This window comes from Mustela erminea, chromosome 5 (assembly GCF_009829155.1).
Source record: "Mustela erminea isolate mMusErm1 chromosome 5, mMusErm1.Pri, whole genome shotgun sequence".
In the NCBI taxonomy this organism is placed as follows: domain Eukaryota; kingdom Metazoa; phylum Chordata; class Mammalia; order Carnivora; family Mustelidae; genus Mustela; species Mustela erminea.
Window position 1 is genome coordinate 94,367,527 of NC_045618.1, and position 243,793 is coordinate 94,611,319.

The 243,793-nt window shown below is 37.4% G+C and overlaps 4 protein-coding genes and 1 pseudogene across 8 annotated transcripts; 3 read left to right on the plus strand and 2 right to left on the minus strand.

Moving 5' to 3' along the window:
• Positions 1–1,969: 1,969 nt before the first annotated feature.
• On the plus strand, positions 1,970–2,435 carry LOC116591327 (40S ribosomal protein S17). Its single transcript, XM_032344123.1, has one exon. The coding sequence runs from the start codon at positions 1,979–1,981 to the stop codon at positions 2,384–2,386; it is 408 nt and encodes a 135-aa protein (XP_032200014.1). The 5' UTR covers positions 1,970–1,978; the 3' UTR covers positions 2,387–2,435.
• A 97,444-nt stretch (positions 2,436–99,879) lies between these two features.
• On the plus strand, positions 99,880–110,666 carry C5H14orf28 (chromosome 5 C14orf28 homolog). The gene is made up of 5 exons (XM_032344122.1): positions 99,880–99,983; positions 102,982–103,506; positions 105,245–105,334; positions 106,750–106,884; positions 108,712–110,666. Exons 2-5 carry the CDS (start codon positions 102,983–102,985, stop codon positions 108,893–108,895), a joined length of 933 nt encoding a protein of 310 aa, XP_032200013.1. The 5' UTR covers positions 99,880–99,983; position 102,982; the 3' UTR covers positions 108,896–110,666.
• A 14,517-nt stretch (positions 110,667–125,183) lies between these two features.
• On the minus strand, positions 125,184–125,298 carry LOC116592290 (annotated as a pseudogene).
• A 286-nt stretch (positions 125,299–125,584) lies between these two features.
• KLHL28 (kelch like family member 28) lies at positions 125,585–162,922 on the minus strand. Of its 3 annotated transcripts, none has more exons than XM_032344120.1 (5): positions 162,793–162,922; positions 139,504–140,402; positions 130,717–131,160; positions 128,540–128,748; positions 125,585–127,488 (listed from the first exon to the last, which is right to left on the minus strand). In XM_032344120.1, the coding sequence occupies exons 2-5, from the start codon at positions 140,400–140,402 to the stop codon at positions 127,325–127,327; spliced, it is 1,716 nt and encodes a 571-aa protein (XP_032200011.1). In that variant the 5' UTR covers positions 162,793–162,922; the 3' UTR covers positions 125,585–127,324. The 3 variants fall into 3 exon arrangements, with proteins under 3 accessions (XP_032200011.1, XP_032200012.1, XP_032200010.1); XM_032344121.1 differs by lacking the exon at positions 162,793–162,922 and adding an exon at positions 162,715–162,792; XM_032344119.1 differs by lacking the exon at positions 162,793–162,922 and adding an exon at positions 160,972–161,637.
• Positions 162,923–163,018: 96 nt separating this feature from the next.
• Positions 163,019–243,366, plus strand: TOGARAM1 (TOG array regulator of axonemal microtubules 1). Of its 3 annotated transcripts, XM_032344109.1 has the most exons (21): positions 163,019–165,406; positions 176,104–176,260; positions 180,662–180,796; positions 186,874–187,179; positions 188,740–189,002; positions 190,928–191,160; positions 194,001–194,101; positions 198,651–198,803; positions 203,118–203,216; positions 204,438–204,613; positions 205,329–205,482; positions 216,232–216,385; positions 220,845–220,950; positions 221,580–221,815; positions 222,406–222,564; positions 226,282–226,408; positions 227,797–227,915; positions 235,083–235,272; positions 236,681–236,900; positions 240,072–240,158; positions 241,261–243,354. In XM_032344109.1, exons 1-21 carry the CDS (start codon positions 163,364–163,366, stop codon positions 241,512–241,514), a joined length of 5,472 nt encoding a protein of 1,823 aa, XP_032200000.1. In that variant the 5' UTR covers positions 163,019–163,363; the 3' UTR covers positions 241,515–243,354. The 3 variants fall into 3 exon arrangements, with proteins under 3 accessions (XP_032200000.1, XP_032200001.1, XP_032200002.1); XM_032344110.1 differs by lacking the exon at positions 203,118–203,216 and having other exon boundaries at positions 241,261–243,366; XM_032344111.1 differs by lacking the exons at positions 226,282–226,408; positions 227,797–227,915; positions 235,083–235,272; ... (1 more) ...; positions 240,072–240,158; positions 241,261–243,354 and adding an exon at positions 222,756–222,876.
• Positions 243,367–243,793: the final 427 nt, after the last annotated feature.

The following is a 243,793-nucleotide window of genomic DNA, read 5'->3' on the forward strand; positions in this document are numbered from 1 at the left end:
GTGATGATACTCAAATATTTCTTATACTTTTTAAATCTCAGGTTTTCAAAAATGTGCTGCACATATTAAGTACTAGTTTCAGCCTTTAGAAGATTTTTATCCTGTAATACAAGTAATTTTCTGAAAGAGTATTGCTTGTGTGGAGAAAATTAAGCGCCTGTCTCAATTTAGGAGTATGTCTGAAAGAGTATCACTTAAAAGGGTTACATTCTTAGGGGTCAGAAATAGTAAATTGAGGTTTGTAATGTGTATCAAAATGGAAATTTTATTTTGATAGATTTTATACCATTCCAATTGCCCCTCTGAAATGTAGATATAAGAATACCAAAATGTACTGCATTAAAATTTCAAACTCACTGCTTTAAAATGAATGTATCTGGACTGCCTATCTGCTTGGGGTGAGTCATTTATCCTCTTATTCTCTCACAGAGAATTTGATTGCATTCAAACTACCCAGCTGGAGAATTCAGCTACCTTTGGAAAAGCTGACATCAAAGGATCTGTGAAGAGTTCTCCTACCCTCTGCAGAAGCTTGAATGTGGACTGAGGTGGCCATCATCACCTCTTCACAGCTAAGGAAGCCAGAAGAGGCATCCTGCCATCTTCTTCGGTACTGCTAGTGTTTGTGAATTTACCACTGTAGAAGATGACAGAAACAATTTTAGCACAGTCATGCTTATTTTCTAAAACTTTTGTGTTACTTTGACTCATCTCTCCCTCAATACTGATTATCGATTAATACACATCCAATATATTCTAGGCCTTTAATTATTATTAAAATCATTTAGCTTAATGCCCTCAAGTTGCAAGATTCTAAATACATGAGTAATGATGATTGTTTTGTAGAGCTTTGTCTTAAAAACAATCATATCCTACTATTGTATAGTATTTGTAAAGGTAGCTTCTATTCTGAATACTCCAAACTATTTATTCATTTGCTCCTCCAGCCAACCCTAGGAAGTACCTTTTTCATCTCATAGACAAGGGAACCAAGCAACATGGAGCAAGTAACCTGCCCAGTATCACAAAACTGGTAAACAGTAGTGCCTGAATATGGACCTGGTAGTGTGGGCTCCAGACACTGGAGTTTTAGCCATGATGTCATGCTGTTTAGCCTGTTTTCAGTACTATGTGTTGTTCAAGTGAATTATGGCTACAAAAATGTGAATCTGTTACTCTACAGATACATAATAATTCATGAAGTAAGGCTCTGCTGGTGAGAAGTAGCCATGGTAGTTACCTGATGATAGGAAATGTAAGCACATATCCATGGAAATACATCTAACACTACCAACTTGTAAACTGTAGTAAAACAAGTCAAGTGTGCAGAAATTCCCAATGAGTTTAGAAGAAAAACTCCTAAACCAAGGTTATTTTTAAATGGTTCAAATGAGTATGGGATTTGAGGTGTTACTGAAAAGAGAGTAATTGGATTTGAGAAAGAGGAGGCAGCGAAGAGAAGGCCAGCTGAGCAAAGAGCATGAAAGAGCAAAGTATAGGATTGTTAATGGAACAGCAAATATACCAACTGCTAGAGAAGTGGATTCACCAACACCCATTGATGCTCTAAGGATTTGTTCATTGGTGTATGTAATGTTCTTTGAACATCTTGGGGATAAAAATAAGTCTTTAAATTAAGCCTATTTCTATTACTTTTGCTTATGGATTTTTCCTTCACTCAATGCTAATATTCAAAAGTCAGAGAAGCTGGGATGCCTGGGTAGCTCAGTTGGTTAAGCGTCTGCCTTCGGCTCAGGTCGTGATCCCAGGGTCCCCAGATGAATTCCACTGCTCAGTGGGGAGCCTGCTTCTCCCTCTCCCTCTGTCCTTCCCTCCCCCCCAACTTGTGCACCCTCTCTCTCTCTCTCTGACTTGCTCACTTTCTCTCAGATAAACTAAAAAAAAAAAAAATTTTTTTTTAAAGTCAGAGAAACTGCTGGCTTTCTTCAAAACTGGAACCCTGACTATACCCGCCAACATGGGCCGCGTCCGCACCAAAACCGTGAAGAAGGCGGCCCGGGTCATCATCGAGAAGTACTACACGCGCCTGGGCAACGACTTCCACACCAACAAGCGCGTGTGCGAGGAGATCGCCATCATCCCCAGCAAGAAGCTCCGCAACAAGATCGCAGGCTACGTCACGCACCTGATGAAGCGCATTCAGAGGGGCCCGGTGAGGGGCATCTCCATCAAGCTGCAGGAGGAGGAGCGAGAACGGAGGGACAACTACGTGCCCGAGGTCTCGGCCCTGGATCAGGAGATCATTGAAGTGGATCCTGACACTAAGGAAATGTTGAAACTCTTGGACTTTGGCAGCCTGTCCAACCTGCAGGTCACTCAGCCTACAGTCGGGATGAATTTCAAAACACCACGTGGAGCCGTTTGAATCTTTCTGCTGTGCTGTAATATCATCAATAAACCTTGGACAACAACAACAACAACAACAACAACAACAAAAAAAAAAAAAAACTGGAACCCTTAGGCTTCTAGATCATTCAATTACAGAATCAAAGAATTAGAATCAAAATTGTGATCTAATCCAACCCTAATATTTCCTTGAGAGTTAAACTTTCTAACTTACTTTCCTTCTCTGTAGTATGAAAAAAATACTACTCTTATTTAGTACGCTGAGAGAATTAAAATGAGATAATACTCATCATTCACTGAGCATTGGTATTAGAGGTTGGCCACCGTAGCCTCTCAATAAACATGTTTCTTCCACTTCCCTATCTCCTTTACACACACACTTGCATGCACACATGCACACACGCACACACACACACACAACTTTAAAGGGGATTCTTAGGATATAGTACATGCTTCTTGACTTAGAAATAAGAAAAAAACTAGTAATGTGAAATTATATATCCCAAAGCAATCTAAATATAGGAGACTAATTCTGTCTCTTTACTTGATTTTAACTTTTAGCTTGCTGGTGCAGAGATTTGCATTGTCTTTCCAAATAACTGTGAGCACATTTGAACCTACCACTAGAGAAGGCACCCCTGCTCTAAAGATGAGTTCACTAGGAAGCATCCTGCCTGCTCTATTTTAGCTGGAGCTGACCACAAACTTCCCAACTCACTGGATATTGACTCTAGGGAAGGAAAATCATAAAATGAACTGCAGATTACATCCCTACTATAGGTTATCCTATGTTTCTTTCTAGAAAGCTGAAAATATGTCTCATAAAAATTATTTTACTTAGGGGCACCTGGATGGTTCAGTCAGTTAAACATCCCACTCTTGGTTTTGGCTCAAGTCACAATCTCAGGGTCATGAGATCAAGCCCCTTGTCTGCTCTGCATTGGGTGTGGAGTCTGCTAGAGATTCTCTCTTCCTCTCCTACCCCTTCTACCCCTCCTCCCCCACTGCACATGTGCATGCTTTGAAAGAAAGAAAGAAAGATAGACAATCTTTTTTCCAAAAATATTTTACTTAATTCTAAAGTAAAAAGATTTCTGAGGACCATTTTATTACATTTATGTTGTTGATTAAGCAAAAAGAGAACCAATTAAATCATTAACCAAGTACATTCAACTCAAGTTTCCTTTCTTGCTGATTTCTTGATTCCTGGTCAAGTCTTTCCTCTTTACCAAGTCCTTCTCCTCCATGCTCATTCTCTATTTTGTGCCCCAATCTAGTCTTGCTTCTTTCCCATCCATGCAAATGCCAGTTCTTTCCTGGCTCACCTCATCGCTAGGCTAACAAATCCTACCTACCCAGATTTGTTAGCAATTATTATCATATTCAGATCAGCCTGCAACATGATCAACCCTCTGTCTGCCAAGCTATGTTTCCTTATTTAAGTCATTGTTTCCCAGGCTACTTCCTTGAGGACAACTGAAAACTTCTTTGCAGTTCTTCATCCACTTTAATAACAATAGCCACAATTTTTTAAAAATGGCTAGCTAGCATTTATGGATCCTCTTTAGTATAGCATTTCTCTAAATTTTTTGTATACGTCATTGCATTTAAATTTTATAGCAACTTTGTGACATGAGTACTATTATGCCAACTCGACAGATTAGGTAACTGAGTAATACAGCTGTTAAATAACCTATCAGGTCTCACAGCTAAGAAATGGCAGAGCCAGGACTACCTGACTTCCAAGCCCTGTGTGTAGTACACAGTTGAGCACACCACTTCCACCTGTCCCTAATTAGAGTCTAGGTGGGCACAAAAGTGACTCAAAGCACATGCTGAAGGAACCCTGTGCCTCCAAAGTATTTTCTCTACTTTTACATTTTCTACAAAATAAGTTCTGTAGACCTTAACATTCCTATTTTTCTTGAATTTCAGCTTTTCTCAAAGCTTCCTCTTCCCTTACCAGCCCATCAATTACTCGGCTGAGACATCAGGGACCCCCCTGCCCGGCACATTCCTATCCACCAGATAGCATTCTCACTCCGCATGGACATTAGCTCATATCTATATACTCACAATGACTCCTATTTCCTGCTCAGGAGCTATAATATCCATACATATATGAGAAGAGGGAATTTGCCACAAAATTTCACTAGGTTGCCAGTCTGTAGCATTTGAATGCACAATTTGTATGGAAGCAAAAACTTGTTAGCAATCTGAGTTCATTTAGTTTTATTAGTTGTTGATTTAAATTAAAAAGTTAGGGATAATTACATTTTGATAATCCCTAAGCCACTTCTGACAGACTAAGCCTAGTACACATTTGAAAATGACACTTGTATAATAACTGCTTGTAAGGCAAAACTGAGGATTAAAGCTATAAGCTTGGATTTTAATATTCAAATACATAAAATGAACCAAAATAATAATGCAGATATCCTTTGTTACACAGAAATTTTTCATGTAGAAATTTGGAGATTACAGAATTAAAACACAAGGAAAGGCTTCAATACCCAAAGAGTCAAAAGAAAAATAACAGTGAAATAGACTTGAGTTTTGCTTTGTTTTGCTCTGTATTCATCCATAAGAAAAACATGCCTATTCCTTATTACGTTATATGCCTTTTAAAAATTAGTTTGGTTGAAAAATGGAATATCAACAGCTACCAGTGTAAAGAGGGTAAGTATGTGAACCAGTATACCTTAAATTTCAATTATCTGGAAAATAATACAAATAACGGTTGCTTTCTTTTTCCACAAGTGTGGTGTCATAGCTCATTGTCAATGGGACACTTGCTTCAGTCATAGTCCCAGTAACAGTAGCATGTACCCACACCCTCTTATGAACATCTGTATGTCAGTAGGATCAGAAAAGTCTGTAACTGTAAGGAAAAGGTTCCTTGGTACAAAGTTCACCTGATCAAACAATGATTTTGGCTCTGACACAGTCTTTCTATGACCAACTAAGCCTGCTGCGTTAAGCTAAAGATAGTATAATAGCTCTTTATACTCACCAGCTTTACTCTGGCACAATATCATACAAGACACCTGATCAAAAAACCCCAAATAAAACCTTCCCATTTTGCTTTTGCTCATATACAATCCAAACCACCTCATGCCCACTGTCTCCTTCTAATTACTCCTTCTATACATTCCACTTCAGACAAGTGTGCCCAGACCTCCTTATCCATCCATCTCACATCACTGGTCCAGCTTGGGCAGAGCTTAGAAGATCCACTCATCCCCATCTCTTCCAAGCCCATTAGAAGATCTCTTTTAATCGAGACAGTTCTTCAAAACCCACCATTCCTCTTGCTGTTGAACTTAGAAATTGAATCACATGCATTTGTCCTATACCTAAATCATGACCCCACCAAAATGACAGGGATTTTTTTAAAAAGGTATAAGAAACAAGGGCAAGGAGAGATATGAGTGAGGCAATATTGAAAACAGGGAACTGAAAGGAGTTTTACCCTCCGCACACAGGTTAATTCTCTGGAATAAACCTGAGGGAACTCAGACTCTGGATATCAGAGGCAGAGAAGGTGCGTGAGGCAAGTGCTAGAAACAAAAAGTTTCCTAAATGCTGGGCCTACCTAACCTTTTATTTCAAACTGCTCCTTGAATGCTTACAGGGAAGCATATGACCCCTGATTAGAAATTAAATTTTTCTCTAACAAAAAACTGAACAGGCCCAGAAAAAGGACCTACATTTGCTGACATTTGGGAGATATACCCCCTCTCCAACCCAAGTTAAAATCCAGCTCACTTCCCATAAGTAGGTAAACCCTGGCCTCACATACAGAAAGCTTCCAATCAGCCTTTCAATGCCCTGCTTGTGAATATAACTGGACATATGAGAATGATCAGAAGGTTAAGAAAAGTCTCCAACATGCAAAGAAGAAAACCAACAAGCAGAAAACAGTAGCCTGGAAGAAATATAAAAATAAAGGATGCAAAATGGATAAAACTATATAAATAATATCTTAAATGATGTAAGAAACAATAGCACCTTTTTCTTTGTCTTTTTTTTTTTAAGATTTTATTTATTTGACAGAGGGGACAGAGCAAGAGAGGGGACACAAGTAGGGGCAGTGGGAGAGGGAGAAGTAGGCTTCCCGCTGGACAGAGAGCCTGATGCAGGGCTCGATCCCAGGACCCTAGGATCGTGACCTGAGCCAAAGGCAGACACTTAACTACTGAGCCACCCAAATAGCACCTTTTCCTTAAGATTTATTTATTCATTTTAGAGAGAGAAAGAGAGGGAGTGCTCACATGCACGAGTACAGGGAGGGGCACTTGAGAGGTAGAGAGAGAGAGAATTCTCAAGCAGACTCCCCACTGAGCATGGAGCCTGAGGCAGGGCTCAATCCCAGGACCTTGAGATCATGACCTGAGCTAAAATCGAGTCCATTACTTAATGGACTGAACCACCCAGGATCCCCAGGATATCACTTTTAAAATGGTATTTTTTTAACATCTTTTTAAAAAGGATGAAATTAGAGAAAATTAAGAGCCCTCAGAAATTAAAATATGATGGCATAAATTTGAATTTTTTAAATAGCTTGGAAAATAATGTTAACTCTCTTAGAGAGTAGAACAAAAAGATAAAGAGTTGAAAAATAAGCAGAAAAAGATAAGAGATTTAGAGGATTCTTTCAGAACATTTACTATCTAAGAGTAACTCCACAAAGACAGAAAAGAGAATACAGAGGAAATAATCAAATAAATCACCTAAGACAAATTCCCAGAACTGAAGGATATATCCCAGATTAAAAAGAGAGATTAGGTGCCAAATGGTATGAAAAACACACACTTAACCACCCACCCACCAAGACTTATCACTGTGAAATTCAGAACACTCATAGAAAAGATCACAAAAGAATCCAGTGAGAAATACATACCTACATGTATGTGTGCATGTATGTATATAGCACTGGAAACAGAATAGGAAGCCCCAACGGCAATGTTGGAGTACAGAATATAAGGAATCGATGTGTTCAATATTCTGAGGAAGATACAGTTTTAATTCACAATGCTGTATTAAACAAAACTATTAATCAAATATGAAGATGAAATAAATATTTTTCAGACATGCAAAAAGCATAAAAAATTATTTTTCACACATCCTTTCTTAAGCAGCTACTGAAGATTTATTTTTAGAAAACAAGGAAGGAAGACATGAGACTCAGAAATATAGTGCATCATCAGGATGGCAGCAACAAAGTTATTTTCAATCCATAATTCAGAAATTCTAATTTAAAAAGAGGAAAAAAACCCCAAAATATAAAATTACTTACTCTAAAAACAGTCTTTTGACAAAGTTGGAGAAATAAAATCAATTTACCAACTTCTACTACCATATTTCCTTAACTAAAATAACCTCTTTCCTTGCTTTAGCCCTTCAATGGACTGTTTAGGCAACAGTCCATTGAATTGTAGAGGGTTCAAAAGGCCTTTTAAACTATGAAAAATATTGCTATCTGAACCAGAAAATATTGATAGTTTATCATTTTCTCAAGTTAGTCGAATATTTTTCTTCCACATATTTTCTGGCCTCCAAAATTGATATGTGAGATTAGAGATTATAATTTTTCCTTCATTGTAACTCCTAAAGTCCTCAGCATACAGTAAGTGCTCAATAAACAACTGTGTAATATACACGACTTTGAGTGTATCATAATTAAAATGTAATTATTCACATGAGTTGCTACCTCAGGCGTGAAGATGCTTCATGGTGCTATGGAGGAAGCTAGCAAAGAACTGCTTAAAGAAGACCCACCAGGAGTAAACTAATAAAGTGGGACACACCAGCATTTTAAAGAACATGGTAGGAGAGAGCAGACCTTCCCTAAATATCAAATGATAGAGGTATGCTACTTAAAGACTATACTTTGAGCAAATACTAGGCAAACACTATGAGATTTCTGTGATTCTGATTATGGTCCTAAAACAAAAAATTGACGATCAAGAATGGATGGTATGTAAGTGACTCTTAATCTCACAAAACAAACTGAGGGTTGCTGCGGGGAGGGAAGTCAGGAGAGGAGGGTGGGGTTATGGACATTGGGGAAGGGTATGTGCTATGGTGAGTGCTGTGAAGTGTGTAAACCTGGCGATTCACAAACCAGTACCCCTGGGGATAATAATACATTATATGTTTATAAAAGAATAAAAAATTCAATTTAAAAAGATATGTTTAGTTCTGTAAAAAAAAAAAAAAAAAAAGAATGGATGGTATGAGAAATGTAGGAGTATATCCCTGGGATGAACAAAGGGAAGAAAGGGAAGAAAGAAGGGAGGAAAATGTTTGGGAGACAGAAAAGATGAAGAGAGCTAAAAAGGGAAGAAAGGAAAAAGAAATCCAAAAGCAACATAATACACAGAACTATCCTTAGTGTTAAGTAAAGATTATCCTGAGTACCTGCACAGAAATCAGTGTCAGAATTCACTATTTTTTTCATTTATTTAACTAACATGTATTGTGACTCTATTGTGACTCTAGGTGCCATGCCAGGAATTAAGGATTTAACAATGAACCCTATACCATGAAAACTCTATTCATGGAGTTTAAAAAATAGATGTATACATTCCTAATAAAATATATCATTTTCTCACATTATTGTTTTTATAATTCACAATATATCCGTTTGTGTTCTCATTACAATCTAGAATTAAAAAAACAAACAAACAAACAAACAAAGAAAAAAGCCTGGGTGGCTCAGGGATGTCTGGTTGGCTCAGTTAAGTGTCTGCCTTCAGTCTAGGTCATGGTTCCAGGGTCCTGGGATCGAGTCCCACATCAGGCTCCTCGCTCAGTGGGGGCCTGCTTCTCCCTCTGTCTGCTGTCCCTTCTGCTTGTGCTCTTTCTCTCTCTCTCTCTGACAAATAAATAAAATCTTCAAAAAAAAATTTTTTTTAATAGAATAAAAAGAAAATTCTAGGCCCTAACTAGATTGGTTTTACTAGACCATAATCTGGGTTTAAAGGTGGGGATGAGAGAATGCCAGTGTTATAAAGCCAAATGAGCAGCACTCCATGGGAGCATGTTTTCCTGAGATTTCTTTTTCTTTGGGTATACTACATATTACAGTTCCTGATTCATTTTTATTGCTGCTGTTGATGCTAAAAGCGACATCTAGAAACTAGGGATTAAAAATTTTCAACTCCACATGAGCTCAAGGTTATAGCCTCAGACCTTATACAAGTAACTAATCAATTTTGCCAAGGTTCTCACTAATAGAATCTGCAAGATCAAGACTGGTGTGTCAAGGGTCTCTTTGTACTAAGATATATTTTAAAAGCTACAGTCTTTTGGAATTCTGTTTTCCTCTGTAGCCCACTAAGCCACCGGGATATACTGAAGCAGGATTTCAATAAAGCCTAAGCTCTTATTTTACATGCAGAATTGAAACCAAACAGAGAAGACCTGAAATTCAGTTGTAAGCAAGTGTTCGGGCAAGTTATTTTATTCATCTCTCCTACAACACAGACTGGAAACTATAGCTCTAAAATTGATCCCACTGGGACCTGAAGCAAAACATTGTCCAGGATGAATGCAGTGTGCTAATTGCTCTCCTCTATCCATTTGTTGTTCCCCATCCTTCCCCCGGTTTTCTCCTTCTCTCCTTACCGCTGCCCCTTGGTGATCTCTCATAAGAGGGGAAATTTGTTTCCTTTTTCCCTTACAGAATCAAAAGGAGATACTCATAAGAAAGGTATTGTCTGAAATAAGAACTAAGAGGACAAAGGGCACGTTCAAGAAAAGAATTCCTTAAAAGCTATTTCACATTTGAATATGTTTTCACTCACCAACCTATCCAACTGAATTCTTTAGAGACCAGAAAAAGAAACACCCCAATTCTTTTATAGAAGACTAATAAGGTCATTCACCCCTTTGCCTCTTCTCACTTGCTTAAGCCACCCTAATAAGCAGCGAATTCCCCTTTCCTCTTTTTATTTTCATTGTGTGTGTCAAAGCCTCAGATGCACATTTTATTATTCTGGAGTCCTTGTTGGACAAAGATATTTGAGATGTGAGGGGCATGTTAAGAAACCATTTACAGTTTATATAACAGAGCTTTAAAAAGCCCAGGGTCAACACAGCAGTGTCTTTTTTACCTAAAGCCAAATTTTTAAGCCAAGGGAAAAAGAAAAATAGTGTTCTGAGTTTTATTTACCACATACTGACAATTCAAAGAAAAACAAAAATAGCAGAGTCTAAATGCACTATTACTGACTCTTCAATGCAGAAAAAAAATGATTTTTGAATGTTCCAAATGAAAAATGTTGAAATTACAATACTTCAGAATTGTTGCTTGACAATGTTTCTGTGTCCTGGCTTATATTTAGAAACATCTCTAGAGCCAGAATTTCCCTTTTCTAAAATAGTATAGACTTCTTTATCCTGAAAACTTGGGTTTCTAAACATTTTGATCATAATGGTGATGATGATTACAAGAATTTACTCTCAAAACTTTTATTTTGAATCACCTGGGTGGCTCAGTGGGTTAAAGCCGCTGCCTTTGAAGGAGCAGGAGGCTGGCTGAGGACAAAGCAAAGGCTGGCGCCTTGCACCCTCCCCCCCCCCCGTTCATCCGCTCCCCTCCATATGTGTAGCATTCCTCAGGCACCCCTGACTGCCATAAAATGATAAATAGTTAACTTGCTGAGATCGCAATCCTGCAAGACAGGAGTCTCCCTTGGTTTGCAAATTTCCCGCTCAGGTCATGATCCCAGAGTTCTGGGATCTTCCCAGCTTGGCTGAGCTCCGTACTTGATGGAAGCCTGCTTCTCCCTCTGCTCACCACCCCCCCACTTGTGCGGATGCCTGTGTACTCTCTCTCGCACACACATACACATAAATAAATCTTTTTTTAAAAAAACTTCTATTTTTATGAAAAGACATTAGAATGAGAAAATAGTATTGGTTATCAGTAACTTGAATTCTTTTTTTTTTTTAAGATTATTTATTTATTTATTTGTTTGTTTGTTTGTTTGAAAGACAGATCACAAGTAGGCAGAGAGGCAGGCAGAGAGAGAGAGAGAGGAGGAAGCAGGCTCCCCGTTCAGCAGAGATCCCGACGCAGGACTCGATTCCAGAACCTCGGGATCATGCCCTGAGCCGAAGGCAGAGGCTTTAACCCACTGAGCCACCCAGGCGCCCCAGTAACTTGAATTCTAAGACTGTAGTTTGCCTACACAATTTTACTCTTCTCAGCTAAGAGACCGAAACAGCAGTCTAAGGACTTAAAGAAATTCTCTTAATTTCCACTAATCCTTGCCTTAAAGGAATCTGGTTACTAGTTGGTAAACTTTTGGCAAATTGCCAACTTAGGAGGTACCCAAATATAATAGTTTCTGTTAAGTCTCTTAAGAGTCACATTCAGAAAAAGATGCCTAAATAAGGAGTGTGCCAGTGTATGGGATTTAGGTGAGCAAGAGTGCAAAAACGGGTTAGATTCCTTGAAAGGGAATTGACACTGCATTTACAGATGATAGAGATGGTTCTGTCAGTCAGTCATCTCCTACCAATCTATCGAACCCATTCAGATCAATCTTCCTTCTCCTACCTATCATCTCTTCTCTCCTGTCCAGATACTTTCTGACCTCTGCTAAATCCTTTTCAAAGGAAATTGAGGTCAGGACATATGAAATATATATATATATATATTTAATATAATATATAATAATATATATATATATTTAATATATATATATATACATATGAAATATATATATATTATTAAATATATATATATTATTATATATTATATTAAATATATATATATATTTCATATGTCCTATAATATATATAATATATATAATATATAATATATATAATATATAATATATTATATATAATATTATTTATATATATTTAATATATATTTATATATTTATATATTATAAATATAATATATTTTACATATTTATAATATATATTATATTTATAATATATATTATAATTATATATTATATTTATATATAGTATAAATATTTATATATAGTATAAATATAATATATAATTATAATATATATAAATATATAGATAGATAAAAAATAGCACATATGAAAGATTACCACCTCTCTAGTTCACGTCTTTACTTCTACCTTCTCATACATTTTCAAGAAAATTCCCCCTTCTCTCTCCTCAAGTACAAAATAGTTATTTTGTTGAATTAACCCAAAAGAAACTTTTGGGGAGGGTTTGTGATCACAGTGGCCATTGGGCTTGGAAATGCAGTCACCCTGTGTTGCAATCCTCCGTCAAGTCCAGTGAGGGGTACAAATCCAGGCTCCAATCCCTCCAATCAAGGGATCTGACAACAGTCACCAGCCCTGAAGAGCCAGGGGATAAACTGCACTCTTGAGTCAGACTCTGGGCTTGAACCCTCACTCTGCTAACTGCTTGTTATTTCAACATGAGCAAGTACGCATCTGGAAAATGGGTTGCTGATGATAATTTTAGTACCAATATTCCTAGCATTATCATGAGGTTTAAGTAAGTGAACACTCATGAAGTACCAAAATACTTAGAATAGTGCCTGGCTCATAGGCTATCTAAATTAACTTGTCAAAGTAAAATTTAGGCTTGTTAAAATAGTTTTAAAATTTACAAAACCAGTGCTCAAACTCCTGAGCTATGGAGCCTAAATTAGTCTTAAAATTTAGATTGTAATCTATGTATTACTTACATTTGTGATTAAAATATAATCAGTCATTTTTGCTACTTTACTTTTTTGAGTTTTACATTCTTGAACTCAGAAGCCATTGGGCTCCATTCTTCTACTTTACACAACACAAAATAAAACTAAAAATTGTATTTTTTAGATAAGCATCTTTGTGGGTTTTTTTCCCTAAACACTATAGTACCTAACAAAAGAACTTAAAGTTGAATGGATTATTGCAAAAAGCAACTCGTTTTTGGTAACATACACTTCTTTTCCAAATGACATAGGGAAATCTGTATAGTCTATGTTGTTTCCCTACAGCGCTTTCATTTACAGGCTGTTTCTAAGCACGAACACAGCTAAGTAGGAAAAAGAAAAAACTACTTCAGTTACGAAACCTTATAACCCAGTACTAAAAGATGCAACCAAAGATGCCATTTTCCATCAAATAGCCATCTTGAATGCATTTCACTGTGATAGTTCCACGTTGGGACAGTATTTGAATAGAAGAAAATGGAAGCCAAGGCCAGTTTGAGCAGTGCTATAACATGCTACAGCCAGGACTTAGTGTGATTTGATTTAACCAGGTTTGTTGCATCATGAACTTCAGATTTTTCTCTGCAGTAAAACTCTTTGAATCGTGATTTTCAGCCAACATTTGCATCATCTGTTGTAATTTCCAGCCCACATTTGCATCACCAAAACATGCCTATGACCAAAGTCTCATACATATTCAGAAAGAAGTCTGTCCAGTAACTTTGTTCAGTAAGGAAGCACAGAACAAGCACTCAAGGGGTGGGGGTGGGGGGGTGGAAAGGTGGGTTATTTATGTTAGGGTACGGAGTTGATCACCCCTCAATTAGACAGAGAACACTCTCGATAATGCAAGTCACACAGCGAGGTTTATTTCCAGCTAGTTGGGGTCCCAGTATCCGCCCAGCGCAGCGGGTTTCAACAAGGACACCAAGCACTCAAAGCCATGGGCTTATATAGCATTTTCAAGGCACTTCTTCATAGCTACATACATATCTTGCACCCCACTTTGACAGTTTAACTTTGTTTAACCTTTTGCCACCCAGGTGTCACCCTGGAGCCATCCTGGTGGGTTAAGTGAGATTTAGGTTTAGAAGAAATTTAACTTTATTTACATTTACTTCTGCCTCAGCCTCCTTCAGTTTTATGGTGCGACCTTAGGCCTTGAGGAACTGAGCCATTTGTCTCCGGAAATTGGGCCATTGAAGAGATAGCCCTTTTTGTTGTAAATCACCAGGACCTTTGCAAACCAAGGGAGATTCCTGTCTTGCAGGATTGTGATCTCTGCAAGTTACCTATTTGTTTTTCTTTAACATTTCGTCCCTGTGGCACCACCACCTAACCACCCTGGTGGTATATGATTAAGTTGTTTTTCCAGGTTTAGGCTGGTTAGGGACGCTCAGTAAAATGGCTTCCCGGCCTTCAGGATGGCCATTCTTATGCTAACTCACTCTTACAGTGCAAGGTGCCAGCTTTTGCTTTGCCAAGATGGCTGTACTTATGTCAGAGCTAGACTCAAGGTGGGTACAGCCTTGTTTTTCTTGGCCTTCACATCTGGAACTGGTTTCTGGGACTTGTTTTTAAGTCCCCTGGGGGAGGGGAGCAGGGACAGTAAAATAGGTCCTTACAATTTATAGATAGGGGAAAAAAAAAAAAAACCTTTCTGGGAACAAGGTATTTAAAGTTTTCAACTCAATACAAGTTTAGAGTTAAAGTTTTCAACTCAATACAAGTTTAGAGCTAGAGTTCCAAACATCAGGACAATAACTAATCAACTTAGCCACAACTGTCACCAATAGGCTTTGCAAGTTGAGACCAGAAGGTCAAAGGTCTGCTACAAGAAGATTTACCATTTATTAAGTCATAGTTCTGTCTATCCTCTGCTCAGTTTCAAGCTGTGATCAATGAAGGGATGTCCTTCCAAAGCCCTGACATTCAGTATGGATGTTTCCTAACATTCAGTATGTTAAAAACACATATTGATTGATACCATTGCAATTTAAAATAATGATTCGATAGTAAAAGACTTCACTTCACAAAACTTGAAAGCTATTTTAAAAGCAGATAAATATGCTTGCAAAGAAATTGCTCAGCAAAATCCCCCAAAGAAAAGTCTGTCAGAATTGTTTAATTGAGCATCCACTGTCTAATTAGAATTATGTGATTTCAATAATGTTTAACATTCATAAAATAAACCAGAATCCTTGTACTATGCATTCTCATATTAAAAGAAGAAACAACAAATCTAAAAGGATCAGTCAAGACGGTGAAGAAGTAAAACTAAAAGCAGCAACAGATTTTAGAGTAGTACCCCATACATCATTTTGCTTTCATGTTAAGAAAACAGACTAAATATGAATGAAATGGGACAAGCTCACATCAACTACAAATGACAGTGACTTCAAATATGTGACCTACACAAAGCTCAATTATATTCTTTTTAGAAACACTAAATTGGAACTTGTCTGAGAAACACTTGACCAAATCCTCAGTGATCATCCTCAAGTTGTATAAAAGAGTATCTAAGATTTTTTTTTTATTTAATCATCCAACTTTTCCTTTGGGGAGAGATAAACTTGAGTAACTCTTTGACTTACCTCTTAGCTTCCTCTCTGCCCCCCGCCCCCCACACACACCATGAATTAACAACACTGATGATATTAGAAAACAAATGGCAACAATCAGCTTTTCTACATAACCTAGACTTCGAAGCTAGTTTTTAAAAACTTTGTGTAAGCTTTAAAAAATAAAAATAGCTCATCAGATTTTTTCTAATTCATAAGTATACACATTATTATGTGTAAAAAAAAAAAAAAAAAAAAAGGACAAAGAAAATGAGTCATCCATTATCACCTAAAAAAGTAACTACTAACATTTTTTGTATACTTCAATCTTCTTCTCATGCCTGTATATAGTTAAAAAACCCGATGGCTCAGTCGGTTAAGTATCTGCCTTTGGCTCAGGTCATGATCCCAGGGGCCTAGGGTTGAGTCCCGTGTCAGACTCCTTGCTCAGCAGGGAATCTGCTTCTCTTTCTCCCTCTGCTCCTACCCTCCTCCCCAATTGTGCTTCTTTTTCTCACTTGCTCTCCTTCTCATAAATAAATAAATTTTTTTAAAATATGGTTTTAGTTTTTATAATATTGGAATCCCACAGAATAGAGGTTTGCAAACTTTATAATATACTATAAACATTTTGGATATTATTAAATATTCTATTAATTATATTAGTAACTAAATTGTATTTAACTAATCTCTGAGATTACAGTTCATTTCATTTTTTATTATTATAAACAATGCTCTGATAAATATCCCAGCAGATTAATAAAAAACTATTTTCTTAGAACACATTTCTAGGGTGCCTGGGTGGCTCAGTGGGTTAAGCCGCTGCCTTCAGCTCAGGTCATGATCTCAGGGTCCTGGGATCGAGTCCCGCATCGGGCTCTCTGCTCAGCAGGGAGTCTGCTTCCTCCTCTCTCTCTCTCTGCCTGCCTCTCTGCCTACTTGTGATCTCTCTCTGTCAAATAAATAAATAAAATCTTTAAAAAAAAAAAAAAAGAACACATTTCTAGAAGGCAATTGTTACTTTAAATTATATGTATGCATTGATGTTTTGAAATATACTGCCTAATTGCCTTCTGGAAGGCTCTTTTTAAATGTTTCATGTTTGGAGCACCTGTGTGGCTCAGTCAGTTAAGGCTCAGGTCATGATCCCCGAGTCCTAGGACTGAGTACTGATGAGGGAGCAGGAGGCTGGCTGAGGACAAAGCAAAAGCTGGCACCTTGCACGCCCTCTTCACCCGCTCCCCTCCATATGTGTAGCATTCCTCAGGCACCCCTGACTGCCATAAAACGATAAATAGTTAACTTGCAGGGATCGCAATCCTGCAGAACAGGAATCTCCCTTGCTCTACAGATGTCCTAGAGACCTAAACAGGGAGGTTACCTTATCAATAGCACAAATTTCCAGAGGCAAATAACTCTTGGTTCCTGAAGCCCTAAGGTCTCCCTCCTCACCATAAACTGGAGGAGGCTGAGGTAGAAGGGAATGTAAATGATAGCAGGATCATAATACCCCACCAAGAATCTCCCAACAATCTTGATGTTAATACCTGACCTAAGGACGACATTGATCAGGCCATAAGGGCAAGGACTCCCCCCGGCACCTTGTAGGCCCTCCCTAACATGTGAGAACTCTGTTGAAACCTCCCATCCCTTCACCACCTCCCCCCAACCGTGGGGTATATAACATGCCGACCCTCACAACCCAGGGCAGCAGCTCTTCCTGCCCACGGGTCCTGTCCCCGTGCTTTAATAAACCACCATTTTGCACCAACAACGTCTTAAGAATTCTTTCTTTAGTCGTCGGCTCCGAACCTCCTCACCCCACCGAACCTGACTTAGGTTCTGGGACTTCATCAAGTACCACATCAGGCTTTCTGCTCAGCAGGGAGTTGGCTTCTCCCTTTCCCTCTGCCCTTCTACCCACTCATGCTCTCTGTCTCTCTCTCAAATAAATAAATAAAATCTTAAAAAAAAAAAAAAGTTCCATGTTTCACTTAATTGACTGTGCTCCCAGCTAGATTAGTAAAAACCATAGTCACCTAGACTTTTCCTGTGGTTCATTCAAAAGGCTTTCATGATAATAGCCTCCGGTAACCAAAAAAATATCAATTGAAGCCAGTATGTCATTGCTGCATCATCACTGCCTATGGCCTAGAGATATCATTAAGAACAAATGTCTATGCAAGCATGTCTAACATCAGCACACAAAAGGTCATTCCTCAAGGGGTCATTCAACAAACATCATCCCTTTGCAATCATGTGGCATTCAAAGAGGGGAAAAAATTGCTTACATTTTCTAAAACTACTCAGAAATCCTCATTTCATATTTCAAGGACTTCTACACTGTCACAATATACCATTTATACTTAACAATAATTCCTAAATGAGTTTCTTTCAAAATACCTATTCTCTATACTGTTTTTTAAACAAAGATTCTTCCTGGTTGTGATTAATTTAAAGGTGAACCCACATAGTATAGCCGTTAAGAGCAAAATTAAGTTCAGTAATTGGCCTCCCTGTGTTTCAAGTGTTTTTCTGCTATGTATCGCTTCTGTGGTCTTGAGCAAATCATTTAACCTCTCTGTACCTCAGTTTCTTCACATGTGAACTTTGAGTATAATAAAAGTAAAATTTTTCATGTAGTTTTTCTAAGCAAGCATTAATACAAAATGCTTAATACCATGTTTAACACATAATAAGCATTTAATATCAGTTGGTAGTTGTTACTATTAAGCAAAAATTGCCTTTGGCTCTTTGAAACTTGTTGTCCTTCATCATTTATCTGCCTAATAAAAGAATGTACATTCTGTGCAGCCTGTGAGGACATAAGGTCTTTTTCATCTCTGTGATGCTAAAAGAACTTTCAGGACCCATGGAAGCCAGCAAGGGTGCAAAGTGTTGATTAGCAGTTAGATAAAATCCTCTTAGGCCCCTGGGTCATCCAACATCTGCGTCTGCAATGAAACAACACTGACATCTAGTGATCAGAAATATAAATGACAGGGTTGGGCAAACAGCAAATATAAAAGTTTTTTGTCTTGGCCCAATGAGTTTTCCTATTATTTTAGGGAAAATGAGTTAAATCCTAGGTGGGTTTGGGCATAGCCTCTTTACGTTCTTCTGGTTGCATAAAAAGTGTTCTGAAAAACTGAAATCCACACTATCCATCACATCAACTTTTATACTTTCATTTTAATCAATTTGTTTACCTTAAAAATCAGAAAAAGAGAAAAATATAAAAATATATTTAAGAGAAATATTAATATATGTTCATTTTACTTTCAAATCACATATAAAAGTAGAGCAAATTAATGCAAATTAATTCAACATAATATCAATAGTCAAAAATATATTAATGGGCCTTCATTATAGATTAATTTGTGAATGCATTTTGTACAATTTTATAGTGAAGATCAAAGCAAATACCATTGTGTTAAATAAAACATAGCCAATCAACAATTTTTCTGTTTCCTTTCTATGTTTCTATAACAGAGAGGACAGGGAAAAGTAGTACTTCAGGAAAGGGTTTGCACATCTATTTCAGGAAAGGGTTTGCACATCAATCATAAAATAAGCTTTAAAGAGAATTTCTTACAAATAAGTTAGAAGAGTAGTCACAGGAAATCCATCATTATCGGTCTATATTTACGGATATAATCCTGATATTGGTCTATATTTAAGTACCATTTTCCCTTGTGGCACTTGGTTAAACCTTCGCAAGAAAGCCTGAAGATTTAATTCAGCAGCAGGACCTCAGATATGCTCATTGGAAATGCTAATAGAGCAATGAGATCAGGAGAACCAAACGGAGTGATCTCCTGAGCCAGCTGAACCATCAGTTCATCATCATCATCGCTAATAGCATCTACCAGTTGTAGAACATTTATTGTGTCTCATACTCTGCTAGGTTCTTCTAATTCATAATTGTTCATTTATTGAATAAATAGACTGTCTAGGGTGCTGCCAGATCAGGTAACAACACGGATGAGTCACAACAGACACAATCCCTGTCCTTACTGAGACTATAAACCACTGGAAATAGAGCAATAATCACACACTTATGGGCTGTGTTATGGGCTGAATTGTGACCCCCCAAACCTCGTATCTTGAAACCCTACTCCCAGTGTCTCAGAAAGTTACTGTTATTTGGAAACAGGGCCTTAAAGAGGTAAGTAAACTAAAATGAGACCATTAAGATGGACCTCAATCCAATCTGACTGGTGTCTTTATAAGAGGAGGAAATGCATACGCACTGACACTAGGGATGAACACAGAGAGAAAAGACCGTGTGAGGATTCAGTGAGCAAGTGGCCACCTGCAAAACGAGAGAGAGAGACCTAAAGAGAAGCCAAACCTGCTGAAACCTTGATCTTACACTTCTAGCCTCGAGAATTGTGACTTCTATTGCTTACGCAAGCCAGACATGGTATTTTGTCAGGGCAGCTCTAGCAAACTAACACACCCTGATCTCAGACTTGAGCCTCTGGAACTAGAACTGAGAAATTTCTGTTGTTTATAAGCCACCCAGTCTATGGCACTTTGTTCTAACAGCCCAAACTGATGCAAATAGGAGGTAATTAAGTATAAAGAAGGTTATGAGGGTGGAGCCTCCATGACAGGATTAGTATCATAAAACGATACCTCAGAGCTTCCTCTCTACATCATATGAAGATACAGTGGGAAGGCAGCCATCTGCAAGCCAGGAGGAGGGTCCTTGCCAACAAGCAAATCTGACTGCACTGCGATCTCGGACTTCCCAGCTTCCAAAACTGAAAAATAAGTGTTGTTTAAGCCAACCAGACTACGGTATTTTGTTATAGCATCCTGAGCTAAGATGGGGGCGGGGAGGCAGGCATCATTATTTGGTTTGGTTTGGTATGGTTTAGTGGGAGATACAGAAATATGTTTTAAAGCTGGTAAGAATCACACCATCTCTGAAAGACATTTCAGTTCACGTATGATAAATCAGGACCCCACGGATTAGGAAGATTGATAAATCAGGACCCCAAGGATTAAAAAGATTAAGTAATTAGTCTTAAATAATAGAGCTAATAAGCAGTTGAACCAAATCCCAAAGCCAGGCCTATCTATTCTATCCACTTTGCCATGCTGCCTTTCAGTTAATATTTATTGTTCACCAAGTACATGCAAGACCAGAAGACATAAGTCAAATCTAATTAGAGTTGGGAAAAGACTCAGTAAATAAAATGTTGATATTACTCTAAAGGAACAGTATCTGTTCTCATCTATTATATCCAGAAAGACCTCTTCTTGCCCTTAGTATTGCCAACTCTGTATAATGACAACATGAAAATTTAGAGCTGCCTAGAGCAACCAGGACTTGGGAGACGGGATGAAGAAATGAGAGAGTAGGAAAGAGGGACCAAAGTCTTGATCTGAGCCTTGGTTTTAGTTATGTCATTCTTAGAGATCCATGGTGGTGGGGAAGGGAATCACTAACTTATGTAATGTCATTATTACTGCTATAGTTCTGATGGTATCATTTCATCTCATTCCTAACTCAGGTCTCTTCCTTATGAAGATTGTTAATAGACACAATTAAAAGATATTCTCAATGAAACACACTATCGTTGTAAGGTTTGCACACCTTAACTACCGCTTAAATTCCAGTAAGAAATAGCCCCTCAAGAATCCCAAGCACACACCTTGTTTAAGACCCTAACACCACTGGGTATTTGCTCTGTAGTTTTTGTACTTCCCCAGGGAGTATTTTAAAAAGAAGAAGAGCTGGAGATGTTCTATTGCAGTGACTTTCAACCTTAGCTGCATACTGGAATCACCTGAAAAGCTTTAAAAATATGACTTTTAAAAACACTGATGCCTGGGTCCTACCCCCCAGAGATTCTGATTCCATAGGCCTCAGATACGACCTATGTATTGGAATTTAAAATTTTTTCCAAGTTATTCAAATGTGTAACCACAGGCCACTAAGAGCCATATAAGGGGTCTCTGGGAGAGTTTTTGCCTGCAAAGAACAGTCAGGATTCACTTCGGGGCAGATACCGTGCTGGATGCTATGACACAGATAAATAAGACAAGATTACTATCCTCAAGGGGTACCCTTCCTCACAGAAGGGTCAGATGTAAAACAATTACAATATCCTTAAAAGTTTTGTGATAGAGGTATAACCCAGACACCAACCACACTTCTAACTTAAAGGATTCCATTTGTTAATTTTCAAGATATTCAGAATACACAATTTTTTTAAAAAGATATTCAGAATATATTCACAACAGGTGAATTTTTCTCCAGGACCTTCAGAGTTGTAGTTATCTGTACTCTGCTGCCACTAAGAGCCAGTAGAAACGCTCCAATATAGTCTGCTCTTAAAGTAGATGCTCCCTTTCCTCCTGAGACCCAGCAGGAAACAGGGAACAGCAAAACTCGCTGTGGGATATGCTATTCTTTGGCTATTACAAACATCCTCCCCACCTACCATTATCATTTCTCCTCTCTGCACAAGCATAACATCATTTTGTGTTCAGGTAAATATCAAAGAAGTCATGCTTCCTCCTGCTGGTCCAAAAGTTGAATCATGATCATATTGAAACTGTCAAAGTAATGCCTTTCCACTTGTGATAGTTCTTTCCCACCCTCCTTTGAAACTTGAGGTAGCTGTGTGACACATTTCGGGCCAATAGAACGGAAGGGGAAGTCTGAGAGTGGGCTTCTGGAAAGATTTCTACATGACAGAAGATGGTTTGGGTCCTATTCTTCTTTTTTATGTATTAAAAGCAAATGTAATGTCTGGAACTAAGGCCGACATCTTAAGACCATGCAGAAACATGCACAAGCACAAAAAACCAATATGCTAAGAATAGTAGGTAGAAAAGGTTAAAGAACCTGAGTCCTCCTATATGACCTTACTGAGCATCTGCTCCAGCCCAGAACAGAATTTACCCAGACTGTTTACCCTATGCAAAAAATAAATCCCTGTTTGTTTAAGCTACTCTTAATTGGGTTTTCTGCTACTATGAAAATCATAATTAATTAATACACAGTTACTGTTTCCTTGCCACTTTGTCTTTTTGGCCTCCAAAACATTAGATAGTAATGTAATTATGAAGTTCTTCACTGAAGGGAAGTTCAGAAGAAATATACAGTGCAGAATAGACAAAACTGCCATTTTAAGACTTTCCCAAGCATCACTTAAGTGAGGCATCTCAAGATGTTGGCTATCATGCTTTACAAGGAAGATAATCATCTCGTAGCTCCCTCTGCTTCTGATCAGGCCCACTGCCCTAAAGTCCATTGCCTTCTTATGGGGGGATTGCACTGTTAAACTAAAGAACGACATTTCCAAGGATCCCCTTCCCTGTATGGTTCTAAGGTAGGTTGGAGAAAAGAAGAACTTACATGATATTTGGAAGGCAGAAGTAAAACAGTGACCATTACTCTTTGGAGGTCATTGTTGACAAATATGGAAATGGAAACATGCAAAAGTAATGAGCTAGTTACATTTCATCCTCACTCTCCCCTGTTCTGGGTCAACTCTTCTTCTCAAATGCTGACCTTGTTGACCCCAACCCCCAATCTCCAGATAATTGGCTGATCCACCAGAGGCAAGAGCCACAAAGAGGCAAAAGCTTGCCACAGACCTTCCCCTTTACAGCCCCTCTTTGGTGGCGAGATAAGATGAGCCGGTCATTCATTTCTTTTCTGATCCTGCAACTTTCAGATGAGCCGGTCATTCATTTCTTTTCTGATCCTGCAACTTTCCTTCCAGATCATCACTTGCACACCTCCTCAACTGGATAGTCTAATTCCTATAATAATTCCATTATTTCATAACCTTCATAGTGCCTCTGCTCCTCTAGCTGATATGGCTGTCCATCCACTACCTATTTTACACATAGAGAGGCTATTCTCAATTTCTTCCTCCCATCAGGTGGTGAACAGTCCCATTCCATTACAGTTCTTTAGCTCAAGTAAACAGTATCTCCCCCTCCCCCAATCCCAGTTCCAGTTTCCCTCCTGCAATAGTAGCAAGGCCTGGTGATTCCATTACTAAGGGACCAATTAAATAAGCACTTTTCTCAGCAACAAACATTAGCTTTCCTTGGAGATAAATAATTCTCTATGTACAATAAAAAACCCTTTCTCCAATAGTAGGGCTCTGGCCTACCATGAAGAAACAACAGACAACTCATTTTCGCTCAGAACACCATAGTTCTTTTCACCTGGGTTAAGACCAAGCAGAGAGAGCCACAGAGCTGCACCCTGTCTCCCTGGTAAAGGTCCCGGTCCAGGTTGTATCCTTTTGAGTTACAGTCTCTCTGTAAGGTTGGGAAAGGTTGAGGAGGTGCAGTTTTTTGGCAATCCTCCTACCATACAGTGTGAAATGGAGAACTGAAAAACACCAAAGATAAAGTAATCAGTGTAGCCAGAGGGATCTGGAAAAGGTTTCACATAGGAGGTTACACTTTAGCTGGGGCCTAAGACAAGTAGAACTTCTATTGTTAGAGAAGTCAGAGAAATGTTTCATAGTATCCCTCACTATCTGACTCTATCCATTCCTGAGTCAACATATCAAGAGTTAGAATGAGAAGGGGACACAGCTTCAATTCCTATTTCAGGCAAACTAAAAAACTTCAGCATCCCACTGCAAGGAAAGAAGAGGAAGAAAAGTTTTCATAACAGTTCAGTAAAATATCAACCTTGGTTTTTTACACAATATTTCTAGTCAGATTTTTAATGCTATAATCCAATGGGTCATTACCCATAAACATTTTGGTAAAATCATAAATGTTGGCATAGAAACTTCACAACCATTTTTCTAAGAGAGATAAGAATTGTCATTTAGACCTTTTTTTCTCAAATTTCAAAGCTGCCAAAAAATAGATACACATTGACCTCCTAGAATAAAAAAATGACATCAAAAGCAATCTATTTCTCCATAGTCTGATTTCAAAAGAAACAGTAATTGTTTAAAAATTAAGACTTAAATTTAGGTTTCCTTAAAGACAGGTAGCAATTTAACATGTAAAATAAAATTAAGCAATAAAATTAACTTTCACCCCAGTGAATTTTTCTTGAGCTGCTGAAATACTTCCATGAAAGATCAAATCTTTGGTAAACTTCTGAGAGCAAGATTGTTCAAATAACGTTCAGGTTAAAATGGGCAAATAAATGTGCTTACCAATTGAATAGGATGAGACTAGAGTGGATAGAAAGGGGTGAACTGGAGCTTGGGAAAGTCATTTAAATATAGCCAATATAAATCTCAGTCAAAAAATTCACATGTGAAAAAAATAACTTTTATTTACCATAGACCAATATAATTTTTGGCCAGCAGAAACTTGAGGTATTCTTGGGGCTCCCACAACACTCTCAAGGTTAAGCCAACGCTTTATAGTCTTAATTAACAGTGGTACAGTGGAAGACTGTTCTGGCCATTGGTCATCTCCTCAAACAGGTCATGCCTGTGAGCGGGCCTTCATGGTCTACTCCAAATTCAGCAGCCCCCTACAGCGTCGTTTGCCACAAACGGGACATGAAAGTCTACTGAGGCTGGAAAACCAGTACTTGATGTTGCCTCCCTGCTCACACAACATCCCCTCTGTATTCTGGTTTTTTGTTTTTGTTTTTTTTGGGGGGGGGGGTTGTTTTGTTTTTTGTTTTGTTTTTTAGAGGGAGAAAGGGGGCATGTACATGAGTGGGGGAGGGACAGAGAGAATCTTAAGAAAGCACTACACCCAGCACAGAGTCTGACAAGGGGCTCCATCTCACAACACTGAGATCATGACCTAAGCTGAAATCAAGAGCTGGATACTTAGCCAACTGAGCCACCAGGCGCCCCCTGACTACATCTTTGAAATATAGCCAAGAATAGTACATTCTAGAAGCAGTGCTCAAAGATCTCTTTCTTTTTAGTTTCAGGTGTCCCCATGCTCCCTCCAGCTTCTCCAGGACACCTTGTCTCTTCCCTCAAACCCTATCACCCCTCCTTTTTAATAAAACACTTTGGTGGCTGCTATGGTCTAACTGTTTATACCCCCCATAACTCATATGTTAAAAACTAATGCTCAGTGTGATGGTACCAAGAAGTGGGGACTTTGGGACTTGATTAAGTCCCGAGGGTGGAAGCTTCATGAATAGGACTGTGCTCTCAAAAAGAGACTCCACAGAGCTCCCTAGCCACTTCTACCATGTGATGTTACAGCAAAAAGACAGCCACCTAGGAAGTAGGCTTTCACCAGACACCCAATCTGCCAACACCATGATCTCAGACTTCCCAGCATCCAGAACTGTGAGAAATGTTTGTTGTTTATAAGGCACTCAGTCTATAGCAGTCTGAAGAGACAAAGACAATAACTGATTAAACCCAGAGCCTAAATCATTACCTAAAATAGTCTCCTTCTTAGGAGCCTATAGTCCTTCAACCTTCACTCCCTTATTTTTTTTTCACAGCACATTTTTGAAATCAGATATTTGTATTTCTAATTGTATAGCTCTCCCTATACATTTCTCCTCATACATCTCTCTTTTCATTTGCATGAAATGCAAACTAGTACCTAGAACAATGCCTGACATGTGGTAGATACTCAAAGAGTTGTTGAACAAATGATGAACATACAATTTGGCCACCAAACAATGAGTTTTCCAGTCCTCACAAGCAGAGAGAGTTTAATCATCAAACCCTCCCAGGAGAATTTATTTATTTCATATCCATCTAGTACACTGAATAAAAGGAAAACAAAAACACTGAAGTTTCCAAGTTTAAAACAATCTGAATGTTCTTATTTTGCCATATAGGTTTTTAAGTTACATGATTATTATGCTGCCTTGCATCTCCATGAAGCACCCATATTGTCCTGAAGTTAATTTGTTCTAGGCCTAAGGACCTACAGTTTTCTCCCCACACAGGGCAGTGGGAGAAACATGAAACCTGAGAGGAAGAAAAGATGAGGGCACAAGGGACTCCTGATCTTGCTGTTTATGCTCCACTTCTGTTGTATTTCAGTCATTAAAATATATCATGGGGTTCTGGGAAATTGCATGAAAAAACCTTTTTATTCAGAACAGTGAAAACTAGTCAATTAAAGGAAGAAAATACATAGGAATTAAATAAAAATATAATTGGTAAGTGGGAAAGAAATCATTGAAAGGAAGATGCCTGTTAAAAATACATTCTCAAAAAAAAAAAAAAGAAATCTCATTAGTTTACTTTTGTCCAGACTATAAAAGGAAAAAGTAGAAATCTACTACACAAAATAGTCAGATGCCATGTCTCTTTATCACTGCGTGATTGCACTTATAAGGCATTCATCAGTCTTGTTGACTCAAGTTATTACATTCTAATATAGATTAGCTAAATTGTTGGAACACAGATGCACACTCAGGAGAGCACGCATTTTAAAATCCAATTTTATATTTAATGTCTTGAGAAGTTTTACTACGGTTTGAAATCCATCCTGAAAGAGGATAGTAGAATATTCATAGTTTATGTGACAAAACTAACAGGTTCACCATTTATTCCTAACTAAAATTGAATTGTCTGAGAATTGCAGTAACGATCAGCTTCTAAAAAGCTTATCTCATGTCTCACAGTTTAATTGGATTGTTTTCTGAGAGTCTTTCCTTTTCAATTTCATGAAGACCATAAATGCTCATATTACTGTTCTTTTGTTCTTTTTCCTCAGAACTTTATTCATTTTAATTTTTAGTTGTAATGGCCAAAAATGGCCCTGTTTTCCCTTCTAACCCAAAGTTCAAGTGAACTGCAACTATGGAACTATTGGCATCTTTCCATCTATAATTGCATGGGTAAGATAAGAAGAAGCTTAATAAGAAACGTAACAAGTGAGTCATTTATATTTGCAAGTGTTCAAAATCATGAAGAAGCAAAACAAATGTCAGTGTACAAATGAATGCTTCTTCAGTTATGTACCTGGAACTAGACCAGTTACCAAAAAATCAAATATCAGAATGACAAAAGTCTATTTAGCCACACCAAACTCTCAGTTCTAAGTGTTCTAACCAGAGACAGCCCAGAGATAGCCAGAGATAGATAACTGGATAGCAAATGAGCTACTCAATAAAATTTGCTATAAAGCAAGCTTATATGATGATGAATATTTTGGGGGACATTTAAAAACTAAAATCGGGGCACATGGGTGGCTCAGTCACTTCAGTAACTGCCTTCAGCTCAGGTCATGATCCCAGGATCCTAGAATTGAGCCCCGCATCAGGCTTCTTGCTCAGTGAGGAGCTTGCTTCTCCCTCTCCCTCTGTTGCCCTACCCCCAGCTTGGGCTCTCTCTCTTTCACTCCCATCTCAAATAAATAAATAAATAAGATAGTTTTAAATACATACATACATACTAAAATAGGATTATAATGGAAAAAATCATCCCTAAATACTTGACAACTTATGGATAGCACCATATCAGGCACTATGATAATACAAAAATTTTAAAGCTTGGCTTAAAATATAACTATAGTACAAATGTAAAAGCACAAAAAACATTTTTAGTCTTTTTTTATATATATAAACATATATTTTTATCCCCAGGGGTACAGGTCTGTGAATCACCAGGTTTACACACTTCACAGCATTTTTAGTCTTTTATTATAAAAATATATGTCATAGAGAGGGGAATCCAAGCAGCCCATCACAACACCTTTTAGATACACATATAGCCATAAATATTATTCTAATTACACACACACACACACACACACACACACACACACATTAATTAACAGCAACTATCTCTGGGTGGTGGAATAGTGAGTAAATTTTTATTTTCTTTTTCATACCTTTACAGATTTACAAGGTTTCTACAATAACTGAACATTGCTTTGGTGATTACATACATAAAGGTATATTTAAGTCATCTTAACTCTCTAAATGGCATCTACCTAATCCAGCATACTTACACTCCAAGTACCAAGGAGATGCTCCATATGTATTAAATACTAAACCTAGGGTATTAAGAATGTAATCCTGTCACAGCCACTTGGGAAATGTAATTCATCCCTTGCCATGTTTATTACTCTCATGAGAAGCAGAAGCTCCCCACCCCATCCTGCCCCCTTATAAGAAACACACACACACCCACACATACACCCCAAAATACTGGCAAATAAATTCTCCGCTTCTTTACACTTACATGTTACAGAGAACTTCGGAAGACAATGTCTGAGACTGAAAGTCTTTATTAGATATTTTTAGGTAAAATACCCTGCCATCCCTCCAAATGTCACTATGGAGAATGACCATCAGTCAATCAAGGACCAGATTAGGTTTGGAAGTATAAACACTGATGAGATTAAACACATCATATATAATTTTTCAAATGACACAAAAACTAATTACATATACATGAAAATTAAAATAGCCTTTTTAAAAAAATTTTTTTAAAGATTTAGTTATTTATTTGACAGACAGAGATCACAAGTAGGCAGAGAGGCAGGCAGAGAGAGAGGGGGAAGCAGGCTCCCTGCTGAGCAGAGAGCCTGATGAGGGGCTCGATCTCAGGACCCTTAGACCATGACCTGAGCTGAAGGCAGAGGCTTAACCCACTGAGCCACCCAGGTGCCCCTAAAATAGCCTTTTTAAAAGATTTTATTTATTTATTTTGATGAGAGAGATACAGTGAGAGAGGGAACACAAACAGGGGGAGTAGGAGAGGGAGAAGCTGGCTTCCCACTGAGTAGGGAGCCCCATGACAGAGCCTGGGATTATGACCTGAGCCAAAGGCAGATGCTTAATGACTGAGCCACCCATGTGCCCCTAAATAGCTGATGTTTAAATGTTCTCCTTGCAAAGCTCAGGTTCAGAATCTCTTTACTATATTAGAAGCAGATTGTTCTTTGCTGATACTCTAAGCATGTCCACCCTCTATTGCCTAAGCCAGCCATGCATCTAAAGAGCAGCCAGCTCTGCCTTCACACTCAGTTCTGCAATAAAATACTTCAAAAATCAGGAAATTGAATTACCAACACATTCTCTATTTGTATAAATTTCTCACCTCACAAAGTCAAGGTTTCCAGATTAATAAAAACACAATTTGTTAATTCTTCTTTTTTTGAAGCATTCAAAGCCCTATCTATGAGATCAGATACCAAATCCTATATCACTCTTCTTTCTACCCCTTATGGAAGCATTACACAGTGGCTGTACCAACTTACATTCCCCCCAATATTGCATGAGGGTTCATTTTTCTCTGCATCTTCACCAACATTTGTTGCTTCTTGTCTTTTTTTTAAATTATTTTTTAATTTTTATTGTGTTATGTTAGTCACCATATAATACATCATTAGTTTTCGATGTAGTGTTCCAAGATTCATTGTTTACATATAACACCCAGTGCTCCTTACAATACATGCCCTCCTTAATACCCTTCTTAATACCCTTAATACAGGCTCGCCCATTCCCCTACCCCCCTCCCCTCAGTTTGTTTCTCAGAGTCCATAGTCTCTTATGATTCATCTCCCCCTCTGATTCCCGCCCTCCACTTTTCCTTTCCTTCTCCTAATGTCCTCCATGTTATTCCTTATATTCCATTAGTAAGTGAAACCATAAGATAATGGACTTTCTCCACTTAACTTATTTCGCTCAGCATAATCTCCTCCAGTCCCATCCATGTTGATGCAAAAGTTGGGTATTCAACCTTTCTGATGGCTGAGTAATATCCCATTGTATACATGGACCACATCTTCTTTATCCATTTGTCTATCGAAGGGCATCTTGGCCCTTTCCACAGTTTGGCTATTGTGGACATTGCTGCTATTAATTATTTTTTAATTCCAGTATAATTAACACACAGTGCTAGGTTCAGATGTACAATACAGTGATTCAACAATTCTACACATTATTCAGTGCTCATCACAGTAAGTGTACTCTTAATCCCCTTCACCTATGTCACCCATTTTCTTCCCCATCTCCCCTCTGGTAACTACCAGTTTGTTCTCTATATTTAAGAGTGTGCGTTCTTTTTCCTCCTTTCTTCTTTGTTCATTTGTTTTGCTTCTTAAATTCCACATGCAGGAAATCATATGGTATTTGTCTTTATCTGAGTTCAAAAAGATAAATGCACCACTATGTTTACTGTAGCATTATTTACAACAACCAAGATATGGAAACAACCCCAAGAATGGGTAAAGAAGAAGTATCTATGTGTATATATATATACATACACGTGTGTGTGTGTGTGTGTGTGTGTGTGTGTATACACACACACTCACATATACATAATGGAATACTACTCAACTGTTTAAAAAAATGAAAGAAATATTGCCATTTGCAACATGGATGGATCTGGAGAGTGTAATGTTAAGTGTTTCCCTTACTTTTTATTTTAACCATCCTAACGTGTGAAGTGATATCTCATTGTGGTTTTGATTTGCATTTCCCTGATCATTAGTGATGTTGAGTATCTATTGGCCTGAGAAAGACAAATATCATATGATTCCACTCATAAATGGAATCTAAAAAAGTGAATAAACAAAAAGCATAATCGGAACTATAAATATAAAGAATTGATGGTTTCCAAAGGGAAAAGGGGTGAGGAGCTGGGCTAAATGGATGAAGGGGAGTGAGAGATCCATGCCTCTTCTTATGGAATGAGTAAGTCATGGGAATAAAAGGCAGAGCATAAAGAATACAATCAATGATATTGTAATAGGGATTTAAAAGGACAGATGGTAGCTACAGGTGTGGTGAACATTGCATAATGTATAAACCTGTCAAAGCACCAAGTTGTACACCTGAAACTAGTGTAAGATTGTGTATCACCTATACTCAAATAAAAATTAAAAAATAAAGTGTTCCTCTATTCATAAAACAAGCTAAATGAAAGACTAAATTGAGTACAGTTAGAATAATTTACCCTAATCTAGCTAGAAACACATAAATATTATCAAAATATGTAAGTATATGTGTGTGTCTTTATAAATTTTAACACTTTAAGACTTCATTTTGAATTAAGAGAGATGCTACCAACAGAGCTTATATGTTCCAGGAAGCGGAGTCTTGGTCAATGCTCAGAAGCAAAACCAAAACTGAATTCAGCTTGTTAAGTAATCAATTGTCAGCAGCTTGAGGTGGGTTTGTGTTATGCACAGTGTTTAAGTATAAGCGATTATAAATTCACAAGAGCTAACATCTAAAGAGAAGGAAAAAGCTTTCAATGCTAATATTTCAGTTTACCTGACAATAAAGAAAAAAGGAAAAGAAAGTTTATTTGTAAAAAAAAAAACCACAAACAAAAGAGAATACATTTCTACCATTACTCTTTTATAGTAGAGCAACCAAAGAATTCAGAACCAAAGGGCTCAGGAATTCAAGAGTCCATTAGGTAGAAGAAAGTATTGGGTCTATGGGTACTGGCCTCCCTTCCATTTGAGCTGGGTGTTTGTTACAAGGACCTATTAATATGTCATTAATAAGACCCACTTCAGGCCCCAGGTCATCCAGAGAGCGTTCCCACCTGTCATTTTCATTGCCCCCCTTCTTATCAGACAGAACTGCCAGACAGTTTCTACTTAAGAGATCTTCAAGCCATGCCTCCAAAAAGAAGTGACAGGTAATTGCCTCTAACCTAATTCTCTTTCATCAACAAATGGGTTTCAAAATGTAATTTAGGCCTTTCTTTTCATTTTAATTCAACAAAACAAAAATGCATCAGTACAACATAGATGCTATTTTATTCAGCCTTCATTCATGTGTTTCTATCATTATTACCAGATTGAGTCCATAAAGAAGGCTGACTTTACACTTAGGTAAAATCCAGGATTGCCACCTGGTATAATGTGAGGTGTATGCTAAATCTCCCAATATTTTAAAATTACTCCTCTTGACATGAGGGCTAGAAATTTCCACCCTTTAAAAATTGCTGAATTCAGGAGCTGAATTCAGGAGCTCTTGTGAATTTATAATCGCTTATACTTAAACACTGTGCATAACACAAACCCACCTCAAGCTGCTGACAATTGATTACTAAATAATTACTTAGTTGCTAAATCCCAAGAATTATTCATTAAACAATATAAAGCTGGTCATCTATAAAAATTTCTCATGTACAATAAAGGGTCTAAAATTTTCTGTTTGAGTAGGCAATGATACCATAATAGACTATCTCTCATTTGGTTACCTTATCAATAAATAGTTTAAAAACTAAAAGAATAGGGGCACCTGGGTGGTTCCGTGGGTTAAGCCTCTGTATTCAGCTCAGGTCATGATCTTAGGGTCCTGGGATCAAGCCCCGCATCAGGCTCTCTGCTCAGCAGGGAGCCTGCTTCCCCCTCTCTCTCTGTCTGATTCTCCTCTCTCTCTGCCTGCCTCTCTGCCTACTTGTGATCTCTGTCTGTCAAATAAATAAATGAAATCTAAAACAAAACAAAACAAAAAACCTCAAAGAGCAAAAAAATTAACCAACCACTTATATTGAAATACCAAAACCAGAGCTGCAAAATTCAGTGGACTTTCTCTGTTCTCATCTTATTTGCTCTTCTAGAATTATTTCTCAGAAATAATCTCTCTCTTCTCTTGGTTTCTATGAGTCCACTCTCCAGGTTTTCTCACTGATTATTTCTCCTCCATCTACTTCAGACTCTTCCTCCCCTATCTCTAAATTTTGAAGTGTCCAAGTGGTTACTCGTAAGCACTTTTCTCCATCTTCATTCTCTAAGTGATCTCATCAATTTTCACAGATTTATAGACTATTCGTGTGCTAGTGATTTCCAAACTTAGATCTCTACATCAGATCTTTGTTTGTGAGCCCCACACTCAGATAAAAATAGCCCATTTGGAATCATTACTTGAGGGTCTTATGAACATCTCAGACTTAACATGTTAAAAATGGGATTCTTAAGAGGAGCAAGATGGCAGAGTAGTAGGAGACCTCTAAATATCGTCAGGTTCCAGGAATTCAGCTGGGTAGTTATCAAACCATTCTGAACAGCTATAGGAGAGAGAAGAGAAGAAGAGCAGCAATTCTAAGAACAGAAAATCAACCACTTTTTGGAAGGTAGGATGTTTGGAGAAGTGAATTCAAGGCACCACTCAGGAATAAAGACCACAGAGGGAGGGGCCGGCTCCCCACAATGAGAGAGGAGCAGAGAACAAAATCAGAACTTTTAGAAGTCTGCTCCACTGAAGGACGTCACTCCAGAGGGTAAACAGGGGGTGGAGCCATCACAGGGACAGTATTGTCTCAGGACCCCCGGAGACACAAAAGGACCCCCAGGAATCTGAGTGTGGCAGCACTCCCAGGTATGGGACCAGGGAAGCTGGCTACAGAGACAGAGCCAAGGAGTGCTCTCTCAGCTCGGGGTTACCTTAAACTGTGATCCACTGGCACAGTCATGCCACTGCTCTTTGGGCAGGGACCCAACAAACAGCAGATCCAGGGAGACTCACCTTCCTCCTCTGGGAGGAGCTGCACAAAAGCTTGCTGCAGGAGTCAGCTGGATTTGGAGACTCCAAAAGGGGCTTAACGGGCTGTGCACCAGAGATAGACAGTCCTCAGTCACAGGCTGGGTGAGCACAGAGTGTGGCTAGAGACTAGGAAGACAGGAGTGACTGACTGCTTTTCTCTGTGAGCACACTGAGGAGTGGGGCCCTGAGCTCTCGGCTCCTACAGGGCTGGAGATTGGGAGGCTGCCATTTTCATTCCCGTCCTCCAAAGCTGTATGGAAAGCATTCAGGGAACAAAAGCTACCGAGACTGAAACTGAGCAGATTACTTAGCCTGGCCCCTGGTAATGGTGGTGCAATTCTGCCTGGGGCAAAGACATTTGCAGGGCAACAAGCCCCTCCCCGTAAGAACATCCAGCCAAGACCAAGTTCACCAATCATTGAGAACTGCAGAACTCCAGAGCCAGGGGAAAGCAATATATAGAATTCATGGCTTTTTTCCCATGATCCTTTAGTCTATCAAAGTTAATTTTTTTTATTTTATTTTTTTCTTATTCTATTTTTTAATTTTTCCTCTTTCCAATTATAACTTTAACTATTTTATCTTATCAATACCTTTTTAAAAATCTTTTTAGATTTTCATTGTTATAGTCATATTTTATCCCTTCATTGTATTTAACCTTATTACGTATAACCTATATATGTATTTTTTTCTTTAAAATTTTGGGATACAATTTCTTCTAATTAATCAAAATATACTATAAATCTAGCATATGGCTTTGTTCTAGTCTCCAACCTAATCACATTCTTTCCTCTTTTTTTCTTTCCTTTTTTCAACCAATTTCTTCTTATCAATTTATTTTTTAGAATCTTTTTAAATTTTCATCCTTACAGTCATATTCTATCTTTTCATCAGGTTTACACACACACACACATACATATGTGTGTGTGTGTGTGTGTGTGTGTGTGTATATATATATATATATATATATATATATATATATATGTTTTTCTTTCTTTAAAATTTGGGAGATAGTTTCTTCCAACAGAGCAAAATATACCCAAAATCAAGTGTGTGGCTCTCTTCATTTTTTTTTTTCTTTTCTTGCCCCTTTCTTCTCCCTCCAGTTTTGGGTGTCTTCTGATTTGGTTAGTATACACTAACCATTCTCTGGGGTCGTTGCTATACTTTAAGTATTTTGTTCTCTCATTCAACTATTCTTATCTGGATAAAATGACAAGGTGGAAAAACTCACCACAAAAAAAAAGAACAAGAGGCAGTACCAACGGTTAGGGACCCAATCAATAAAGACATTAGTAATGTTAGAACTAGAGTTCAGAATTGTGATGAAGAAAGATACTATATCATACTCAAAGGGTCTGTCCAACAAGAAGATTTAACAATTTTAAATATCTATGCCCCTAATATGGGAGCAGCCAATTATATAAATCAATTAATAACAAAATCAAAGAAACACAACAACAATACAATAATAGTAGGGGACTTTAACACCCCCTCACTCAAATTGACAGATCTAAGCAGATCTACAAGGAAATAAGGCTTTAAATGACATTTAAAGAAAAATAAATTGATAAGAAGAAATTGGTTGAAAAAAGGAAAGAAAAAAAGAGGAAAGAATGTGATTAGGTTGGAGACTAGAACAAAGCCATATGCTAGATTTAGAGTATATTTTGATTAGAAGAAACTGTATCCCAAAATTTTAAAGAAAAAAATACATATATAGGTTATACATAATAAGGTTAAATACAATGAAGGGATAAAATATGACTATAACAATGAAATTTAGATGTCATTTAATAAGGCTTTAAATGACACACAGGACCAGACATTACAGATATATTTAGAATATTCAATTCCAAAAGCAACAGAATATACATTCTTCTCTAGTTCACATGGAACATTCTCCAGAATAGATCACATCCTAGGTCACAAATCAGTTCTCAACCGGTACCAAAAGACTGAGATCATTCCCTGCATATTTTCAGACCACAATGCTTTGAAACTAGAACTCAATCAGAAGAGGAAAGTTGGAAAGAACTCAAATACATGGAAACTAAAGAGCATCCTACTAAAGAATGAATGGGTCAACCAGGAAATTAAAGAGGTATTGAAAAAATTTATGGTAATAAATGAAAATGAAAACACAATTGTTCAAAATCTTTGGGACACAGCAAAGGTGGTCCTGAGAGGAAAGTATATAGCGATATAAGCCTTTCTCAAGAAACAAGAAAGGTCTCAAGCATACAACCTAACCCTACACCTAAAGGAGCTGGAGAAAGAAGAGGAAAGAAAGTCTAAACCCAGCAGGAGAAGAGAAACCATAAAGATCAGAGCAGAAATCAATGAAATAAAAAGAATTAGTAAGATTAATAAATCCCTAGCCAGAATTATCAAACAGAATAGAGAAAGGACCCAAATTAATAAAATCGTGTTTAACCATCTTTCAGAACAATGTATTACCTAAAATATAACCCATGAGAAATTATACTAGTTACCAAGCACACTTAAGAAAGCATGTACTAATAGGCCTCTGGGGGAGAGGATGATATATGTCCTGGAAGCCGAGCAGCTAGGAATACCTGGCCCATGCAGGGTGGAATGCCACCTGCTTCATTTTTCTGATATCTCCCCTTCTCTGGAGAACACCTGCTGTTAGTCAGACAATCCTTTTTGTTTGGGCTTTCTCAACTATAGGTCATGTACTACATGAGCAGACATATTTTGCCTTTCTTCTTACTTATCTACAAGACTCATGGTCAATGTGTAACCTACTTTGGCCTCTTTGTTGCTTGTTACCTACTTCCCAATAAATATGAGAATGAGGGGTTGTTCAGGGTGACAGTCTTTTCGACTGTCGACGCCTGCTCCCTTTCTCTTGCAGCTGAATTGGTTGTGTGTCATTCTTCTCCCATGTACCATCAGGAAGCAGAAATCATGAATGAAAGAGGAGAGATCACAAGAAACACCAAAGAAATACAAACACTTATAAGAACCAATTATGAGCAACTCTACACAAGCAAATCTGACAATCTGGAAGAAATGGAGGTATCCCTAGAGACATATAAACTACCAAAACTGAACCAGGAAGAAATAGAAAACCTGAACAGACCCATAACCAGTAACAAGATTGAAGCAGTCATCAATAATCTCCCAAAAGGTGCACCTGGGTGGCTCAGTGAGTTAAGCCTCTACCTTCACCTCAGGTCATGATCTCAGGGTCCTGGGATCGAGTCCCATATCAGGCTTTCTGCTCAGTGGAGAGATTGCTTCCCCCTCTCTCTATGCTTGCCTTTCTGCCTACTTGTAATCTCTGTCAAATAAATAAATAAAGTCTAAAAAAAAAAAAGATCTCCCAACAAGAGCCCAGAGCCAGGCAGCTTTCCAGGGGAATTCTACCAAACATTTAAAGAAGAATTAAAACCTATTCTCCTGGGAGATTGAGAGGAGAAGGGAACTGAGGGAAATTGGAAGGGGAGGCGAACCATGAGAGACTAAGGACTCTGAAAAACAATCTGAGGGTTTTGAAGGGGCGGGGGGTGGGAGTTTGGGGGAACCAGGTGGTGGGTATTAGAGAGGGCACGGATTGCATGGAGCACTGAGTGTGGTGCAAAAACAATGAATACTGTTACGCTGAAAAGAAATTTAAAAACAAAACAAAACAAAACCCTATTTTCCTGAAACTTTCCCAATAAATAGAAATGGAAGGAAAACTTCCAAGATCATTTTATGATGCCAGCATTACTTTGATCCCAAAACCAGGTAAAGACCCCATCAAGAAGAGAATTACGGACCAGTATCCTTGATGAACATGGGTGCAAAAATTCCCACCAAAATACTAGCCAATAGGATCCAACACTACATTCAAAGGATTATTCACTATGACCTGGGCTGCAAGGTTGGTTCAACATCCCTAAATCAATCAATGTGATACAATACATTAATAAAAGAAAGAACAAGGACAATATGACACTCTCAAGAGATGCTTAAAAAGCATTTGACAAAGTACAGCATCCCTTCCTGATCAAAACTTTTCAAAGTGTAGGGATAGAGGGTACATGCCTCAATATCATCAAAGCCATCTATAAAAAAAACCCACAGCAAATATCATTCTCAATGGGGAAAAACTGAGAGCTTTTCCCCTGAGGTCAAGAACATGGCAGGGATGTCCACTATCACCACTGCTATTCAACATAGTACTAGAAGTACTAGCCTCAGCAATCAGAAAACAAAAAGAAATAAAAGGCATCCAAATTGGCAAAGAAGTCAAACTCTCACACTTTGCAGACGATATGATACTTTATGTGGAAAACCCAAAAGACTCCACTCCAAAACTGCTAGAACTCATATAGGAATGCAGTAAAGTGTCAGGATATAAAAGCAATGCACAGAAATCAGTTGCTTTTTTTTTGGGGGACAAACAGAGATCACAAGTAGGCAGACAGAGAGAGAGGAGGAAGCAGGCTCCCTGCTGAGCAGAGAGCCCAATGTGGGGCTCGATCCCAGGACCCCAGGATCATGACCTGACCGAAGGCAGAGGCCTTAACCCACTGAGCCACCCAGACACCCTATCAGTTGCATTTCTTTACACCAACAGCAAGACAGAAGAAAGATCAATTAAGGAGTCAATCCCATTTACAATTACACCCAAAACCATAAGATACCTAGAAATAAACCTAACCAAAGAAGCAAATATGCAAAGAATCTATACTCAGAAAACCATTTAGTACTCATGAAAGAAATTGAGGAAGACACAAAGAAATGGAAAAATGTTCCATGCGTATGGATTGGAAGAACAAATATTGTGAAAATGTCTATGCTACCTAAAGCAATCTACACATTTAATGCAATCCCTATCCAAATACCATCAATTTTTTTTTCAAAGAAAATGGAAAAAATAATCCTGAAATTTATATGGAACCAGAAAAGACCCTGAATAGCCAGAGGAATGGTGAAAAAGAAAACCAAAGTTGGAGGCATCACAATTCCAGACTTCAAGCTCTATTACAAAGCTGTCATCATCAAGACAGTCTGGTACTGGCACAAAAAACAGACACATAGATCAATGGAACAGAATAGGGAACCCAGAAATGGACCCTCAACTCTATGGTCAACTAATCTTCAACAAACCAGGAAAGACTGTCCAATGGAAAAAAGTCTCTTCAACAAATGGTGTTGGGAAAATTGGACAGCCACATGCAGAAAAATGAAACTGGAACATTTCCTTACACCACACACAAAAATAGACTCCAAATGGGTGAAAGACCTCAATGTGAGACAGAATGCCATCAAAATCCTTGAGGAAAAAAAGAAATCCTTGAGGAGAACACAGGCAGCAACCTCTTCAACCTCAGCTGCAGCAACTTCTTCCTAGAAACATTGTCAAAGGCAAGAGAAGCAAGGGCAAAAATGGACTATTGGGACCTCATCAAGATCAAAACTTCTGCACAGCAAAGGAAACAGTCAACAAAACCAAAAAACAACTGACGAAATGGGGAAAAATATTTGCAAATAACATATCAGATAAAGGGCTAGTATCCAAAATATATAAAGAACTTATCAAACTCAACACCCAAAGAACAAAGAACCCAATTAAGAAATGGGCAGAAGACATGAACAGACATTTCTGCAAAGAAAACATCAAAATGGCCAAAAGACACATGAAGAAGTGTTCAACATCACTTGGCATCAGGGAAATACAAATCAAAACCACAGTGAGATACCACCTCACACCAATCAGAATGGCTAAAATTAACAAGTCAGGAAATGAAGATGCTGCCGAGGATGTGGAGAAAGGGGAACCCTCCTACACTGTTGGTGGGAATGCAAGCTGGTGCAACCACTCTGGAAAAGAGCATGGAGGTTCCTCACAAAGTTGAAAACAGAGCTACCCTACAACTCAGCAATCACACTACTGGGTATTTACCCTAAAGATACAAATGTAGTGATCCGAAGGGGAATGTACACCTATATGTTTATAGCAGCAATGTCCACAATAGCCAAACTATGGAAAGAACTTAGATGTCCATCAACAGATGAATGGATAAAGAAGAAGTGGCATATATACACAATGGAATACTATGCAGCCATCAAAAAAGAAATCTTGCCATTTGCAACAATGTGGATAGAACCAGAGGGCATTATGCTTAGTGAAGTAAGTCAATCAGAGAAAGACAATTTTCATATGACTCTCTGATATGAGGAATTTGAGAGGCAGGGCATGGGGTCATGGAGGGTAGGCAGGGAAAAAATGAAACAAGATCAGGAGGGAGACAAACCATAAGAGACTCTTAATCTCACAAAATTAGAGATTAAGATTAATCTCTTAATCTCACAAAACAAACTGAGGGTTACAGCGGGGGTTAGGAATAGAGTGGCTGGGTTATAGACATTGGGGAAGGTATGTACTATCATGAGTACTGTGATGTATGTAGCCTGATGATTCACAGACCTATACCCCTGGGTAAAATAATACATTATATGTTAATACTAAAAAAATTTAAAAGCAAATAAATAAATAAAATGGTATTATTCACCAATCTCTGTTAGTTGGGTAGGATGGCACCCTGTCACTCTAAAGCTAGAGTCCTTGAATTTCCCCCTTTCTCTCATGCTTTTCAACCCATCTCCAAAAATATATCTTGGATCTACCCACACCACATTTGTTCCTCTGTACCAGCAGCATGCCAGATAGCTAAACTACTGCAAATGCCTCCTGCCTGCTCTCTTCTTCCCACCATTGCCCTATTCCAATCCACCACACATGCAGAAGCAAAAGTAATCCAAAGCATATTTTTAACCAGCCATTTCCTTTCTTAAAATCTTTCCATAGCTTCCTGTTTCATTTAGAATAAAATGAAACTCCTTAAGCTTTCTACAATGTCTAATATTGTCTAATATTTCTACAATGTCTAACCCCCATCTATGTCTTCACCACTCTCCACCTTGCTCTAAAATCTCCAATCACTCCTCTCCACATCAGGACCTTTGCATATGCTAGAGGCATGGATAGATTCCAAACATATTTTTTGAGATGGATTAAGGAACATGATAAAAAGAGGAGATTCAAGGACCGCTCCTGTTCAGTATTCTTTCTGTATTTGACATGACTCTTCACATGGATAGCTCCTTTACATTCTTTTTTTTTTTAATTTCATTTATTTATTTGAGAGAGAGAGAGAGAGTGCGCATGAGTAGGGGGAAGGGGAAAGGGAGAGAATCTTCAAGCAGATTCCCCGATGAGCATAGAGACCAACTAAGGGCGGATCTTATAACCCATGAGATTATGGCCTGAGCCAAAACCAAGAGTCAGACACTTAACCAACTGAGTCACCCAGGGTCCCTTTTCATCCTTTCTGTCTCATCCCACCCTGCACATCATTAAGCTCAACCCAACTGAAATTCTGAGTCGGTTCCCTGCCACTCCATGCCGCTTCAATCAAGACTGGTAGGACTTCCAGCAGAGGACTGAGTACAGACTGAAAAAGGGCTGTTCCAGGTGATATAGGATAGTGAGTCCCAGGTCACTGGTTGAAGTAAATATGAAATGAAGACTGATCAACAAGATGGCAACACCAATAATGAGACTCCTTATTTTACAAACTATACTTACTGTTCTTGTCTCTGATCTCCCAGACTGTCCAAAATAGGTCATTTAATCTATTTCATTCTGATAACCACAGCCAAATACAATACTTTTTAGTCACTTTTAAGTTAAAACTTGGTCCTTCTCTTTCAGTGAAATTCAAGTATATCTCAGTTACACCTCAAAGGTTTCTCTTTGAGCTTTCTTCCCTTATGTCCTTTTCACTCAAAATTCCCAGAGAACTGGCCCATGGTTCATCCTGGCAGCAAGTCAGTAAAGACAGGGAGAGTCTGCTTGTAAGAAACAGGTTACACACCTGGTTCACTTTTCTCCTGGCCCCAGATGCTGGCATCCCCACCAATCTGGCTTCTGGTGATGGCAGCACCCAGTTGTTAGCTATATTTTATAGCCATTTTGATAGTCATTGAACATTCAGCTGGGCAGTCTCTCCACAACATTTTAGTGTCAAGAGAAAGGCTGCAGTTTTCCACCTCAGCTCCTAGTTAATTGCCTACAGCCTATGAATAGGATCTCTTCCTCTCAATGGACAGCCTTCAAGGTACCAAGCCAGCCTATAGTTCCATTCTTTAGCCTGCTCTAGACCTCAAAACCAAGTATTATCAACTCTGACAGACTTGGCTCACTGGAGTTATCTTTACCTTCTCTGACAGGCTACACACTCTGCCAATTTTCTACTGTCCTCCTCCCACTTGGTTATAGCTGTATGTTCTGCCTCTCAGAGATGAGAATCTAGCACCAGTGCCTATATTAAATACCTCTAATTCCAAGAGAATTTGAGGGGAGAAGTTATCTTTAGAACAGGATGGAACAAGTAGAAAATTCTCCTCTCCCTGCACAAGACTGTGGGAAGGCACAAAGCACCTTGAACTCTTTCCTGCCACAGAAATCTCCATCTTCCATCCACTGGCCTTAGATATATTTTTTTGATTTGTGTAAACCATATTTTCTCATAGCTGGCAAGGTCTACATCCTATCTAGACATTTCCTAGTCCTCAGAGATCTTGAGTGGAAATGATCCTAAAGAAAGGAAAAACAAGTTCTGTATTTTAGTGTCTGAAGTTATTTCCATGAGTAAATACTTCATAGGTGATTTCCTTATCTCATCATTTTCCACTGATCCTATGAGCAGTATTTGTCTCATATCCCCTGCCAAAGACTGAGACCACTATTTAAAATCTAAAACCACAGGTACAGTGATAAATCTGACAATTATTTAAGTAATGAAGAGCTATGCTGGTCAGGGAGAGAAAACTTATAGTCTTATAGTCTTATAGAGCATTCTTAGGAAATGCTTATTGATTACAAAGTAAATTTACATCACCCTTAAAAGTATCTTTTGTATTGTTTAGAAAGGTCACTCTTAGAAGTTGTTGACTGAAGTGAAGCCACTACTCATTACTGACCATTGCCACTAATTAATTACACAGATCGAAAACCAGTTCTAACCGTAACCATGGCATAGGATTATCAGTCTTTTTTTTTTTTTAACTCTCAATCCCCTTTTGATCCTCTCTCAGCCAAAGCTGCAGGAAAGATCATCAAGACTGTCTAGATATTCTCCATTGTGGTGATTCTCTCTGAAGATGTTTAATTTACAGAGGCCAGATTTTCAGTGTGAGTATTTCTCAGTGTAGTTTTACCTCCATTAGTTTTTGGACCATCTGTTAGGAGATTGGTAGATAGAGGCATTCAGGATTCTGGATAATAAACATAATATAACTATAAAGAAAACAAGAACAACTAAAGTACCACAAAAAAGCACTCTAAAACCATGCCTTATGGTTTCCCAGAACAGACCAAGAAAACAAGTCTCAACAACTACTCCAAATCTACTTTAGATGGTTGCTTTTTAATTTTGCTTATAGATTGTTTCATCACTCCCAACCCTGGTTAATCCAGATACAAAATAAAGGGTTAGTAATGGCATTGATTCCCCACTGGTTGGCCAAAAGAAAATGCAAAGTTATTATTTCATCTGCAATAATTTGGGTCATTCTGCTATATTACTTACAAAGTTTGGGATAATTTTTGAGACCATCTGGATTCGACTCCTATAAATAGGATTACTATCCCTCAAAAGAGTCTTTGGGGAGTTATTACCTCCCCAAAGTTTTGATTTTAAAGTTTTAAAATAAAAGTTTTAACCCTGTAGACATTTTTAAGAAGATACAGTCTATTGAAGCCCTAAGGGATACATTCAATAGGAATGACTTAACTAGTAACTCCATAGAACAATTAGCCAAGTACTCAGCTGGTATTGAAAAGCCTCATATACACATGGGTGAAAGTATCAAATGGCTGATTAGAGAGGCATTTGATCATATTTTAACTATAGGCTTATTTCCTCTAAGTTTGCCATTCCAGTCACTATTAGATCTCAGGAATGTCTGTAGCCTCCTCTTTCTGTACAAGAACAGTTTCTTTTATTTATATATTGTCTTAAAAAGAGGATAATCATGAGTAAGGTTAATATAACACATTCTTTAAACTGGCTGCACTAGCAACAGCTTGGGAGAGTTGAGTTATAGAGTTGTGATAATAATCATCCTTAGACTCATGCATGTTATTATTGTAGTAAAAGAACAATGATAAATTAAGTCAGAAGTATACAACCTTAAACCAGTAAAGAAGAAATTTATGACAAAATTTGTTATCAGATGGATGTAGCAACCTAGATACAAATGATCTTTTGTACCAGCCCCAACCTCTGGCAATTTATGGCACATCCCAAAAGAAAGGGGGGACAATCTGGAATGATCAAATTGATGAGTCCCCAAGCATAAGGCAGTACAACTGACAGACTGATAATAGTATCCTCCTGAGTTGTATCCTCAGCAGTCATGAAGTGTACAGAGGTGAATGGAGGAAGGCACATTGAAAAGACTGGCCCTACCAATTGAAAAACTACAGCTCTTTTCAAAGGCATTTGGTTTGGCACAGTAATATATGTACCATAAATCACCAGAAAAAATAATTAGGTCTTTTGAATACATCCTAAGGAACAGACTATGGAAGCATTTGGTCTTTCCTCAGGACATCGCCTCTCATACACTCATCTGCATGGTTCCTTCTCCTCTCCTACTTTTCCCCACCTATAACAACATTTAACGGGGAAGAACAAAACTCCACAAGTATGTTTTCAAATCATTTCTCCTTAAGCCATCAACTTTTTTCAGTCTAATAGCAGCGTGTTTACAGCCTATGTATCTGGGTGACCCATGTCTATCTGATTGCACCAGGGGAGGGGAAATATCTTTAGGTCATAGGTGAAAGAATTTGATGAGATGATCCCTGGGGCGCATAGGTTAATACTTTGAAATACTTTCCCGCACACACAAAGCTGCCACAAAGAATGAAGCCATTGGCCACACTTTCCATTTCCTGATATGTCATATCCAGTGACCTCTGGTTTAGGGAAAGTGGCAAAGGTCCAGAAGAGTGCAGTCTCACACGAGCAGCTTATGAGACAGATATTGAGATAAGTCAACATAAATTGAGGTGGGGGGGTGGCACCTTGGATCAGAGCCAAAAGCTCTACAGAGAGATCAGGTCTTACCACAGGATTAGATAAAACAGTAAAGTTATTGGGTGATAACCTGACATTTGGAGGTTCATCAGTTAGAATCCCTTTTTCAGTTTCTACAGCACGGCCAAAGATGTGGACAGAGTCCTCAAGGAGAGGCATTTCAATACTATTCTAACCTTTGTGGAGCTGATGTAAAGCGCTCTACTCCATAACACTGGGTTCTTAATTTGCTCAGAAAAGGACACCAAAACCAAATCTGATGCAAGCTGATGATGCAGGAACACAACTACAACTTCCCAAGATCCACAAAGTCCCAAACTGGGGCACAGAGTCTACTTCCCCACAATATCCAATAAGAGATTAATCAGCCAAATCTAAGGATAGCTGAAAGAGACACAGCCAGTCGTGTAAAAGGACAAAAAGTAAGGAGTAAAGGTGTTAATAGAAGAGGAAACCCTTTTAAATGAGAAACTATGTCTACGAGGGAATTGCACAACCTGTATATATAATGAGAGACTGAGCACCCTTCAACAGACCTTAATCCAGTGTAGCCACAGCATCTGTACACCAGACCCATAAGAATCTCAGGGCAAAGCTGGATCACTGAGCTGGGATAGTGCTACCAAGGATGAGGAGGACTGACTTTCAAAAATGAGGAGAAGGATCTAGGAGGAGACCTTTCTGCTACATTCCAGGGTTGTCCCCAGACCCTTGAACAAGTTGCATTAAATATAGAAGGTACATTCTCAGACTCTGCCACACTCTGCCCTATGTATGGTGTAGAATATATTGCTTGAGACTGAACTGAAGGGCTCCATGTAGGTCTCCATGTGTGTTGGGCCAGCTAACAGGAACTCTGCCTTTGACACAGCACACCATTCCTCCCTTCCCTGGCATAAGGGCGGTATATGGCCTTTATAGATGAAAACCTAATACACTTTATAGACTTGAGGCTTATTTCTTCTTGGGTATACTACAAGGTATATTTTTTTTCTATTAACAACCAGAGAGAGAGAGAGAGAAAGCAAGCAGCTTGCTTATAGAATGCAATTATTTTCCTTTAATTCAGCAAACAGTAAGCACCTATTTTTTTGTCAAGCACTTTAGGAAGCATTTTTAAAAATAGCATCAATCTGAAAATCAGATGGTGCTTCCAACTAAAGCCCTCTAGAATTTTATTGTTTTAGAATTGAAAGTACTAGAGAATGTTCAGAACAGATGGTCTCAAAAGGATATCTGAAACGGGTGCTCCCAAGAATGAGAATGTGATTGCTCTTACTGTCTCTTGCCTAAAACATCAAAGTTAGTTCCAAATCAGTGTCCATTCCTTCCATCCATTGTCTCCTCTCAAAGTCATTCCCTCTCCCACTATCAGAGCCATCCTTAAAAAAAAAAAAAAAAAATCAGTCTTAGCATTTCACTTCCATTGTTTTCTTCCCTTAAATTCTATATAAAGTCCAAACTTTCTACCATAGCTTCCCAAGCCTTTTATCATCTGGCTCTGACCTCTCTTACAAATGTCATCTCCTCTTCTGAAAAAGTTAGACCATCTCCCCAAGCTATAAACTAGAAGATGTTTGAAAATGCTATTAATTTTGTTATAACTTCATATTGTCTATGGCAACTAGGACAATAACACAGCAGCTCTTTCCCAGAAAGTCTTATTAAAACCCCACAGGAACCAATGGCCAGACTCTGATCCAAAATATAGCCCTTAAATTAAGAAGCATCCTCACTGCTATGAACAGTGGGATTTTTTAGGGAAGCTACTTAAAATATTATTTGTGCTACAAGTAAGGAGATTAAGAATTTTAATAAACATCACAAAATCTGCTACAAACCTAACTACAACCCTAACCCACTACTTCTCTGGATTGTGATAACAGAATGGTTCAAAATGGACCATAAGGTCTTATGCTGCCATTGTTCTCTCTCTCTCTGAATGGTCCCCTTATTTGCTGGGACAACCATAAATAAATTTCCCAACTAGACACTCTGGTTTGGACTCTGAAAAAGGAGAGGAGAGGATGCTACTTTCCTTTCTAGCATGCCCACCACTTGGTCTGAACCCCTCTTGCTGCACTGAGCCAGACCTGTCACACTGTGCACCATGCATCATAATTCACTTTCTCTATCTCCCTCCCTCTCCCCACACTGTGATTCATATTCTCTCAGTGCCCCATTCCCAACTAGAAGTTGGTTGGATTATTAGCCCTATGAGTTCCCCTGTAATAGGATTATACATCTGCACCCTTTGCCATGTCACTTTGTACTCTCAGTGTGAGTAAATATACTTTCTTGCCCCTTCGATACTAGCTCTGCTTTGGCCAATGAATGTTAGTAGATGTGACATGAGCAGAGACCTTAAATGTGCTTGTAGAGTTGGCTTGTGCTTTTGTGCTCTTGTGATTTGCCATGAGAAGAAATAACGCCTCCAGGTAGCTGCTAGTCCAAGGAGAATGAGAAAATTTAGATAGCAGATGTAAATGCAACTGATCTCAGCCAAATCCAGCAGAACCACATTCAACCCACAGCCCATGATCAAAAAATATATAAATATAGAAATGTTTGTCTTTGTAAAACACTGCTTTGGGGAATAGTCTGGTACTCAGAATTATCGTGGCAAGAAGTGAATAACACTCTAATAACCAACTTTAATCAAGCCAGTTATATTATCCTCCATATGCCAGGTTTTTTATCTATGAAATAGAAATAAGAAAAAGAATCAAACTCAAATGGTTATAGCAAGAAATAAATGATAGGGGCACCTGGGTGGCTCAGCGGATTAAAAACCTCTGCCTTTGGCTCAGGTCATGATCCCAGGACCCTGGGATCGAGCCCCGCATCAGGCTCTCTGCCCCGCGGGGAGCCTGCTTTCCTTCCTCTCTCTCTGCCTGCCTGTGATCTCTGTCTGTCAAATAAATAAATAAAATCTTAAAAAAAAAGAAAGAAAGAAAGGATGGATAACACAATTGTAAAGTTCCTAGGTAGTGGCTAGCCCACAGAAAAACACAATATAGTCATTTTTTTTAAAGATTTTATTTATTTGAGACAGAGATCACAAGTAGGCAGAGAGGCAGGCAGAGAGAGAGGAGGAAGCAGGCTCCCCGCGGAGCAGAGAGTCCAATGTGGGGCTCCATCCCAGGACCCTGGGATCATGACCTGAGCCAAAGGCAGAGGCTTTAACCCACTGAGCTGCCAGGCACCCCACAATATCATTTTGATATTATTTGATTAATCTGTAACTTCCCAAGTTTATTAGTGTTTTCAGATGTTTTCCCCAAACAGGATGGTTGGATTTATAAATATAGCTTCTAGCTGAGGCCTCCTAGGTACCTTTGCCCACTAAGTGAGTGTCAAAGACAAAATGCTTCCAACAGGAAGTTTGCCCTTTTCTGTTTATAAATACTTTAAGTGATTTGAACAAAACCACTTTATGCTCAGTTACATAGTAGTTTCACCTACAGTGTTTTAAAATAGGACTCCACTTTAACCCAGAGGAACAAATTTCTAATGGTGAACTCGGAAGCACTGTGGCAAGTGAATGGTGGAGAGAGATAGAACAGGGAGAAGAGAATTTATAAGGCTCTGAAAATCACAGCACACAGCCATCCCTTTGTCTCACCTACTGACAGCCAATTGTGGTGGCAGAATCAGGACACAAGTGCAAAACCATTTCAGTTGGTTTCTCAAGAACCTGCAAAGGCATGCTATACCTCTTGCTCTTAGAATAAGTCATAGGTTGAATGTGGGTAGTTTTCACTGCCCTTCAGAAATCAAGATTATGAGTCCTGCCTATACGTATGTCTATTCTACAGTAATATAACATTTTCTGTAAGAAAATGGAAGGACATTTATTGGGCACCTATCCTGTACTCTGCTAGGAAATTTATGTTATTAAGTAGGTATAGGACCAGCTTCATGGGCACATGACAAATGCAACCACACAGAGCCCTGTTCTCAGCTCCCTGTGGTCAGGGAGCCAGCCTGAGGACGCAGGAAAGGTGGAGGAAAGCCGTGAGTGTTTTTGTTTCATCAGAGGGTGGGTTGGGGTGAGTCACTGGGGGAAGCAGAACTCAACTGAGGGTGGAAAGATGACAAGAGAATCCTACAGTCCAGCACTTACTTTGGGTACTCCTGGGAAAAGGGCTTGGTGGCCTGAGGGTGAATCTTCTGTTTTGGGGGAGAGGGCCCAAGGCCCCAGACACTGAGAGCTGGGGCTCAAGAACAGGGCCTGGGGTTGGGCTCTCGTCTTTGTAATCACTCTACTTCAAGCCTTTATGCGTTTGCCTTCTCATGAGATTTGTACTGTATGTTGCGCCTTCCCTTGACCAGATGTGGGTGGGTCCCTGGAGCAGGGCTATATGGGAGGTCACAAGTGTTAGAGGCTTGGAGGCAGAACCCCACTATCTCACAGAGAGACAAGTGTGCCCTCTTGCCCTGTCCTCAGCTGTGTCCGGGGTGTCTGGGCCTTGTCTGCCTCAGGGCCAGGCTGAAGCAGAGGTGGGTAGGCAGACCAGGTCCTCGCCCAGGAAAGGAGGACAGCGGTGGTTAGGTCCCCTCATGGTTCTGCTTGAGGTGGATTAGCTGAAAGGTGATGAAGTTTAAGCCCTTTTTCTGTTCCTGTTCTAAATAAACACTTTTGAATAAAATTAGAATTATTTTCGAGAGTTCTAAAATGGAGTAAGATTTGGGCCCCCCCGCAAACCCTAATCACCTGTCCGGCCTTAAGGAGGCTCATGTGAGACCCCTGGGGCCCAATCAGGTTCAAGCTAGTACGGGGAGAGGGGGGGAAGATGGGAAGAGTCAGGGACAGGTTTCCATGTTTGAGGGGTTAGAGACCAGGAGTCGGGTATATATATGCCCCTGGCAATGCCAGAGTGTCAGGGAGCAGCAGGCGCGGCCTTCACAAGACCCAACTGCCCTCTGGCCTGAGTCTGAGCCAGGAGAGGTCGAGATGAATTTCCATTGAGTGAAAAGCGCATCTGATTCGACTGCACTGTAATAAAGCGGACGGCACGTGTTTTAAAAACACCATATCACCGTCCCCATCTGCTCATTAGAGCAGCAGTTACTCCTCTCTTGGACTGGACTCCGACAAAAAAAAAAAAAAGAAGGGCCCTTCACTAGTTTGGAAGCTCTGCTATTGCCGTCATGAAATTCTATTTCTGAGTGTGTGTTTTATAACTAAAGTTTGGTGCGACAATGGAGGGCACATATGAACAGAGTAAATACATCCATATGCCCACAATAACTTGCCACTCCATTCACACATAGCCTTCCTGGCTTCCATAAAATGCTTATTTCACTGTGAGTCTACTGTAATCCAATGCACAATGGGTCCACCAGAACTCTATATTCATGTACCATACAACACGTCTATGGCTGAGTAAGTAGGGTCACAAACAGATCAGAAGGTATATGCTTTACTCTTCTCAATGCCAACTTGCTTAGAGCACAAAAAGAATCTATTTAGAGCTTCTGGATTGATGAACAGGTCAGGGTGGGGGGACAGCAACACACTTGACAGTGGGCATGAAAGCTCCTCCCCCTTCCCCCATACCTTGCACTGTACATCTCTTCCATCTGGCTGTTTCTGAGTTACATCCTTTAATAATAAACCAGTGATCTACTCTTTATGTTAATACATCAAAGTTGAAGAAGATACTTTTGATTTTACACATGTTAGAATTGAGTCTTCTAGGATATTTTGATATCCCCAAGAAAATCTACACTCCTCAGATTCCGGAAATTCAAACAACATTGACTCAATCTCAAGAAGGTAACCTTCAAATAAAACATATTATCAGTAAAAAAGAAAAACAAAAAAGATGATAATGGTATTCTAAGAAACATGAACAACCAAGGAACCCTATCATATCCTTTTTTAGTCACACTACTTCAAATTCATACTGCTGAATTTGATGACACAGTGAAAAAGGAAAGATAAGGCAGCCTATTGCTGGATTCATTCCAGTCCTTCCTTCCTCTTCAGTAAGCTGAAGGTAGACAGTGTTGGTAAAATATGCACATATAAAGAAACGTTTTAAAAAGTTATTTTTGTGCATATTTTCCCCTACTCTTCTGCTAGGAATGAAATATATATGTACATATAAGCTATGAAATGCCAGTGATTCCACACATAAGTTAAATGCCTTTATATTTGCATTTACAATTATACATTGTAAATATATATTGGCATTATCCAATATAAACACGAACTGCAAAATTCATGCTAATAATTTAACATTTTAATTTTACTGTACTTGCAATGATTACACTATTATGTTTTATAAATTATAAAATATTTATACAGGGAAATAAGTTTTACATATCCATACTTTTAATAGCATTTTTTTCCCTGCTTTTTGAACAAAGAGCCTGGTATTTTAGCTCTGTGACCCACGGATTATGTAGTTGCCCCTGAGTAGGTACTATCCTCCACTTATAGATGAGAAAACTGAGGCTCAGTCAGATTAAGTCACTTTCCCAAGATCACAGAACTAGCCAAGTAACAGACACCTGATTCAAGCACGTCTGACTCCATGGAGGTTGCTCCTCTACGGTTGCATACTGCATCCAAATTGCAGCTGGGGAAGGGCCCAAGAAAAACTTGAGCTTAGGGGTGAATCTGTTGCTTCAACTCCTGTCCAGGTAGACTTGTTTGGAGCAAATATTTTGGTTAAGACTCACTCACATATCATGGAATAGCCATAAAGTTAAGAGGCTATTTTAAGAAACTTCTACTAGCATTCTTTTCACTAATCTGTGATCAATTTCTCTACTTAGTAGGTCCACAGATTTGAGATCATCAATTCAATTCAAAGTACATCATGCTCAACTGTCAAATAAGAACCTTAAATTTTCTCTCGAACTCTTTTTTCTAAGTCCCACATATTTCTACATTCGTATATTGAGTCACATGAAAATATTTCATTTAATTTTTATTGCTATATCATAATTACCACCAAAGTTGTCCAAGGAATCATGTTAATGTGACTCTAATCCAAAATTTTTTAATGACTTTACCCAATTAAATTTTTTGCCTGGTATTGCATAAGCATCCTATTGTCCATAAGACCTTGGTTCTCTAACAATTTACCTTCTGGCTTCAGTGGGCATTTTCCTAGATTCACAGCAACAGATTTTAGGCCTCTGTCTTACCTTTTCCAATAACATTTACAAAGTCTGAGTCAGCATGCATATAGACTAAGTAAAGAGATCATAATTCTTTACTACCTATAAATGGTCAGTGATAGAGTTAACTTTTTACCACACTTGCAGGAGGAAATGTGTTTCTAAAGCTAAAAAATACAAATTAGGATAAAGATCTTTCCTTTTAGAAGTCACCATCCAATGTTTGAGGTATATTTTTCTTATATATAAATATATTCTCTTGTTACCCTAGGACTATGGAGTCACTGCTACAGCCAGAAATGTGAAATATTTTGTTAAAAATTTTTATCACAGCAACTCTTCCTTTGAGATATTCAGAGAATTGAATATATTTTATAGATATTTCCAGACATAAAACACAAATATTGCTGTCAAGAAAATTTCCTCTAAGAATGATGCAGCAAAGATGTTACTGTCAGAAAAACAATGAATTCTTCAATGATAATTTCTATAATACATTCCTGAGAGTGTAGAAATAACACTACATAAATATTCTTATTTGAACAACTTGAGAAGACATGCATAAACATAAACTGTATTTATAGGTTTAAAAATTGTACTACATAAAGCCTGAAAAAAATATATTTTTTTTATTTTTCAAATCCATGGAGTCTCACTGCTAGCCAAAAACAAAATGAAAAGTGGAGGATTCAAAGACACACAACCAGGGACTTTTAGACCAAACCTAAATGTAGTTTGTCATCATAAAATGCTTTTAAATAAGAGAAATTATTATTTTCCTATGCCAAAAACTGTCCATCTGGTCTCCACAGCTCAAAAGCCAGAAAAAAATTCTCAAGGAAAAAAAATAAAAATAGTGAACCTACTATAAAAGTAGTAACTAAAAGCAAAGGGGTTTTGGTTTTTGTTTTGTTTTTTGGATATGGAAACTGGGAAATCACAGGATTCTTATTTTATTTTTTTTAAGATTTTATTTATTATTTATTTGAGAGAGAGAGAGCATGCACCAGGTTAAGGGGCAGAGGAAGAAGCAGACTCCCCGCTGATCAGGGAGACTTGACACAAGGCTCCATCCCAGGACTCCAGGATCATGACCCGAACCCTAGGCAGATGCTCAACCAACTAAGCCACTCAAGCGCCCCATAGGATTCTAATCTTAAAAAACATAACTACATAAGTATAGTATAATAAATATGTCATTTGTGATACTGCAATATCAGTAGTATGATAGGCAGCCTTTCAAAATTGCTCCAATAATCACAGCCTCCTGGTATTCCTCATACTCATGTCCTAAGGAGTCTTTTCACACCTTGTCTCATGGCTAGTCTGTGTAACAAATAGTGCAGAAATTAAAGATATTGCCACTTCTGCCTTGTTCTCTCTTAAGATTACTAGCCCTGAGGGATGCCAGATGCCATGTTATGAAGACACTTAAGCAGCCTGTTGAGAGGTCTGAGTGAGGAGAAACTAAGGCCTACCACCATTAGCCAAGAGCAAGTTGCCAGGCACAAAAGCAAACCACTTTGGATGTAAATCCTCTAGCCCATATCAAGTCTTCATATGACAGCTGCCTCGACTTACATCCTTTTTTTTTTTTTTTTTTTTTTTTTTAGATTTTATTTATCCACTTGAGAGAGAGAGAGCATGAAAGGGAAGAAGGTCATAGGGAGAAGCAGACACTCCCCGCCACCGCCAACCCCCCCGCCGTGGAGCCAGGAGCTCAATGTGGGACTCGAACCCCAGGACTCTGGGACCATGACCTGAGCTGAAGGCAGTCCCCTAATCAACCAAGCCACCCAGGTGCCCTTGGCTTACATCTTGATTGCAACCTCAAGTTAGAATCACCCAGCTAAGGTGCTTCTGCATTTCTCACCCACAGAAACTGTATAATGTTTATTGTTTAAAGAACAAAAAAAAAAAAAAAAATTGAGCACCTGGGTGGCTCTGTTGGTTAAGCATCTGACTCTTGATTTCGGTGCAGGTCATGATCACAAGGTTGTGAGACAGGACTCCTGTGCACTGGGAATGGAGCCTGCTTAAGATTCTCTCTTTTCTGCCCCTTTGGCCCCTCCCCCTCTCTCCCTAAAAATAAAATAAAGAACCATAGTTTTGCAGTAATTTGTTATGAAGCAATAGATAACCAATATGATGGCCTTAACCTGATAGGTAGATGTCCTGTACCCAAAAGTGAGCAATCCTTAGACTCATGGCCATTAGATATCAAACTCACAATAGTAATAACTTGCAACACAAGATGTCAATTTAATAATTTATTATGAGAAATGGACCAGTCATTGCTCAGGGTGCTAGGTATATTAAAGAGGCCAAATTAAGATCCAATGACTGTTTCATGAAGGTAGAAATAGGAAAAGGATCATTGGATTATCTTACAGAATATATTCACAAACTACAGAGCTTAAATTTTAAAATTCTTTCACTTTTCTAGAATGTTTATTTCAAAAGAACTAGTCACTAAAACCAGAGCACCCTTTAAGTGTACAAGCAGAATAGGTTCCAGGAGCCTCTGATGTAATCAGTTATAAAACTATAAGAGTCATTAAGGCACTCTAAGAAATACTACAGGATATCCCTAAGTTTTCAGAGAGAGCATCTGTATGCTCCCATAAAAATCATCTCATTTTACAATAGAAAGCACTGCTCTGCCCCAGCCACTCCAGCATGCTTCTGTGCTAAAGGTGCTGCTGGAACCCATCTGCAAACAAAGTCTCCAATTTTCCTAACCCCCTAAAAACTTCTCCCCCACATAAATGCAAAACCAGACTCAGGTACACCTAACCAGGAAAGTTTCTTTGACTTGACTTTTCATTTACTTCCTCCTTCTCCCCCAATTAATTTCTTATTTCAGCTTTTTCCTCCAGAGAGCTAATTTATTTAATGTCTGATATTCTTTTTTTTTTAAGATTTTTTTAATTTTTTAAGATTTTTAATTTTTTATTTGACAGAGAGACAGACAGCAAGAGAGGGAACACAGCAGGGGGAGTGGGAGAGGGAGAAGCAGGCTTCCTGCTGAGCAGGAAACCCAATGCCGGGCTCAATCCCGGGGTCCTGGGATCATGACCTGAGCCAGAGGCAGGCATTTAATGACTGAGCCACCCAGGCACCCCTGATGTCTGATATTCTATTTAACGTATCATCCTTTCCAGGAAGTTTGCATTTTTACCAGGAAAATGCCTGTCTGGACATATTTCAGGCTTCAGGACCTCTGATAAGGTCATAATTTTTCAATTTTAGTATGTGTAAGAATCATTAAGAGCTATTTAAAATATTATTTCCTGGACTCACTTCTACAGACTTTTAATCCACCAATCTAAGGTAGGGCCCAGAAACTTGCATTTATAACAAACCACTTCCTCCTACCCTCAGTGATGCTTATGAAAGCAACTGAAGACCATGCTTTGAGGAAGTGTTATAAAGGAAGATACTTGGGGACTAAAGAAGTCTAGGTTATCGGAAACCACCAGCAACCATAGCTTCCTCCCTTTCTTTAACCAGTATTCAACCTCCTTGCAATTAGGATTATTTTGATTCCTCACCAGTTGCAATTATCCTGTTGCTCACCCTGCAAATCTAGACCCATAGAGTCCACTTTCCTAATAGGCATACAAATCACATCTTTTTTCAGATGGACTTCACGTTAAAGTCAGGCTCTTGTCTTCTGCTCAGAGAGTAATTCTACTGACCTTAACTGATCCATCTCCCATGATTTCTGGCTTGAGGCTCTTTTCCCATTCTGTCATTTCAGCAGTTGCCTGTTCTTCGGGATTTCCAAGTTTGACAAGCTGTCGATCTCTGAGGACCACAGACCCCATTCCGCTGACCCAGAGACTTGACACTAACTCCCCCAGCCTCTTTTTCCAGGGCTTGTTAATGGACCACACACATATTTTAAAATCTGGGTAGTTGGGGATGGAATCCAGAAACACACGTTTAATAAGTTCCCCAGGTATACTCAGTATAGGTATCACCGGTATTAAGCAATTTCTCAAAATTGCCTAATGATAAAAAGCGCCAGGATACTGAAAGAATAGCTTCCTAGACCTTACCCTCTAATGATTCTGAATGGGGACAAAGTGGACCTTATTTTTAACAAGTATTTTGGGCAATTCTAATAACTGGACAATTTGAGAAACGCTGGTCTCAAGTAACAGTTTAGGACTTTAACATCAGGGTGTCCTTCTGACTTCAGTTTGGTATTAGTTTGAACATTAAAGCTAAGAGCATGAAGTTAGCTGGTATTAGAGAAGTAATCCTCAGAAGATAACAAATAGCTTAACAAGGAGTCTTGCACTTACATTTCATCTCTCAAATACAAATACGTTCAGTGGTAATGAAGGGATTTTCAAATAATACTAAGTCCTTAAAAACTCATGTTACAAGAGTGAGATTTTTCTGCTCCCTTTTAAAAGATGAATTACTTCAGTTCTCTAAATCATGTTTCAAATTTAGCCTTACAAATAAAACACTTAGAAGGGAAAAATCTTTGGCAGATATACTATAATATTATATATAATATACATATATTTATACATTAAATACGTGTTACATAAATATATATTTTATATATATATATATATGATTCAACTATTCATGTTTGAAACACTATTCTAGATACATAATTACTACTGGAGTTTATTTTTAAATATTTTGAGTTAAATATTGGTGACCCAGGTCTCTATTCTCATTCTACCAAATCTCTTCTAAATCTCAGAATATCTTTGGAATTTACCTTTAGGTGTACAAATCATTGATTTCCTAAAATAAACAGGGAGAATAGAAGGGAGGTTCAAATTTTCAATTAATAAGATCAGTCAAGTAGTATACCTCCTCTTATAAACTGTTTTAACAATATTAAAAAATCACAAAAAGTTGTAATTTCATAGACTGTGGTCATTCTATCACAAAATGTTTAAGATATTGAGAAATATTGCTAGAAGATGGAGCTGGAGAGTGTTATGTGGTCTCCAATTTGTGCACACAAAAATACAGAATTCCTTTCTGGGGCATCTGGGTGGCTTGGTCGGTTAAGTGTCTGCATTCTGCTCAGGTCAGGATCTCAGGGTTGGGATCTAGCCACATGTGGGGCTCCCTGCACTGCCAGGAGCCTTCTTCACCCCCCTCCCCGTGCTCCCCTGCAAGTGTACTCTTTCTCTCAAATAAATAAAATAAAAAGCTAAAAAATAATAATAATTCCTTGGTTGATAATGTCATTCCTAGGGAGATAAACTAGTGTTTTATCAAGGAACTCATGATTTTTATAGTATTCACCTGGCACCTGGATAGCAAGGGATAATGAAAAAAGGACCTGGATTTAGAAGACGTAAGACCTGAGTTCAAATTCTAGCTGTCATTTTTCAGCTGTGTGTCCCTGGCCAAATGATATAATTATTTCTGTATCTCAGTTGTCTCAAACATGAAAGATAATAGTTCTTGCCCATTTCTACCACAAAAAATTGTTCTGAAATGTTTTGAAAATAAGTGACAAATTATTTTTGAAAATGCTACATGAATTACAAACTGCTATATAAATATAATGTATTGCTTTGTAATTCTGTCTTATTCAACAGTATAAATAATTTTCCTTATCACAAAACATATTTTTGACAAAATATTTTTATACACCTACTTTCCCCCTTATATTCTATTGCACCAATCAGAGCTTTTTCACCAATATGTCTGCCAAGTTCAGAGATCTTCGGGCCATACCCAATAATAATGCAAACTGCTGCTGCTGCAGGGAGTGAGAAGGGATGCACAGGACCCTCCCACTGAACAAGCCCCTGAGACATGCTCTGTTCCAAGTGTGTGACCAGCCTTGGGCTGGGGTGCTGCTGCTACATCCTCTTCTCACTTGCTGTACTAGCTTCCTGTTGCTGCTATAACAAATTACCACACATTGAGTGGCTTAAAATAAATTTATTCTCTTACAATTTTGGAGGTTCGGAGTCCTAAATGAGTCTTACCAAGTGTGAGGAGTGGTCAAGGTATTAGCAGGGTTTTGTTACCTCTGGAAGCTCTGGAGAGCTGAATCTAGTTTCCTTACCTTTTCCAGCTCTGAGAAGACACCTGCATTTCTTGGCTTAGGGTCCCTTCCTCTGTCTTCAAAGCCAGCAGGATAGCATCTTCAAATCTCTTTCTTGGGGGCCATTATTCTATCCAACACACTTGTTCTATCTACTCTTTTTAAAGGTTATCTCCTCAAGCAAAGTATGGGCCTGTCTGCCTAGATCCCCATTGTATTGTTGCCCCCACAAAAACAGATTCAGTTTAAAGATTTTTATTGCTAATCACTATGGAGGAGTGAATAGGAACAATAAAATTATTAAATGAAGGGCACTAAAAGGTCCAGGAAAACTTCTAAAGTCAGAGATAGAAAGTGGATGAGAGGGGTGCCTAGGTGGCTCAGTCAATTAAGGGCCAGACTCTTGGTTTCCCCTCAGGTCATGATTTCAGGGTTCTGAGATGAGCTCCAGGTTGGGCTCCACGGTCAGCAGAGTCCTCCCTCACTCTCCCCCTCTGCCTTTCCCCCTCTTCCCCTTTCCCTATTCATGCTTGCTCTTCTGCTCTTGCTCTTTATCTCTACCTACCCTCGCCACCCTATCCCATATATATCCTGTGTATTACCACTTGCTCACATCTCCACAGGCCCTCCCAGGTCAGATTAGGAATGCTTTCCCATAAGGTCTGTTCATATCACCATCATCACACATAAAAAATGCTAATATACTCTCTCTAATGTATCTCCCTCCCCATTATACTGTGAGCTCTTGAGATCCAGGCCCACCTCTTCCTCACAGTTATAATCCATATAACTGGTACCTAATAACATAGTAACTGACACATAATAAGTATTCAAGGAAGGAAGGAAATACTAAAAGACTAAAGGAAATCATCAGAGAAGCATACAAAACATACAATTTATTATATGGAGATATCCATAGCACAAGCTGGAACTAATGTAACTATCCAGCAATAAGAATGTTAAATGCATTCTATTTTCTCTATAATTTTTCTTTCATGTTTTACAGGATATTTAAAGTCATGGAAGGGTGCTATATTATATAAGCAGGACACAAAGTCGTATAAATAATATTACTGCAACTGTGTTTGAAAATAACCATATGAATAGAATATATAAGTAAGTAAAAATACTAAAAATCAACAATAAATTGTGGGCTAATTGTGGGTAAATTTATTTTCTCCTAAAATATTTTTTTCAAACTTCCTATTTTAAAATAAAATTACTTTTATAAATAATTTTGTATAATACCCATTCATTTTAGAAAAATTAGGAAATTTAGATAAATAAAAATAAGAAATTTAAATCACATGTCATTCCATGATAGAGACATAGATAGATAAATAGACAGATAATGTTGCATTTAATGGGCTAAACCTGATAGGGTACATTCAGAAGAAAAAATATATATATATATTATAAATATATGATATTTATAATATATTATATATATTATAAATATATGATATTTATAATATATTTATAAATAAATATTATATATTATAAATATATTTATTTATATAATATAAAATATATTACACTTATAATATATATTTATAATATATAATATAATATAAATATATAATTTGTATATATAAATTTATAATTTATATATATAAATCTATATATATAAATATATATAGATTTTTTTAATGCTACCTCCTTCAAAGTGGTTCTAGCAGCTCTCCCTTCCCCTCTCCCAGATATCTTGACTACTTTGCCAGTCACTTTTTACCTTTTAGAACAATATATCCTCTCTCCTCTTATGGAACTGATCCAAGGATTAGAGACCTACAGGGGCACAAAGGCAGTAGAAGGAGACTGTCATGTTCTTTTACCCTCATGTTTTACCTCCACCTTCCTCCTCCTGGCTCTAAGAGTTTGGGTCTGACTAGCAGGAGGGATGAAAACAAAGGTCTTTTTTATTTAGCTGCTGCCTTGTATCAATTACCCACTGTCATAGCAGTCAATAAAATTCTAGTTCTCGCTCATGGGGGAAGAGCACTGTTCTCATATTTCTTTAGAGACACCTGCCCACCTCCGTGCATATGTCCATCTGTATCATCGCCTGACACCAGCAATGCTTTCTAGATTACTAACCCTCCTCCCATTATCTACCCTCTGGCAGTTCATCTAGTTTTTTTTCCTACTGGACTCCCTCCCCACAGCAAGGACCCTCTTTGGGGGGACACTTTCAAGACCATTAACATGCTCTTCAGTGTCTACTTGGCTCAAAGAATTCATATATCTTTGTCCCTGCCCATTCCCACGACTGTCCTCTTTCAAGTAGCCTCTCAAAGTCAGGATTGTCCAAGTGAGGAACAGTGGCCAGTTTGGATCCTCCTTAAATTTGGCCCCAAAGTCCTAGTCATAGGTATCTAGTTCTATCATAAATTTTCACATGGTCCACATCTTGCGTTTGTGCTATTCAGGAGACAGTCAGAAGGAAAACAAGCTGCCAGGTTCCCCTTATTGTAAGTACCCATCCAGCCTCATTGAGGGAACCTCTCATGTCTTCCTCCATTTGGCTTTTGGAGAAGACTCAAGACTCAGCTACTATAAGCTCTTTCCAAAGAATCTTCATAATATATGTCCAGGCTCTACTTAAATAGGCTGATAATAATGATTGATGGATATTGGGCTGAGCTGGTCCAGCATCTTACAGCAAGTTCTCTGCCTTATTACCTCTCTTGAAAATGTGGGGGCACTTATTGCTCATTGTCCTCCGCTTTACGACTTAGCCAGAATTCCATAACAACAGAAAAAGTCACATTTAACATCAATTATGTACGTACACTTTTGCAAAAGTGGGATGAGGTCTCAAAATGTTTGGCTGGCCTATTTTGTCCTTGGTATTAAGATAAACAAAAAGAGGGGCATCTGGGAGGCTCAGCTCTTAAGCGCCTGCTTTTGGCTCACTCGGGTCATGATCCCAGGGTCCTGAGATCGAGCCCTTATCAGGCTCCCTGCTCAGCAGTAAGCCTGCTTCTCCCTCTCCCACTCCCCCTACTTGTGTTCCCTCTCTCACTGTATCTCTTTCTGTCAAATAAATAAATAAAATCTTTTTAAAAAAAAGGTAAACAAAAAGAATAATATGATGAAATCCCTATCCTTTAAAAAGCTTGCAGTGCAGCACAGAAGATAAGATATACGAACAAATAACCAATAAAAAGGGTTACAAATGTTGTAAAAGTGACAAAACAAACAAACAAAGCATTATAGGTGATTCAAAAACAGCATATTGCTTCTGGTGTGGAGTACAGAGGAACATTTATTAGGAGAGGTTAAATTTCAGCCACGGGGCGCCTGGGTGGCTCAGTGGGTTGAAGCCTCTGCCTTGGGCTCAGGTCATGGTCTCAGGGTCCTGGGATCGAGCCCTCCATCAGGCTCTCTGCTCAGCAGGGAGCCTGCTTCCTCCTCTCTCTCTGCCTGCCTCTCTGCCTACTTGTGATCTCTGTATGTCAAATAAATAAATAAAATTCTTTTAAATAAATAAATAAATTTCAGCCAGATTCTGAAGAATTGGTAAGATAGAGGTAGGAGAATGCATATTCCAGGGATAGGAAGCCAGGTGAGTAGGAGTCCAGAGACTGAAAAGCATAGCATTTCTGCAAGGATTACTGAGTAGTCCAATTTTCTAGGGAATACATTATGGTGGAGAACTGTAAAACATCTTGGGGCTACATCATAACGGGGTTGGTAGAGAATTTGGACTGTTAATTTGGCAGTGGGGAGGCACTAAAGAATTGTGAATTACAAAGAGACACCAAGCTGTGCAAGGGCTTAAGGCAAGAAGGAACAAAGCAAAGAAGTATACGCAATAATCCCTGCCTAAAGGAGAATGGTGGCAGGGGGAATGCAAAGGAACTCACACAGATTCAGGTGGCAATCCACAACCTTTCAAGCATTCAGCCCATCAATCACCCTGATAACAGTAGTAAAGCCTTGCTGCAGAGGCTCTGGGTTGACTGTCCACAAGTAATGAAGGATTTGCACTGAGAATACGAATTCCCACTTCTTATACCCCTCAAGGCCGGGGTAATACATTTCCAAAGAGGCTGTCTAGTGTGAAGGATCCACGGTAAAGTCATGGAAAGAAGCAAAGTTAAATAGCTCATAAGGGAATCAAACTCACCAACAAAGGGTCACAAGCACAAGTCAGGAGATTTAAAGGCAGGGCAGAGGAAAGGTGGCAAACTGACTAGAATCTTCTTGAACCTGCCTTTGTAATAAAATGCCCCATAATAGTAAAACTCTGAAATGCCCATAATAAGTAATGACTGGTGCTAGCTGGGAAATAACAGTAAATGCTACTTATGGATTGTGAATATTTAGATTTGCAGTACTAATTTGAAGTGCTGTACAGCATATAATTTTTATCCCCGGTGACTAATAGTGTGTCAATCCATGAATAGGAATTCTTAAAATTCTAGGCCGTCTTTATCATTATCATCATCATTATTATTTATTAATTTTATTATTATTATCAGAATGCCAGGTTTCATGAAGACTAAGACTCTGTAGTACCCTAGACATGATCTAGTATGCTGTAGCTACCTTGGTGTTTTTACAAATTTCAATTTGAGGCCAGATATAATTAGTGATCAGATGTTTCAAGATTGGGTCAAAAGGGGAAATAATGAAAGTTAAAGAAGCTGTTGTTGGTAAATGAAGGCCATGGCTTATAGAAGCAAAAAAACCAATTGTGCATGTCTAGCAGAAAGATCTGTGAGCTTCTTGGATGGTGCTGTACTGCCATCTACAGACACAGCCACATGCCCATGACATGCAGCATGGTTAAAACTTTAAGTCTAAGACAAAGGCAAGTACCAGTAAAGCAAAACAGAAATGTGAAATTCCAGAACAATCTTTTCAAAGAACTCCTGCCTCAATAGGAAATAGAAATGGTTTCTGAATAAAAAATAAAGGCAAGGATGTTTTGAAGGAAAAGATATGGATTTTCCCAGAAATCTGAAATAGAAGTATGAGTAAATTAACTACAGAACTTGTAGGATATAAAGATCAAGATAAAAATAGGTGAAAAGAAACAGGGGAAGGAAACAATGAAAGGAAAAGTTTGCTGCAAAGGCAAACTCTATTAATGATTTGAATAAAAAAGATGATCCAGAATTTTGCAGAGACAATGAAGTTTACTCGATTTTCAATAACAAGTAGCTAGACTGGTCAAATTATGAATCACTTAATAAAAATCATATTTAGGTGCACCTGAGTGGCTCAGTGGGTTGAGCCCCTGGCTTTGGTTTCAGCTCAGATTAAGAACGCATGAGTCTTGAGGGGCACCTGGATGGCTCAGATGGTTAAGCATCCCAGGGTCCTGGGATCAAGTCCTGCATTGGACTCCCTGTTCATTAGGGAGTCTGCTTCTCCCGCTACCCTCTCCCTCTGCCCTTCCCCCTGTTCATGTTTATTCCTGTGCTCTCGCTCTCCCTCTCTCTCTCTCCCTCATGTGTGTGCAAAAATAAATAAAATCTTCAAAAAAAAAAAGAACTAATGGGTCATGAGATCAGTGGGTGGCCTCAGGCTCCACCTTCAGTGGGAGTCTGTTTGAGGACTCTCTCCCTCTGCTCCTCCCCTGTGCATGCACTCTCTCAAAAATAAATCAATCTTCTTAAAAAATGATATTTAATGCCATGTCATTTAACATAATGTTATAAACTATAACCAGGACTTCCGATTAGCCCAAAGAACGTATTTAAAAACTTGTATGTGCCAAAATTTGAAAGCTCCTGACCTTCCTTCTGGCCAGAGTTCTGCATTTTATGCTCCACTCAACTGAAATAGCTCCTGTATCAGAACTGAAAAGAGTTTTAGGAACACAGAAGAGAGTCACTGGATGTCATCTGAGGTCACTCTGATCTCTGAAATGTATAAGAATGGTTTCAAACTCTTAGCCCATGTCTAAAGGGAAGACTACTGCCTCCCAGGATTCCTGGGGACTCATAATCTCACAACTGCTTTGCAGTCAATTTCCTGAACTGTCTCACTCCAATTTCATCTCACTCCCAGATTTGGAACCAGTCCTTTCCTTAATTTCTTCAAAACACCATTACCACCAAAAAGAGTCATCCTTAACTGAAGGTTTGGAGGACAAAGGACCTCAAGAGCTAATAAACCGGGGCAGCTGGGTGGCTTAGTGGGTTAAAGCCTCTGCCTATAGCTTGGGTCATGATCCCAGGATCCTGGGATCGAGCCCCACATCAGGCTCTCTGCTCAGTGGGGAGCCTGTTTCCTCTTCTCTCTCTGCCTGCTTGTGATCTCTGTCTATCAAATAAATAAATAAAATCTTAAAAAAAAAAAAAGAAAGAGCCAGTAAGCTAACATTGATGGTAGGCAATACTGTTCTTTAAAAGTCTAATATGAATACTATGCCACTTCCTTGGGACAGAAGCAGGTACCAGAAGCAGGTAGTTGTAGTTTTAAATAACATTTAAAGAAAATTTTTTTCTTCTGATTAATAAGTCAATTCAACCTCCTTCTTGACCTAAGAGTGTATTAACAACCACCTTCTCCCTTGTCTTCCAATTCGTTCACACAGTACATTGGGAAAATATTATCTTACACTTGTATAGTATCATATTTTTAATCAGAAACAAACTGTTAAGAGGCATGGGAAGGTGGAATGGTTGCTGGTCATGTGACATCAAACGTATCATGGATTCCATTTCTTCTGGGCATTTTATGCCCTCATACACTCTCCTCAACCTTGATGTTGCTGTCTTTCTGCTTTTTTAACCTCTCAGCCAATGCCATGCTGCTAAACAGGAAGTATAAGGAAAATAAGAAAAAAAAATCCCCACAGTAATGAATACGAGATTAAGCACAAATTATTCTAAGTAAGAAAGTAGACATTTTTTAATGTAACTATTCTTTGTGAATAATTTAAAATTCTGTAAGCTCCTTCAGATATCAGACATATGTTCAGATTTTCCATTCAGGGCCTGTATATCTGTGATAAATCCCAAGCATGAACAGTTTAATCAAAAGGTGGGGCAGGGGAAAGAGGTTGAGAATTTCTGTTTCTTTCAGTTTCAGCTTCAAAATGAGTCACTCTCTTCCTGTTCTTCCTCCTTTTCCTCCTCCACTTTTTGGGGGTAAATACAATGTACTTGGCATTTATATTACCTGTTATTTTGCAATGGACTTAAGATTTTGCAGTGGGCTGTTTTTGTCCTCCAAAATTCATGTGTTGAAATCCCAACCATCAATTCGATTATATTAGGAGGCAGTACTTTTGGGAGGTTATTAGCTCATGAGGGTGGAACTTTCATGAATGGTATTAGTATCCTTTTAAAAGAAAACCCAGAAAGCTCTTGTGCCCCTTCCACATGTCAATAAAATGAAAATGCAATGTATGGAATGAGAGAAAATATTTGCTAACCATATATCCAATAAGGAATTAATAGCCAAATCATTTAAGGAATTCATACAACTCAATAGCAAAAGAAAAAAATCTGATTTTAAAATGGGCAAAGGACATGAATAGGCATTTTTCAATAAAGATCTACAGAGTTCCAACAGGCATATGAAAAGGTACTGAGCATCACTAATTATTAGGGAAATGCAAATCAAAACCACAGCGAGATATCACTTCATACCTGTTAGGATAGCTATTGCCAAAAGTCAAAAAACAACAAGTGTTGGCAAGGATGTGAAGAGGGACTCCTTAAACACTGTTGGTGTGAATGCAAATTGGTATAGCTATTCTGGGAAACAGTACGGAGATTCCTCAAAAAATTAAAAATAGAACTTCTGTGGAATCCAGCAATCCTGTTTCTGGGCATAAAGCCAAAGGAAATGAATTCGGTATCTTAAAAAGATATTGGAACCCCCATGTTCATTGCAGTATTATTCACAATCAGCAAGATACGGAAACAATCTAAACAACCTAAATGTCTGTCAATAGATGAATGGATAAAGAAAGTGTGGTATTGAATGGGATAGGTATATAAATTTTCTTTATCCATTCATCATATGCACAAATAATAGAATATCACTGTGCCCTAAAAAAGAAAGAAATCCTGAACAACATGGATGAATCTGGAGGACATTATACTGAGTAAAATAAGCCAGGCACAGAAAGACAAATACTGCATGATCTCACTTACACTAGAATCCAAAAAAGTCAACCACATAGAAACAGAGAGTAGAATGGTACTTACTAGCAACTGGGGAATAAGGAAGGTGTTAGTCAAAGGTTACAAACTTTCAGTTATAAGATGAATAAGTTCTGAGACCTAATATACAGCATGGTGCCTACAGTTAATAATGTACTGTACACTTGAAATTTGCCAAGAGTGACTCTTAAGTATTCTTACAGACATACATAAGGTAAATATATGAGGTGATAGATAAATTAGATTGATTGTAATGATCATTTCACATGGAATACATATATCAAAACATCACATTGTATTCCTTAAATACATACAATATTTGTCAATCATACCTCAACAAAGCCAGAAAAAAATTATCTGTGAGGCTAGATCAATTCCCTTCCCTAGGCAAAAATTAAAGCAGCCTTAATAACTTTCATGGCCATTTTAAATAATACCAACATTTCTCTCCTATAGTGGATGCCTCTGAAGCCTGAGTCACATTCTCTCAGCCTAACCCCTGATTTCAGCAGCATCTTTGGGGGAGTGTTCTGTATGAGCTTAGACTCCCCCCTGAAGTAAGGACTAATGGGAATACTAGAACACCCTTACTAGAATACTAGTGTACTAGCATTATTATATACTAGTATACTATATATTGTTATATATATTACTATATACTAGTATTACTAGTATACTAGAATACTAAAACCTTCGCTAGGGCACTAATTCAGGGATGATACTCTGCAAGATAAGGGTACTGTCCTCCCAGATGCAGTACGTGCAGTTCAAGCAATGACCAATATAGAGATCTGTGACCCAATAGCTGAATTCATGGGTAGAGAACCAGGGAGTAGATGTGGTATTGGGCCACTCTCTGTCACTCCCAGTGACTCCATGTGTGGAATATGTGCTTCCCTTCCCATTATCTTGGGCTCTCTAATTTGAGGTCCTGGTTCTCAGGTTGGCAGAGGGGGGCCAAGGGGTATTCCCACCAGGCAGTACAGCAAGGACTGCACTGAACCTGAAACTATAATTAGCAACCTGATCACTTTGGGATCCTTATGCCAGCTGCCCTGCAGGTAGCAAAAATGTATAACGTTGTAGATGTTAAACTCTGATTATAATAAGGAACCAAGATTTCTGCTTCATAATAAGAGCATGGAAAGGCACATTGGTACCTTGGTACACTTGCTGCCATTTTCTGGTGTTTTCCTATTCAGGTGTAACAGCAGATGGGTAACTGAAGCAACCAATAGCTAATTAAAGCAAAAGACAACCACGGGTTCAGACCCCTCAGGGATGAAGTTCTGTCTTTATCACCAAGCCAAGCAGGGCTACTATACCCACCCAAACACTAGGAAAACTCTAGAATGTAGAGGAGAGAGAAAATATCAGTCATGGCCTATAACCATGCACAGCAAGAACTAAAGCTTATTCTTCTAACTCACGAGATTGAGTCATATAGAGATTAAGGGCAGCCACCTCCTTAAAGACTCAGTGAAAAAATGGACTTAATGCAGGATACATGTGAATATGAGCTATGTTACAGGGATGGACAGGAGCAAATGCTTCTGGTGTCCACATCTCATCCCCAAGGTCCACCTCTGATTTCAGCCACAACCATGACAGCCCAATGTGACCTCAGATTCCTCCATTCCTGCTGTTTGCCGTGTCAAGCAAACACCGTACTACTTTCCCCTGCTTCCAAGAGTCACCTCCTATTTAAACTCCCAGCATCCAAATCCTAGCCTCTGGCTCTAGTTTCTGGGGAAAGCAAATTGTAAAAAGCATTTCTCTTCTATCTTCATTGCCTCTGTACCATCCTCACCACTGCATTCATGGCCCCACCCTGATCCTGCCGCCATCAATGTCCTCCACCACTTCAGCTCCCCATCACTCCTGCCCTAAAAACCAAACCTCATAAGGCCAGCATTTCTTCCATTCTTCAAGGTCTGTGTTCAGGCCACCAGATCTCTACAAATGAATCACTTATTTGAGGTTCTTTTTAAGTAGAGACCTTATACAAAGGATCTCCAGTCTGCCTTACATTTTCAAGTATACAACATTTCATACAGGAACTGTCAAGATCTCAAAAACTGTTAGTTCTCTTTCCCATCAATCTTATAGGATTCATTAATCAAGGAATAATCAGGAGATACAGAGTATTACTATTAAACATAGCTTGCTGGGCTAAGGGTTCTCCTGTCAACAGTGAACAAAAGGAGTTGATAGTCCCAGTATTCCCCTTTTCATCTCCATATCCTACTGCTGGGTAAGTCTGTCCATTCCAAGGGTAAAGGTGGAGAAAAAAAGGAAAAACATGCCGTACTCCTTTTCTGGAGTGGTCTTACCCACCATAGTCTCAGATATATAACGTATTCAAAGGAAAGACTATAGCCTGTGAAAGATACAAGTCCATCAGTGGTCACTCATGAAAGAACAGTCATTAGGTAGTAAGAAAAGGGTGGAGGGAAAGAGAAAAAAAAAAGCAGCCATTATGTAGTGTGCTAATGCCCTCAGTCCTAAGAGCAAACACCTTACCAAGATCTCTAAATATTTCTGTCACTATGCTGCATATGCCTCTGTCATAACTAAGATCTGAATCCTCAGGGTTATATCCTCATGGCATCCTCATGGCACAGCAAAGGGGCTAATTCAAACCTGATTTAAGCCTGGGGCCCTTAAGCCTTATAAAATAATTATTGCCACAAGGGAATCCCCTAGCCTTTTAGATACTGATGTGAGGCTCTCTTGGAAAATTAAATTTATAAATAAGAGCAAGATAGAGGACACTTCATATCCTTGAAATATGTACAGAAATATCTATCTCTCCCCCTCTCCTTTCTCTTGCCTCATCTTAACCATTGGAACTACTGCCTAAATTCCCCACAGCCAAGGCATTGCCCTAAAATATACCACAGTGGGTATGGATCTCTGACCCAATGAGTAACAAATTAAAATTAAGTTGTCTGCACTTGACAAATGGGATACCATGAACCTTCCCCTCCCCCCATTAAAAAAGTTAATACTGATGTAAATTAGAATATTCAGTGATTGAAATCCTTTATACAAGACAACCCATTTAGAGAAGGGGTGATTATCCTCACTGCTTTTTCATTTAATAATCTAATTTTGCCTGTACTTCAGCTTAGAAATAATGAATGGTGCCTCATAGTGGACTATACAATCTTAAATGCCTTGATCCTACCTATCAAGTCTCCTAGTCCCAATATTATTGAAATTATTGACTTTCCAATCGCCAACTAATAAATATTTTGGTATTGTAGATTTGATTAAATGTTCTATTTAGTGACTATTTCAACAGACTTTCAACTGCAGTTTGCCTTTACCATCAAAATAGGGTACTTGTTTACTTAGCTGTCCATAGGATACCTCAACAGTCTTAAAATCACACATAATCTTTGCAAGCAAGAGCTTAACTACATCCAATTTTCTCCAGGGTCACAGGTATGACATTACATTGATTCACAAGTATTAACATTATATTGATTACACTGATCTCCTCTGAGAAGACTTATTGGAAGCACTCATTTGGGATAATTACTCACAAAATAGTTCAGAAAAGGAGACTAACAGGGCTCCCTGCTTAATGGTGAGTCTGCTTCTTCCTCAGCCTCCTCTCCATGCTCATGTTCTGTATCTGTATCTTCCTCTCTCTCAAATAAATTAAAACACGCACACACTAAAAAGAAAGAAAGAAAGAAAGAAGAAAAAGGGGACTGACTGAGCCATTGGCTCACACATAATGCAAAGTACCATTGTTTCATTTAAATGTCTAGTAATTACTCAGTAAAACAAGGACTGCTCCATTCCTGACAAGGTCAAGAACCTCAGCACCCACAATATCTTTTAGTTCTTTTTGGGTTTTGCAGACAACATATTCCTCATTTACACATTGTACTTAAGGTCATTTATACTATTATTTGTAAATTAGCCTGTAGTTAATTGTCCCTCTCCAAAAAAAGGCTCTAGCATCTATCCAGATCACAATATAATAGGTATTCTCATTAGTGCTCAGAAATTCCCTCACCACTGAAGCTTTATCAACCTCCTCTCAAGCCTCCTGCAGGCTCTGGATCCATCCAAGATGGCCATAAACTGTCCATGGGTTTCTTATGCAAAAAACTGCTCTCCTCAGCCCTGTGTTAGACACCATGAGAGCAGCAATTGCTGGCCATAAACTGGGCTCTCCTAGAAATAAAATCTCTCACAGGCCCTAAGTCCATGATTCTCCCAGACCCAGCTGCCCATTAGGCTTGGGTCATGGAAGCAGCTCCTCACAAGTTTGGCAGAGCTACAGAGATCTGTAGCTACTTGCTAGAGAATGGATCCACAAAGCTGGACCTTGTTGCCAGACATCATGGTGCTAGAGAAGGTCAAACTTCTCCTAGACCGCTCAGCTACCTGGAGAACTCCTGGGGATCAACTGAGTTAATAGCAGTGGAACTTCCTATACTTTACAGAATTCCCTGGGCATAAGAAAAAAGGTGATTCCAAATGGAAGTACAGAGAGTGAGGAGGAATAAAAAGCAATATAAATGGTAAATATGTGAGTGAATCTAAATGAATATTGACCATACAGAGCAAAATAATAAAATAATATTTTTATGAGGTTTCAAATATAGAGAGAATTAAAATATCAATAAAAATACAACAAGCCAAGAAGGAGTTAATTGTTCCAAGGTCCTAACATCATTTGGGAGGAAAGTATAAATTAATATTAGACTTTGATGAGTCAAAAATGCATGCTGTAGGGTTCCTGGGTGGCTCAGTCCATTAAGCTTCTGTCTTCAGCTCAGGTCATGATCTTGGGGGTCCTGGGTCTTGGGATCAAGCCTATGTTAGGCTCCCTCCTCAGTGAGGAGTCTGCTTTTCCCTCTCCCTCTGTTCCTCACCCCTCGCCCATGCTTGCTTGTGCTCTCTCTTACATAAATAAATAAACTCCTTAAAAATAAATATTACATGTTGTAACTTCTAGGGAAACTGCTTAAAAGAATAGTAAAAAGTATGCCTAACTTCCAATTGAAGAAAAAACTGGAATAACATAATAAGTCCAAAACTTTTCTCTTCTTTCAGAGAAAAGGGGACATAGAATAGGTAAGACAAAAAGAAAACACAGTAAAACAGTCAACTCGAAGATATATCAAAAATAGATTAAATGTAAATATTCCTATTAAAAGACAAAATTAGATTGGATTAAAGAAAGAAAACCCAACTATGTGCTCTTTACAAGATACACATCAAAAATATAAGATTAAGAAAGGCGAAAATCACAATAGAACACAAAAAGATCTACCACGCAAACACTAACGGAAAGCTGGTATATGACTATATCAATATAAAAAATGAACTTCAAAGCCAAAAGTATTGCTAGAGATAAAGGTCACTTTATCATCTTAAAAGGTTCAATTCACCAGGAAGTTAAAATAACCTAAATTTATACACTCTTAATTCCCATCCCTCATTAAATTCCCATGGAGAAATTAAAGTGCAAATACAAAGAAATTAAGGTCCCAAAGAAATCAGAGCTCCTATTTCTTCCCCTCAATCTCTTACTCTGCTCAGTCCAACCAGAGAGCAACCTCAGAGGCCTAGCTGCCTTCTTCAGTTACAGCCTAGTGCCTTTTACCAAGAATGAGAGTTGCTCCTTGGCATTACCGAAGTTAAATTAATCCTAACTGCAACACTTAGGTGTCTCATTCCTCAACTTCAATGTTGTCAATAAAACACATGAATATCAATATTACTCTCCCACTCATTTGAAAATTTACACCCAAATGTGGTAACTGCCCCAGTGGCATTTCCCAGACAAAGCAAATTTTCCCACATTGCTGTCACCTGCCATGAATCATAACAGAGATTGAGTGTTATCTGAGAGGAGAAGGATAGACAGAAAAAGCAAGAGGGGGATGTGGAATATTCTCCATGGTTTCTGTCTTAAAAGGATGCTGGTCAGTTCATACTAAACATTGGAGACTACAGTTTTGAAATTAAATATAACTGAAGTCAGTGAAATCCATGGCTTACCAAAACCCCAGGTGGCGGTAATCCATGAGGTTGCTCCTGTCTTCTTTTATTCTTAGAGGGTCCAAGCAGATGAAATAATCTTTGTCAAGTGATTCTCATCAAAATCTGTTTTCCTCTGATTTCTTAATTCCTGAGGTCTTGGTTAATCTTCACTACTCCAAAGGCAGCACCAAAAAATAAAAATCCAAATAAATAATAATCCCTTGCTGCAAAAGGACCTGATCTTCCCTGGAAAACAAAATTGTCCTTGTTGAAAGACTAGAGACATGAAATGAGTGCTGTCCAGCCACAAAATACCCTCCTAAAAAGCCAGAGCACCAAAGCTCTATCATTTTGACTTTAGTTTTCTCTGGTCCCAGAAAGAGTTTGCCCTTTCCCTACATACTCGGTTCATAACATTTGAAGCTATCTCTGCAGGTCTACAAGTACCTACAGAGGTTCTTCTCTCCCCGAGGAAATACTCTCCCCTAGCAAGACCAGACCCCTGCTTGCTCAGGCTTCCATCTCACTCAAACCTGTTCTGACCACAAAATGGTCAGAATGATTTTCTCGCCAAATCCAGCCACCGGCCCCATGTCAGTATCACCATCTGCAGCTGGGCTGCCACAATTTAAATCAGCTGTGGCATTTCACACAAAAGGCAAAGTCTTCCACATAGCACTTTGACTCTAAATTCCAGACTCTCTGCTTATACCCATTCAGCCTCACAATGAACAGTAATTTTTAGGAATGCAAGGTGAAGTTTGGATATTGGGCTCTTATCAAGCTCAGATCCTGCCCTACCACTCACCTCTCCTGACTGCATATTTTCCAAGCAAGACAACCATAGTTAAGAACAGTAACCAATGCAGAATTGACCACTTTATTAACTTCCAAACCAGCACCCAATAACTCCCAAAGCTGAGGTCTGACAGAAGCTGGATTGAATAATATGGTTTAGCCCTGAAGGCCTAAACATGCCTTCCCATCTCCTCCCCCAGGAAATAAAAATAAAAAGAGGTCTTAAGGGAAAACAGAATCTGCCATTAAGTAACCACCCTGTTTCAGACATGGAAGGTGGAAGAAAAGACCAACAGATAGACCATCTTGTCTAGACAGCTCAACAAGACAATTTAAGATGCAAAAGAAGGAACTGCCTGGCCTTCTCTTGTGGGTGCTTACCACACAAAGGTAGGAAAAATAAAACAGGATACTAGTTACAGTGTTTACATTTAAAGCACAGTACACTGTCTACTAGTAATGCAGACTCCAATGAATATCCTAGGCTCTAGATAGCCAGAATATCAATTTTTCCTCCCTTGGAAAGGAGACTCTCAGAAAGGAATCAAAAGAGGGCAGAAAAGTTTAGAAAAATGGATTTACACAATCATGAGCACATAACTGCCACACACAAAAACATACATACACTGAGTATATACCTACACTTGGGTATAGGACAAAGACTAATTTCTAGGGAAGCATTAGAATACCATCACAGGTAAACAGATAACTGCATAAGAGTTGGAACCAAGACATAAAACCAGTACTATTGGCTCAATCAGGACTGGGACTAAGGTGAACCAAGTGTGATGCCTAGGGCCTCCTCAGTTTTGTGCCTGAGCCTATCATTTGCTTTTAGTCTTATCCTTGGACTAAATCAGTATGTGTGATGGGAAGCAATGTGATTTAGAAGGGAATAAATGTTTAAAAAAAAAAACACAGAACTCCAGATCTAACTAACTCCAGATGAAGGAAAAATGCAACAATGCAGCAGCTAGTACTGGGTAACCAGGACCCAGGTCTAAGCAGAAAGTGCACTCTACATCCACGAATAATGGCTACAGCATACTAAAATTTTTATCTAAAGTCTCTCACTGTCTCTCATTTGTTATCTAAAGTCTCTCATTTGTTATCTATTGCTGCATAAAAAATTATCCAAAACTTAGTGGCTTAGAACATTTATTACCTCACATTTTCATTGTGACAGGAATCTGGGCACAGCTTAGCTGGATCTTCAGGCCCAAAGTCTCTCACAGACTGCAATCAAGGTATTGACTAGGGCCATAGTCATCTCAAGGCTTCACTGTGGAAGAATGTGCTTCCAAGCTCACTCATGTGGTTATTGACAAGTTTTATCTCCTTGTTGGCTATTGACCAGAGTCTGTCCTCAGTTCCTTGACATTTAAACCTTCCCAATATGAAGCTTGCTTCATCAAAGTAAGCAAATCAAAAAGGCAAGAAAATGCCCATGAGATGGAATTTACAGTCTTTCATGATCTAATCTTGGAAGTGATATCCCACCACTTTTGCATAGTCTACTCATTAGAAGAAAATCACAAGGTATAGCCCACATACAAGGGGAAGGGATTACACAAGGATATGAATACAAAGGGGTGGAAATCATTGGAAGCCATCTTAGAAGGCTATCCTGTCAAACCCATGAAATTCAGAGTTAAGAGAAAATATATTTTTCAAATTATAACAGGTACATCTTATACTTATACAATAATTTAAATAGTTGCTTCCCTATTTGAAATTTGGTGACCCCAATAGCTTTGCACCATTTGATTAAATGCTTAATGCTAGAAACGGCCCCACGGTAAATCACTGAATCACCAGAGGTCTTTACATTATATTCAGAGAGGTAGACTTCAGTAGAGGAGATTTGTATTTTTATCTCCCCAATACCCCTTTTTCCACTGGAAAACTGCCTCTTCTTCGCCCTATATGATTCTAACGAAACATATTTCCAGGGCCCTATCTGACCTCTGGCTAATCACATGACCATCTTCCTCTTACCTACACCAAGCAGGCCAAAGAGTCCATTCATGTGATTTGATATGAGGAGACAGAAAATCTCTTCCTTTTGAATCATAAACAATAAAAATGAGAGTTTACAGCTGCTGGAAGCAACCTTTCCCACCATGAAAGGACCTGTTGGTAGAGCCAGTTCCACCCTTAACTCCAGTTACATAAGCCAATAAATCCCATTTTGCTCAAGCTTGCTTGGGTTTCTGACATTTGCTTGTAACAAAGAGTCCTGACAAATACAGGCTTGTTTCAAGCTAATACTTCTTACTATTATTACACATATTCTATCTCTGCGTGGTTCTCAAACCAGAAAACAACCAGAATTACCTGAAAAGCTTTCTTTTTTTTATTTTTTAAAGATTTTTATTTATTTGACAGACAGATCAGAAGTAGGCAGAGAGGCAGGCAGAGAGAGAGAGGAGGAGGAGGCAGGTTCCCTGCTGAGCACAGAGCCTGATGTGAGGCTTGATCCCAGGACCCTGGGATCATGACCTGAGCCGAAGGCAGAGGCTTTAACCACTGATCCACCCAGGTGCCCCTTTTTTTTTTTTAAATACTTATTTCTAGAAGGAGTGAGAGGCAAGATGGCAGAGGAGTAGCAGACTGAAATGACATCAGGTCCCAGGAGTTCAGCCAGATAGCTATCAAACCATTCCAAATACCTACAAACTCAACAGGAGATAGAAGAGAAGAGCAGCAATTCTAGGAAGAGATAATCAACCACTTTCTGAAAGGTAGGACGTGCAGAGAAGTGAATCTGAAACAATGGGAAGACAGACTGTGCAGGGAGAGGCCGGCTCCTGGCAAGCAGTGGAGCCGCGGAGGACAAAATCAGAACTCTTAGAAGTCTGCTTCACTGAGGTACATTACTCCAGAGGCTGAGCAGGGGTGGAGACTTCACAGGGACAGTGTGGTCTCAGGTCCCACGGGGTCACAGAAATATCGATGGTGTCTGAGTGTGGAGGAGCTCCCAGGTGTCAGACGGGGGAAGCCAGCTATGGAAATGGAGCTGAGAAGTGGGGTCTCAGTTCAGGATTGCTTTAAACAGTGTTCCAAGGAACAGTTGGACCACTGCTCTTCGAGCAGAGACCCCACAAGTGGCAGATCCAGAGAGACCCTCTCCTTCCTCCTCTAGGAGGAGCAGCATAGCAATGTGCGGTTTGGAGACTCCAAACAGGGCTGTGTGCCAGAGACAGAAACACTCGGTCACAGGCTGAGTGAGCTCAGAGCATGGATGGATTCCAGGGAGATGGGAGTGATTGACTGCTTTTCTCTGAGGGCGCACTGAGGAGTACAGTCCCGAACTCTCAGCTCCTCTGGGCCCGAGATTGGGAGGCTGCCATTTTTCATTCCTGTCCTCCAGAGCTCTACGAAAGCATTCAGGGAACAAAAGCTCCCGAGAGCGAACCTGAGCAGATTATTTATCCTGGCCCCTAGCAGGGTGGGGCAATTCCACCACAGGCAAAGACATCTGATACTCACTGTAACAGGCCCCTCCCCTAGAATATCAGCAAGAACATCCAGCCAAGACCAAGCTCACCGATCAAAGAGAAGAGCAAAACTCCAAAGGGGAAAGCAATGTATAGAATTCATGGCCTTCTCCCCATGATCCTTTAGTCTTGCAAAGTTAAATTTTTTTTTTTAAAGATTTTATTTATTTTATTTGACAGACAGAGATTACAAGTAGGCAGAGAGGCAGGCAGAGAGATAGAGAGAGAGAGGAGGAAGCAGGCTCCCTGCTGAGCAGAGAGCCCGATGCGGGACTCGATCCCAGGACCCTGAGATCATGACCTGAGCCAAAGGCAGCGGCTTAACCCACTGAACCACCCAGGCGCCCCCAAAGTTAAATTTTTTTAATTTTATTTTTTTAATTCTATTTTTTTAACTTTTCCTCTTTCCTCTTTTAACATTTTTTAACTAGTTTATCTTAACAATACCTTTCTTGAAAAAAAATCTTTTAAAATCATCAATGTTATAGTCATATTTTATCCCTTCATTGTATTTAACCTTATTTTTGTATACCAATAGGGTTTTATATTTCTTTAAAATTTTGGGATACAATTTCTTCTAATAGCTCAAAATATACCCTAAATCTAGCACATGGCTTTCTTCTAGTCTCCAGCCTGAGCACATTCTCTACTCTTTTTTTTCCCTATTATCCAACCAACTTATCAATTCCTTTTTTACAATTTTTTTTCATTTTCGTCTTTTCATTTTCATCTTTATTCCATCCCTTCATTGTGTTTACCCTTATTTTTGTATATATATAAGTTTCTTTCTTTAAAATTTTAGGAGGTAGTTTCTTCTAAGAGAACAAAATACACCCAAAATCAATTGGGTGGCTCTGTTCTAGTCACCAGTCTAAGATATATATATATAGAGAGAGAGAGAGATCTATATATCTCTATATCTCTATATCTCTCTATATCTCTATATCTCTCTCTATATATATAGAGAGAGATATATATCTCCCCCCCCCCCCAGTTTTGGGTCTCTTCTGATTTGGTTAGTATATATTTTTCTGGGGTCTTTGCCACCTCTTTAGTATTTTATTCTCTCATTCATATATTCTTATCTGGATAAAATGACAAAGCAGAAAAACTCACCATAAAAAAAAAAAAAGAAGAAGAGGCAGTACCTAAGGCTAAGGACCTAATCAATAAGGACATTGGTAATATGTCAGAACTAGAGTTCAGAATGACTATTCTCAAAATACTAGCTGGGATCAAAAAAGGCATGGAAGATATTAGAGAAACCCTTCCTGGAGAAATAAAATTCCATTCTGGAGAAATAAAAGAACTAATATCTAACCAAGTTGAAATCAAAAAAGTTATTAATGAGGTAAAATCAAAAATGGAGTCTCTTACTGTGAGGATAAAAGAGGCAGAAGAGAGAATTACTGCTATACAAGACCAAATGATGGAGAATAATGAAGCCAAGCAAAAGAGAGACAAACAACTACTGGACAACAAGGGGAGAATCTGAGAGATAAGGGATACCATAAGACAAAACAATATTAGAATAATTGGGATCCCAGAAGAAGAAGAAAGACAGAAAGGGTAAGAAGGTATATTGGAGTGAATTCTAGCAGAGAATTTCCCTAATTTGGCAAAGGGAACAAGTATCAAAATCTAGGAGGCACAGAGAACCCCCATCAAAATCAATAAAAATAGATCCACATCCCATCATCTAATACTAATAGTAAAACTTACAAGTCTTAGTGACAAAGAGAAAATCCTGAAAGGAGTTTGGGACAAGAAGTCTATAACATACAATGGTAGAAATATAAGATTGGCAGCAGACTTCTCTATAGAAATCTGGCAGGCCATAAAGAACTGGCATAATATATTCAAAGCATTAAATGAGAAAAATATGCAACGAAGAATACTATATCCAGCTAGGCTGTCACTGAAAATAGAAGGAGAAATAAAAATCCTCCACAACAAACAAAAATTAAAAGAATTTGCAAACATCAAACCAGTCCTACAGGAAATATTGAAAGGGGTCCTCCAAGCAAAGAGAGTGTCTAAAAGTAACAGACAAGAAGAAACAGAGACAATAGACAGTAACAATCACCTTACAGGCAATACAATGGCACTAAATTCATATCTATCAATAGTTACCCTGAATGTAAATAGGCTAAATGCACAAATCAAAAGACACACAGTATCAGAATGGATTAAAAAAAACAAGACCCATCGATATACTATAACAAACTCATTTAAGACCCAAAGACATGGGATGCCTGGGTGGCTCAGTTGGTTAAGCAGCTGCCTTCAGCTCAGGTCATGATCCCAGCATCCTGGGATCAAGTCCCACATCGGGCTCCTTGCTCGGCAGGGAGCCTACTTCTCCCTCTGCCTCTGCCTGCCATTCTGTCTGCCTGTGCTTGCTCTCTCCCTCTCTCTGATAAATAAATAAAATCTTAAAAAAAAAAAAAAGACCCAAAGACACCTCCAGATTTAAAGTAAGAGGGTGAAAAACAATTTACCATGCTAAAGGACATCAAAAGAAAGCTGGGGTGGCAATCCTTTATCAGATCAATTAGATTTTAAGCCAAAGACTATAATAAGAGATGAGGAAGGACACTAATCATATTGAAAGGGTCTGTCCAACAAGAAGATCTAACAATTTTAAATATCTATGCCCCTAACATGGGAGCAGCCAATTATATAAACCAAATAATAACAAAATCAAGGAAACACATTGATAATAATACATTAGGGGACTTTAACACCCCCCTCACTCAAATGGACAGATCATCCAAGCAAAACATCAACATGGAAATAAAGGCCTTAAATGACACACTGGACCAGATGGACATCACAGATATATTCAGAACATTCCATCCCAAAGCAACATAATACACATTCTTCTCTACTGGACATGGAACATTCTCCAGAATAGATCACATCCTAGGTCACAAATTAGGTCTCAACTGGTACCACAAGATTGGGATCATTCCCTGCATATTTTCAGACCACAGAGCTCTGAAGCTAGAACTCAATCACAAGAGGAAGTTGGAAAGAACTCAAATACATGGAGGCTAAAGAGAATCCTTCTAAAAAATGAATGGGTCAACCAGGAAATTAAGGAAGAATTGAAAAAATTCATGAAACAAATAAAAATGAAAACACAACTGTTCAAAATCTTTGGGACACAGCAAAGGCAGTCCTGAGAGGAAAGTATATAGCAATACAAGCCTTTCTCAAGAAACAAGAAAGGCCTCAAGTACACAACCTAACCCTATATTTAAAAGAGCTGGAGAAAGAACATCAAAGAAAGCCTAAACCCAGCAGGAAAAAAGAAATCAGAAATCAGAGCAGAAATCAATGAAATAGAAACCAAAAGAACAATAGAACAAATCAACGAAAGTAGGAGCTGGTTCTTTGAAAGAATTAATAAGATTGATAAACCCCTGGCCAGACTTATCAAAAAGAAAAGAGAAAGGACTCAAATTAATAAAATCATGAATGAAGAAGGAGAGATCACAACCAACACCAAAGAAATACAAACAATTATAAGAGCACATTATGAGCAACTATACACCAGCAAATTTGACAATCTGGAAGAAATGGATGCATTCCTAGAGACATACAAACTACCAAAACTGAACTAGGAAGAAATAGAAAGGAGATTGAGGCAGTCATCAAAAATCTCCCAGCAGGGATGCCTGGGTGGCTCAGTTGGTTAAGCAGCTGCCTTTGGCTCAGGTCATGATCCCGGCGTCCTGGGATCGAGTCCCACATCGGGCTCCTTGCTCGGCAAGGAGCCTGCTTCTCCCTCTGTCTCTGCCTGCCATTCTGTCTGCCTGTGCTTGCTCTCTCTCCCTCTCTCTCTGACAAATAAATAAATAAAATCTTTTAAAAAAAAAAAAATCTCCCAGCAAACAAGAGCCCAGAGCCAGGTGGCTTCCCAGGGGGATTCTACCAAGCATTTAAAATATTTTTTTCTAAGATTTTATTTATTTATTTGACAGAGAGAAATCACAAGTAGATGGAGAGGCAGGCAGAGAGAGAGAGAGGGAAGCAGGCTCCCTGCTGAGCAGAGAGCCCGATGTGGGACTGGATCCCAGGACTCTGAGATCATGACCTGAGCCGAAGGCAGCGGCTTAACCCACTGAGCCACCCAAGCATTTAAAGAATAATTAATACCTATTCTCCTGAAACTGTTCCCAAAAATTGGAAATAGAAGGAAAACTTCCAAACTCATCTTACAAGGCCAGTGTTACCTTGATCCCAAAATAAGACAAAGACCCCATCAAAAAGGAGAATTACAGAACAATATCCCTGAAGAACATGGATGCAAAAAATCTCACCAAAATACTAGCCAGTAGGATCCAACAGTACTTTAAAAGAATTATTTGGGTGCCTGGGTGGCTCAGTTGGTTAAGTGACTGCCTTCAGCTCAGGTCATGATCCCAGGGTCCTGGGATTGAGTCCCGCATCGGGCTCCCTGCTCCATGGGGAGTCTGCTCCCTCTGACCTTCTCCCCTCTCATGCTCTCTCTCACTGTCTCTTTCTCAAACAAATAAATAAAATCTTAAAAAAAAAAAAAGAATTATTCACCACAACCAAGTGCAATTTATTCCTGGGCTGCAAGGTTGGTGCAACATCTGCAAATTAATCAATGTGATATAATACATTAATAAAAGAAAGAAAAAGAACCATTTGATACTCTCCATAGATCCTGAAAAAGCACTTGTCAAAGTACAGCATCCTTTCTTGATCAAAACTCTTCAAAGTGTAGGGATATAGGGCACATTCTTCGATATCATCAAAGTCATTTATGAAATGCAAATAACCATTTGCACAGCAAATAACCATTCTCAATGGGGAAAACTGAGAGCTTTTCAACTAATATCAGGAACATAGCAGTGATGTCCACTATCATCACTGCTATTCAGCATAGTACTAGAAGTCATAGCCTCAGCAATCAGAAAAGAAAAAGAAATTAAAGACATCTAAATCGGTAAAGAAGTCAAACTGTCTCTCTTTGCAGGTGATGTGACTTTATGTGGAAAAACCCAAAAGACTCCACTCCAAAACTTCTATAACTTGTACAGGAATTCAGTAAAATGTCAGGATATAAAAGCAATGCACAGAAATGAGTTGCATTTGTAAATACCAACAGCAAGACAGAAGAAAGAAAAATTAAGGAGTCAATCCCATTTACAATTACACCCAAAACCATAAGATACCTAGAAATAAACCTAACTAAAGAGACCAAGAATCTGTACTTAGAAAACTATGAAGTACTCATGAAAGAAATTGATGAAAATACAAAGAAATGGAAAAACATTCCATGCTCATGCATTGGAAAAACAAATATTGTGAAAATGTATTTGCTACCTAGAGCAATCTACACATTTAATGCAGTCCCTATCCAAATACCATCAATTTTTTTCAAAGAAACAGAACAAACAATACTGACATTTATATGGAACCAGAAAAGACCCTGAATAGCCAAAGAAATGTTGAAAAAGAAAGTCAAAGTTGGTGGCATCACAATTCCAGACTTCAAGTTCTATTACAAAGCTGTAGTCATCAAGACAGTATGGTACTGGCACAAAAACAGACACAGATGAATGAAACAGAATAGAGAGCCCAGAAATAGGCCCTCAACTCTATCTATGATCAACTAATCTTTGACATGTCCTGTGGAAAAAAGACAGTCTCTTCAACAAATGGTGTTGGGAAAATTGGACAGCCACATGCAGAAGAATGAAACCAGACCATATCCTTACACCACACACAAAAATAGACAACAATTGGATGAAAGACTTCAATGTGAGAAAGGAATACATTAAAATCCTTGAGGAGAACACAGACAGCAATCTCTTTGACCTCAGCCACAGCAACTTCTTCCTAGAAACATCACCAAAGACAAGGGAAGCAAGGGCAGAAATGAACTATTGGGACTTCATCAAGATCAAAAGCTTTTGCACAGCAAAGGAAACAGTCAACAAAACCAAAAGACAACTGACAGAATGGGAGAAGATATTCACAAATGACATATCAGATAAAGGGCTAGTATCCAAAATCTACAAAGAACTTATCAAATTCAACACCCAAAGAACAAATAATCCAATCAAGAAACGGGCAGAAGACATGAACAGACATATCTACAAAGAAAACATCGAAATGGGCAACAGACACATGAAAAAGTGCTTTACATCACTTGGCATCAGGGAAATACAAATCAAAAGCACAATGAGATACCACTTCACGCCAGTCAGAATGGCTAAAATTAACAAGTCAGGAAATGACAGATGTTGGAGAGGATGCAGAGAAAGGAGAACCCTCCTACACTGTTGGTGGGAATGCAAGCTGGTGTAGCCACTCTGGAAAACAGCATGGAGGTTCCTCAGAAAGTTGAAAATAGAGCTACCCTATGACCCAGCAATTGCACTACTGGGTATTTACCCTAAAGATACAAATGTACTGATCTGAAGGGGCACGTACACCCGAATGTTTATAGCAGCAATGTCCACAATAGCCAAACTATGAAAGAACCTAGACGTCCATCAACAGATGAATGGATAAAGAAGAGGTGGCATATATATACAATGGAATATGAAAAGAAATAAATTCTTGCCTTTTGCAATGACATGGATAGAACTAGAGGGTATTATGCTGAGCTAAATAAGTCAATCGGAGAAAGACAATTATCATATGATCTCCCTGATACAATGAATTGGAGAGGCAGAGTTGGGGGCTTGGGGGGTAGGGAAGGAAAAAAATGAAACAAGATGGGATCAGGAGGGAGACAAACCATAAGAGACTCTTAATCTCACAAAACAAACTGAGGGATGCTGGCGGGGGAGGGCGGTAAGGAGAGGGTGGTTGGGTTTGGACATTGGAGAAGATATGTGATAAGGTGAGTGCTGTGAAGTGTGTAAGCCTAATGATTCACAGACCTGTACCCCTGGGGCAAATAATACATTTTATGTTAATAATAATAATCCATAAAAAACATGTAATGGAAAAAAAAAGAACTATGAAGATTAAAAAAAAAAAAAAAAACATGTTTCTAGGTCCCACCCAAACCTACTATTTCAGCATTTAGAAGTGGAATCCTCATATTTGTATTTTCTTTTCAAGTAGATGGGAGCAAGTACAGTATTTATAACTTTTTTTTTTAATTTAAGTATAGCTGATTCAAAATGTTTCATTAGTTTCTCATGCACAACATAGTGATTGGCAAGTCCATAGTTATGCTATGCTCACAAGCGAGCTACCCACCTGTCACCACACAGTAACATTAAAATACCATTAACTTACATTCCCCATGCTGTACTTTTTAGCCTTCCAACTTAATTCATTCTGTAATTGTAAGACTATTTCTCCCATTCCCCTTCACCCATTTTGTCCATCTTCCCCACCCCCTCCCTTTTGGCAAACATCAGTTTGTTCACTGTATTTATGAGTGTTTCTGCTTTTTGTTTGTTTTGTTTTTTGGATTCCACATATAAGTGAAATCATATAGTACTTGGTTTTTTTCTTATTTTACTTAGAATAATGCTAAGTCCATCCATGTTTTTGCAAATGACAAGATCTCATTTTTTTTATAGCTGAGTAATATATTTATACATATTTTAATTCCACAAATGGTTCTAAAGCCAAGACAGTATAGGCAACCACTAATCTTATCAACAAAAGAACAAGTTTCAAATTCTAAACTGAACTTTCTCCTATTTGAATTGCAACACAGACTTTCAGTTAGAATCCTGCAGGGAAACTGCGTTTCCCTACACTGACCACCACTGAACTCTGTTATTCCCAATAGAAAAATCAGTGAAACATTTTAAAATATTTATTGATTTTTCTTAATTCTACTGACAGAAACCATTAGTGGTAGGAGTATTATAATCACAGATGTGGTTAAAAAAAATCATGCTCCTTCAGTGACTGATCATAAAACTAGCATAAGAACCAGAGTGGGCAATAATTGCCTCCTAATGCAAATTTTGCTATTAAATGGCACAAAACACAGCTAAGCCATGTTTCTGTATCTTTTTATATGTTCATCCCTTTACATCTGTACCTAGACAAATTAGTAAACTAATCTTGCATTCTGACATTTTAGGAAGAGCAAAGAGAAAACAACTTTTTAAAATAATGTCATCAAGGCTCAGTTTAAGTGCATGATACAGGAACCCTCTGACCAGGTAAACCTTGGACAAACCTGTGAGTCAGCCTAGTGAGACTGGCAGGGTACTTTTCAGCCGTTTGCAATGTCACAATGGTTCCTGTAAATCTGAATATGCTCATTAGGAAACTGGCCTATGACAGCATGGTTAAGCAAAGTTTAGGCCAATCTGTTTTCACAGGATAATTTATATGTTTTTGTCAAGGGAAGAGAACAAAAGCAAGAGACATTCTACAGTCTTTATTTCCCAAACAGTTAGGTTGCATGTTTGCTGTTTTGTATTATCACCTCCCAGACAAAGACCCCGCTCAGAGGTCCTTATAAAAAGAAAAACTAGGGGCGCCTGGGTGGCTCAGTGGGTTAAAGCCTCTGCCTTAGGCTCAGGTCATGATCCCGGGATCCTGGGATCGAGCCCCGCATCGGGCTCTCTGCTCAGCAGGGAGCCTGCTTCCCTTCCTCTCCCTCTGCCTGCCTCTCTGCCTACTTGAGATCTCTGTCAAATAAACAAATAAAATCTTTAAAAAAAAAAAAAAAAAGAAAGAAAGAAAAGAAAAGAAAAGAAAAACTAGTATTCAAATGTTATCACAGGTGATCATCTTGGGTATAAAATCAAAGACAGATCACCATGGAGGGGCCAAGCAGGAATCATATAACTTCCAGAGCTTGACCATGATTATATCTCTTTCAGTCAACCTCTTCTAGGATTGAAGACTGATGTGGAGGTATTTTCAGTTTTATTTACACTCTTGAAAAATTAAGTACAGGGAGATAATCAACAGGAGAGGGAAAAGGGGACAAGAAATCAGTGAAGATAACATCTGACTATTAATTCCACTTTTTTTTTTTTTCAGATTTATGAGGTATACTGGGCAAAGTTGCTGGAAGTTGTGAGGCAGAGTATCAGAGAGAAGAAAAAGATCCAGAAGTATGCATGAGTCTTTTGCCAGACAATAAGCTGTATGTACACATAGAATTTACAAAGCTGCACAAAGAACTAGAGTTGGAAAAAGAATAATTACCAGGCAGCTGTGAGCTGAACAACTACTGGAGTTCACCCAAGTCTGGGAGACATTCTAATTCTGATCTCCAGAGTAGAAAGACCTTACTGAAAATTCTGCAGCATTCAAGGGAGACCTCAGAAAGACTATACTTTAGGAGTAGGGCTAATCTACTCCTAAATAACCACTTTATACCACTTTAATAATACTTTAAAAACAACCTTCATACTAACCATAAACACACGGAAACTGAAATTTTAAATACTACTATTTACAATTGCTTCAAAGAAAATCAACTACTTAAGCATAAATCTAAAAAAATGCATACTGAATCAGTATGCTGAAAATTATGAAATGCTATAAAAAAAAATCTAAGAAGACCAAACCAAACAGGAGCCATACTGTGTTCATGGATTGGTAGACTAAGTATTGTAAATATGTCAATTTCCCCCACCTTGATTGATAGGTTTAATCCCATTACTATCAAAATCCCAATAAAGGTTTTTTTGTAGACAAAAGATAATCCTATTCTAAAATTCATACAGAATGCCATAGGATCTCAAGTAGCTTTAAAAATATTATTTATTTGGGGCACCTGGTGGCCCAATGGGCTAAGCTCTGCCTTCGACTCAGGTCATGATCTCAGGGTCCTGGAATCAAGCCCCATGTTGGGCTCTCTGCTCAGTGGGGAGCCTACCTCCCCCTCTCTCTCTGCCTGCCTCTCTGCCTACTTGTGATCTCTACCTCTCTGTCAAATAAATGAATAAAATCTTATATATATATAATATATGTAATATATAATAATATATAATAATCAATTAATTAATTTAATTAATTGCTGTTTATTATTATATAATTAATAATATATTATTATATATAATATTTATTTATTTATTTATTTATTTATTTGACAGAGAGAGGCACGAGCAGAGAAGACATAAGCAGGGAAGCAGGCTCTCCACTGAGCAAGGAGCCTGATGAGGGGCTTGATCCCAGGACCCTGGGATCATGACCTGAGCTGAAGGCAGGTGCTTAGCCAACTGAGCCATCCAGGTGTTCCTATATATTTCTGAAAAAGAAAAAGAAAGTAGGAGGAATGACTCTACCCAATGTTGAGTCTCCAAACCCATTCCCAGGTTCACTGATTTACTGGGGAGCACTCATAAGACTGCATATAGTCATACTCATGGCTATATATTTTAGCATAAGGATATAAAGCAAAGTCAACAAAGGAAAAGGGTACACAGAACAAAATTTGGGAGGAAATCAGGTATGAGTTTCCAAGAGTCTTCATCTATCAGAGTTATAGGACTTACTTAATTCCTACAGTAAGGAGTTGTGGTAACACATGTGTGAAATGTTGTCTACCAGAGAATCTCCTTAGAGACTCAGTGCCTACCGTTTTTACTGGGAACTGGTCACGTAGGCATACTGTGCCTAGCATACACTAAAATTTCAGATTCCTAGAAGGAAAACAAATGTTCAGCATCAACCATCACTGTTTGCAGTTCAGGCACAGTGAGCCACTCTGATCAGTTAGGATGGTGAGAGCTATCCTGAAATCCTAATTATCAGACGTTAGCCATGGGCCAACCTTGAAAGCGGCCCATTCTAAGGAAAGCAGTGACAGGATGCCTATATTAACTCCTTTTTGCATGCCACACAGCTATATATAGCTGTATATAACTACACTAATGAAGACTATGGTATTCGCAGAGTGATAGACACACAATTCTATGGAACTGAATAAAGAACCCACCAATGGACCCACACACACCAAAACAAAAATGCCCAACTGATTTTTGACAAAGATACGAAAGCAATTCAGTGAAGTAAGAATATAGCCTTTTTTCAACAAACAGTGCCAGAACAACTGCATACATACACACAAAAAGATGACCCTTGGCTTAAACCTCCATCTAATTGAAAAACTTAACTTAAAATGAATTTTAAATGTAAAACATAAATTTATAAAAATTTGCTTTTAAAACAGGAAAAGAATCATTGGGATGTAAGGCTATATGCAAAGAATTCTTAGACTTGACACCAAAAGAAACACTCATAACAAAAAATGATAAATTAGGGCACTTAAAAATTTAAAACTTTTACCCTGTGAAAGACCCTGTTAAGAGGATGAAAAGACAAGTTAAGGACTGAGAGAAAAGGGGCTCAGTTGGGTAAGCATTCGACTCTTGATTTTGCCTCAGGTCATGACCTCAGGGTCCTGAGATCAAGCTCCACGTCAGGCTCTGCACTGGGTCTACCGGGCATAGAGACTGCTTAAGATTGTCTCTCTCCCTTTGCCCCTCCCACTGCTCTTTCTCTCTCTCTCTCTCTCAAATTAATAAATAAATAACAGTGTCAGATTTAAAAAAGAAAGACTGACAAAATACTTTCAAACCACAAATGCAACAAAATTTGTACCTAGAATACATAAAGAACTCTTGAAACAGTAGCCAAATAATCTGATTGGAAAATTGGAACAGACATGAACAGACATTTTACTAAAGAGAATGTACAGATGGCAAATAACCAGATGAAAAGATGTTCAATATCATGCACCACTCTGGAAATGGAAATAAAAAGCACAATAAGATGGTACTACACATTATCAGAATGGCTAAAATAAAAAATAATGATAACATTAAATACCGATGAGAATGTGGAGAAACTTGAGTATTCCATACATTGTTTGTGGAATTGTAAAATGGCAACCAAAATTATACATACAGTTATCATATGATCCAGCAATTGTACTCGTAAGCATTCACTCCAGAGAAATGAAAACTATGTTCACATAAAAACCTATAAAAAAATGGTCATAACAGCTTTATTTCTAGTTACCAGAATCTGGAAATAACTCAAATGTCCTATAAAGGATGAATAGTTAAACAACTGTGGTATATTTATAACATGAAATGCTACTTAGCAATAAAAAGGAATAAACTATTGACACATACAACTTGGATAAATGTCAAGAAATATTCTAAATGAAAAACTCACTATGGCTATAAAAGAGTATCAAAAAAGATTCTTGTGATGGAACTGCTGTGTGTCTTGACTGTGTTGGTAGTCACACTAACCTACACATATAATAAAATCACATGGGACTAAGTGTGCACATACACATGCACACAGACAAATAAGTGTATGTAAAACTGGTGAAATCTAAATAAAGTCATTGAGTGGTATCAATATAAATTTCCTGGTCATAATATTGTTCCACAGTCATCCAAGTTGCTACCTTTGGGGAAATCAGATAAAGCGTATACAGGATCTCTCTGTATTACTTCTTACAAGTGCATGTGAATGTAGAATTATCTCAAAATTGAACTTAAAAACAAAGCTTCAAAATAATCAAACTTATATGTAAGTAAATTAACTGCTTGCCAGAAGAAAACACTCCTCTATTAAGCACAACAAAATCTAAACTCACAACATAACACCCATTACCAGACCATACATTAAAAATTACTAGGCATGTAGTGGCACCTAACTGAATCAGTCAGTTGAGTTTCTTGTTCTTGGCTTTGGCTCAAGTCACGATCTTGTGATCCTGGGATGGAGCCCCACATTGGCCTCTACACTCAGTGGAGAGTCTGCCCGAGATTATCTCCACCTCTGCCCCTCCCCCTACTCATATACTTGCTTGCTCTCTCTCTAAAAAAATAAATAAAATCTTTTTAAAAAAACTACTAGGTGGGGCACCTGGGTGGCTCAGTGGGTTAAACCCTCTGCCTTTGGCTCGGGTCATGGTCTCAAGGTCCTGGGATCAAGCCCCGCATTAGGCTCTCTGCTCCACAGGGAGCCTGCTTCCCCCGTCTGCCTCTCTGCCTACTTGCGGTCTCCCTCTCTGTCAAATAAATAAATAAAGTCTTTAAAAAAAAATTATTAGGTATGTAGAGAAGCAGGAAAATATAAACTATAACAAAGAAAAAAAATCAGTCAATACAAACTGACATAGATGTGACTGAGATGATTAAATTAGCAGAGAAGGATTCTATTACAGCTATTATAAATATGGTCAAAGATTTAAGGAAAACATTTGTGTGATTAAGGAAAAGTAGGATGCCTCAAAATAGAAAACTGTTAAATATAAAAAGAAACCAAAAGATATTCTACAACTAGAAGAATACAATATGTGAAATGAAAAAATAACTGAATGGGCCTCAAAGCAGGTTAGACTCTGCTGAAGAAAAGACAAGTAAACTTGAAGACATGGACTAGAAATGATCCTAGTAAACATAGAAAGGAAAAATGGTTGAAAAAAAATGAACAGAGACTCAATGGACTGTGAGATAATATTAAGCAGCTAACATAATTGTAATTGGGGAGAAGAGAGACAATGGCACAGAAAAATATATTTTTTTCAAGATAATGGGAGTTTTCTTTCTTCAAATCTGATGAAAAGCATAACCCCAGATCCAAGAAGCTCAATAAAGCAAAGCAGGATGGGGGACATATTGTAATCACATTTATAAAAACCAAAGATAATGAGGAAATCTTCAGTGTATCCAGAAAAAAAAGAAACATTATATTCAGGGTTAGTAGGAATTACCATTTGCTTCTCAAGAGGAAGAATGCAAATCAGAAAACAACAGAATAAATAACATTTTAGTACTTAGAGAAAAAGACTATCTAAAATTCTTTATATAGAAAAATGATCAAAAATGAAAGCAGAACTACACAAAATTTTCAGAAATACAAAAGTAGAGAGAATTCATCATCAACATATGTTCTAGTTATGTATTACTTGGTAACAAACTACCCTGAAACTCAGTGGCTTGAAACAAGTATTTTACTATAAGTCACAATATTGTGAGTTGGAGATTTGTGAAAGACATGGCTGGGTCAACCTTGTCCTTCTGACATCAGTCAAGCTCACTAGATACATTCACTTACATATCTGGCTTAATCTATATGGCTCCTCTCACATATCTAGTGCATTGGCAGAGACGGCTGGAAGGCCAGGCTTGTCAGGGACTGTAGAACAAAGAGCCTCCATACAGCACCACCAACATGGGGCCTCAAGGTTGTTAGACTGCTTACCTACTGGCTTTGAGACCAAGAGTTCCAGCAAATGAGACATAATCTACATCATCTTTTATGACCTAGACCCAGAAGTCACAAAGTATTACCTCTGCCATATCCCATAGTTGAAACAATCACAAGCTAATGCATTTCAAAGGGAAAGAACATAGCCCTCCAAATAGGAAGAATGCCAAAGAATTTGTGGAAATTATTTTAAACTGCCAGTCTACCCTCTGGCCAAAAACATTTATAATCCTCCCTATGTAATATATATTTGCCCCTTCTCTAGACTCCCCAAAATTTCATTCCATTAATGGCATTAAGCTCAGGTTCAGGATCTGATCTAAATCAAGTCCCAAGTATGGATGAGGCTCCCACAGTTTCCTGGGATCAGATCTAGATCTGGAAATCTGCAAACTAAAGAGACAAGTTATCTGTCCCACACATACCCAGAATAGGGTGGTATGACAGACACAGAACAAGTGCCATAAATAGATACCCATTTAATACATGGAGAAAATAGAAAGTCACCAACCCATTGAAATTATAAAATCTAGCTGGGTAAATGTTACCAGTTCATTATTAGGGCCTAATCCTCCTCCCTCGGAATGATTTTCCATAATTTTTGGTTCTTACCCCTGAGATCTTAGTTTTGCCCTCTAAGTCGTTCTTCCTTTTCCATAGAACTGATCCATTTCTGCAGCTGAGCAGCCTACTGAGCCTGCTTCCTGCCCACAGAAGTTTAAGGATCCAGAAGTCTCTCTTCATTTTGTACAGTCTTCATTTGGTGGTGGTGGTGGTGGTGGTGGTGGTGGTGGTGTGTGTGTGTGTGTGTGTGTTTCAGTGTAAACTGATATTATTACTTTAAAATTTTTGGATTTTTTGAATATTAAAAGCCAAATCTACAAATATCTTCTAGATAAGCCCTGTTCTACCCTGGGCCCCCTATGAAACTATTGTGGGATAATAACCTTAAGAATCTGAGAGGCCTTACTGTTTGGGTGACAGTATCTATACTACAACCCCTTAGAACCTTACAAGGCTTTTTATCTCTTTCTGAACTCATATCAAAAGGTTTTACAATCACATCCTCGGCCTCATCTTTACCTTGAGCCCATGATTTCCTAACAGAGCCTTGAATTTGATCTTCATTCTGTGGCTCTTTCTTTGAGTATGTTCTGCTGGGAGAAACTAAAGAAAAGAAATAGTTTCATTTTCAGATTTTGTCCCTATATAGTTCCTCTAAATTCTGTTTGAAAGTTGAATAAGTCCTTCTTTAGCAAGCTCTGTCTATTCATACCTTATGATACATAATTTTAAAACAAATAAATAAAATATAACTTCCAGCATTCTGTCTGGAAGTCTCCTAAGCCAGATCCATCAGTTCATTAAATATATTTTATGATTATCCATGTTATCACATTTGCTAAACCATCTGCCATAACAGAACAAGATCCTCCTTTCCTTTAGCTTCCAAACAACAGTTTCTTTATTTTTTAAGCTCTCATTGACTTCCTTCTCAATGATGTCAGGATCCCATTAACAGTCTTCTCAAAGCCCTGTCAACTTCTGCCTAATATCTTGTCCCAAAGCCAGTGCCATGCTTTAGATTTTTGCTACAACAGCACCCCAAATTTTGTTCCACTTATCTAATACTATGTAACTGCTCAAAAAAATAGTTGCTTAAAATAATAATTTTATTAAAGCTCGTGATTAAGAAAGTCAGGAATTTGGGCAAGTTTCAGTTTGGTGATCTTTACATTCCTTGTGGTATCAAGAGAAGCTACTTGGGATATTCACCAGGTAAATGAGAAGTTTGGAGGATTCAAGACAGCTTCACTCACATATCTGGCACCATAGCAGGGATGACTAGACCACTGGATTTGGCTGACTCTGTTGAGCAGAATGTGGCCTCTCCAGCATGGCGGTCTTCTCACATGGTGTCTCAGAGCCCTAAGACCAAGTGTTCATATGAATAAAGCAGGAACTTCACAGTCTTATATGAGATAACCTCAGAAGTCATAGTGTTTCATTTCTGTTGTTCAGTACAGGTCAAAGAAATCACTAGCCTACCCAGATTCAAGAGGAGGGGATAAAGACTCAGTATCTTAGTGGAAAAAGTGTCAAAGAATGCGCAGCCATTTAAAAAAAACCAACATAGCAGATATGCAATACAGAAAATATTAAAGGAAGTTCTTCAGGCTGCAGTGAAATGATACCAGATGGAAACTTAGAACTACAGAAAAGGATGAAAAGTACCAGAAATGGTGAACATGTAGGTAAATAAAAAGGGCTTTTTTTCTTCTTATTTCTTAAGTTCCCACGTAGCAGTAAAAATATATGACAATCACAACACAAAAGACAGGAGTATAATGGATCTGACCTTATGCAATTGTTGAATCAACTCATTTTTATCAACCAACATGGAAATTATCAATACTGTCAACCAATGAAGCAAAGGAGATAGAAAAAGTGCCTCTTTCAAAGAATACAATAGTAAAAGCATTGACAATGTGTCACAATATCACAGGGGGGAGAAAAATGATATCAGGGTATTTTATTCCACTATGTCTCTCCTTGAGAAGTCATCATGGGCTGGCTGTACCTGTATGAGGACTTCTTCAAATAGGCTGTCTCCAAGGTCAAATATCTATTTATTTGACAGAGAGAGATCACAAGTAGGCAGAGAGGCAGACAGAGAGAGGAGGAAGCAGGCTCCCTACTGAGCAGAGAGCCCGATGCGGGACTCGATCCCAGGACCCTGAGATCATGACCTGAGCCAAAGGCAGCGGCTTAACCCACTGAGCCACCCAGGCGCCCACCAAGGTCAAATATCAAAGTCGTCCTCTCTCCCACCTTTTCAGGCACTTTTACTATCCCAGGATACTCACTTCATTATCCCTCTGAACATATTTTAACATCTACCAACAAAGTGTATAGATTTGAAGCAAAAATTTACCTTTCAGAAAACTGATATTAAAAATAGTTTACTACCGGGGCGCCAAGGTGACTCAGTCATTGAGCATCTGCCTTCAGCTCGAGTCATGATCCCAGGGTAGTGGGATTGAGTCCCACATTGGGCTCCCTGCTCAGTGGGAAGCCTGCTTTCCCTCTCCCAATCCCCCTGCTGTGTTCATGCTGTCCTCGCTGTCTCTCTCTGTCAAATAATTAAATAAAATCTTTTTAAAAATCGTTTACTACTGGGACACCTGGGTGGCTCAGTTGGTTGGACGACTGCCTTCGGCTCAGGTCATGATCCTGGAGTCCCGGGATCGAGTCCCACATCGGGCTCCCAGCTCCATGGGGAGTCTGCTTCTCCCTCTGACCTTCTCCTCGCTCATGTTCTCTCTCACTGTCTCTCTCTCAAATAAATAAATAAAATCTTTTAAAAAAAAATCGTTTACTACTAATAATTAGAATCCCAAATAATGCTTATTAAGATGAGTAAATAAACATCTGTGTATGTTTAGGGAAAAACATCCTTACTGTTAGGAGGTACTTGGTATGAAAAACTTAAACAGACTGTAAATCCATTGTCATTACTGCAGGGAATTTCAACCTTATGCTTGTCAGTGAAAGAACGGTTAGACTACAATTTTAAAAGATCAAAATATGTGAATTCTGATTGAAGACAAATAAAAAATGTTTCATCAATTGAAAAAAAATAAATCATCTCCTGCTATTTGTCATCAACTACGTATGTATACAAAAACTGGGTATACTTCTGATGTTAGGTCATAAAAGGCCACGTAAGGTCTACTGTGTTCACTGAAACACTTGTTCTTACAGCCCTGGGCCATCATGTGAGTAGACAACATGCTGGAGAAGCCACAATACTGCTCAACAGAGCCAGCTATGCCCAGCCTTCTGTCGATGGTAACCATCAAGAACCTAAGAATATCATTATTACGATTGTGTATAGTCATTTCAAGCATAAACCGTAGTATTAATAAATGATCATGATTACTCACTACATACAGGTGGCAGAGTTTGGAAAAGTGTTTAGCAGTGCCTATTAAAGTGGATTAAACATATGCATTTTACTCCCACATGTATTTTCCCTAGGAATGTATGTGTATATTACATATACAAGTCCCAAAAGACATGTACTAGAATTTCAAATCAGACAGAACTCAGATTAGCCAAAACTGGAAACTACCCAAATACTTACTGACAATAAATTGGATAAATAAATTATGTGCTATTTACAAAATAGAATCCTAAACAGTAATAAGAACAATCTACACAGAACAACATGAATGAATCTCACAATGCTGAAAAAAGCTAGACCCAAAAGAGTACATATTATATGATTCTATTTATATAAATTACAAAAACAGGCCACACTAATCTGTGCTACTAGAAGTCAGGATAGTGGTTACCTTTGGGGCAGCAGGTAATGACAGGAAGGCAAGGTTGGAGCACTGGAATTGTTCTGCTTCTTGATCAAGAAGGTGGTTAGGTAAGTGTGGGAATTTAAAAACATATCCATAGATCCTTGACACCCCTTCCATTAGAAGGTAAAGTCCAATTTCCTTCCCTTTTATATGGACTGGTCTTAGTGACTCACGCCCAACAAACAGAATACACTGGAACTGACACTGCATGATTTCCAATGCTGGATTAGCAAAGGTACTGGAGCTTCCACCTGGCCTTCTTTCTTGGGATGCTCACTCTTGGTACCCAGCCCCCACACTATGAAGAAGTCAAGGAATCACATGGAAAGCCCCCGTGCAGTGTTCTGGTCACAGACATAGCTAAAGTCAGAGCCAACAGGGGAGCATGGTAGCCAAACATGTAAGTAAAGGAGGCTTCAGATGATTCCAGCCCCCAGCCTTTAAATTAACCTTGCCCAAATTGCAAATTCGGAAGCAAAATAAATGTTGCTGTCTTAAGCCGCCAAGTTTAGAGGTAATTTGTAATGCAAGTATATGTAACTGGAACACACAACAGGTGTGCTCACTTTGTAAAAATTCACCAAACTACATAATTATGATAGATACATTTTTCCTTATGTATTATTACAATTAAGTTTGAATAAAGGGGTTTTTTAAAAGATTTTATTTATTTATTCATGAGATACAGAAAGAGAGAGAGAGGCAGAGGGAGAAGCAGGCTCCCCACTGAGCAGGGAGTCCAACATGGGACTCAACCCCAGAATCCCGGGATCATGACCTGAGCTAAAGGCCAACGCCTAACCATCTGAACCATGCAGGTACCCTAAATAAAGGTTTGAAATAAAAATCTTATCATGGAAACAAGCTCAAGTTTCTCATCAATTTTTTAAAATATTTCATTGAGAAGTTTTATATAAATTCAATGTTTCATATCACCCTAATACTTATCTTTTCCCTAGAATTACATAATAAAGAAAATGTGATGGATTTTTTTTTCACCACACTCAATTTAAACACTTCCTAAACTCTTGTCAGTTTACCCTCATCCACTGCCCAAACCTGACCATTTTACCATGTATGGGTGTAAAAAAAGTTGGGAAGCACTGCTATGGGAGATATCTGCCCACCACCATTCCACCTCCTTTTGTCAATAGGATCTTACTGTCCTAGGGGGAACTACCTGCCTTCTGATCAACCAAGTCATCAGAGACCTAATTGCTCATCTTTTCCTTTAATTCTATTATTCTTCATATCCTTCTAATAAATTTCTATTTTACTTAAGTTGACAATATTTGAGCTCTAGTTTCTGCAACCAAAGAACACTTGCTGATATATATCTCTGTGCTAGCACATGGCCTGACATACAGCTGATGATGAATAAATATGAAATAATATGTTATAAAATGATACTGAAAAACTGATCTGTGGCAAAAGCAGAAAGATAGCTTAGTGGAAAAAAGAACAGCCTTTAAAGAAATATTGCTGGAACAACAATATATGAACTTGAATCCATGCCTTAAACCATAAAAAAAAAAAAACCTCAAAACGCATCATAGACCTACATATATCGCCTAAACTGTAAAACTTCTGGAAGAGAACATAGTAAAAGGTCTTTGTGAACTTAGAGTAGGCTAAGATTTCTTAGAAATGACACTAAAAGCACAATCGATAAAAGAACGGATTGGACTTTATTAAAGTTTAAAACTTCTGCTCTTCAAAGTTCTTGTCGAAAATGAAAAGACATGCCAATGCCGCAATAAAATCTTTTGCAAAGCATATATCTGCTACAAAGAACGTGTATCCAGAACGTACAAAGAACTCTCAAGATTTACAAAAACAGCCATCCATTTTTTTTAAAATGGGACTAAGATCTAAACAGACACATGACATATATATATATATATATATATGTATATGTATGTATATGTATATGTATACAGATAGCAAATAAGCACATAGAAAGATGTTCAACATCATTAGTCATTAGGAAAAAAAACATTAAAACCACAAGATACTACTGCACACCTACTAGAATGGCTAAAATTTAAAATGACTGATCATACCAAGTATTGGTAAGGATGTGCAGGAAATGGCACTCTGAATACAGTCTTGATGGGAATGTAAAATGGTTCAACTACTCTGGAGAACGATTTAGCAGTTTTTTAAAAACGTAAACATATATTTGCCGTATGATCCAACCATTCCCCTTCTAGATATTTACCCAAGAAAAAAGGAAATATATGTCCACACAAAGACTTGTATACAAATGTTCATAGCAGCTTTATTGGTAATAGCCCCAAACTAGACACAACCCAAATGTCTACAAACAGATGAGTGGATAAGTTGCAGTACATCCATATAATGGAATACACTCAGCAACAAAAAGGAATGAACTATTGGTACACAGAACAATTTGGACAAATGTCTATATACTAATAGGTAAAAGAGACCAGAACAAAGTAAAAAAAGATACATACTGTCTGATTCCACTTACATAAATCCTTAGAAATGCAAATGAGTCTATAATGACAGAAAGTAGATCAGTGGTTGCTTAGGTGTGGGAGGCAGGGAGGGATGCAAGGAAGAAATTAAAACGGGGCTTCAAGAAAATTGAGGATGATGGATATATTCACTTGACTAGATGATGGGGTATATATACATCAAAACTGCACAAATTACATACTTCAAATATGCCCCATATATTACATGTCAATTATACCTCAATAAAGCTGTCTAAAAAAAAAAAAAAAAAAAAAACCCTGCAAGTCAGCTGTCAGATTTTAAGAGGAGCAGAGAAGCAGCAGAATGGAAATCTCAGTTAAAGGCCTCAGTGAAGTTTGTGAATTATCCAAGTTTCCAAAGAATCCATGCTTCCCTCTCCTAGCTAAGCCTCAGCATAATGAGCCATCTCTCTGCTATTCTCGAGAAATGGTGACAACCACCACAACTGGGTTCTGTTTTTAGGAAGAGAATAACTCAATCAGTATAAAATTAATTCCATATCTTTTGAAAGAAGGTCAACTGAACATATAATCCACATGTATTAACATTTTTCACGAGTGTTCTACTTGCAGGATAGTTTTAATACTGAGACTAAACTCTTTGCATGTAAATCCCAATACAGACACACTGGTCATATAATCTCTCAGAACCTCGGTTTCTTCATCTGTGAAATGCCATAAGAAATAAGAAAAATAAGGAAACTGAAAAGAGCAGATTGTGCCAGAATTATTGATTCTTACTTTTTGGCCAGAGCCTCTCCCCCGCCCCCCACTCTGAGAGATGTCCATTTCTTCCCATCATGACCTGCAGTAATTATTTTGAGTAAGTCAACCCCCTCTCCTACCCTCCTTTCCTCTATCACTGGACTTTTTGAGAGAGTTGTATGAGGAAGTTCCCTGCCATAGCCCTGACTGGCCATCACTAGTCAAGGAGGGATCTACCAGATTCGGCTGTGATTGAGGACCACAGTGATGTGCTGGACTGGCCTTGAGCTCTCTGTAGAGCATGTTCTGGAGGGTGGGTTTCACTTCCCAATCATTATTTGTTGAACAGATGGGGAATATCTCAACAGTATCCACATTTGTAATGATGGGTAAGGCAGTTCTCCAGGGTGGTCTGTGTTTTCCAGGAGCTAAGCCATATGAGCCCTGACTCTTTAAGGAAGGATACAAGAACTGGGGCTGAGTAGGAAAACTGATAGAGGCCACAGACTATAGCATTAAGCAGCTCTGGCTTCAATTCACAGCCATCACTTAATGCGTGGTACTTTTAACATTTCCGAAACTCATTTTTTTCTCATCTCTACAATGGGACTAAAGCTATCTAATTGCTGTAAATGTTATTAACTTCTATTGTAAATTACAGCACCCTGACCCATTACTACCTTGAACACTAAAGAGAGCAGTTAACCCACTAATTCAACTTTTCTTAACTATATACTTAAAAGATTTTGCATAATTAAAGTTTCCTGGGAAAACAAACTTCTCCCCTTCTGAGTTAAGAATTTAAGAAGACAAGACTTGGAAGCAAACTAAAATCAAGGTCCTAAAAGGATACAAACCTCAAAAAGCCAGGCTGGGTTGCCAACAAAGCTCCGCCTCCACGCAAGTCCTGCCCACTTCCGGCTGCCCTTCCCACCCTCTAACTGGAACACCGCCCCTCTTCGCAAAGTCCCGCCCCCCACACCTGATTTTGGTTTCTATTGGGCGAATCTGGACGCTGTATACACACCGACACACGCACGTTTGGCAAGGGCGTCTTCGCGCCTGCGCAGCAGCGCCGTCAGGCGGCTGGGTGCCAGGGGCTGGGGGGAGGGGGGCGGAGGTCAGGCCGAATCTTCCTCCGTAATAAGAAGCTACGCGTCCTGCGGTCCTGGCTCCGTGGGTCCGGTCGGATCGGGCCTGGGCGCTGGAGCTGCTGTGGCTCCCGCCGCGGCGGGTGCGATGGAGGCCGTGCCAGAGCCCCGCACTCACACCGGGGAGGCCCAGACAGCGGACGGTGCTAGTAGATGAAGCGGCGGCGGCGGCGGCAGCACGGGCTCTCCATGAGCAAGCGGCGGCGGCGACGGGTGCGGCGGCACCGGCGGTTTTCGGTCCCCGGGGAGGTACGAGAAGTCGGCTACCTGGTGGACGGAGAATGGCCGGTGTGGGAATGCCTTCCGCGGCCCGGTCCTCTAGCCCAGCGCCCGCAGTCCCAGGCGCTTAGGGGAACACTACCTGGACGCGGGCAGGGTTGCCCCGCCGTTTCACCTGCTCCAGGCTCGGGGATGTGCCAGCCGTGCGGGGCCAGCCCTCGGTGCCAGGCCTTCGCGGGCGCAGAGGACCGGGGGCGGGGTAGGCGTGTCCGGAGTGCGGGGGACGGAGGCGGGCTCCCATCGCGCGCCCCGCAGGTCCCTGCCCCGAAGCCCCGCGCTCCTTCGAGGGGGAGCGCGTGGCCGTTTTTTCAGATTATTTCGGGGTGCTGATTCAAAGGGTATCCATGGGACCGCCGAGCTCTTAGGGAGCCCGGCATTCAGTGTCTAGGGCGAATGGTCTGTTCCTCCCGACCAGTGTGGAGTACAGATTTTCACCCTTGAAAATGACCGCAAAAGAAAGGTGTCGTTTTGCCAAGGAAATAAAGGTCGGGGGAGTTTTCCAGGTTTATTTAAACTGGAGGGGCCTGTTGAATCAGGACAATGATGCCAGCAGGATATATCCTCCAGGGCTTCTAATGCACAGCCTAACGAAATAATCTTTTCGACGATGTGGTGAAATCTTAAGACAATTTTAAGTAAAGCTCTTTGCAGCCATTTCACAACCTTTTTTACTCATTTTTGTTTTAATTTACTTTATAACAAATCACCACCTTAATGCTGAAACGAGTAGGTGTCCTCTAGTTCTTTGAATCCTCTCTACCCCTGCCCTTTTCCTCCCCCGCAAAGATAGGCTGAAGAAGTTAGTTTCATTATATATATATATATATATATATATATATATATATATATATATGTAGTTTATTTCTGTTAAGTATAACTGTTGCTGTAGTTACTCATTTGGTCATGCTTTAAAGATAATTTGAAAAAAAATAGTGCAGAGATTTTACGATTCCTTCCCAATGCAACATTTGGAAATCTGAGCTCAGCCTTGTGACCTTGCTACAAAGTTTTTAAAAATTAAATAGAAATAAGTGAAACCATAAAGAAAGTTATTTTCATTTTCAAAGGTATTTGAATGCCATATGATTTTTTTTTTTTTTAATCTTCAGAAACATTAAGAAGAAACCGTTTGGGTTTGCCTAAGGCTCCAGATTTGCCACGCCCTCTAATTACCTAAATGGTTGACTAGAGCTGACAACATGTTACCGACTATGAATAAACATCTACACTTAAGACTAAATATAGTGTTGAATATTTTAGAGTCCACAGCCTTGCCTCAAGCCGAAAATACTGTGTGCGTGCACGCCCTCGTTTAATACATTGTAGAACTGAATTTTCAGTCTGCTAGTATTGTGAAATCGGTTTGAATTTAATTTCTTTAAAGTGTAAAACAGTTTGTTTTTTTTAACTGAAGTATAGCTGACAAAATGTTACATTAGTTTCAGGTATACAACATAGTGATTCAACAACTCTATACTTTATGCCATGTGAACTTTATTTCTTACACAAATAAAACATGGAGGTCTGCAGTGTTCAGTATTGGATTTATGTTGTGCTTGGGAGGATACGTGTGGCACCTGAAAAGATAGTCAAAATAAGACACCTCAGTCTGTGACTTCTCTTTTCCACTTCCTCAGATGCTTTGCTTTCTTTTTTCATGAAAATATACTTTTCTATAGACGTACCATTGAGAAATCCTGTGATGTTTTTAGTTTAGACATTTATTGTACCAAGTAAAGCAATCTTTTCAATTCAGTTTCATTAGGAAGGACCTCATTCTTTAATTTTTTAAAATTCTGCTTTGTATAACATACATGACAGGAACATATTTTTACAATACAATCAATGACTAAGAACAAATTGCTTAGCTAACATCAAGGTTAGGAGAAACAATAAGTAACAGTTTAAATAGGGAGGACACCCCAGTTCATTCCCAAAGCATGCAAAGAGAGGGAATCAGATTACTTTACCAAGTTCTGAATCAGATCCTCACAGCATGGCCTCTATAGTTAGAATTATAAAATATCAAGCATGGTCCTAAATTGCAAGTGAAAATCCCAAAGTGCTTAGAAATGATTTTTGTATCAGCTGTGCAACTCTTCAGTTAAGTACTCTGGGATTACTTTTCATATGTGGTCTTTAAAATATAATTGGCCATTATTCTGTAGCCCAACTAAGAATTCCATTATAGCAGTTTCATAAGTGGAATCAGGCATATTAAAAGGGAAATGAAGCACAGCTTATATTTTGAAGGGAGAAAGAGGTTTACATTAGGAATGCACCCAACCAAATTTGGATTGCATTTTCAAATAGCTTTTTTCATTTAGAATTTTTTATTTCAGGGTCTTCCTTATATCAAAGGTAAAATCTGCAATATAATTAGTTTAAAAGTTTCATCAAATGCTCACCCTGTACCTCAAAAAAGATTGCACTTCTTAATAGTCTTTCCAGAGGCCATGCACATTGCCAAAAAAAAAGGCTCAGCTTGACTTGTTTTAATTTTTTTCATTATATTGGTAGGCCTCCTGACCAAATTTAATTTGAATCCTTTTTTAAAAAAATTTTAAGTAATCCCTATACCTAACTTGGGGCTCGAACTTAAAATCAGGAGATCAAGAGTCATATGTTCTACCAACTGAGCCAGCCAGGCACCCCTAATTTGAATCTTTAGATAGGTTTGTTTTCATTTAAACATATTTCAAGCAGGGGCACCTGGGTGGCTCAGTGGGTTAAAGCCTCTGCCTTTGGCTCGGGTCGTGATCCCGGGGTCCTGGGATTGGGCCCCGCATTGGGCTCTCTGCTCAGCGGGGAGCCTGCTTCTCTGTCTCTCTCTGCCTGCCTCTCTGCCTACTTGTGACCTCTGTCTGTCAAATAAATAAATAAAATATTAAAAAAAAAAACATATTTCAAGCATTTAACATAGGAAGTCACAAATTTACATGTTCCATCTTAAACTTTTAAAATGCAGGATGAAGACACTGTTTGAAGAGATCAAAGCATCAATTAAAAATAACTATAACCAAGATCGCTCATTTTGGAGGCCTGTTCTTCCTTGGGGAGGTGTTTTTACTATCAAAGCTGGCCGCAAAGCAGTATCCTGTACACCACTCTATGTTGAAATAAGACTGAAAAACACCTGCACCATAGATGGATTCTTGATGTTATTATATGTCATTCTTAATGAAAATGAAAATTTCCCCAGGGAACTCTCTCTTCATTTAGGTAGAGAGTTTGTAGACTGTTTCCTTTATTTAATGGACACCTATAGTTTCACAACTGTGAAGCTACTTTGGATTTGGGACAAGATGGAAAAACAGCAATACAAATCTGAAGTTCATAAAGCTTCATTAATAATTGATTTATTTGGGAATGAACATGATAATTTTACAAAAAATCTCGAAAATCTCATGTCTACCATACAAGAGAGTTACTGTTCCAACTGGCGATGCCCAACTCGAGTGCAGGAAGATCAGCAACGCACAATTAATATAAAGTAAGTTGCTTTGAAGTCTGTCATTTTAGCAGAGATAATGTACTTTTTTTTTTTAATTAGATAATGTACTTTTTAAATGAATGCTGCTATAAATAAATATAATCAAAGTATTTCCTTAAGTACAGACCTTGTATAATTACTTACTTATACATTGCAACCCCACAAATGCAGGACTATACTGTTTATTTAATCCAAATATCTTGGGATTGAGTTTATAAAACCAACTGATAACTATTTCACTTGAAAGGTAATGAATTCGTATGCAAAATGTTTTATTCTTGCTTTGAATTGCTAATATCACTGTGTAGATAATTGTTTGTTTCATAAACATAACCTCTTAAAGAACATTTAATGCTATATTGGAATGTTCGCTTCTTGAATGGATTTCTGTTGGGTAAGCTGTTTTTACATGAACAAGAAGAGTGAAAGTATTCCTTCATGTCATGCCCGGGGTATAATTATAGACAGAAACCCCAAAATTCGAATCTTCATACCTGGAGAGGATACTGATGTTAGGAGCTTTTTCACTGGCTAGGAGAGGTGCTGATAGCCTGCTGAATATTTTTGGCTTTGACAGAGAAGGCAGACCTCCAGGCTGGTAAATGATAGGGAAGAAGGCCAAACTGGCATGGTCTAGTAGAGTATTGGGAAACATTAAAGCCCCCAGGGGACATGAGCTGGAAAAAAGATAACTGCCAGTAGAAAAACAGGACTGAAAAACCCAAACACATTGTTTTCTGAAAATGTATTTGACCCAGTGGTCCACAGAAGCAGCCTAATAAATACTCCCTTTTTGGAATATACATCACATACCCTAACTTACTAAATTCACATTTCTTTAGAACATATTTAGTTTAATATTGTAACATTTTGCTATTTATGGAAAACTGAAGATATGATATTCTTTTTAGAATCTGTCAATTAATGTGTTTCTTGTTTCTGTAATACACTTTGTCCATTTCCTGTATTGCTGATATGATGATGTTGAGTTTGAAATCTCTGTCAGGGAAGAAAGTTTCATTACTCTAAATTGTAATGAACTAAAAAGCATTTTAGAAATCTGTTTTGCTTTTCAAAAACTAGTATCAATTTGTGTATATTTTGAAACTATAATTAGTATTTATAATCCAATATTAATGCTAATATTTTAAGCTCAATAAAATATTTTTCATCATACTGAAAATATATGTGTGTATATATACATATATATTTTTATGTATATGTATACATAAAAATATATGTATATATATACATATGTGTGTGTGTATATATATATATAACTTTTTAAGGCTTTTGCCTATATTTCAATCCTACATTTAAAACAATCTCTGAAGTATATAGGAAGACATTTTTTAACAAATCCAGTAATAGTAGCCAACAATGGCTGTAATTTGCATTTAGTCATGTACCTAATCGGTAGCTCTCCTAATTCTGGGTTCTCCTTTCTTCCTCAAGACCACAATCCCTTCTACCAGAACCTCAAAAAAATTTTTAAGTAACAGCTGCATATTTCAGGAACAGTTTCCGGAAAGATTTAATGTTTCTTGGAAAACTTCATGCATTAATGTTTATTAAGTTCAACTGATTGCTATAATTATAACAAAAAGATGAAAAACAGGCTATAATTTTATACTTGATTTGCTAATAATGAATTGATCTGTAAAATTGGTTATCCTAATAAATATTTAACATGTAAATTTCCAAAACAATTCTTACATACATTTTGTAATTGTTGTAGTCCTCCCCAAGAAATTCCTCATGGAAACTTGATACGACTGGCTGTGGATGAGTTATTCTGTTCCAGGATTGAACTGTGTGAAGAGAGTGGGTGAGTATATGATAGACATTTAAGATCAAAGTATTTCTATTTTTTATAAAGAAACCTGAACAGATCGGCTCTTTGATGGCAATACTTTAGGAAATAGCAACTCACAAGTATTTGTGAGTTGGAAGCCTAGTGTTTTTGGAATCTTAACACCTAGTGTTTTTGCCATCTTATGCTATGTTGTCATTATAAAATTTCACTATATAGAATATCATACTACAGTTACTTGATGAATACAAAGCAAATGCCTTTTCTTTTTTTCCCCACTGCTGAGCAGGTACAATAAAACCTTGGTTAACCGGAACCCAGCTAATCGGACTCCCAATTAACTGGATTTTTTTCTGCATTCCTCATTTAGGAGAAAGAGGTAAATGGCAACCAAAATATTTAACTTAGTTTTAAAAAAATTCAAAAGGGGCAGAACATATTCATCCCAGTCTCTTAACAATTTCTATATCTACAGTATTGTACAATGAGAATTAAGATTTAGAAGGATGGCCTTACAGCTAATTAATCACAAAAGGAAGGAAGAATAAAATATATTCAATTAATTGTACTTAAGTCGAGAAAGTAATCTAATGTATTTTAACAAGAAATACTGAAACTAAATGGTTTTCTAGTTAATGCTTTAATCAGTAACGTTTATGAAACAAAATACTGTGTCCTGAGTCTTCCGGTTAATCGAGATTTTACTGTATTTGTGGTATTCTGATCCATATCCTTAATATGTGAGACTACTAAGAAAACAGAATTTATCTCATCCTCATGGCAAAAAGATGCAATTACGGGCACCTGGGTGGCTCAGTCTTTAAACATCTGCCTTTAGCTCAGGTCATGATCCTGGGGTCCTGGGATTGAGCCCTGCATCCAGTCTGCTGCCTGCTGAGCTGGAAGCCTGCTTCTCCCTCTCCCAGTCCCTCGGCTTGTATTCCGTCTCTCGCTGTCTCTATCTCTGCATGTCAAATAAATACATAAAATCTTTTTTAAAAAATGCAATTAGGGAATTTTTTACAATATAAAGAGGACTGGAAGAGTCCTACTATTTACCTCTCTGCCAGTATTATCATTTGAAACCAACCAAGGGGGGGGGAATGTATAGACGTATAAAAGCTTTTATATCAGCCTTAAAAATTAAATGTTTTGTAAGCTTAAAAAAAATAGCTAGCTTTTCCTGGGGTTTTATTCTTTAAATTTTTAAAGAATTTACTTCTAAAGAAAAGTATTATTTCTTTTATATAGAATCTCACAGCTTATAAACTTCTGGGTATAGATAATAAAAATACTAATATAGCCACACCATTACCCACACCTAAAATAGATAATTATACTTTTTAGGAAACTAATAAAGACAACCCAGAAGTGATAAAAGGCAGTTTTGTTTCAAGTGTAATAAAGTTCATGTCTCTTTTCGATTTTAGGTGTGGTGGCTTAAGAGAATTTTCCCAGCGAGTTTTCTGCCATGGGGCACCCCCTTTTGTTGTCTTAAATATGCAGCATTGGAAATCTGAAGATCTGGCATATGTACCATATTACTTGGATTTATCTGATCACAAGTAGGTATTTTTTTTTAATTTTTTATTTTTTATAAACATATATTTTTATCCCCAGGGGTACAGGTCTGTGAATTGCCAGGTTTACACACTTCACAGCACTCACCAAAGCACATACCCTCCCCAATGTCCATAACCCCACCGCCCTTCTCCCAACCCCCCTCCCCCCAGCAACCCTCAGTTTGTTTTGTGAGATTAAGAGTCACTTATGGTTTGTCTCCCTCCCAATCCCATCTTGTTTCATTTATTCTTCTCCTACCCCCTTAAGCCCCCATGTTGCATCACCACTTCCTCATATCAGGGAGATCATATGATAGTTGTCTTTCTCCGCTTGACTTATTTTACTAAGCATGATACGCTCTAGTTCCATCCATGTTGTCGCAAATGGCAAGATTTCATTTCTTTTGATGGCTGCATAGTATTCCATTGTGTATATATACCACATCTTCTTTATCCATTCATCTGTTGATGGACATCTAGGTTCTTTCCATAGTTTGGCTATTGTGGACATTGCTGCTATAAACATTTGGGTGCAAGTGCCCCTTCGGATCACTACGTTTGTATCTTTAGGGTAAATACCCAGTGGTGCAATTGCTGGGTCATAGGGCAGTTCTATTTTCAACAGCATGGAGGTTCCTCAAAATGTTGAAAACAAGTAGGTATTTTTTGGTATGTTTTATAAAACTAATAAGTAAATTTATTTTCTATTTTACTGCTGTTCTGTCATGACTGTGACTAGCCCTTAAGAAAATATCATTGAAAAGAATCATAGCTAACTATTATTCTGTATACCGAATAAGGTTAGAATCTACTACAGGGGGTTAGTCTCTGGCAATGTGCATAATAGTTGGACTATGGAATAGAGAGAACTGAATCAAATCTCAGCCCCACCTTTTACGAGCTATGTAACCTTGGGTCCTAACTTAACCAGCTTACACATCAGTTTCTTGATTTTATAAACAGAAATGACAATATTTATGTGGCACATTGTTGGGACATTTAATGAGATAACACATATAAAGTGTTTAGGTTGGTACCTGACACGTAGTAAACAGTAACGACTGGCTATTACTTGTATTTCAAGTCAAAGTAGTATTTAATAGGAGGTCATCGTTTAAACAAAAAATGTTACTTTCAGCATTAGAGATAAAAATGTCTGTTGCATACAAGTTAGGACATACAGGGTCTTTTAACTTTTTGCCTTTAAAAGGTTTTCTCTTATTTAATAGAATGATACAGATATCATTTAATAGAATGATACAGATTGTTAAAATGTTTTTCGAAATTCTTAAATTATATCAGTTTTTAAATTTTTAAATATTTTACTCTAAATTACCAGTTATAGTATGTGCTTTTTACTGACAGATATCTTTTTAGGTACCAGAATATAAATAACAGCAATATTTTTATTCCTTAATTAAGAATTTAAGGAGCATTTTGGTGGTTCGGTTGGTTAAGCCTCTGACTCTTGATCTCAGCTCGGGTCTTGATATTAGGGTTGTTAGTTCAAGCCCTATGTTCCACTCTGGGTGTGAAGCCTACTTTAAAAAAAAAAAAAAAAACACTTAAGAAATGTTTAAAAATAGGGGTGCCTGGGTGGCTCAGTGGGTTAAAGCCTCTGCCTTCGGCTCAGGTCATGATCCCAGGGTCCTGGGATCGAGCCCCACATCGGGCTTCCTGCTCAGTGGGGACCCTGCTTCCCCCTCTCACTCTCTGCCTGCCTCTCTGCCTACTTGTGATCTCCGTCAAATAAATAAATAAAATCTTAAAAAAAAATGTTTAAAAATAAAGTTTTGTCTTTTTTGCTACACTTTGTCATTTAATTTGCAGGTATTTGTTGGAAGGTGCCACATTATTTAACAAAGAGGAACATCATTATTCTGCAGCTTTCCAGATTGATGGACATTGGATGCACTACGATGGCCTCAGAAATGTGAATTTAATTTTGTTAAATAAACCCCCAGAGTTTCTCCTCTTGTCATCATTGGTTTATATTCGAGCAACAGAGAAATAAATATAGACTGATGCTAAATTAAATTGTTTTCCCTCCTGCCCATGCTCCCCCCCAGATGAAGGACTTTTATTTTGTATATACTTGGTATCCAAGGAAATAGTTGAACTATACTAGTTTCAGAGGTGTATTTTCCAGTGTTTAGCCCAAGGTAAATATTATATATGGAGAATCTATGCAAAAATATTTGTATTTCTTTTTTCTATGTCCTGGGTAATTTTTATATAAGCATACTTTATGTTGAAATAAAATATATCTTGTAGCCTTTGTATTTTTTATTTATACATACTCAAAAGATTTTTACAGTTCTGTCCTTGAAAGCAAGAAAATACTTCATCATTTGAATTCTCAGTTTTTCTTTTTGGATATTCAAATAAAACCTGGGTACAAGTCAGTATTTCAGTTTATATAAATTTAACAGTTCAAAATGTATCTGACTATATTTTTTGCCCTACCTCACTAAAATCCAAAGTGCACTGTTGGATCTAGTATGGATTTGAATGTAGAACTTATAGATGGCTTAATCTTTTTTACTCATTGATTAGCCTAATTTCCCTGCAGCAGTTTTTAAAAATACTTTGGTGAGAATGTTTTTCTGGGCTTAAATTATTTCTCTATAATGGCATATTACTTTAACCACTTGCTCTGAAGTTTTATAAAGCTGCCACATTTTAAGTGTTAACTCATTTTAAGTGTTAACTAAAACTTGCAAGCTTAATTAAAGTTATTGTTACAAATAAAATATATAACTAATCTAACATAATTAAATGTAATGGAAATTCTCTAATAAAAATCTGTTCTGAAGATAAGACAACTATAAATATTAGGCAACAGGATGCTTACTAATGCTGGATTAACGATAGAAATATACTTTAAATATATATTTAAGAGAAAATGGTGCCTAGAATATATTTTTTTTGCTCTTAAATCATATTTTCACAGAGAAAAAAAAAAACTAAACTTTTGGAGTAACAAACTGCTGGCTTCCTTGTAAGTAGTAAACTGATAGCATGAGGGTTTGATTTGCAATACAAATCACGAGAATTTTATAATTATCAGAAATTGTTTTCAAAACCCTAAGATCTTTCTTCCTTTTTTAAGGAAAAAAATTAAGTAATCTCTTCAAGGGAAAATACTTTTTGCAGTTTATCACCATTTACTTTAGTATTTAATTTCAATAAACAGTCCATCTTAGATTTTGGGTTGGGACTGCATGCAGTATACTTGGAGATGTCTACATGACAACACAGTTCACTGCCATATACCAAATTGGTAAGATTTAGTTCAGGAAATTAAATCTTACATTGGCTTGGTGCCATGTTGAAATAACTTAAAAAAGAATAAATGTGAGTATAACAATGCTGAGAATGCCTCACTTTGAGCGAATACTGTGAAAATTATGTCTTGTATAAGATTAAAAATAGTGATTTATTTTACAAAAAAAAAAATCTACCCCAGAGTTTATTTAAATAGTCCCCACATGTTTTGACAGTGATTTACAGTGAATTTTTATGGGGACACCTTATTGCATGAATCAAAGTATACAAAAACAAATATTAGTATATATATGTGGTTCATTAGCATAATTATTCCTAATGCAGGTTATTCTTTTAAGAATTGCACTTTATTTGGAATAATACTAGCTTATCACAAAACAGTGACTTTTACCTACCTCACAGGGTTGTTGTGAGGATTAAGATGTTTGTTAAAATCTTGACTGCCTTGGACATGCTAATAAATATATTTTTTTCTACCTCTTTCATACAGAGGCAAGTCTCCCAGATTCTCTGTTACTAATGAACTTTCTAGTTATTTTCTTTTAAATTATTTATTTGGGCAGTTGCTCCTATCAATAATGGACTTACATGTAATAGAATTTAAGTATGCCTTCTGGACCCCAAGATGGTTGGATTTTAAGGATAATAGGTAGCTTATTGTTACAGTAGTGGTTGGTTGGCAGATAGAAACAATTTCCCCTGCTGACCAAACAGTGGATAGAAAAGGGGTGAAAAATAATTAAATTAGATTATCTGCAAGATGTGAAGGTGAGGGTACAGAAAATTATTTACAACCTTAAACACTCTTAGAAAAATTGGAATACTGGAGCGGGTCGGGGGAGGGGGGAAGAAGTGAAAAAACATGAAGAAATCATCAGAATTTTTATTTATTTATTTATTTTAGATTTTTATTTATTTGAGAGAGAGCACAATGAGGGGGGAGGAGCAGAGGGAGAGGGAGGAGCAGACTCCCTGCTGAACATGGAGCCTGATGTGGGCCTCAATCCCAGGACCCCAGGATCATGACCTGAGCTGAAGGCAAACACTTAGCTGACTGAGCCACCCAGGAGCCCCCAGAATGTTTGTGTTTTTTTTATATATTTTATTTATTTATTTGACAGAGAAAGATCACAAGCAGGCAGAGAGGCAGGCAGAGAGAGGAGGAAGCAGGCTCCCTGCTGAGCAGAGAGCCCAATGCAGGGCTCGATCCGATCCCAGGACCCTGAGATTATGACCTGAGCAGAAGGCAGCGGCTTAATCCACTGAGCCACCCAGGCGCCCCTCCCAGAGTGTATTTTTAATAAAAATGCCAAAACCCCTAACTCAACCTTATGGGGAGAGGAAAAGTGATTTTAAAACCCTGGCCTCAATCAGAAGGGGATAAAGGACAAATAAAGCAAATTAAAATAGGAATGTCAAAATCTTTGCAGCAAAAGAAACATTTGACCCCAATTTAGCAAGTAATCTTACTTAGATTTATCCCTTAAAGTAGCTTTTCGTTATTATTATAGTTGACTTAATATCTGAGATATTGTTCCCAGATATTGATGTATCAGATCTCAGATACTGATCCAGTCAAAGAGGAAGAAAAACTAAATTACCATAGGCATGCTTGCTTAGGGTGACTCCCATTTTCTATTTCATTCTTAGAGTATGAGTAAACAACTAAGCTATATAAGCAGATAACTCTTGTAACACATAAAGGAAAAGCTGTACATGTTGAGCATATCAACAGTTTAAAATTATAATTAAATGATTTAGTGATATTTAATTATTTGAAAAATAATAGTGCTATAGGCATAAAGGGTAAGCAGTACATACAAAATGACTGTGATTATTGCTGCTGAACCACAGCCAAAGCAAACATTTATATTTTCATCTTCCTTTGTCAATGCTCTAACATTTAAAATCAGCACAAATTCTTCTGTTTGAAAAGCTACAATCAAGAAAGATTTTGAGGGGTGCCTGGGTGGCTCAGTGGGTTAAAGCCTTTGCCTTCCACTCCGGTCATGATCCCGGGGTCCTGGGATCGATCCCCACATCGGGTTCTCTGCTCAGCAGGGAGCCTGCTTCCCAACCCCCCAACCTACTGTGATCTCTGTCAAATAAATAAATAAAATCTTTAAAAAAAAAAAAAAAGATTTTGAAGTTCATCTCAATGGCGTGGTGCCTTACTAATTAGTTCCTATACACCCAACTGGCCCAGGGTTCACTATCTGGTCATCTAGACAGCCTTTAGCCTCAAATTTAATTTAATCCCAGGGAAAACATAACTTTTGACTCTGTCTTAAATTGAAGAGGAAGTTATGGGGAGGCCACTGGAGCTAAATGATTTCTTTATAAATGCTGATTTCTACCTGAGGATATGTATTATTTTAACTGAGTGAGCAATCAGTTCCACAGTACATCTATTGTTTTCTCAGTGAGGTCTTCTGGAAGGTATCAAGAGGAATATCATTTGGGGGTGTCTGGGTGGCTCAGTTGGTTAAGCATCTGCCTTCAGCTCAGGTCATGATCCCAAGGTTCTGGGATTGAGTTCTACCTCCTTGCTCAGCGGGGAACCTGTTTCTCCCTCTGCCTTTTGTTCCCTCTGCTTGTGCTCATTCCCTCATGTTCGAGCTCTCTCTCTCTCTGACAAAATCATTAAAAAATAAAAAAGAATATCATCTGAAGATGGAAAACTTAACTGCCCCCACAGGACCCTCAAAAATGATGTGGAATGGAATAGCAGCTTGGAGAGCAAATGAGCTGTGTAGACAAGTTAGCCATGGTAGAATTAGCCGTCTGTTTATGTGGTTATTTATAGTTTCATTACTTGTTTTCCCTTTGAATTTAGTGAAGTCCCATTTTTAATATGATTATAAAAATACATAAATTAAAAAGAAAAAAATCCCAAAAAGTATAAGAAAATGATCAACCATGATTTCTCCACGCAGTGATAATCATTAGATCATACTAGACAGTCTTTTTGAAAAGTCCAGCATGGCTTCAAAGTACTGAAGAGAACAAGAGCCAATGAGTTAGGGCTATGAAGAACTGTATATTCCTGGGGGGCAGCATCGTGTTGATACAAGCTATCAACATGGAGAAACTTCAAGAGGAAAGTGAGACTGAAGAAAACTGCTGTGGCCATCTATTCAGACATTTCTTTCTACCTGGACACTTGTCTTTAAAATCCTTCATCTTCTTGAACCTTCAAGAACTTACTTTATGAAAGATTCATTCCTTTACATTCCTCTACCTCAAAACTAGCATCCCAGGTGCCAGAGCTGGGAAGCAAGGCCCTGATGACATAAATTGTCCCAAAGCTGATACAACCAAATTGATTTTCTGTTTCTCTGTTAATCTAACAGAGTATAACAAAGAAAGATTAAAATAGACAGCATATTTGGCTTGCTCTAAGGGTAGAGTAGAAAAAAAACTTACTGGGGGAGTTTGTGAAAAGCAGGCATAATAAACAGTTCTGCACATCCAACATATGGGCATTTCAGGTTAGAAAAAAGAAGAGGAAAGCAAACAACAGGAAACAGAGAAAAAGCTGAACTGTGCTCAGGTCAAGGAGAGACCAGGTTAGGCCTTGAAGGAAATAACTGGCCAGCTAGAGAAATCTTTACCTGAACAGGCTCAGCTTGATTAGGGGGGCTACAAGCTAGAACCAATTAAAAGCAGACATATTCTGCAGCATTTATTTGATACATACATACTACTATTTGCTAGTTGAATTAGGTATTTATGCACTGGAGGTGGGCACATGTCTTGAAAAGGGGAAAGATGAGTCCATCAATGATGACTGTATAGAAGGAAGTCCTATGGCAGGGTCAGCACCTCAGGTTGTGAGGGTACAGAGGAGGAGCAGCTTCACAGACAACTGCTGTGAGGTCTTTGTTGAAATGGGCCTTTCACAGTTGCCTGTCTAGCATCCCTGGAGGAGGTTTCTAGAAAAAAAGAGACTGCAGATTGCCTAACTTGTGCTCTCTAGAGTAGTCGTAAGGTCTTATTTCCTCTACCTCTACCCCAAATATTAACCACCTTTAATTTCTATTAGAAGGCTATAAATCCTAAAATAAATATAAAACGGATTTTAAACACCTTCAAATTTAAAAAAGGAATTTATTGTAGCTAAAGTATTCCACAAGGATTAATAATGTCAAATATTTTCTATTTCTGACAGAAGGGAAGAGACTTGAGGGGAAAGTGAGAGGATCATTGGGCGGGATCCCTTTTCAATACTTGGTGAATGAGCTGTGAACTGGACCTGTGGTGGGACAGGAAAGGGGAATTCCCAGCTCTTGCAGTTTTCTACATGAACACTAGGTGGCAGAAGCTCCCCAATATGGAATATGGAAGAGGGGAGGAAAGAACCATGCCTGAAATTTGTTGGCCTTAAAGTATTTTTTTTTTTAAGATTTTATTTATTTATTTGACACACAGAGAGAGGTTACAAGTAGGTAGAGAGGCAGGCAGAGAGAGGGGGGGAAGCAGGCACCCCGCTGAACAGAGAGCACGATGCGGAACTTGATCCCAGGACTCTGAGATCATGACCTGAGTCGAAGGCAGAGGCTTTAACCCACTGAGCCACCCAGGCGTCCCTGGCCTTAAAGTATTAACCCACTTTATAATTTGGGTGAACCAAATCCAGGTTCCTTTTCCTTGTTTCCTGTGTCACTGTATGTATTCATAGCTTGGGGATAACATAGAGTGGTGACATCATTGATGAGATCCTTGATGCTCTCTGCCAACACCCCAGCTCAAATAATATTTGTAAATTGACTCCTGGGCTTTTTCATCTCAACCCTCATAGTTTCTGGACTCCTTTCCACTTTCCTGACCTCTTCTTTTGAAGAGTTAGGAATTCTTGTCTCTAAAGAACTTACAGAAATGCCAGAAGACCTGATTCAGAATTGACATTTTTCACCCAAGAAAAATATCACGGAATTGCAAACTTTCCAGTGAATCACGTATGATCACATTACCACTAGATTATCTCTATTATTATCAGTTTTCAACTATTAATTTTTCATGCTGTCAGGGAGAGGCAAGAGTATGGCCTGAGTTCAAACTTGGACTCTGGCAATCAGAGAAAGACAATTACCATATGATCCCGCTGATAAGAAGAATTTGAAAAACAAGAAAGAGGATCACAGAAGAAGGGAGGGAAAAATGAAACAAGATGAAACCAGAGAGGGAGACAAACCGACTCTTGATCTCAAGAAACAAACTGAGGGTTGCTGGAGGGGAGGGGGTTGGGAGGGATGGGGTGGCAAGGGGATGGACATTGGGGAGCGTCTGTGCTATGGGGAGTGCTGTGAATTGTGTAAGACTGATGAATCACGGACTTGTATCCCTGAAACAAGTAATATATTATATGTTAATTTAAAAAAACAAACAAACTTAGGACTATGGTTGTGTGACCTTGGGCCTATTATTTGACTCCTCTGGCCCCTATAAGATGGAGATGATAATAGAATATATCTCATAAGGTTGAGGTGAGGATTTAAGGAACATGTATAGAACTTAGTGCCTAGAAGATAGTAAGCATCATGAAAGTGTTATCTAACGTTATTTTTTTTCCTCTTTCAATATTGTATTAAGAAATGAAATTAGTAGCTAAGTAGTGCTGCTGCAGAAAATGAACTAAATTGTGGCAATTTAGTTCACAGAACAATTTGTAATATTAAGAGTAAAACAATATTAAATTCATTAATTAGTCTGAAATGCAAAAACAAAGGAAAAGTATAAATATTGGAGGAAAAAGTAAAAGTATTAGAGGGAAGTAAGTAGCTTGAATCTTCCTAGATACTCAATAATAATGAAATATGACATCTTGTTCCTGTTCAAAATCATTTATCTACCAGACACTGTCCATATAGTTTATCTAACATTTGGCTCTAAAACTTGTTGAGGCATAGTTCTCTATTCATTGGGAACCAACTACTCTCTTAAATTCTAGGACCCCTGCCTATTTAAACCTTGGCACAGCAGGAGGCCGCATATGAATATCAAACTATGAACCCTCCTCAGGACACACACAAGAATATCCTTTAAAAGACTTTCTTCCTGATCAGGATAACAGAAGTGATTGGTCCATCCTTATTTATTTATTTATAATATGTATTTTTTCAGATTTTATTTATTTGACACAGAGAGACAGTGAGAGAGGGAACAGAAGCAGGGGAGTGGAAGAGGGAGAAGCAGGCTCCCCGCTGAGCAGGGAGCCCAATCCCAGGGTCCTAAGATCATGACCTGAGCCAAAGTTAGATGCTTAATGATTGAGCCACCCAGGAGCCCCAGTAGATCCTTATTTAGACCCTACCTTACTCAGTAAGGGATTTAAAGATTTTCACATATATGAAAAATAAGCTTCCTTTCTTTCATTGGATTTTAATATTATACATAATTTGAACCAAAAAGAACCTGAGGTCAAGTGTTACCTTGAGGCCCTGAGTAGGTAAATTAATAAAAACAGCCTATGAGATACTCTTGTCTATTGTTCATGGTAACACAAAATTCAATCTTGGGAGAACTGAAAAATGTTATTGGCTCCCCAGCATTCATATACTAAAACCCTACCCCGCCTCCTTATGATGTTGTTATAAGGTGGGGCCTTTGGGAGGTAATTAGGATTAGATGAAGTCATGAAAATGGAGCCTTCATGAATGGCATTAGTGTCTTTAACAAGAGTCATGAGAGAGCTTGCTTTCCCTCTCTACTCCGCCATTTGAGGATACAATGAGAAGTGGGGAGACTATAACCCTGAAGAGGGTCTCAGCAGAACCCAACCATGCTGGACCTGGTCTTGACTTCTAACATCCAGATCTGTGAGAAATAAAGTTCTGCTCCTTGTAAGTCACACAGTCTATATAGCATTGTTGTTATAGCAGCCTGAACTAACAAAAGCAGGTGAGATCCCACAAAAATATATATCATCTGTCCTTTGGCCCAGTGATTTCATTTCTAAAAGTCTATTTCCAAAATACAAAATGGCAAATGCACAAGGTTGCACAAGGCTATTTTCATTGTGACATTACTTTTAACTATAAAAGTCAGGGAAACAACCCGAATGCCCATCAGCAGGAGACTACTTAAAAAATCTGTGGTATAGCCACACAGTAAGGTACTATTCAATTACAAAAAAAAAAAAAAATGGGGAATTATCTCCACACACTGGTATGGAATAATCTCTAGAATATATTAAGCGAAAAGGGGTGTGTGTGAAAATATGGTTGTTCTTGTTTTTTAAAGACTTACTTGAAAGAGAGTGAGTGCAAGTGGGAGAAGGGGCAGAAGGAGAGAATGAGTCCTGAAGCAGACTCCCTACTGAACTTGCCGGGGGAGGGGGGGTCAGAAGGAAGGGGGGATTGATCCCAGAACCCTGAGACTATGACCAGAGCGAAAACCAAGAGTGGCTACTCAACTGACTGAGCCATCCAGGCCCCCATGCTATCTTTTTTGTAAGGAAATGGAGAAAGCATGGGCGGGGGGGGCATATTTTCAATGAAACCAACATCTAATAAAAATGATCACCTATAGAGGAATACAAATGAACAGAGTGGAAGTGATGGAAATGCATACCAAATTCTGTGAATGCATCATCTCCTATAGTTCAACTTCAGGGTCGAGTACATTTTTATATAATTAGAAAATGAAATTACATAAAAAAAGATATCCCTAATTATTCAAACATTAATTAAAGTAAGATAAATTTACATTAATCAGTCATGCTTTAATCAAATAAAAATACTACTTCATTTGACTCTAAAAACACTGTTTTCCTTTTTGTAAGTAAACTCCAGGCCCACATGGGACTTAAACTCATGACTCTGAGATGGAGAGTCACATGCCTGACTGAGCCAGCCAGGCAACCCTAAAAGTGGTGCTTTTAATATTTATCCTTGTGAAATATATTCTAAGGACAAAAGAGAACCACAAGGACTCTCAATTACATTCATCGGTCCTATCTATATTTTCATTGTTATTTTGAAGCTATTAAGTATGTTTAAGATAAATCAAACACGTAATTATGCTGATGTTGATAGAAACCAAGATTTTCAGGCTAAGAAAAAACCACTGAAATCCAAGAATTTAAGTAGAATCCCTTTTCCTTTAAAATAAAAAAGGAAGCGTTTCCTGACTCTACCTATTGAATAGCCTATAAGCAATAACTACTGAGTAGCACAAAGCACCACTAGCAAAACACTGGGATCTCTCAATACCACTTCCCAGCAAAAAAGTGTCGGGACCCTTGCAGTAATGGGTAATTCTACATCTGAGGAAGCAAATGTGAAAGCCAAAACACAGCAATGTTTGAATTTGGTATTTGAACTGTGGTTACATAAGAGAATGAATATCCTTATTTTTAGGATATACTTGCTTAAGTATTAAGGGATAAAAGGATAAAAGGACATAGTGTATGGAAACTACTTTTGAATGGTTAAAAAGAAAAGAAAAGAAAAGAAAGGGTTGCCTGGGTGGCTGAGCTTGTTTAAGCAGCTACCTTTGGTCAGGTCATGATCTTAAGGTCCTGGACTGGAGTCCTGCATTAGGCTCCCTGCGGAGTTGGGAGACTGCTTCTCCCTCTGCCTACGGCTCCTCCTGCTTGTGCTTGCTCTCTCTCTGATTAAAAAAAAAAGTAATAATTTTTAAAAAGGGTTAGGGGCACCTGGGTGACTCAGTTGGTTAAGCAATTGCCTTTGGCTCATCCTGGATTCCCGAGATCAAGTCCCACATCAGGCTCCCTGCTCAGCGGGGAGTCTGCTTCTCCCTCTGATCTCTCCCCTCTCATTATCTCTCTCTCTCAAATAAATAAAATCTAAAAAAAAACACATAAAATAAAAATGAACCAGAATAGTTTTAAAAAAAATAAAAATTTTAGAAAGGGTTAACCCTTAAAAAAAAAAAGATGAAACAAAGGTGGCAAAATGTTAAAAAAATTGGTGAACTTTGGAAAAGGTATTTCAGAGTTCTATCATTCTTACTTCTCTGTAAGTTTGCCATTATTTTGAATCATGTCAAAATTTAATTTTTTCTAAGATTTTCTTAAGAGTATTAGAGCACAAGCAGGGGAGTGGCAGAGGGAGAGGGAGAAGCAGACTCCCCACTGCAGGTAGCCCAATGTGGGACTCGATCCCAGGACCTTAGGATCATGACCTGAACTGAAGGTTAGCTGCTTAACCAGCTGAGTCACCCAGGTGCGCCCTCAAAATAATTTTAGTAAAATTTTTAAAAAGCGAGTAAATTTTCAATGGAACTTAATAGAGGTACTCACCAGACCAAGACGGGGGCTATTAATTGAAACACACATATTGAAACAAATGCATAAAAAATCATGACTTCATGATACTTGATCACCTTTAAAAGTTTCTAGGGCATCAATTCATTACTCCAAAGATGAAGAGAAAGAACCAAACATCTTCCCCAGCTTTTCCTGTATAGCCCTTATTTCAGGGTAACCAAGTAAGTGATAAGGAAATGTTTTCCTTTATAGAATTCCAGCTAATGCAGAAAAAAAAAATGGCAGTTAGAAAATCACTGCTTTGGGGCACCTGGGTCGCTCAGTTGGTTGAGTGTTTGACTCTTGGTTTCGGCTCAGGTCACAATCTCAAGGTCCTGGGATCAAACCCTGCATTGGGCTCCACACTCAGTGTGGAGTCGGCTTGAGATTCTTTCTCTCTCTCTCTAAAACAAATAAATAAGTCTTTTAAAAAATCACTATTTTTCAACTCAATATAATAATGGATCCAGCAGTAGTCATTAATAGCTACTAAAACCATCAAATGAGAGTTTAATAGAAATAATGCAGCGATCAGGTTGACAAGATCTAAATGCAAATCATGATTAATGCTAGCATCATTAAAAGTGGGGAACTGGACACAATGTACCCCAGATTCAATGCAATAGAAAGAATATAGGGGCATCTGGGTGGCTCAGTGGGTTAAGCCACTGCCTTCGGCTCGGGTCATGATCTCAGGGTCCTGGGATTGAGTCCCACATCAGGTTCTCTGCTCGGCAGGAAGCCTGCTTCCTCCTCTCTCTCTCTGCCTGCTTCTTTGCCTACTTGTGATCTCTCTCTGTCAAATAAATAAATACAAATCTAAAAAAAAAAAAAGAATATAGAGCATCCAATACACTTGCCAAAAAAAAAAGAAAAAAAGGACCAGAGTTTAATCAAGACTCTACAGCCAACTATCAGAAAATGTGAAGAATAGGACAATAAGCTATACAATACCACAAAAACCAAGTAGCCAAATCTAGAACATGGGACAATCTACCAGACAAATGTTCTCATTTGTTCATAAGTAAGTGACATGAAAAAGGAGAGGAATGCAGTGATTGGTGGAGACTGAAATGGACTCAGAAACCTAACAGTCAAATGCAAGGTAAAACTTCATGCAGATCCTGCCTCAACCAACTAACAATAATGACAAAAAATTAGGACAGTCAGGGACATTTGAATATAGATTGTGTACTAAGTAATATAGAAGTATTAAAATTTTTAATGGAAAGAACCAAGATGCCCTTCAACGGACGAATGGATAAGGAAGATGTGGTCCATATACACTATGGAGTATTATGCCTCCATCAGAAAGGATGAATACCCAACTTTTGTAGCAACATGGACAGGACTGGAAGAGATTATGCTGAGTGAAATAAGTCAAGCAGAGAGAGTCAATTATCATATGGTTTCACTTATTTGTGGAGCATAACAAATATCATGGAGGACAAGGGGTGTTAGGAGAAGGGAGTTGGGGTAAATTGGAAGGGGAGGTGAATCACGAGAGACTATGGACTCTGAAAAACAATCTGAGGGCTTTGAAGTGGCGGGGGGGTGGGAGGTTGGGGTACCAGGTGGTGGGTATTATAGAGGGCACGGATTGCATGGAGCACTGGATGTGGTGAAAAAATAATGAACACTGTTTTTCTGAAAATAGATAAATTGAAAAAATTTTTTAAAAAGAGAAAAAAGAAGTATTAGAATCTTTAAGTGAGATTATTATCAATGTGGCTTATAGAATGAAAGTTTTAAGTGTCATTATTATTTAGAGATATAGTCTCAATTATTTATCACAGTCATATTATTTTGCATGTCTGGAGCTCTCTTTAAAAATATTCCAGAAAAAAAAAGTAGGATGAATAGATGAAGGATTAGCAAAACTAATTGCTAAAAGGTTAATTTTTGAAGTTGGGTGATGGGTACACGGGTACGTTACTATTAAACATGAAGGGGAAAAAAGCCTGGAAAACATATCAAAACCCACTTGAATTATTCTGATACTATCTTATCACAGAACTGAATTTTATGCCTAGCCTTTAGACTCATTGGAATAGCTTTTTGCTTTCCACTATGAGTCTATTGTACACTCCAGTAATCACACTATTTTCCAAATTAAAGTTAAAACTTTCACCCTTGGGGTACCTGGGTGGCTCAGTGGGTTAAAGCCTCTGCCTTCGGCTCAGGTCATGATCCTGGGGTTTGGGGATTGAGCCCCGCATCGGCATCAGCATTGGGTTCTCTGCTCAGCAGGGAGCCTTCCTCCTCCTCTCTGCCTGCTCTCTGCCTACCTGTGATCTCTGTCAAATAAATAAACTCTTAAAAACAAACAAACAAACAAAACTTTCACCCTCATTACTGCACTGGCCCCAGACAAGAGAACCATCAACTAATTTTATGAAAGAACCCAAAAGGCACAGTTACAGCTCTGCCAGGACAGCACTCCTCTTATTCTCTCTCCTGGTGGGGGGAAAAATTAGGTGTATTTTTTTTTTCCTCAAGCAAATTGCAGAATATGGCTTGCTACTCTTTTGCACCTTGCACCACATCTTACACATGCTAAGATCTTAACGACTCTCTGCTGAGATTTTACAATAATTTCTGGGTAACATGAGAGCTATCTTAGAAATCACAAGCAGAACTTCAAACACATCCACTCAGGCAAGAAATCTTAACTTCAGTATTTTAACCAGTACTCTTAAAATGGATATTTGCATACTTTGCCATCTATAATATACTTCAGCATGTATCTATTAAATTTCTACTTAAACTCTAGGAGTTGCCCTGTTAAAAATGCAGTTGAGGGATGGTTAACTGGTATTATAATCAGGAAACCCATACTCAAGGCAGATTTATGTTATCCATAGGCAGATTCTGTTATCCATAATTAGATCAGCATCCAATGTTCTGCTCAGTATATTAAATATCAGGGACATTATTGGGGAACACAGACTAACATAAAATCAAAAAGTTGCTCTTATTGGTGAAATTAGAGTTTCAAGATATACGGATTGTCTAAATTTATTTCCAATCCTTGCATGGGCAGGTTATCTGAATCCATGCTGGCCTATAGTTCACAACTTCCACAAAGATGGCACCTGGGGATTAATCACCCTTTCTTTTAGGACTACTGGTTGTCTGATACCAGGCAGAAACATAAGCGAATCCTCTGGAATGCTGCCTTGTCTGCCCCAAGTAAACCCCTCTTACAAGGCAAGTTAAAGAATCTAAAAGGACAGAAAGCTAGGACTGCACTGAACTTACCAACTGAAGTCCTCTGCGCTGGCTTTGCTGAAGAATGTTTCTTTAATGAGTGTCTGAACACGTGTCAGGGTTCAGCCTAACATGTTTCATTATAACCTGGTAATAAGGATGTAAAAGACTGGCTTTCCCATACCTACTTCAGTATTTGTGACCACTACCTTTCTACCAAAAAGGATCTAAGAGCTGAAAATGACAAAGCTACCTTGGGTCAGTTCATAACATTTGAAACATACAAAGGCATATTTCTCAAATTTATTTTAAACATTTCACATTAAATGAAATTTAACCATAGTCATTACAGAGCATCACCACAATAGTACACACAAAGAACTTTTAAAATAAAAGACAAAAGAATACAACCTTCAACAAGTTAAATGCCACTTTACCATGTAAACAAAAATAAAACCCTGATGCTAAAAAGATACATATTCAGAGGTAAAATACATTTACAAAACACTTAAACATTAACATAATCCACTAGATCACATTCTTTGCAAGAGAGTACAAATATTAGTACTCTACATCTACAAAATTTCAGAATCCTGTTAAAATCAAAACCATCTCTGGTTTATGATACAGCACAATTCATAAGGCAAAAATAGAGGCATTATCATCCAGTTCTTTAATTTCACTTTTGTATTTTAAGGCAAACTTGGAACTTTTTGCTTAGTATTTTAAAATAAACGGGACTTACACAAGATAACTTGACAAAATTAACAATAAATTATCTCTAGTTAAATATGCATAATATAAAAGACATATGGAAAACAATTTTTCTCTCTACAGAGATGTAAACTGGATTTTTATTGACTCTATATTCACACCAATAAGAAAACTTGTAAACCTATAGTATTTAAAACTTACTATATTTTGCACTCTTTTCCAATGTGTATCAACACTGAATCAATATACTGTAAGTGAAAATCCAATATATATCCAGCCACAGAATAAATGTATTTAATTAAATCATGTCTAATTAAAGTGCTGTTTTACAAAGAAAAAAAAAAGGTTAAGAAGTAGAACTGGATGTTAACTTGACATGTGACATCTTATAATTTCTTAGCTTTCAGACTACAGAGGTTATAGAGGTTATCACAAGTTTATTGAACTTTTAAGCAGTATATTTATTGTAGAATCTGATTTTCCTGAAAATGAGCACTTAGGTGACAATACCAGAAATCCAACACCAAAACTGAAAACAAACAAAGCATTATATGTACATATATTTCCTTCAATGTTAGCCAGAGTCTTGATAACATAGTATGTAATTTTTTAAAGTTTCTATAATTTTATTTTTCTAATAGAAAATATATTAATCAATTCCAGGAAGTTTGGAGTTCTAGAAATATTTTTACCATGATTCTTTTTAATGTCAGTAAAACCTAACTGGACACTAAAGGACACAAATGTCTACATATAAATTAGGTCTCTAATCACTTTTGATGATTTTGGCTACAAGGAATTAAATTAAAACTTTACCATAATAGTTATTTGGGTACAGAGCTCCCTCACCATACTTTACTCTTTGAATGAAAAGATTTGTATCTTATTTGTATTTCTAGCCCTGACAGGATCTGGCACAATATCATGTATACAAAGTAGACCCTCCAAAATTTGTCAAGCTCTCAAAATAATTTTTGAAAACCTAGTGCCATTTTCCTGTCATTAAATACCACTTCCTATAGTTTAATATTCATTCATATTTGAAACAATGTTAGCAATAACCTATGGAACTTACATAAACATCCTTTGGGCTACATTAAAAATCACCTAACTTCTGTTACTATATTTAACAAACTTTAAATAGCCAAACATTCCACTATTTCCACTGTCACCTTTTTTCCAAAATATTTCTGGACAATCTTAAATAGGTTTCTCCCCTTTGCCTGAGTATATAAATTATTTCTAGTATCTTTAATGGTGGGAATTTATAATAAAATATTTTGATGTTTTTTAACTTAAGAAACATGTGACTTTAAATACATAATTTGTCAGAAAATATTCATGATGAAACTTCTCACAAATCTGTATGAGAAGGTCTATTGTAAAGTTATCAGTTGTCAGGTTACAATACCTCTGGCTATTATGAATAGTACCGTAGGTTTAGTAAACCCAAAGTTAGTATTTCTAAAGTTTGGGGTTTCATTTCTTTTTATAGGTTTTTGTAATTTATTCGCTGGTATATGGTTCCTACTATTGCCCAAGATGTTTCACATTTAGTCTTTAGCAGGATAAAGTTTAGATTTTTCCAAAACAATGATCAATGTAGGCCTTTGGTCTAATTCACCAAGTGATTATATGTTTTATAACAATTTGATAGTGGGGATAATGATAAATGAGTAAAACATTGTTAAGATGTATAGTATAGATCTGTTTACAATTAAAATAGGTTTTTACAGTCTTTCCAATTCCTTTATCTTTGGGGGAGAGAAGATTAAAAATAGTATTAATGCATTTAACAATTTGACATAAACGAAAAAAAACTGAGTTGAAGACTTAAAATTAAGTATGTAATGAAATCTCTTTTAAATTGCTTTCCTTTAAACTAATAAGAACAGATACTACACTTGATCTTAGCCAAAAGGCCGAGAAGTAATTAAATTGCTTTTCTTTAAATAAAGTCTATGCCAATCACAATAGTGCACCTTGTTTCTATTCAATAGGTTTATTCAAATCAATTAAAAAGTTATTGCTATATATCATTATGTCATTCAAACAAGCAACATAGAAAATACTCAGCCTGTCAATGTTATTAGTAGCTCCTGTTGAGTTCTTATTAGGAAGAGACTAAAAATCACTTGCAAGATTTTATAATCTGTGCAAATATTCATAAAGCATACTACTTACATGATTAAAGATGACTTTACATAGTTTTGTACTATATTTTAAATCTACACTGGCAGTTAATGGAAGAACAAGAAAAACTGCAAATTGCCAGGCTATACATAGTAACATAGATGCTAAATGAACAAACCTATGTTTTATAATTACAAATGGCTTCTTAACAACAGCTTGGAATATTATGGCACTTAAGAATGCAGTATAAATTTTTTCTTAGGAAACAAATATACACTGGTTTTGCGGAGTCTATAGAGATAATAAGCAGGTTTAAAAAAAAAAAAAACAAAGAAAAGAAAATTAAACTACAGTACCAAAAATTATAAGTATCGATATCCTAATAAAATGCAAAGTAATATATTCAAGACTAACAGATATTTTCTAAAACATGCTAAAACAAAATGAGCTGACCACTTATTTTAAATAAGCTGTCACTGGCTATAGCAAACAGTCTTGCTTGTTTCTTTAGTCAAAGTAGAACCAAATTTAGAACGATTACTCAAGTAAACATTGAGTTCCAGTTTTCCTCAGTAACTTTAAAATATCCAATTACCTAAGAAGTGTACAAAGTAATGCATAACTGCCTAGTGCTTTATATTTAATGCATATATTTGTCTTTAAAAAGGACATATATCTAGCACTAGAAGAAGATAAAAAAATGCATCTTTTTTTAAATCACTACTTAGGAACCATGAAAAGTATAACATGGGCCATTTAGATGATTTTTGGATGTTAACATTAGCATAATCACTAACATTTTTAATAAGCACAAACCATGCCAGTAAAAATGAAAAAAATACTATTAAAACATGTCATGCATATCTCATACTGAACATCCAAAAGAACATTATTATAGCCTTTTACAGATCCTACAGTTAGCACCATTTTTATATCTGAACACTGTGAAAAAGCAACTAAGGGTCTTAAAAAACTAAAATTATTATAAGGATATGTAGAAAAAATCAGTACTGCTAAGGGTGGTACTAAACATTTGTCAAATATTTACATCAACACTGGGAAGCCACTGTACTATGAAAAAAATAAAACTGAAACTGATATGCTTAACTTTCTATCCATGCTTAGCATAGCACAGGTTAGTAACTAAATTCATCCAGCATTAACCTGCCCTATAAAAAAGGCATAAACAGGAAATATCTGGCTTCTTAATATAAGCCTCCAAAAAATGATGATAGTAAAAGCATTTGTTTTGCAAACTTATTACATCTCCAGCCCTAAAGCCATTTAATAGGAAGAATATCCTGGTGACTCACTATGGTATATAATTTACAATCCTTAAAAGTACCCCCCTCAAAAAAGCAGCCCTTTATTTGTTTAAAATGTGAAGCATATGAATTTATATCCAACAGACAGTATCAGCATTTTGTCTAGTCTTTCAATACACTCCCACATCTAAGCATCTCTCATCCTAGTAAATCATGGTGCATATATCAAGAAAGAAGGAGAGCTAATTTTTTTTTAAAGCAGCAAGATTTTCTCCACATGTACACTAATGAACATAAAACTACTCTATGCCAGTATTAGAGGAAAAAGTGCACAATTAAATTGGCAAGATCTTTCCTTTTTTTTTTTTTTGATTATTGATTCACTGTATAATCAAGAGCAACCAAAGCTACTTGTCAATTCAAAGTACCCAACAGAACTTTGAGTCTTCATGCCATTTCAAGTTAAAGAGAAAGATATGTAGCTTTCGGATTTCAGAAAATGCGGCATCCTTTCATGCGGCACAAGGTTCATCACAACACGATTCCCACCAGTGCACACTCGTCAAAGTGCTGTTAATCCGAAGTTGCAGCGACAGTATATCATGCCAGCTGAATCCAGCCACGTATCTGAGATAGGGTCATATTTCTGCACGGTATTCAGATAGGAAGACCCTGAGTGACCACCAACTACATAAAGGTAGTTATCAACTACTGCAGCACCAACCCCTAGGAAAAGTGGGTAAAAATAGGAAAAAACATGTTAACCATGAAGTTGACTTCTCCCTAAAAATAAATTTGTATTTTAATGTTTTCTCAAAATACATTTCAATAATCTACTGTTAATTACACAAGCAACATCGCCATACATACTTACTGGGGGAAAAAAATCCCCTAACATGAAAGCAAGAGTTGAAGTCTTCCTTCATCTCTCCTTCCCAATCCTACTCTCTCCTCTACCACAGAAAAATACAAAGAATGTAGTATATGTCTTTCCATATGCTTACTTTTGTTTATACTTACATATTTTCAACAAATCATTCATCTTTATCAGGTTTTTAAGTATGTTGAAAATATCTGAAACATATCTTGAACCATACAACTTATGCTTTTAAAAATTGTACTGTAAATACTGTTATACACACTACCCAAGAGAACAAGACTACCCAATGTTTTTTTCACATTCTTGTTATTTTACGACTTTCCCTCTTATGCAAGAAATATCCTTAAAGCATTTCCATCAACTTAAAACCTTCCCCTTAAAATAATGTGCTATAAGTTTGGAATCAAAGGTAATTTCTATTCTTCAAAGATTTTTTTTTTTCCTCTGGGAACCCTGAAATCCAACCTTTCCTATATCTCCAAACACCCTCCAAATGTGAGAGTATTTGAAAGGTAAACTACAGACTAATGTAAAAAAAAAAAAAAAAAAAAAAAATCCAAATTCTGTGTGAGTGTGTAACATATAAAAAGATGACATTTGCTATGTGGACAGAAGAGTTTCTGTAAGATACATTCTATTCCCACCATTTCTATAAATGTGTTCTCCCAACTTTAAGAAGATGATAATATGCACACTGGCATATTAAAATCACAGTATAGAAATCTGTGTAGTTTTGTCAAATCAGCTGTCTCTCAAGTGTAGCACAATAAAGTTTTTTGTTTTGTTTTGCTGGACAAGTAATACTCTTACTATTATATTCCAAGGTACTACTATTCCAAGAATATCACTATAAGAAATATCATCCTCTATGTTTAGATATTATTTAGTTATTATTACCTGTTCTGGGTTCTTTCATTGGTCTACATACAGTCCACTGATTCTGATGAGGGTCATATCTTTCAATGCTTGACAAATGTGAGACACCATTATGTCCACCCACCACAAAAATAAAGCCTAGCATGACACCCACACCAAAGTGAATCCTTTTATCTGCCATAGATGCAACCATCTCCCAGGAGTCCTTACTTGGGTCATAACGCTCCACACTGCAAATATTCACAAAAGAAAGAATTAATTTGCATATTTTTTGTGCCATTTCTTCCTACCAAAGCAAAACTAAAACCTACCATAGTTTTAGAAGTTCCAACAGACAGATATAAAACAAGAGTAGTTTGTTCCAGATGTTTACATTTTGCTGATAAAACCGCAGTGATAAAAACTTACCTTGTAAACTGCGAGCAATAATACCTATATGCTATTCCATTATATCATACAAGCAGCAGGGTATATTAAGGGCATAAAACTTCTGAAATCAGGAAACCTGAGTTCAAGTTCTAATGCTGTATACTTCGAGTTGAATGAACCCTAGCCCTAACACTATGGGTATGTGTAATCCTAGATAAGCCCCTTCTGCTCACCTGAAAAAATGGGGATAACTTAACCTCAAAGGATTCATATAAGAATGAAGTCAAATGAGTATGCATGTTCTGAAAGAACTCTGAAAATCACAAATTAAATATAAATGTTTTCCAAGGACAGTAAGGATCTTCTACATAGCTAAGGAAAAGGGAAGATTAAAAAAAGGAAAGGAAAGGAAATTTTTTATCTTACAGAAGTTGTGGTGGTTTACTGTAAAGCAAACACTGCAGATTACATAACACAAACTGGCCAATCATAATAATCTCAGAGTGATTTAGGAGAATTCAGGGGTTTAAGTCAAGTCTGCATTCCAGAGAACACCTGGCATTTCCAAGCTGCATTATGGATATCCAAAGCAGATGAGAATTTCCAAAAAAGCTTCCCTAGAAAATCCCAGAGGGCCTTTATAGCTCTATTTTGACATGAGTGGGTACAAAGGCAGGCTTGCTGAGCTTGTTCTGGTCCTAAACTAACTTCTCAAGAAAGCCTGAAGCAGTTGAGAGTCAGTAGCATAATTCTGGAGTTCAGAGCAGAGACTAGACTGTAAACTAGACTAGAATATAGACAAAACTATAAATATTTCTGAAAGAACACTGGAATAAAAGCCATTAGAGCCAAATTACTGGACCAGAAGAGTTGATAAACTTTAGTAAGAACTTAAACTCCAAGAGCACTATCTCCCAAAAGAAATACTCAATTTTTATCTTAAAAATTTCCACCAGCACATTTTCAAAGAATAAAAATGCATGGCTCTGCCCCAAATACTTTTCCTTCAACTAAGGGAGCAATAAAAAGGAGTAATACTTTAGCTTATAGAGAAATAAAAATTTATAGATGAAATGCTATTGTGCTCTTGCCTTCTCACTTAACAAATCACAATATACTCTTCCATTAAATGTTCACAATCAATAAAAGACACATCACTTTAGTCACTATTAGAGAAAATCTTTGGAACAGCAATTTTCAACAAAGGCTCAGAATTATTAATTTTCCATATAAGCAAGTCACTTTATGCTTTCATTTTTCTCATATATTTTTCTCCTTTATTCAGAAATGCTACAAAATGCAGAAACCTCATATTCAGACTCCAGCAGAACTCAGGTACACAATGATACACGCATGATTATAGAATAAGAATCCAAAAAGGAATATTTAAATAAGGCTTTATGTTTATGATGCATAATATATAAGCATATAGGAATTACATTTTCACTTTTTATTCTGCTAAGCAATGCAGTAACAGACCATTTATAAACACACATACACCCGTATTTATATAAATTCGTCACCCAAAATCTAAAGTTGTCTAACTTCATTTTATAATCAGATCTCTGAATTTTAAAATCTAATCCAATTATATTAAATGAATGAATTTAAAATTTTGTTAAGAGGAAGCTTATTTTTAGCTTTGTATTAAATCCTCATATAAAACAATTGTAACTACACTTATAGAGCAGATTAAATTTCAAATGCCTAACAATATTACTTTAAAAACTAAGAAGGGAAGTTCATTCACACATACCAGTTGTGTAAGAATTATTGTTAATGAGACTTTAAAAATCTACAAGCATATGCAACTTCATTAAGTTAAATACCTGTTCATGTGGGCAGGACCATACCCACCAATGGCATATATCATTCCATCCAACACGGCTGCAGCAAAACAGCTTCTTGTTGTAGTCATTGGTGCCACAGGTTGCCATTTTCTTATTTTAGGAATATATTTCTCTACAGATTGTAAATAAGATTGTCCATCATAACCACCTAAAGCATAAAGTTCTCCTGCAAGTACTACTACTCCAAGGGTACTTCGGCTTTCATTCATTCTCTCAAGAGAAGTCCAGGTATTTGTATCAGGATTCCAGCATTCTACTGAATTTTCATGTTTTCTGATAGTGATGCCAGGACGCACGTTAGTTTCAATACCACCTATAACATACACTTTTTGGTCTAAAACACATATTCCAAATTCATAGCGAGGAATGTTTAGGGGTGCCAAACCAATCCAAGAGTCATTCTGAGGAAAGTACATCTCCACACTGAAGAATAAGCAGAAAAAATTAAATTTTAAAAATCAAAATGGCCCCAAACAAAAATGTTTAATCTCCTTAGTAATCAGCGACATGCCAATTAAAACCACAACAAGCCATAACATACTTTCTAGACTGGCAAAAATTTAAAGTCAGATGGTAACAGCTGTTGGCAAGAATGTGAGCAAGAAACGCATACTCTGCTGGTGGGAGCATGAACTGGTACAAACTACGCTGGAAAACAATTTTACATTATCTGTTAAAACTGAAGGTACACAAATGTTCTGATTCGGCAATTTCGTTCATGTGTATCTACACTACTGAATGCCCGTTATAGTCAGTTTTGCACCAGGACATACATACAGAAATGTTTATAGCAGCACAGCACAATCACCCATCAAAAGGAGAATGGATAAATAAGATGTGGTATATCACCCTAAACTGAGCAATTCCATTCCTAGATATGTATCCAAAAGAAATGCACACATTTATGCATGACGGTCACAGCAGCGTTATTTATAACAGTCAAAAACTGGAAAGAGTTCAAAGGTTCATCAACTATAAAACAAATAAATAAAATGTGGCATATCAGAGAATTCAGCAATGAAAATAAATTACAGCTAAATGTAACAGGAATGAATCTTTTTCCTTTAACAGAAATGAAACCTTACACCTATAATGCCAAGGGAAAAAAGCCAAAATCAAAAGAATATATTCTGTATAGTTTATTTATACCAAGTCCAAAGACATTTCTAATCTCTAGATTAGAAATGAGGATATTGGTTACGTTTGGGGAGGACAGAGAGGAAACTCCAGAGTGGTTTCTGGGTGTTGGTCATGTACTATTTCTTGAACTGGTTTGTTAATATTCACTTTGTGATAATTCACTGACCTGTACACTTGGGATTTGTGCATTCTTCTGTATGTGTGTAACACTTTAATTCTTATAATTAACATATTTATTGTAAAAAGAAAGTATTATATTTTACTCATATACTATAATACCATATACCAATTTAACGAACTATTGCTTCATGTAATCTCACAGATGAAATTCACAAACATATTTATTGTTCAGTAAGAAAACACAACCCTGAAGAATATATGTAGCATTACTGTATTTGTATAAAAATATGTAAAACCTAATGCTATATTGGGGCACATAAATATGTGGCAAAATTACAATGAAAAGCAAAGAAATAATATGCAGAAAATTCAGAATAGTGGCCACTTTTAGGAGAGGAAAGGAGATGCATCAAGGAAGGATACAAGGGAATTTAAAGGTATTGTTTATTTTTTATGCTGGTTGATAAGTACTTGGATTTTTTCTTTATACCTTGCATGCAAACTATATATGGTCTCTTGAAAGTATTCATACTTCATTTCAATGTCTCCAAACTCATTTGTGCAATAACATAAAATATATATTCTCTATCCAGTATGATTAAAGAACATTCATTCATTCAGTAATTACTGAGTGCCTATATACAGTTTTGTTATACTGCTTGTTTTAAAATGTGAATTTGTTCTGATGAAAATGATACATCAGGGAATTATCTGACCTTCATGAAAGCAGTTTGAGTGAGGTGGTGGGGACAAATCTTGACTGGAGTGGTTCAAGAAAGAATAGGAGATGAGGGAAAACAGCGGATATCAACTGTTCCAAGGACTTTACTGTAAGGATTAAAACAGATATGAGACAGATATAAGGATAAGCAGAGAAAGACCACGGCCTCCAGGGAAGATTGATTTAATCTGGGAGCCTAAACCAGAACATGTTTGCATGCTAATGGCAAGGATGTAGTACAGTGGGGGAAGGTGATGTAAGAAGAGATATGCGATAAATTCAAGAGCAGAGCCCTTGTGCAGAGGAGAGGAAATGGAAGCAGTAAGTAGAGAAATGGAGGAACTGGTCTCAGAAACAAATAACCTGGTGGATTTGGAGATCAGAAGACAAGACAGTACTCTTCTGATTGCTTCTATCTTTTGAGAGTAAGAGATAGTCATCAGCTGAGAGCTGAAAGCTGAGGGTTGGACGGGGTTGGATGTCCTTATGGAGAGAAAAGGTATAAAACAGTCCTCCAAGGAGGTGGAGAGTAAATTACTTAGGGAAATGAAAGGGGTTGTCGACAGTGCTAGGTGTCTTAAATGAGATCACTTAAGATGGGTATGTGCGTTTCTCTAGCCACATATTGCTGCTCGGGTGCAGCCATGGCGTAAGAGGAGAACTGATTCTAACTAGAAGAGTATGACTGAAGAAGGGTAAGGGAGCCATGAGTATATTAATGGAATGACAACAATGATGTTCCTAGAATCTAAGCTGAGTAAGGAGTGAAAGTGAGGACATGTAGTGGTCAGTGAGCAGTTAAGTTTTCTGAATATAGGGCCAAAGAATTAAGTCTTGAAGGCAACAAAGAATGACTGCAGATGTACTGAAATAAATAAGCTCATAAGAAAGGACATGGTAGTCAGAGAACGGAATGTATGTAACCAAGATTTCTGAAGTTTGAAGTCACTGGTAATGGCAAAATTGAAGTATAATCATGAGAATAGTGCCTGAGGTAAGGCAAAAAAGACTGTTAGAAGTGAGATCAAGAAGAGAGGCAGAGTTGTTGTATAACTGTGGATGGGGATGTTGAAATCAGTAAGAATGACTCTTTATACAGAATGATGAGAAAGACAGTAAGCCAGTTATAAAAATCTTCAGTGAATAAAGTTACTAAAGGGGTTGCAGATGCTGGCAACATGATGCAGCCTAATGGCAAATGCTTGGAATGAATTGAGATTTTGTAGAAAGGGGAGATAAAAAAAAATCTAGGAAGTAGATATGAGGAACAAAGAAAACACTTAACCAACCTTTAGGACCTGTGATACATGAGGTATGGGGAAACAAAACAAAACAAAACAGGTTTGAGAGGGCTTTGGCAAAAAACTATCTTTAAACATCAGTCATATTTCATTAGACCAACTAATTAAAAATAAAGGGGATATTTTTAATGATTAAATATAAATTCAAAAAGATATGGCAGACAGATTTGAGGAGTCAAAAAGAAAAGGACTGGGCAGGGCGCCTGGGTGGCTCAGTGGGCTAAAGCCTCTGCCTTCGGCTCAGGTCATGATCCCAGCATCGGGCTCTCTGCTCCGCGGGGAGCCTGCTTCCTCCTCTCTCTGCCTGCCTCTCTGCCTACTTGTGATCTCTGTCTGTCAAATAAATAAATAAAATCTTAAAAAAAAAAAAAGAAAGAAAGAAAAGGACTGGGCTATTAAGATAAATTAGATGATATATATGACCATACAGTAACAGTGTAATAAAAAAACAGTACATTTGGGTTATGTCCCAGGTTCCTAGCACAGAGCTCCTAAACTTCTTGGAAATTTCCTGAGTGATAGGAATATCTTTTGTTATTTACAATGATCTCTTTTCAATTACACCTCAGTTTATGCTACTGAAGTGACTACAAGTGGCCACCTAGATCGCTTCAGCATGGGGGCCAGAAACCAGAGGTGGCAATAATGTGATTAACAGTCTGAGGTCTGAGGTTGAGCTCAATCACCAAGGGCCAATGATTTAATCAATCATACCCTCACAATGAAATCGCCATAAAACTCCCTCCCTAAACAATGGGGTTTAGAGAGCTTCTAGGCTGGTAACACACAGAGATGCTAAGAATGGGTGGCATACCAGAGAGGGCATGGAAGCTCTGTCCCTTTCCTCCCCACACCCTGCTCAATGTATCTCTTCCATTTGGTTGTTCCTCCGTTGTATCCTTTGTAACAGATTGGTAGGTAAAGCACTTCCCTGAGTCCTATGAGTCATTCTAGCAAACTTGAGCAGGGGCTATTGTGGGAACCTCTGAACTTTCACTCTTCTAGACAGAAATGCAGGTAATGTGAACACCCCATTTGTGGACAGTATCTTAAGTGGGGATAGTCTTCTGGGACTAAGCCCTTAATCAGTGGGGGCTGAGCTAACTCTGGATACTGTCAGATTACTGGACATGCATTTAGTGTTGGAGAAATGGAAAACTGATTGGTATGAGAAAAAAACCTCTCAATGATAAGAGTTCAGCTATGATAATGGATTTTCAGAAGTGATTTAGGTAAACCATGATACAAGATATAAAGGTTCTAATCCTTATGGTTTTTTAAGGCAAATGGATAATTATTTTTCTTGGAATCTGACCTGTGACTCAGAGCACTGAGGTGAGTGGTGTCATGTGTGGTGTGGCTCGAAGTCGATTTATTTTTATTTATTTTTTTTTAAAGGTTTTATTTATTTATTTGACAGAGAGGAATCACAAGTAGATGGAGAGGCAGACAGAGAGAGAGAGAGAGGGAAGCAGGCTCCCTGCTGAGCAGAGAGCCCGATGCGGGACTCGATCCCAGGACCCTGAGATCATGACCTGAGCCGAAGGCAGCGGCTTACCCCACTGAGCCACCCAGGCGCCCCTCGAAGTCCATTTAACATTAAATGTATGTGCACAATTATTCTAAATCACTTCAAATGTACTGCCATCTTATGACTCCCTATGTGTGAACAGAAATAATACTCAGAGCTTCCTGAGATTCCTTAAGCCACCTACCCAACCCCCACTTTCCTCTTTTGCATACCTCCTTCCTTTTCTAAAGGGAAAAATGAGGCTATTGGATAGTATCTATCTTAAACTCCTTCTCCCATCTCTCCCCATGCCAGCAAACCTATCCTCATATTATGGTTTTGGGACATAAAGAGTCCCTCTTCCTCATATGTAAAACCTTCTACCTTTGGGACACCTGGGTGGCTCCATTGGTTAAGCATTCTGCCTTTGGTTCAGGTCATGATCCCAGGGTCTTGGGATCAAGTCCCACTACTAGCTCCTTGCTCAGCAGGAAGCCTGCTTTTCCTCTACCTGCTGTTCCCCCTGTTTGTGCATTCTTTCTCTCTGACAAATAAGTAAATAAAATCTTTAAAAACAAACAAACAAAAAAATGCTTCTACCTTTACTTTTGATACCAACCCCTTACAATTTCCTCTAAAACCTTGCTTTATCAATGACCATTCCTCTATCCTGTATCTTTACCTTATTCTTCTTTACCAGCATCTGATAATAAACATACTCCTGTCTCTCTCTCTTCAAGAACAAAATAAACAAAAACTATCATTTTGCCTTACCTCTCTCCTCATCTCAGCCAAGATTTTTAGAAGTCTTCACAGTTTATTTCTTTATTTATTATACCCATCTTAATCTGTTATAATATATCCACAGCATTCCTAAAATTCTGCTGAAATTACTTCACCAAAAGTCATTAATGATCTCCATATAGCCAAGTTCAAGAGCCACTCTTCTATCTTTATCTTTCTGGAACATTCCTTAGCATTTTACATTGTTGATCACACTTCTTCCTTCTTGACACATTTAAATTGCTTGGCTTTCATGACACTATTCTTATTCTCTCTTGATTCTCCTACTTCTAAGATTGTTCTTACAGCCTTCTTCTTGAACATTAATGTTCCCCAGAGGTTCATTTATGAACCAATCTTTTTTTCCTTTCTATATGTTCTAAGTGGGTAGAAAGAAGGGACATTTAAACCCGTCAAGAAGTCCAGAAGACTTCATGGTTTTAAATTTATACCTCCAAATGATATTACATGCCAATAACTTCCAAATATCCAGCTTTGATCTATTCGCTGAGCTTCTGCAATCATTTCCGGCTAGTGAGTCATCCTTCACTTGGATATTTAATAGGCATTTCAAACTCAGTATGTCCAAAACAGAACACACTACTTTCCCCTTTAAAATGGCTTCTCCTCCTATATTCTCTCTCACGGTATATAAGATTCATCCAGTATCTAACCAAGATATCTAACTCATTTTTGATTCTTCCCTCTCATGATCCCCCCATATCCATTCACTAATTCCTGTCCATTTGCCCTCTTAAAACATTTCTTAAATTAATACCCCCTTCTCTATCTTTGCTTCTTCCACTTTGGACCTCATAATCTCAGGCCTGTACTTTTATAATAGTCTCTTTCCTAATGACTCAGATACTAATTCTGGCCCCTCAATCTTTCTCCATAAGGCAGCCAAGGATGATCTAATATATGAATGTGATCATTTCACTATTCTCCTTAAAATTGTTTTTGGACCCACATAAGAAAAATCCTCTTCATCATGGTACAGGATACCTTCTTTAACTTGGCCCTACTGATAACAGCCTACCCCTTACTGTTTAGATCTTTGAACCTTATTTTATTTTTAACTTGCTTTTTCCTTTTCTTCCCTTAAGATTTTATTTTATGTAATCTCTATTCCCAACGTGGGGCTCAAACTTACAACCCTGAGATCAAGAGCCGCATGCTCCACCAACTGAGCCAAACAGGAGCCCTTGATCTTTGAACTTTATACTCTGGAACACCAAACAGCTTTTAATTTCCTGCACATCCTATACTGTATCATTCCACTGTGTCTTTGTGCACTTCCTGTGACCTTTTGCTTGGGTCTTGCTTAGCCTTCAACACTCAGCTTGGGCGTTAACAATATCTTCCTTAAATCTCCCAAATGGGATAAATGCCTTTCCTTAATACTTCCATGGTATTATCTTTATCACTGCATTAACACCACATATTATAATTACCTATTTAAATATCTGCCTCCTTAACTAAATTATAAATTTGTTAAAGACCCATTATCTAGCACAGTGTTGTCTGATGCACAGGTGTTAAATATTTTTTATAGAGTCAAATTGAATAATTTCTTAGATTGATTCCAATTTCTCCATAGTTATAAATAATACTGCAATAAATGGCTCTGTGGCCATTTATTATAAATATAATAAATGACAAATGACATTTAATTTTTTTTTTCCTGGAGTGCCTGGGTGGTTCAGTCAGTTAAGCATCTGACTTTTGATCTCAGTACAGTCTTGATCTCAAGGTCGAGTTCAAGTTCAGAACTGGGTTCCACGCTGGGTGTTGAGTCTACTTAAAAAAAGTTTTTTTTTTTTTTTTCCTTATAATAGATGTTAGATGAAAGATTACTGGATCTCAACATATGAACAGTTCTTATAACTTTTTAATAATTTATGTATGTTATTTTTAATACTTGAGACCAAGAGGCAACTGGTCAAGAATTTTTACCATGTAAATTCACATTTGAAATTTTTCTCATGACATTTTACTAATATGCTTTACTTTATGCCAATAATTAGTGCCCTTAAAAATAAGAATTAATAATCAATTTTTGTAGTTACCATAACTAATATTCTACCTATAGACTGGTCTCAATGATACTAGGTTTAGACTATGTAATTAGTTTAATTTAGACAATTAAAATGTAACTGAGACTTTCTAAAAGATAAAGATACATCAGTTGACACTGCTAGAATATCAATACCTTCCTACCACTGGAGGGGGTAAAGCAATCTACTAAATTTTTGAAAATTGCCAGAAAGAAGTCACAGTATTAAATAAACTTATCAAACATGGAAGTTTTCATGAAGCATTCCCATTCAAGGGTAAAGCAAAGGTAACATCCAGCTATCTTTTCAACATATAAAAGTTACTTGTGTAATGCTGCAAATCAGGGATTGGCAAACTATGGCTAAGGACCAAATTCAGTCCACTAAGGACTTTTGTAAATAAAGTTTTGTTGGAACCCAGTCATTTCATTTTTTTACATATTGTCTATGGCTGCTGTCACACTACAATGGCAGAGCTGAGTAGTCATAAGAGAACCATATGGCCACAAAGTCTAAAATATTTACTATCTGGCTCTATACAGAAAAAGTCTGATAACTCCTACTGCAGATTATTAGAAAAGAGAGAACTCTTTACTATTGTCATTAAAAAATGTTTATACTGAAGAAAATAAATATGTATGTCCATGATTTGTATTAGTATCCTCCTTTTTCTTATTTCTTTGGTGATTCTTCTACTTGATGGTATTCATTCAAACCCACTCCTGTCCCCCGTCTGCCCTCATCAAAGATTCCAAGCTCTCCTTTTTGGTATCTTCTGTTTATAGTTAGCAATAATAAATCTCTACTGAGCTGGTCAAATAATAATGTAAACAGTTTCACAAATTAAAAGAAAAAAAGACATGAAATGGTAGAGAAGTAAAAAAATTCATAGTTTGTGCATGGGGGAGCTGGGGGAAGGTCATTAATAACTGAGAGTGTTGAAAGGAATGGATGACAATGTGATTAAAACAACCAGGTAAGCGTTTTAGGAAGAATAAAAGAAAGAAACAAATGAAAAAGTAAATAAAGAAAGTAAATAGTAAAATCAAATTATTTAAGAAATAGAGAAAATTAGCACACTTAAAAAGTATAAAATCTTTTAGCACCACTCCTTTAAGAAAGCCTTCTATTTACCTATCCAAACAGGCAAATAGTCCAGATTTTCCTCCTACGGCACAAAGTACTTTGGGAGCACAGCGAGGTCGTGTCATCAGGACAGTCTGATGAGAGAGTCTATGTTCAGGCATAAAGTGGTACTTTAGGGCTTCATTCAAAAGATGTTTACAAGTGCGATCATCACGAATAAGATGATTTGCTTCATATAGTCTAGTGAGAAACTTAACACTCAGCAATGGTAATCTCACACTATTAAGTAGCTGTGCTAAGTATTTCTGACGTTCTTGTACATCGTACTTGATCCAAGACTCAAGTGCATAAAAAACAGTCTCTTCGGTAGCTACATTCAAACAGTCATTGGAAACAATTTCATCCAAATCAGCATGTGTAAGTTCAAAAAACTCTTCAGTCTGGCAAACAGCTTCAAAATTCTGGCATATGTATTTAGTAGCTGCCAAATAAAGGTCATGACAACCGTATGTCTCTGCAAAACGAGAAATTCCGATACAATTACCAGGATCAAGCTGGCTTTCAAGAAATGCACAACACTCCTTCAGGACAAGTTTTATCTGGAGTAGGTTTGCTGCTGGAAGGAGAGATTCAACTGTGTCCTGTGAAATAAAAACAGTTCCTGTATAGGCATACTCCACAATGGCCTGGAGAGCAGTTTCATCAATGCACTGAAACTCAACCTCACTGTTCTCTTTTTCAGAAAGGTTTCCAGTGAACATAGCTTTGAAATATGGACTGATACTGGCAAGTACCACTTTGTGAGCATGGATTTTAACATCACCAACACGAAGAATGATGTCACAGAGCTCGTGATGTTGACGAAGAAGATTCAAGCCCTGAAGAAGTTGTTCAGAATGCAAATGGGTTAAGTTAGCAAGCATGTAGGTCGGGGATGTGTGGTCCATCTGCAGAAAAAGAAAAAGCATAGTTACTTCAAAATAATCTTGCCCATATGACTCCCTTTTCAAATAGTACAAAATAAATGAAATTTGTTGTTTATTGGCCTGTTGGTTTTTAAATACTTCACACTAAATACTAGACCGAGACTTTTAGCAATCACATAATTAACAATCATATAATTCAATTCCTATATTATAGATACTAGGAAACAAAGGCCCAAAGGCCCAATGGCCACAACAGTGATATGCCCCAAACCACAAATGTCTCCTGACAATGGACTTTTGGATTGGAACTCTACCAGATCTTCTGTTTCCCTTCATTAAATTCAAGTCTGAGTTACCACTGAAACAAAATGGAAATGTGAAAAAAATTTTGCCTAAAGGAAAATAAGTTTTGAAAGAATGCTAAAAATTCTTTGGCTATTTTCTCAATAATAACATCAATGCCTGCCAAAAGATGCTTTACTTGGAAAGAAATTTCATATTAACTCACACACTTTACCCAAAGACATAGTAATTACTTTAATAAAGGGTGCTGAATTTAACAAAAGTATTACTATCAACAAATTCAACAACAAACAAAAAATTCATGTGAACACAATCTGATGCTCTATAATGAGGGCAGTTAGGCTCACTTACTCATCTAGACATTATCTACTCAACTCTTCAACATAACTTCAGATTATAGCCAACCAATCTTTTTGTCACTTCGTACATCTGAAGATGAAAAAGAATAAAAAATAGGAGAAAAGAGATGAGAGAGAAAAAGAAGAAAAGGAAGGAACAGGAATTGTGGTAGGCTGAATAATGGTTCCCCCAAAAAAGATGTCATTAAAACAAAAAACTTCTGGGGCGCCTGGGTGGCTCAGTGGGTTAAGCTGCTGCCTTCGGCTCAGGTCATGATCTTAGGGTCCTGGGATCCAGCCCCGTGTCGGGCTCTCTGCTCAGCAGAGAGCCTGCTTCCTCCTCTCTCTCTGCTGCCTCTCTGCCTACTTAATGATCTCTCTCTGTCAAATAAATAAATAAAATCTTAAAAAAAAATAACAAAAAACAAAAAACTTCTGCTCTGAGAAAGATAATGTCAAGAGAACAATAGGACAAAACATGCCTTGGGAGAAAATATTTTCAAAAGACACATCTGAGAAAGAACTCTTATTCAATGGATACAGAAGATGTGGTATATATATATAATGGAACAGTACTCAGCCATCAAAAAGAATGAAATTTTGCCCTTTGAAATGATGTGGATGGAACTAGAGGGTATTATGCTAAGCAAAATAAATAAGTCAGAGGTTTCATTTGTATGCAGAATTTAAGAAACAAAATGAACATGGAAACGTAAGAATGAACATAAGAAACAGAAGAACATAGGGGAAGGGAAGGAAAAATAATATGAAAATAGAGGGGTAAACCATAAGAGACGGTGAACTCTAGGAAACAAAATGAGGGTTGTTGAAGGGGAGCTGGATGAAGGGAAGGGGTAATTGCGTGATGGGTCTTAAGGAGGGCACTTGATGTAATGAGCACTTGGTGTTATATGCAACTGATGAATCACTAAATTCTACCTCTGAAATGAATAATATAGTATATGTTTACCTATAGCGAATTTAAATAAAGAATTTTTAGAAAAAGAACTGTTACTCAGAAAAAATTACTCTAAATTCAACAATGTAAAAATGAACAACCTGGGGCACCTGGGTGGCTCAGTCATTAAGCATCTGCCTTCAGCTCAGGTCATGAACCCAGGGTCCTAGGATTGAGCCCCATGTCGGGCTCCTTGCTCTACAGGATGCCTGCTTCTCTCTCTCCACTCCCATTGCTTGTGTTTCCTCTCTAGCTGTCTCTCTCTGTTAAATAAAAAAATCTTTAAAAAAAACCCAACCTGATTAAATAGCAATCATATAGTGACAGACACTTATATTAAACTAAGTTTTGTATATTCAAGCCTGATTAAAAAACATCTAACCAGAGAAGAGAAACAGATGACAAGAAGCAAAAGAAAAGATGTTAGAGAGAAATGCATATTAAAACAAGAATGAGATTCTACTTCACACCTATCAGAATGGTCAAAATCCATAACACTGTGGATATGAATTCCTGAAGAGAATATGGGGCAATAGGAACTATCATTATGGCTTGTAGGAATGCAAAATGGTACAGCTACTTTAGAAGACACTTCAATGGCTTCTTACAAAACTAAACATACTTTTACCATACAATCCAGCCACTGCCCTCTTTGTTTTTTATTCAAATGAACTGAAAACTTATGTCCACATGAAAACTGTGCATGTATGCTAACGGCAGCTTTATTCATAAGTGCTAACACTTGGAAACAACCAGGATGTCCTTCAGTTTGTGAATGGATAAACTGTGGTACACCACACAATGGGGTATTATTCAGTGCCCAAAGAAATGCTTCCTATCAAGCCATGAAAAAACACAGAGAAAATCTAAATGCATATTGCCAAGTTAAAGAAGCCTGAAAAGGCCCGATACTGCATAATTCCAATTATATGACCCTCTGGAAAGGTCAAAACTATGGAGATGATATAAAGATCAATGACTGCTAGAGGTTAGAAAGAAGGGAGGGATGAATAGGTGAAGCACGAAGGATTTTTTAGGGCAGTGAAATTACTCTGTGTGATACTACAATGGTAGATATGTGCCATTGTACATTTGTCCAAATCCATGAACGTACAACACCAAGAGTGAACCCTAAAGTAAATTATGGACTTTGGGTGATAATGATGTGTCAATGTAGGTATGTAACAAATGTCCACTTTGGTGGGGATGTTGTTAATGGGGGATAGTATGCATATGCTGGGGCAGGGTATATATGGGAAATTTCTGTACATTCCTCTCAATTCTGCTGTGAATCTAAAACTGCTTTTAAAAGATAGTCTTTAAAGAATAAGTTTAAAAAGACACCTAAGCTACTTTATAAGCTCACATCTCTCCTAGACTAAATAATAATGTTCCAAGATACATAAAAGAATCTGTAAATGAAATCCCTGAATCACTGCCAGGACCGCAAGACTGGAGACTGTTTTCAAAAATAAGATTGTAAATTCTACAAACATTTTGGTAAGGTTAATGTTAATTTCAGATAACATTTTAAAGTAACTGTTTGATATGTGAATACCTAGAAGAGGATATAGTGACCTCTAGGACTAGGACAGATGGAGCTAATAATAAGACATGTGTTACAGACTAATCTTGTTTCTTTATTTGATGTATTTAGAAGACTTGGAGATCAAGAAAATACACCTGATGTCTGTAAAGAATTTTACAATGACTTTCATGATTTTCTTGACAGTAAAACTAAAAAATATAAGGTAGTTCAGTTAGCTAAATCAGCAACACTAGTGCATACTACTTAACGGAATGAAGTCTACCTGAAGGAAGGCTTCTGGAGTAAGCTATAAGGCCAAACTGAAGATACTTGGGCATGCCCTTCACCTCTACAGATGACATGAAGCTTCCAAAGACAGCAAAATCATTGGTTAACAAATGAAGCATCCAAAAGACCTGATATTTAACAAGAAGAAATTTAAGAGGGATAAATATTAAGATTCCAAAGTGGATTTCAAAACAACTACATAAGAATAGCTTGAGAGAGAAAAGACTCAACTGTAGGATGTGTTTAAAGGTCTCAGAGATTTTAATTGCACTATTATTTTAGTATACTAAGCTTAGGTAGGTTTAAGTTGCAATAATAAAACTATAATATGCAGAACTAGAGGAGATATTCTCACTTTGTTTTGCAAATGTCACACCACATCTGGAGTACAGATTCTTAAAAGGGAGCAGAACAAAGTATAACATGATGAAGAGGGGAAATTCAAATCATGTCTTATGGGTAATGGAACTGAGGATGCTGAGTATGAAGAGAAGGAAATCTGAGAGGGTTATTATGTGAAAAACCTAAAAGTTATTCAATAATAATAATAATATAATAATGTAGGGCTGCTTTGAGGATTAAATGGGTTTATACAAATAAAGTGCTTAGAATAGCATTTATCAATAAGTTATTGTATTACTAGTGAATTTCTAAAGTGTCTACTTAAGAGGTATTCTGCTTTCTGTGTTGTACCATCTCTCACTACCAGGTAAGAAATCCACCCTGGGGGCACCTGGGTGGCTCAGTGGTTTAAAGCCTCTGCCTTCGGCATGGGTCATGTCTCAGGGTCGTGGGATTGAGCCCTGCATCGGGCTCTCTGCTCAGCATGGAGCCTGCTTCCCCCTTTCTCTCTGCCTGCCTCCCTGCCTACTTGTGATCTCTGTCTGTCAAATAAATAAATAAAATCTTAAAAAAAAAAAAAATCCATCCTGTACCACTGACATCCTAAGCCCCACAAACTACTGCAGAATCGTTGATTTTTAAATCAAGTTAGTTATTGATTTGTTTTTACATAAATATGAATCATATAGTGACAGAACCTTATATTAAACTAAGTTTTGTGTATTCAAGACTGATAAATTACCATTAACATATGAGATATAAAGGCACAATACAATACTGATTTGTAAAAATACACACACATAAATGTACACACAAAACATACACACCTATGTGTGTTTATATGTGTATATGTATATCTCAAATATCCATATATGCAGGACAGTATGATTTTAAGAGACTGGGCTTAGGAATCAGGGTCCTAGGGTTACAACATTGTCTTTACTATTTATACTAGCTATGTGACCTTGGGAAAGTACTTGATCTTAAAGTCTTGGTTTTCTCATGGAGCGCCTGGGTGGCTCAGTGGGTTAAGCCTCCATCTTTGGCTCAGGTCATGATCTCAGGGTCCTGGGATCGAGCGCCACATCAGGCTCTCTGCTCAACAGGGAGCCTGCTTCCCCTTCTCCCCGCCTGCCTCTCTGCCTATTTGTGATCTCTGTCTGTCAAATAAATAAATAAAATCTTCAAAAAAAAGAAAGAAAGAAAGAAAAAAGAAATATTGAGAATAGGGAAGGAGTCCAAAATGCAGAGGAATAGGAGACCTGAATTTTGTCTGGTCCCAGGAATTCAGCTAAACAGCTATCAAATCATTCTGAGTATCTGCAAACTCAACCGGAGATTGAAGAAAAGAATAGGTGTAATTCTACAAATAGAAAAGTGACCATTTTCTACAAGGTAGAAGGTGCTGAGAAGTGAATCTGAGGTGATATATGGGAAGAAAGACTGCAAGGGGAGGGAGCCTCCATCAGCCGGCTACCAGCAAGTGATAAAGCAGCAGAGCACAAAAACAAAATGTTTAGAAGTCTGTTTTGGTGAGGGAGGTGGCTCAGGCTGCTAAGCAGGGATGAAATCCTAGCTGGGTCAGTGTGGTCGCAGGATCCTTGGGGTCACAGGAAGCAGGGGTGCCTGACTGTGGCAGGTTCCCAGGCATCAGAGGGGGAATCCGGCTACAATCAGTGAGACCAGGAGTGGACTCTCACCTTGGGGTTGCCATGGACTGTGATCTTCAGCACAGAGGGGATTGCTCTCTAAGTAGGGGCCCAACAAGCAGCAGAACCAGGGAGACACTCCCTTCTTCCCCTGGGGGGGAGTGCTGTAGGAGCATGCCACAAGAGCCTACACGGTTTGGAGACTCCAAACAGGGTCATGTGCCTGAGATAAAAACATTTGGTCATGGGCTGGGTGAGCACAGAGTGCTGCTGGAGACCAGGAAGACAGAAGTGACTGACTGCTTTTCTCTGAGGACTCATAGAGGGGCCCGAGCTTTTACCTCCCCAGCTGGAGACCGGGAGGCAGCCATTTTCATGCTCATCCTCTAAAGCTGTGTGGAAAGCCTTCAGGGAACAAAAGCCACATACAGCAAACCAGAGGAAATTCCTTAGCCTGGCCCCCTGGCAAGGGCAGTGCAATTCCGCCTCAGGCAAATATACTTGAGAATCAAAGCAACAGGCCATTCCCCCAAAAAGATCAGCAAGAACATCCAGCCAAGACCAAGTTTAACAATCAATGAGAATTGCAAAACTCTAACACTAGGGGAATACAGCACAAAGAACTCAAGGCTTTTATTTTCAGGATTCTTTAGTCTTTCTACTTTAATTTTTAAAATTTTCTTTATTTTTTTAAATTTCTTCTTTCCCTTTTCAACCAATTTCTTATTTTATCAACTCCTTTTTAAAATCTTTTTAAAATTTTCATTTTGACAGTTACATTCTATCCTTTCAATGTATTTAATTTTATTTTTGTATATAGAAGTTTTTCTTTCTTTACAATTTTGAGATTCAGTTTCCTCTAAAACTGACTAAATATACTCAGGACATAGCAGATGGCTCTGTTCTATTCACCTGTCTGTTTAGATCCTTTCCTTTTTTGTTTTTCTTGTTTTTTTCTTCTTTTGTTTTTTTCTTGTCTTTTAATTGCCAATTTTACAGTTACATTCTACTCTTTCATTGTATTTAATTTTATTTTTATACATACATAAGTTTTTCTACCTTTACAATTTTGGGACCTAGTTTTCTATAAAACATACCAAATTACACACTGAAGCCAGTGTATTGCTCTATTCTGCACATCTGTCTTATTATAGTATTTTTTTTTCCCTTTGCTTCCCTCCCCCACCACCCTGCCACCCATATCAGGTCTCTTCTGATTTGTTTAGTTTATATTTCTCTGGGGTCATTGTTGCCATTTAGTATTTTGTTCTCTCATTCATCTATTCTTCCCTGCAGAGAATGACAAGACAGAAAAACTCACTTCAAAAAAGAGAACATGAGGCAGTACTGACTGCCAGGGACCTTATAAATATGGACATTAGAAAGATGTTGGAACTAGAGTTCAGAATAACGATTATAAAGATACTAGCTGGGCCTGTGATGCCTGGGTGGCTCAGTCCGTTAAGAGTCTGCTTTCCACTCAGGTCAAGAACCCAGAGTCCTGGGATCAAGTCCCACATTGGGCTCCTTGCTCAGCAAGAAGCCTACTTCTTCCTCTGCCTGCCACTCCCCCTGCTTGTATTCTCTCTCTCTCTGACAAATATATAAATAAAAACTTAAAAAAAAAAGATACTGGCGGGGCTTGAAAAAAGCTTAGAAGACACTAGAGAATCCCTTTCTGAAGAAATAAAAGAACTAAAATTTAACCAAGACGAAATCAAAAAGACTTTTAATGAGATGCAATAAAAAATGGAGGCTCTAACTGCTAGGATAAATGAGCAGAAGAAAGAATCAGTGATACAGAAGACCAAACAATGGAGAATAAAGAACCCGAGAAAAAGAGAGAGAAAAAGAACCAGATCACAAAAGGAAAATCTGAGAGACAAGTGAAACCATAAAATGGAACAATATTAGAATAACTGGGATCCCAGAAGAGGAGGAAAAGAGAGAAAAGGGCAGAAAGTAGAAATACCCTAATCTGGGGAAGGAAACAGGCATCAAGACACCCCAACATGTAATAGTGAAACTTACTAATCTCAAAGACAAAGAAAAAAATCCAAAAAGCAGCTAGGGACAAGAGATTGGTAACCTATAAGGGCAGAAACATTAGATTGGCAGCAGACCTATTCATGGAGCTGTGGCAGGCCAGAAAGGACTGGCATGTTACATTCAGGGTGCTAAATGAGAAAAATATGCAGCCAAGAATACTTTATCCAGGTAGGATGTCATTCAAAAAGGAGTGACAAAAAACTTCCAGTATAAACAGAAACTAAAAGAATTTACCATCACTAAACCATCCCTATAAGAAACACTAAAAGGGGTCCTCTAAGTAAAGAGAAAGCCCCAAAATAACAAAGACCAGAAAGAAACAGAGATGATACAAAGTTAACAGCCACTTCACAGGCAATACAATGGCACTAAATTCATGTCTCAATAGTTAACTCTGAATGTAATTGGCCCTATCAACACCCCTATCAAAAGACACAGGGCATCAGACTGGATAAAATAACAAGACCCATCGATATGCTGTCTGCAAGAGAATAATTTCTGACCCAAAGACACCTCCAGATTTAAACTGAGGGGGTGGAAAGCCATTTATCATGCTAACGGACCTCAAAAGCAAGCTGTGGTGGCAAGCCTTATATCAGTCAAAGTAGATTTTAAACCAAACACTGTAATAAGAGATGAGGAAGGACACGATATCATAATTAAAGTGTCTATCCAACAAGAAGAGCTAACAATTATAAATATTTATACCCCTAACTTGGGAGCAGCCAATTATATAATCCAATTAATAACAAAATCAAAGAAACACATCGACAATCACACAATATTAGTAGGGGACTTTAACACTCCCCTCCTGGCAATGGACAGATCATCTAAGCATAAGATCAACTAGGATATAAGGGCTTTATTTCTTTTTTTTAAAGATTTTATTTATTTACCTGACAGAGGGAGAGATCACAAATAGGCAGAAAGGCAGGCAGAGAGAGAGGGGCAAGCAGACTCCCTGCTGAACAGAGAGCCCAATGTGGGGCTCAATCCCAGGATCCTGAGATCAGGACCCGAGCCGAAGGCAGAGGCTTAACCCACTGAGGCACCCAGGTGCCCCTAGGATATAAGGGCTTTAAATGATACACTGGACCAGATAGGCTTCACAGATCTATTCAGAACCTTCTATCCCAAAGCAAGAGAATACATATTCTTCTTGAGTGCACATGGAACATTCCCCAGAATAGATCACATCCTGGGTCACAAATCAGGTCTCAACCAGTACTAAAAGACTGGGATCATTTTCTGCATGTTTTCAGACCATAGTGCTTTGAAAGTAGAACTCAATCACAAGAACAAAATTGGAAAGAACTCAAATACATGGAGGATAAAAAGTATCCTATTAAAAGATGAATGGGTCAACTAGGAAGTTGAAGAAGAATTTTAAAAATTCACGGGCGCCTGGGTGGCTCAGTGGGTTAAGCCGCTGCCTTCGGCTTGGGTCATGATCTCAGGGTCCTGGGATCGAGTCCCGCGTCGGACTCTCTGCTCAGCAGGGAGCCTGTTTCCTTCTCTCTCTCTCTGCCTGCCTCTCAGTGTACTTGTGGTTTCTCTCTGTCAAATAAATAAATAAAATCTTTAAAAAAAAAAATTCACGGAAACAAATGAAAATGAAAACACAATTGTTCAAAATCCTTGAGATGCAGCAAAGGTGGTCCTAAAAGGAGAGCATATAGCACTACAAACCTTTCTCAAGAAATAAGAAAGGTCTCAAATAAACAACCTAATCCTATGCCTAAAGGAACTGGAGAAAGAACAACATAGAAGCATAGAAAACACAACAGGAGAAGAGAAATAATAAAGATTAGAGCAGTTGTCAATGAAATAGAAACCAAAGAACAATAAAACAGATCAACATAACTGGGAGCTGGTTCTTCGAAAAAATTAGTAAGACTGATAAACCCTTGGGCAGACTTATCAAAAAGAAAAGAGGAAGGACCCAAATAAATAAAATCATGAATGAAAGAGGAGAAATCAAAACCAACACCAAAGAAATATAAACAATTATAAGAACATATTATGAGCAACTTTATGCCAACAAATTAGGCAGTCTGGAGGAAATGGATGCATTCCTAGAGACATATAAACCACCAAAAGTGAACCAGGAAGAAACAGAAAACCTAAACAGATCATAACCAGCAAGGAAATCGAAGCAGTAATCAAAAATCTCCCAACAGGGGTGCCTGGGTGGCTCAGTTCTTAAGCGTCTGCCTTTGGCTCAGGTCATGATCCCAGGGTCCTGGGATTGAGCCCCACATCAGGCTCCCTGCTCAGTAGGAAGCCTGCTTCTCCCTCTTCCACTCACCCCCTGCTTCTGTTCTCTCTCTCTCTCTGTCAAATAGATAAATAAATAATCTTAAAAAACAAAACAAAACAAAACAACCCTCCCAACAACAGGATCCGAGGGCTAGATGGCTTCCCAAGGGAATTCTACCAAACATTTAAAGAATTAATACCTATTCTTTTGAAGGTATTTCAAAAAATCAATATAGAGAGAAAACTCCCAAACTCTATGAGGCATTACCCTGATCCCCAAATCAGACAAAGACCCCACCAAAAAGGAGACTCACAGACCAATATCCCTAATGAACATGGATGCAAACATTCTCACCAAAATACCAGCCAATAGGATCTAGCAGTACATTCAAAGGATTATTCACCACGACCAAGCAGGATTTATTACTGGGCTCCAAGGTTGGTTCAACATCTATAAATCGATCAGTGCGATACACTACATAAATAAAAGAAAGGACAAGAATCATATCATCTTCTCAATAGACTCAGAAAAAGCATTTGACAAGGTACAGCATCCCTTCTTGATTAAAACTCCTTATAGTGTAGGGATAGAGTATCTCAATATCATAAAAGTCATCTATGAAAAACCCAATATCATTCTCAATAGGGAAAAACTGAGAGCTTTTCCCCTAAGGTCAGGACCATGGCAGGCATGTCTACTCTCACCACTGTTCAACACAGTACTTGAAGTCCTAGCCTCAGCAATTACACAACAAAAAAAATAAATAAAAGGCATCCAAATCAGCAAGGAAAAAGTCAAACTCTCACTCTTTCCAGATGACATGATACTCTATATGGAAAACTCAAAAGACTCCACCGCAAAATTGTTAGAACTCATACAGGAATTAAGCAAAGTGGCAGGATACAAAATCAATGCACAGAAATCAACTGCATTTCTATACACCAACTACACCAACAAAAAGACAGAAGAAAGAGAAATCAAGGAGTCAATCCCATTTAAAACTGCACCCAAAACTGTAAGATACTGAGGAATAAACCTAGCCAAAGAGGCAATGGAACTGTATTCAGAAAACTATAGAGTCCTCATAAAAGAGATAGAGGAAGAGACAATGAAATGGAAAAACATTCATGCTCAAGGATTGGAAGAACAAATATTGTTTAAATGTCTATGCTATCTAGAGCAATCTATGCATTCAATGCAGTCCCTATCAAAATACCATCAACTTCTTTCACAGAAATGGAACAAAATCTTAAAATTTGTATGGAACCAGAATAGACCCTGAATAGCCTAAGTAATGTTGAAAAAGAAAACCAAAAGTGGTGGCATCACAATTCTGAACTCCAAGCTCTATTACAAAGCTATAATCATTAAGACAGTATGGTACTGGCACATTAACAGACCCACTGATCAAGAGAACAGAACAGAGAACCCAGAAGTGGACCCTCAACTCTATGGTCAACTAATCTTCGACAAAGCAAGAAAGAATATCTAATGGAAAAAAGACAGTCTCTTCAACAAATGGTGTTGGGAAAAGTAGAAAATTACATGCTGAAACTGGACCATTTTCTTAAACTAGACATGAAAATAGACTCAAAATGGATGAAAGACCTCAATGTGAGATAGGAAACCATCAAAATTCTTGACGAGAAGGCAGCAACCACTTTGACCTTAGCCACTGGAACTTCTCGCTAAAAGAAGAATGTAAGGGAAACAAAGGCAAAAATGAACCATTAGGACTTCATTAAGATGAAAAGCTTTTGCACAGCAAAGGAAACAGTTGACAAAACCAAAAGGCAGCTGACAGAACAGGAGAAGATATTTGCAAATAAAATATCAGATAAAGGGCTAGTATCCCAAAATCAAACTTGTTTGACAAAGAACTTATCAAACTCAACACCAAAGAATAATCCAATCAAGAAATGGGCAGAAAGACATGAACAGACATTTCTTCAAAGACATTCAAATGGACAAGAGACATACAAAAAAGTACTCAACATCACTCAGCATCAGGCAAATACAAACCAAACCACAATGAGATACCACCTCATACCAGTCAGAATGGCTAAAATTAACAAATCAGGAAATGACAGAGATGGTGAGGATGCAGAGAAAGGGGAATCCTCCTACAGTTGGTAGGAATACAAGCTGGTGCAGCCACTTTGGAAAACAGTATGGAGGTTCCTCACAAAGTTGAAAGTAGAGCTATCCTAGGACCCAGCAATTACACTAATGGGTATTTACCCTAAAGATACAAATGTAGTGATCCAAAGGGACATGTGCACCCAAATGTTTATAGCAGCAATGTCCACAACAGCTGAACTATGAAAAGAGCCTAGATATTCCCTAGGAGATGAATGGATAAAGATGTAATACACAGCACGCGCGCGCGCGCATGCACACACACACACACACACACACACATATATACACGGAATATTATGCAGCCATCAAAAAATGAACTCTCACCATTTGCAAGACATGGATGATACTAGAGGGTATTATGCTAAGCAAGATAAATCAATCAGAGAAAGATAATTATCATATGATCTCACTGATATGTGGAATTTAAGAAACAAGGCAGAGGATCATAGGGGAAGAGAGGAAAAAAATCAAACAAGACAAAACCAGAAAGGGAGACAAACCATAAGAGACTCTTTTTTTTTTTTTTTTTTTAATTTATTTGACAGACAGAGATCACCAGTAGACAGAGAGGCAGGCAGAGAGAGAGAGAGGAGGAAGCAGGCTCCCTGTGGAGCAGAGAGCCCGATGCGGAGTTTGATCCCAGGACCCTGAGATCATGACCTGAGCTGAAGGCAGAGGCTTTAACCCACTGAGCCACCCAGGTGCCCCCCATAAGAGACTCTTAATCGTAGGAAACAAACTGAGGGTTGCTGGATGGGAGGGGGAGTGAAGGGATGGGGAAACTGGGTGATAGACATTGTGGAGGGTATGTAGTGCAGTGAGCACTGGGTATTATATAAATATGGCTGATGAATCACAGACCTTTATCCCTGAAACAAATAACAGATTATATGGTAATTAACTGAATTTAAATAAAATTTTAAGAAAAAGAAATATTGAGAATAAGGTTTAAGTAAAGAGATAATACTTTGAACGCTTAACTGAAACAACTCAAACTAAAAACTGCAAAATGTCAAGGTAAACACAGGGAACTTAAAATGAATTACATTGGACGTTTGTCATAACATCATTCTTAAAATTTTTAATTTGCCCCCTTTTATCTCTGAAGAAATCTGACTTAAGAGAAATTCACAAAACTTCAACTTTTTTTAGAAGTTTTAAAACAATGGTTCTCAAAATGTGATCTTTGTACCACCAGCATCTGTATCTCCTGTGACCTGCAAGGGATGCAAATCCTTGAGCCCAGCCACAAATCTAAGAAATCAGAAACTACATAGACAGGGAGGGGCAGCAACATGTGTTTTAAGCCCTCCAGGCAATTGATATGCACGCTAATGTTTGAAAACCAGTTCAGATATTGTCAGCACAAGTGTAACTGCTAAAAAATTATCCTACATCATACTACAACTCCCTCAAAATTATGAATTACAACTGTGACTATATTTGGTTCAGCTATTTACCTTTAAATGGCTAAAAGTAACTCAAAGAAGCAATAACTTCTAATTTTTAAAACCTCACCTTTGACAGTTTACATTGACAATTTCATCACAGTAACAACCTTGTGCAGAAGGAAAAGAAAGTATCATGGAAAACAGGAAAGAAAAGTGAGCAAATTACAAATTTTAGAACCAGAGAGATGTGAGTTCAAGTCTATATTTAAGTAATTAATAGCAATATACTTTGGGAAAATTACGTATTCTTGACTTGAATTTTGTCAGTTGTAAAATTTGTTGTGGATTAAATAGAATGTTTGGTTTGAAGAAACATACCAATCGAGAAGAATCAGAATAGAGAAATGCATCACCTAGCATATACAAATTTAGCTTATGATAAAGGCAGTACCTCAAAATCAATGAGGAAAACAGGGGTTTTAAATAAACATATTAGAATAACTAAGTAGCCTTATAAAAATAGATAAAATTAGATCTCTTCCATAAAACTACACCAGGATAAATTCCTAATGGATCAGAGGTATAAATGTAAAAAAATAAAAAACACCATGTTTTATTAAAACAACAGGGTGATTTTCTCTGTAACCAAGATTAAAAATAATTTCTTAAACTATGATACAAAACCCAGAAGCATAAGTGAAAAGACAGATCAAGGTGATTACATTATAAAGCTTTGACTATCTACTTATGTTTATCTAGTTAGTGGCCTAACCATGCCATTCTGAATAACTTCAAAACAGTAAGTTGATGGTCGGTTACTACTGGGATATGCCCCCAAACAAAACAAAAACCTTATGCTATTTTCAGGAGTCACATTATTGGTGAAAGTTTTATGAATATTCTCAAACTGTTATGTGTGCACTGCAAACTATTATGTGTGCACTGCATAATTACATGGCATTTCTAATATCATTGTCTGTAGGGTCACTGTGATCTGTCATACTCAGTAGGGGAGAAAAGAGAAAGATGTAAAACTAAGACACTGAATATAAACCTATTCTGATTTTGAATAAAAAGTATAAGAGGGATTAAATCTATATACAGAAACAACATTAATTATATGTACTAGTATATATCTTATGTATATAATATAAAAAGTACATATGAAATATACAAATGTAAAAAATATATACATTATTTTAAGGAAAAAGTTAATTGTATTTCCTACTCTGTTTACTGAACAGGGCTAGGAACTATGACCAACCCAGTAACAAGGAGCACTCCTACCACCCAGATGCGGTCCCTAAATATCATTCCCCCTCAAGGGATCAGAACTCCTTGTACAAATGGCTGATTCAAGGCCTGGAACGAAAATATCAAGATAAATTTGGAATTTTTACTACTAGACAGCAAGAAAGCTATTAGTGACAACAAAGGTTATTAAAAAAAAAAAAAGGAGCCAAACTGAATAGGCTATCACTAGTCAAAGATGGGACAGAGTGAATGTCAATAACTGCAACTGATTAAGACATATCAGATATGCTTAATTCCATGAGTCCAAGGATGTTTGGGTGGCTCAGTTTTAAGCATCTGCTTTCGGCTCAGGTCATGATCCCTGAGTCCTGCCTTGGGCTTATTGCTCACCAAGGAGACTGCATCTTCCTCTGTCTGCCTGTCGTTCCCCTTGCTTGTGCTCGCTCTCTGTCTCTGACAAATAAATAAATAAAATCTATAAATAAATAAATCCATGAGTCCATAATGATAATACAATTATGACAACTTAAATTAAGTACTAATTCAGTACCAATGAAGGGTGCTAATGAACCAACTTATTATTTGAAACCTAGTAAATAAAGGGAAAGAATCAAACATTTATCATGTCTTTCTGATACTAACTGTACCATTAGGGTACCAAATACATGAGGGGAAGTTTCTTTTCATAAAAGTACTCCAGTTAATAAATAAAGAATGATAAAGTGTCACCATTTCACAATCTTAATGAATAAGTGTAGGTATTGGTCAAAAGTGCTGATTATGAAGGACTGCTAATATCACAAAAAGAGAGACAACCAGACATCAGGATCTTTCAAGAGAAGACCAGAATATCAGCTATGGATATTCCTGAACTCTCCAGTCCCCCCCACACACCAAAATCAAACATGCAGTCAACAGTCTAGATCCAACTATTAATTTACCACAAATACAGAGAACAGAAAAAGCATGTTAAACTGTAAGAGAAGGATGCAATCATCAAAAACCTCCTGACTGTGAGAAAGTTTATGGAATAACCCAGATGTTTCCATAAATAAACTGAAAGAAATGAAAAGAAAGAGAATGAACATACAGATCAAGATAAACTTGAAAGACATAGCAAACAAATACAACTTGTAACTGTAACAGTTACATTTGGAAACTAACATTTGGAAATAACTAATTCATTGTATTAACTAATCACCATTGGGGTGCCTGGGTGGCTCAGTGGGTTAAAGCCTCTGCCTTCGGCTCAGGTCATGGTCCCAAGGTCCTGGGATCGAGCCCCGCATCCGGCTCTCTGCTCAGCAGTAAGCCTGCTTCCCCCCAACCAACGCCTCTCTCTCTGTCTGCCTCTCCACCTACTTGTGATTTCTGTCAAATAAATAAATAAAATCTTAAAAAAAAAAACCAAACAAACTAATCACTGTTGCTGAAAAATGATACTGTAGCTATGTTTTTAAGAGTTTTTTCTTTATTTTTTAAGATTTTTTTTTTTTTTTAATTTACTTGTCAGAGAAAGTGTGTATGCACAAGCAAGGGAGCAGCAGGCAGAGGGAGAAGCAGGCTCCCCGCTGAGCAAGGAGCCTGAAGTGGGACTTGATCCCAGGACCCCAGGATCATGACCTGAGCCAAAGGCAGACACTTAACCAACTAAGCCACCCAGGTGTCCCAAGAATTTTTATCTTTTACATACTGAAATATTTTTAGGTAAAATAATATATCAGGAATTTGCTTAAAATAATATACAATGAGGGGCACTTGGATGGCTTAGTTGGTTAAGTGTCTAACTCTTGATTTCAGCTCAGGATAGGATCTCAGGGTTGTGAAATTAAGCCCTACGCTGAGCTCCATGCTCAGTGAGGAGTCTGCCTGAAATTCTTTTTCACCCTCCCTCCCTTTCCCTGTACTGCCCCAAGCACACATGCATGTGTACACTAAGTAAATAAATAAAGTATTTTTTAAAAATAATATGAGATGTAGATAATATCATGAGCTAGCTGCTAACTGTTAAAGCTGGGTGATAGGTACATGAGGGTTTATGATGTTATTTTTGCATGCTTTTGAAATTTTGCACAGGAAAAAAAAAAGAATGTATGTATATGGCACTAAACTTGGCACAAGACCTAGAGATGAAGAAAGTGAAGTTCAGAGAGTTTATTTATTTATTTTTAAAAGATTTTTATTTATTATTTGACAGACAGAGATCACAAGTAAGCAGAGAGGCAGGCAGAGAGAGAGAGGAGGAAGCAGACTCCCTGCCGAGCAGAGAACCCAATATGTGGCTTAATCCCAGGACCTTGGGATCATGACTGGAGCTGAAGGCAGAGGCTTTAACCCACTGAGCCACCCAGGTGCCCCCAGAGTTTAAATGAATCAACAAAGATCATACAAGTAGAAAGAGATGTTTCTGGGACTGTAATGTTTTCTTAATCTTAGAACAATGTTCTCTATACATTACCTTCAAAAAATTGCAATGCTGAACAGTATAGAGAGACCCTTCAAATATTTACTGAACCAATTTATAATTGTTGCCACTCCTGAGAGAATTGTTTATAAAGACTTGCTTGGAAGACCTTTGTCAAAATGGGCCAATTACTGGGGTGCCTGGGTGGCTCATCGTTAAGTGTCTGCCTTCAGCTCAGGTCATGATCCCGGGGTCCTGGGATCAAGCCCTGCATGGGGCTCCCTGTTTGGCAGGAAGCCTGCTTCTCCCTGTCCCACTCCCGTTGCTTGTGTTCCTTCTCTTTCTGTGTATCTCTCTGTTAAATAAATAAAAAATTCTTTAAAAAAAAATTTTTTTTAATGGGCCAATTACTGTTCTCAGCTTTTTACATGTATTAACTCCTTTCACCCTCAGAATAACACCATGAGATATACACTGCTGTTGTTATTCTTACCTTATAAAGTAACCCGAGGCACAGAGAAATCAGGCCCAGGCAAGATTTAAACCTTGGCACTCTCTCTCCAAAGTTCTTCATGACTATTTTATAAAGCCTCACTTATAAACTCATAATTTCTTAATCTTATTAAAGTTTTAACTCAAGGCGGCTCCTGGGTGGCTCAGTTGGTTAAGCAACTGCCTTCAGTTCAGGTCATGATCCCTGGGTCCTGGGATCGAGTCCCTCATCAGGATCCCTGCTCAGTGCAAAGCCTGCTTTTCCCTCTTCCACTCTCCCTGCTTGTGTTCTCTCTCTCTGTGTCTCTGTCAAATAAGTAAATAAATATTACATAAATAAATAAATAAATAAAATAAAGTTTTAGCTCAAATAAGAATCTAAAAAAGTCCAGGACAGAAACTTAAAAATAGATAGATCACACACAAACACAAACACATATATATAAAATATATACACATACTATGTAGATCAGATACAAAAGTCCATCAGGGTTTTAAAACGAAATACAGAGGCATCTATGGAATAATCATTCCCTTCTATTATTTATATAATGGTAGCATTCTCGTTATATAAATACACACAACATAAATAGAATATTACATAAATCAAACTTTCCATAGTCTACATCAGTTTCATAATTTTGGGTGCTGAAACAACGCTAATGAAGGTCAGCTGTGAGTTTATTAACTACTTAATTGACACCTAAGTAAACAGTGGTGCTGAAATCAGTTGGGAGGCAATTATCTGCTACAATGAGAGAAAATAAATGGTGATGAAAAAGAATTGTTAAAAAAAAAAAAAGCCAAACACACATATACTTCGCTGCAAAAGTATGATTTATATAAAATTAGAGTATTTTTTCAGATCAGTTTTTTTTTTTAAGATTTTACTTATTTATCTGACAGACAGAGATCATAGGTAGGCAGAGAGGCAGGCAGAGATAGAGGAAGGGAAGCAGGCTCCCTGCTGAGCAGAGATCCCGATGCGGGCCGATCCCAGAGCTCTGGGATCAGGACCCGAGGGGAAGGCAGAGGCTTTAACCCACTGAGCCACCCAGGCGCCCCTGATCAGTTCTTTTCTTAAATTTCTTTCCCACAGTTCAACTCTCCTCACACCAGAATTCAATTAATGATGGCATACTACTTTATCAGTGGGCCTAAGAACAAGCTGGCAATTTTCCTGTTCCCTGAGATTGACTTTAATTATATCTGGAGAAAAAAAGTAAAATTAGAAGCACACTATAATATGAATCATTATATCATGAAGTCAGAAATAATACAAAAGAAAGTCCTCAAAGCCTTTTTTATATCCAGCAAAAGCCATAAGTTACATAATTAATCTGTCCACTGAAAAACTGGGTTGCAATGAAAGTGAAATACTGTTAATTTACACAGATTAATATCAGAAATACAACAAAAATTGGATTTTTGTTTAAAGTTGTAATTTTGACTCAGAAATGCACAATGGCTTTGAAACATACACCTAAAAAAAAAAAAAAAAAAGAAAAGAAAATGGATCTGTGATATACATCAAGAAAACCTGTTTAATTTCACATATATAAAAATAGACTGGGGCACCTGGGTGGCTCAGTGGGTTAAGCCGCTGCCTTCGGCTCTGGTCATGATCTCAGGGTCCTGGGATCGAGGCCCGCATCGGGCTCTCTGCTCAGCAGGGAGCCTGCTTCCCTCTTTCTCTCTGCCTACCTCTCCATCTACTTGTGACTTCTCTCTGTCAAATAAATAAATAAAATCTTTAAAAAAAAACATAGACTCATCATTTCTTAACCTTATTGAAGTTTTGGCTCAAGTAAGAAACTAAAAAACTTCAGAACAGAAACCCAAAAGGAAGATTAAATATATGTAAACAATATATCATAAAATATATGAATGATTAATAATGGAAAAATAAAATTTTAGCCTATAGTTTCAAAGCTCTTCCCCACCAAAACTATTCTAAAGCTCTCTCTCTGACCAATTACTTTCCATGGAAACATCCATAACATGTGCCACAGCACAAACCTATGTAATTTCAAAAATTGTTGTAAAATTCAATAAGTCAAAATTCATTAGGTACTTACCACCCTGAATGACACACAGTACATAATCAATAAATGGTAATCTTATCATAACCTGTTAATAGCATCTTTCCTTTGCATAGCATTTCTTCATAGTAACTCCTTAAACTATACAAAAGACGTAATAGTTTACAGAATTCACACTGATTTCCAATAGTCCTGGATGTCTGCAAAATTTGACTAAGAACACAGAAAAAACTATGATGGTTCATCCAGCCAATTAATATCTTATCTCTGACTGTAGAAATAAAAGACATTGTTAGGGCAATCGTGTTTATAAGTCCAGCTCAAAAAATTAATGTATAACAAATATTCCTATAATCCATTAATTTAACTAAACTTTTAAAAAAGTATTGATGTTTTAAACTTGTTTTACCCATTTTCAATGTATTTTGTTTTTAAAGATTTTATTTATTTATTTGACAGAGATCGTAAGTAGGCAGAAAGGCAGGCAGAGAGAGAGGGCGAAGCAGGCTCCATGCTGAGCAGAGAGCCCAATGCAGAGCTTGATCCCAGGACCCTGGGATCATGACCTGAGCTGAAGGCAGAGGCTTTAACCCACTGAGCCACACAAGCTCCCCTTTTCAATGTATTCTTAATTACGGCCTTTCAACTTTCAAAGGCATACTATTAAACACATAGTATATTCCACTATTCTGGAATTTGATCTAAAAATTTTTATTTTATCTCTACTTATGGCTAAATATAAAAGGTCAATATACAATTCCTATAATTTGGATCATTGGAATTCAAGAATAAGATTTTTTAAATTTGCTTTGTAGAATATACATTAAATGAATGAGATCTGCCTTCCACAAAATAATCTTAAAAGAAAATTAGTAGGATACACGATGTTGATAAGGTCCCATTTCCTAAATATCCACCATGGGGGCTAATGAATCTAACAAGTCTTCATCAAAGACATTAAATGTAATAGATATAAAATAAATTGCAATCTATAACATAGTGATCTACGGAGCCCTGAGAAAAGGGGTGAAAATAAAGACTCATTTTGCTTTGTTCTAAGAGAAAGGCCACAATAACTGGTTGGCTTAAGTATCCACAATCCTTGAAAAGTATTCTTTATGGAGAGAAGGAGTAATTCTTAAGTTTCTACCATAACTTTGATGATATATCATTCAAGACTCCCGAAGTTCCTTTTCTTTGATTTCATGATTACCACACCACCTCCATTTCCCATGTTCGTCAATACGGCACTGGATTTTTCAACCTGAAAATTCTGATCACTGGAAAGGGTTATCTTCTATTCTAACATAAACTGGCATTCTAATAGGTACATTCTAATGTGTACATCATTCTCATATTTAGTTTAGTTTGAGTGAGGTTACTGAAGCCTAAGCATATATGAGTAAATGTATAAATATGCGTTTCTTACACTGGAAATATGAGAACCAGACATTCCTTCTAACTGAGGACTGCTACAATCCTCTCTTGGTTTTCACTCCTCAGCCCTTGCACTATCCCTACATTTTTCTTTTTTTTAATTTAAAAAAGGGGGGATGTGGTCTACTGAAATAAAGTTAAACCAAATTAGGCAGATTCATTTAAACACCAAATGACTAATTAAAATCAAAATAACAACCTAGAACTGAAATCAAAACATAACGATGTTTACACAAGCCTCATTTACATTTACTCTATTTCCAAAAGACAAAAAAGAAATTTATGATACTCGAAATGTGCTTTCAGACAACGAACAGAAATTATGTTTAAACTTGAATTATGCAGGCGACTGGGTGGCTCAGTCGTGAAGCGTCTGCCTTCGACTCAGGTCATGATCCCAGGGTCCCAGGATAGAGCCCCACATCGGGCTCTCTGCTCGGCAGGAAGCCTGCTTCTCTCTCACCCACTCCCCCTGCTTGTATTCCCTCTCTCGCTGTGTCTCGGTCAAATAAATAAATAAAATCTTAAAAAAAAAAATAAACTTGCATTATCCAGCAACATTATTTACAAAGTATATATTATGGCTAAATATAAAAGGTCATGTGTAACTCAATTATCCTGACTTCACTTGCATTTAAACTGCATGAGAGACTTCAAAAAATAACTCAGCCTTTTCTCAATGGGTCATTATAAAGTAACTAATTGTGTTATTCCTTCAAAAAATAGCTCTTCCACACTTCAAAGAATTCAGCCTCACGCCAGACACTCGAGCTCTTCAATTGTGTCCGCTTAAGTTTCATTAACAAGGAGAGAACGCTAGCCAATAATTCACACTTCGCCTAAAACAAAGAAACGTCTATTATTAGCCCTAAATGTACACGGCAGAATTCTCTTAGGTCCCTGATGCCAAGGACTTCAACCGCAAGTGAAACTGTCTTTGCAATCTGTTTCCAGGAGACTGAAAGGCTGCAGAGACGCGCAAGGATTCTGCAGAGATGCTGGGGTGGCAAAGAGAACGGGAGGAAGGAAGGAGTAAGTCTCAGAGTGGGAACTGCATTAGGAGACTTTGAGAACGTCTCAAAAAGACGTGGTAAGATACAGGAAAAATTGATTACGTTTTTAAAAGAGAATTTTAAATGATGAAAGTAAGGAAAGATGAAAGAAAATCATTAAACTTCCACCACCAGAGGGTAAGCGAAGTAGGAAAAGGAAGGGGGGAGGGCGGAGTATAAGGGCCCCAAAGACCAGAATTTGGGGGAAAAAGGGAAAAAAAAAAAAAAAAGTACCCGAGCTCTGAGCTTGGCCTTGGTCCGAATCTCCAGTCAGTGTACGCGGACGTCAGGAGGGAAGGATCGCACTTACTCCGGGTGCAAAAAGCAACGTATTTACAACGGTAACAAACCCTGCACAAGAAGATGTCGCCTCTCTCCCTGCTAGCTCCCGTGCATTTCTTTACCTCTACGGCAGCACCAGCGTCACTCCTGCAAAACTCTGCCAAAGCCTGCGCCGCAGGAGGACAGCAAAAGGAAAATACCTGAGTCCCAGGAATCACGCCAGCAACGACAGGAGGAGGAGTCGAGGACCACTGGAATCGGGGCAGGATCCTCACTTGTCTTCAAACCCCAATCTTTTCGGGTGGGGCGGGGATGTTCCGCTCCGAGCGGAAACGTCACTTCCGCCTAGTGCCTACACCCTTTTTCGCCTTCTCGGCTCTAGAGACGTTCTCTACTTTCGTAACGTTCTCACTTCCTTTTCCAGGAGCCTGCTGCTTATTCGTAACACCTGACGTGGACTACATAACCCAGCATTCATCACGACACGTCAATTTCCGGGTCAAGGGGTCTGCGCTGGGTAGATCACCATGGAAGCCATCGGTTTGGTCACGTGGTGCCCCTGGTTACGCCCGCTGGCTGCTGTGGGGTCTAGGGCTCCGGCAGGGGCCATTTTGCCGAAGCCAGCCTCTTAAGGGAGACTTGGCAGCTAACTGAAGCTGTTCCTTTTCTTCCCCTGCAGCTTGGGGCTTGGAGAGGAACTGGAAGGCTGGGCTCCATCGAGCCCTTCAGAGACGATGGTTTCCTCCCGCCTCTGCCACCTGACGACCCTCCATGGCGGCTTTGCCCTCTGCGTTGCTCCTGCTGCCGCAACTTCCAGCCCTCTGTGCCTATCGCCTCCAGAGCTGCAGTCGTCCTTCCGCCCCACAGACTGATGATAATCGAGGTGGAGGCACCATGAGAGGCGAGAAAAACTATTGCCGTGGAGCCGCCGGAGACCACGGTTCCTGCCCGCCGACACCTTCGCCTCTGGCCTCGACCCTCTTGATGCCCGCGGAGGCAATCACAAGTAGTTGGTCTGGGTCTGGAGGTGGTTTGTCGGGGGGAGATGAAGACGAGACTCGGCTTCTTCAACTCCTCCGGACCGCGCCAGATCCTTCCGAGGCCTTCCAGGCTTTGCAGGCTGCTTTGCCACGGCGAGGCGGTCGACTCGGCTTCCCCCGACGGAAGGAAGCATTGTATCGGGCCCTGGGCCGAGTGCTTGTGGAAGGGGGTAGTGATGAGAAGCGACTCTGCTTGCAACTCCTCTCGGACGTTATCCGGGGTCAAGGGGAGGCAGGCCAGCTGGAAGAGGCCTTTAGCTTAGCACTTCTGCCTCAGCTCGTTGTCTCCTTACGAGAAGAGAATCCAGCCCTACGGAAAGATGCACTACAGATCCTACATATATGTCTGAAACGTAGTTCTGGACAGGTGCTGAGAACGCTTATACAGCAAGGACTGGAAAGCACGGATGCCCGGCTTCGAGCTGCCACAGCACTGCTGTTCCCGATCTTGCTTACTCCTGAGGATTTGTTGTTCAACCTAGATCTCACTGAGGTAATAATATCCCTCGCCAGAAAGCTTGGCGATCAGGAGATAGAAGAAGAATCTGAGACTGCTTTCTCTGCACTTCAGCAGATTGGGGAACGACTTGGCCAAGAGAGATTTCAGTCCTATATCTCTCGCCTGCCATCTGCCCTGAGGAGACACTACAATCGCCGTCTGGAGGCCCAATTTGGAAGTCAGGTTCCTTATTATTTGGAACTTGAAGCCTCTGGATTTGCTGAAGATCCTCTCCCCTGTACAGTGACTCTTTCTAACAGCAATCTTAAATTTGGGATTATTCCTCAAGAGCTGCATTCAAGATTGTTAGATCAGGAAGACTATAAGAACCGGACTCAGGCCGTCGAGGAATTAAAACAGGTGATAGGAAGATTTAATCCTAGTTCTACCCCTCATTCCAGTCTTGTCGGTTTCATTAGCTTGCTGTATAATTTGTTAGATGATTCTAACTTCAAAGTGGTTCATGGCACACTTCAGGTCCTGCATTTACTGGTTATTCGCCTAGGACAGCAGGTACAGCAGTTCTTGGGACAAGTTATAGCAGCTTCTGTCAAAGTGCTGGCAGACAACAAGTTGGTAATCAAACAAGAATACATGAAGATCTTCCTCAAGCTGATGAAGGAAGTAGGTCCTCAACAGGTGCTTTGTTTACTCCTGGAACATCTCAAACATAAACATTCCAGAGTGAGGGAGGAGGTAGTGAACATTTGTATCTGCTCCCTCCTGACCTATCCCAGCGAGGATTTTGACTTACCCAAACTGTCTTTTAATCTTGCCCCAGCTCTTGTAGATAGCAAACGCAGGGTGCGTCAAGCAGCTCTTGAAGCCTTTGCTGTGTTGGCATCGTCAATGGGCTCAGGAAAAACTAGCATCCTTTTCAAAGCTGTGGATACTGTTGAACTTCAAGATAATGGAGATGGAGTGATGAATGCTGTGCAGGCCAGATTGGCTAGAAAAACCCTCCCAAGGTTAACAGAACAGGGATTTGTGGAATATGCAATGCTTATGCCATCATCTGCCCAGGGTAGGTCAAGCCATCTGGCACATGGAGCAGATACAGACTGGCTTTTGGCTGGTAACAGAACTCAGAGTGCACACTGTCACTGTGGAGACCACACAAGGGACAGCATGCAAATTTATGGATCTTACAGTCCAACTGTCTGTACCCGAAGGGTATTAAGTGCAGGAAAAGGAAAAAATAAATTACCATGGGAAAATGAACAGCCTGGAGTCTCGGGAGAAAACCAGACCTCCAATTCCAAGGACATAGAACAGGTATGCATTTTTGCTAATTGCCTTGAATTGAAACTAGAAAGAATTTAAAATGAACTTAGGCCTGTAATGACTTAAGGGTGAGGCTGCCTTAGGATTGTTATGCTTTGTTTTTAATTTGGTTTGAATGGTGATGTGCATATCTACTGTATCTATTATATAGATACAGATCAGGTAGGAACATTTAATAGGCTTACAGCTTGATGGATTTCATTGAATTTGAGGCACAATATGATAGTGACAATACTAGGATTTCAGTTTTGGTCTGTCCATTTGGGATATCGATTATTTCATCCATAAATAAACCATAAAATATTTAGTACATGTCAGATGAAGAGCTAAGTTCTGTTAATGAAGATGAGACTGGTTCCATGAAGTTTAGGGAAAAGGTCAGACCTGTAAATGGACAGTATCAAGTTTGTTAAGGACTGAGGTAGAAATATAAAGAGTCTACAGGAATATAAAAAGAGAAAAAATAATATAACTAGAAAAGTTTAAAAAGTCTTCCAAGAAGATGTGACATCTGAACTGATTTTCTCCCAAATTTTTTATTTTGAAAATTGCAAATCTATAAATAACTTAAAAGAATTGTATAATGAATATCCATCTACTTTATTTATATTTACCAGATGTCATCTTGCCATGTGTGCTTCACATTTGCTGAACCATTTGAACGCAAGTGCAGATATCTTGATATTTCATTCCTAAATATTTCCATATATATCGTCTAAGAATGGCATTTTCCTTTATCACATTATTAACACACGTCAGAAAATCAATAGTAATTCATTAATATCTAATATATAGTCTGTATTTAAATTTCTCCAATTGTCCCTTAAAAAACGTTTTCTAGTATTTGTTTTACTTTAATCATCCAGATTCCAGTCAAGGTTCATGTAGTTAATTTGTCTCTTATCTAGAACAATATACCTCCTTGTTTGTTTCTTTCATGACATTGACTTATTTGAAGAATTTGGGGTAGTTTTGTAGAATTTTCTGCATTTCTTAATTTATCTGATTGTTTCTTTATGATTACATTCAAGATAAACACTTTTAGCAAAAATGTTACATAGGAGATGTTGTGAACAGGACATCACATCCGGAGACATATAATATCAGGTTGTCCTGCTACTGGTGAGCTAAATTTTACTACTGGGTTTAGGTAGTGATAACCAGACACTCTATTGTAAAGTTTATCTTCCTCTTTATAATTAGCACACGATCTGCAGGATGATACTTTGAGACCCTATGAATAACCCAACAACCTTTCAGCCACTGTTGCCAACATCCAGTAATGATCCTTACCTATTCCATTTATTATATCAAGGGCTGCAGAGAAACAGTATCTGTTTTTTTTATTCTTACATTCTATATTTGTTATCTGGCATTCTTTTTTGTTCTGTATTAAATACACCAGTATTCCTTTTGATGCTAAAATTGGCTCAAAGTTGACCAGTGGCTGACTCTTATGTCCACTGAGGTGACTCTCTAGTCTTTGAACACTTCCTTTACTTCAGGATGTCCAGGCTTACCTTGTACCTTTCTTGTGCCAGACCTGAAATCAGCCATTTTTTCAAGAACACTAAAACTGCTTTTGTAGTTAAGAGTAGAATTTAAAAACCAAAGTCTATATATAAATGTACTCATTGCTATTGTTTACCATTGTGGATTGGTCCTGATTTCAGTGGATGAACCAGGGAGTACCTTTTTTTTTTTTTCTTTCTTAAATCATACTGATACTTCTAATTCAAATCCAGCACCACAGGGTTTTTCCTCATCTTTCTTTCGTCCATATCTATACCTTCCTTTTCCCACAGTAAAACCCTGGTTTCCAGTGTCAGTCATATTCATATGCTGTATTCTTTAATTCACAAAAAAATAATTACTACAACAATAACATAACAACTAACTACCTACTAAAGGTCAAGATTTCTTTGCAGGTCTTCTTCTGCTTGGAATTATTCCACAGAATTTTATTTTCAAACTCTTCTTAATTATTTTCTAAGTGATTATGATTTAAATGGTGTGATAAAAGATGAATAGAGTTTTGCTAAGTATGGGTGGATCCTAGTGAATTTCAGAGGGAGAGAGTATCTTTATTCCCTGGGAGGGTCACCTGGGTGGCTGAGTCGGTTAAGCATCTGCCTCAGGTCAGAGAGTCCCACATCAGGTTCCTTGCCCAGGTGGAGGAGGAGGCAGGGTGGGGGGTTAAGGCAAGGGGGTGCTGGAATGGGTGTGTGTGTCTACTTTTCTCTCTCCTTCTGGCCCTCCCCTTCCATTCATGCTGTTTCTCTCTTTCTCTCTCAAGTAAATAAGTAAAATCTTTAAAAAAACAAAAAGGAATGCCTTATGGAAAGACTTAGAAAATTAGTAAGAAATGGTGAGTTTCTGCAAGGCTGAAACTGTATGGTAGGCGGTAATAGAAGATGATACTAGATACTTACATAATCTAGTTATATGGTTATTCTCCTGTATTGTAAACATTACCTGGCAGTGAATAGTTTTCCATAAGCATGGATCTTAACGCTGCTTATTCTGTGTCAAATCTAAAATGTTAGTGTATTATGATTCTGGTGGTAGCCGAAGTACCAAGAATCTGAAAATAAGTGCATTTTTGAAATTCCAGTCTGGACATATGTTGCTTTTAAAAAATAGAACTTAATCCCAGAAATTAAGTTTTACTTTCTTACTCATAAATATTTTGTAGAAGAACTACACTGGAGTTTATCTTGAGGACAGTGATTAAATATTTAAATGTTTTTACGTATGCTGTTTTTGAAGTGTGTGTGTGTGTGTGTGTGTATAAAGATTTTATTATTTATTTGAGAGAGAGAGCATGAGCAGGGGGAGGGCAGAGGGAGAGGGAGAGGCAGACTTTCTGCTGAGCAAGTAGCCCAGGACCTTAGGATCACAACTTAAGGCAAAGGCTGGTGCTTAACCTACTGAGCCACCCAGGCACCCTTTTGATTTTCTTTTCAAAATATGATTGGAATATCTGAAAGAGAAAAACTCTTGGTTTAAGCATGTCAAAGTCATGGATAACCCTGAAAATCATATATGATGTCATTATAGATATTAGATTGTTTTCCATAAATAGTCATTGATTTTCTTTTTTCTTTTTTTCCTTTTTGAATTTTTTTTAAAGTAATCTCAAGTGTCACACACTCTAGTGACTGAACCAGTCAGGTGCACCTGATTTTCTTTTTTAAATTTTACTAGTGTGTCAAAACAATCTGAAAACCATAGTTTTTTGTTTGTTTGTTTTGAGATTTTTTTATTTATTTGATAGGGAGACAGTGAGAGAGGGAACACAAGCAGGGGAGGTGGGAGAGGGAGAAGCAGGCTTCCTGCCAAGCAGGGAGCCTGATGTGGGGCTCGATCCCAGGACCCTGCGATCATTACCCAAGCCCAAGGGAGCTGCTTAACGACTGAGCCACTCAGGTGACCCAAAAACCTTAGTTTTAATGGTTCTCAAAATCTTGAACAACCCCAAAGCATATCTGTTCTTTATAGTTGATCTATTTAAAACCTTAAAAATAATCTTAAAATCAATTTTTAGAAATAAACCTTAAAAACATATTAAATAAGACAATATATATTTATATATATTTTTCCATCCTAAAAAAAGCTGTAAGAATGCCCTTGATAAGTGGACAGCATGTATCCATTACTTTGTATTATATTTTTGTTTCCCTATAACTTTTTAACTTAGAGCCATGTCTGCTGTATATATTAAATACAGCCTTACACAAAGAAACCAACTTTATTTCCTCATAGATGCAGAAAAAACTGAAAGTCATGTAACCAAAAAATTAGCTTTCATTCTCTCTGCATACATATTTCATATGCTTTTACAGTGATTTAAGTGGCAATAAACATGTATTTAACATCATCCAAAGGTATTTCTATAAACTTTAATCTGTTTAATTGATGGTTATTCAATAATGAAAGAGATAAGGGTAAATTAAAAATATATTTGGTGAGCACTGATTTGCATATTTTTCTTATTTTTAAGTTCAGGATCTAAAGATTTTTCATTAATTCAATTTTATATTAGTCTAAAATCTTAAGATTAACTAAGGGTTTGAAAATTATAACAAGCTATATATTAATCATTATAGGATTATATGACATAGAATCATATATAGGCATTATAGGAATTGATCCCCTTTCTTTTTTTTTTAATGATTTTATTTATTTATTTGACAGAGATCACAAGTAGGCAGAGAGGCAGGCAGAGAGAGAGGAGAAAGCAGGCTCCCTGCTGAGCAGAGAGCCTAATCAGGGGCTCCATCCAAGGACCCTGGGATCATGACCTGAGCTGAAGGCAGAGGCTTTAACCCACTGAGCCACCCAGGAGCCCATACAAATTTTTTTTTAAAGGAGCTATATTAATATAACCAACCTGTGAAGCTAGTGTAGGAAATTAAAGAAATTTGAGTTCCTGGGGCACTCAGACTGGAGTTTTATTTCTTCAAAGTGCTATGTTTAAAAGGATTTTGTATGAACTTTTTCTATATAATTATATACCAGATATTAAAACTTTAAAGTTTAAGAACATTTTTTTCTTGGTTAACCAAGGTCATTAATTAACATCATCTAGCTTGCAGCTAGTCTATGTTTTCCCTTGAATGTACAGCTTGTGGCAAGACCATTATTTGCCTTAAATAAACAGTACCTTCAAATCATAACAAGTAAAGAAATCCTAGAAGTCTTGGGTTTTATTTAATTTAATGCAGTATAAGCACTTACCCTCTTAGAAGATTTATTATGTCATTTGAAACAGTGTTGTTTCATTTGATTTTATTCTGATTAATACAATCTACAGATAGACATGATATACCAATCTATTTGCTCAAAAATATTTTATATTCATAAAATGGAAAAATTTTACCTTCTGAATACCTTAGAGGATCTAATTATGATAAAGCAGCAAATTTTTAAGGTAGAAGCAGGTGCCAGTCTATTGATGTTGACCAGCTAAAGAAACAAAAACACTTAATTACCATTAGATTCATCATTGTTGAGTATGTTGGTTGTAAATATATCTACCACAAATTCATTGAGATTCTTTCCCTGAATAATTGCAATCCAGTTCTCTTCTACTTGCATGTGTGTAGACTTAATGACTCAATTCTAACAAATAAGGTAGAAATAATGGTGTGTGACTTCAGAAACTAGGTCATAAAAAGGCACCACAGCTTGCATCTTGGTTGTTGTCTTTCTTGGATTGATTGCTCTGGAGGAAACCAGCTGCCAGATCTTGAGCAGCCCTCTGGAGAGACCCAGATAGGGAGGAACTGAGGACTCCTGACAGTAGCCACTGAGTGAAGTTCAGTGATCCTCCACTCTCAGTCAAACCTTCCAGTGACAGCCCCTTTGCCAGTATCTTGATTGCAGCCTCCAAGATACATAAACAATCCAGTTAAGCCACTTGTAAATTTGTGATCCACAGAAAAAAGATAATAAATATTCATTGTTTTATGCTACTGTGCTCTGGGATAATGTATTTTATAGCAGTAGATAACTAATTGACTAAGAATTGTGACTCCCAAGGATTTGGAGAGACATTCTTTTTTTTCCCAATGTCCATATCTTATATAGAAATGGCATTGAATTTTCCTAGTTTTTAAAAAAGCTAAACTTTCTTGAGGTTTGGAAAACTATGAAATATTCTTTTGTTTGGCTTTTGGAAATCATTATTTCTCTGAATGTGTCTAATTTATAATTAAACTTCTTAACTGTCCTTTAGCCTCAGAGTTCTAAAGTAATATTAATGTACAGTTACTCAGTTATTTAGAGAAATTGAAAAAAGCTGACAACTAAATCCATTGAATGTTATAGATTTTGTTTCCTTTCATCTTTGCTATAGGAATTTGATTTTTGTAGATATTAACAGGTAAATATTGGGCCCATTGTAAGTAAACGTGAAAAAACCCCAAGTTTTGGATGGGGAAAAAGAGATCTGGTTATTAGTGTAAAGGAGCTCATATCAGTACATTTAAAAATACTTAAACAAGGGGCACGTGGGTGGCTCAGTCAGTTAAGCATCTGCTTCGGCTCTGGTCATGATCTCAGGGTGCTGGAATCGAGTCCCACATTGGGCTCTCTGCTCAGCGGAGAGTCCGCTTCTCCTTCTCCCACTGCTGCTCCCACTGCTTGTACTCTCTCTCTCATACACTTTCTCTTTCCCTCTCAAATAGTCTTTAAAAATAAATAAATACAATTAAAATTTAAAAAATACTTAAAATGAAACAAGAGGGGACTGAGGAGGGAGGCAAACTATAAGAGACTCTTGGTCTCAGGAAACAAACTGAGGGTTGCTGGAGGGGAGGAGGGCGAGAGCGATGGGGTGGCTGGGTGATGGACACTGGGGAGGGTATGTGCTATGGTGAGTGCTGTGATTGTACAAGACTAATGATTCGCAGACCTGTACCCCTGAAACAAATAATACATTATATGTTAATTTTTAAAAATACTTAAATGGAGCACACCCCAACGAGATTGCAGATGCCCTATTGGCTCCCTGTTATCCAGCAGAAATCACATAATAGATCATAAAATCAAAACCCATTTCTACCACTGCTTCTATCTGTGTGGAAGCTATTGTCCCTGTGTCCAATTAAAGTCAGAACCAGAAAGAGGCTTTACCAAGAATCAGATTCACTGTGCAAGAGCCATATTGCTCAGTCAGTTACATGAGGAAAGGTTAACTGGACTCAAGGGCCCAAGTCTCAGAAAAGGTACACTTGTAGGCTGTGTGTTTGAGTCTCATTTCAGACCCAGAAAAGCAGCATATTATTGAAATTTCCAGAAAGAAACATCAAACAAGGAGTCAGAAATACTTAGTTTGTTATTTGCAATGTTGTTTGTGTTCTTACATGTAAGAGAGTCAGCTAATTGGCTAAGTAAAGGGAAAACTAGAAATAGTCTCATTTAAATATTTTGTGGGTAAACTGGTTAGCTGACAGCTACAGAAAGTTCGGTTTGGGTATTCTGCCTTGTGTGGGAAGCCTATGGATATCAAAGAAACCACCATTTTAGTTGTTTTAAAAAGGTATTTAAGCTGTGTAACATTTCTAAGGTCTGCCAGTCCCCTTCAGTCAGCACTGCTACCTTAAGCCAGAAATGCACCATTTCTGTCATCGGAATTTCTTCCTTATCATTAAAAAAATTTTTTTTTGGAAGCAACCAAATGTTCTATAATAAGAGAATGGCATGCCTAGTCAATGGAATATTAATGCAGTCTCTAAACATGTACTAGGATATGTACATAACAATGTTTACTACAAGATTATAATACTGAAAAGTTGTGCATAGAAAATGTCCATCAGTAGGGAACTATGAGTTCAACAATAATGCGTAATACTGGGCAACCGTTAGAAAGAATAAGCAGATATGTATGGATTACATGGAAGGATGTCTATAATATATTGAGCACTTACTGTGTGCCAGAGTATTATGTGATCTATTTTTGTTTCTTAAGAATACATTATTGAGGGGCACCTGGGTGGCTCAGTGGGTTAAGCGGCTGCTTTCAGCTCAGGTCATGATCCCGGCGTCCCGGGATCGAGTCCCACATCAGGCTCCTTACTCAGCAGGGAGCCTGCTTTTCCCTCTGCCTCTGCCTGCCATTTTGTCTGCCTATGCTTGCTCTCTCTCCCTCTCTCTCTGATAAAAAAAAAAAAAGAATACATTATTGAGAGTTGCAGGATGGCTCCCTTGATTAAACTTCGACTCTCCATTTTTGGCTCCGGTCATGATCTCAGAACTGTGAGATGAGCCCCCCGCATCTGATTCCACACTGAGCAGGGAGTCTGCTGGAGATTCTCTCCCTCTTCCCCTGTGTCCCCATTCCCTCACATGTATGTACATGTACTCTCTCTAAAGTGAATGGATAAGTCTTTTTTTAAAAAATAGTTTTTGGAGGTATGTTTATATATAGAAAAAGATCTGTTAAAGAGTTTATCATCAAAATTCTAATGAAAAGGTTACCAAAGAAGAATTTTATATCTTACTTACTTCTATATTTTTAGCGTTTTTTTATAATAAGCAGTATACTGTTTTTGTAATTGAAGTTTATAGCATTTATAAGAGGTTTTAGCAACATGGAAGTAGTTTTATGATAATGTTAAGTGCAAAAGTGAGATATAAAACTTCATATCTAGTAACACAACCATGTTTTCTTCAAGTGTTTTTAAAAACACAAATATGGGGTAGCTGGTGGCTCCGATGGTTAAGTTCCGCCTTCGGCTCAGGTCATGATTCTGGGGTCCTGAGATGGAGCCCCACATAGAACTCATTGCTCAGCAGAGAGCCTGCTTCTCCCTCTCCCACTCCCCCTGCTTGTGCTCTCTTTCTCTTAAAAAAAAAAAAAAATAGAATAAGTCAAGCAGACAAGCAGAGAGAGTCAAGTATCATATGGTTTCACTTACTTGTGGAGCATAAGGAATAGCATGGAGGACATTGGGAGATGGAGAGGAGAAGTGAGATGGGGGAAATGGGAGGGGGAGACAAACCATGAGAAACTGTGGACTCTGAGAAACAAACTGAGGGGTTTGGAGGGGAGGGTGTGGGGGGTTGGGTAAGCCTGGTGGCGGGTATTAAGGAGGGCACATATTGCATGGAGCACTAGGTGTGGTACATAAATCCATGAATTTTGGAGCACTGAAAAGAAATAAAATAAAATGGAAAAAATACATAAAGTTTTCAAAGAAAAAAGAAAAACAGAGTTGTTTCAGAAGGAGACTTAAGGTAATCAGAACTTTTTTTTTTTTTTTTTAAAGAGAGAGAGAGAGCGAGAGCGCATGAACAAGTGAGCAAGTAGCGTGGAAGGTGCAAGGGGAGAGAGAGAATCTTGAGCAGGCTCCATGGCCAGCATGGAGCCCAATGCAAGGCTCTGTTTCATGACCCTGGGATCATGACCTGAGCTGAAATCAGGAGTCATGTGCTTATCTGGCAGAGCCACCCAGGATAGGTCTTGATCTCAAAGTCAGGAGTTCAGGCCCTGTGTTGGGCTCCTTGCTGGGCATATGGAGCCCACCTAAAGAAAAAAAAATGTATTCCCTTCTGTAGGATTATTTCTTGATTACTCACTATTTTAACTGAGTGAGTATGTCTTAATGTGTCTAATCAAAAGTTGACTGTAATTGGTTTCATTTTTATCCCATTTAATATAAACTATTGTATAATCAGTCATAGAAATTGTAATACTGTACTCTGAGAAAGTGAAGTCAGGTTTTTTTTTTCATTTCAGGCATTATTTATTTTTCTTTGGTATTTTCTGGGTTAATTTTTGAAGATGTTAACTCGTTTTTCACAAAATTTGTTAAGGAAAAACAGGTTATCCGAGGATTTGGTAGTTCATAGTCTTGTAATAGTCAATTAGCAAAGAAGTTTTCAAATAGACATATCTTTAATTTTATTGTTTTTCATTGTTATTCGATATTTGGCAAAGTTTGCAGAGAAGCCTTATAGCTAACTACATGTCTAGATTTGATTGTGTCTGTAAGCTTTAAATAAATATATAGGCAGTAAGTATAATTTATGTTCATTCAACTTTTTTTTTAAGTTTTTAAGGTTACATATTTATTTATTTTTAAATAATTTCTGTACCCAACGTGCAGCTCGAACTTGCACCCCCAGGATCAAGAGTCACATACTCTTTTGACTGAGCTAGCCAGGCACCGCTGTTCTCTCAATTTTTTAAATATGCTATAGCCATATTGAATATGAAGTGATCCAGAACAATTGAGGTCGTCATTGGTGAAGAATTCTGAACCCTTGGGGGCGCTGGGTGGCTCAGTGGGTTAAACCTCTGCCTTTGGCTCAGGTCATGATTTCAGGGTCCTGGGATTGAGCTCCGCATCAGGCTCTCTGCTCATCAGGAAGCCTGCTTTTCCCTCTCTGCCTGCCTTTCTGCCTCCTTGTGATACCTCTCTCTCTCTCTCTGTCAAATAAATAAATAAAAATCTTAAAAAAAAAAAAAAAGAAAAGAAATAAAAGAATTCTGAATATTTGGATCTTGCTCTCACTTAGTTCTTTAACTATCCGTCCTATAGCACTTTTGTACCTTAAGGATCAAAAGGGACATGTGAAAAAAAAAAATTGGATACTATAAAGTACTAGACTTATGTAAAGTATCAGGCACTTGGTTTCATCTAAAAAATCTATCCTAAGAAAACCTCCTAAAGAAACTGTGACATAGGTTACCATTTTTATTTGGGCTACAGAATATGGGTAGTAAATTTGTCACAGTAAGACTAATAGAGTGGAGTGCTTACTGGTTCAATGACCTTCAGTTGGCATTTACTGCATAATACTCAAGGACGGCATAGTGTGACAGTCTACACTCCTAAATCAGAAATGTTCTTTGCTGTATTCAAGTTGTCTTTTAATTCTTTCTGTCATTTACATTCTTTCCTTCCCAGCTGCCAGATTTGTACTTTAGGAAGGTAAGGTGCAGAAAAGGTTTGGGGTAAAATAATAAGAAAGAGACAAAAATTTAGCATTTCTATCATGGAATGAAAAATACTGTTAGTGTACCATACGATATTTGGATGTTTATTTGTATCATTGTATATTTGATAAATTTAGTATTTTTTAATCTGAATTTCATAAGTGAGTCTAAATTATTCTGTCATATTTATTACCAAGAAGATGTAACACATATTTGATAATTTTTTATTCTGTTCTTATAGTTTTCAGCATATGATTTCATCCCATCTCCAAAATTAAAGCCCTCTCAAGGAATGCCAGTAAATGATGATTTATGTTTTAGCAGAAAAAGAGTGTCAAGAAACTTATTTCAGAATAGTCGAGATTATAACCCAGATTCTCTTCCTGTATGTGCTGCTGGTAAGTAAAAGGTCCAGGTAAAGGACATGTTGAAACTATCTTAAAGGTTTCTCTAAACTTAATAATTCCTTTAAGAGCTCAAAGAATTTATAATCTAGTAGAAATTCAGATTCAATAAATATTTGTTAAAGATATGATAGGAATGGGGCACCTGGGTGCCTTAGTCCATTGAGGGTCCAACTCTTAATTTTGGCTCAGGTCATGATTTCAGGGTCATGAGATCAAGCCCTATGCTAGCTCTGCACTGGGTGTGGAGCCTGCTTGGGATTCTCTCTCCCTCTCATCCCATACACTTGTTTGTGCCTGCTCACTCTCTCTCTCTTTCTTTCAAAAAAAAAAAAAAAAATCTAATAAGAATGGACACTTTGACATAATTGTCTCCTAAGGCTCTGGGAGGGTTTCTCACTGAAACCCTTTAAGTACTAATGTAAGGCAGTATTTACTTAATCAACAATCCATATTTATTGAGTGTCTCCTATGTGTCAGATATTTTACTAGGTACTGGGAATATGGCAGTCAACAAAAAAGGGAAAACTTTCTTCATAATAAACTTGCATTCTAATTGGAGCAAAGCAGACATTAAATAAATGCAAAGCATAGTAGGTTAGATGGTGATAAATGCTATGGAGAAAAATAAAGCAGAGAAGCGGAAATGGAGAAAGGGCTATTTTAAATAATGTGGTGAAAGAGAATATTTGAAGAAAACCACACAAGTATCAAGAGAGAAGAAAAAATAATACAGGAAGAGGGAATAGTACAGAATGCAGAACATGTTTGAGAAAGATCAAAGAGGCTAGTTAGTCTGGAATGAAATCAGTAAAGGTTAGAGAAGTAGAAAATAAAATTAAAGAGGTAATAAGGGTCCTTATTTATAAGGTCTAGTGGACTATTTAATGAACTCTGGCTTTTACTCTGAGTGAGGAACATTTTGAGAAAAGAGGTAACATATGTTGCCTTATATTTTCTAGGCATGTTTTGGATGTTACATTTAAAATAGAGCTAAGAAGGGCACTTGGGTGGCTCAGTCAGTCAAGTGTCCAACTCTTGATTTTGGCTCAGGTTATGAATCTCACTGTGGTGATATCCAGTCCCAGGTCTGGGTCCATGCTCAGAGAGAGTCTGCTTGAGATTCTCTCCCTCTTCCTCTGCCTTCCTGCCCCTGCCCCCAGCATCTTCCTCAATAAATAAATAAATCTTTTAAAAATAAATAAATAGACTTAAGGAGGGCAAGGGTGAAAACAGGGTAGAGTTGATGGAAGTTTAACCAGGCTAGCAGTGAATGTAGTGAAAGCAGTTAGATACTAACCATATGTCATAAGTAGAGTTGATACGATCTGCTGATGGCTTGGGTATGGAATGTGTGAAAGAGAGAAGTAAAGAGTGCTCTAAGGTTTTTTGGCCAGAGCAACAGAAAGATGTTTGTCTAAGTAAGTGTTATAGAAAGTAAATATTATGGTAGTTTAAAGGACATGGTCATTGTCATGGGCCATATCAGTTAGAAAAGGCACTGAAGGGAGGTAATTATAATGCATCTTTTGAGGATGTATATGATATAAGCAGTTAGAGGTGAGTTGTGAGGAGAGCAGAGGTTTACATTAGGAATGGGCTTGGGATATTCTAGGAGCTGTGGGAAGAAGGCATGATTCATTTTAGATGGTAGAGAATAAATTTGGATATGGGGAACCCTTCTGTACTAGGCTCAGAAATTTGAACTCATGCTTATAAGCTATATGGAACTAATGGGAGATTGTTTTCATTAAGGAAAAAAGAAGCTAGGGTGATAAGGTTGGTTATAAATCAAATAGCAATAATCAGGAAAATATGACCACTGGATGTAGAAGATGAAGATAGGGAATAGAAAAAGATTTCAAGATTTAGCACACAGGTAATTACAAAAAGGGTAATGTGTTGACAAAACAAAGCCAGTTGGGAAGGAAAAGTGGTTTATAACATAAATATTTAGTTTTTTATACTTGTTTATTTGATATCCAGATGATATCATTTATTGAAATGTGTTAGCTATGAGTCCAGGAACAAAATTTAGAGAATATTTTTACCACAGGAGAATTTATATACCTTTATGCACTAAAAGTCCATAATATTTTCATACAAAAATGACTGTTAGACAGATTATGTAGTTTTAATGTCTAAGAGAGTAAAAGAAATGCAAGAATATATCCAGTTATGGGGTGCCTGGGTGGCTCAGTGGGTTAAAGCCTCTTGACTTCAGCTCAGGTCATGATCTCAGGGTCCTGGAATGGAAGCCCTCGTCGGGCTCTCTGCTCAGTGGGGAGCCTGCTTCCTCCTCTTTCTCTGCCTGCCTCTCTGCCTACTTGTGATCTCTCTCTCTTTCTCTGTCAAATAACTAAATAAAATCTTAAAAAAAAAAAAAGAATATATCCAGTTATGCTCATACCATTAGTTAGGATTTTTATAAGGCTCATGCTTTCTCATGCTTTTCTGTACTGTTGAGGGCTCTCACCTAGTTGTATAGATTTAAAATAACTGGAAAGTAAGACATATAACCTGATGCTAGATTGGATGACATGAATTATAAGTACTGTAGGGATTTAAGAAAGGAAAAGGTGATAGAAGTGGTGAAGTGGTGATGAAATGGTTTGAGAAAACTCCAGGAAAATTTGGGCATGAGCTGGACCTTAAAAAAGGGAGAAGTTTGGGGAACCTGGGTGGCTCAGTGGGTTAAAGCCTCTGCCTTCGGCTCAGGTCATGATCCCAGGGTCCTGGGATCGAGCCTCGCATCGGGCTGTCTGCTCAGCGGACAGCCTGCTTTTTCCTCTCTCTCTCTGCCTGCCTCTCTGCTTACTTGTGATCTCTGTCTGTCAGATAAATAAAATTAAAAAAAAAAAAAAAAAGGGAAAGGTTTGTGATTGATTGGCAGTGAAGAAAGAGAGGGACTCTTATAGATAGGGCTAAAGTAGAACCAAAGCATGGAGGTGAAAATTACTTTAGAAGGTGTCCAGCACATAAAGGAGCTTAAAATCAAAGGGAGATAATTTTAAAAATCATAAAATTTTAGAACTTATATAAAGGACCCACAGTAAGCAATAACCTTAACCAGCCAAGGGAAAGAGATCTTGGAAATATGGCCACATAGGCTTGGAAACTATGTGAATGCTGTGTTACATGTTAGGAAACAAACTAGAAGAGTTCTGCAGTACGACATTTTTGTATAATATATACTACAAATGTCAGGAAGAAGGAAAATCAGCTCAGGAAACAACAGATGTTGGTGAGGATGAGAAGAAGGGAAATCCTCTTACATTGTTGGTGTGAATGCAAACTGGTACAGCGACTCTGGAAAACAGAGTGGTGATTCCTCAAAAAGTTAAAAATAAAAAATAAAATAAAATAAAAAGTTAAAAATAAAACTATCCTATGATCCAGTAATTGCAGTACTAGATGTTTACCCAAAGGTACAAAAATAATGACTTGAAGGGACACATGCACATTTTATAGCAGCATTTTCATGTTTATAGCAGCATTTTCAACAATTGCCAAATTATGGAAGGAGCCCAAGTGTCCATTGACTGATGCATGGATAAAGAAGATGTGGTATAGGTGTCTGAGGGGCTCAGTTGGTTAATCGGCTGCTTAAGGCTCGGGGTGCTGGTATCGAGCCCCTTTGTTGGGCTCCCTGCTGAGCAGGGAGTCTGCTTCTCCCTCTTCCTCTGCTGTTTCCCCTGCTTGTGCTCTCTTGCTCTGTCAGATAAGTAAAATCTTAAAAAAAAAAAAAAAAGAAAGAAAGAAAGAAAAGAAAAGAATGAAATCTTGCTATTTGCAATGATGTGGTTGGAGCTAGAGAGTACTATGCTAGGTGAAATAAGTCAGAGAAAGACAAATACCATATGATTTCACTCATGTGGAATTTGAGAAACAAAACAGGTGAACATAAGGGGAGAAAAAAGAGAAGCAAACCGTAAAACAGTTTTAACTATGGAGAACAAACTGAGGGTTGCTGGAGGATGTTGAGGGGATGGATGGATGTAGAGGGTACTTGTTGGGATGAGCACTGGGTATTATGAAACTAATACTACACTCTATGTTAACTAACTGGAATTTAAGTAAAAACTTGGGGGGAAAAGAAGGAAAGCAAAGTCTGGAGAAATGTTCCATGGTAAGGCAGCATGTAGAAAGAGTTTTTGTGTATATTTTTCAATATACCTTTCTTTGTACTTTTGCAGTCTCTTCTGTTCTTTAACCCATGATACCAATCAGATATGCCCATAGCAAAATCTGTCCCTTTCTTGCCTACTTAGTTCACTGTACAGTTACTCCTGTAATTATTCCTATGCAAATGAAATCAATATTTATGAAATTTAATGTATTCATGAAATAAAGTTAATATTTATTTTTATGTTTTTCTCTTCCTTCTCTTCAAAGGCAGTACTGGGACTCATCAGACAAATGTTTCTGGGAAGTGTGGACAACTTGGATATTCACAGATATGTGGGAAAACTGGCAGTGTGGATTCTGACTTACAGTACCTAGGAACAACTAACAGTCATCAAGATAAAGGTTTAATTTCCAACTTTATTTGGATACAAAGATTTATAAATATTATGTAGGATATCCAAGTGTAGCTTATATGTTATTTTGTGTAATTTTATTCATTGCAAAAAACTTACATATTTTTTTAAAAAACTTACATTTTTAGTAACAGTTTTAATAACGTTTTTTCATAACTTACCCTAAAATGTTAGATTGAATAATCTTAATGTAAATATAAGTGGTAGAAATTAGAGGGTTTAGAAACTCATGGTAGAAATGAGCATTTTAATACCACGTAATTAAAAACATTATTCATTAAAAAGTACTGTGTTAGCAGAAGACAGTTATGTTCTGTAGCAGTTTTAACTTTTCCTTTTTCCTTTTTGAAAGAGATTATGCAAGTTGAGGGGAAGAGGGAGAATCTTAAGTATTCTCCATGCCCAGTGTGGAGCCACACTGGGTTCAGTCTCACATTCCTGAGATCATGACCTGAGCTGAAATCAAGAGTTGGATGCTTAACTGACAGAGCCACTTGGGCGTCCCAGCAGTTTTACCTTTTAAGGCTGTTGAGAATTTATTAAGCCCCCTGTTAGGAACCATAACTTCTTGACTAGCTGTCATTAGATATCTTATATATCTCTAAGATAGAGAACAAAAGGAAGGACTTGAGGCTGACTGTCAGTTATATGAATTTTTGATTTGAAGGGGTTTCTTAAATGTCTGTGTTAAGTAATAGCTTTATCAATTATTATTTAGAGGTAGGATCATATGAAATATTTTTAGAGGTATTTTAATTTTTGTTAAATATCCTTTACTAAAGTTTTTTGAATGATAGGGACATACCTCTGTCTTTATTTGTCAATGAAAAGTAATGCTCATTTGAAATCAATAAGGAAGATTTGTTAATACAGTACTTAAATTTTAGCAACCCTTTCCTCTACCCACTACAAGGGCCATATGACTCCATAAAGTTTTTCTTTATGGTGTTATTCCCAATAAAACAGTTCATTTTTCTTAATGAAAGAGATATTTCCTAAATTTTGACTAGATTCCCTGGGGACTTGTGATTAGTAGAAGCAGTGAAGATTCTCTCTGTTGCTTAGTCTGTTCCTGTTTACGATGTCCCCCAAATGATTACATTACCTTTGATAACTACCTCCACTCTCAGTGTTTAATCAGATCTTTGAGGCTCTGGTTTTCTATAACCTCTCAGAATACCTGTAAGAGCAGTACTAAAGGGATATCAAGTTCTTCCAGAATCAGCATTTAACTTAATAGTAGGTGTACATTAAAAAGTCTGTTAAGACCACCACCATGTTGGGGCATGTTGGGTGGCTCAGTGGTTTAAGCCTCTGCCTTCAGCTCAGGTCATGATCACAGGGTCCTGGGATTGAGCCCCACATCGGGTTCTGTGCTCAGATCACCTGGCAGTCATCACAAGTGTACTTCTTAATCCCCATCACCTATTTAATCCACCCCCAAACCTGCCTCCCTTCTGTTTCTTGGTTTCCCTTTTTTTTCCCCCTTTGCTCATTTGTTTTGTTTCTTAAATTCCACATATGAGTGAAATCATATGGCAATTGTGTTTCTCTGATTGACTTATTTCGCTTAGCATAATACTTTCTAGCTCCATCCATGTCATTCCAAATGGCAAGATTTCATTCTTTATATGGTTGAGTAATATTCCTGTGTGTGTGTTGTGTGTGTGTCTACCACATCTTCTTTATCCATTCATCAATAGGTGGGACACTTGGGCTATTTCTGTACTTCAGCTATTATAGATAATGCTGCTATAAACATCACAGTGCATGTATCCCTTTGAATTAGTATTTTTGTATTCTTTGGGTAAATACCCAGTAGTGTAATTGCAGGGTCTTAGGGTAGCTCCAATTTTAACTTTTTGAGGAACCTCCATACTGTTTTCCAGAGTGGCCTCACCAGTTTGCATTCCCACCAACAGTACAAGAGGATTCCCCTTTCTCTACATCCTCACCAATACCTGTTGTTCCCTGTGTTGATTTTAGTTATTTAGTTATTTAGTTATTCTGACAGGTGTGAGGTATTAGTAGTTTTGATTTACATTTCCGTGATGATCGGTGATGCTGAGCATTTTTTCATGTGTCTTTTGGCCATCTGGATGTCTTCTGTATATTTTTAATTGGATTATGAAATGCTATTTTTAAGAGCCATACCTCAAACATGTCAAAAGAGAATGGGAGAAAGTAAAGCATGGAAAAGATATACCAGACAAATAGTCAAAGATAGCAACTATAAAAATACTGATATTAGGGAAAACATGCACACTAAAGGTAAAAATATTTTTAGGGCTAAAGATCATCATCATAATGAAAAAAGAACAAGAAGAGATAAGACTTTGCTAAAATCATTTGGAGGTGGGGAGGAGTGTGTGTGACAGAATTATAAGGAGAAAATTAACAAATCCACAAATGTCCACACGTCAATAGAAAATTTAAATAGAGGGGCACCTGGACGGCTCAGTCAGTTAAGTGTCTGCTTCCTTGGGCTCAGGTCATGATCCCAGGGTCCTAGGATCCAACCCCACATTGGGCTTCCTGCTCAGTGGAGAGTCTGCTTCTCCCTCTGCTCCTTCTCCTGCTTGTATTCTCCCTTTTCCCCTCAAATAAATAAATAAGTAAAATCTTAAAAGAAAACTTAAATAGAATAAAGAAGTTTTAGATTAGGTGATACAGAGTAATGAACAACACAATTAATAAACTTGTGAAAGTTGTCTCAGAAATGGAAAACCTCAATAGACCTGTAATCGTTGAAGAAATTTTTTTTTTAAATTTATCCCTACACACACAAAAATGACAAAAATATTCCAGGTTCAGATGGTGTTCCTAGTATTCTGTCAAACCTTCAAAAAGAGATAAATCCTATCTTAAACAAACTGAAAGAATTAAAAAAGAAAGAAGTTTTCCTGCTTTATTTTATGAGATGAGTATAGCCTTAATTCCATGACCCCATAAAGTTAATGAATAAAGGGAAAAAATGGTGGCCCAGTCTTACCTTCATGGAAGACAAAGTCCCAAAAATGTATTAGCAAATGGAATCTAGCCATGTGGTTTTAAAATGTGTATGTTATATATTATGTGCAAGTAATCTTCCAGAAACTGCTATATTTTTAACCTTATCACAGAAAGAAGGAGGCAAACCATATAAATGTGTCGATAGATGTGGTTATATCATGCTTAGCGAAATAAATCAAGCAGAGAAACACAACAATCATATGATCTCCCTGATATGAGGAAATGGTGATACAACATGGGGGCTTAAGTGGGTAGGAGAAGAATAAATGAAACAAGGTGGGATTGGGAGGGAGACAAACCATAAGTGATGGAACTAGAGCGTATCATGCTTAGCGAAATAAGTCAAGCAGAGAAAGACAACTATCATATGATCTTCCTTATATGAGGAAGTGGTAATACAACATGGGGGCTTAAGTGGGTAGGAGAAAAATAGATAGATGTGGTTAAAATTCAACATCTGTGCATGGTTACAAACTTCTAACAAACTATAAATAACTTTCTTAACCTGATTAATATCTGTTAATACCTATAGCAACTATATTTAGTGTTAAAGTATTAAAATTCACTTTAAAGTCAAGAATAAGACAAAATGCTCACTGTTACCATTGCTTTTGAAAATGTAATACTAATCCCTTTAGTATTGGGAAGCAGGCACTGTTCTGGAATCTAAAGATCAGAATCTAGTAGAGGAGAAAATAAAGAAACAAGAACAGAAGTGACTTCTGTGAGGAAAAATAAAGTACGATAGGAGACAGAATGTGATAAGGAAAGTTTCTGTGAGTGAAAATGTTTAAGCAGAACCCCAAATGAAGTGAGGGAGTGAGTTACATTGATACCTGGAAAAATCCAGGAAGAGAGCATTCCGGGAAGAGAGAATAATCAAAGTACAAAAGCTCCGAAGTAGGACCACATTTGGCTTATTGGAGAAATAGGAAGGTCAGTATATTGAGTGAGAGGGAGAGTAATCTTCAGAGGTAACTTGGAGCCTTGTGGGATATAGTGAGGATTTGGGATTTTATTCTGAATGGGATGGGAAGTGTTGAGAGGTTTTTGAGAGGAAACAAAAATAGCCTGATTTGACTGTTTTAAAAGGATCAGAGTTACTATATAGAGAAAAGGTTTAGTAACAATGGGGGCAGGGTGCAAATCAAACTAGTGAGGATATGGCTATTGTAAAGGGCAGAGATGATATGGCTTGTATTAGAAAGGAAGCAATGGAAGTGGTGAGAAGTAGTTGGATTCTGATGTACAAAGTAGCCATAAAGTTTGGAAACATAGATAATTTTATAATGTATGCTCATGTAATATGAATAAGCCATTTACTCTGTATTCACCTAAGTTTTCAGACTCAGTGATCACCCTGTGTTGCTAATGTTGATTTACTAATGGATTAGATATGAGGTTTGTGAGAAGAATCGAGGATGAGTCCAGTGTTGTTGGCCTGAGCAACTTGAGGAATAGAGCTGCCATTTACCAAGAAGAGTAGATTTTACTGGGAAATCAATAATTTGGTTTTGAACATGTTACATTTGGGTCATCTGTCTTTTTAAAGAGGATGTTGAGTGGCTTTTGATATGAAGTCTGGATACAAAGGAAAATCCGTGCTAAAAATTTGGGAGTCATTCTACTCCCTATCTAGGAAGAGCTTAGTTCAAAATTAGAAGTATAACGTTTGTAGAGGAAGAAACAAAAATTGTCATTACTCTCAGATAAAATGTGGTACAATGTGATAATTAAGAGCACTTGGAAGCCACAGTGCCTGGGTCTGTATCCTAGCTTTATGATTTCCTAATGTGTGATTTTTGGCAATTTAGTTATCCCTCCTACGTTTTTTCTTTTAGTCTATAAAATGAGTACGTACCCCCTCCGGGTTCTTGTGAGGATCAGATTACTTAATACACACAAAGTGTTTAGAACACCACTTGATCGGGGGAAAAAAAAAAAAAGAACACCACTTGACATGTAGTAAAGTGCTAAGTGTTAGCTCCCATCATTATCATTTTCGTAGTTGCCATCATTATCATTATGAAAATTACTAGATTACCTACAAAGATAATCTAAAAACATATACAGAAAACTGTTAAAATATTAAACGATTTAGCAAGGTTGCCAGAATATAAAGGTCAATAAAGTTCCTAGACACCAGCAACTTTTAGAAAATATAATTTTTAAGAAAAAAAAATTACAGTACCGGGACGCCTGGGTGGCTCAGTTGGTTAAGCAGCTGCCTTCAGCTCAGGTCATGATCCCAGCATCCTGGGATCGAGTCCCACATCGGGCTCCTTGCTCGGCAGGGAGCCTGCTTCTCCCTCTGCCTCTGCCTGCCATTCTGTCTGCCTGTGCTCTCTCTCTCTCTCTCTCTCTCTCTCTGACAAATAAATAAAATCTTTAAAAAAAAAATTACAGTACCAACAAAAAATATAAGTATATGGAAACCTAACAAAAGATTCACATACCTTTTGTAATGAAAGCTAAAATACATTTTTGAGAGACAAAGACCTAAATAAATTAAAGGAATTCAGCCTCCCTGTTTAACTGTTTTAAACAGAGAGGCTGATTATCGGAAAAATGGCAGTTATTTCTAGGTTGTTCTGTAAATTCAATGTCACTCCAATCAAAAACCCAACAAGGATCTTGTATAGGACCTGACAGCTGATCTTGAAATACATATAAAAGAATGGAAAGCCGCGAATGGCCAAGATAATTCTAAAGAAAATAAAAAATGGAAGGACATCCATCCTATTGGATAACATTATGATAAATAAAACATTTTAGTATTAGTGCAGGAATAGACAAAATAGACTAATTGAACCAATAAGAAGCATCTAAATGTGTGTGTATACATATATATATGTATATGTATATGAACTTTATAGATGAAAAGAAAGGACAGTTTAAAACTTGGCACTGGGAAAAGTGTGCTATCTATTTAGAAAAAAATTAGATCTTTACCTCACACTGTACAAAAAGATATAAACTTTAAGAAAAGCAAACCAGCTTTAAACTCTTAGATGTATATACATAAATAACATATTTTCTTTTGTTTTATTACAGTGTATGCTAGCCTGAATTTTGCCCCTAAGTCACAGCAGACCTTTGGTAGCCAGACAGAACGTACTTCTTCATATTCTGGTCTAAATGCAAGTCCAGGAGGTTTCATCCTTCCATCCTATCCTCTCTCATCACCTCGAACTAGTCCAAAGCACACATCTCTTACCGTATCTCCAAAGAAATCTCAGGATACTTCTGTTAACTTCTCCAATTCCTGGCCTCTTAAAAGCTTTGAAGGACTACCAAAGCCAAGTCCACAGAAAAAGCTTGTCAGCCAAAAATCGTCTGACCCTCCAGGTAGAAATGATGGTAAAAATTAATACTTTGTTCAAATTTATTTGTGTTTTTGAAATACTACTTTGGAGTTAGGGTTATTAGATCTTTAAGAACTGGCATTTTATTTCTCTGAATTAGGAAGCATCTAGGAAAATATTTAATAGTATGTTAAATAAATCAAACATTTATATAAAATAAAATTCAAATGAAATTGTCATTTCTTTAAATTTGTACTTCAAAATCTTTTTTTAGAACTAGGCAACTAATATGCTTTATAATGAACATAAACATGAACAGCCCAAGAGCCTAGTAACAAATTTTAGCATTAGAAATATAATTAATGCTTAGTATCCATTTATTCTACAGTTTTTGAATGCTTAGTAATATTAAATTTATTTAAAAGAGTTTCTATTATTTGTTAACTAAAATATTCTTTTCTTAACAATAGCCCTTTCCAGGATGCCTGGGTGGCTCAGTTGGTTAAGTAACTGCCTTCAGCTCAGGTCATGATCCCAGGGTCCTAGAACTGAGTCCCACATCAACCTTCTTGCTCAGCAGGGAGCCTGCTTCTCCCTCAGTCTGCTGCTCCCTCTGCTTGTGCTCTCTCTGTCTCTCTCCCTCTATCTGACAAATAAATAAACAAAATCTTTTAAAAAAACCAGCAACAACAGTAACCCTTTACAAAATAATGAAATTAGCATATGTATTTATTCAAGACAAATCCCATCTTAAATAAAAAGTCTGTTAAGGGCAGTGCCTATATCCCACATATTTTCTTTTCCACAGCCTCTGAGCTAAGATGTACCACTTTTAAACTAACCTGCAACACTGGTGTTATAGTTTATAACATGACTGTAAGGTCAGTTTGTTGCATGGTTAGTCAATTTTACCACTCTTCCTTTTTTTTTTTTTTTTTAAGATTTTATTTATTTATTTGACAGAGATCCAAGTAGGTAGAGAGGCAGGCAGAGAGAGAGAGAGAGGGAAGCAGGCTCCCCACTGAGCAGAGAGCCCAATGCGGGACTCGATCCCAGGACCCTGGGATCAGGACCTGAGCTGAAGGCAGAGGCTTAATCCACTGAGCCACCCAGGTGCCCCTAACCATTCTTTCTTAGAACTACACCTTCATTTCCTCCATTAATTTCTTTTTATGTTTGTCTTTCCTACAAAATCAAATGCTGTATTGAAAGCTGAGAATTCATTAAGTTTGTTCTCCCATGTGCCCAGCACTACTGCTTTGCATATAATAGTCACTCATAGGTTACTTACCTAATTAAATGAAGCCAGGCAGGTAGTCCTTCTGGCTTGCTTGTGGACTTTATCATACAAATATTGGTTATGATAATGTGTATAAAGATAAGAATTTAACCTGGTATATAATGTTTTTATTTAATATGAAAGAATTTCTAGTGACTCATTTTTATTATATTTGTTAGGGGACATTAATATGTTGATCTGATTTTAAATAATATTCTTCTAATAAAAGATAATGTGTTTTTAATTTTAAAACAGTGTATTCCAAACATTTATGATTATAACTCCCAGTTCTCTGAAATTAAAAAAATGTAAGTAAAAAATATTTTTTTCATGCAGGAGAAAATTCTCAAGAAAAACTTTCTCCAGTTCAACTTATACCTGCTTTGGTGAGATCACCATCTTCCCGACGAGGCCTAAATGGGACCAAACCTGTCCCTCCCATACCAAGGGGAATCAGTCTTTTGCCTGATAAAGCTGACTTGAACACAGTGGGACCCAAAAAGAAAGAGCCTGATGATATTTGGAAGAATGAAAAAGATAGTCTTAAAATTGATCTTTCAGAATTAGATATCAGAGATAAAGATTTGGATCAAGAAGAGGTTAGAGCCAAATACCATTTTTAATAATTTTTAAATGCTTATAATTTCCTATAATATAATATCTGTTATTTAAGGTAAAATCAAGTACCTTTTAATTCCATAACATGTTTTTTTTAATAAAAGTATTTTATGATCGTTATAGAAAATGTAGAAACTATAGTGAAGTATTGGAAGAAAATTCATCACATCAAATCCCACTACCCAGAATAATTTGCCATTAATACTCTAATGTGTTTCCTTTCAGCATTTCTTCTATGCATATATTACTTCTTTTTAATTTAAAAGTATGAGTTATATAGCAGTATACCCATATGCTAATCCCTCCCAAATGAACAATTTGCATGTTTCCTATTTTTAAATAAATAACATAACATAGTTCCCTCCCCAATCCAGTTCCTTTCCTTTCTTCACCAGAAGCAACCACTGTCACCATTAATTTGTGTTTTATGTATTTGTGTACTTTTAATATATTATATTTTTACATTTATGATATTATCATAATTTATTTGGGCTTATTCTTAGTCTTTTGCTGTTGCAGACAGTGCTGCTTTGGACATTCCTGAGCATGTCTGTTGTGCATATGTACAAGTTTATTTATCTTCATGAACTATGAATTCTCAGTCACTCCATTTATACTATAAAAATCCATTGCCATTGTGACAACCCTGTACTTACTAATTATGTCAGAGAAGGAATGTGGTTGTTGTATTACTTTGGATACGGAGCACTCTTTCCATAGATGCTTTCTTTTCATCATATTAGTCAGCCTGATGTCAGGTTTAAAAAGTTGTTTTACGTTAAATGTGTATAATGAAACAGTTATATTTTGTGGTCTTATTTTTGCCTGCTTTTAAGATGTAAGCATCCTACACTGATAGTTTGCTCAGTAAAATAAAATTAATGCATATTCATTTTAAGGATATTTCTTTAGCATTAAACATGTGTACCAAAATTGGTTCTTAAATAAATTAATTAGTCATTCCAACTTCTGACTGCTTGTAAAATCTTTCCTTCCCTCTGAACCCATAGTTATATTTCACTGGTACTAGGAAAAGAATTCATTTAAAGGGAGGAAAGTTCTGGAAGGATCATTTTCCTACATAACTCATAAATTTCATCTGATGCTACATCTTTTTGCATTATTTGTATGATACCTTAAAAATAGCCCTTTATCTTTTAATGAATAATTGAAAGGATAATTTCTTTTATATAATTATTGATAAATACAGAAGGATAGTACTATTTTTATAATGGCAAGCCTTCTAATTCTAAGGATTTACTAGGGAAGTGGCCATACTGTAGAATCAACCATTTTAATTATTATAATCAAAATGTAAGTGAAACAGTTTATGTATATTTCTGGGTTCCTTAATTCATTCAGGTTTCTATTCCCAACTTTAATATCTTTGTAAGGGCATCTTCTACTCTACATTTCTAGAAATACTTGGTTTCAGAAGTCACATATAGTCATCTGTTATTCTCTGACCCCTAATACTGACAATCTTGATACAAACTTCTAATTTTAGAAAACATTACTTTTCACAGAATTTCTAAATGGCCACATCTACACACCAGTGACCTAAGATTGGCTAGACCTTTCTGACCTCAACTCAGATATCTACCATCTGGTTGAATGATTCATTTACTAATTAAATTTTATTATATTAGTCATTATTCTCAATGTCAGAAATACCATGGTGAATAATAGCTTGAAATCCTTCCTTTTACACAGCTTACAGTTTTGTTTATAAATTGGTTGTTTATAAAATACATATTTTTTTTATGTACAAATACGTTAATACCATCTTGTTAGTACCAGATTGGACACTGGCTAGCTAGGTATAGTGAATGGAATTTAAAATCTAAGGATAAACTTTACTCATATAAATGTCTTGTAAGTTAATTGTTGTTGTTTTTTTCCTTAGATGCAGAGTTCTCTTAGGTCCCTTCGTAATAGTGCAGCTAAGAAAAGAGCAAAACTGAGTGGCAGTACTTCTGATCTTGAAAGCCCTGATTCTGCAATTAAGCTCGACTTGACCATGGACTCACCGTCTCGATCTTCCTCTCCAAACATCAGCTCTTATAGTGAAAGTGGAGTTTATAGCCAAGAATCATTGACTTCTTCTCTGTCTACAACTCCCCAGGGGAAGAGAATAATGTATTTTATTTTTTGATGTGTTAAATGAATGCTGATCTTTTAATTTGTAGCCTGATCCCTAATACCATATTTGAAAAAAACTTAACTATTTATTTTCTAGTGTTTTTTTTTTTTAAATTTTATTTATTATTTGACAGCAAGAGATACAGTGAGATAGGGAACAAAAGCAGGGGGAGTGGGAGAGGGAAAAGCAGGCTTCCTGCTGAACAGAGAGCCCGATAGAATGCAGGGCTCTGGGATCATGACCTGAGCCAAAGGCAGATGCTTAATAACTGAGCCACCTAGGAGCCCCTATTTTCTAGTTCTTAAAATGTTGAAGTACATTTAGAAGACAGTGGGAAAGTTTATAGATACTATCTAGCTAGGCTTTGGTTTGGGATGCATGGAGAAAGAGAACACATCAGCTGTAACTTAGAGCACCTGCAGTAATATATAAATTCTTATTTCCCAAGTCCTAGTTGTTCTGCCTGAGATTTATCCTAATATTCTTTGTTTTTTAGCTCTATTCTGGATCATTGAGTCTTTTGCAGTGGACCTTTAAGCTGTTATTACTGCTTTCATTGAAAACTCAGCACCAGTTTTGTCTAATTTGTAGATAAACTCCACCCAACTGTTACCTCCCCATTTCTTATATTTTGTTGTTTCATTGTCTTGTAATAGTGCAGGCCTCTGTGCCATAGCTTTTGCAGCCTTCCCAGGAATCTCCTTACAGCAGTTCTAGAGTTAGAGTCCTGGACACCCCAGAGCATTTTTTTCTGGTAAAACAATTCAACAAACTTTACCAGGTTACCTCAGTGACCTCTAAGTCTTAGATAGTGATCCCACCTTGATTTCTGAAAATTCCTGTGGCTCTCTTCTAGGATTTTGGGATATCTCTTCCCTCTTTATTTTAGACAAAAACCTAAGAGTAGAGTTGTTAGGTCATAGGATAGTTAACATTTAGCTTTTTATTTTTATTTATTTATTTATTTGACAGACAGAGATCACAAGTAGGCAGAGAGGCAGGCAGAGAGAGAGAGAGGAGGAAGCAGGCTCCCCACTGAGCAGAGAGCCCGATGTGGGGCTCGATCCCAGGAACCTGGGATCATGACCTGAGCCGAAGGTAGAGGCTTTAACCTACTGAGCCACCCAGGCGCCCCAGACTTTTTTTTTTTTTTTAAGATTTTATTTATTTGACAAAGATCACAAGTAGGCAGAGAAGCAGGCAGAGAGAGAGGAGGAAGCAAGCTCCCCACTGAGCAGAGAGCCGGATGCGGGGCTTGATCCCAGGACCCTGGGATCATGACCCGAGCTGAAGGCAGAGGCTTTAACCCCTTGAGCCACCCAGGTGACCCAGTTATCAGCATTTAAAGTAGATATTTATCTCTTTAGACCTGAAGTCCTTCCCTTATCTTCTATGGATGTAAAGTTTTATGTTAAATACTCCTGCAGTTGCAAGGTCCAGTAAATAATTTAGAACCTAGTTGGTAAGAAAAGTTCACTTTATAGTGTAACATTTAGAATTCACTATTCTCTATGTTGTCTCGTGGAATTCTCTTCAGATACTGAACTCTGTGAGGAGGAGTTCAGTATACCCTCATTACTGGACTCAGTTACCTTTAATGAATTTTGTATTTCCACATTAAGTTTAATGGCTTTTTTTTTCACTTAATTTCTTTCTTCTTTTTAGATTTGTTTATGTACCAAACCCAGTGCTCCATGCAATACGTGCCCTCCTTAATATGTCCCCTACCCCCATCCCTCCAAAAGCCTCAAAGTTTGTTTCTCAGAGTCCATAGTTTCTCATGCTTGATCTCCCCTTCTCATTTCCCCAATTCACTTTTCCTTTCCTTCTCCTAATGTCCTCTATGCTATTCCTTATGCTCCACAAGTACATGAAACCATATGATAATTGACTCTCTGCTTAAATTTAATAGCTTTAAAACAATTATTCTTAACCAGCTTGCATCTTGCCTTAAGAATCATGGCAAAGAGAGCCACTATTACCTCATGTAGGGCTTTCATCTTTAAGTGGGTTGGGGAGGAAAAACTCTTGAGAATCATTCTTCTAGAGACTTAAAGTATTTTCTTTCATTCAAGTCAGATACATGGTATAAATGTAAATTGACTAAAGAAACCTATCATCTATTCTAGAGAAATTACTCTTTAAAAATGTTTAACATTTAAAAAAAATTTTTTTTTAAAGTTTAACATTGACGTCTCTCTAGGCCAATTAACAAATATGCTTACCCAACTACTAAGAACTATGCTCCTTTGTAAAATCTCTTCTTTATAATATCCATCACTGGCTTTTTGATATTACAACACTTGTGTGATTTTGAACAGTTCCTTTACATTCAGATTTAACATTCTTCAGTCACTTTCTTTGTGAAACAAAGCCTGTGGGTCTCTATGATGTCAGAAAAGTATAACAGAATAATTCAGGAAGAAAATGGCATGTGCTAATATAACCCACCTGTTGCTTATCTCTAATTTGTAATGCATTTCAGTCTCTTTTTTTGTATTATTATCTATGAGGGCAAATAGTATATTAAATGATTAGGAGTCATTTGCTTTGGTGTTGGAATGAATTTCTTTGGATCAGTTTTGATTTTTCTTTTTTTTTTTGACCCAACAAAAGGTTATATAATATGAGTTAGAGAATCTTCCCTGCCTTTGGTAATCTTTCCATGAATAATTAAGAACTGCCTACATATCAAGGGGTTGGAAGTTCAAAAAGTGAACTAGGAATACCAATAAAAAATATTCTTAGCTATAGTTTTTATACTTGCTCCTGCCTTAATATTTAAGAATATTTTACTATCTTTAATGTGTATTGAAATTACTTTGTTTCATTGTAGGTCAGACATATTTCCAACATTTGGATCAAAGCCTTGTCTAACAAGACTTTCTTCTGCAAAGAATAGAAACTCTGAGATAGCTGACCAAAGCCCCGCTGCAGGTATTTTATAGCTATTTTATAAATACGTTTTATAGAAAGTATGATTTTTTAATCAATTATTTTTATTAACATATAATGTATTATTTGCCCCAGGGGTGCAGGTCTGTGAAGGCTTACACACTTCACAGCACTCACCATATCACATACCCTCTCCAATGTCCATAACCCAACCACGGTCTCCATCCCACCCCCACCCCAGCAACCCTCAGTTTGTCTTGTGAGATTAAGAGTCTCTTAATGGTTTGTCTCCCTCTCAATCCTATCTTGTTTCATTTTTTCCTTTCCTACCCCCCCAAACCCACCACTCTGCCTCTCAAGTTCCTCATATCAGGAAGAGCATATAATAATTGTGAAAGTATGATTTTTAAATGATATAAAAAATGCATTTCAGATGTAGAATTTTTATAGTTACCAGTTAAGACTAATAATCTTTTTAACTCCTCACAAGAGCTTTTTTGGCAAGAATAAGTACTGTAGTATTCTTGGAAGAAAAAATATTTACTGAAATAATTGATCCCCCTTTAAGCTCATAGGTGTGCTTTAGCCTGGCTCTTCCATCTGGACATTTTGGTTTAAGTGATATGAAATGTGACTTGGCCCGCAGAGTTTTGAAAGCCCTGAGGGTGATTCTAATAGGCAGCATAGTTTGGAAGCCACTAGGCATCACAAAAGACCTTTTTTTTTTTTAAACACAGTAACTAATAGTTAAGTTTGTTTGTATCTTGTTAAGAATTTCGTGAACTAACCTGGAAGTCTCTAATGTATAGCATCACTTTTCAGAAAATAGATTTAGTTATTAGTAATCTTTTGGAGAAATATTTGGATTCTCATCTATTTAGGATGGAAACTGCATGTGATTCTTCTTTATGATGGGTAACACTGTTTTGGATTATGAGTGAATTATAACACATTGACATTTATTTTCACATGATCTCAGTATAAAAGTCCTAACAACTTTGAGGCTACTCTACCTTATATATAATTTCCTCTCTAAAAAGCTATGTATGTATGTATTTGTCTACCAATATTTTAAAATTTCTTGCCCCTAAATATGTCTTAATTTCATCTCTTCTTTTTAGTCTCCATTATCACTTTTATTCATTCCTTTCTTTCTTAGCCTTGTAAGATTTTTCTCCGGCTTTAGTCTCATTGTCTATAATCAGTTCACCTCAGTGCAAGTCTGACTGTATTGTCCAGCCTAAATTTATTTAGGGCATTCTTCCATGATCTGTCTCTGTCTACCTTTCCAGCCTCATATTTCACTTCCTTCATTGTAATTTTGTATTCCAGTTAAATCAGACCACTTTCAATACCATTTCCTCTCTTTTTGTAGTTAGTTACATGTACAAATTCTTCTGGGTGAAATGTGGAATCCATACCACACCCAATTCAGCTCGGAAAACTGTTCAGTTGCTTTTTCTGTAAAACCTCCCCATTCAGACAAAAAATTGATTATTACCTCTTTCGTGATATCTTTACATTTTGCACTGACATCTTATAGTGGTATTGGCATTATTTTACTTCTTTGGACTCTCAGATTCTCAATCCCCAGAGATTATTTACCTCTGATTACCTACCTAGTGCCTTTATTATCATGAATGCCTAATTCAACCATGCATGCTTGGTATATTGGCTTCCACAAAGCTAGTATTCCACAAAGAGTTAGTTAATCTATTAGGCACAGGAAGACAAGTGTTTATGTGTTTTGGAGTCTGAAAGACCCCAGATGGAATCCCAGTTTGACCACATCCATGAGCTGGGCAAGTGATTTAACTGCTTTGAAATGCAGTTCCCTCATCTGGTAATGTAAACCTTGAGAAGGAGTAATGAACATTTGAGTATAAGCACCTAATGCATAGTAGACACCTGGCTTTTATTCCCTTAAAGGAGGAGACACAAAGAAACATAACACCTAAACATATTCCTAAATCCCTTTTTAAGGCTGATTATTATAGTAAATTCTTCATAACATTATGTAAGTTATTGGTAACCTGTGTCTTCTTTGCAAAAGTGAAGCCCTCTTCTGGAAGAATATGTTTGGAGTTAAAAAAGAATAGATTTAGAAAACCTAGATTTGAAATTCCCCCCGACCTCATAAGCCACTTAAGTTTTAGTAAAGTGAAAAAGTTCTTAGAGCAGTACATACTTCTATATACAATATTTGGTGTTTGCCAAATTTGTCTAATATTTGGTATTTCTCAAACTTAACCTGCCTTGGGATCACCAGGGATACTTGTAACAGAGATTCTTGGACCTCACCTCACAACTAGTGAATTGATCTTCAGAGTTAAAAGTCTTTATTTTTAATAAATAAGTATTTCTAAGATCAAGTTTTGGAAATTCTGCTGTTGAATTCACAGTGAGATATTCTTGGTTAAATTTAATATGCCCTCTAAATGTAACGTTGCTAACAGTTTAGGATTTTATAAACTTGGGTTTACATTTTTTTTTTTTTTTTTGGTGGGATAGATAGGGTTTTGTAAATGATTCCTACAAGTTTATCATTTAATTGATAAAGCATAAAAATGTTAATGCTTAAAGTAAAGACTATCTGAAGAGAAAAGCAAAAATAATTATGTAGATACTATAAATCCAACTTGTCTTTGTGTCCTCATTTCCAGTAAATATTTCCACGTGTAATCCATCACTCCCTATTATAGCACATAGGTAAATGTGCTATAGGTAATTTATATAGGAACATTTCCTGAATTATGTTATAGTAGACTTTTTTTTGTAGCATCAGATTAGTAATACCTGCTATTAATAAAAAACATTTGCACCTAAACAAGTATCTTTATGATGCTACCTTTATGGATTAACTATCAAAACTTCTAAGAAGAGTTCGGGACATCTGAGTGGCTCAGTTGGTTAAGCATCTGCCTTCGGCTCAGGCATGATCCCAGGGTGCTGGGATAGAGTCCTGCATCAGGCTTCTTGCTCAGCGGGGAGTCTGGTTCTCCCTCTCCTTCTGTCTACCACTCTCTTGTGCTTGTGCCAGTGCCATTGCTTGCTCTCTCTCTCTCTCTCAATCTGTCAAATAAATAAAATAAAATAAAATAAAATAAAATAAAAACTAAGAGGAATATAGACAGATATCACTTTACTCCCAGAAGTTCTCTATCATTTAACACCAAATATTTTTTGACTGTCTGTGAAGTGACTTTTATTGTCTTTTACCCGGCAGTCCTCTGTTGACTGGTTGCCACCAACCACCCCTTCTCCCTCATGATCCTGTTTTTTTATTTAAAAAAAAAAACATAATAATTTTAAGAACAAATTGTGTTTTGTTACTACTACCTAGTGGTATTTGTAGGGAACTATACATATGAAAATAGATGGTGACTTAAATATTATGTAGGATTTTCCATTTAGTAGATATTTTGTGATTTTAATAGCTTCAAAGTACTGGTATAGGGTGGTCAGTCGAAATGTTCAAATGTAGATTAAAATGTTTTGATATTTGTTAAAAGGAGACCCACATTAGGGTTTTTGTTTTTATTATTTTAAGATGTATTTATTTATTGGTATGGGGAATGGTGGAGAGGGAAAGAAAGAATCTCAAACACACTCCCCAGTGAATGAGGAGCCTGACCTGGGGCTTGATCTTAGGACCCTGAGATCGTTAGCTGAACCAAAGTCAAGAGTTGGATGGTTAGGGGCGCCCCGGTGGCTCAGTTGGTTAAGCCACTGCCTTTGGCTCAGGTCACAATCCTGGAGTCCTGGGATTGAGTCCCACATCAGGCTCCCAGCTCTGTGGGAAGTCTGCTTCTTCCTCTGACCTTCTCCCCTCTCATGCTTTCTCTCACTCTTTCTCAAATAAATAAATCTTAAAAAAAAAAAAAAATGTCGGATGCTTAACTGACTGAGCTACTGAGGTGCCCCGATTTGGCTATTTAGAGTATCCCTATTTACTTAATCCTCACAACCATCCTGGAGGGGTAATACTATTATCCCCTATTTTTAAAAATAAGATTAAGTGTCTTGCTCAGATTCTGTCAGCAGTTTAAGTGGCAGTGCTATGACTTAAAGCCAGGAAGCATAATTACAGATTCTGAGTTTAGTCACTGGAGTGTACTGCTTCACCAGCCACACCAGGGTAGACCTACTACACAAGAGTAGGAGAGAAGAGAGAAATGGAAAATATCTCTCAGGATACAGTTTAAAAATTCTAGATTTAAAAATTGTTTTTTTTTGCTATAAAGGTTTATATGTCATTTAAACATTAAATGCCTGTAATATTTTAAATATATATGTTCTTGGGTATCTCTTCCAAACATTAAATTTTGTATTTCATTGTAATTTTAAAGCCTGTTTTATAAAATGTTTTGGATATAGTTTATAATAAATGTTCTTAACTGCTAGTAAAAAAAAAAATTTAAAATAAGACAAAACTCTTTAAATTACTGTAATGTTATAATTTCTAATGTTACATTGCTGACCTTTTTAAAAGTCCTAGAAGGCAAGATAGATTTAGAGGGAAGATACGTACCTATGTATAATATTACCTGAATCATTCAAATAAATATTTTTATGTATTTTTATCTTATAGGGATTACAGCATCCAGTGTAAGCATAATTGGTCAACGTATGAACTATGGGTTTGGATGTGGTGATTTTGAAGATGATAGGTCCCATGACATTTCACCTAGTGTTTTCAAAATACAAAATAAGGAACCCCCAAGACATTATAAACATACAAAAGGTTAGTAAATGTCACAAATTAATTTTTAAAATTGAATGTCTCTAAATCCTAAATTAAGTGTCTTAGAATTCTCCCTAAGCATGCCAATAAACGGAGATTTCTCAGTTTTGAGATTTTTCTTACCCCTCTGCTGATGTGTTATTGCTTCAGTAATTTTGCCAAATAAGAGAACATACAGGTTTCATGTATTGTTTAATGTACTTGCCTGAGAAGCCAGAGTAGGGAAGCGACTACATATGAGGTTAAAACTCGGGAATCTCGGGCGCCTGGGTGGCTCAGTGGGTTAAGCCGCTGCCTTCGGCTCAGGTCATGATCTCAGGTTCCTGGGATCGAGTCCCGCATCGGGCTCTCTGCTCAGCAGGGAGCCTGCTTCCCTCTCTCTCTCTCTGCCTGCCTCTCCATCTACTTGTGATTTCTCTCTGTCAAATAAATAAATAAATAAAAACTTTAAAAAAAAAAAAAAAAAAAAAAAACTCGGGAATCTCTGGTGACGTCTCCCCCGCCAAGATTACACACACACACATTTTACAAGACATTTTAGCACAAAAATGGGGTAGAGAAATCATGTGAATAAATAAGTCCCAGATGCCTACTTAGGTTGTAATCATGGAATAAAACTGTGGAAACAGGAATATAGTTTTCCTATGGTAGAACCTGGGAAGGCTTCTTTGTTATCACTAACCATTATTAGTAATTTGCATTCTTTTTTTTTTTTCCTTTAAAAATTTAGTGGAGCAAGCAGCTCCTCTGTGACTGCTCTCTTCATTATTTCAGAGAACCTATTAAAGCTACATTTTTTAAAATTTCCTTTAGGATAAAGAGGAAGTCACTTTATTTTATTTATTTATTTATTTATTTTAAATTTTATTTATTTATTTGACAGAGATCACAAGTAGGCAGAGAGGCAGGCAGAGAGAGAGAGGAGGAAGCAGGCTCCCCGCTAAGCAGAGAGCCCGATGTGGGGCTCAATCCCAGGACCCTGGGATCATGACCTGAGCCGAAGGTAGAGGCTTTAACCCACTGAGCCACCCAGGTGCTCCGAGGAAGTTACTTTGAAGGGAATAAATATTTAAATAGAGTAATAAGAAGTCACTGTATTTAGGTAATTAATCTCCTAGTAACTCTAAGGAGCTGTCATTTTTTTATTTGTAGCAATCATGATTATAATAGGTCAACTTTTGTTATTTCTTTTTTTTTTTTTTTTTTTGCAGATGATATGACACTTTATTTTTTTTAACTTTTGTTATTTCTGATCATCTGAAGTCACATATGTGTGGGTGTGTGGGTATATCTGTGTGTCTGTGTAGGCAGTCAGGCATTTTAGGACATCGGGTTTGTTTTTTTGTGGAAATAAATTGAGTAAAGAAAAGTTGCTTGGAATGTTTTTTTTCTTTTATCTTTCTTTTTGGTAAATTTTTAAAGTATTTCATCCATGATGTGATTCAATATATGTTCTTTGTGAAAGATTTCTTCTCTCTCATTGTTTTTACAAAAGAAAATGACAGGGTTTTTTCCTATTTACTTATATATTTTATTTCTCATGTAAAGATAATCAATACAAAAGTATTTTTCTTCCTGGGACACCTGGGTGGCTCAGTTGGTTGGACGATTGCCTTCGGCTCAGGTCATGATCCCGGGGTCCTGGGATCAAGTCCCGCATCAGGCTCCCAGCTCCACAGGGAGTCTGCTTCTCTCTCTGATCTTCTCCTCACTCATGATCTCTCTCACTGTCTCTCTCTCAAATAAATAAATAAAATCTTAAAAAAAAATTTTTTTTTCTTCCTAAAAGTAACTCATACCCTAACATATAATTTTTTAATTTTCTTTTTTTAGAAATTGCTTTGAAATAATTGCTGAATATCTTTATTCACTACTATTGGCACCCTTTTTTGGACAGCAGAATCGTAAAAATGTTTATAACTTTTGACCAGCTGTTATTTCTAGTCCAGAAAATTACTTCATACACATACTTCCAACTCTAAACCAAACACCTATTGTATCTTTTTGGTCAGAAGAATAAACATGCTCAAAAACCAGGCTAACCTTCCTTTAGGACGAAAAGGACCAGTTCCTTTCCCTTTGTTTTTATTTTTATTAGTAGCATTACTATTTTTCCAGTTATGTGGACTTAAAACTTTAGAGTCATCTTTGTCTACTTCTCCTTACCCTCCAAGTTCAGGCAGTGGTGACAATCCTACCAGTTCTGTTTAATATGGGCCTTCATTATCTCTTCCTTGGATAATTGCAATAGCTTTCTGAATAAGACATCTTGCCTCTTATTTTATCCATTTTTACTCCAGGCTCTATACCCTTCCAGAATTAACTTTTTGAAGTATAGTTACCATACTCAAAACCTTGAGTGGTTCCCTGTTTCCCACAGAATAGATTTTGTGCTCTGCAGCATAATTTTTTTTAAAAGATTTTATTTATTTATTTGACAGAGAGAGATCACAAGTAGGCAGAGAGGCAGGCAGAGAGAGAGGAAGGGAAGCAGGCTCCCTGCTGAGCAGAGAGCCCGATGCGGGACTCGATCCCAGGACCCTGAGATCATGACCTGAGCCGAAGGCAGCGGCTTAACCCACTGAGCCACCCAGGCGCCCCTGCAGCATAATTTTTAAGACCCTTAATAATCTTGCGTCAGCTGAACTTACTACATTATCTCTTACTACTCTTTTCATTCCCAGTGCTCTGGCATTCTTAGTACTGGAAGTTTTCTTAGGTGGCAATGTACAGTCAGCCTAGATGTCTGTTTCTGATCCTAATGTGTTCATAGCATGTCTGCTTTTTGAATACTGGCTAGAATCCATTTCTTTAGAAAGTTTTCCCCACTTAACTGGTGTGGAGTAGTATAAATTATTTAAAAGTAAAGGTATTGCATTTTTTTATTCCTATTAGGCTTTGCATGTAATGGTGTCCAATACCACATGTTAAATGAATGGAGCAGTGATGAGCCAACCCAAACTAACATTGTAGCCTTGGATACAGTCCCTCAAACATTGCATCTTCAAACAATCAGAGTAAAGTGACTTTTGAGTACAGCGCTGAAGGGAATAAAACAACTTCCAAAAGAAATATTGGCAATAGGTGGCATATATGAATGGATTCATTTTGTAAGAAACTTCAGACGGTTTTAAGATTTGCTTTCAGAACCACTTCTTCCCATTCCACTCCTTTGCTGGTTGTTCCTTTGAACCTGCCCATTTTCTAGCATATTCATATAAAGCCCCAATTAATGACTTAAGAAAGTGACTACTGATAATGCTTAGCATTAAGAAAGTGACTACTGATAATGCTTAGCAAAATAGCTTTTATGAGTTAGTGTTTTCTCTTTCGCTATTTGGATGAATGAGATAGAAGTAACAAAAAGGTTAAATAAGATTAGCTTATGTGTCAAGAGTCTTTTAAGTTTATTTTTTCTTTATATTTTACAGTTGAGACCTAGTGAGCAACATTTCTTCCAGTGTTTTGTTTACAAGAAAATGTAGTATAAAAAGTAAAAGTAAAAAATGACTAGTAGTGTAAAAAATGACTAGTTATATCAGCCTGATAAATGAAGTTAAACTACTTAAGGATAACATGTTCTTTATATGTTTCCTCTTGAGATTTGTCTAATTATTCAGTCATTTCTTGAGAGACTATGTATACACTTTATGGACAGATTTTGAACAAATTGTTGCATTTACTGAAATTTGCTTTCCTTTGTCAACTTAACACCTTTTGAGTCTACCTGAGGTATCTGTTTGTAGACCCCAAATTAATTATACTTTGCTTTTCATTTTTTCTGTCTTGTAACGTTCATCTAACATATATTTATTGAAAACCTACTATATGCCCTACTAAGAGGCTCTGGAAAAGCATAATTGAAACCAGACATGGGTCCTATCTCCATAGAGCTTACAGTCTAGTAGTAGAATAATTAAACAAATAATCGCACACTGAGGTGAAAGTTAACCTAGAAAATTACAGATTGCTGAGAGATTGACTTGGCTGTTTTTAGGAGTCAGAGGCTTTCCTTCGTGGTTACCTTTTGTTGCTCATTTTTCATGCTGTGATTATTTTCTTGTATATCTTCCCATTCTTAACTCTGCTATGTATATAGTCCTTAGGGGAAGGAAGGTCTCTTTTCTCTCTACTGCCTAGTCAAACAAGGTATTCTAATTTCAAATATTTATTGAATTAATAAATAAGTGTGAATAAATAAATTATAAAATCCATGTATGAAATAAAATTTTCTGTTTTAAAGGACCATGTTATAATATCCTAAAATACTATATAACAATATTAAAATGTGGGGTTTTTTGTTTGTTTCTTTAGCATTTACAGGGTCATCATCAAATTTACAGCAAATTCCCAGTTTTGACTTCATATCCACAAATACCTTACCAGAAGACTCAGTAGTTGTTGTTGGAAAAGGTATTTCCAAGTTATTTAGCTTGTTAATTGTATGTGTTCTCCACACATAAGCAGAGGATATCATTAAAGAACAGAGAAGAATGTGATTCAAGTGTTGATCAGAACTTTTTTTATTAGAACTTTCTTTTTAAGAAATTATTAAATTGAAAAAATTAGAAGTGATTACTTAATTTTAGATTTCTGTCTTCTAACAAAACTAAGTAAATTCATGTGAGTAATTTTCAGAGAGATACTTTATGTAACAGCTGCAGCTTAGGGACTTCTAAGACATTTTTAGGATAGCTAAGACAGCTTTATCACAGTTTAAGTTCAAATAATAGTCCTTAATTATAATTTATCAGCTTAGTATTTAATATAATTTCATTATTTTCCAAACAGAGTATAGACAAATCAGAATTAACCCCTGTTACATATTTTTGGAGGATTAGAGGACCTTTGAACAATATATTTGCAAATATTCTTTAAAACTCTTTTTTCTTTTCAACTTTATTGAGGTATAATTGACAAAACTGTAAGTGATTATTTAATATCCATATACATTGTGAAAGGATTCCCCCATAAAGTTAATTAACACATCTGAGTTAGTTTCTTTTTTAATCAAAAAGGTAGAATGTGATGATAGACATTGATGATCGACAATTTATTTTTAATAAATACCGTGAAATAGGATGAAATACTTGGAAAGCTTTCCTAATTGTTTGCTTGGTAGAGTCTCATTAAGTTAATTTGAGGCCCTTCTCAGATTGGCTCCAACTTACCCTTGCAAACTTAGTTTCTGTTATTCTTCTGCCTTGTTCTTAACCAAACTGAGTTATTCACTTCATTTACATGCTTTATACTTGTTCAGCTCTTCTTCTAAGCATTACCATCTTACAGGATGCCCTTCCTCCTCCTTCATTTACCTGCCCAAATTCATTGTGTCTTCTAATTGCAGCTCAAATCCTTGCACTGAAATCATCTTAAACACACATCATATCAACCTTTCCTTCATTTAAACTCGTTATTACAATATGCAGTTCTCAATTAATATTGTGAAATGTCTAGTGATACCTGTATGATTGTCCTGTTAGGGGATTTATTTTTATATTTATTATTATTTGACATGTTTTTCTTACTAACTATATTGTTTATTTCTTAAAGTCAAGAGCTTGTCTTTAACTTTGTTATTAGAGTATGATCACATAAATACTTAATGGCAATTTGATGGTGGGTTAATTTCAGGTGTATTTGGAAGTCCAAATTCAGCACCAGCAGCCTGCAGCCAATCAGTGATAACTTCTGTGGAAAATGGAGATGCATTTTCAACTAAACAAAACATTGAACCACCATCAGGGATTTATGGAAGAGCAGTCCAGCAAAATATTCCATCATATGTTGATATTGAGAATGAAAAGGATGTAAGATTATTTGCTGATTATTAGGATAAACTCAAGCCTATATTATTTAATTGTGCTGTGTTCATCAGATTTGGGGTGATGAAGGTGTTTTGATTAAATTTTTAAAATCCCAGGATAATTGAAATTTCTGATCCTTAATCATTTAAATAATGGATTATTTTTCTTTCCAGCAAAAATATTCTCATTCTGGTATAAAGTATCTAGTATACTTTAAACTATACATGTACTTTATGTTTGTGTGTGTGTGTGTATTTACATACTCAACAATTTTCTAGGACACTCGAGGAGTAACAGACTGGTGTCCTCAGGTACAAATTCAGTTATGATGTTAGCATCATGTAATTCTATTCAATTTTATTTTATTTTAAGATTTTATTTATTTATTTGACAGAGAGAGATCACAAGGAGGCACAGAGGCAGGCAGAGAGAGAGGAAGGGAAGCAGGCTCCCTGCTGAGCAGAGAGCCCGATGAAGGGCTCTATCCCAGGACCTGAGATCATGACCTTAGCCAAAGGCAGAGGTTTAACCCACTGAGCCACCCAGACACCCAGCTAGTCAATTTTAGAATTCCTAAAATAAGGACTAAAAATATATATAACTTACTTTTTTTATATGTAGACACTTAATGTCTCTATGTAGTTGTCAGAGATGAAGATAGCTATGTTAAATAACAAACTCCCTGAATACTTACAGATATTTCAACTTTTTAATTCAGATTAAAATTTCTGTTTCAAAATCTACTTATGACAAGATGAGACAAAAGAGAAAAGAGGAAAAAGAACTTTTTGACATTAAAGATTGTGAAAAGAAGGAACAGAATTCCTGGGAGCGAATGAAAACTACAGGAACTGAGAAGAAGACGTCTGAAAGTAAGTGGAATTTAACTTTTGGTGTGTTTTTCAGCTGATACTATTCTAAAGCTAGTGTACCTGTGGTTTAACGGAAGGCTAATAATGGAATATGTTGAACCATGACATTGAAATTTGTAAGACCCAGTAGCCTTCTATTATAATAAATATTATTTCTCACAAAGAAAGAAGTTGAATGACTATTTTTCTCCCTTCTAGACTTACATATTTTTGGCGATGAGGTGGGAATATCAAAAAATAAGAGTTCCCCTTTAGAAAATATTTCCTTCAGCCCTCCATTGAAAGGAGGGACCTCTTTAAAAAGGTCACCATCTTTAATGTTTTCAGATTCCGGTAAGTAATTTGTTTAAACGTAAAGAATAATATCACAAATGCTGGTTAAGCTGAAGAGACCACATATGGTTAAGTGCATTTGTGATGAAAAGAGCACTAAAGCTAGTAGGAGTCAGTAGACAGACCTGGCTTCATAATTATCAGGCCTGCCTTTTAATTAACTTTCTGACCTGGAAATATGCCTTAGTCTTCTGTCCCTAAAAATATCCAAATTATCTCAAAGGTCTCTTCTGTGCTCTCTGCAAATATTCCTGCTTCACTAAGGAGTTGTGTCCCATTTTATAGCTGGGGTTAAATGAGATTGTGAAGTTAGTTTAAATCAGATCATGATTTTAAAAAATCATTGTATTTATCACTTATTCAGTCTACCATTCAGTATTTACTAGCTCTTATACCTGGCCAAGAATGGCTTTCATGTTTCCTTTGCTGTTTTTGAAAATATTAAATAGGACTCAGGAAGCTAAGTGGGAGGTTGAACCCTCGCTGGGACAGTGTGGTCTCAAGATTCTCAGGGTCACAGGAAGACCAGGGGTGCCTGAGTGTGGCAGAGTTCCCATGTATCGGAGCAGGGAAGCCAGCTGCAATCAGTGAGCCCAGGAGTGGTCTCTCACCTTGGGGTTGCCATAAATGGTGAACCAAGGCACAGTCAGATCCTGTTTGAGCAGGGGCCCAACAAGCGGCTGAACTAGGGGAGAGCCTTCTTTCATTCCCCAGGGGGAGTGGTGTGGGAGCACGCCACAAGAGCCTGTTGGGTTTGGAGACTCCACATGGGGTTGGGCACCTGAGATACAAATGCTTGGTCACAGGCCAGTGAGCACAGAGTGTGGCTAGAGAGCTAGGTGATAGGAGTGATTGACTGCTTTTCTCTGAGGGCTCACAGAGGAATGGGGCTCTGAGCTTTTGGCTCTAGGGCCAGAGATTGGGAGGTCAACATGTTCGTTCTCATCCTCGAAAGCTGTGCAGAAAGCCTTCAGGGAACAAAAGCGACATAGAGCAAACCTGAGCGGGATTACTTAGCCTGGCCCTAGGCAAGGGCAGAACAATTCTGGGTGGGGCAAAGACATTTGAGAATCAAGGCAACTGGCCCATTACTGAGAAGATGTCACTGAGAAGATGCACAAGTCTGTGGAGTTTGATACATGCAGAAGGGGAGACAGATTGACCTGGAGGATCTTTTGAGAGGAGTGGACTGTGACATTGCGGCTTTCAGCTGGAGATTTCTGCACAGCCATGTTCGGTCTGTCCCTCTAAAGAGAAGTGGAAAGACACCAGGAAATTAAAGCAGCTCAGCCAACCAGCTCACATTAAGCCCATCTCTCTGACAAGGTTTTTTTTTTTTTTTTAAAGATTTTATTTATTCATTTGACAGAGAGAGATCACAAGTAGGCAGAGAGGCAGGCAGAGAGAGAGAGAGGAGGAAGCAGGCTCCCCGCTGAGCAGAGAGCCCGATGCGGGACTCGATCCCAGGACCCTGAGATCATGACCTGAGCCGAAGGCAGCGGCTTAACCCACTGAGCCACCCAGGCGCCCTCTCTGACAAGGTTTGGGGCAACTCCACCCAGGCAAAGACACCTGGGAAGCTGAGCAACAGGCCCCTCCTCCAGAAGACAGATTGGAAGAACAGGTGAATAAGCTTAAGCTTATTTCCCATAGAACTGTAAAACTCAGCACCAGGGGAAAATAATATTAGAAGCTCCTGGTGTTTCCTCACTACTGGCTTATACTTCAAGCTAAAATTTTATATTTCTCTTTTAGTTTCTCCTATTCTTTTTTTTTTTTTTTTTAACCCTGCTCCCATTTCAAATAGATTCGTATTTCCCAGCCTATGTTTTTAAGTCACTTCTTAACTTTTATTTTCTTTTTCACATATATGTTTTATATACTTACACCCCATTATAGTCCATTTTTCACTCTATTCAATTTTATCTTGCTATATATGTAAGTTCTGATTTCTTTGCGATTTTGGAATATAGTTTTTTCTAACACAGAGACCAAAAATCAAGCAGGAACAAGCAGATAACTGTCCACCCTGAGAGATTATAATCTCTGTCCTTTCTCCCTTTTTTCTTTTCTTTTGTCTCTCTCTCTCTCTCTCTTTTTTTTTTTTTTTTTTAAATTGTTTTGGATCGTCTTGGCTTTGATGGTGTATCTGTGGTAGCTTTCAACCGCTTTGGATTTTTTCTTAATGTGTATTTTCTTTGGGTTGTAGTTGATATTTTGGACTCGGTACATTCCCTCAACCATGTCCCTCAACAGAATGACTAGGAGGAGGAACTCTGTAACAAAGAAAAGAATCAGAGACAATGTCCTCTGCCACAAATCTAATGGATATGGATATAAGCAAGATGTTAGAGATACACTTCAGGGTAGCAATTATGAAGTCAATAGCAAGGCTTGAGAAAAGCACTAGCAACAATGTAGAATCTCTAAGGGCAGAAATGAGATGTAATCAGGCTGAACTTCACAATTGCTGTGAATGAAATGCAGTCTAAACTGGATACACTAACAGCCAGGGTAAATGAGGCAGAAGAATGGATTAGTGATCTAGAAGAGAAGTTGATAGAAAGGAAGGAAGCCGAGGAGGATAGGGACAGGCATTTGGAAGCCCATGAGAACAGACTTAGTGACACCATGAAAAGTTCCAATGTCTGAATTATTGGGATTCCTAACTGGTTGGAGAGAGAGAGGACTAGAAAGTATATTTGAACAAATCACAGCTGAGAACTTCCCTGATCTGGGGAAGGAAACAAGCATTCATGTCTAAGAGGCAGAACCCCTCCCAACATCAAAAAAAAAATAGACCAACACCCTGGCATATAATAGTGAAACTTGCATATCTTAGAGCCAAGGAAGCTATCCTGAGAGTAGTTAGGGGAAACAGGGACTTTACAGGCAATGTGATGGCATTAAATGCATATCTCTCAATAGTTACCTTCAACTTGAATGGCCTCAATGCTCCCATGAAATGGCACAGGGTTTCAGATCGGATAAAAAGGACCCATCCATATGCTGTTTTAAGAGACTCATTTTGAACCTAAGACATCTCCAGATTGGAAATGAGGGGATGGAGAACCATTCGTCATGCCAACAGACCTCGAAAGAAGGCTGGGGTAGCAATTCTCATTCCAGATAAATTAGATTTTAAACCAAAGACTGTAATAAGAGATGTAGAGAGACACTATATCATACTTAAAGGGTCTATCCAACAAGAAAATCTAACAATTTTAAATATCTCTGCCCCCCCCAAACATGGGAGCAGCCAACTACAGAGACCATCTATTAACCAAAATAAAGAATCATATTAATAATAATAAATTAATAGTAGGAGACCTTAACACTCCCCTCTCAGCAGTGGACAGATCATCTAAGCTGCTCAACAAAGAAATAAGAGCTTTGAATGACACTTTGGACCAGATGGTCTTTGTAGATACATATAGAACATTTTACCCTAAAACAACAAAATATTCATTTTTCTCGAGTGCACATGGAACATTCACCAGAATAGACCACATACTGGGTCACAAATCAGGTCTCAGACGATATCAAAAGACTGAGATTATTCCCTGCATTTTATCAGACCACAGTGCGTTGAAACTGGGACTCAATCACAAGAAGAAAAAATTGGAAGGAATTCAAACATTTGGATATTAAAGAACATCCTGCTAAAGAATGATTGGGTCAACCAGGAAATTAAAGAAGAATTTTAAAAATTCATGGAAACAAATGAAAATGAAAACACATTGGTCCAAAACCTTTGGGATACTGCAAAGGTGGTCCTAAGGGGGAAATACATAGCCATCAAGCTTCTCTCAAGAAAGCAGAAAAATCCAAATGCTCAAGCTAACCTTATACCTAAAGGAGCTGGAGAAAGAACAGCAAATCAAACAGAAACCAAGCAAGAGAAGAGAAATAATAAAGATTAGAGCAGAAGTCAATGAAATGGAAACCGAAAGAGCAGTTGAACAGATCAATAAAACTAGAAGCTGGTTCTTAGAAAGAATTAATTGATAAATCTCTGGCCAGATTTATCCAAAAGAGAAGGTAAAGGATCCAAATCAATAAAATCATGAAAGAAAGGGAAGAGATCACAACTAATACCTAGGAAATAGAAACAATTATTAGAAAATAATTATTAGAAATAAAGCAACTATATGCCAACAGAGTAAGCAAACTGGAAAAAATGGTGCCTTCCTGGAAACTATAATTATAAACTACCAGGACTGAAACACGAAGAAAGAGATAATCAGACTAGACCAATAACCAGTAATGAGATTGAAACAGTAATCAAAAACCTCCCAAAAAAACAAGAGTTCAGGGCCAGATGGCTTCCCAGGGAAATTCTCTATAAAAAAGAAATCATATATTTGCAAATCAATCAATGTGATAGATTACATTAACAAAAGAGAAAAGAAAAATGTGATCCGGGTGTCTGGGTGGCTCAGTGGGTTAAAGCCTCTGCCTTCTGCTCAGGTCATGATCCAGGGTCCTGGGATCAAACTTCATATCGAGCTCTCTGCTCAGCAGGGGGCCTGCTTCCTCCTCTCTCTCTCTCTCTCTCTCTCTCTCTCTCTTTCTTTCTGCCTGCCTCTCTGCCTACTTGTGATCTCTGTCTGTCAAATAAATAAATAAAATCTTAAAAAAAAAAAGAAACATATGACCCTTTAATTGATGCAGAAAAAGCACTTGACAAAATACAGCATCCTTTCCTGATTAAAACTCTTCAAAATATAGGGACAGAAGGAATATTCCTCAATATCATAAAAGCCATCTATAAATAGTACACAGCAAGTTTCATTCTCAAGGGGAAAAACAGAGCTTTTACCTTAAGGTCAGGAACAAGACAGGAATGCCCATTCTCACCACTTTTGTTCGGCATAGTACTAGAAGTCCTAGCCTCAGCAATCAGACAACAAAAAGAAAAGGCATTCAGATTGGCAAAGAGGAAGTCAAACTCTCTTCTCTTTGCAGATGAAATATACTTTATGTGGAAAACCGAAAAGACTCCACCCCAAAATTTCTAGGACTCACACAGTGCACAGAAATAAGTTGCATTTCTATATACTAACAATGTGACTGAAAAAAAGAGAAATTAAGGAATCTATTCCATTTAAAATAGCACCAAAAATTGTAAGATACCTAGGAATAAACCTAACCAAATACACAAAGAATCTGTACTCCAGAAACTGTAGAAGACTCATGAAAAGAAACTGAGGAATACACAAAGAGATGGAAAAACATTCCATGTGCATGGATATGGAAGAAGAAACATTGTGAAAATGTCTTGCTTCCCAGAACAATCTACACTTCAGTGAAATACCTTTCAAAATACTATTACAGAGCTGGAACAAACAATCCTAAAATTTGTATGGAACCAGGAAAGACCCCAAATTGCCAGGGGATTGTTGAAAAAGAAACCAAAGCTTGGGGCATCACAATGCCTGACTTCAAGCTCTATTACAAAGCTGTGATCATCAAGATAGTATGGTATTGACAGAGAAACAGACACATAGATCAGTGGAACAGAATAGAGAGCTCAGAAATGGACCCTCAACTCTATGGTCAACTAATCTTCAACAAAGCAGGAAAGAATATCCAATGGAACCAAGATGGTCTCTTCAATAAATGGTGTTGGGCAAATTGGACAGCCACATGCGGAAAAATGGAACTGGACCATTCTCTTACACCATACCCCAAAATAAACTCAAAATGGATGAAAGACCTCAATGTGAGACAGGAATCCATCAAAATCCTAGAGAACATAAGCAGTAACCTCTTCGACCTGGGCCATAGCAACCTCTTTCAAGGCATGTCTCTAAAGGCAAGGGAAACAAAAGCAAAAATGAACTTTGGGGGCTTCATCAAGATCAAAAGCTTTTTCACAGCAAAAGGAACAGTCAACGAAACCAAGAGGCAACCCATGAAATGGGAGAAGATATTTGCAAATGACACTACAGACAAAGGGCTGTTATCCAAGATCTATAAAGAACTCCTCAAACTCAGTACTCAAAAAACAGATAATCAGGGACACCTGGGTGGCTCAGTTGGTTGGACGACTGCCTTCGGCTCCGGTCATGATCCTGGAGTCCTGGGATCGAGTCCCACATCGGGCTCCCAGCTCCACAGGGTGTCTGCTTCTCTCTCTGACCTCCTTGTTCATGCTCTCTCTCACTGTCTCTCTCTTAAATAAATAAATAAATAAATAAAATCTTAAAAAAAAAACAAAACAGATAATCACATCAAAAATGGGCAGAAGACATAAACAGACACTTCTTCAAAGAAGTCATACAGGTGGCTAACAGACACATGAAAAAATATTCAACATCACTAGCTATCAAGGAAATACAAATCAAAACCACCATGAGATACCACTTTACACATGTTAGAATGGCAAAAATTAACAAGATAGGAAGCAACAAGTGTTGGCAAGAATGTGGAGAAGACGGAACCTTCTTACACTGTTAGTGGGAATGCAAGCTGGTACAGCCACTCTGGAAAAACAGTATTGAGGTTCATCAAGACACTAAAAGTAGAGCTACCCTACAACCCAAAAATTGCACTGTTGGGTATTTACCCCGAAGTTATAGATGTAGTGAAAAGAAGGGGCACAGGCACCCCAGTGTTCAGAGCAGCAATGTTCATAATAGCCATGTAGAAGGAGCCAAGATGCCCTTCAGTAGATGAATGGATAAGGAAGATGTGGTTCGTATATACAGTGGAATATTCCTCAGCTATCAGAAAGGATGAATACCCACCAATTGCACTGACATGGATGGAACTGGAGGTGGATCATGCTATGTGAAATAAGTCAAGCAGAGACAGACAATTAACATATGGTTTCACTCATACATGGAACATAAGGACTAGCGTGGAAGACCACAGGGCAAGGGAGGGAAAACTAAATGGGAAGAAATCGGAGAAGGAGACAAAGCATGAGAGACTCTGGACTCTAGGAACCAAATTACAGGGTTACAGAAGGCTGGGAGGGGATGCGGTAATGAAGTGATGGATATTAAGGAGGGCACATGTGATGAGCACTGGGTGTTATATGCAACTGATGAATCTTTGAACACTACATCAAAAACTACTAATGCACTACATGCTGGCTAATTGAACATAATAAAAAATAATTTTAAAAAATAAAGAACAAACTGATATTTGAAAAAAAAATTACATATCTTGGACCCTTCAGTATTCCAAGTGAAGTTTACCAAATATGGAAAAAAGTAAAATTAAAAAAAAATTTTTTTAAGTTATAAAAAATATGAATGCATGGAAAAAAAAAGTTCACAAAAATCATCCTTGCTTATTTTTAAAAAGTTAAAAATAAATAAAAATATTAAATAGATCTTAGGTATAGTAGAAACTTGGGAAAATCAGAGATTGAAATTAAAAAATCTCATATACTATCATAAACATTAAGAAATATTGCTTATTGGGAACCCGGTAGGCTCAGTTGGTTAGGCCTCAGTTGGTTTGGCTCAGGTCTCCCTGATCCCAGGATCCTGGGATCGAGTCCCACATTGGGCTGTCTGCTTGGTAGGGAGTCAGCATCTCCCTTTTGCCTGCTGCTATCCCTGCTTCTGTGTTCTCTCTCTCTTTTGAATAAATAAATAAAATCTGCAAAAAAAACCCCAAATTATTGCTTATTGCTTTTTTTATTATTGTTTAATGTTAGTAAGGAATAAACTGAACTATTGCAAACATTTTGAAATTTACGTTGGGAGTGAAGTCTAGGTATCCACAAAAAAAACCAAAAAGTACAGAAAAAATAAATATATAAATGTGATCTTGGTCACCATCTTTAACATCTTTCAAAGATACATATAAAAGATAGTTGAACTAAATGACTGATTGTTCCTAGTTTGTATTTCTTTTAAAATGCAAGAAATATAGAAAACTTTTTTTTTTTTTAAAGATTTTATTTATTTACTTGACAGAGAGAAATCACAAGTAGATGGAGAGGCAGGCAGAGAGAGAGAGAGGGAAGCAGGCTCCCTGCTGAGCAGAGAGCCCGATACGGGACTCGATCCCAGGACCCTGAGATCATGACCTGAGCCGAAGGCAGCGGCTTAACCCACTGAGCCACCCAGGCGCCCGAAAACTTTTTTTTTTTAAGGAAACTTTTTAAAATGCTGTCTTCTCATCACTAATAATTGTTGAGTGTGACTGATAACAGATGTTGACCTGTAAAATTACTGGTTAAACATGTCCCTAAGAACCAGTTAAATATAGGCATTTATGTTTAAGCCTATTTAAGTTTAAGCCTATTTGCTAACATTCTCAAATAATTTCACTATTTATTAATGTCATAAAATCTAAGGGTTTAAAACCCCACAAAACTTCTTACCTAAGCTGTAAAAATACTCTGTTACTATTACAGCAGGGAAAGAAGTATAGATAATAATAAATAGGACAAGTTGATAAATACGTTTATGATAGTCATTTTCTAGTGTTTAATATTACCTTTTTATTTTTTTTTTAAAAAGATTTTATTTATTTGACAGAGAGAAATCACAAGTAGATGGAGAGGCAGGCAGAGAGAGAGAGAGAGAGAGGGAAGCAGGCCCCCTGCTGAGCAGAGCGCCCGATGCAGGACTTGATCCCAGGACCCCGAGATCATGACCTGAGCCGAAGGCAGCGGCTTAACCCACTGAGCCACCCAGGCGCCCTAATATTACCTTTTTAAAAATATCTTGTGGGTGCCTGGGTGGGGCTCTCAGTTAAGGGTCTGTCTTCAGCTCAGGTCATGATCTCAGGGCCTTGGAATTGAGCCCCAACTCAGGCTCTCTCCTCAGCAGGGAGTCGGCCTCACCCTTTTACTCTCTCTCCCCTACCCCAAAGTAAATAAATAAATTAATCTTTAAAAAAAAAAAAAAAAACTCTTAAACATAATATAACTAATGCATCCTTACCCATTTTAAAAAAGCCAGTGTAGGGTCACTTGGGTGGCTTAGTTGATTAAGTGTTTCTACTCTTTATTTTGGCTCAGGCCCTGATCTCAGGACCTGCATTGGGCTCTGTGCTGAATTTGAGATTCTTTCCCTTTCCTTCTCGCTGCCACCAACCCACCCACCCCCCTCCCCAAGCTTTTGTGCACATGTCCACTGTCTCTCAACTAAATACATAAATAAAAATCTTTTTAAGAATACAAATACACATTTTATTTGATCTTTTTGATTCTTTTCCTTTCTAATACTTCCACTGCAGGTATCTTGTATTATTCAGTGTCCCCAGGGCATTACCCTGAGCACTCTATGATGATTTGTTTTCCTGACATCAGGGCAATGCCTTACATCCTGGAAAATGTTAGGTAATGATTATGGAAAAAATATTGTTCTTATTACCACACATGGTCCTTAGGATTGTAATAGACCATTAATTCTAGTGGGTAGCAGAAAATTTGTATTTTGGAATTCAGCTGGAATTCTTTATACAGGGAGTCCTGGGTAGCTCAGTAGGTTAAGTATCTCATGTGGTTTCAGCTCAGGTCATGATCTCTGTGTCCTGAGATTCAGCCCCCAGGCTTGCTCCACACTCAACACTGAGTTTGCTTGTGTCTCTCTCTCTACTCCTCCCCCAGCATGTGCTTTTGTGCGTGCATTCTCTCCATCTAGAAGAAGTAAAATCTTTTTTTTGAAAAGAATTATTTATTATGAAGCTTCATTTTCAGTTGTCATTTGTATAGTAAAACAGGCATATATCCACATTTTTTTTTAAAGATTTTATTTATTTATTTGACAGAGAGAGATCACAAGCAGGCAGAGAGGCAGGCAGAGAGAGAGAGGAGGAAGCAGGCTCCCTGCTGAGCAGAGAGCCCGATGCAGGCCTCAATCCCAGGATCCTGGGATCATGACCTGAGCCGAAGGCAGCGGCTTAACCCACTGAGCCACCCAGGCGCCCCTCCACGTGTTTTTATAAAATGGGATCATATACTTCTTACTGATTTTTAGGTTTTTTAAATTTTTCTTAAAGATTTTATTTATTTATATGAGAGAGAGACAGTGAGAGAGAGCATGAGTGAGGAGAAGGGCAGAGAGAGAAGCAGACTCCCTGTGGAGCTGGGAGCCCGATGCGGGACTCGATCCTGGGATTCCGAGATCATGACCTGAGCCAAAGGCAGTTGTCCAACCAACTGAGCCACCCAGACGTCCCTGATTTTTAGCTTCTTAAAGCTCGACTTTATTATATGACTCATGACTGAAAAACCACTTATATATTTATATTTGATATAATTAAGTAATTTTGTATATAAAAAAATAAAGTTTTAAATAGCTTTGGTATCCAGGTATTAGAAATTTTATTGAAGTCTAAACTGATAATGCTAGTTTCCATAAGAAATACTCACAGAATCTGTAGTCAGAATATCATTTGTATCAGAGTTCTCTAATGCTTTATTTAATGTTCTTTTTATTTTAGGTGAAGCTTCTCCTGGAGGCATTCCACAGTATAAAGAAAGGATGTCATCTGTCACCCATAGTCCTGAAATAATGGATACATCGGAACTACGGCCATTTTCCAAACCAGAAATAGCACTGACAGAAGCTCTTAGGCTTTTAGCTGACGAGGATTGGTAAGTTCACCATCCTTACTTTAAAACTAAGCTGAGGGGGCACCTGGGTGGCTCAGTGGGTTGAGCCACTGCCTTCGGCTGGGGTCGTGATCTCAGGGTCCTGGGATCAAGCCCCACATTGGGCTCTCTGCTCAGCGGGGAGCCTGCCTCTCTGCCTACTTGTGATCTCTCTCTCTGTCAAATAAATAAATAAAATATTTAAAAAATAAATAAATAAAATAAAACTAAGCTGAGTTCCAGAAGTTTCCTAAAAAATTTTTATTAAAAACTTTGAAACATTGCCTATTAAAATAGTCACAGAAATAATTATTATACTTCTTAGTCTGAGTTTTTTTTCAGCTTACTAATGTAACTGAATTCCTGTCCTAATAGCACTGTTTACTACCAGTTATAACTTATATGTAAAGATAGAGTTTAGCTTTATTATGGATTACATAAACCTTTTGGTACTAAAATACAAATCTCACCTTTTCCCCAAGTGTTTCTCTGTGAAATCCATCCTATAACAATCCTGAAAATACTTATCTATTACCAGCATAGCTGCAGCAGCCACGTAGCCCAGCCCACCTGGAGCATATACTGGCTGTACTTGTTCCATTTCCTTCCCTACTCCTTCAGTATCTCTCTCCATTCCCATCCTCCATATCCTCAGTTTTACTTCTACTAGACCATATTCATCAATATTAAAATGTGCTATAATATCCCTGTTTTTTAAAAAAACCTCCCTAAACTGCACATCTTCATATTTCTTTTATTCCCCTTTTTTAGCCAGGTCCTTGAAAAGGCTGACTCATTGTCTACTTTTTCACCTCATATTCTCTTCTCAGCCTTTAATTGGCTCTCAATCCTCCCTGCCGTGACAACCACATCACTAAAACCATGAAAGTTGTCATCTTGCTGAATCTACATTGGTTATTTTTAGTGGTCATCTTACCCTTTCAGCAACATTTGACACAGTCGACACTCCCTTCTTTCTGATTTTACCATTGAAAAATCAAGAGTTTCTTGGTTATTTTCTTGTTTTAGTATGTTCTTACTCCTTTTTTTTATTTGACTTCAAAATGCTCCATTCTTGAGGCATTCTCAACCTACATTTATTCCATAGATCCAGGCTGGCAATCATTTTCTGTAAAGAGCCAGATAGTAAATATTTTAGGCTTTGCAGGCCAAATATCTTTATCACAACTCCTCCACTTTGCAGTTGTCATGTAAAAGCAGCTTAGTATGAAACAAACATGTATAGCTATATTCCAATAAACTTTACTTATAAAAAATTCTGATGGGTCCAGATTTAGTCTGTGAATCATAGTTTGCCAACCCCTTTTCTAAATGATTACGTTCAGCTGAATGTATGTCTTGATTCCGGGTATTTTCTTGACCTCTAAAAACTTAAAATCCATCTGCCTGTTTGACATTTTCACTTTGATGCTTACTGACATTTTAAATTTAATATACCAAAAACAGAACTCTGATTCCTACTTCCTGCCAGCGTGGGTTAACAGGCACAAGATTTGCCTATACATCTGAAAGAACTAAAGAAATCATACAAAATATATGAAACAGTCGTTTTCAAAATATTCCTCACTAGGCAGTGTAAATTAGTGATACTTGAAAGACAGGAAACAAATAAGGTGAACTCTGTAATTGCCCTGACTTAACTTTCTGCACAGTTTCCAGGTTATAGCTCAAAGAAGAGAATTCTATGTAAATACCAGCAGAGATGGAAATGGAGCTGGGTGTTTGGGGATGCCAGGATAACTAGAGTTTGCAAGGCAGAGTGTCAGAGAGGATGGAGCTTCACAAAGAACTCTGGAGACCTTCAGAGAATTCTTCTCAAATGTTTAGCTGAATACTAGTCAGGCCATAAATGTAAATAAATTACCTGAAGCCAGAGCTAGAATGAAATTACAGGAAACAATCCCTGAATACTTTTTTTTCCCATCAGCACAGTGGAAAACCTCATAATTCACAGGCCATCAAGTATAAAACTCAGAAGAGTTTTGCTTCCATAGTGTGGAAAAAATAAACCTTAGGCTAAGGACTGATTTGGCCCAGCCAACAAAGCATAAAAGCAAAGGCCTAAAAGGATCACACTTATCAAATAACCTAACTCTATCCCAGAGCAAAGGTCAAAAATAATTTTGGAATACAGAAATATCTCAGATAAGATGAATAATGACTGACATCCAATAAAAATTACCAGGCATGCAAAGCAGCAGGGAAATACAATCCATAATGGGAAGCAAAAAAGGTAACTATTGAAACTAATCCAAAATGATACAGAATAAATAGAATTAGTAGATAAGGGCATTATAGCTATAGTTATAATTCTATTCCATGTGTTGAAGAAACTAGAAGAAAGACATGAACAGAGAATCAGCTGTAGGAGGACCTGCAAACCTTTTGCTATATAATGTAACAAGAGTGGGGGAAATAATAACCCCTTACATTCACACTAAAAGGGAGGGTATTATCGGGTGGTATATACCACGGTACAGGAATCATGGGTGCCATCTTAGAATTTTGTATTTCACATTAGAAATAAAAAGGGCCATTCTATAATGATAATGATAAAAAGATTAATTTATCAGGTGATCCTGATTTTATTTATCATATAACAGCACTTCAGAATACATTAAACAGAAACTGGTAGAACTGCAAGAAGAAATAAATAAATCCACAATTATAGTTGGAACTTCAACAACCATCTCTCATTAATTAATAGAACTAGAAGAAAGAAAATCAATGAGGATATAGAAGGCTTGAATGACATGATTGACCTAATTGGCATTTATAGAATAATCCACCTAAAATAACAGAATTTACATTATTTTCGAGTCCATAAGGAACATTTACCAAGAAAAATATTTTGGAACATAGAATAAGTAATTTAAAAGGATTCGGATTGTACAAATTTTGTTCTCTGACTATAGTGGAATTAAATTAGAAGTTAAGAACCGATACCTGGAAAATCTCTAAATGTCTTGAAACTAGCACTCTTAGAAGCAACCCATGGATCTAAGAAAGTAAATCAGAACATGGGATTCCTCCCATAAAACCCTCCAGTGGCCCTTAGAAAACCAGGGGGGGAAATTAACTTTTTCATAGCTTACAAAGTCCTTCATTTTCTGTCCCTCGCCTCTTTCTGTACCTTCATCCCCTACCAGGGGGGATGCTGTGCCTTGTTTGTCCACTCTAGCCACCTGGCCTATTTCCTGAACACCCAAGCTCATTTATGTTTCAAGACCTTTGTACTTAACTTGTTAAACATTCTTCCAGCGACTTCTTTCTCACTTCATGCAGGTATTTGTCAAATGTCATCTCCTCAGAAAAGCCCTCTTTCAGGATTTTAACTAAAATAGTGTTCTTTTCCTCATCTTCTTATACTGCTTTATTTTTAATATTGCTACCTGACCTTACATTTTAACTCTGCTTTTAGCAATTTGATTTTGATATTTCATGTTGTACTTTTATTGTTTTATCCTGTTTGGGGTTTGTTTTTAGATCTTTGTGGTTTGGGGTTTGTTTTTAGATCTGAGAGTTTATTGTTTTGGCATCAAATTCCGGAAAAAAATTTTAGCTACTTTTTCTTAATTTCTTTTCCTGCCTCCCCTCTCTCTTGACTGTACTGTTATTTGTATATATAGAATTGGATCATTTCTGCATTTAAATTAATTGTAAACTGTTTGATGTTTATTCAAAAAATGAGAATTTTGAACCAGACAGCTATTTAAATAGGTTTCCTTTTGTTGCCTTGGATTCTTGGGTTTTTTCGTATCTCTGAGTTTTCCATAATTCATTCAAGGAATGCTTAAAAAATGACTGCCATCAATATTACCTAAGGAAATGTTACAATATTACTAAGGAAACTCATTTTGGCTTACATTTTTCAAAACTGTAAGATGAAAATCATCAATTTAGAAATGTTATATCTAAATCTCACTTGAATCCCACTCTCTTGTTAGTATCCACCTACCCTTCAGCTGGCTCATTAGGTCAGCTAATGAAAGAAAAATACAAATTACAGAACTATCTGTACTGGTGTTCTGTTACTTGGATTATATACTTTCCAATAAGGTAGTTTCTTTTCTCCTTCCATTTTTGTTTTATTGCTTCCCTTACCTTTTGTTTGCCATTCCTTTTCCTCTGTTTTCAGTAAAGAATATGTCATTCTTATCACTAGGGAGGAAATATTCCTTTTTATTTACAAAACATGAACTTAGTATGACTGTCATTAGTGATTTTAGCTCTTAAAAGATCTTTTGCATCATGAAAGAGAACTATTGGAGCAAATAAAACTTTACATATTTTTTTAATTTGAAATTCCTAAGTGAATGGAAAAATAAGCAAGATCTCCTCATTGGCAGTATTTCATGCACACAAATTAAGACATCTGAGATTCTGTTCCAGTTGAGACCCATTTAATAAGTGATTTGCCATTTCTTTCTTTTTCCTATAGGGAGAAGAAAATTGAAGGACTGAATTTTATTAGGTGCTTAGCTGCTTTTCATTCTGAAATATTGAACACAAAGCTGCATGAAACAAATTTTGCAGTAGTTCAAGAGGTAAACTTATTTTCCAGCTGAGTTAAGGATTGTTTGGATAACAAAGAATACATATGCCACATTTATTTATTTAAAAAATACCTCTGTACTAGGGGCATCTGGGTGGCTCAGTTAGTTGAGAGTCCAGCTCCTGATTTCGGCTTGGGTCATGATCTCAGAGTTGTGAGACTGAGGCCCACATGGGGCTCCATACTGAGGGATGAGCTTGATTAAGATTCTCTTTCTCTCTTTCTTTCTGCCCCTCCCCACCTCTTTGTTCTCTCTCTGGGGGGGGGGGGGGGCGGGAAGAAAGAATAGTCTATACTAAGTGATTAAAGTAGGCTTATATGTAGTTATAAGTAGATCCTGTTTGGGCTTCTGGCTAGCTCAGTCGGGAGATCATCCAACTCTTGATCTCAGGGTCATGAGTTCGAGCCCCAGGTTGAGGATGGATTTTACTTAAAAAAAAAAAAAGTAGCTCATACCTTACTTTTAAACTTTAAAAAATTTTTCATTAATGTTAATTTTTAGGACGTAAGATAGTATGTATTAAAGCATGTTACTTTAATAGTAAGTTTGGTTTCAAAGTCATTATTACTGATTTTCTTTCAGAATATCAGCAAAATGTACATTTTGGAAATTTTTTTTAGGTAAAAAATTTACGGTCTGGAGTTTCTCGTGCTGCTGTGGTCTGTTTAAGTGATCTTTTCACTTACCTGAAAAAGAACATGGATCAAGAACTGGATACCACAGTAAAAGTTTTGTTGCACAAAGCTGGAGAATCAAATACATTTATAAGAGAAGATGTTGACAAAGCATTGAGAGCTATGGTCAGTAATGTAACACCTGCACGTGCAATTGTTTCTCTTATCAATGGAGGACAAAGGTAATATTCAAAATAATCTTGATATGTCCTTAAACTAAAAATGCAGGGGTACCTGGCTGGCTTAGTCGTTAAGCATCTGCCTTCGGGCTGTCTCAGGCCCTGCATCAGGCTCCCTGCTCAGTGGGAAGCCTGCTTCTCCCTCTCCTACTCCCACTGCTTGTATTCCCTTTCTCACTGTCTTTCTCTCTCTGCCAAAGGAATGAATAAAATCTTAAAAAAAAAAAAAACCTAAAAATGCAGTTGTTTGCAGTCTGGGATATAAGAAAAACACGAGCAAACTTCAGTATTATTTCAGTCAAAAAACAAATAAATCCTATGTGATAAACCTCATATTAGGTACAGAGCATATAAGGAATAATAATACTATTATTCTAATAATTTTACTTCTATTCATAGATCTGGAACTAAATAAATGTCAGTGATTATGAGTTTTGTTTTTAACTTTTTGAGAATGGATAACTAATATAATTCTAGCTTTCAGGGATGATTGTTGAGGGTTAAGAGTAGTTTAATCATTTAACTTTAAAGGTATATCTTTGGTAAATAGTTCATACATCAAATTTGTTTCAATTGATCATGTTTTCTTGTAGTCATTTACACATTGCAGTAAGAAGATGTACAGCCCAGCATTTAACAGATGTGGTGGAACTTATGGAACCAGAGCGTATTTTATCTGGAACAAAGGATATGGCTGACCGCATATTACCAGCTGCTGCTAAGTTTGCTCAGGATAGTTCACAAGAAACCAGGTGAATAGATGCTAATGATATTTGCTGAATCTGTTAAGATAAGGGCTTAAAAGTAGGCAGGTTAAAAAAGAATAAACATTTTTTCTAAATGGAAAAGTGGGGTCCCCAGGGTTTGGTGCTGGGGGTGGACTTATTTAACCAATTTGTAAATGATCTTGAGGGAGTGCACAGTGAATTCTCCAAATTTACAGATGACACTACATACTTCTGGGTAGTGAGATGCCATGTTACAGGGATGAACTGCATGAAAATGGCACAAGACTATATGAGTTCAGAAAAGTGGCAGAAGAACTTCATTGTGGGCAAATGTAAGGTAATGCATTTAGGGGAAATGATGTATTTTCCAAGCAATCAGGTGAACTCAAGGATATATGTGCACATGAAACACAGGAAGCGAAATTGTTAACATATTGTCTCCTGAATCATGAGATAGCTGCACTTAGAAAATCCCATAAATTTCTGATTGTTGTACTTGTAAAACAGTTCTGTGAAGGTTAAGAACAGTCAGAGAAAAATGACAAAATAATTAAGATGTAGATGGTACCTTACTGTATTGGTAACATGGAGTTTTTTTTTTTACGTTAATTCTGTGCCTAGTGTGGGGCTCAAACTCACAAACCCAAGAGCAAGAGTCACATGCTGCTCTAACTGACCCAGGTGGGTGTCCCTCATTCTACTGGTCGCAGAAATTTTGGATATAGTCAGGAGTCTAGGTTCAATTCTTAATGCCAAACATCTTTTGCCCTTAAACAAATTACTTTTGTCTATTAACCTAGCTTTCCTCGTTTGTAAAATTAGGAAGGTGGGACTAAGGTGATGGTAATGTCCCATACAAAACCTAAAAATTTATGGCAGTTAAATATGAAGCTAGATTAAAAGTGGGAGGGACAGTCCTGAGTTCATAGAGACTAAAGTAAAGAAGGATATAAAATTATTAATGTTTAAAGACAAAGATATCTGTAACTTTAGGTAACTGGAGTTAGTCTTATGGAAATCATTATATCAGAAACTAATATTGAAAGTTAATGTATTCACTTTCTAATGCTGTGTAACAAATTACCACAAACCTAGTGGTTTAAGGCAGGACAGACTTTTTTAGATTATTGTTCTTTAAGTTAGAAGTCTTACATGGCTCAACTGCTTTCTCTGCTTGGGGTCTCCCAGGGTTGAAATCAAGATGATAATAATGCTGAGCTCTTTATCTAGAGGTTCTATAGAAGAATCTGCTTCCAAATTATTTTGGTTGTTGGCCAAATTCAGTTCCTTGTAGTTATAGGACTTAGGTCTCTGTTTTTTTGCTGGTTGTCAGCCAGGGTCCTCTCTCAGCTCCTTAAGCTCACCCAAATTCGCTCTTGTGCAGCCCCCTCCATCTTTAAGCCAGCAACAGTATGTTGAATCCCCCTTGTGCTTAGAAGGTTTCTGATTTTCTCTTCTGCTACCAGCCATAGAAAGCTCTCTGCTTTTAAGGATGAGTATGATTAGGGTCGCCTGGGTGGCTCAGTGGGTTAAGCCGCTGCCTTCAGCTCAGGTCATGATCTCAGGGTCCTGGGATCAAGTCCCGCATCGGGCTCTCTGCTCAGCAGGGAGCCTGCTTCCTCCTTTCTCTCTGCCTGCCTCTCTGCCTACTTGTGATCTCTCTCTGTCAAATAAATAAATAAAATCTTTAAAAAAAAAAAAAAAGATGAGTATGATTAGATTAGGTCTACCCAGAAAATCTCTGTATCCTAGAGTCAACTCTGCCATATAATATAACATAGCATAACATAATCCTGGAAGTTATATCTCATATTTACAAATTGCAGGTATTAAAGCAGGACATCTTTGGGGAGCCATTTTGGAAGTTATGTATACCACAGTAAAGTTCAAAACAATTTAGGAGGCTTTGGATCATAATAAACTAGTTAGGACAAAAAAAGATTTGCAGTGGTGGTTCTGTGTACATCTTAACCTTTGCTTAATGACATGGTAATTCTTCTAATCCATTTTGTCATTTCTTGATTTCTTTTTTTTTTTTTTTCATTTCTTGATTCCTTATTTGAAGTTTTAAAATTATAAAATGGGGGACGCCTGGGTGGCTCAGTTGGTTGGACGACTGCCTTCGGCTCAGGTCAGATCCCGGAGTCCTGGGATCGAGTCCCGCATCGGGCTCCCAGCTCCATGGGGAGTCTGCTTCTCCCTTTGATTTCTCCTCGCTCATGCTCTCTCTCACTACCTCTCTCTCAATAAATAAATAAAAATCTTTAAAAAAAAAATTATAAAATGGTTAACAGCTTTCAGTTTTACTATTTCTCACATTTAGTGTCCTATTGCTTGTTTGCTTGTTTTAGCCATTCTCATATCATTAGGGCCTGTGATGGACCTACAGCCCTTAATGTTCTGGGCTAAAAGTTATAATCATCTTTGAAACTGTAACTGACTATGAACTACTTATCAAGGTGTAACCTTATTTTGATTCTGAGAAAAGAAGAGTAATTTTCTGATACTACCTCTTTCTATAATTTTGTTAAAATCCGAAGGGGCCTGGTTGATACCTGAGATCATTCTGTACTCTCTCCCCTGCCCCCCAAGACTTACCTTCTCTTGTTCTTCCTAGTCCACATATTCCAAGTTGTAGGAGAAAGCATAATTATAATTGATTTTAGGGCCATGCTTCTTTGAAGAATAATAATATGGTATAATTATAAGGTACTCTATGAACCCTCTATCCTTATTTGAAGTTTTAAAATTATAAATGGGGGACGCCTGGGTGGCTCAGTTGTTGGACGACTGCCTTCGCTCAGGTCAGATCCCGGAGTCCTGTAACTGACTATCTTCAATATCTTCAATACCCATTTTTATGATATCTGTGGTTCTGCTATCAGAATGATATCTTGGCTTAAGGTTTTATCCTAAAAAGAATTATTTCTTTTAAAAAGAATTAATTTTGAACTTATATACTACCATTAAAAAAAAATGTAATTTGGAGAGCATTACACATTCATTATATATCATCCATGATTTTCAACTGACTTTGGGTATGTTTTAGGTAGCAGAGAATAGGTTTTTGAAGAATGTGAACCAGGTAAGTTTTGGCAGGGGGAAAAAAAGAGCGAGGGCAAGAAATATAGGAAATACAAAACCTAGGGAAGGTTGACTTAGGTCAGAACACCTCTCAGCAGCAACCTCTTGCCCAGTGAGCAAGGAGCCCAGGATAAAGAGAGACTTCTCCTAACTCAAGTTCTGCCAAATACCAGCCTTGATATGGACCCAAGGGTATCTGAAAAACAAAACTCAAACATTTGGTTCTCCAAAAAGAGATTTGAAGATTTGAAGCTATGTCTTTTTTTAAAGTGAGGGCAAGGAGAATGCTATACTCCAATTCAGATAGTATAACTACATTTCAGTGACTTGTTTAAAATAGGAATGACAGGGGCGCCTGGGTGGCCTAGTGGGTTAAAGCCTCTGTCTTCGGCTCAGGTCATGATCCCAGGGTCCTGGGATCGAGCCCCACACTGGGCTCTCTGCTCAGCAGGGAGCCTGTATCTCTCTCTCCCTCTGCCTGCCTCTCTGCCTACTTGTGATCTGTCAAATAAATAAATAAAATCTTTAAAAAAAAAAAAAAAGGAATGACAATCTTGATATTGACAGTTTTTTTTTTCTATTGAAAAAAAATATTGCATCTAAGGATAGAAACTGAGTTTGTTAAGGTATATATAATTATTTGTATATTTCTCATAGGTACTATGGTCGAAAGATGCTTTTCCTAATGATGTGTCATCCCAACTTTGATAAAATGCTTGAAAAGTATATCCCATCCAAAGATTTGCCATATATTAAGGAATCTGTTAAGAGCTTACGGCAAAAGGTATGTAGAAAAAGTTTAATTTGTAAACATCTTTAAAAGCAAGGTACCAGGAAACTAAAGGTAGAAGTCATTGCCTCTTTGATTATTTCTCTGTTAATTCAGAATATAGCTACAGTAGCGTTTCAACAACTGCAGTTGTACAAGTTGCAGTAGATATTCATAGTGTCAGTAAGAGTTTATTGAACAGAAGCTTGATATTTGGTAGAATATAATGAGGTTTATTGGAGTTACAAGACTTGGATTTGATTCAAGACTTGGGTTTGAGAATTAGCCAACTAAATAGTGTTAGGTACATCACTTAATTTCTTTAACCTGAGTTTTTTGTTATTATAGGGTAAGGTTAGTGATGTTCGTCATGCTTGGTCCCTGCTTTATTTACCTTGCCTATTCCACTGTTAGAGTTCCTATCACACTGCAAAACATTGATTGGGAGGTCTTTGAGGGGAAGCCCCATGTCTTATTTAATCCTGAGAGATAATGGGGATTCAGACATGTCTGAAATAAGTGATTAAGGAAATAGTAAAATAAAATGCGGAAAGTGTCTTATAAAAAATAATCCACTTACATCTTTTTTAAAAATATATGTTTAATAATGTAGAATTTTTCTATGGTAATTTATGTTACTCCTCACTGCTAATCTTGGTTAAAGGATTCGTTTATGAAAGGACAGTTTTATACATTTTAGAGCATTTTTTTCTGCTTATTCTTTTTTTAAGATTTTATTTGTCAGAGAGAGAGAGCGAGCAAGCACATGCAGGGGGAATGGCAGGCAAAGGGAGAAGCAGGCTCTCTGCTGAGCAAGGAGCATGATGCAGGACTTGATCCCAGGACCCTGGGATCACGATCCAAGCCGAAGACAGATGCTTAACAGACTGCGCCACCCAGCCGTCCCTTTTTCTGCTCATTGATCTTAAAGATTAATTCATATAGAAATAATCAAAATGACCATGCAAAGAATTATCTTTCTGAACTGAGCAGGTTGTATTTGAGAGTCATTTCAAGTACAAGTATTTTTAAATAGTTCTTATCTAAGTGCTTATTCTTACCCTAGTTTTGCATAGGAATTCATTATTTATGTAATGTGTTCATATTTTCTCTATAGATTTTAAGGTTTAAGAAGCATAGTTATAAAATATAGCATATTAATTCTTAAAAATTTAAACAGTTTTACTTGGCCAATATCATTTCCTATTTTGATCATATATTTGGTTAATTTACTACTAATTAGAAGTATTTTATGTATTTAAAGCATCAGCATAGCTGATTATTAAGATGTGTTCACTTATTAAAAGATCAGTAATGATCTTTTAATTTTACATGGTATAAATTATTTCACTTAACAGGTTTTAAGACTTGTATTACACTACCTTTCTTTATATTACTTAAAGGGCTTAGGAGAGATACCACTAGATACTCCTTCAGCAAAAGGAAGACGATCTCATACTGGCACTGTTGGAAATGCAAGGTCATCATCTGTTTCTAGAGATGCTTTCGATTCAGCTGAAAGGTAGGATCATTTGATAGTCCACATCATTAGAGAAATTACTCCCTAGAGATAGTAGTCTCATTTGGATGTTTTTATGAACTGTCCCAGGGGTATTTGTCAAAACTTAATGGAGTTTTAAAAGTTGGTAAGTACTTAGAAAGTGTGAGGTAATTGTATTTAATAAGGCAGTTATATATTCATAGCAACTGGCTTTGATGTGCACTAAACGTTATTAAAACTTCATTGTTGTTGAACTTGTCAATATTAGGCCTGTGTTGGACAACTCTGATTAATTTTGTTTTCATTTATATCCTTACTTTTCCCCCTTGATTATAAAAGTAATATATAATTATGGTTTGTGAAAAAAAAAAAACAACTTTAGGAAATCCAAACATTAAAAGAATTAACTAATCACTCATACTAGCATCAACCAGAAAAAGACTACTCTTAAATTTATTAGAAATATAATTATGCATATAATTATGTAACCTGCTTACACTATTTAACATGTAATAGATTGATTATATAATTTTTAAAAATATATATATTTTTAGGGGGGTCTGGGTAGCTCAGTTGGTTAAGCGTCTGCCTTCTGCTCAGGTCATGATCCCAGGGTTCTGGGATCAAGCCCCGCTTAGGGCTTCTCTCTTTCCGTCTGCCCGCTGCTTGCCCTGCTTGTGCTCTCTCTCTCTGCAAATAAATAAATGAATATCTTAAAAAAAAAAAAGTGTTTGAATTTCATTCTTTTACATATTATTGTCGTTTTTCCAATTCTGATAGTGAAGACACCATCTTTTTCTGTGGGATATTCTTTCCTGCTTTGTCAAAGATTAGTTGACCCATATAGTTGTGGGTTCATTTCTGGTCTGTTATGTTCCACTGATCTGTCAGTTTTTGTGCAGTACCATACTGTTTTGATCACTACAACTTTGTAATATAATATGAAGTCCAGAATCATGATGCTTCCAGCTTTGCTTTTCTTTTTCAAGGTTGCTTTGGCTATTCAGGGTCTTCTGTGGTTCCATACAAATTGTAGAGTTGTTCTAGCTCTGTGATAAATGCTGTTGGTATTTTGATAGGATTTGCATTAAATGTGTAAAGTGCTTTGGGTTGTATGGAATGTTAACAATCTTAGTTCTTCTAATCCATGAGTATGGGAATGCTTTCCATTTCTTTGTGTCATCTTTAATTTCTTTATTAGGTGTTTTATAGATTTTAGAGTATAGATCTTTTACCTCTTTGGTTAGGTTTATTCCTAGATATCTCATGGGTTTGGGTACAATTATAAATAGGATTGTTTTCTTTTCTTTTTTTTTTTTAAGACTTTATTTATTTATTTGACAGAGATCTCAAGTAGGCAGAGAGGCAGGCAGAGAGAGAGGAGGAAGCAGGCTCTCTGCTGAGCTGAGAGCCTGATGTGTGGCTGGATCCCAAGACCCTGAGATCCTGACCTGAGCCAAAGGCAGAGGCTTTAACCCACTGAGCCACCCAGACCCCCCAGGATTGTTTTCTTAATTTCTCTTTCTGCTGTGCATTATTGGTATATAGAAATGCAACAGATTTCTGTATGTTGATTTTGTATCTTGCATCTTTACTGAATTCATCTTCTTGTGGATTTTTTTGGGTTTTCCATATAAAGTATCATGTCATCTGCAAATAGTGAAAGTCTGACTTCTTCCTTGCTGATTTTTTGTTGTTGTCATCCTTTAAGATTTTTATTAATTTACTTATTTGATAGAGTGAGAGACAGCGAGAGCGGGAACACAAGCAGGGGGAATGGGAGATGGAGAAGTAGACTTTCCAGCCGAGCAGGGAGCCTGATGTGGGGGCTCAATCCCAGGATCCTGGGATCATGACCTGAGCTGAAGGGAGACGCTTAATGACTGAGCCACCCAGGTGCCCCTTCCTTGCTGATTTGGATCCCTTTTTTGTTGTTGTTGTTGTTGTCTGATTGCTGAGGCTAGGATTTCCAGTACCAAGCTAAGTAACAGTAGTGAGAGTTGGGTATCCCTGTCCTTGTTCCTGACCATGGAGGAAAAAGCTCTCATCCCCTTGAGGATGATTTTAGCTGTGGGTTCTTCATGTATGGCCTTTGTTATGATGAGGTACCTTCCTATAAGCCTACTTTCTTGAGGGTTTTTATCATAAATGGATGCTGTACTTTGTCAAATGCCTTTTCTGCATCTATTGAAAGGATCATATGGTTTTTATCCTTTATTCTATTAATATCATGTTGATTGATTTGTGAATATTGAATCATCCTTGCAGCCTAGGAATAAATCCCACTTGATCATGGTGAATGATTCTTTTAATGTACTGTTGGTTTCAATTTGCTAGTATTTTGTTGAAAAATTTCACATCCGTGTTCATGAGAAATATTGACGTATAGTTCTCTTTTTTTTTTTTTTTGATTAATTTTTTATTTTTTATAAACATATATTTTTATCCCCAGGGGTACAGGTCTGTGAATCACCAGGTTTATACACTTCACAGCACTCACCAAAGCACATACCCTCCCCCAATGTCCATAATCCCACCCCCTTCTCCCAAACCCCCACCCCCCAGCAACCCTCAGTTTGTTTTGTGAGATTAAGAGTCACTTATGGTTTGTCTCCCTCCCAATCCCATCTTGTTTCATTTATTCTTCTCCTACCCACTTAAGCCCCCATGTTGCATCACCACTTCCTCATATCAGGGAGATCATATGATAGTTGTCTTTCTCTGCTTGACTTATTTCGCTAAGCATGATAGTATAGTTCTCTTATTTTACTGGAGATTTTGTCTGGTTTTGGAATCAAGATAATGCTGGTCTCATAATTAATTTGGAAGTTTTTCTTCCTTTTCTATTTTATGAAACAGTTTGAGAAGAATAGGTATTCAGTCTTCTTTAAATGTTCAGTAGAACTCCCTTGTGAAGCCATTTGGCCCAGAACTTTTGTATCTTGAGGGATTTTTGATTACTGATCCAATTTCCTTGCTGGTTATGGGTCTGTTCAAATTTTCTATTTCTTCCTGTGTCAGTTTTGGTAGTTTAAATGTTTCTAGGAATGCGTCCATTTCTTATAGATTGCTTAAATTGTTGGCATATAATAGTCTCTTTTAATTGTTTGTGTTTCTGGGGTACCTGGGTGGCTCAGTGGGCTAAGCCTCTGCCTTCAGCTCAGGTCATGATCTCAGGGTCCTGGGATTGAGCCCCGCATTGGCTCTGTTCAGTGGGGAATCTGCTTCTCCCTCTCCCTCTACCCTTCCACCCTGCTTATGCTTGCGCTCTCTCTCTCAAATAAATAAAATGTATTTTTTTTAAATAGCATTTTGTATTTCTTTGGTGTTGGTTGTGATCTATCCTCTTTCATTCATTATTTTATTTATTTGGATCCTTTTTTTGATAAGTCTGGCTAGGGGGTTATCAATTTTACTAATTTTTTTCTGAGAACCACTGCCGCCTTTCATTGATAAGTTCTGTTGTTCCCTTTTTAGTTTCTATGTCATTTATTTCTGCTCTAGTCTTTATTATTTGCCTTCTGCTAGCTTTTGGCTTTGTTGTTCTTTTTGTGGCTCCTTTATGTATAAGATTAGATTGTTTATTTGAGATTCTTCTTGCTTCTTGAGGCAGGCCTATATACTTCCTCCTTATGACCTCTTTTGCTGCATCCAGAAGGTTTTGGACCATTGTATTTTCATTTTCCTTTGTTTGCATGTATTTTTCTTATTTCTTCTTTGATTTCCTGGTGACTCATTCATTGTTTAGTAGCATGTTGTTTAATCTCCATGTATTTGTGCTCTTTCCAAATTTTTTCTTTTGGGTGACTTCAAGTTTCATAGCACTATGGTAGGAAAATATGCATGGTATGATCTAAATCTACTTATACTTGTTTGGGCCTGATTTATGACCGAGTATGTGATCTATTTTGGAGAATGTCCCATGTGTACTTAAATGTATATCCTGCTTTAGGATGAAATGTTGTGAATATATGTCTTAAGTCATTCTGGTCCAGTGTGGCATTCAAAGCCATTGTTTCCTTGTTTATTTTCTGTTTAGATGATTTATTCATTGTTGTAAGTGGGATGTTAAAGTCTCCTACTATTATTGTATTATTATCAATGAGTTCCTTTATATTTTTTATTGTTTTATATGTTTGGGTACTCGCTATGTGTGGGGCATAAATATTTACAGTTGTTAGATCTTTTTGGATAGCTCCCTTCATTATGATACAGTGCCCTTCTTCATCTCTTGTTACAGTCTTCAGTTGAAAATCTAGCTTGTTTGACATAAGTACTGCTACTCCAGCTTTCTTTTGATGTCCATTGGCATTATAAATGTTTCTCTGTCCCCTTACTTTCAATCTGCAGGTGTCTTTATGTCTAAAATGACCCTTTTGTCCTGCCTTCTTTTGAACTGATTGATTGAGGGGTGTGTGTGTATATGTGGTGTGTATGTCTATTTTCTGTCATACACCCTAAGGTATATTCATTGTTACTTTGCTATTAAATCCATTTTGTTTAAATAACAGAAAAGCCATCTTTAAACACAAATTGCAGTAATTAGGTGGCTTCTCGAGGTATTCTTTTTACTCTTTTCATTTATTCACCTTTTATGTATCATACACTTCTCAGTTTAAATATAAATTTAATCTTCTATTTTTCCCATTGTGTAGAATTAATCATTTCACAAATTAACCTCAGATCAATTTATTTAAGCAAATTAAAAATAATGAATAAATACATCTAATTAAGATCTGTGTTCTGGCTCACCATTCTATATCTGCTTTTAGGATGATTCTGAGTAATTCTTTAATCAGTGCTCTTAATACAACCTCAGTGCCATTTTTAATACTTGTAATTAGAGAGATGGTAACTGGCAACACATACTGTTGTCCTTATGACCTGTCAATTTGGTGGTGCATGGGTGGCTCAGTTGGTTAAGCATGTGCCTTTGGCTCAGGTCATGATCTCAAGGTCTTGGGATCGAGCCCCACATGGGGTTCCCTGCTCAGCAGGGAACCTACTTCTCCCTCTCCCTCTGCCTCTCCCTTCTGCTTGTGTTCTCTGTCTCTCTCTCAAATACATAAATGAAAATCTTAAAAAAAAAAAAAAGATCTGTTAATTTGCATGACACCTTAGTTTCAGAGGGATCATTCATCTGCTACATTGCATCACCCCTTTATAGCATTAAAAAAGAATGGGGCACCTGGGTGGCTCAGTGGGTTAAAGCCTCTGCCTTCGGCTCAGGTCGTGATCCCAGGGTCCTGGGATCGAGCCCCACATCGGGCTCTCTGCTCCGCAGGGAGCCTGCTTCCTCCTCTCTCTCTGCCTGCCTCTCTGCCTACCTGTGATTTCTGTCTGTTAAATAAATAAAATCTTTAAAAAAAGATTTAAAAAATATTAAAAAAAAAAAGATGCTAGTAATAGTAAATCATTGAAATAGTAAGTCCTGCTAGTGTCAAGATTCTAGTTTTCTCATGCAAATTCACATGGATATTTTGAGTTAATACAGCAGATCTGAGAATTCTGTTTTTCAGAAGTCAAACTGACAAGATGAGCCCTTGGTTGGCATCTGGGAACTAGGATTTAAGGAAGATTACCACTGTTCCTTAACTGATAAGAGTAGTTTACTGGGGACGCCTGGGTGGCTCAGTTGGTTGAGCGGCTGCCTTCGGCTCGGGTCATGATCCCAGCGTCCTGGGATCGAGTCCCACATCGGGCTCCTTGCTTGGCGGGGAGCCTGCTTCTTCCCTCTGCCTCTGTCTGCCTGTGCTTGCTCTTGCTTCTCTCTCTATGACAAATAAATAAATAAATAAAATCTAAAAAAAAAAAAAAAAAAGAGAGTAGTTTACTGTACCACAATTGTTTGGGCAAACAATGTGGTTTATGCTAAAGACCTGCTTTCCTTCTGGCAGCCTAGAAGTTTAGCATATCCTAGACGGAGGACAAATCATGCCAACTCCCAGTAAAAACCCTGAGCATTGAGGGGTGCCTGGGTGGCTCAGTTGGTTAAGTGTCTGACTTTTGCTTCTGTCTCAGGTCAGGATCTCATGATTGTGGATCGAGCCCCACGTAAGGCTCTGCACTCAGTGTGGAATCTGCTTCAGAGTCTCTCTCCCTCTCCCTACTGCCTGCTCTCTCTCTCTCTCTCTCAAATGAATAAATAAAATACTTAAAAAAAAATAGGGGCACCTGGGTGGCTCAGTGGGTTAAAGCCTCTGCCTTTGGCTCATGATCCCAGGGTTTAGGAATCGAGCTCTGCTCAGCAGGGAGCTTGCTTCCTCCTCTCTCTCTCTCTCTCTGCCTGCCTCTCTGCCTACTTGTGATCTCTGTCTGTCAAATAAATAAATAAAATCTTTAAAAAAAATTAAAAAAAATTAAGCCTGAGCATTGAGTCTCTAATAAGGTTCATTGGTAGACAACATTTCACATGTGTTGTCATGAATTATTACTGGAGTAATTAAATTTGTTACTGTGTTAGGGCAACTGGGTGGCTGCCGTTGGGTGTCATCCCAGGGTCCTGGGATACAGCCCTTCATTGGGCTCCCTGCTCAGAAGGAAGCCTGCTTCTCTCTCTCCCACTCCCTCTGCTTATGTTCCCTCTCTCTCTATGTCTCTCTCTGTGAAATAAAATCTTAAAAAAAAAGAAACTGTCCTATGTGAACTGGGAAAGGAGTCTTGGAAGCTTGTATCTAGTTTTGGCAATACTTTGACACCTGCACTTTTTCCCTTTGCTGATTTTGCTTTTGTCTACTTCTGTAATAAATCTTAGCTCTGAGTAAAACTATGTGCTAAATCCTGTGAGTCCTCCTAGCAAATCAACAATCTCAGGGGAGATTTTAATTTTTTTTAGAAGATTTTATTTATTTATTTGATAGAGATCACAAGTAGGCAGAGAGGCAGGCAGAGAGAGAGAGAGAGGAAGGGAAGCAGGCTCCCTGTTGAGCAGAGAGTACAATCCAGGGCTCCATCCCAGGACTCTGGGATCATGACCTGCGGTGAAGACAGAGGCTTTAACCCACTGAGCCACCCAGGCGCCCCTCTCAGGGGAGATTTTAGGCACCGCCCCCCCGCGCCTATGCAGGTATTATGGCGATCACTTTGAGAATTTTTGAAAAATAAATGTGTAATAAGAACTATTTATTATGTTTGTGTTTCTTATAGGAAATTAATAATGAAATTAAATTTACCTTTCTTTGACTTTAGAGAAGTAACTGAAATTCGTGACATCACCAGAAAATCAATTCCCCGTAATTCCTTAGAAAGTGCTGAATACATTAAAGTCATAACCAGTTTATTAAATGCAAAAGACTTCCGTGATCGCATTAATGGGATTAAGCAGCTTTTATCAGATACTGAAAACAATCAAGAGCTTGTTGTTGGAAACATTGTGAAGGTAATGAACTGTCAAAATTAATTTTCATTTTCAATATGTAGCTAACAGCTCATTAGTATAAGAAATTACCCTAAATCTTACACCTTACATATATTATTTTAAAATGTTAAACTTAGTGAAAAGTATGGATTGCTTAGATTGTGCTCTGTTAAAAGCATTCGAGAACAAAATAATTTGGAAAAAATAGAAAAATAGCTGCTTATTTGTCTGAATTCTCCCAGAATTCAGTAACTTCTTTGGTATTTTGGTAACTTCTTTGATTTTGGTAACTTCTCTGAAGCTCTGTATTCTCAGAGCCTGTGGAACCTGACATTCAGTGAATATATGTTCAGCAAATCAATAAATATTTTAAGAACTGGGGCATTTAAGAGCTCTGATGCTACTTAAAAATAGATATTAAAATTTTTATATGTAGATTACAAATCTTGTATATACTAATTTACATACCAACCCTTAGGAAGATAACAAGCAATAGAAAAAGAGATAGTAACAAATTGAGCATAGATGATTTATGCTTCTTCAGAGTTCAGTTAATTACTAAATTCCATTTTAAATTTGTATTTATGGGCATTAAACTTGGCCAATATACCATAACTACCCTTAATTCCAGTAGTGCTTTCACTTAATTTTGAATAAAAATAAATGTCTTGGGAAGACTATTCTTACATGAAAAATTGTATGTATATGTATTAACTTTCATAGTTTTTATATGAGAGATGTGTATGTATGTGTGTGTATATATGTGTGTATGTGTATGTGTGTGTGTGTGTGTGTGTGTGTATTGGCCTCACATATATATATATATATCTTAACCTCACTGAATAGCTTCTTTACTCACCTGATGTGACTAAAGATTTGTCATTCCCTTACTGTATATTAAGCTTATGAAAGTTAAGAATTCTAAAGAGTAAGGAATAACCGGGTTAAGAGGTAATAATAAAAATTTAACTCTGAAATTGCATATAAAATTTTCATAAGACAAACGGAAACTAAATCAGATCTCTACAGTAAAACTTACATGTCTAATTCCGTTATCAGTAGTGATAAAAATAGAAACTTCTTGAGTTCTTAGAGTTACCTAAGCTAACTTGTACCTTCCAAAAAAGAGCATCTTTATCCCATTTACAGTAAGCCAGTCATCTTCCTAGAAAGCTGAATTTCTCAACCTTAATTTATTAGTATGTCTTTTGGGTGATCTTTGAGGATTTGTCTTTTTGCTCTAAGAAATTTTGAGACTTAGATTTAACATCGAAGTTTTTATAAAATTCCTATTATCTAAGTTCAGATTAAATAAAATGTGTGTATGTTTTTAAACAATATTATTAATAGGAAAAATACTACAGAATGCCAAAAAGAATTTAAATAGCTATATTATTTTACTTTAAATAATTTACTAATTTACTTTCAGATCTTTGATGCTTTTAAATCTCGACTTCATGATTCTAATAGTAAAGTAAATCTGGTGGCTCTGGAAACAATGCACAAAATGATTCCTTTGCTTAGAGACAACTTATCGCCTATAATCAACATGCTAATTCCAGCAATAGTAGATAACAATCTGAATTCTAAGAATCCAGGCATCTATGCTGCTGCCACAAATGTTGTTCAGGCACTGAGTCAGCACGTAGGTAAGAAATCTTTACTTTGGCACTCAAATTATTTTGGCTTTATTTTTGTACGTTCTGATTCTACACATTGTGTTTTTTTTTTTTTTAAATAATGAAATCATAGTCAATATTTGTCATTTAATGTGATATTCTCAGTAGTATTTTAAATTATTTTTAGAGATTAAATACTGTCCCATTCAATTGACTTTATCTTCCCTTATTTTTTACTTTTCAGTTCTTTTTTTCTACCTCATTCTCACGTCTGATGCAAAATTAACTTAAAATGGATCTTAGATTTAAATGTAAAACTTAGGGGCGCCTGGGTGGCTCAGTGGTTTAAATAAAGCCTCTGCCTTTGGCTCAGGTCATGGTCTCAGGGTCCTGGGATCAAGCCCCGCATCGGGCTCTCTGCTTAGCAGGGAGCCTGCTTCTTCCTCTCTCTCTCTGCCTACTTGTGATCTCTGTCTGTCAAATAAATAAATAAAATATTTTTAAAATAAATAAATAAATAAATGTAAGACTTCACTGTAAAACTTTTAAGGATAACGTAAGTAGAAATCCTTAGGACCTGAGTGAGGGCTTGGTGAAGAATTGTTATCATGACACTAAAAGCATGGTTCATAAAAGTCAATAAATTAGACTTCATCAAAATTAAAAACATTTGCTCCTCAAAAGACTCTGTTGAGGGCGCCTGGGTGGCTCAGTGGGTTAAGCCGCTGCCTTCGGCTCAGGTCATGATCTCAGGGTCCTGGGATCGAGTCCCGCATCGGGCTCTCTGCTCAGCAGGGAGCCTGCTTCCCTCTCTCTCTCTGCCTGCCTCTCCATCTACTTGTGATTTCTCTCTGTCAAATAAATAAACAAAATCTTTAAAAAAAAAAAAAAAAAAAAGACTCTGTTGAGTACATAAAGAGACATACTACAGATTGGAAGAAAGCATTTGCAAACCACATATATGAGGAAGAACTCAGAGTATATAAAGAACTCTCAAAACTAAACATTAGGGGCACCTGGGTGCTTAGTGGGTTAAAGCCTCTGCCTTTAGCTCAGGTCATGATCTCAGGGTCCTGGGATCGAGCCCCACATCGGACTCTCTGCTCAGCAGGGAGCCTGCTTCCTCCTCTCTCTCTCTCTGCCTGCCTCTCTGCCTACTTGTGATCTCTGTCAAATAAATAAAAAAAAAACTTAAAAAAAAACTGAACATTAAACATTAAACAGTTCAGTTAGAAAATGGACAAAGGACATGGAGAAACATTTCACTGAAGAGAATATATGGATGGCAGATAAACACATGAAAAGCTGTTCAACATCCCTAGTCATTATGGAAATGTAATATTCAAGTTAAGACCATGATCACTACACAAATATGTTAGTCTGTAGGGGCTGCTACAACAAACTACTATAGATTGGTTGGCATGAAAACATTTATTTCTCAGAGTTTTGGAGGCCAGAAAGTTCAAGGTTGAGGTGTCAACAGATTTGGTGTCTGGTGAGGGCCCACTTTCTGGGTCCTAGATGGCCCCATCTTCTGTTTGTGTTGCCACATGATAGAAGGAGCAGAGGAGTTTTCTGGGGCATCTTTTGTAAGAGAGCACTAATCCCATTCATAAGGGCTCTACCTTCATGACCTAATCACCTTCCAAAGGCTCACCTTCAGATGTCATAACAATGGGGATTGGGTTTCAACATATGAATTTTGGAAGAAACAAGCATTCAGTTTATAGCAAGTATTAGGACAGCTAAGATGTAAAAGAATGACAACAAGATTTCAGAGAAACTGAATCTTTGCTACTTTGCTGGTGAAAATGTAAATAAAATGGTGTAGCCACTGTAGAAAATAGTTTGGCAATTTCTTAGAGAAACTAAACTATGCTTATCATATAACCCATCCATCCTTAGGCATTTATTCCAGAGAAATGAAAACTCATTTCCATCTAAAAACCTGTACACTGTTGTTTATAACCGCTTTATTTGCAATAGCCAAAAACTGCAGATAACCTAAATGTAATTTACTGGGTTAATAGTGAAAAAATTTGTGATAACATTCATACGGTAGAATACTACTTAGTAATAAAATAGTATTATGGATACACACAACACAATGCTCAGTGAAAGAAGACAGTCCCAAAAGGTCACATGCTATAGGATTCCATATGTATAACCCTCTAAAAATGATAAAATTTATGGAGATGGAAAACAGGTTAGTGGTTATCAGCATTTAGGGGCAGCTAGGGAGGAGGAGCTAGATGAGACTAGGGAGATCTTCGTGGTGAGAGAATAGTTCTATATGTTAATTGCAGTGATCATTACAAATCTACACATATGATAAAATGACATAGAATTGTACACAGGTAGGGGCACCTGGCTGGCTTAGTCAATAGAGTGCGTGAATTTTGATCTCAGGGTCATGTTCAAGCCCCACATTGGGTGTAGAGCTTATAAAAAAAACCTCCAAAAATCAACAATTAGGTGAATGATGCAGATTAGAACTATGCATATGTATAAATGTCAGATTCCGTATTTTGATGTATACTATAATTATTTAAGGTATAACTTTTAGTGAAAGGTACATAGGACCTTTGTAACATCCTGTGAATCTATAATTATTATAGAATTAAAACTTTGAAAAAAATCAAAAAAATACAAAAAAAACCCCAATTTTTATTTTCTGTTCTTTGTTTGTTTTTGATAAATCTGTATTTTATTTTTTGGAATAAGATGCCTGGGAGATGGGCAATTCTTTTGCTTTTTTATACCATATGATAGCTCTTTTAATATTCGGTATTTTTGGGCGCCTGGGTGGCTCAGTGGGTTAAGCCGCTGCCTTCGGCTCAGGTCATGATCTCAGGGTCCTGGGATCGAGGCCCGCATCGGGCTCTCTGCTCAGCAGGGAGCCTGCTTCCCTCTCTCTCTCTCTGCCTGCCTCTCCATCTACTTGTGATATCTCTCTGTCAAATAAATAAATAAAATCTTTAAAAAAAAAAATATTCGGTATTTTTATTTCTAATTTGCTATAAGACTATTATCCTATTAAGGTTTTATAGATAATGTTAAGTGTAGTGATTACATAGATTTAAAAAAATCTTTTTAACACATTTGCATTCATTTGCATGAAAATATTTTCCTTTCAGTTCTATGTACTGGAAAATAAAATCCCATAATTATTTATATGTCTTTAATATTGTTTTTGTTTAGACAATTACTTACTTCTACAGCCATTTTGCACAAAAGCTCAGTTTTTAAATGGAAAAGCAAAACAAGATATGACTGAAAAGCTTGCTGGTAAGTATTTTTAAATTTCTATTTCTAAAGAAATATTTTAGGGGTACCTGGGTGGCTCACTGGGTTAAGCCTCTGCCTTTGGCTCAGGTCATAGTCTCAGAGTCCTAGAATCGAACCCTGGCATTGGGCGCTCTGCTCGGCAGGGAGCCTGCTTCCCCCTCTCTCTCTCTGCCTACTTGTGATCTCTGTCAAATAAATAAATAAAATCCTTAAAAAAAATGAACACTCTAAAGAAATATTTTATTACCTTAGGATAAACTGATAGGTATTTCAATTTAATTTGGGGTTAACTACCAAATTCAATATCGTTACGCACAATGTAGAAATAAATTGCATAATCATCCCTATGAGAACCTTTTAAGATTTTTATCCCTCAAAATTTTCTTTAAGAATTTTATCCTTTTTTTTATCCAGTAAGTATTTAGTCTTCCTGTCAGTAGAAATAATAGAGGAAAAAAATAAAAAGACATTAAAGTCAATTTGGTGCAGTTGGAAAATTATTTTGAATTACGTATTTGATAAAAGGTCAGTGATTTTAAAATGTATGTTTTTATTTAACTACATTTGGAAAACATTGAGATGAATTTTGGGTTTAATTCCTATGTTTACTCCTTTTACCTGAACTAAGTTGTCATATATGGAATTCTTATACTTTAAGATTCTTCGGGAGGAAAGTTTCTGACCTTACTTTTCTTTAAAATCCTGACATTTGGGGCACCTGGGTGGCTCAGTGGGTTAAAGCCTCTGCCTCCAGCTCAGGTCATGATTCCAGGGTCCTGGGATCGAGCCCTGCATCAGGCTCTTGGCTCGGCAGGGAACCTGCTTCCCCTCCTCTCTCTGCTTGCCTCTCTGCCTACTTGTGATCTCTGTCTGTCAAATAAGTAAATAAATAAAACCTTTTAAGAAAATTTTTTTAAATTAAAAAAATAAAAATAAAATACTTTGCTAAAAAACAAACAAGTAAATAAATAAATAAAAGCCTGGCATTTTAGGACAAATGGCATAGGGGAAAAGCTTAGTATATTTTGTATGCTTTTTAATTAGCTAAACTTGAATTTATTTTTTTTGAAAACCTCACTATTTACTGATTTTTATGTTTCAGATATTGTTATGGACCTTTATCAAAGGAAGCCCCATGCCACAGAACAGAAAGTATTGGTTGTTTTATGGCATCTCTTAGGGAACATGACAAATAGTGGCTCTTTGCCTGGAGCTGGAGGAAATATACGAACAGCCACAGCTAAGTTATCAAAAGCACTTTTTGCACAAATGGGTCAGAATCTGTTAAATCAGGCTGCATCTCAACCACCACATATCAAAAAGAGTTTAGAAGAATTGCTCGATATGACAATATGAAATGAATTATGAATCTTTGATGAAATATAGTATGATGAAGAAAATTGTTTACATGATGACAAATGGAACTTTTTTAAAGTAACAATTTCAGTGCCTGCACTTCTCATCTGGTAAATTAAGTCAATGGCTATTTGTATTTGCAGCCAATGAGTACACGTCTGCCCTATCTGAACCCTGCCACTTGCACTCATCTCACAAAAACCTAAAATGATTAATATAACCTAATATTCATGAAATCTGAGGTACATGGAATGAATCCAAGTATATTATTTTTGAGGAAAGTCCTGCTCATTTGCACTATTCTATAGAAACCACAATTCATTGCCCTATATGTACAATTAGATTTGTAATTAAAAATATACTTTTTATTATGTAATCATGTTCTGCTATGTCTCATTACTCAGCCTTATTTTATAAAATGAAAGAAAAGTCATTGAACTATGTTATAACAAATTAACTTATGTGTGCTATTTGTGAAAAACATGTATTTCTGAAATCAGTCTGCTAATATGATTGTGCAGTATTAGCTTGCTTTTGCTGCTGTGTTAATGTGATATATTTGCCTACCATTTGGGTTAAATCATTTACATAATTTGAAATTCAACAAGTTTTAATGAAGCATGATGACCAAAGTTTTAGAAAACGCTTAAAACATTTTAAATGCACGTTAAAGAAAACGTGTTGAATGTAACTTCCCTATTTTTGTGTGCAAACACTAAATTTTATTTCTATATGTCCCAACATTTATAAAGGTGTTATTTTGCTGCCCAGTTGTGTAATTCTCAAAAATAGTGCCAGGTCTTCTATAGCTTTTCTCAGAATTCTTGGGCTATAAGTACTGTATGCATCATAAAAAGAAAAGGAATGTTATAAAAATAAAAAATTTATTTCTGTAGATGTGTGAGAGGTGTCCTATTTTTCCACCTTCCAAATATCTTAAAATAAAATATATATATTATATTGGCCTATCGCTTTCACTTGGTATACTTGATATAATATTGACCTATCTCTATTGACCTAACTATAGACCTGGGTTATAGTTCTGCCTTTAGAGGAAATTAGCCATGTGATCTTGGGCAAGTCACTTGCCGGCTCTGGGTCTCAGTGTTCCCATCTCTAAACTATGAGGGCTGGACTAGGTGATTTTTAAAGTTCTGCCTTGTTCTAAACGTCTATAATTCTGTGCCTTGTTTACTCGATGATCACTTTATTACAGTTGTGAACTACCCTCATTCTTTTTCATTTGTTGTGTCACTTACCAGTTTTCTTATGTATATGGCTTCATTTTAAATTGTGATTCTTTGTATTACTCCATGACTGCTGAGGAATAAAAGGGGTTTTACAATTTGAAGCTAAGCTGAATGGAAAGTGAAGACTTGGTTACTTTTTCTGTTTGTAGGTACTGTAACATATATTCATAGTTACATACATGCTTTATCTGTTCTTCCAAGTATATTTTATTATGTTTCTATAGTTTAGGTCTGAAATTAAGGACCAAAAAGTGAATGTTTTTGGCTTTGTAAGCTACAGACAGATAGTGGCATATTCTTTGGGGTTTTTTGGTTTTTGGTTTTTTTTTTTTTTTTTTTTTTTTTTACTCTTTAAGAATGTAAAATACGTTCTTAGCTCAGGTCAAACAAAAACAGACCTCTCGAATAGTTTGTCAGCACCTGATTTATACACTTTTGACCTTGGTTGTATATCTGAAATCATCATTAAATTTTGCTTTAACCCTTAATGACGTGCATCATTGAAAGAATGGTTACAGATTCCAAGTTTTATTAATTTTGACCCCTGTCCTTGTGTCATTGCAAATGTGCCTACTAAATTTGCAGTAATTGTTGAGTATATGGAAGGTAAATTTTAAATTTCAAAGGTAGAAGACCATTATTTTATGTACAAGTTTAATTATCCTTTTTAAAAAAATGTATATACTATGATTTTGCATTGAAAAAGTACAGTAGGGACGCCTGGGTGGCTCAGTTGGTTAAGCAGCTGCCTTCGGCTCAGGTCATGATCCCAGGGTCCTGGGATCGAGTCCCACATAGGGCTCCTTGCTCGGCAGGGAGCCTGCTTCTCCCTCTGCCTCTGCCTGCCTCTCTGTCTGCTTGTGCTCGCTCGCGCTCTCTCCCTCTGTCTCTGAAAAATAAATAAAATCTTTAAAAAAAAAAAAAAAAAAAAAGAAAAAGTACAGTAAAGGAGCATGTGAGTGGCTCAGTTGGTTAAGCCTCTGCCTTTGCCTCAGGTCATGATCCACGGTCCTGGGATTGAGCCCTGCA

Coding starts and splice junctions, on each gene's coding strand:
- LOC116591327 (XM_032344123.1), top strand. CDS start 1,979: ATGGGCCGCGTCCGCACCAAAACCGTGAAGAAGGCGGCCCGGGTCATC.
- C5H14orf28 (XM_032344122.1), top strand. CDS start 102,983: ATGAAGACACTGTTTGAAGAGATCAAAGCATCAATTAAAAATAACTAT. Junction 103,507..105,244: donor CAACGCACAATTAATATAAA/GTAAGTTGCTTT, acceptor TAATTGTTGTAG/TCCTCCCCAAGAAATTCCTC. Junction 106,885..108,711: donor TTGGATTTATCTGATCACAA/GTAGGTATTTTT, acceptor TTTAATTTGCAG/GTATTTGTTGGAAGGTGCCA.
- TOGARAM1 (XM_032344109.1), top strand. CDS start 163,364: ATGGCGGCTTTGCCCTCTGCGTTGCTCCTGCTGCCGCAACTTCCAGCC. Junction 203,217..204,437: donor AGTAGTTGTTGTTGGAAAAG/GTATTTCCAAGT, acceptor GGTTAATTTCAG/GTGTATTTGGAAGTCCAAAT. Junction 240,159..241,260: donor TATGACTGAAAAGCTTGCTG/GTAAGTATTTTT, acceptor TTTATGTTTCAG/ATATTGTTATGGACCTTTAT.
- KLHL28 (XM_032344119.1), bottom strand. Junction 131,161..139,503: donor CTATTTGCCTGTTTGGATAG/GTAAATAGAAGG, acceptor CTTATTCTTCAG/TGTGGAGATGTACTTTCCTC. Junction 127,489..128,539: donor AATGAAAGAACCCAGAACAG/GTAATAATAACT, acceptor CACTTTTCCTAG/GGGTTGGTGCTGCAGTAGTT.